Source organism: Lissotriton helveticus, chromosome 7, assembly GCF_964261635.1.
Source record: "Lissotriton helveticus chromosome 7, aLisHel1.1, whole genome shotgun sequence".
In the NCBI taxonomy this organism is placed as follows: domain Eukaryota; kingdom Metazoa; phylum Chordata; class Amphibia; order Caudata; family Salamandridae; genus Lissotriton; species Lissotriton helveticus.
Window position 1 is genome coordinate 371,874,894 of NC_136068.1, and position 288,358 is coordinate 372,163,251.

The 288,358-nt window shown below is 43.8% G+C and overlaps 1 protein-coding gene across 3 annotated transcripts; it reads right to left on the reverse strand.

Annotated features, from left to right (window-relative positions):
* Positions 1–2,292: 2,292 nt before the first annotated feature.
* Positions 2,293–179,156, reverse strand: MATN4 (matrilin 4). 3 transcript variants are annotated; one of them, XM_078652191.1, is made up of 19 exons: positions 179,032–179,156; positions 178,824–178,908; positions 142,018–142,130; positions 135,936–136,505; positions 107,758–107,889; positions 104,887–105,009; positions 96,162–96,284; positions 94,422–94,544; positions 92,686–92,808; positions 83,809–83,931; positions 74,889–75,011; positions 69,423–69,545; positions 64,389–64,511; positions 48,847–48,969; positions 35,100–35,222; positions 29,299–29,712; positions 22,909–23,061; positions 19,628–19,732; positions 2,293–2,722 (listed from the first exon to the last, which is right to left on the reverse strand). In XM_078652191.1, exons 3-19 carry the CDS (start codon positions 142,088–142,090, stop codon positions 2,667–2,669), a joined length of 2,733 nt encoding a protein of 910 aa, XP_078508317.1. In that variant the 5' UTR covers positions 142,091–142,130; positions 178,824–178,908; positions 179,032–179,156; the 3' UTR covers positions 2,293–2,666. The 3 variants fall into 3 exon arrangements, with proteins under 3 accessions (XP_078508317.1, XP_078508318.1, XP_078508319.1); XM_078652192.1 differs by lacking the exons at positions 74,889–75,011; positions 83,809–83,931; positions 92,686–92,808; ... (1 more) ...; positions 96,162–96,284; positions 104,887–105,009 and having other exon boundaries at positions 179,032–179,152; XM_078652193.1 differs by lacking the exons at positions 74,889–75,011; positions 83,809–83,931; positions 92,686–92,808; ... (2 more) ...; positions 104,887–105,009; positions 107,758–107,889 and having other exon boundaries at positions 179,032–179,151.
* Between the last annotated feature and the right edge of the window lie 109,202 nt (positions 179,157–288,358).

Sequence of the window (288,358 nt, forward strand, 5' to 3'; positions counted from 1 at the left end):
TCTTTGCACGGAATATTGTTCAATAGCATATTGAATGCATAAAGATACAGACAGAAAACGGATTCAGGACTTTGTCTGTTTTTATAGAGGATATAGACAGCCCCATAATAATAAGTAATATTATTTCTCAATTCAATTAACATGGGAGCACCACAGTCACTAGTATAGAGGGTTGGAGATAAAGTGTTTATTTGGCGTTTGTAGACAAGTGTGAATTAAAATTGTTTAACTTCATCATAAAAGCATGATCTAGACCACAAGCCTATTTTAGAATAGTTCACCTAAAGTAGCACCACCTTTTTTTGAATGACCTTTTCTGTCTTTCAAGAAGCCCCTCTGGACAGAAGATAGAGGCAGGTGAGAGCACTAGGCCTCACGAGTGTGCATGGAGTGTGTGCACATATGAGCAGGGATACACATAACAAAGCTGTGATGAAGGCCCCAGACCAGATTTGGCTCTAGGAATGGGCCGAAACATGTTGGAACAGGGGGTACAATTGAATGAATATATTCAATAAAACCCCACACTACTTTTGATTTTATCCATACCCCAGGTACCCTAAAAATAAAGAAAAATCTTTGGGTATACCTTGAGATATTTTTAACAAATCACTTTTCTGGAGCCCTGCTTGTCCAGTTTGACTTTATCTAAGAACTCCGATTACATCTATGGTTGAGTCCGCCCTGGTGGTATCATCTGGCCATGGTGTGGATAGGCGCCAATGATGAAGCATGTCACAATAAATGGGTGAGGCGTCTAATCTAATATCTTTAGATATCATAGAGGTTGTGAACAAATATCCTTCAACAGAGTGGGACCACTTTGCCCTTCCTTTTCCATCCTTCAAGATTATCAGTTGCTATTGTGTGTAACTATTGTAGCTGGGAGAGTGCAACTGATTTGATTGTCTCTTGCTCTCCAGTGTGAAACAAATTACATTTTATAGCAAGTAAAATGTCCAACTGCAGCAATACTTTAGGTACTCAAACTCAGTTTGTGAAATGGAACCAATGTGTCTAAAGCCTGCCACTCCTTGTTTACACTTAGGACATTAATCTTGTTTTGTGTCACTCATTCTTTTTCCATTATGTTGGTGTTATTCATGCCCTTGGAGTGTATTGACTAAGTCAATTTGAATCTTACATTACTAGATTTCTCCAGGGTCTTTTGACATATAGCTTCCCCGTTCTTGTTTGTAAACTCCTACCACAATGTGTTCCCATTTTTCTTTAACCTTTAGTGTTACAGGGGTGCATCTGCTGTTTTGGAGGTATAAAGCTGTGTTGTTCATTTCTTGGTCGTGTTTGCATTTCTAAGAATTGTATATGTACTATTAGGCATGGGTTTTTCAGGGAAATGCATCCATGAGTGGTTACCTGCCCTGGTGTTTCTGGCATATTGTATGAATTGCTTACCCTCCATTGGATACACTCACATAGAACCTTATTATAAAATATTGTAATTAGGTATATAAAGGTGACTGTATCAGTGTGTTAAATAATGTTTGTTTTTTACATTATTCTTGTGTATATGTCACTCTTGCCATTGGAATCAATTGTGATAGTATTCTGTAGATGTGGAACCACAGCTTTGCAAGTTGGATCCTTTGGTCAGCATTACTGTATTTCTTTCCCATTATCCATGTAATGAAATATCGTATTTTTGTCCAGTTTAATACTAGTATCTGCAGTGAACTGTGGATTTCTAATTTCCACCTAGGCAAGATGCATCCAGTACAACACCAATGGAACAAATGTAGCCAAAACGTGCTTGTAACAACTGACAATTGATTTGAACAAAAACGTATTTGATACAAAAGAATACTGAAAATGGAGAGAAAGTTCATTAAAGCACAAAAGCACTGGCATCTTTAACATCTGCAAGTTGGACATGCTGTCTAAATAAGTCCATATTTTTTTAAACATACATTTGCCCTTGCCCATCATGTCCAAATATGTCTAGACCTTTCTAAATAGGATGCACGGTTTATTTCCAATATGTACGCAGCCTCTGTTGTTCTTCACTGTTAACTCTGGTTTTTGTCTGAATGTCTTTTGTAAAAGTCTCTTTTGTGTGTCTCAGAGATCTGGAGTGTAGATTGTATGTAGCACAGCGCAATATCATCTACAGTTTAAATTCAATTGCGATATTGTATTATCTGCATGCTAAAACTCTTTCTCCACATGATGAAAGTGCTTTCTTCCTCCTCTTAAGATCCTGTAGAATATCTTAAGTTTAGCAGGTGCAATTAAATATTTTCAATAAAAAGCAAAAGTCATTTTGAGGCAAGAAAGGTGGTGACACGGTCATTTCATTTTTATTAGTCAATATGCTTTAGTCCATTTTTCTCTTCAAACATATTAACATATGTTAAACAATTTCTAACATGTACATTCAGACAATTTCTACACACACCATACTTTGATACAAATATTGAGATGTATTGTACATTTTAAGAATTCTTTTTCATAACAGGGCTGTATTAAAATTAAATATGACAGTTTTCAATATTTTTGTTTACCATCTTTATCAAGATAAAGAAATTAATATTAAAATATTACTCCAGAACATCTTAGCACATATTTTTGAATATCAAAGATACATTATATAGCTATAGTAAATCATTTTACTTTGTTGATGTTTCAAGTGAGTGTTTTACATTTTATTATTTGCTGGCAAGTTGATTCTCCAAAGCTTCAAGTCTTGCTGTCATCTGAGAAAGTGTTCTTGTTAAGGAAATGGAAATAATGACAATAATAGTAGCACAATACATTATGATATTAAAATAAGTAATGCAGCATCACAACTTGTGCATTAAATATGAAGCTATAAATGTATAAGTTATTGCCACATCCTGTTTCATTTGCTTATTAGTTATACTTCCTTTCTAACAGGATTTTCTCGCTCCTCTCACTTTTCTTTGTTCATCCTCCACTTATGTCAACAATTAACATTGGAATGTACAGTACAATGTACAACATTCTCACATGATATTCCATTATTCTTTCATAGTAAAACTCAAAGATGTCACTTATCTTTCATATTAGAAATATTTTTGGAATCTATGGAATCAGCTAATTAATGTCGTTAATGTTGCTGAAAGAATAGTATCCATGACCGTGTACGCATAACGTCAGTGAAAAAGTAATTTCCTGAAGCCTGCATGAGCTAGACTAATGCTTAATGTCAACATGTTGGATTTGTTCAAATAACCAAACAGTCTGCCAGTCTTTTCAGTTTTCCAACTTTTGATGTATTCTGTTGAAAGAACTTCACATTTATGCTATGAGATTAGTATCTTGTAGTGATTTATGAATAACATATACCATTCCCACTGCAGTAACTACTGGTATAAATACCATACATACCTAGTGAATTTTAAACTACATGAGGAAAACTCCTCTGCTATCTGTATCCTATTAAAGATATCATGGCAGGTTCACTAGGTTCTCCATCTTAGCGGTTTGCACAAATAACATTATTTATGAAACGAAATGATAATGCAAACAATGAATGGGTTCATATTGACCTATATCTTTGTTCACTGCTGATAGTAACATTTACCCAAGAATACTGGTTAACAGTTTAAGCAAGATTATGATGGATATACTTTCACCTGCACGGTTTCATCTCTGGGGAGAAACTATAAGTTGTATTAACTTTACAGCAGTCCTGAAAGTTGTCATTTGTGTGGGCTGTTAGTATATGTAATGGTCCTCCTGAGCAATTTATGAGGTGGATTCAAGCACTTTACCAATACCCCACACTATAGTGGAAATCAAAGCACACGCTTCAGCCAACTTTAATATTTTCATGGGCACTGGTGAAGATTGCTATTAATCACAGTTATCACTGATATCACTTATTACTGTTTTTATACACTATTTAAATGGAGTCATTTATGATATCTCTCCATATGGATAAAAATTACCTCCAACAATAATTTCTCATGAGAGACCTATCTTTATGGCCTATGCTGATTACCTATTGATCGACACCACAGATATTTATTAAGCAGTCACTGCCATTTAACCCACGCATCGAAGTTTGGAACAATATCAGTCTTTAAACTTAATAATCTGTAAGCTAATTACTAGGCTGATTTAGCAAAATGCTTAACTTAGTCGCTGATATCACTCCAGGCATGGACAGTTTAAGGCCCCTTCGGATGCTAGTCTTATTGTGGTAGGGGCTAGTTTGATTTTTTCTGGCTGGCAGGGCTCAGCATACTTTCATCTTCTAAAGGTCAATTGTGGGTCATATCTTCTTTGAGGTGGGGGTAAAAAAAAAGCACTTACCTTTTTCTGCAGCTGCTGTCTCTCCATTGTTCCTTCTCTTCCTGGCAAGTCCAGAACCAGGAAGCACCTAGGCTCTCCTAATCCAATCACAACCCTGCAATGCAGCATTGTGATTGGTTCCCCCTAAGCCAATCACAACGCTGCAATTCAGTAATGTGGTTGGTCTGAGCGCCGTGGTTCAGCGCTCAGATGGGGACTGGAGGCCTGTGCATGTTCCCCACCAGGCTATGTAATGCATCCTGGTGGGGAACATGCTAAGTGTGCATGCCTCTTTGGCCAGGCCGAGATGGCCGGGCAAGTAATCATGCATACTTTGAGAATGTGCACTTACAACTCCTCCCAGGCTCCGACCCCAGCCCGCCACGCCCTAATCCAGCTCCGTAGCAATGAAAAATTAAATGATAATAATTAAGTTTTTATTATTTTCTATTTCCTTTTTTCCTGCTTTCAGAGCAGTGGGGCATTGCTTCTCTACTTTAGCGGAGGAGATTCCCCTGTGGAGCTCTGGGGACATGAAGTCTTGACTCAACATAGGAAGAATGGAAGATAGGAGGAGGAGGCACACTGTGTTTCATATTATCCAATAATGGGTCTATGTGTGACTGGGATAGTTCTGTGATGTTGTAAGTGATTATCGGGTTGGGCTTCTGGAAAAACTGCTCTACAAAGCCAGAACCGAGTAATCATGTTATGGGAAACTCAAGTTCTATCAGGGGCACAATGTTTTTTCTTAATGATGTAATTTCCTATTTGATTACTAGATAATCCATTCAGAACACAATTTTATCTGATAGACAAATATACCCCAGTTCTAAGGAATAAGGGGCTTGCCCTACCCTTTTCCATTTATTGATTATATAGAGTGTAGTTAAGGAGACACCATTTATGTACGTTTGCATTGAAAGCAATAACTAATTAGTACATTGCCATGATAAATCATAATAATGCGCTTAATACTCTGAAATTTTGTTTTTGAGAAGTAGGGTTGACTTTCCACAGTTGAGATGTCCAGCAAGAATCTTAACAGATTACCATGTAGAGAGCAACACTAAATAGTTGTATAGTGGACTGGAATGGGACAGTATACTATGTATGAAGAGGGGCATGCCCTTGTAACAGTACACGTTTGGAAGACATGATATACTTGTTACTATACCGTCCAATTTATGAAGCACCACAAATGGAATGATTGCTTCTGCTTAGTAAGCAATCTGTTCTGTGGGCATGCACAGAAGCTGTAGCTCTAGTTTATATTAAAAAAAAACTCAATGTGTCCACTATGCTGTGGCCTCCTTCATAAAAGTAGACGTTGATTCACTAAAACGCCAGGGGTAAGAAAGTAACATCAGACACCCTTTAAACCCCCAGTAACATTACGGGATTTAAATTTTACCCCAAATGAGGGATTATGGGAGGAGTAAGAGAGGAAAGTATAGAAAATGAACTTGGTGTGAAGAAGCTGGTTTATTTCTGCCTTCTTGACTTCTGAGACAAGCGCTAGCAAGACCAGCGGCTAACCCAATTGACACCCATGTCTGTAAACATTTAGGAAATGTATACATTGTACCCCTTTACTGTCATATATAAATTACTTTTCAAGCTGTTTTATGTATAAGCAATCGCAATGGAGCGCACACCGCTAGCCCCTCCTTCGGATCGCCCCTCGGGAATCTGGTACATGGAGTTCTTGAGTGGTTCACCCATGTGGGTGCAAGTAGGTACTTGTAAAACTGATGATCTCTAGACCCGATACATGTCCCGGGTTTTTGGATATCGCCCGAGACATGGCTCGGGTTTCGGGATAACTTCCCTCATCAGTAGAGAAAATTGTTAGGGGTGGAAGAGAAGGCCGCCAAACAACCGCCAATGGCCTCGATGCCCGAACCGGCACGCAGGTGCGTCGTCCAGGAGCCCGTCGGCTCAAAGCTTAAGGGAGCCAATTTGTATAAGCAATTGCAATGGAGCGCACACCGCTAGCCCCTCCTCCGGATCGCCCCTCTGGAATCTGGTACATGGAGTTCTTGAGTGGTTCACCCATGTGGGTGCAAGTAGGTACTTGTAAAACTGATGATCTCTAGACCCGATACATGTCCCGGGTTTTTGCATATCGCCCGAGACATGGCTCGGGTTTCGGGATAACTTCCCTCATCAGTAGAGAAAAATGTTAGGGGTGGAAGAGAAGGCCGCCAAACAACCGTCAATGGCCTCGATGCCCGAACCGGCACGCAGGTGCGTCGTCCAGGAGCCCGTCGGCTCAAAGCTCAAGGGAGCCAATTTGTATAAGCAATCGCAATGGAGCGCACACCGCTAGCCCCTCCTCCGGATCGCCCCTCGGGAATCTGGTACATGGAGTTCTTGAGTGGTTCACCCATGTGGGTGCAAGTAGGTACTTGTAAAACTGATGATCTCTAGACCCGATACATGTCCCGGGTTTTTGGATATCGCCCGAGACATGGCTCAGGTTTCGGGATAACTTCCCTCATCAGTAGAGAAAATTGTTAGGGGTGGAAGAGAAGGCCGCCAAACAACCGTCAATGGCCTCGATGCCCGAACCGGCACGCAGGTGCGTCATCCAGGAGCCCGTCGGCTCAAAGCTCAAGGGAGCCAATTTGTATAAGCAATCGCAATGGAGCGCACACCGCTAGCCCCTCCTCCGGATCGCCCCTCGGGAATCTTGTACATGGAGTTCTTGAGTGGTTCACCCATGTGGGTGCAAGTAGGTACTTGTAAAACTGATGATCTCTAGACCCAATACATGTCCCGGGTTTTTGGATATCGCCCGAGACATGGCTCGGGTTTCGGGATAACTTCCCTCATCAGTAGAGAAAATTGTTAGGGGTGGAAGAGAAGGCCGCCAAACAACCGTCAATGGCCTCGATGCCCGAACCGGCACGCAGGTGCATCGTCCAGGAGCCCGTCGGCTCAAAGCTCAAGGGAGCCAATTTGTATAAGCAATCGCAATGGAGCGCACACCGCTAGCCCCTCCTCCGGATCGCCCCTCGGGAATCTGGTACATGGAGTTCTTGAGTGGTTCACCCATGTGGGTGCAAGTAGGTACTTGTAAAACTGATGATCTCTAGACCCGATACATGTCCCGGGTTTTTGGATATCGCCCGAGACATGGCTCGGGTTTCGGGATAACTTCCCTCATCAGTAGAGAAAATTGTTAGGGGTGGAAGAGAAGGCCGCCAAACAACCGTCAATGGCCCCGATGCTCGAACCGGCACGCAGGTGCGTCGTCCAGGAGCCCGTCGGCTCAAAGCTCAAGGGAGCCAATTTGTATAAGCAATCGCAATGGAGCGCACACCGCTAGCCCCTCCTCCGGATCGCCCCTCGGGAATCTGGTACATGGAGTTCTTGAGTGGTTCACCCATGTGGGTGCAAGTAGGTACTTGTAAAACTGATGATCTCTAGACCCGATACATTTCCCGGGTTTTTGGATATCGCCCGAGACATGGCTCGGGTTTCAGGATAACTTCCCTCATCAGTAGAGAAAATTGTTAGGGGTGGAAGAGAAGGCCGCCAAAAAACCGTCAATGGCCTCGATGCCGGAACCGGCACGCAGGTGCGTCGTCCAGGAGCCCGTCGGCTCAAAGCTCAAGGGAGCCAATTTGTATAAGCAATCGCAATGGAGCGCACACCGCTAGCCCCTCCTCCGGATCGCCCCTCGGGAATCTGGTACATGGAGTTCTTGAGTGGTTCACCCATGTGGGTGCAAGTAGGTACTTGTAAAACTGATGATCTCTAGACCCGATACATGTCCCGGGTTTTTGGATATCGCCCGAGACATGGCTCGGGTTTCGGGATAACTTCCCTCATCAGTGGAGAAAATTGTTAGGGGTGGAAGAGAAGGCCGCCAAACAACCATCAATGGCCTCGATGCTCGAACTGGCACGCAGGTGCGCGTCCAGGAGCCCGTCGGCTCAAAGCTCAAGGGAGCCAATTTGTATAAGCAATCGCAATGGAGCGCACACCGCTAGCCCCTCCTCCGGATCGCCCCTCGGGAATCTGGTACATGGAGTTCTTAAGTGGTTCACCCATGTGGGTGCAAGTAGGTACTTGTAAAACTGATGATCTCTAGACCCGATACATGTCCCGGGTTTTTGGATATCGCCCGAGACATGGCTCGGGTTTTCGGGATAACTTCCCTCATCAGTAGAGAAAATTGTTAGGGGTGGAAGAGAAGGCCGCCAAACAACCGTCAATGGCCTCGATGCCCGAACCGGCACGCAGGTGCGTCGTCCCGTGAGCCTTGAGCTGACGAGCTCTTGGAGACGCACCTGCGCGCCGGAGAGGCATCAGGGCCTGTGACGGTTACTTGGCGGCCTTCTCATCCACCCCAAACACTGCTCTGCTGACGAGGGAAACTGTCCCGAAACCCGGGCCATGTCTCGGGTCCAGAGATCTTGGGGATAACGAGTAACCACTCGCACCAACTGTGGTGAACTACTTTTTACTCGTCCATCTACATGCACTACATGTACCAGAGTGCTAAGGGGCGACCCGGAGGAGAGGCTAGCGGTGTGCGATCCATCTTGGTTGTACTTCACGGCTCCCGTGAGCCTTGAGCTGACGAGCTCTTGGAGACGCACCTGCGCGCCGGAGAGGCATCAGGGCCTGTGACGGTTACTTGGCGGCCTTCTCATCCACCCCAAACACTGCTCTGCTGACGAGGGAAACTGTCCCGAAACCCGGGCCATGTCTCGGGTCCAGAGATCTTGGGGATAACGAGTAACTACTCGCACCAACTGTGGTGAACTACTTTTTACTCGTCCATCTACATGCACTACATGTACCAGAGTGCTAAGGGGCGACCCGGAGGAGAGGCTAGCGGTGTGCGATCCATCTTGGTTAAGCTGTTTTATGTACTTTCAAGACTCGGGGTACCTCATCCATTTTAAAGTATTCTTAAGACCTGTGTACCTTATTAAATAGTGAGTGTGTTTATGAAACACATCCTTTTTAAACCTAGATAATACTGAGTAAAATGAATATCCATGTTTTCATTTTACTGTTATGATAATATGAATTCGCTGTACGATTGTATTTTTAATTAATGTATTTTGAATGTGTTTGTAAACGGACAGTTTTTCTGCAAAAGAAAATGAAAACATAATTTAAATTTGCAATCAGAATAAACTGATTGAAATTCCAACCCTAAAAAGAGAGTCACAAAAATGTTAATATCTCCTGCAAGTAAATCTAATATCAGGCACAGTCTGATAGCGACTATATAAGTTTTAATATTTGGTGCGGCTCTTGATGGGTGGAGAGATAATGATGCTGCAAAAGATAGCAAAAGTTCACATTTTAAAAGCGACACCATCTTTTGGATGGATTTCCCATGACTTCTACTTCCTTCCACAGTTCAACCCATTGTTGGGGGGGAGGGGGTCCTAGGATAGCATTCCTTCGCAAACTATACATTTCTCATTCATGGTTCTGCCTTTTTTAATAAATAAAAGGGGGACAAACAGAAACATTGTTAAAATCATTAGACATGATGGCTACAATAACTTCACCACAATCAACCATTCAATGATGTGGAAGGATCAAAACACTTATTCATAATCAAATATAAATAAAGATAACTCTTAACTGCTGTGAGAATTGATAGATCTCAAGTCTGGGCAGTGGATTTACATGAAGAGAAGCCCATGGCGGATGCTCTCATCCGAGAGGACTGCTGGATAAATCAAGTAGAAATGATGAAATAATAGGATTTTAAAGGAAAGGACCAGAACCTAGAGGAGTCTAAAACCCAAGGATATGTGTCAGTAGGAATACCACATTTCAGTATTCTCACAATTTAGTTCAAGAGAATTTGTGGTCATCCAAGCGTAAATGTGGGCATAGATTCCTTGAACTGTGTAGATGAGGCCAAGAGATCCTCTTCTAGTGACTTTCATTAGCTGTCACCATCTATTTTGTCGACCAAACAGTTTTTTAGCAACATACTAAGACCACAAATGCATTTCTTCCACTAGGAGCATCTGTAAAATATTGTTGAGAACAGAAGCATCAATACACAATCAAAGTCTTTAAATATCCCCACTGTACATACAGTACAGTGGGGGCGCAACAGCTCGTGTTCTGTTTTCTGTGCTCCTCGAACAGTATAGTATTACAGAAGGGGCCGCCGATGCGTGCGTGGCCCCTTCTATAATGCAGATAACTCTGTTTCTTAAGGGGCTGTGCCGTTATTTGCATGCGGGCATGGCCCTTTGAGAGAAAGCTTTTCCTCCATGCATGGGCAGTATTAAGGATCTGGGTGCAGAGACAAAGAGTCCCACAGGAGGCGCACTGATTGCATGCCACAAAGAGGTGCTGCACAGTCAGGGCGCACTCTGAGGGCGCCTTTTGAAAAGGGAAAAAAGGGTCCCCATGGAGCACCCAAAAACACTCCCATGCAGACGTGCGCAATCTCTCACTGCACCTGCCTGCACGGGGGATATCTTTCTTCCCATGAAGTGCAAGTTTGGTGCCACCAGCCTTGTGAAAGGTGGAGTGGCTGCTTCAAAGACCAGAAATGCCTTCTACTAATGTGCACGTTTACAGCTGACCTGGGTGGGCAACACATTACAGTAAAAGTGGGTGCAAGCAGGGACAGTATGCTCAAACGTTAATGAGCCCCTTGAGTCTTACTCACCCTCTCCCACCCAGAAAAGGTTTGCGTTCCACTCTGGTGGCTATGGTTTTGACCCTTAGCTTTAAGTTTAATCATAATCCTGCCCTTTCAACCCAGGTAAAAGCCATTCCCGTTTTGCGCAAGTAAAATGTTAGCAGGAAATTAGTGCTTGTTTTACGGGTGCCACTCCTAAAGTAGTTGGTAATGCAATCATCTCCTCCAGCTTGGATTACCGGGGTCTTGGTCACTTCTTAACCGCATCGATGCTGATGACGGAACCGCTCCGTCATCAGCCGCGGTGGCGCTGTGCTGATGATGGAGCGGTTCCGTCATGGCCCACCCGACGCGCCTGCGCGGCACTGATTTCGCGCCTGCGTGTTCTATTGAGCGGGCAGGGCCATGACGGAACCGCTCCGTCATCAGCACAGCTCACCCGAGGCTGGTGACAGAGCGGTTCCGTCACCAGCGTGTGAGCGCCGCGCGGCCCCCCGCCCCCTTAGCGCTGCGGCGGAATAGCCACCGCAGCGAAGGGGTTAACACATCATCTACAAGTACTTCCTAATATCAAATAAGGCTGATTTATCTTAACTAGAAAAAGCACAAGTTCAGCTGCTTAGCTAATGTCACATTCAAACCACTTTATCTAGGTCAGGAGAGGACATAGCCGCACCAATCTGCAGACAAGACTAATACTCTATGGGCCCTTTTAAATATAGCTTTTTGGAAATGTACATGATATAGTATATAATCCTGCTGTGTCTGCTATTTTCAATGAGTCATTTAGATTTTAATTGCAGATAAACTTAAAATGGTAGTGGGCAAGTATTACACCAAGGATTGATTGATTGATTCCTTCCTTCCTTCCTTCCTTCCTTCCTTCCTTCCTTCCTTCCTTCCTTCCTTCCTTCCTTCCTTCCTTCCTTCCTTCCTTCCTTCCTTCCTTCCTTCCTTCCTTCCTTCCTTCCTTCCTTCCTTCCTTCCTTCCTTCCTTCCTTCCTTCCTTCCTTCCTTCCTTCCTTCCTTCCTTCCTTCCCTCCCTCACTCACTCCCTCACTCACCCCCTCACTCCCTCACTCCCTCCTTTTCTTCCTTCCTTACTTCCTTCCTTCCCCTATGCTATCTCTCTCACATTTGTTATCAGTCTCTCTTCTTTCCTTCCTTCCAGTTTACACTTGCACCTCCTCCCTGCTTTCTTTTTTGCTTGTGCTTTGTTTTATTATTTACCTCTTTTGTGCCTCCACTTTTAGGTCAGCCTGCAACTGTGCAGGCGCTCTCACATGCTAGACAAATTGATTACAGTAAATGCCTTGGAGCTCACCTATTGCTTACTATTCAATGCCTTTGTTGTCATTCTTTTTCGATGAGCACTAATTGGCCAGAGCATGCCAAGCGTCACTGCCTTTCGTTTCTGTGGAGCATGGGATAAGCTCAGAGAGATTCAACTTAATAAGTGCACGTCCACTACTCACACTGTGATTGTGGTACTATTTTTATTTCGACAACCCACCCCTTCTCCTTGTCACTGCACTCCATCTTCCAAGTAGCACACAGGAAGTGTCGAGGTTATGGAGTCATACTACAGAATCTGACATCACATCCTATACAGTTGGGAACTTGGGCGATTGCAAAAAATACCAGATACCCTCCACAAGCATTGGCAAGGCCAATATGTCTTGCATATGATGACTTTACAAATTGTAGTGATGGTTGAACGAAGCGCACATCCTAAAACAAATATCAGGCAATGTGAAACAAAATGTTTGGTATGAAACTCACACATAGTTGGGTGGTACACAGGTTGCATGTATGCTACCAACTAAGTGTACACAGAAGGGCCTATTACGATGTCGGTTCTAAGGCTTCCGACCTCAGGCCTGAGGCTTTCCGACCAACATCGTCGGTTTAAATTCTGACTGGCTGATTTTGATACAGCCAGTCGGAACTGAAACCAGCTGGCTTCCAACAGGCTCATGGATCCCATCGGCCAGTAGGAACTATCCTGTATTCCAAATGGACGGTTGTTTATGACGTCAGGATTAGGATGCACTGTTTCCGTTTTTTGATTCTGCGTATATGCTGCCTACAGCAGTGATACTAGCTCAACAACACGTTTTCAACTAAAACCGTTAGAGCATTTTATTGCTGGTTCTGTCTTTATTCATCCATGTTGTATATATAAACTCACCCAGTTTATGGACATTAATCTGCAATTAAACACATGAATTCTCATATAAAGCCTGTGTAGTCCCGGTACTTTATTCATGGACTTTACTTGGTGGCATGCTCTGGATCTCTTGTAAACTAGGTCTCACATGTAAGACCTATTGACTTTGCCAATGCTATTTTAGCCATGTTGTCTGTGCAACATATCTGAAAGTTATAAAAGAACAACTTTATAATTCAGCAGTGCTCCTTGCCATAGCGCTTAAAAAACAAATCTGCCATGTAGCACAGCAGCTGCTGTGCAGCATGGCTGAAAGTTTAAAAAACAATTATGTGGTGCGGAGCACTGCTATAGGACTTTTTTTTAAACTAACTTTCAAACATGTTGCACAGCAGCCGTGCTGCTATACAACATACCTTTAAAGAAATTGACAAACCCAAGAACTCTCATAGATGAGACTAACTGGCAATACTAATGCTGTTATGGTTGGATTGACAGCACAGCTTTCATCAGACAGGAGACAGGGCATTGTCTCAGTCGACATGTTGGGAGCCATGAACACAAGATTTGATTCAGTTGACATTGTGGGCTCCCTCTAAAAGAGTGCTTGCGTAACTTGTATGAAACCAACAAACCCAACCAGCGTGCACATCACCAGCCATTCACAGGTATCTATAAGATCTGGCAGCAAATCAATCTGCAGCACTCTCTGCATATACCTTTCAAGCTCGGTTATGCAGCACAGAGGTCAGGCTAGCCAATTGCATGCCACACTACACATATTTTTTGCCTGGTGTGATTCCACCAACCAATACCCGCAACACCAGTCAACCATGAGCATCTGCAAGAACTTGTAGCCAATCAATCCAGAGGGCACATACCTCCTTAATTCACTAACCCACTCCTTCTTTAAGTCACACTAACTCACTCACTTGTATAGTCACTGCACACTAGCTGTTAGGGGTGTGTCCAGTGTGTCTGTGCAGGAAGAGTGGTAAATCTCTGTAGAGTCTTGTGTCAAAAAGGTGTAAGAATGGTGTGTGAGAGCAGGGTGACTGATGGGTGAATGATCATCGACCATATACTGGATGAGAGATGTATGAATGGTGTGTGAGTGCAGGGTGGGCGGTGTTGTGAGCACAGGGGAGCAGTCTGAGTTTAGCGTGAGTGATGGGTAAGTGTGGATAATGGGGGGTGTTTGAGAGCAAGGTGAGAGGTGTCTGAGTGCAGGCTGAATGTGTGCGAATATGCAGGGTGAGCAGTATGAGTGTGCAAGGTAAGCAGTGTGTGGGTGTAGGATGAGTGGTGTGTAGGAGTAGGGTGAATGGTGCATGTGTGTAGAGTGAGCACTGTGTGAGTGCAGGGTGGGAAGTGTTGAAGGTAGATGTGGGATAGTGAAGATAGAGCGGTCAGTTTGAGTGGCATTTTTTGTGGTTTCTGAGTGCATAATGAGATGTGTGAGCAGTGTCTAGGTTAAAGATTAGACTGTTTGTGTGCAGTGTTAGAGGTGGGAGAGTTGTGGGTGAGTGCAAGGTCAGCTGTATGTGAGAGCAGAGTATGAGGTGTAAGAGTGCAGAGGTCATCGTGTGTGACAGGTTTGTGAGTGCAGGGTAGGAGGTGGGTGGTGTGTCTTTGTAACTGCAGTGTGAACGGAGTGTTTTTATAAGTGAAGGGTGAGAGCTGAACCCAGGTGAATGTCTCCTGAGTGGCATGCTTGGTAAGTTCAGGGTGTAGTACATTAAAGCCAGACCTATTGACATTACAATGCTTTTCTTTTACTTACATAATTAACAACAAGGGGTGGTGATGGACAGAGTCTCTGAATTAAGCAGAAAACTCTCACCCAGTCAAGAGATCAGGGCTAGATCCAACACCGTTTTTTAGCTCACTGCATCATCCCAGTTTCAGAACCTGGCTGTATGCAAATTAGTCTGTTCCTGTCCCAGTGCATGATGGGAACAGGGCAAACCAAACTACAAAGCCAATTCTTACACTGGAAAGGAAACAAGCTACCGGGGACCGGTTTCTGGCATTTCAGCCTCTTCGGCCCGGCTTGCTTGAATCCTGATGGTGCAGTGAGCAAGGGACTCATGTCTGAGCATACCCTTCCACGCTTAGGGTGGACAAAATAATTAACAACAAGGGGTGGTGATGGACAGAGTCTCTGAATTAAGCAGAAAACTCTCACCCAGTCAAGAGATCAGGGCTAGATCCAACACCGTTTTTTAGCTCACTGCATCATCCCAGTTTCAGAACCTGGCTGTATGCAAATTAGTCTGTTCCTGTCCCAGTGCATGATGGGAACAGGGCAAACCAAACTACAAAGCCAATTCTTACACTGGAAAGGAAACAAGCTACCGGGGACCGGTTTCTGGCATTTCAGCCTCTTCGGCCCGGCTTGCTTGAATCCTGATGGTGCAGTGAGCAAGGGACTCATGTCTGAGCATACCCTTCCATGCTTAGGGTGGACAAAATAATTAACAAGGGGTGGTGATGGACAGAGTCTCTGAATTAAGCAGAAAACTCTCACCCAGTCAAGAGATCAGGGCTAGATCCAACACCGTTTTTTTAGCTCACTGCATCATCCCAGTTTCAGAACCTGGCTGTATGCAAATTAGTCTGTTCCTGTCCCAGTGCATGATGGGAACAGGGCAAACCAAACTACAAAGCCAATTCTTACACTGGAAAGGAAACAAGCTACCGGGGACCGGTTTCTGGCATTTCAGCCTCTTCGGCCCGGCTTGCTTGAATCCTGATGGTGCAGTGAGCAAGGGACTCATGTCTGAGCATACCCTTCCACGCTTAGGGTGGACAAAATAATTAACAACAAGGGGTGGTGATGGACAGAGTCTCTGAATTAAGCAGAAAACTCTCACCCAGTCAAGAGATCAGGGCTAGATCCAACACCGTTTTTTAGCTCGCTGCATCATCCCAGTTTCAGAACCTGGCTGTATGCAAATTAGTCTGTTCCTGTCCCAGTGCATGATGGGAACAGGGCAAACCAAACTACAAAGCCAATTCTTACACTGGAAAGGAAACAAGCTACCGGGGACCGGTTTCTGGCATTTCAGCCTCTTCGGCCCGGCTTGCTTGAATCCTGATGGTGCAGTGAGCAAGGGACTCATGTCTGAGCATACCCTTCCACGCTTAGGGTGGACAAAATAATTAACAACAAGGGGTGGTGATGGACAGAGTCTCTGAATTAAGCAGAAAACTCTCACCCAGTCAAGAGATCAGGGCTAGATCCAACACCGTTTTTTAGCTCACTGCATCATCCCAGTTTCAGAACCTGGCTGTATGCAAATTAGTCTGTTCCTGTCCCAGTGCATGATGGGAACAGGGCAAACCAAACTACAAAGCCAATTCTTACACTGGAAAGGAAACAAGCTACCTGGGACCGGTTTCTGGCATTTCAGCCTCTTCGGCCCGGCTTGCTTGAATCCTGATGGTGCAGTGAGCAAGGGACTCATGTCTGAGCATACCCTTCCACGCTTAGGGTGGACAAAATAATTAACAACAAGGGGTAGTGATGGACAGAGTCTCTGAATTAAGCAGAAAACTCTCACCCAGTCAAGAGATCAGGGCTAGATCCAACACCATTTTTTAGCTCACCGCATCATCCCAGTTTCAGAACCTGGCTGTATGCAAATTAGTCTGTTCCTGTCCCAGTGCATGATGGGAACAGGGCAAACCAAACTACAAAGCCAATTCTTACACTGGAAAGGAAACAAGCTACCGGGGACCGGTTTCTGGCATTTCAGCCTCTTCGGCCCGGCTTGCTTGACTCTGTCCATCACCACCCCTTGTTGTAAATAATTTTGTCCACCCTAAGCGTGGAAGGGTATACTCAGATGTGAGTCCCTTGCTCATTGCACCATCAGGATTCAAGCAAGCCGGGCCGAAGATGCCTGAAATGGCAGAAACCGGTCCCCGGAAGCTTGTTTCCTTCCCAGTGTAAGAATTGGCTTTTGTAGTCTGGTCTGCCCTGTTCCCATGATGCACTGGGCCAGGGACAGACTAATTTGCATACAGCCAGGTTCTGAAACTGGGATGGTGCAATGAGCTAAAAAACGGTGTTGGATCTAGCCCTGATCTCTTGACTGGGTGAGAGTACTCTGCTTAATTCAGAGACTCTGTCCATCACCACCCCTTGTTGTAAATAATTTTGTCCACCCTAAGCGTGGAAGGGTATACTCAGATGTGAGTCCCTTGCTCATTGCACCATCAGGATTCAAGCAAGCCGGGCCGAAGATGCCTGAAATGGCAGAAACCGGTCCCCGGAAGCTTGTTTCCTTCCCAGTGTAAGAATTGGCTTTTGTAGTCTGGTCTGCCCTGTTCCCATGATGCACTGGGCCAGGGACAGACTAATTTGCATACAGCCAGGTTCTGAAACTGGGATGGTGCAATGAGCTAAAAAACGGTGTTGGATCTAGCCCTGATCTCTTGACTGGGTGAGAGTACTCTGCTTAATTCAGAGACTCTGTCCATCACCACCCCTTGTTGTAAATAATTTTGTCCACCCTAAGCGTGGAAGGGTATACTCAGAGGTGAGTCCCTTGCTCATTGCACCATCAGGATTCAAGCAAGCCGGGCCGAAGACGCCTGAAATGGCAGAAACCGGTCCCCGGAAGCTTGTTTCCTTCCCAGTGTAAGAATTGGCTTTTGTAGTCTGGTCTGCCCTGTTCCCATGATGCACTGGGCCAGGGACAGACTAATTTGCATACAGCCAGGTTCTGAAACTGGGATGGTGCAATGAGCTAAAAAACGGTGTTGGATCTAGCCCTGATCTCTTGACTGGGTGAGAGTACTCTGCTTAATTCAGAGACTCTGTCCATCACCACCCCTTGTTGTAAATAATTTTGTCCACCCTAAGCGTGGAAGGGTATACTCAGATGTGAGTCCCTTGCTCATTGCACCATCAGGATTCAAGCAAGCCGGGCCGAAGACGCCTGAAATGGCAGAAACCGGTCCCCGGAAGCTTGTTTCCTTCCCAGTGTAAGAATTGGCTTTTGTAGTCTGGTCTGCCCTGTTCCCATGATGCACTGGGCCAGGGACAGACTAATTTGCATACAGCCAGGTTCTGAAACTGGGATGGTGCAATGAGCTAAAAAACGGTGTTGGATCTAGCCCTGATCTCTTGACTGGGTGAGAGTACTCTGCTTAATTCAGAGACTCTGTCCATCACCACCCCTTGTTGTAAATAATTTTGTCCACCCTAAGCGTGGAAGGGTATACTCAGATGTGAGTCCCTTGCTCATTGCACCATCAGGATTCAAGCAAGCCGGGCCGAAGACGCCTGAAATGGCAGAAACCGGTCCCCGGAAGCTTGTTTCCTTCCCAGTGTAAGAATTGGCTTTTGTAGTCTGGTCTGCCCTGTTCCCATGATGCACTGGGCCAGGGACAGACTAATTTGCATACAGCCAGGTTCTGAAACTGGGATGGTGCAATGAGCTAAAAAACGGTGTTGGATCTAGCCCTGATCTCTTGACTGGGTGAGAGTACTCTGCTTAATTCAGAGACTCTGTCCATCACCACCCCTTGTTGTAAATAATTTTGTCCACCCTAAGCGTGGAAGGGTATACTCAGATGTGAGTCCCTTGCTCATTGCACCATCAGGATTCAAGCAAGCCGGGCCGAAGACGCCTGAAATGGCAGAAACTGGTCCCCGGAAGCTTGTTTCCTTCCCAGTGTAAGAATTGGCTTTTGTAGTCTGGTCTGCCCTGTTCCCATGATGCACTGGGCCAGGGACAGACTAATTTGCATACAGCCAGGTTCTGAAACTGGGATGGTGCAATGAGCTAAAAAACGGTGTTGGATCTAGCCCTGATCTCTTGACTGGGTGAGAGTACTCTGCTTAATTCAGAGACTCTGTCCATCACCACCCCTTGTTGTAAATAATTTTGTCCACCCTAAGCGTGGAAGGGTATACTCAGATGTGAGTCCCTTGCTCATTGCACCATCAGGATTCAAGCAAGCCGGGCCGAAGACGCCTGAAATGGCAGAAACCGGTCCCCGGAAGCTTGTTTCCTTCCCAGTGTAAGAATTGGCTTTTGTAGTCTGGTCTGCCCTGTTCCCATGATGCACTGGGCCACGGACAGACTAATTTGCATACAGCCAGGTTCTGAAACTGGGATGGTGCAATGAGCTAAAAAACGGTGTTGGATCTAGCCCTGATCTCTTGACTGGGTGAGAGTACTCTGCTTAATTCAGAGACTCTGTCCATCACCACCCCTTGTTGTAAATAATTTCTTTTACTTACAGTCATGCCCTTTTCATCTCCCCTTTTCGTTCCACCCTCTGTCTTTCACTCACTGTTCACTTTGTTCCTGCCGCAGATTTTCCATCTCTATGTTTCCTACTCCACCCCCTCTATTCATTCCTTCCTTTCTTCTTTCTTTCTGTCTTGCTAGAGGAATAATTGCATTGGTTACTCCTGGTAGATATCAAAAAGTAACTCATTCATTCCTTATTTTGAAGTAACTCCCATTGAGGCATTGGAAAAAAGGCAAAGGTGCATCGTTTTCATAAAAGGATATGTTTTGTTGAAAGGGTTTGCAAAAGTGCAAAAGTGCTGGTCTGAAATTGGACAATATTTTCACAGTCACATGGGTTCTTTACTTCAACTTCCCCTTGTCCTTCCTCTGTAAAACAAACATTGTTGCATTAGTTGAGCATTTGGTTGGCCACTAATGAAGAGATACAAAAATACTCAGTCAAGAAATAAAATAACTTTGATCCACAGTGCATTTTCTTCATGTCCTCTTTCAGAAACCGTAGCAAATTTCTACTGCACTATTCCAGTTTTTCAGTGAAAGGCTCAATGTGGCAAAACGCCTGTCGGAGGTCTTTGCGGGGCCTGAGTCCCAAACTTCATAAGAAGCATCTGTCTGGTTTTGCAGCAGCATGAGAACCTCATTCAAATAGAAACAATATCCAAGGAAAATCTGGAAGCATCCCCAGCATATAGCGCCACCTATTGCTGGTTGACGTTATTTGGCACATTGTTAATGGTTCATAAATGAAAAGCATGGGGCCAGAGGCAAACATCCCAGGATGCCCCCACACGTTTGACTACCGTGCATGGCATGCAGATCAACCTGCTTCAAGAAGTTATACTTGGATAATGCCAACGCAAATATAGCACCATATCTCTGAACTATGGGGCATATGTATTTAATTTACATTTTGCGAATCTCAAATAGCGTTTTTTAAGGAATCGCTATTTGAGAATTGCAAAATGGAATATATGTAGTAAATCACTTTTTTTTTGCGAATCTCTAAAATTCCTTGAATTGCAATTAGCAAATTGCGAATCGCAATTAAGGAATGAGTGTGCCATTCATTCCCATGGGCCAAGAGGCCCATAGGAATAAATGGGGATACATTCTCAAATTGCAATTTTCTATGAGAAAATCGCAATTTGAGAATCGCAATTCCAAGGGTGCCAGGGTGTCCAAAGGACACCTGTTGCACCCCTGGAATGTGCATATAAGTACATGTGGCGCACATACATGCCCTAAGGGCATGTCTGTGCGCCACATGGCACTTTCAATAAAAAAAACAAAATGCATTTTAACAGGAAATCGCAAAACACCATCTACTTGGAGTAGGCGGTATTTTGCGATTCCTTAAGCCAAAATCGCAATTTGCAAGGCACCCCTACATAGCATTTAAGGAATCGCAAAATTGCGATTCCTTAATTGCTTGAGCAAAATAAGGAATCACAATTTTTGCAATTCCTTATTTTGCTATGTGGCCCATACATACCAAAACGCCGTTTGCGATTCGCAAACGCCGGAATTCTGCGAATTCCGGCATTTGCGAATCGCAAACGGCTTCTTACATATGCCCCTATATCATTTGTTATACATAGGTTTCATAAGAAGTCGTAACACAAATATATGATTCTAATAATCCTCATCCATTCCTATGATGCAACAGCAATGAAAATGAAAACAATTTTTTCACTTCCCATACATCAGTGCCCCGGGCAGCAAATGCTTCCCCTGCCTCTCACCCTTTCCCCTTGTTCTTCAAAGACCCTGCCATGTCAGTTTACAATGAGTCCTTTGCACTCCCTGTCATGCCTGCTGAAGACCACATATGTTCAGTAGGATTTACAAAGATGGCAGAGTCACTCGGAGTGTGAGTCCAAACTGAATGAAGAGATTGGCCTTTTAAACACAGCTGCGCACAGCTAAGCAGTTCAAGTTTTTATTCATGAAGTATAGTTTCTGTCCAGACCTGAAACTTACAAGATATTGAATACTTCTTATGGCATCTCAATGACCTACGAAAGCTGTTACTGGTTCTTCGAAAAGTAGGACTTTGGGCTTTTAGGATTTCTAAAAGATTTCTGGTAGATCCTTTCCTAAAGACCATGCAAGGCCTGCTCAGAAGGTTATTTGTAACTCCAGGAATTTGTAGACTTTTCTTATGATATTAAAGTGGTAACACTAATACCCCCTCTCCCATACTTTTGCTTTTCCTCCTATCTTCCTTCCCAGTCTGGTGCATATTTCAATGGGACATTTGGTATAACAGTGGACGCACAGTCACTGTCCATCTTAGCGAATGTTATGGAAGTTACACTTAACTTGCCTCCACTGCACCCTGCTGGACACCTGCAGAACACCTGCAGAGCATCCAATCCTTATGGGCAGGGCCGGACTGGCCATTGTGCTACCCTGGTGTTTTCCTGGGGGGTGGCTGCAGGCTAGGCAGCTGCTTTCAGAGTTGGAGGGGCTGCCATGAACCAGCCATGACATATATCCTATCCACATCTAGTCGTTGCCTCAAACTCTTTGGGGCCTGCCTGTCCATTTTTGCCTGGGTGAATTGTAGTTTCCAGTCAAGCCCTATTTATTGAAAGTACACATTTTGGTAAGATGCCTCAGGGTTTATTGTTCACTGCTTTGTTATAGCGTGGGCCATGTGTGTAAAGTGCGCTAATTCTTTGGTCATTCTAAGATAAAGTAAATGAGCATTATTGCATAGAACAACAAAAACATCTTACTACAGAATTAAAAAATGTGCACCGTGCATTAGTAGGAGCTGTGTGTAAACGTCAACATTGCTATGCTTTCGAGTTGAGTAATTTTTTTTCTTTAAAGGGCTGCAAAGTGAAAACTGAAATAATTTGGAGAGTGTAATAAAATATCAATATATGCTTCCAGCCACCCCTTTTAATCCAAATAAAAAGAAATATTTTTCTTTCTACTACCAGAGTGCTGATACTCCTGCCGAATCCAGTGTGAACAAGAGAGGCCCCAACTGCTGCTTCTGGGAGCATCCAACTGAGTAGTTCTTGCGAGACCTTGTACTGCATGCAAAGACTCCTGCACCTGCCTCAGGGCCGGACAGGAGACGAAAATGATCCTGGCAAATTTGGTCAACCCGGCCGCACTTTGCCGGTGGCCATGGCTAGAACGAGGCGGCCGGGTATGGCTGGGTAATGGCAACCCAACTTGCTATGGGAGCAGCCCCCCAGCCTGTAGCCCACTGAGAAAATACCAGTGTGGTTGAATGACCAGCCTAGCGCTAACCTATCCTACGATTATCACTTGGTATGATGCACTCAATCCCACTTCTGTGGGCACCTGAGGAAGGCACTGACCCCACCAAAGTAGCTGACATATTTGTCGCAACTAAAATGTGATCTGACAGTTCTGAATAGAGTATAAAACCCTGTGACGGACAGCGTTTTTGTCCCTGAGCATTGTTTGCGTAGCCACTTCCTTCACTTAAGGTATTGTGCTTGTCGCGTTTGTGCTTTTCTTTGCGGCATGAAGGTATATATACTTCAATGGGTACAAACCTGGACAGACATTCAATTTCAAGTCTTCAGCAATGTGATTGATCGCAGTGAAGTCAGATGTGTAGTAGAAGTGTTTATGGACAGGCTCCGATGCAATTTCCTTCAGCTCATCTTCTACTGCCTTTCCTACCCCAACTGCATACATAGTAATACCTAAAGAGCCGAAGAAAGTTCAACGAAAATCAGCTTTAGCGGATGCAACATAGCAGAACAAAACACAACATAACATGGTACAACATAACGAAACATAAAATAACCTAATTTAACATTAAGGGTCCTTTCTCAGAAGCACTTTAGTATCATGAATCTGGCAGTACTGGAAACACAGCAGTAATGATGATGGTATGTTGTATTGTGTTTTTGTGATGAAACTAATTACTTGGATTAGTATTGCTAATCATCCATGCATTGCATCTACACTTCTTCGCCAAAGTTCTTATCTTCATGAGGATAAACTAAGCAGTTCCTTTGCGTCCTATAACTAATTTAATTAAAATGATCTGGGATAATAGCTGGCTGTCTGAAAATTTAGAATGTATTCCACTCAGTGAGCCAGGCGGTTCGCCAAATTTAACACACTAAGGACCAAGAGCCAGATGTAGGAAGCCTAATACCTGTCGGTAACGGCCGAAATTACTGAATTTCGGCCGTTACCGACCGGTATTAGGCATTTGAGATGTAGGTGGCTACATTTTAGATTCGGTAATTTACCGAATCAGTAATTTAAGGAATCGGTAAATTACCACATTCTTAAATACTGATACAGTAAATTACCAAATCTGAAATGTAGGAAGCACTCAAGTGAGTGCTTTTCACTTGTAAGGATTCGTTATTTACGTAAATAACGAACACCGTTAAAAAAGCAATTTTGTGCTGTTTTAACAGTGCCATGTGGCAGACATACATGCCCTTAGGGCATGTATGTGTGCCACATGTGCACCCATGCACTATACAGGGGTGCAACAGGGTGTCAATGTGACACCCTGTTACCTGTGTAGGTCTTCCCCCTCTTAGCGATTTGGTATTTACCAAATCCGTATTCCCCATTCCCCATTCATTCCTATGGGCCTGGAGGCCCATAGGAATGAATGGGGATTACCAATTCAGTAAATACCGAATCGGTATTTACCGAATTTTACCGATTCGGTAAAAATTACCGAATGAATACCTACATACCATTTACCCATTCTAAAATACAGAATCGGTAAAATTTGGTATTTTAGAATCAGTAAATGGTATTTACTTACATCTGGCCCCAAGTCCCCTCTGCCCACCTCGGAGGCTGGCAGAATTCTTTGCAACCAGGCGGTCCTCGTGTGTTGATACCATCTACCCTATCGTAAATGATGCTGAGAACTCAGTGGCATTTAATATTTCTGAAAGTTCCCACCAGCACAATGACCTGATGATCTTTAATGGGGGGGCAGCAGTCTATAGAAGCCTTCACTGCTTGGGCTGCAACTCAGTGATTTCTGCTAGCCTTTGTGGTGAACACCAGTGGCTGCATAGGGCTTGGGTTACAGGTTACAGGGGTCACCACTGAAGTCCATGTTGACCATTCAGTGACGCTCCTAGTATCAGTTATTGTGTTGTGGAATACCTGGTCATGGGTCTGTTGGAGAATGCTGCTGCAAGAAGGCGATATACAAGGTAGATGTCCTTATATATGAGTACTTTAGATACTCAGTCAAGAAGATTCCCCTGAAAGCTTAGAGAATATGGATTTTATAGGGTTTTTAAGAAATTGTAATGAAAACAAGCATAACCACCGCAGCCCAACAATTATGCCATTTTGTGATTGGTGTACATTATCTATATTGTACCATTAAATATGTGTCCTCCGTCATAGGAACAAAAAGGTGCATTTACAGAAATACAATTTTCAATTAAATGATGACGTAGAATTTGATATTAGACATGACTGTGTTCTTTTTTGTAATGCTGTTTGCAATAGGAGGCTCCATCCACTTAACTGCAACCCTGGTGGAGCTCCAGCACAAGCGTTGTGAGATACTGCTCCAATCATTTGTAAGGCCTTTTGTGATAATCTGGCGCCATCATGTGGCCACGTATAAAGCTGCAGAAAACAGGTATTGGAGCAGTGATCGAAACCAAAGATTGATTGGAATGCGACCGACAGTATTTAATTACACGGGGCCCTCTACCCATCACTTTTTGTTATAAAGACGTTTCTTACACAGGCCATAATGGAGTCATTTTGACTCTCTCTACATGTCTAGGTGGAGACCGACTTGTGAAATCATCATTATCGCAACCAACTCCTTTCGGCCAACCTATGCCATCAGTACCCCTTCTTTATCTCTCTCGCTCTCCATCAGTACATCAAAGGGAGACTAAGAGACCCTTTCATTTTCGGAGCCAGCTCACAGGTATCATGCCTTCCCTTTTAATCTGTATGAGTGAAAGGTATCTGTTATCCTTTTTGTGAATAAATTCATGAATAATCAACAGATGTGGAATGAATGGTTGCCTGAATTTCGATGTAAGAATATGACAGCAGTAAGTAATAGATGCTCTAACTGCTCGTTGTATAATATTTTTAATGGGTTTTAGTGATTTTATGATGATTATTTATTATATAAATTTTAACCTAATATGAACTAAGTTTTTTTACGATGCCATACGGGTAGAATTTTAATGAGTAATTACGTTTTTGCCTTTAGTATTGTGGCCCCTAGACTGAATACGGCCATCAAAAGCACACCTAGGAATAAGAATTTATTGACGAATATGTTTTTATTGTTTGTTATTGAATACGTATTTATCCCTGTTTTAATGTTTTATATTGTTGGGTATTGCAGTTTAAAGACTAAGGTCTAAATAAACATTGCTTTTGACTGACTGACTGACTGACTGGTTCATGCTCATTTGTATCTCTTGGAATAGATTTTTCTATAGGTCTATAAGCCAACATAAGCAGGCATTGGACCCCAATTCTTGTGCATCTGGAGCAAAGTGAGAGCAGCAGTTAGTGTATGAAAGAATACATACAAAGCTGACAAACTGACAGTGTACATCAGTATACATTCTTTACAACTGCATGCGTGTCCTCTTTGGTCACGTGTCTAGAAGATTAACACCAAATATATTTAGGTGATTCCACCTTGAGATCAGAACATCTACATAGGATACAGGAGATCAGGATTTGCTAGACATTAAACCACATTTACAGTAGGTTTTGTGGAAATGTATTGTCCCAGTTAACCAAAGTAATCTGGCCATCCTTTCTCAATGATCATTAGCAAAATATACATGCTTCACTAATGCAGGGGTGGATCAATCCTCTCATTAAAAAATAAGCATGCCTGGACACCGACAGGACGATCCATTTATGAAACTAAAGCATGGGAAAAGTGGACAGTTCACAACTTTCTCTGCATTTGGGACCTACGATCTGTCAATTTATTGGGGGAAAGGCAGCATAATTTTACACAAGGCAGAGGCACCAAACAATGCTTCTTGATTTTAGAGAGGAAGGGTCTGATTTAGAGTTAGGCAGACGGGTACTTTGTGACAAATGTGATGGATATCTAACCAGTCGCGGCCGGTGCAGCTAAGCGCGGTGGGGTGGTAGAGCAAGGCAGGGTGGGGGTGAAGTCGACAGATGACGGGATAGATTTTCATTATTTATTTAATTCTGCCTATTCTGTCGTCTGTCGACTCCCCCCCTCCCACCCTGCCCGCCGCTCTTACCTGCGGTGTCCACTGCTGTATCTAACCCATTTTATTACGTGCATTATATCCTAATGCACTGTAATAAAGCCTGTCTTTATAATCTCTTGGTCATGTCTGGATTGGCCTCTGATTGTGAGTGCCAGGCTAGCTTCCTGGGTAACAGTTCGCACCCTATAAGATTTATAATAATAATCATAATCATAATCATAATAATAATAATAATACCTGTCTAATTTTTGATGGACTACCAGTCTGCCAAAGTCGATATCAGCCCCTAAATGTTCTGAACAGAGAATCAGGTTCCATCGGCTTTATTTTCTACGGTTTTGCATAAGATTGTCGAGGAAAGTCTATTATCAGCTGATGCCTTATCTAATAGTTCTTTTGGCTTAAAAGCACCTCAACAGAGAGCTATTTCTGGTGTTTTGCAGAGGTCCAGAGCATCCTCAATGCACTCTAATAAATGCATGAAATCCCCCATGAAATACTGCAAGGTCAGGCCGTTGAATTTCATGCTCATGTGGATGAAACGCTTCTGTTTTTCAATTCTCTTAGAGTGTTGACAGTTGTCAGTTTTAGGTATTCAAAAAGTGACTGGATTTTAGTTGACTCACTCTAAAGCTAAAATGTTGGATGGCTAATAGAGTTTAAAATCATCCAGAAAGACTCACGAAAAGGACAGCAAGAAATGATCGCATTTCACCTACCTTAAAAAGACTGCAAAGGCTTCCTGTTGAAGCGAGAACCTTGACTCATAGATACATTAGAAAAACATATTTGAATAGTATACAGCTAATATGGATTTGAGGTCTGCCTCACTGGGATTGTTAGTGGCCACCAGATACCAGAGGTACACACTGGGTGGGTGGCATGACAATTCAAGAGATGAGGACACAGAAGTGGAATACCTTGTTTTTCCTAGACAAACAATCGAAAGACGCAATGTGCTTCAAAAAGAGGTTGAAGGCTTACGAACCATTTCACAAAACAGGCGTAATTTACGATTCTCTTAAATTATTAACTGTCTAATTTGAAGTTATGCTTGTCTGGAGAATTCGCTAACCAAAAAGACACCACTTCTAACTGTATTAAGTAAGTTTTACGTGTACAGATTTCAGCAAAAGAAATACACATTATTATTTTCTTAGCAGACGTATCCGTAGTTTGCGACTACATATAAAATATATAGTTTAAGATTAGTAATGTTACACAATTTAAAATTAACCCAAGAGATCCCTCCATATCCCTGTGTGTGGAAATGAGAGTGGTTGGGGTTTATTCCTAGACTTTCTACAGCACTTGCTAAAGTTTAGTGTGCATACAAATGTGGCAAATACACGTACAAGAGTTTGTGAATATTGTAAGAGGTCACGCGTAAACCACAATTTTTAACTTTCCTGTATACAGTAAAAATAAATGAAGCATAAGATGTTCCTCATTATAGATGTACATCAGCTGTAATTCAAAACATTTCCTCTTTGAATCAGGCCCTAACATTGTTGGCCATATGTGCAATTTCCCATCCTGGTGCTGCAGTATGTCTGGATTCTGGTTGGCATAGACAATTTACAAATGTATCCGATTGATTTGGATTTATGGCAATGCCAACGAGTTCCCTTTTAAAAAGGATAATTACCTATTAGTTTTATTGTAACTGTAACTGGTATGTTTATAATGAGGTTCTGCAATCCATGTATAGCAATCTGTGTCTAATATCCTAATAAACAGCGACTTGTGATGCACCCAGCTGCCAATTTTAAAGATATGACATCAGAATTAAACTGTAATAACATATTACAATATTACATAGGAGTTCTAACATCACAGTGCCTGCTGCGAGAGCCGGCATCCAAGGGGGAAGGCAGGTCAGATCAAGTCAAAGAGCAACGTTTGTTCTCTTTTTTCTGCTCTAATTTTCTAGCTGTACAGTGGCAAGCAGAAAGAAGATATTCGTGGCAATATGCTTATTCTTATTACTCCTTGCATAATAATTGAACAGTTTGAATCTTTCTATATGTTTGTACTGTGCTTTATATTAAAAAGAACTAATTAGTATTAAACCACTTCTGATATCTTTTTGGAGCAAATATCTAGCAGCTTTCTTGATGTGTTTAATTTTGCGCTAGAGATTTTATTTGTAGTCTTCATGTTAGGAAACATACTCTCTCTTTCATATGAAACAGCTATTCACCAAGGATTTAAGTGTTTTGTGGGAAAGGTGACTGTGTGACCATGTATTATAAGGAATAAAGTTCCCACTGCTGTACAAGATAAGAATATTGCAAGTCACCTTAACCTCATAAAGGAATTCATCCTTCAGCCTTCTTCCTCTATATGGTCACGGAACTCCTTGGTGTTGCAATATCCTTATACTGTATGGCAGGGGGCACTTTATCCCATACACAATTACAAATGTGGTTGACTTCAATTAATAAGGATTGTAAATTGAAAAATGGAAAACATATTTGAGAGTTATTAAGTATGTCTATTTCATTTGAATGCATTTTTCAAGTTAATATAATGTGCTTAATGTCACTTTTTGAAATTATGACAGCCAATTTTCTGTTATTTATGATTCAGCATTCTAAATAAATTAACACAATGATGTTATATTATACACGTTCTTTCTGTTATTACATTTTTGGGGGGTTTCAAAAAGTAGTAGTAAAAAAGTTGCATTTTTTGTCTACATACCTGCTTCTTTAGCTTTTTTGGCCCATTCTGAGATGCTGTCTTGAGATCGGCCATCTGTGAAGACCAGCCCGATTCTGGGTACGTTTTTGGAAAGTGGTCTGGCTCCTGCTGCCTCAGAGAAGCTCTGCTCCACCATATGTTCAAGGGCTAGACCTGTCATAGTACCCTTTTCCATATACTCAATGTTCAGCACAGCATCCTTGACATCCTTAGCAGTTTTAAATTGATTCAGATCAAACTCGGTGCGCACTCGGCTTGAATACTGAACCAGCCCAACTCGTGTGCCCTGAGGAGATATGGCCAGAGAATCTACGATCTTGGTCACAAACTGCTTTACGAGTTCAAAATTTTGAGGTCGAACACTTTTGGAGCCGTCAATCACAAACACTAAATCCACATGAGATGTTGTGCATCCTGAAAAGCAAGCAAAATTACAAAGAAGGATTTAACAGCTGGAACCTGTTTTAATTAATCTATAACTAAATATTTAACTGACAACTGTGTCTACCATGCACCACTGTTTAAAGCTAGTGACTTTTCAACCTTCTTTTTTTTCATTGGCTAACATTATTCAGCAAGTTATTTTTAGGCTTCATTTTAATCAAAGTTATAGGAAAACATAAGGTGCATTGGCCTTAGGGCAAACGATTAAGTGTTTAATGGTTTGTATGTAAAACTGGAAAATGCAGGTAAAGAATGCCAGTTGTGGGGATTTCTCCCCATACACCTATTAGCTCTTTTTTCCAAATGAGTCAAATCCCAGGATAATGGATCTATCTTGGTGAATTTTCTTTGGGATGAGAAAACTCCCTGCAATCTATTTTGTATCTAAAAACACCTAGATCCTTTGTTGATATTCTACAGGGGGAGGTCCTTTTTACCACTAGTTCCCGTTTTCACCTGCCCTCTACTTCTTCCTCATATAACCAAGAACATAAACTCCTTCCTGTTACACCTGGCAGCCCTTTGGCTAGTCTTCCCCCAAACATTTGCCTTCTCTCCTCCTGTTTGCTGAAATTTGTTTTTGTTGGGTTTAGGACTCTATGCATTTTATCACTGCTTATCTGTGCTAAAGTGCTTGCGCTCACTCCTTACTACATGGTACAATTGTCCTACACCTGATTGGGACATTACATTTACTTATAATTCCCTAGTAAAATGATGCGACATACCCAGGGCCTGTAAATTAAATGCTATTAGTGGTCCTGCAGCACTCATTGTGCTACCCACTTAAGTAGCCTTTTAAAACATGTCTCATGGCTGCTATTGCAGCCTGTGTGCAGTTTTAAACTGCCAATTTGATTGCAAAGTAAACCTTTTGTCAGGTCTAAAGCCTACTGTTTAAATACATATAAGTCACCCCTAAGGTATGCCCTAAATAAACCATAGGGCATGGTGCAATGTATCTAAAAAGTTGGATATGTACTTTAGAGTTTTACATGTGCGGGTAGTGAAAAAATCTTAAATGTGTTTTTCTCTACTGTGAGGCCTACCTCTCCCATAGGATAAGATTGGGTTACCGGATTACGTTTAAAAAGTGATAACTTTTGAGTGGGAGCAGGTAGGTATGCCATGTTTACACGCAAAAAGAATTGCAGTTTAAAACCCTCTTTAATGGTGAGGTCAGATGTTAAGTCACAATTCTAAAAATGCCACTTTTGGAAAGTAGACACTTTCTGATGCCTGTAGCCTGTGCCCTGGGTCACAGGAATAAGTGCAGTTGGCAGTTAGTCTGTGTGTATTCGTCACAGACAATGTTTAAAAAAGGGACCAAGTGTTGGCATGCTGGGTCATCCTGCCAGCAGGGGTGGGGCAGAGCTGTTCCCTGTCCCACTTACATTTCAATGGGGCTGCCTCTGGCACACTCACAAATAACTTGACATCCATCTAATGCTACCCCAGACATCTTGGGACCTGAGCAGGAGAAGGCAGATGTGTGAAGAAGTCTAGAGCTTTCTCCTACTTCAGAGCTAGCACCACGTATAAATAGTGGCCCCTCAGACCAACTCTTTAGTCCACTCCTGGTCCTGCGGTCACTACAGAAGAAGGACTGCCCTGCTGCCAGAGGACTCCTTGCAGTTTAAGTCTTGCACTGCTTTATGAGGAGGAAGACTGGCCTGCTCTCTTCATACCCGGCAGAGTGAATCCAAGGGGCAGTTGGCTGACCTGTTATTTGAAGCAACAGGGACATACCAAGCCACAGAGACCTCCCTGCAACTGTCTAGCTGACCTGCTGCACTAGACCTGCCAAGATCTTCAACTAGAACTGTCTATGTCCTGCTGGCCTCTGCAGAGTGAGTTCATGATTTCCAAGAAGTGCTTCCCCAGGTCCTGGACCCTTGGCTGGTATCATTGGAGTTTCTCGCTTAAAGAAAAGAAGGATTTGGCTCTTCGTGATCACAAACAAGCCAGTTCCCGCTGAGATCTTTCCACTCGAAATGATCTTCAATGTCAAGCTCACGGTGGACCTGAGTCTTTGCGCTACAATGACTGCCTGTACGACTGGCGATGCGAGATCTGCACTTCACGCCACAGCATCGACAGCCTGCTGTGACTGCCAATGCAAAGCTCCACCGAAGACCTCCATAACACCTGATAGGATCTTCGTGCTACAGCGATGAACATTTGCAATGCCCGACCTGCTCTTCATGCTACAGTTACAACCATCAGCGATGCTCTCCCTGGTCCTAGTGGCCTCCTTCAACGCAAACTAGAAACTTTGCACTAGACTATGAACATGTACGTTTTTCAGCAGGATTAACCTGATCCTGTGCTCCAGCGTGGTCCGACGGAGTGGAGCTTTGTAATTTTAGGTGCTATACCTACCTACAACTATGAAATTGAATATCTACGGTTCTAATGATTGGATCTTTGTTGTTTTGGACTCATATTATTTATTAAAATGTACTCTGTTTTTCAACATTGGTATGAGATTTCTTTTGTGTAGTGTTTTCACTTTATTACTGTTTGTGTGCTGCATAAATACTTTACATGTTGCCCCTAAGGGTTTGCCTGACTGCTTCTGTGCCAGGCTACCAGAGGGCTCAGCACAGGTTAATTTGTGTAGCTCACCCTAACAGGGATTGTAGTTGTTGCTTGAAAATGGTCTTTTGCCCTCCCCACCAAAATAAAAAACCCAAATACCTACACTTCCTATAATATAGTCCTCCAACCCTGCGTATTCCCTCAAACCTCTACTCCTGACTAAACTGCGTTCTCTGTTTACATTCTATTACCTCTATCCCTGCCTATATCCAAGTGCTACCAGCACTCCCTATAGCATAACATATTTACCCATACTTCATATTTAGGAACTCTACCTTTTTTAATGTATCTATTCAATGTTACACTCTTATACATTTACCTATACTGAACACTAGTACTTCTACAAGTATCCTAGAATGTGTTCTACAACTGCCTAGACTCTAGTGCCTGTACCCCAATGCATACCCTAACCTATACCCTAGTATATGTTATGTCCCTACCTCTGCACTGGTACTCCTGCTTTTATCCTAGTACCCCTACTGCTGTCTATCTCCTAGCACCTCAATCCTTTTCTAAAGTCTATGATCTTTACCTATATCCTACTATGTCTTTTACTCTTGCCTATGACTTACAATCTCTCTTTCCATATACACCCCAGTACCTCTATCATACTTATAGCCTCGTAACCTTTCCCCAAAATATACCCTAGTACCGTTGTGCTTACATCCAGATGACTATATAAACTAGTACCTATACTCCTACTAATAGGCTTGAACTACATCCAGGTATCTCTGCCCATTCATAGTCCCTATGACCTCCACCCCTGACTACAACATAGTACCTCTATCTCTACCTATATTCTAGCATCTCTTTGCTTCACCCCTTCTCAATTACCCCTGATCCACTTCTTATGTCATTTGATTATTATCCATGTCTCCTCTTTCTGTTATGTTTTTATTAAATTCATAAATTTGCTACGAGGAAACGAGGTTTTCCTGTTTTGGATATTTTATGGAGGTTAACCAGCCTGGGGTTGTGAGGCTGGTGCTCTTCATTTCCGATTTTCTTTAAGAGACAAATTAATATGTTGTCAGCTATTTTCACCCTAACTCGTTGTAGTGGTAATATCAGTGTGATATTTAGGCGTCATGAAAACAAATCATCCTGTGCAAGCAAATAATATGACTTTTAAGAGATGTTATTTTTTTAAATAACATTTAACCTTTGAAAATAATACACTGAAAATAATCCATTAAAACACTGAAAAAGCAGGTCCAATTATTATAACAAATTCCAGGTGGATGTCTCTGGAAAAATGTAAAACAAACATATAAGATAGAGATGAAACAAGAGAGTGGAAAATGCACCCGAATAGTAGAAACTGGAAAAACATGAGCGATTTGGCAAGAAGTAATTTGTTAGCAGCAGAATAGAAAGATAAAATAAGCAGCCCCACCTTCTTGTTAGTATACCACTGAAAAATCAAAGCAGAAAAAGACTAAGAGTATCCATTGTCCAGTGCGTGGGGGATATACCTTTAAAAAAGGGGACAACAGGAAGCAAGCCATTTGTCATTAGATTTTTGATGCTGAAACAGGAGGGTTTGTATTCCTTCCTGAACGTAAAAGGACAATTTGGCCTGATTGAGAGTTTTTAAGGTTCCATTGGGCTTTTTACAATCACGTATGCTCATAATACACTTGTAATAAGGCAGACTGGATAATTGACATGTTTGTGATGGAGTAACTCATCTGAGAAAACTTTTAATCAAGCCCTATGTCACAATCATTGGCCTTCTCAAGCGAAAGAAACAGATCCCTACATTCACACAGAGAGTGTATCATACATCTGAAAGCCATTCTGGTGTATTGCACAGCTGTTAGTATACGTTAAAGGCCTATAGAATCTTAGGTACTTGAACCATCGTTTAAAGTTGTTGCCAAATATTACCAGCCCTGAGGATTTTGTACTTCCCATGACATGCAAAAAGAGGGAGCGGCGAAGCTGCTGCTCCCTGTTTGATATTTAGTGTTGAGCTGCATGCATTATTGATGAAGATTACTTTTTTTAAATCCTAGTAACATGCAGCTACATGTTTCTTGGTGACAGTGTCATGCTGTCACAAAAAGTGAACTGACTACACTTTGGACACAAACACGTTTCACCTATTTTGGAAAAGAGCAAGAGGTTGACTGTCAGATGAAAAAGTGAAGTTTGCTGCTGAGGGAAAGTGAAACAGTAATGCCATATCCTAAGAAAGCAAAGTATCAAGAATTTGCAATGGACAGCAGGTGGTATGTTGGAAATTAGGGCATCAGCTTATCCTTATAAAGACCAGAAATTTACAACTACGGATGGGACAGGCAATGGATGAGGCACATGCCACCAACCAGTTATTTTTGATAATTGATGTTAATGTTTGGTAATCCATACCAGTGGTTTAAAATATTTGGAACCTATCCAATAGTGGTTTAAACACTGCGTTGATCAGTTCATAACACAAGAGAAAAGATAAAAAAACAGGACTTAGACAAGAAGAGAAATTAAAAACACAAGTAAAAATAAAGATAACAGTTTCGTACACGTGCAATTAATAAATAAGCAAGCATGGGAAGACATGGAAAATTTTGATTTGTAGAAAAAATATATTTGAATATAGCTCTGTACATTTGTGGGTAGAGAGTGAGTTTTCACATCGAAGCAGGGCCCAGAAAGGGTAAGGACAAATGTAACCAATTAGCTATGCTGTACATGTCAAATTGATATACTTATCATGGCTAACTTAAAGATACAACTTGATCCACTTGGCTACTTACCATCACATGTCTTTCCATCATCTTTGAGCTGTCGTCCCTCTGGACAAATGCAGTGGTAGGACCCCGGTGTGCTGACACATTGAAACTCACATCCATGTTCCACAACATTGCACAGATCATTGGCTAGAAATGAAAACATATACACAATAACTCACTGCTTCTTATTTAATACTATGCATATTGTTGGTAAACATGTGTATTACATTCTGTACTTGGGTTAGGTGGCTGTATAGTTATTTATTGTGATGTTTTGTATGGTGGCAGCTTGTGGTTTTGCTGCTACTTTGCAGCAAAAAGCAAAATATAGATCAAAGGGGAGTTTTAGATTTTTGGAAGAAAGAAGCAGGAATTTCCACTACTACAGAGGGGAACTTTCTTTTAAGTGGAGAATTAAAGAATTGGGGAAGGTCGGGCCCTTTGCTTGGCTATGCCATAGAACATGGAAGAGATGAACTAATTCTTACTAACACACGTTTGGCAAGAGGACATTTTGAAAATATGAGAGAAAAAATTTAAACTGCTAATTTAATTGGAGGATTGGTGTCTTAAGCATAAATGTATATTTTTTTAAACAACAAGGAGACCCAAATAGAGTCAGCCAGGGGCCTCGGGATTCAGTTATTTTAAACTACAATGGTCCCTAGGAAAATAGGGATGAAGGCATATAAATGAATATAGACCCAATCAGTACTATATTGGTTGAACAAGGGGGCTCAGGCAAAGCTCACGGTTTATTACAGTTAATATTCTCGATGTGATAAACAAATCGCAAGGAATACCTTTACATAGCAAAATGTTAGATAGAATTTCTGGTGTCGGACATCTTAAAACACCTTATACGACACCAGAAATTCTATCATTTTGCTATGTAAAGGTGTTCCTTGGGATTTGTTTATCACATCGAGAATTTTTTCCATATCAAACCGTGAGCTTTGCCTGAGCCCCCTTGTGTGTTTCCTAACTATCTGTTTAGGTCTAGCCTGAGCTAGCGCATGCGCTGACCTGGCAAGCCTTTTAGTAAGGGCTTCAGAAAATGCTACCACTGTGGCCTAGAGCTTGTGGTTATGTGCGCTGGTGCGCGCTTATGAGCAGAGGCGCCATATGGCTTTCCACTCTTGTCATGGGTCATCAACTTTCAAGATACAAGAGCTTTCTATCACAATCCTGAAGTCGATAGCTTACTTGTTACTCTACTCACTAGTACATTTGTGTTTGGAACTGTTAATACATCTGTCCACAAGGTGGTGGTATTCCCACATTGTATATGGAAGCTACTTAATATAGACAACATAGAAGTTAATATGGCATAGTGTTGCTTCCTGAAGACAGAGGCAGCTGGTGTTTTGTTCCCAATAACACAGGCTCGGGGGTGCATTCATCCAGCCTGGAGGGGGTAGATGTCACAGAGCGCACTCGCTCCCCCTTCCCTCACATCATGCTCTATAACAATGCTGCCTCGCGCGACGGCCACGGAAATGCTGTGGTTTCCTGCATGTCGGCATTGGACATCGCTGCTCTTTAGCTTCCTCCGCCTGACATGTGAAACTGACCTGTGAAATTGGGACCTCAGGTCAGCGGTTGCAAACACACCCCAGGCACATTCTCAGCTCAGCCCAAAAAAGTTTTTAAACCAAACACGCAAAAACAAAGACCCTCAGTGGAGTTCACGCTGGACTGTGGTCTGTCCATTTTCATTGCACTGCATGTGTTACACTTAAGTTGTCAGACTAAAAATATAATTCCAGATATATGTGGTTTTGTCATTAACATTACTTACACATTTTATCACAGAGTGGGAGCTAAGAGAAAATATTGGGATTTTTTTTGTGAAGGGTGGTTGTTTAAAATAGAGTGTTTCTAGGTACAAAGAAAAATTAAAACCATTTGATCATTGTCCATTAAGCAGGATGCTAACAGTAATGTGCAGAGCGGTGCCAAATATATTTGTTTCATCTATGTCTGTGAGGGCCTGGGTATTAATATAGACAACATAGAAGTTAAAACGGCATAGTGTTGCTTCTTGGGGACAGAGGCAGCTGGTGTTTTGTTCCTGTGGTGCCCCCCGTCCAGGCTCCATGAGGCTAGCAGTGGATGTAGGAGGGTTCTCCATTCTCCAATAACGCAGGCTCGGGGTGCATTCTTCCAGCCTGGAGGGGGTAGATGTCACAGAGCACACTCGCTCCCCCCTTCCCTCAGATCACGCTCTGTAACAATGCTGGCTCACGCGACGGCAGCGGAAATGCTGTGCGTTCCTGCATGTCATTTGGCTCGGGGCTTTCAGCGCGTGACCCCTGGCAGTCGTCTGCTTGTGGAAACTGCACGCAGCTTCCTTTTTCATGTTCGCCCAGTTGGTGCCAAAACCAACATGGGTTTTACATGCATGCGCAAGTTTTCCATTGCGTTGCATTACGTGGGTAATAGCAGGAGCCAGTTTATGAAAAAATACATATTACACGTTTAGATATGAATCACTTTAATGTGGTCAGGTGTGTGTAGGAAAATGTGCAGCTGTGAATGCGAGGAAAAGCGCATAACACTTGAATTGATGGCTCGAGGCTATGTTTTTGGCATTACATGGAAACCAGGTGTGGCCAGGATCACACCATGTGACCAAATAGTCATGGTTAGGCTTAGAAGTAGGCATGGATCAGTTTGAATGTGGAATGTACTCTTGTTTTTAATTCTCACGTAAGCTTCTGTCAAATGTTTTTGCGGTTCTTTTTGCAGCAAAAATGGTTATTTCTTATGCACATACCCCAGGCTACGTCTCGTAAAAATACAGACTGAGGTCTGTAAACGAAACGCTGCAATGGTATTGATTGTGCCCAGTCAGCCGACTACCCCGGTATGCCAGACTATGTGCTGTATAAAGGAAGCAACTTTTTTCAATAAAGTCCAGTTGTTGGATGTATTGTATGTATCAAAGACCTACGGCGAAAATCAGCGCATTCTACTAATATTATTAGTGTTGTAGTAGTGACCACACCAGACTAGATTACATTAGTTGTCACTGTATGTGAGGTTACCAGCTATGGTCACCTCAGTACATTAGACAGGGTTGCCAATAGTAATGTAAACAAGCATTGGCATAGCCAAGAGGTCTCGCTTTTGGGACCTTATAAGTATTTAGTTATGCAGCACAATAGCCTTGGTGCAACAACATCAACTGTTGCATGGCTAAACACTTATAAGGTCCCAAAGGCGAGAGCTATTGGCTATGCCAATGCTTGTTTCGTAGTAGGATGCAGGCTTGGGTCACACTTTCTGTATTTTATTTTCGCTTGTACACATTTCAAAGAATTGTTAAATATTAAATATTAGACCTCTGGTCAGCTGGACAAGTTCAACCAATATAGTACTGATTGGTTCTATATTCATTTATGTGCCTTTATCCCTATTTTCCATGGGACCATTGTAGTTTTAAATTAAGCATAAATGGATGCATATATGTGTGATCATTGCCAATGTGCCGAACAGTGGTGGTCTATGTGCAAAATAACGATGGATTGGGATGCGGCCCCAGTGATTACCAGTGGCTGAAATTAAATAAATCATTCCATCCATCATTGTGTCACCGTAAGAGGAACAGGTATGCCCAGACGTGGATCCCGTGCACTGTGTCACTGGAGCCAAGCTTTACTTGGCTGATGAGCCCATAACTAGGGGCAACCCGGTTCTGGAGTCCTTGTGTTCCGGTTCAGGGAGGACCTAGCTTGGCAGTTCAGGTTGGACTGTTTCTATTGGAGCAGGGTTGAGACTGATTTGCATATAGCTTTGTCTAAACCAGGGGTCTCCAAACCGGTCCTGGAGTGCCGGATCCATGCCAGATTTTTTGGATATCCCCATTGAGATACATGAAGTAATTTAAAAAATCTGGCATGAATCCGGCCCTCCAGGACCGGTTTGGGGACCCCTGGTCTAAACTGAGGTGGCATGGTGCGCAAAATAATGATGGATTGGGATGCAGCCCGAGTGATTAATGATGGCTGAGTTTAATTCAAAGATTCCATACAACACTGTTTTGTATGATTATTTTGTTGCCCTAAGTAGGATGGGGGCCCTGTGCACACTGTGTCACTGGAACCAAACTGTACCTGGCTGATGAGCCCATAACTAGGGTGGAACCAGTTCTGGGTTGCTTGTGTTCCAGTTCAGAGAGGACCTGGCTTGGCAGCTCGGGCTGGACTGTTCCTATTGGAGCAGTGTTGATACTGACGTGCATATAGCTAAGTCCAAACTGAGGTGGCATGGTGTGCAAAATGATGATGGATTGGGATGAGGCCTGAGTGATTACCATTGGCAGAGATTAATGCTTTCATTCTATCCATCACTGTTTTGGATACTTATAATGCAAATGTGCAGCACATTCAGAACTACTGCAGTAACCTTGCTTGCATGGCCTTCAGTCAAGAGTGCACATGCATGGGCTGTTATTACTCCCAGCACTCTATGACAGGTCTGAAACATTCAAAGGACTTTGCCTTGATTTTGTCTTCACAGGACTTAACCCCTTCGCTGCGCGGGGGGAGGGGGGCCGCGCGCGGCGCCGCTGTGCTTGTGACGAGCTTGGCTCGTCATGAGGCACAGTGCAGCTGCACTCATGATGGGCGGAGCTCGTCACAACCACACCCGTTTTCCAACGTTCAGCACAGCGGGGTAATTATCCTCGCGTGAAAACGTTCCAAACGCCGTGACGAGCTCAGCTCGTCATGAGTGCAGCTGCACTGTACCTCATGACGAGCTGAGCTCGTCATGAGCATAGAAGAGGTTAATATGTGGATGCAGTGAGAATCAGTTGGTAAACAACTATAAAGTGAATTGATTACTACTGTAAGTGTGGGTTATACTGGACCCACCAGAATAGGTCCAGCCTTTTATCAATCAAATAGATTTGGAGACTTGTTCTATTTTTGCCCTTCTGTACAGTAGTTTTGGGTAGGGTTTTTTTAAGAACATAAGATCGACCTTAAGTATGGCAGATCCTATTTTACTGGAAACTGAGGATATCTTCCTAGGTCTGTGCTGGAGTGTGGATCTGTGACCTGTGGATTAGTTCCATTTTTGGGGGATCCTTGGTGACAAGATTGCTGATAACACGGTAGTGGAAAAAGCCTGAACCTATTGCAATTCTTGAGTGGGCGCTACAATTTAGATATATTAGGACAATTATAGGGGGGAATTAACATTACATGTAGGGGACCCGTTCTGGAGATCCAGCCAGATACCAGCCACAAAAAAAGTTAAACAGTATTTGTCAAGGCACCATGAGTTATTCCCTCAAGACACAGCACAATGCAACAAGAATACATTCAGTTCTTATAAAGTTACAAGCAATGGTGGGGGGCCTCAGGGCCAGCAGTTGCCACCACTGAGGCTTGGCAGAGTTCCAGGGGAAACCAAAGGAATTTGGTTTGAAAATCATAGACAAAAAAGAACCCATAGGGGCTTCATGCCTATACCCAGGATGTCCTTATGGCAGTGCCCCGGGATGAAAGTGACAGTGCCCAGTTATTCCCAAGAGAAGTTGTCAACCCGAGTAACCGAGGGCTTGCCTGATTACGTTTCGCCTCTGCACCTGAGTTCTCTTCTTGGACTATGGGGTCCAGATGTGGGGTGAACACCCAAAGGTTCAGCACCAGATATCATGCATTTCTGGTCCTCATTGACTACCCAGGTAAGCAGACAGCTTAGGTCAACTCATGAATGGCTTCCCTTTGATTGCCTGTAAGTTAACTCATTAACGTACCAAATAAACCTGCAACATAACTTTCTCCAAACAAGCTGGCGTGGTCTTAGTCATTCTCTTGTGGACTTTTCCTTTGCATGCATTTGTTTGGCGTAATTAGGTATATGTGCCTGGCTATGGGATATCTTTGTTATAACGCTGGCTATGCCACAGGTAAGTCAACAATTCGGCAAGCAGCAGCTTAGCACAGCATCGCCCTGCCAAGCTGTACACCCCTCTTATCTATTTTATCCCCCTCAGAGCAGGTTGGGTAGTTGTAGGGCTAGGGTTGGAGTATTTGCACCTTGGAGGAAGTCCTAACCGCTTCAGGGAAGTCTCTTCTGGGTCAGGATCCTCCTTTTATACACAATGACTCCAGGGGTTGCCCTCTTTGGGCAAGCCTGCACAGCAAAACTCACCCTACTACTTGCTCTTATTGACTTGTTTGTGATCAATGATGTAAATTAAATGTTGAGATGCTTTATTTTCTCTTATCCTGCATTGCAGGTAGTTACAGGGTAATCCAAAGAAACTTGGTGAGTAAAGCATCTACAAGAAGGAGCTCATAGGGGCTTCAAGCGACATACCCCAAGAGGACTTACAGCAAGGCCCCGGGGTGAAAGCAAAGTGGCTCCAGTATTCCAAGGGCAGTTGTAAGCCTGCGCAAATGGAGACTTGCCTGATAACAATCCGTCTCTGTGCGCAAGTTCTTTTCCTGGACTGTGCGGGCCAGATGTGAGGAGAACCCCCAAAAGTTCAGCCCAGATGTGTATTCCTGGTCCTCATTGGCTAATCAGACAGGCAGCCAACTTAGGTCATATCACTGGCTGCCCTGTGATCTTCCTTAAGTCAACATACTACCGTACCAGAAAACCCTGCAAAATAAATTTCTTCGAACAAACTGGTGTGATCTATGTTATTCCCTTGTGGACTTTTCCCTTGCATGCATTTGTTTGGTGTAATTGAGATGGTATGCCTGCCTATGGGATATCTGTGCTGTGCAGTGTAGCAAGGTAAATAGAGGCTGTTCTTCTGAAAATAGAATTTTAAAAACATCTGGGAAATGACCAAGAGATCTTATCACCCTGGTGTGTGGTTTACACATAAGGCAATGCATATGCATCACTGTATAATGTGCAGGAACACACATTGTTCACAACGTACCACAAAAGGTATGTGAGTAACCCTTATCTTCAGGCTTCTTACAATTATAAATCTAGTCCTCATAAAGAGCTGTTCGCATATTAGAGCTCCATATATAATGGTGGGCATTCAGTACAAAAAAGACTTACTCAGTTAGAAAACACTTCCAGCTTTATTTAATCAGGTGAGTAAAAGGTGTGTGCAGATCTACAATGACTTGTCTAATAATGGATTTGGAAATTTCACAGAGGTGAAGAGATTTACAGGAAGGAGTAAAGTAAGTCACTGCGACGAGGTTCTCACATCAGTACCTCCCAGGCTTTAATCACTGTAACCCACACGAAATAATCCTAAAAGCTTACGGTTCCTCTGAGAAGCTGACTCTGGAATGTGGTGTTATGCTCCTTAATGTGCCTGTGGAATGCAAACTGCAGATGGTATTTAAGTGGTCTTTGGGATCATGTACTTATCCTGCATGCCAGGCCCGGCGAAGCATTTTTCGGAAAGCCACATGTTATGCAATTTGACCCCAAAAATACTACATGACGGGATGAGCGCTGTATAGTTTTCGTGGTCGCCTGGGGCAGATTTACAAGCCCCATACGCCACATTTGCGCCGCCGTTGTGTCACTTTTGTGACGCAGTGGCGGCGCAAGGCCAGCGCCATGCTGCAGGGTCTTTACAACGTGACGCATCTGGGAGATGCGTCACATTGTAAAGCCCTGCGCCACATGTGGGCGTTCCGGCGCAGGAACGCCTCCTAAAAGATTTCACTCAGTCACTTTTAAGGCCATGCTGCGTCAAAACCCTGCGCCTGCTTGAAGCAGGCGTAAGGATTGACGCAGCATGTTAGGCATAGGGGCACCCCGAGCCTCGCTGGAGCTGTGTCGCGCTTGCGACACAACTCCAGCAATGCATCACCTTTACGGCAGCAGATGCGTCACGCATCTGTCTACTCTTGCCCCATGCTGCGCCGTATTGTAAATGCGGCGCATCCATGGTGGCGCAAGAGGTGTCTGCCGTGGCGCACAATAACTGGCGCATCCCTGCTGATATGCAGGGATGCGCCAGTTATTATAAATCTGCCCCCTGGTGTCCTGAAGTTCACACATGCCTTTTACTGTTGTCTCAACACCTCAGTCACACACATGGACACACTGCACTTACGTAAAGAGGTGCAGCCAAGCATTTCAGGTGATATCCTGGTGACAAAAGCAACGAGTTAAGCCACAGGTGCATGTTACGACTCAGGAAGCAGGCACGAGGGCAACTGCGCCAATCCGTTCAAGCCACTGCACTGGCTGTACAGAAAACGCCCGTGCATTTCTTAATGTATATATTTATTTATGAATTAAGTGGGCGGCAGCTGATTTTGAAACTATTGTCAATATTTGAGAAGAATCGTCTTGTAAAAACACTTTAGGTATTTGGGACATTATGGTAAGCACCAGAAAATATTTATGAATTAATATAAAGCAGTGCTAATGACGCAGCGCCGGACTGGGGAACCAAAAGCAGCCCTCGCATAAATGCTCAAACCTGCCCCACGCTCTTCATGGCCTCGTGCTATCCCTCCCTCCGTCCTTTCCCTATCTCTCTCTTCTCCCTCTTTGACCGCTTTCTCTCTACTTCCATCCGCCCTCCCGCTTTTTCTCTCTTTTGATGCCTCCCATGTCTGCTGCAATTAAACTGGCGGCGCAGGGGAAAGTGACCGAGTCAGAGAGAACTCCAAGGGCCCCAGCCCACCGGAGGAATGCCGGGAGAATAAAAGGCCTGTCAATCCCTGTTAAGTGGTATATTTGCACCTCCGCTGCGAAGATGGTATAACTCATAACACCTGTCGTCATTTCATTCATTTAAATATGCTCTTCTCTGGTTTTGTTTATGCTTGCAGTTGACAATGTTGTGCACTGTAGATGTTTGCTTTTTATGAAGTTGTAAGGCTTATAGGGCCAAATTAATTCAACTTGTGTGCCGCTGCACAAAATGGGGCAAATGCATTTTGCATCAATCTGCTGCTTGTATCTCAGGCAAGGTATTTGCTCAACACAAGCACCTTGAAGAAGAACATATCAAGGTGTTGACTTGTGACACTCTCTGCCTTATTTACAAGAAGGTAATACAGCGCGGTGCCGCAAGCCATTTGGTTGCGCCGCGCTGCGTTACTTTCAAACAGCTGTGTCCGCTGCAAGTAAGAGCGGTTGGGCAATGGGGCTGGGTGGGGCCAAGTGGAGGGGATTTCGAGAGATGACCACGAGCGAACATTAATTATCCCTTATGGTCATCTCTCGAAATCCGTGAGCTCTTCCTACCATGATGCAAGGGTGCCTGCATTACAGGGATGATTTTTTTGATGTTGCAGGAATGGACATCTTTCTGCACAAAAACAATCATGAGATGTGTTTTCCTCTTTCTATGTGTGCTGCAAAATGCAGCATGCATAGCAAGAGGAAAAAACTAGGAGAAATACAATTATTTCCCCTTGTTTCGCCTCCTTACGTAGGATTCTGAAGCATTTCCAGGTTTACGCAATGTTGTAAATCTGGGAATGAGGGAAAATCCATGGGTGTTGCGTGGGAACACTTACAGCAACACCCGTGGAAAGCCCCTTTCATGCAAAGTGCTGCATAAAAAGGGGCCATATTTACAAGGACACGAAAAGTAACGCAGGGTGGTTTTACAAGGCCTTGTAAATACAGAGCCCCAAGCTGCGCCGCTGGTGCATCAAAAAAGTGACTCACCGGCGGTGCAAAGTACTTGTAAATATGCCCCTCTGTTTCTTCAGTGTTCTCAAAGTAAGAAAGTGAGAAGTGAACACGTTTATCAACTTTTGAATTGTAAAAATCGGTGTGTGTGTGCAGCTAATTCGCTTTGTTTGTATTTTGTAAGTAGCAAAAATTTTGCAAAACTAGTCCACTCAATTCTTTAACAAAAGTTTTAAAAAAAAGAAATTTAAAAAAATTTAAGTTTAATTTTTAGAAGCTATATCTTACTTATAAAAAGATTACTAACCAATAGGAAAGGAATATTCTTTTATGATTTGTTTCACCATCAGTTTTACCCAATTGTTGTTCTTGTATGAACAACTTTGTGCAATATGTAATAATTCTGAAAAGATGAATCATTCCAAACTCTCTTTTGATATCTGTATATGACCTGCAGGTCAAAAGCTCAAATACCAACAATGCCAATTCAGCCTTTCAAGTCCATATCCTTGGGTAAAGCAACACCTGGTATTTACATTATTAACAAAGGGCACAACTACGATATTAAGTGTTAGATAAAACATTATTATTTTGGTCGAAACCGTCCACTGTCTACCGCAGTCCTCTACGAAAGGCAATTCTGCTTAAATATGAATTATTGGGTACCTTTTGGTCATCATCATTCATTTTCTTCTCAATGTACGCTTATCCCAAAATCAACCTGCCTTATCTAACCCCAGCCATGCATTCCCACTCAGTGTGTAAACAGGATGAAGAGGTATAGCCTTTTAGGCTTCAAAGTCGACATGGTATACAAGAATTATGCTGGAAATATATTAAAAAATAACATTGAAACATAAATGAGTAAATCTACAGTGTGAATATTTTTATGACCTGTTTACGAGTCTGTAGGGACACTATTCTACATGCTCCCATTTAAAAGCTGAGACACTCTGGAAAACCTGTGCAGGAAACCTCGGTGCCCTGCTAGGCTAGACGAAAGCTGCTCTGGGAGCAGTGCCCGCTTTAACACTGGTGGTGCATTGTGTGACAATGTTTGTTGGCGCCCCGCCAATGGCCACTTCTGCCACAGATTCCCTCACTTGCACCCTTTAACAGTCTCCATAACCACTGTCTCTCATATTCATTTTGTTTTGTAGCACCACTCATACCAGTGTAAGGTGTCCGAGCACTTTACATCACACACACACATTGCACAGAGACAATCATATGTGTATATATCAGTGTATAGGAAATGTTACATCAGACAGAACTACAAGGTGTAGTGTAGGAGTGACATGTCATTGATACTGGTAGCAATATAGTTTAAGAGTCCACATTCTGGAAAAGCACAAATTCAGTATTTAAAACGAAACACCATTATTAGGGGGTCTCCTTAACAATAAGAATTGTTTTCTACCCAAATGAACCCTTTTGAGAAGATTAGGATAATGAAAGACTGTGCAAAAACATATAGCTATAACATATACCTTGCAGTTTGCATTCAGCTCTTTTATGACAGTTAAATGCTCAATGTTTTATATTAGTATTTTGACATATAAACTACAAGTAACGAAAATAGTTATTTTACAGAAGCAGTAACCCACTGACCTATGCACTTTGAGTTCTGCACGGTACACGTTCTTGGCAGCAGGCACTGTAACCCTCAGCACTACCTTAGGATGAGTCAAAACTTCCACTAGACAAACCTCCGGTCTCGGCCCTGTCTCGGAGTCCTAACAAAATAACTGTGTGCCGAGCTGTTTTTATAAGGCTAAATGATGGTTGGTGATGGCAGGCATCCCTCTCCATGACTTCATTGGGGACAGAGAAGCAAGGGCTTATAGTTCCAGTTCGAATTCTAAGAGCCACTGAATTTTCCGTCTCTTCTCATCTTATGCCATGTGTCAAGCTTTCTCTTTTAACCCAGGACTGAGCAGAGTCATACATATTAGAGGTGCAGCAGGTGCACTGACAAGGGGGCTGAGGCGTGCCAGGGGTCTATTGCATCCCAATTATGGCTATATTTTACAACACTGTCATTTCTTAGGCGACTTTTATATGTCCTTGCATTTGGCAACAGCGGGACCCTGGAATATCACTGAATCTGAGATTCAAATCTCCCCCGTGCTCTATCTTAATGGTAGCACCCTGGATGGAACATTGGACAGTGGTCAGCCAATCTGAATGTTCCCTTTGCTGTCTGAAACTACCCGGAATATTCTGTGGCTGCCAGCGCACTGTTCCTCCAGTGTACTTGTGTCCCCACGCGTTGCATCCTTCCTCCGTATGCCACACCCTGCCAGCCTTAAGGCGGGCTCTGAAGAATATTGGGAGTGTAACGGAAGAAGCAAGTGTCTCTCACCTGAATGATAGGCAAAATCGGAAGAAGGAGCTGTCTCTCACCTGAAGGATAGATCAAGACGGAAGAAGGAGCTATATCTCACATGAAGGATAGGCAAAAACGGAAGAAGGAAGTGTCTCTCACCTGAATGATAGGCAAAATCGGAAGAAGGAGCTGTCTCTCACCTGAAGGATAGATCAAAACGGAAGAAGGAGCTATTTCTCACATGAAGGATAGGCAAAAACGGAAAAAGGAAGTGTCTGTCACCTGAATGATACGCAAAATCGGAAGAAGGAGCTGTCTCTCACCTGAAGGATAGATCAAGACGGAAGAAGGAGCTATATCTCACATGAAGGATAGGCAAAATCGGAAGAAGGAGCTGTCTCTCACCTGAAGGGTAGGCAAAAACGGAGGAAAGAGCCTTCTCTCACTTGAAGGATAGGCAGAAACGGAAGAAGAAGCTATATCTCACATGAAGGATAGACAAAAACGGAAGAAGGAGCTGTCTCTCACCTGAAGGGTAGGCAAGAACGGAAGAAGGCACTGTCTCTCACCTGAATGATAGGCAAAAACGTAAGAAGGAGCCATCTCTTCCCTGAAGGATAGGCGAAAACGTAAGAAGGAGCCATCTCTTCCCTGAAGGATAGGCAAAAACGGAAGAAGGAATTGTCTCTCACCTGACGGATAGGCAAAAACGGAAGAAGGAGCTATATCTCACCTGAAAGGTAGGCAAAAGTGGAAGAAAGAGTAGTCTCTCACCTGAAGGATAGGCAAAAACGAAAGAAGGAGCAGTCTCTCACCTGAAGGATAGGCAAAAACGAAAGAAGGAGTTGTCTCCCACCTGAAGGATAGGTACAAACGGAAGAAGGAGCTGTCTCTCACCTCAAGGATAGGCTAAAACGGAAGAAGAAACTGTCTCTCACTTGACGGTTAGGCAAAAACGGAAGAAGGAATCGTCTCTCACCTGAAGGATAGGTAAAAACGAGAGAAGGAGTTGTCTCTCACCTGAATGATAGGCAAAAACGGAAGAAGGAATTGTCTCTCACCTGACGGATACGCAAAAACGGAAGAAGGAGCCATCTCTCACCTGAAGGTTAGGTAAAAACGGGAGAAGGAGCTGTCTCTCACCTGAAGGAGAGGAAAAAATGCTCGAATTCTCCCCTGGTTGTTCTCCTCCTTCTTCTGCGTTTGAAACGCTCATACCCAGGCTCCTCTCCCAGCATTCGTGATGGGGGCAAAGAAGCTAATTCTCTCACTCAGCTCCCTATTTTGAGTTGGGGTTTAGATGTGAGTGCCCAAAATGGCGGGCAGTGTATTTAACAGCCCTTATTGCCTGCAGTAACGCTTCAATATAACCAGCTTTCCTCTTCCTGATAGGATTTAGGTATTCTCTGCCTTTTGTTGTCAAGCTGCTTTCTAATAGTGTACAAATTGAAACCCATATTGTGAAATGGATTGAAGCATCTGTTATTTGTGCTTACGAAACAATGAAACTTAAAAGCAGGTGTATATTTTTCTTCGCAGGTCCTGGGTCTGCCACCGGAATTAAAATATATATTTGGGGCCACTCCATTTTAAATGGCCAGTGGAACATGTTAGAGCCCAGTGTGACACACACACAGACACATAGTCACGCACACGCATTCATACGCACAGAAACACACATTCATTCATTCAGCCCGCTATTTATTTACTATCCACATGCAATTGCCCATTGGTAATGCTATGCTACACTTCTGCTAAGCATTACCCCTAGTGGAGGTTTGTTGTCATCATAGCTGTCAGTTTCGCCAGTGGGAATTTGTATGTAATCTGTGCCCAGCTGTTTACCTTGACATGTCTTGCCGTCAGCTTGCAGAGTGTATCCTTCATTACAGCGACAGAAATATCCGTTCAGAACACTAACGCATTCATGCTGGCAGCTGTGGTTTCCAAATGAGCAGTAGTCGATCACTAAAAAAGGGAAATTAAAATAAACATTTTGCATCATTTCAGGTAAAAAAAATAAAAAAAGTTTAATTTACGATAATTTGAGTCCAATTCTCTTTCATAACACTTAAGATATTCAATAGAGGAATCCATGTTACATTGTGTTAGCTCAGGGACACAGAAGGTGCAACATCATGAGGATGGTTTTCACATAATTCTGTCTTGTCTGAGAGAAGAGGGGAGATAATGCTGGCAGACTCTTCCTCAAACTACCTACTCAGCAGCTACACTGAGAATAGCCGACCAATGAGAGGGTAGGATAGTGTAAATGTACAAAATATCCACTCAGAAAGACTCAATACTGCGGTATAGCCCTGAATGCACCTGAATAGTTCATTGAGACCCTATTCAGTCCCACTCGGAGGTATTAAAATATTTCTTGACACAAAGATCACTTTAATGTGCTCTTGTTTGATAGGCTGAACAGGCAGGTTAGTCTATTTAGGAGCATTATCAACGTTATGTTATGTTATTTTACGGGAACTTAGTATAGCGCAAACAACTCACTCCCGATGTGGTATCTCAGTGCTCCACCGAATAAAGACAAGACCATCCTTCAAAATAGTCAGGTCTTCAGAAGTTGTTTCAACCAACCAAAATCTGAGCAGGAATGAATGCTGAGGGGGAGCTTGTTCCAATGGTGGAGGAGAAGGCAGGAAAAACACTGCCCACCATATCTCGAAGTACGAATAGTGAGGCGACATAACAATTTGTCCTTGGATCTAAGATTTCTGCCAGGGCAATACTGAATAAGCTTCACAGGCAGGTAAGCCGGGCCCTTGCCAACCAAAGATTTGTGGATGAGACAGAGAAGTTTGAACAAGGACAGTTTTCTCACAGGTAACCAGTGGAGAGCTTTTAGCGTTGTGGCCAATGGGGAACCGGGGGGAACACTTTTTGAAGCAGGCGCATAATACCAAAACTGCTGCCACAGATGGATATAACCTGTTCTTGCTTGCTCAACCCCCGGAGAAAGTAACAGTGACCACAGCTTTGATCGGTTAACCCGATCAAATGCTGACGAGAGGTCCATAAAACCCCCAAAAAGGGTCCCCTTTTTTGCCATTGTATATTTTTGGATCAGAAGATGCGAATTCTGGCATTGATTGATGGTGCCCAACCCAGGCCTAAACCGGTACTGTGAGCTGGTAATAATTTCCTTCTCATCGGCCCAATTCGACAACCTTTTTAAGATAGTCTGACCAGGACCTTGACTGTAGTATCAATTTACGAAATTGGCCTATAAGATTTTAGGTCCCCTCGGTCTCCTTTCCTAAATACTGAGACTATAATGGTTTGTGACCAAGAGTTTAAGGGGCGGATTGAGGCAGCAGGATTCAAGATGTTAAGATGCACAATCCAGTCTTGGCACGCCCGGATGGCGAGGATAATGCAGGCCAGAAAAAATGGACAAAGTTAGCTAGAAAAGGGGTGGTTTTAACGGACCAATTTTTCTGAAAAGCTAAAACATGGAATTATTTAATGAAGTCCAACCAGTTAGGGTCTCTGATCTTAGCCTCCAGCCCAGTCCATAGGATGGATTCCTAGGGGATCTCCTCCTTCCACATCTTCTTCTAATGTCCTCTCAATCCCCGAATCAAGGCTGGGCATTCCATCCACTATGGAGTTCTAGATCAGGGTAGAGGTGAACTCAGGCAAAAGGTCGAGGAGGTCACACCTATGGGCAGGCACCCTGGAGCTGCTCTTTGCCTGAGCTGCAGAATCCACCACAGTATGCACTCTGGAGGGGGTGTACCTCTCAATGGAAGGGGCTTCAGTAAGGGCGTTTGAAGGGTCCATTTGTGTGTTATCACGACTAGGAGGCCCGCACAATTGAGGGGCCTATTGCCTTACTGGCCTATGGACAAAGAGTAGGTCGGTGCCATCCATGGAGGCTGTGGAGCCCACAAAGAAGGGGGCAGTTGGATAAGCCCCCCTGGCGGGGACGTTCAACGTTGAGACCCCAAAGGCAGATGGGTGAGGTGGGTGGGAGTTAACAGAAGAGGGGTCCATACAACAGAAACTTTGCCAAGAGGTCAATATTGGTGTTAACGAGGTTCAACATCCTTGTATTCAATGTAAGTAAAGCGTCCTTTATAAGCTTTAGTTCAGTACTTAGATGTGTGACAACGTTTTTTAGTTCAAGAAGACAATCAGGATAGACAGTTTCAGCATCAAAATGTACTCCCTGGTGGCTGCTAAAACTGAGTAAAACAGTGGGTGTGGGGACATGAGGTAAGGGTTTGACCTGGAGAACCTGGACAGGCAGACCCCGAACTTGCAAATAACTATCAGTAGGGATAGCTGGGGGGGAGGTGGAAGCAGTAATCATACTCATGTGTCCTGGCTCTTTTGCTGGAATTGGCCCAAGACCAGATGGATCATTGTCACAAGGGCCACCCTCTTGGGTGATGATCTATCTTCTCCTTATAGAACTAGGTAATCTTGGTATTCACTCTCCTGGGAGTGGACACCACAGGGATCAATCTTCCACTGCTGATCATGTCCTTGACTTCGACAATGAGGTTGTCTATCACCTGAAGGGAAGAATTCTCAATAGCGTGGCTCCTTGCAGATTTAGGCCCTTTACCTGCACCCTGAGGGTTATCGGAGGCTTTATGTCTACCCATGGTATCAAGGGGGACACAGGGGATTAGCAAGGGGGAAGTAAGGCAGACCAGTCAAACAAACAGACAATGTACGAATGAGAGCCCAACTGGGGTAAATGGAGACAGCCAATGAGAAGAAGGCTTACTAGGCAAAGACTTAGAACATCATCAGGGGCCAGGGCCAAGGAGGTAGCCCTACCTCACGCTGAGAGGTTCAGGACGGGCCCACCCTTGGTCCGTGTGTGCCCCATGATGCGGGAGTCTCCTTTGCGCTATAGAGCGCTGGGCCCTGGCTCCAGTGGCAGCATTTTGTTGTTTGTGCTGCAGGAGTCTCCTGTGCGCTACATAGTGCTGTCGATGTAGGGCGGGTAAGACAAAGCCTGCGGACCTCCTCCTCAGCCCTGTGGCAGTGTGGGGATTGTGGTCCCTGGCTCCTGTCGCAGCATTTCGGTGTTCCGAGCTGCCGGAGTCTCCTGTACGCTTCATAGCACTGATGATGCAGGGCAGGGCAGGTGAGACAAAGCCTGAGGACCTCCTCCTCAGCTCTGTGGCAGCATGGAGCTTGGGGTCCCTGGCTCCAGGAGCAGTGCTTCAGTGTCCTGCACTACGGGAGTCTCCTGTGCGCTATATGGTGCTGATGATACAGTGCAGGTGAGGCAAAGCCTGAGACCCTCCTCCTATAGAAAATGCATAGGGATGCAAGGAAGGGCTAGAGGGTGAAACCATGTATCTGAAATAAAACCAATATCTGGTTGATAGGAGGATAGCAGATCCCAGAGTTCAGTCGCATGCTTAGAAATGGACCTCACATTAAAGTAGAAACCTTTTAGCATCAGTGATTTGTCTGAGGCTAAACACCAGTGAATGAGTAATGCAAGAGAAGCCACAGTCAATACAGGAAGATGGGGCCTCCAGCCACAGGGAGAATTGAGAAGCACAAAGTATGTTTGTAGTCTTGTTAGATACCACCAAAGCATCATTGTTTTTAGTCCCTCAGTAGAATAACAAAGTCTGGGTACATAAATACCCTCTTTAGAAGGAAATGCAGGGGTCCTGGCACCTGGCGACGTTCGGGCTTGGGTGGACGCAGATGGGCTTGCCTGTGGAGCGCCTTCGGCTTGTCTGCTGCGTGCGTCTGCTGCATGAGTCTGAACCAGCCTCGAGGTTAAATAGGCAGCCGGTTCCAATGACAGGAAGGACACTAGACTGCTAATCGCACAAAGATGGGGGCCATAGCAGTCCATATTATAACAACAAAGAATGTCTATGGGTCTAGTAATTCAACTCTACTTCCTATTCATGACACAACTGGTTAATAAAAACTCGATAGTGATGAGAAAAATATGTGCACTAGTGTAAACTACAGGCACAGCATAATATCACTAGGGTATAAAAAGTACCCATCAGTTCCCGCTCGGTACAACCCTAGTCATCATATGGGTTCTCCTCATACCTAGGAGAATACGCTGACAGCCTCAAGATGTTACAGTGGCTGCTGCCAGTCCATTGATAATCGTATGTACTTATAGGGAGTACCAGGACGAATGTGTGTATGGGTAACTGTTTTGCAGTGCATAAGTGAGTGAAAGTGAATAAAGTGAGGTATTTAAAATTGGAGAGAAGACAGTAGAATCGTGAAAACGAATACATTTTAAACCATGTCACCTGATTATTCCAGGTCATGTATGAAATCCTCCAAAGAACTATTCGGTAGAACGATAATATCACCCCACCTGGCTGCAGCTCAGGTAAGTGGAGCACCACTCTGTCCGTCGGTTCTCCTTGGCGTCCCTCCGAGCTGACTGAGGAGGTCATAGCAGTCCAACCAGGAAATTACAAGTCTGTTACCTCTTGCTCTCTCAGCATAAATGGTATGAACTGGGGCGGACCAGAGAGCAGGAAAATATCGCCAGAAATAGTTCCAACTGGAAATCCAAGTTCCAGCTGCAGATATCCCTTCTCCCCCTATATGAAGTACCTCACAGTGCAAAATGAGCAAAGTGAGTAATATGGAAATCACTGATAAATAGCCTCAGAGGACGAATAATGTGCAGGAGCGTCAAAATTAGTAAAACGCTAGTAAAAGCATAATTAAAATGCAGTAGTGTTTAAAGACAGTAGTGCCTGGCCTTAATTAATTCAGGTCAGAAAATAGCTTTATCATTAGCTTCCTCCTTCACTTCCAAACCTCTCGGAGTTCCCATGTGTTCTGATGTTAGCTTGAGCATGAGCATATCTGTGTTGAAAGTCCACACTTAGGGCCTAGTTTTGGGTGTTCTGTAATCCTTCTGGTAAGTTTGGCCTGATTAAAAGTGGGGGCTGATGGTCCTCTTAGAAATGAAGACTTACTTGGGGAATCAGTAAATCAGAGTTCTGTTCTCCCAGTAATAACTCTTTTCTCAGGTTGCAGTTGAGATGTCAACAGCACAAGAACCTCTCTCATCATTGGATGGACTTAGTTTGATGTCTTGCAAAGCTGCTGGAGCATGCGCTAACATTATGAACTCAAATTGGATAAGGTTTGTTAATGCTTTTGACGTTATCTGTTGCCTAGCAACTTGGACTACAAAGAGGTTTTTAATTGATGGTTATCAAGCCTTTGTCCACCCAACCCTCCTGTCAAAGGCAGGCAGGGCCAAGAGTGCCCCCACCTTTATAGCGGTTCAAACTCCAAAATTACAAGCCTCGGAACATTGATCTTCCCCTTTGTCCTTGATAACTGTACTGCCTTTCTCTGAAGAACCTGATACCATGTTGATACATTTTTATAACAATATTTTTAATCAGATCTTAAGTAATGCAATAGACCAGCTTGACAGGTTTTTAGAAGATTCTATCAGAAAACAAAGCATATTGTGTATGCGATTCAGGTAGGGGATTTTAATATTACTCTAGTCAATATATTGACAAGAGCATCTGTGGTTTTCCGAGTCAAAAAAATGAAAATGTAACACTTTAAGCACATAGTTTATTGTGAGGCACTAAATACACTCATTTTAACGTGTAACTAGGTTTTCGCTAGTGACATGTTAGGCAGGGAGAATGACTGTTCCAACCTTTACAGGACACCACACCGGAACTACAACTGATTTTATTGTGATATCAGCTAAGCTTTTCCCCTTACTCATATTCTAAAATTGTCAGTAAATGTGTAAGTGATCACAATCCTCTCATTATCACATTAAATCTTTCAACACAACTAGGGGCTAAAGCAATGAACGCCATGGGATAGACTATTCAAAGAATAAAGGTCTAAGAATAAAACGGGACAAGGGTTACCCAGTTGCATTTACTCAAGATATTGTTGCTGAGATTCTGAATTGTATTTTAACCTGTTCAGCTGAGGAGGCGGGTCCTGCTAGCATACAAGCTGGGTTTAAGAACATCTTTAGTTCCATCTCAGATAGTTTAACCTTATATGGGTTCCCTGAAGGGGCCCCTCCCATAAATGGTGTAATGCGGCATGCTCAGCCGCACATAAACAGTTGAAGATTGCTCCTAAAACCCATCCATGTTTGTTACAAGCAGTCAAAGATGCTAGAAGGTTATACAAATTCACCTTAGAGGAGAGGAAAAATAAAATAAGGAGCAAAGCATGGGAAAGTCTCGTAGTGGTGGGGATAGGGAGGGATAACTCTCAGTTTTGGGTAATAATTTACCTCCATTTTTTTCTAGACTTAGAGCCCCAAAAGTAGAATCTCTGATTACAGCAGATTCTTAGGTTTTCAATTTTTCTAAAATCCTCCAATCAGGAAATAAGATCACAAATATAGAAATTGGCCAGTGTTTGATCCCCCAAAATTCACAGGGCATCCCTAACCTGATAGCAATCCATTAAGTTGTTTTAGCTATTGAAAAGAGTGTCTCAGGGAAGGCACCTGGCCCAAACGGTATCCCAGCTGATATTTTTTAATCAAATATCCATTCATGGGCTCTCCTGCTAACAAATGATTTGCTGTGACATGCCCTATCCCAGAATCCTGGAAGACCGCCACTATTGTTCCCATTTAAAAAAAAGGAGATATATCATCTCCGTCCTTCTAAAGTACAGACCAATCTCATTGTTAGATTTCAGTGTCAAAATCCTGAGTCATGTGCTTCTGTCATGTTTGGAAATCTGTACTGAAGAAAACAAGATCTTGACCGAAGTACAATATGGGTTTAGACCAGGAATTGGCACTGTTGAGCAGTGTCTTATAGCAGGGAAATATGTCATGGCTAAGGGGGAGCCCTATATGTGGCTTTAATCGATTTCTCAAGCACCTTTGATCTAGTCAGTCACTCGAAGCTTGGAATTGATGGGAGTTGAAATAGAACTTCTTACCATCATTAGACATTGGCATTTGATGGTAAGGGTCCACTATAGTCCCTCAGGTGAATGCACCTCCCAAATATTGTTCCGCTCTGGGTGTCAGACAAAGGTGTATTTTAGCTCCTTTTCTATTTTTCACTTGATATAACTGGGATTAATAAATAGCTAGTAAGCAAATGAAAAGAAGTGACCCATAGGGGACGTTTTATTGGCTTAATTTTCAACCTATATGGATGATGTGGCTCTAAAGGTAAATCATTTAAAAAGTTATATTATGCCCAAATACAAAACCTAAGTGTTTTGGTATGGGGTGTGTGTGTGTGTGTGTGGGGGGGGGGGGGGGGCTACACCAAGAGAAGACTAAATCTTTTAATTATCTGGGGATTCTTTTTAGTTTATCTATTAGCTGGAATGGTCTTTTAACTTTAATATGCTAAAAATATAGTAGGAATACTGCAGCTATGTTCAGAATTGCACATAGACTAAGTAATGTGTTTTGGCAGGGGTATACGGTGTAGGTCTGTGGGGGCCATTGTAACATGGGGGTTCTTCAACGTGCCGAAACCCGATTTACCCGCAGATTATTTTCAGCTGCTAGAGGCACTGCTACCATTATATATGCCATGAGGAATTAGGGTTGCTGTACCTGGAGAATTTGATTGGTTTCACTCCTCTTAATTTATGGATCAAGAATTGGGGAATCTTGGAGGCAGGCTTGGTCAGAACATGTATTTCATGTTGCCTAATACTTGACAGTTGAGATCGGATCCCATGGCTCTCCAATTTGAGACACTTTTTGAGAGAATAAGCCTCTCAGAAATGTATAAAAACCCACAAAGGATAACACTCAAATATAAAGAAGTAATTGAACGTCATTATCTAGACCACTGTATGAAATTGCATCTGGAGAGTGCCCAGTTTAAGGAAATGATAGTTAGATACTCTTTGGTATCAACTACAAGGAGTTCAGAACCCTATTTAGAATGAATTGTGAACCCTACCCATTGTGTTTACCTCACTCGCTTTAGATTATGTATCATGCACTTTAAGTTTGCTTTACCCTTGCAAGGATCTTGGCAAAGTGATCTTCCTCCATGCCATTGGGATAATGTATCCAAGCAAAGTACAAGTTACTACATATTGTTCTGTCCGCTGTATTCGGAATCGCGGTCCTCCCTTTTGGTTCCCATTTTTGTAACACAAATGTGAGACAGCATAACGAAAAGCTTGTGTTTTTACAGCAACTTTGCACATAAGACATTTGTCATGCAGTCCCAAATTTTATAAAAATTGGCTTTTCCAATTAGGAAACGTTATGCAGAACTATTTTTATGATGACAGTACATTTTGTGCTCTGGCACTGTTGATTTTATCTTTTTAAAGGCTGGTCTTAACACTGTATACCGTTTTTCTATTGTTTTATGATTTTACCCATGTACTGTATATTTATGTTTTGCTTTAATGTCTATTGCCGAATAAAGATTATTATTGACTGCACTCATTTCGCCTTGAATGTTCCCAAGGATATTTTGGCTTCTTTTGCAGACACAATCTCAATGTGAAAATAAACAGATTTGCAGTGTTCCTATGAATGTCATAAGCCATTAGGGATGTTAACTGCTATTACTGTCTCAATAGGAATTAAGATTTTACTTGTAATGAGGCCTAAGATGAAACACATACCCAAAAAAACTGAAACCCAACTTTTTCTTAGAAATCAATCTACATCCATTCTTTTAGGCGAGATGAAATACTTTGAGGAGTCTCAATTCAAAGTTCTTTATTTGTTCATGTATAATGCCAAAGATGTCATTTTGTGGCACAATACGTTTACTGGCTTGTTCAATAGTTCTTTTTATTAATATTTATGTATGTTAGTCATTCTTTGAGGAGCAGTATCATCAAAACCACGTTGGGGTACTACTACTCTTTCTAATTTGCACATAGGTTATATTAATTTCGATGTGTAGAGATATAGGTTTTTACAAGGTTACATCCTGTTGGTTTCTAGACACTCTCTTGCTAGTTAAAATTATTTGCGAGTCAAGATGATTTGATTGGGAGTTTTAGGTCCCTAATGACTTAAAGGGCCAAAATATGATCACTTCAAATGAGGTGATTAAATGGACCCTACCAGTACATCTTGGAAAATAATGATATGACATTTGAGACCATGCTTATACCCCAGAGATGAACAAGCTTACTAAACCTCATCTAGTCTAAGTAGTCTATAATACAGTAAAAGATGGGCAACCCAATAAATCTTGGTGAGCTTGGGTATCAACTAGAGGAAAGGTAATAAGCCAATAAGAGAATCATTTAAATGCATCAACCCTACGTCAAAATGAATTGTCTGTGCCAAAAATTGTGACAGATAAGATTAATCATAAAGCAAAGTCTGAAATGAATAAACATCTGACTGAATAATAAAGGAAACAGGTGTCCACAAAAACAAATGTATAGAAAAATCTCTTTTTGTTATAATACAGATCGTGTACTACAAAAGGTACAAGAAAAACCCATAAATCCAACTTATACTAATCATGTACATACAAGCCGAAATGTATGGTTTCTGGACCATAGATGAATGTATTAAAAGTCCATTCTTTATGATTATGGAATCAGTTCATTGCATAGAACAATTGATTCAAGGGCGGTGATCCTAGGCTTCAGAAGAAAGAAGTGGAACCAGTGTTGACCTTTTGATCTCCAGTGTCAGCTGTACGTGAGACCATCTTCAGGTCCACAAAAGCTCCAGGAGTTTTAAGCTGACCCCAAAAGACACACAAATCAGTTTGTAAGTGTGTGTGTAAGCTTTGCTTAGGTATTGTGACTAAATAGCATGTTACCAGATGCCGGAGTCATGCTTACAGGTCTGTCCCATGCGTACAGGCCGGTCCCTTCCTAGATTACATCCTTCCAATGATTTAATAAAAAACTGTGTTCATAATGAGTGTGTTACTTGACAAGTTTTAATTTGCAATATTGAATCTAATTAGGCCTCTTAGTCAAGACACTAAGGCAAGGGTTACACATACACAAAACCTGATTTATTTGTCTTTTGACATCAACTTAAAACTCCTGTAACTTTTGTGACGCCAAAGAGGAGTACTTTTATAATGCTGAGATGGCATTCTGCAGATGCTGGAGTTTTGTTAGGTGTTGGGCTTGAATACCTGCGTACATAGCATTGCCGTAATCCAGTCTGGACAGGGCCAATGCCGTAACTACTGTTTTACCTGAGTCATGGAGAATGAAAGGGGGTATTCTTCTGATCATTTTAAAAATGTACCAGATTGTTGAAGACAGGTTATTTATCTGGGCGGTAAAAGTCAGTTTCTCATAAAATATGACTCCCAGATTTTTAACTTTGCCCACTGGGATTGGGCAATCACCTGGACTGGCTAGACTAGACCATTTGGGAGACCAGAAATCTGCATCTGATCCTAGTAGCATAACTTTGGTTTTATCACTGTTCAGTTTCAAGCAGTTAAGCTGCATCCATTGAAAAACCTGCATCATGCAGTCATTAAAGCCGTCAGCTGTTTCCTACACCTTGTTAGAAACTGACACCACTATGTGGGTGTCGTCGGCATACAAAACCGGCAAAAACACACACTGCCTGATGATCTAGGCCAAGGGAGAAACATAAATATTAAAAAGAGTGAGGCTCAAGGAGGCGCCCTGAGGCACTCCACAAGGTGACCCGAAGGATTTGGATGCAAAATCTCTCAATTTAACTAAAAATGTTCTGTCCATTAAAAAAGATGACATCAATGTGAGTTCAGAGTCTAGGACCCCCAATTCTTCTAGACGGGCGTGAAGTATCTCGTGATTCACTTTGTCGAAGGCCGCCGATAGATCCAATAGGATCCGGGCGACCTTCCCTCCTGCGTCTAGTATGCTCCTGAGTCCCTCTGCTGCCATGACCAGAGCTGTCTCTGTTCCATGCTCCTCCCTGAACTCATACTGTGATTGGTCTATAAGATTTCTGGAAGCTATGAAATCTATCAATTGTTTATTAAGCAGTTTTTCCAACACCTTAGCTGGGAAAGGAATTCTTGAAATTGGACGATAACTGCTGGGTTCTTTTGGGTCCAAATTAGATTTATTTTTTAAGTGTGAGGACTGATGCTGTTTTCCAAGTGTCCAGAAAGATGCCTGACTGGATTATCTCTGTGAACACAAGGTGTAATTGTTTACTTAGTATTTCTGGAAACATGTGCATTACCTTAGGTGGGGATGGGTCCGTTGGGTCTCCGAACCTAATGGTCTTTACTGCCTGGCTAATCTGCTCTACTGAAGGGGGCGTGAAAAAAAACAGATTTGGTGTTTGAGGTATCCATATCCTGTAGGGTGCTTAGTTAAGGCATTGAGGTTATTATTAGTCTTAAAAGATTACTACACTGAAGTGACTTTATCTACGAAGAACTGTCCTAGTGTGTTACAAAGTTCTATGCTACTTTCCATCAGTTTCACAGCAGGGAGATTTGCTAGTTTTTTAACTGTCACAAAGAGCTCCCTGCTAGAGTTCTTGGCCTCACTTATGTTTTTTTGTAAAATAGTTCCTTTTTTCCCCTATAACCAATTTTTTGTAATCTGCCAAGGTTCGTGCATAATCACTTTTCGTACTTTGGTCATAGTTAGTTCTCCATTTTCTTTCTTCACTTCTGCACACTTGTTTTTGTGCACGGTTCTGATGGCTTTTTTCTTCTGGGAATGATACTTTTAATCGGGGCTACAATATTGACCGCTGTTTTGTTCCAGGAGGATACCCTATCAACGGCTAGATTGCTGTCTGGTGCTGGTTCAGGTTTAGTCCTGAGTAGTAATTCCTGTAACGTAGGAGCATTGATAGTGGCCCAATCCCGGTCGGTAACTAGCCTGTGATCGTTTGTGTGAACTGGCTCCCACTGACCCACAGTTACAAAAAACAAGATGGCTTTGAGGTCTGACCATGGAACGGGCATTATATCAACAATTTTAAGGTTAGGGTTAGGGGAGAAAATCCAGTCTAGCGTGTGCCCGGCCGCATGTGTGTCCTGTTTAACAGTCTGATCCAAGGAGAGCCCGGCCATTGCATCGACCAATGAGGCAATGTTATTGTCTGCTACTTTCTCTAGATGATAGTTAAAATCCCCTAGAATTGTGAAGTCTAATCTATCCAGACTGGATTCTAAAATAGGGCTTAATATCTGTAGCAATGGGGTCCATGCCCTTGAAGGTCTATAAATCAAAAGACCTCTTAATGTATAGTTATTAGTGAGTGAAATCTAAAAGGCTAACAGTTTGCAAACATGGGAGCTTCCCACTGCAAAACCCCTTGCTTGAGGCTCTTCTCTAAAAACAATTGCTAGCCCCCAGCTTCCACGTTCTGTCAGCTCTAATGACAGATTAGCCTGCTGGTAGTGCTAGGGCAATATCAGAATCGGAGGCACCTACTGCCCATGTCTCTGTGATAAATGCCAAATCGAGTTTATGTGACTCGATCAATTCAGCTACCTCCGTGTTGTGTTTCACTAATGATTGTGTATTAATTAACACTGCCTTGAAGACCTTGGAGCACTTCTTACATGAGGAGGTACAGAGCGATTTTAGCGCTTTTATTTTCGTAGAGCTGAGCGGCAAATGGCAGTGCTCACACTGCTTAGTCTCTTTCTACAAGTCTAAAAGTGGACAGCAGGGTTTTACCTTAAGCCTGTGTAACTCATCACTTGTGTAAGAAATGCTCCTTACTTTGCCAACATCAGGTGCAGGGGTTCTGGCCCTAGGCACAGGCCAGGCGCGGACGGGTGCATATTTTCACTTGAAACCTACACTGTGGGATTTTTTAATGATGATTTTGATAGTAATCAAATTCGTTTGGTGTCGTTTTACCTCTGTTGGTGTGACCGCTTGGCCCTGTTATCAGTATTCATCGTCAAAAAGAATCTGACAGACATCCATCTATCACTCTGAGGCATGTAGCTTCCTCATCATTAAATTAATTGAACTTACAGTGCTTTATGAGGAGATCCAGGCTCTCACCAAATTTGTCAACATTTTCACCTACTCTCTGGCATTCTTGACTGAAGATATATCATTCAAAATCTACATTTGGCACTAGATTGAACTTGACATTCAAGGCTGCTTTGTATGTTACTTTACCATCCTGTGGTATCTTTTTTTTGGCCTCTTTTACCCCTTCACCAGCCATGTTCTTGAGATACTTGATAATCTTTTTTTCATGTTTCCTCAATTACATCTATGAAATCCTGAAAAGCCTCTATCCAAGCAGTCCATCTACTGCCAATATTGTGTGTTTTTTAATTTTAATTTTTTAGACTTTTATATAGAGCAAACTCGACCCGAAGATATCAGTATCAGAGCACTTTACATGAACACCAGTTTTGTTACAGAGTACATATTCATTTTTATTAGGCATGGGGAGATTAGTGATTTTCCCAGGATCACAAGATGTTGAGCGTCCCTGCCGAGACTCGAACCCGGTTCCTCAGCTTCAAGGTCGACCGCTCTAGCTGTAAGGCTACATCCTCTCCCCAATGTTGTTTGGCAGTCTCAAATAATAATGGTAGGTTAAAGAAGGTAGCAGCAGTATAACTATTGGTGGACAACAGTGGTCTCTCCAATGCTTTTTGGTGAACTTGCTCATGCAAACCATCCTTGCCTTGTTACGTGCTGGCTTTATGGTCAACCTTGACAGTGGAGAAGTTTTGACCCCACCCTTACTCTCCATTGGAGCTCTTTATTTTAATGGAAATGTGTAGATTTTTTCTAACCCCCACTCAGCAGTTTTTGGTGGTGGGCCATTTCTTTTATGTACATCTCTGAACGCACTACCCCAGCCCTCTCCCTATGGGCTACTCCACAGGAGGCGGTGCTCTGATGACTGATGATTTGATAAGGAGATAATGCTATGATATTTAATTGGCTTTGTGATTAAGTGCCTTTTTGTAACTACCTGGTTTATCACTGCTTCATAGCACATCAGATTACAGTTTAACCTGTACTTGATTGTCACCATACACTGTTTTTCAAGACCTGATTGCATCTGTCTTTGGCGTTATCACTACGAATGACATATAACATTAATTTGCATAGAAGTGCAGTACCTCTGTTTGCGTCCTTTTCATTTGATTCTCAGGCACCGATGGGTAGATTTTGAGGGATGCTTTCTTTGTTCGTACAAGCTTTACACAGGATGGCATTGCGCGGAGACTCCATAAGTGCCAGTGTCGACTCTGCGGCACATGTGGCATGCACAAGCAGTTTTTTGGACCACGGCAAACTCCCTGGGAGAACGCTGTCAACCTACATGTTACTTATCCCATACTCTTTACCAGTTATAGCATCCTACTTAACCTGGGTACTCGCCAATGACTACGCCACACACAGAGAGAAGCTAGACATATCTTTATTCTTCAGAATAGAATATAAGCAAGAACTAAACATTGTAAACTTGCATTCACTTCATTACCCGCCAACGCTTATGTCACAGATCTTTGAAGTCCATCAGAAACCAAAAGAGTTCAGTCATTCTTTATTTACACAACACTACAATCCTCTCCTTGCCTGCTAGTCGTTGGGAGTCACTATTAGATTTGCTTGCTAATTACTTTTATGTCAGTAGCTCAATTATCAGTTTTCAGTTTGAGAGAAGGATGTTTTCGAAAGGTTTGTTTGCTTATGCAGTTGTTTTAGTGGATTTATTAGTATTTGCCGGATTAAACATAAACTCCTCTTTGCATATCACAGTTTAAATACATATCTTTCTTACTGGCAGGGTTTGATTCTTTCAACACCAATGCAATTTAATTTTTTTTATTTCTTTGCCATACATGTGAGCTTGAGCCTGACTTGCTGCAGATGTAAATAGCCGAAATGTGCATGCAGGCCTTTTACACTTCTCATATCCCGTATTACTCTTGAGATTCCATTTCACTAACATCAAAAGTTTGACACAACTAAAATTCTGGCCCTTACAGCATGGCCACACCAAGATTTGCTTGATGCCAAGTACTTCAAATACTTTTTCTCTGTTAGCATTGAGCAGGATGAAGCATTCTCTGCTTTACTACCATCTTTTCTAACAAGGCAGACTCACTTCTGGACCACTTCCATGTCCCCATCAACAATATTAAAATATAATCTCTGTAATTTGTAATTTAAAATAGGCATTGGCAATGTGAAAGGGACTGGCTTTCATGTGTTAATGCATGCAAATACTGGTATGCACACATTTTGTTTGCGTTCATTATCAGTTTAAAGTCAGACTTATTGGCTTTGCCAATGCTTGTTTTTTTGTCCTTCTAAAGACCTGTCACATTCCAAAAAAAACAGATCCTACTCCAAAGTGCACAGTGATAAAAAAGCAACAAGACAAGTGAAGATAATGTCTTGAATAAGCAACCCAGTACACTACTGAACATAAAAATCAGCGCTGTATACTTGAAATAACTTACTTGTACATGTCTTTTTGTCTTGATTGAGGTAATAACCGGCACGGCAGCGACATAAATATGAGCCTGGAGAGCTGACACAAATATGTTCACATCCATGTTTGCCTTCGGCACAAAGGTCGATTGCTGGAAAAGCGACATGCACATACATTATTTTGGTACTTCTTTTGTTTACAAATACAAATTAGCACTGTTTTTTCTATTGTTTTATAAGGTGCTTGCTGAGGACCTGCTCCTCGTTATTCTTATTTTCCCTCTGTCCCCAGTCTGAAGGAATGAATATATGAATGTACGAATGAAAATTTGCCTAAAAAAGAAACGCCCTGGCACTAACCTGAAATTGAATGATCCTAGCCAACAGCTAGACAAAAGCAGTGAAAAACAAGCATTGACATAGCCAATAGGTCTCGCCTTTGGAACATTATAAGTATTTAGTTATGCAGAACAATATCCTTGGTGCAACAACATCAACTGTTGCAAGGCTAAACACTTATAAGGTCCAAAAGGCGAGAACTATTGGCTATGCCAATGCTTGTTATCAATTTCATACAGAGTCTCATATGGCATATTTCTCGTGTTCAACAATGTTATTGGCACTTAAATATCCAAAGTACAGAACAAAGATGCATAGGCCTTGCGTGAAACAAGACGTAGACACAGTACTAAAGAATTCATTACAGTACCCATATGCGCATTTCTCAGTTGTAGAGAAGTAGATGACAGAAGCCTTTAGAAACACATCCCTGCAGACACCACACGCACGTCAGCTGAGCAACATTGCGGAGTCGATTTCAAGATCAATGTAAAACTCGAAGTATTCACGCCCAACTCACTCCAGGCATCCCGGGAGTGAAGGTCACAAGGCCGATGATCAAGCAAATTATGTGAACTGAAGAAAGGAAAGTGGGCTTGAGGGTAGGGGGCGAGTCGGGACATCATCACGTGATTGGACTCGTGGGGCCGGAATAAGAGCTTGGAATGTGATCCGAGAGACCCTATGGTGCCAGCTAATACCTCATGTGATTTCAGGATGATGGGAGGCGGCTGTGCTATTGAGAAATTACCCCCGAAACCGAAGCCACCTACGCTCCTGCACCTGGCGGACAGCCACGCTCAATCAAGGCGCTCTGAAGATGACGCGGGTCAAGTTGGCAATCTAACCTAGCTTTTTGTGGACTCGTTTGAAAGCTCCCCCACACAAAAGGAACGCAGATAGATCGTTCACTGAGGCCTCACACCCTTCTTTAAAGCAAATTTTGTAGCAACGCTTCCAGGTAGCAAATCAAGCGCTTGCTGCCATTACTGACAGGGCAAATCTGCGTTTCATCCTTGGGAGGTCGATTATAAAGTGTAATTTAATTGATCGATTGAAAGTCGTTCTTTTAAGGGCACTTCACAACAAAGCGGTGGTACTAAGTGCTGTGTAGGCCGCTGAACGGTGGGTGTGTGGCGGGGGGCACAGCACCTCCGATCAGTTCAGCACAAATGGCCCAATCTTGAAGCGAATAAGCAGGAGCTCGACTGGACTTCTGGGACTGGCAGCGGACTAAAGAGGGGGGGAGTGACAGTCGCCTAGGCAGACAGCCCCCGAGTTACACCTCATGTGGAGAGACCCCACTGGTGTTACTCAGACAGTGCAAGGGCAGGCTGCCAGAAACACACCAGAGCGTAAAGAACAGAGAGACACACTGCAATGGAAAGTGAAACATGGCAGGTTAGAGACAAGCAGAGCAAACCCTACAGGCGTGTCAACACTACCCTCGCAAAAGCTGCATACACTCTTCCAACCAAGACGCCCATTCTACGCCACTCCAGTTGTGAAGTTACATAGATTATAAACATGCAGCTGCTACCCAACAACTCCCCATAAGAAGTACGAGACCACAGGCGTTTGGTGCTGAAGTGCTCCCTCTGATAGATGTGCCCAACGAAAGTCCAGGATGTCAGGCTTTTGGGAGAACATATACATCATCCTGGTAGTTACCTAAAAAAAATGGCATGCACCCACCCACACACCAAGTGACCAATGCAGACAGAGCAGGACAGTGCAGGTAGGACAGCATGCAGATATGGCAGATAGAGGAGTGAATTAGGAAGCTAAAACAAGCATGCGAGTGGTGCGCGCTCGCCACAGAGAGACATCTGTTTTGCATTATTGCGCACGCATCTGTGCACGATAATTGAAAACAGATGTGGCCTGTGTGATTAACCGCAAGCAATAGGCCGTGGGTGGAGCAAAGGCAGGACATGCGCCTGCCTTTGCCCAATTGCGTGCTGTCTTTCTTACAAAAACAGAAGCAAAAGCCAATAGCCTGTGACGAAAACAAAACCACACGCACGAGCGTGTGGTGAGCTTTTCAAAGCCCCTTACAAAAAGTCCCGCCCGAGCAGTGCATGCGCGCTGCTACAGGCTCGACCTAAAAAGGGAGGGTGTTCCATGCTTTAGCCGTAACTACACGAAGGACCAGCATCCATTCTACTTCTCTCAATCTTAGATGCAGTGACTAAATGAAGAGAGTCAGATTGTAAAATCCTAGATGTTTTGTATTTAGTGAAGCGAGAGGCCTTTTAACTGTGATTAGATGAATTGTAAATAGCCTTGAGGCAGAAAGAAAGCACTTCGAAGAGGCTACATTTGTCAACAGGGAGCCAAAGGAGAAGAGCAAGATATGGAGTGAAATTTGTATACCCTTACTTAGGCCTAGAATCAGACGGGTAGAAACTTTCTGAACTAGTTGGTGTCTTTTGGTCAGGTAGCTTGGAAAAACAAGGAACTGCAACAATCCAACCCGTATACCAGAGCTTTTCAGGAAGAGATGGGCAGGAAAGACAACATGCTCCTAATGATGCTTACTAGAAAACAGGTAGCTGAACACTTGTTTATATGAGCTTTAAAGTACTACTGCATATCAAAAATAATGGCAAGAATATCAGCAGTCTCAGAAGGAAGTAGAGGGAGCCCTGACATGTCAGGTCACTAATCAAAATACCATAAGGCAGAGTTATCAAAGTCTTAGGGCCTGATTACGAGTTTGGCGGTGAGAGTGTAGGCTGCCACACCACCGCCCTGCTCCCACACTGCTGTTAGAAAGGCACCGCAATGGGAGCACAAAAGCACGTTGCTGCAAAGCATGGACTGCGAAGTCTATGTCATGCACGTACTGGGGGTGCATGCAGACAGGGAGAGCACGCCATGTGTCCCCCTGCATGCATCCCCTGGCCCAGAGGTAGCATCCCCTGAAGGCCCCCTTAGTTTACTAATTGCCACATTTTTCTTGGTGGGCTCACTGCCATGAAAACTGTGGCTGTTATGAAACTCGTAAAATGCTTGGTGGTGCCACAATGGAACCCCCAGCAATTTGCTGGGCCAGACCGCTGCGCCACAGCCGAGGAATCACGGATCCCCAGCGATTGTGGTGGTCCTGTGGTTTTGGTATCACCGCACTCATAATGCAGCGGTCGGACCGCCAGTGCAGGGATTCCCGCAACGCCACTGCGAGTTTGACAATCCGATGGACTGCCAAACTTGTACTCAGGCCCTAAAAAACGTTGGGCCATATGTATCAACAAACGCTTTTGCGATTCCTAAATAGCGATTTTTAAGGAATCGCTATTTAGGAATCGCAAAATGGTATGTATGAAGAAATTAGCTATTTTTTAGCGATTCCTTAATCTTCCTTATTTGCGAATTCGCATTTTGCGAATTCGCAATTAAGGAATAATTTCCAATGCATTCCTATGGGCCAGGAGGCCCATAGGAGTGATTGCGAAATAATTCTCAAATTGCGAATTCGCAATTTGCTAATCGCAATTTGAGAATTATTTCAAGGGTGCAGGGGTGTCTCAAAGACACCCTGCTGCACCCCTGAAATGTACATTGTGTGCATATGGCGCACATACATGCCCTATGGGCATGTGTGTGCATCACATGCCACCTTCAAAAATGCTAAATTGTGCATTTTTTGAAGAATTCGCAAGTTACCATCAACTACAAGTTGGTGGTAATTTGCGAATTCTTAACCATAATTCGCAACCCAAAAATGCTACATACATAGCATTTAAGGAATCGCAAAATTGCGATTCCTTAAATGCTATGGCAAAATAAGGAATCGCAAATCTTTGCTGTTCCTTATTTTGCGAATATTTCATACATACCAAAACATGCAAAAAGGCCGTTTGCGATTCACAAAATGCTTGATACATATGGCCCTTTAGCCTTCCCTGCATTCAGAGTTAGTTAGCTGAGTAACGTCCAGGCAGCAATAACACAAAGACAGGATTTATATTGCTTCCAAAGTGTTGGTTGGTCCCTTTCTAAGCTAAGGATGATTTGCATATTGTCAGCATAAGTAAAAAACCTGAGAACGAATGAGCCAATATGATTAGCCAGGGGTGAAACATACACATAGAATAAAGTACTGGTTAGGGCTGAACTCAGAGAAACACCAGTGGTGATGACTTTAAACAGTGGCAGTCAAAAGTTTACTATGATCCAGCCCATGCTGTTATATTTTTATGTTAGTTACGGAATTTTACTTTATTTTTGCTTATGTTATTGTTTAAGTCTTTTTTATTATGTGGCTTATGTATTTCTTATGGTTTGCTCTTCTTAATTGTTGCTGCACTGGCATTTGTTTGCACATTATGAATACTATTCAACTTCTAAACCTAAATATAACCTTATCTATGTTTTTTTTCAACACTGTCCACCTTTTCATCATCATCACCAAAAATTATAATTGCAAGTAAATTCATAAAATGCTAACCAAAGTTTCATTACTATTCCTAAAAATGTTGACTGTTTACTGTGACTTAATGTGTTTAATTAATTTACATTGTTATTATCTTTTTTCATTGTGTCATTTCTTCATGTTTGATTTGTGGTTATTGCATTCGTTTATAATGATTTGTTTAGTTAGACATAAAACCTTGTTGTCAACCTCTGAAAAAGGTAATGTTGAACATAATTGTGTACACTTCGTGAAATCAGAACATCACACTTCTATGGAACAGCTTAAATACAGTAAGTAACCTTACGAGAGCATGATTTTCCATCGGCTCCAAGCCGATATCCTGGATTACATTCACAGTAATAGGATCCTGGCACACTGACGCAGGTGTGGTCACAACCATGGTCCATTTCAGTGCACATATCTATTGCTGAAAGACAGAATGCAGAAGCATACCATCAGGGATTCAAAATGCATTAAATGTTTGAAACAGTTGAATCTCAACAACGGATTTCTGCCATGTGTATAACATTAAATGTGACCCAGTTACTGTATGCATGTATACTTATATATGTGTTCTCACATGAAATATGAAGGTTGTCAAATTTGAGTGTCATTAGGAAAACAAAAGCCATCCCTTGATTGTAGAGAAGATAGCATGTGCCATGTTCTCACAACCTACGTAATGAGATTATATTAGCTGTTTTATCAATTCTACTCCTGAAAAAATAGCATGGTATATACACCATTATATAATGTAGCATAATGCACTATTTATTACCATTTTTCAGGCGAGTGCATCATGACAAACTCTAGACTTTACCTCTTGTGAGTCATGACTCCTCGCCACACTAAACAATGATCATAATGAACATATTAAAATCAGACTCCTCTGCATGTATACTATTTGTCTTTAGCTTACACCCGTTATTTGGAAGGAGACAACACTGCAGTGTGTGTTATTATTCAATATAACAAGAATAAAACTAACATTATCAATTAGCAAATGTTGTGGAAATTGCAAAACTAAGTTGTGGCTATGGTAGTTTTCTGCACGTCTTTGGGTTTTTAGTCCAGGTACAATAAGCAATGGAGCACGAACCCATGTCACAGATATATAATCCACTAAAGCATGAATGTATATGCACTCAGATCTTAACTCAATACTAATAATAAAATGATAACCTTCAAATGTATTACTTTCTTTAAGAAAAATGTTCAATGGACACAAATAACTTGTAGGAAGGTGGAATGTGACTATATGGTTACCCCCACTTTTTTCCTGGTATTTTGCTGGTTTTCGACTTAGTTGGACTGGGATCCTGCTATTCAGGGCCCCAGTCTACCTGCTTTCTCTCTAAAATGGATTCCCTGTACATTAGGTACATACCAAATTGGTTACTGAGTTACCTTGTGAGCCCCCAGTATATGGTACCTTAGGTACCAAGGGCATAGGTACCCCAGAGGCCTACCAGGTGGTGTAAGCATCCCTTACTGGGATATAGTATACCTATATCCACCATTTAAAACAGACACATATTAACCTGTAAGTCACTCCTATGGCAGGCCTTGACAATCCTGAAGGCAGAGTGCTTGGTTTTGTGTGAGAGGGTGCCCTAGCATGAGCTGAGCCCCTCTGCAGTTTTCAGAATCTCTTCCTTATAGCTGTTCTGAGATATGGCCATACCATATACTCTTAAGTGCGTTATAATCCTCGCGGTTAATGCTAACTTTGGTTTGGCTTTATCAAAACATGTTGTATTTGGTATCAAACACTTTGGAATACTAAGCCCCCCCCCCCACCCCACCAGTTCTGGCAGCGGGGGTAGCATTCCACCCTTCTAGAGGGAAAAGACATGTACACACTTACTTACCCGGTAAATGTTTACAAGAGCCTCAGCAGCACAAAATGGATTATGCTGCCACAGACACAAGTCTGACCTCCTGCTGCTGGATGAAACTCCGGCAGGGGAGGCCTGGACAATAGGTTTCCTGCCCAAGGAGGTGCTAGCACCTCCCCAGACAGTATTTAGTGTATTGGGGCAGGGTGGGTTGCATTCAGTGAATGCTTTTCGGACACTGCCTGGGGCACACGAGGTGCTCCATGCATTTCCCAGTTTAAACCGGTTGCTGGGACACTCAGCCCCAGTTCTGGTGCGAAACTGGACAAAGGGGAAGGGGTGTAACCACCCCTCTCGAGGTCCTCCCATAGGTGGGACCCTAGAGTTAGTCCATCCCCTACACTTAGTATAAGTATAGGAACCCAGTCACAGAGACTTTAGATTACCCTGGACGAAACTCTGAAGACAAAATCCTGGACCTTCGACATTCCATATTGACTGGAAGATGGAAGAAATCTCCCTTGGGGTCAAGGAGTGACCTCCCTGTTCAAACAGGCACCAAAGAAGCATCTTGCCAGTCTGTATTTTTGAGGCTCCCACTGGATCCCGAAGAATCTGCGACACAGAACATGGACTTCCAGACATCTCCGAGGCTGACACGAGTCCACAGCAAAGCTGAGACATGTAGTTATCACGAGAGACTTGGGACCGGAACTCCTGGACATCATGCAAGTTTGCAAGTGCACCTACTTCCCGAAGTTTCCCGAAATTGTGTATTGTACTGTTTGTTGCCTTTGCTCCGAGCACCTTTTGGATCGAAGCTGAGAGGCCTACACTCCACGAGTGTTCCGTGGGCCCATTTTCTTCACCGCAGCTTGAGGCTCCTTTGCGATCTCTAGTCCGTTGGCTAGTGGGTCCCCACAAAGGACAATCCTTTGTTTCTTGAGCTTTCCTGGTTGCTCCAGACGTGCTCTGACTGCACTCCAAAGGGTGAGTCCCTCAGACCTTGCTGGTCTGCACCAAAGCCAATCTTTGCTTCTTACGTGGGTTGCTGTTGCCAAGGCTTGTTGGTTCCAATCCGGATTCCGACGCTGCAGCACTTGATATACTTTGTGGGACAGCTCGAAACCAGCTCCTGGTCATTGTCGACGCCTCCTGGTCCTCGTGGCTGAAGAGTCAAGCTTCACCTACTTCACTTGAAAGCACCCGACATCGGCTGGCATCTTCTTGTTGCCATCCTGGTCACTGGCTAGTGACACAGGCTCTGTCCCCTCTGATTTCAGGTTCTTCAGATCTCCGGCCCACCCTTGGATCCACCCAGACACTTTTCCTCTGGTCGCCTGCAGCACTTCTTCGCAGCTCTCCATTGGAATAAATGACGAAACCCGAAACGAAAAGACACCTATGCACCCGGCTTCCCTGGGTGAGGTAACACGAGTACTCTGGTGCTCCCATGTGTCTTGACTCTCGAAGTGTCCCAGTCTAAAGGGGTTTCACCGCAGTCCACTCCTAAGTGTCCTTAAACTGTAAAATTGTAACTTAAACTTTCCTCATAGAAGTCTATGGTGATTTGCGGCTGAGTTTAGTCACTGCACGCATCCCCGTGGGTCTCCTGCGTCCCAACCTTGGGTGGTTCCTGGTTGCCCCAGCGGTTCTACAGGCCCTAGGCCTCACTTCTATCTCTCATGTGGTTCTTATACCACTATTTTAGTATATGGTTTGTGAGGCCCCTAGGGCAAAACTTATACTGTGCTATTTAGTGTGTGCTATTTAAAGTTCTTGTATTGTACTTTTGCCTCTAGCCTCATAAAGAGACTAGAGGGGTTGTGTTTAGAATAAATACATATATTATTGATATATACCTGGTGTGGTGCTCTTTCATTTGATAATTGAAGAGATTAAAGACTATTAAAACATGCTGCTTTACATTCCTTCAAGACTTAGGGCCCGATATAGGTAATTAGTATTTACCGATTCGTAAATACCGAATTTTACCGATTCGGTATTTACAAACCTGTAAATGCTATGTAGGTATTTTTACTGAATGAATTAACGAATCAGTAGTATTCGGCAATTACCGAATCGGTAAATACCGATTCGGTAAAATTACCGAATTGACAAGGGGGACAGGGTGTCACTTTGACACCCTGTTGCACCCCTGATTCAGGCTTGTGTGCCATATGACAAACATACATGCCCTTAGGGCATGTATGTGTGCCACATGGCACAGGTGTACATGCACAGATGTGCATGTACACAGGAATTCGTTATTTACCATCAAATAGTATTTGATGGTAAATAACAAATTCTTAAGGGCCTGTGGCACTGTTTTCAGTGCCACCTACATCGAGATTTACCGATTCGGTAAATTTACCGATTCGGTATTTTACCGAATCAGTACATTTTAGGCCCCCTACATGTCACAAACCAAATACTGGTCGGTAATGGCCGAAATCGGCCGTTACCGACCGGTATTTGGTGACCTACATCTGGCCCCTAGTCTGAAGGCTGCTCTCCATAGCTACCACTAGGATAGCTTTCTATAAGGTTGTCTTAAACCTGCCATCAGTAAGGGTCATTTGGACTGGTGCAAGGTGCCCACTAGAATAGTGGACATCATATGCCAGGCCAACTTCTCACACTTATGTGATATGGGCACTAATAAAATAAGTCATAGTACTCACAACATATAATGTGACCTTGGGTCCCCTGACTAAATCATCAGCAGGGACATAAATGTCCGAATATTTGACGGCCTTTGTCAGTTGTATTGTTGGTACTTGTGGCTTGTCAAATGTATGGGAGTTCCAAAGGAGCACATCTGGATGCTCAGAATACATTCCTTTGTAATTTCAAAAGCTAATTGTGGTGCTAACAGGAATCCAAAAGCAATATATATATTCTCAAGCTTTATGAAATAGTACATTGTTTTCCAAAGATAATATGCATATGACAACGAGTGACAGAAGAAATTGCTAAGAGTAAGATCACATCCTTCCTTCAGATAAGGAACAAAACACGTCTGCTTAATGTATGTTATATGTGTTATTGTTCTAATGGAATAATTATAATAAGAATAGGCATTTATATTGCATGTCATACAAATGCAGTGGTTTCTCTAAAAGCAGATACGCTTGGCATAGTAAGATAACTCAGTGGGATAACGCTGCCTCAGTTGAAATGTGTGGCGAACTTGAAGATCATAAGTTTAAATCTCATATAACCAATTTTACGTTTCATCCTTCTAAAGTTGGTAAAACGAGTACCCCTAAGATGGGTAAAAATAAAAAACAGCAATACTGTGGTAACATTAGCATCTGAAAAGCAAGAACAAGTGTCTATTTGTGTGTGTGTGTTTATGTCCCTATGTATTCATGCAAAAGTTATGTCAATTTCACACAAGGATGGGGATTAAGGTCATGATTCTTCTTTGAAGAGTGTGGGTCAGTCTTTAATCTCTCTCCTCTTACAAAGCCATGTGTGTAATACAGGCTCTTGGAAGCCCTGTGGCACCCACCAAAAAGCAAAGTGGCCAGCTCCTGCCAGCACCTACAGTGGGTGCTGGCTGGAGAGCTGGCAGGGGCCATGTGGACCTTGGTACTACCTCGACAGCCCCTAACAAAGTTTACAGATGTAGGTGCCCTGGATGGGCACCGATGCAACCACCCAAAACAAAGTATGTCTCCCATCAGCACCCACAATGGGTATCAGCTAGGCTGAGATCTCAGATTTCAATAATATTGGCTACTTATTCTTCAGACTATTAGCAACTGCGGAGCCCCAATATAACACTGTCACCATAAATGCAAGTATCACTAGAGGATCAACAAAACCACTCCAAGTATTCCGAAAATTTCATATTTGCTGCCAGTTTGCACAAATGTGTGGTACCTTCTAGCAAACATAGTGCACACTAAATCAAGTAATCTTACGAGAGCATGATTTTCCATCTTCATTGAGCCTGTAATGGGGTTTGCATTCACAATGATAGGATCCTGGCTCACTGATGCAGATGTGTTCACAGCCATGATCCATTTCAGCACACATATCTATGACTGAAAGAAAACAAGTATATAGCTAGTATCCATCAATCTACAGTATGCACAATTCAATTATGCAACACAACCTAAACAAAACAACAACACAAAAACACTCCACAGCAAAACATAACACAATGGAATGTGTTAATAAGACACTATAACTTTACCAAAAAGACAACACTACAATGCAACACAAAAGTAGCACAAATAAACATCCCACAAAAAGTAACAACAAAACAAAAACACAACAAAACGTAAGAGTAAAATATCCAACAGAGAAGACAACACAACAACTAGAGAATCACAAAACTATAAGTATACACAAGCCAACACCAATGCAGCAACAAAGCATTGTACTACATACACACAAACACCAATAAACAACAACATATAAAACACAATAAAACACACCAAAAATACAACCACAAGACAACACAATAAATAAAACCGTCACACCATACATGCAACACTTACACAACATAATACAATGACATAGCACAAACATACAACAGAAGGGCATTGTTGTGCTATGGTTTTGTTTGCTTTGTTGTTTACTTTGTTTTCATGTTGTGTTGTGTTAAATTATTGTATTTTGTTTGTGTGTCATATGGAGGGGTGTATATTTCTTGTGTTTTGGTTTTCTTGTTGCATGTTGTGTTGTATTCCTCTACTGTGTGTTGTTGCTATTAATATATTGTTGTTTGTATTATTATAATGTGATGTTTTGGTATTGCAGTGCTAATACTGGGTTGTATTGTGCTACTATTCTACTTCCACTGCTTACATCTGTACAAACATTCTTTCCATCTAGTACCATCAACAGAAATCCACTTTCTGGATTAGTGGTAAAGTGTATGCTCCTAGTACTATCTTTTTACCATCAATAACAAGTACAAATGCCAAACAAAACATTTTATGAATGGCTTTGCTTAGTTATGCTTCTAATTAATTTGTTCAGGAAATTGTTGATCTATGCAATCCTTAAAAATCAAGGTGCTTGCCAGCTCTAATATTGTGCCTACTAAACCCCAAATCTAATGCTCCTATTCAACAATGTCCTCTACAGACCCCATGAATGGCATCTATAAAAATAGGGACATTTCTACCTTAAGAAGTATCCATTTATATGCTTCACACCATATTGAGCTCAGAAACGCAAATTAACGTATTTCTGATTTTCCCTCTGTTGCCCCCAAACAATAATCTCAGTGTAATAAATGCTACTTTGTCCTCTTGGCATAAATAACAGGGGCCAGATTTATCATTGTATTTCATTGCCTTTTTGTCACACATTATGTCGCAAAGGCAAAGCAATCCTTAAGTCAGATTCACAAAGCATCCCAAGGCCACATTGCTAGCCCTATGTTGCTTGGTAAATCTAGAGTTACACAAGGCAGCGCAAGATTGGAAAGAGTGCTGAAAAAGGTCTGTCATTTTCACACAAGGATGGAGATTAATTTCATGATTTTTCTTTAAAGGTTGTGGGTCAGTCTTTGATCTCTTACCTCTTACAAAGCCCAGGGGTAATACAGGCTCTTTGAAGCCCTGTGGCACCCACCAAAAAGCAAAGTGGCCAGCTCCTGCCAGCACCTACAGTGGGTGCTGGCTGGGGAGCTTGCAGGGGCCATGTGGACCTTGGCACTACCTCGACAGCCCCTAACAAAATTTACAGATGTAGGTGCCCTGGATGGGCACCGATGCAACCACCCAAAACAAAGTATGTCTCCCATCAGCACCCACAATGGGTATCGGCTAGGCCCAACAAAAAGAAATCTGTGGGTATCCCAGATGCACCGGGACACCAACACAAACATAATACAAAGGAAGTGAAGAAGTTATAGGTTAAAAGGTAAATAATTTTTGGATGCATGATAGTGTCCCAATCTGGGCCGAGGAAACCCCAGCATAATTTGCAGGTGTTTTGGAGGACTGCAAGGAGTGCAGCAGCCTCCCCCAAGAAATACTTAAAAGATAATTCTATGTTTCCTGTGGTCTGTCGAGAATGACCCCATGAAAATACATTGATAGTTTTAAGTATTCCCAGAGCTGGAACTTTTGCTCTTCCCTTTGGGAATGCATGAATCTCTTATGGTTGATCTTACGGTTACATAATGTGGCTTGAAGAGAGGAAAAGAAAGACAGAGACAGAGATGCATTTGCCACCTCGCCCAAGACGTAGTATTTACCGGATGGCTTTGTTGGTTTTTTTGGTGCCACCAGTGGGGCAAGGTGGGAAGCTGTAGCCGGCAGAGCTCCACAAGGCCAGATATATTTACCACAAGGTCTCACTGAACCAGTTTTCAGCATGTCAAAATGGTCCAGGCTGGATAAACCTGGTTTTCTTGCCCACATGAAATGAACCCTCCTCGGCCAAGCTTCAGTACCTTGTTGGGGTCCTCCAGTGGAGGAGAAAGTGACTAAGACACACTTTCCTCAAAACTCTATTTAGTTACTTCTGCAGCCCTCAGGTTCTCAGAGATTGTTTATAGACATCAGGTCTTTATCAGGCAATTCGCCTTCAGGATCCAACCCTAGGTGGTCAACAGGGATTTCTTGAATATAGGAGTTGTTCTGCTTTTCTGGTCCTAGAGCAGCAATCAGGAGGTCAACCACATGATCAATGGAGAGCAGTTCCAGTACCTGGGTGTCAGCAGGAGCTATGGCTATTTATGTGTACTTCTTCTGTCAGGCAGAGTCTTTTTTCTTCAAAGGTGTTTTTTCACAGGTTCAGGATTGTTTTGAGAGGAAATGGAGGCTTAGGGAGGTGGAAAAAGGGAGATGGTGGATTTACTCTACCATGGAGAGCACGTACCTGGAGTTGCTCCTGCGGTGTCATGCTGCATCACCAGGGGAAGGGACAGAAAATGATGAATACCGGCTGAATATAGCTGAGTATAGCTATGGATGTTAAGGGGAATTGAAGAAGAAGTTTGAAAAAGTTTTAAGGGATCCTACTAGTCTTCAAGTCATCTTGATGTACGCTCTGGTTGCAAGGACACTTAGGCATTCCTAGCTGCTGATTAGGTACTTGCACTGGCTCATCTGCCCTCTTTTGGCCTTGTCTAGCTCTAGCTGAAGTCAGTGCTCAGGGAGGAGGATGCACCGCCCACACCTCTTTGGCTGCTGGACCGGAAATGACCACTGCGGCTACAGCTGACAAGGGGTCATCTGCCAGGTCTCTGGCTAGCAGACAGACAGAAGCCAGTGGCAGCGAGAGGAGCTGCCTCTCAAGTTGGTAAGCCAATCCTGAAATTGCTAAATTCAGGTGAAGCAGCAAATCCCTTGCACACTGGGGGAACAACAGATCGTTAATCATAATCAGCAATCATTAACACTCTGTGTGCAATTCTGCCAGCTCATGAAAACACAGTTGAGACCCATTGTGTGGGTACCCCCGCCCCCATGGGGATTTGGTGCTCTGAGAGGTGGCAGATGCGGCAAGCAGCCTGAAACATGGAAATGGTACAGCAGAGACACTGCCACAAGCTAACACAAGGGGCACCGTGACTGAGGTTAGTAACATTGTTGCGCTTAACGCTGATTGCTCTGGTGTACAGATTCACGTGCTGATATCCCAGTAGCAGTGCAAGGGGCCACCAAGTACATCGAAGGAGTGGGATATCAGGCTTGACAGCCCTACCTCATATGACTTACCTATCTCAGGCCCACAAGGAGTATCCGGTGCTGAGGGAGAAGAGCTTACGGCAGACGAGGGTACAACCAGCACCAGTACTAACTGTAATATGCAGAAAGGGACACAGGACCAGGCCACTGGCATGGCTGATGAGACAAACATCAATTTTACTTTAGCCACCCTGTTATACAGTGAGGCAAGCTTCCACAGGACCTAGTAAAAACCTCATAGGACTCACATTTAACAACAATCCCTTCCCCTTCAAAGAAGAAAAGTAAGACTAGATCTGTTCAAAGCTTTAAAAAGGCTATTGACCCCTAGGGTAGCCAGAAATATAATAGTGCTGTCACATGCACAAAGGGGGGCCCAATTGGCAGTCCTCTGCATAAATGGGTTACCTGCAAGGGAGAAGTCAAGGATATGATATCTCATTCATCAAACTCAGGATCAGAAACTGGATATGGTTTAGAAAGACCCAAAGTCCATAGCCAACGTAGAAGCGCACAACTCCTCTAGCAATCTGATGAACAGCCCTCACTCTCTGGGCAGCTTGCCACTACTGGGTTTCTCTTCCCCAGTAATCCTGGAAACTAATGAGACCACTGCTCAAAGGTTACTCCTGACATCAAAGAACCTTCACTTTCTCTAATCCTTCAGGTGCTGCACGATCACAGATTAGAAGCGCAAAAGCATTATGCACAGGTCAGGGTGGATAATCTCTCAATTCAGCAATCATTATCAGAGGGGACTTGCATATTTGCATCACTTACGTGTGATGTATTGGAGTTACAACGATGTGTCGCCGACACCGAGGAGACCACTTCGTTTTTGGCCAGAACAGTCCAAACACATGACTGCCAATTAACATTTTTACAGGGGAAGGTTGACGACTTGGAAAATCAGCAACACTAAAACTACCTAAGGCTGTTTGGGGTGCCTCTGGTAAGGAAGGATCTGACCCTTGAGTTTGTGTTGTGAAACTATTCCAAAAAGCATTTTCCAAGCTTGCAGACTGGGATTGGGACTCTCAAATACAGCGGGCTCTTAGACTACTTTTTTCTTAAATAAAGCCAGTCCACGACACCCTCACCCAATACATATTTTTGTTGGTAATTTTCTTCTGCAAGAAGCCATATATATTAAAGATCGGCCCGCTACTCCTAATACTGGTAGAATCCATTTCCATTTTCGTGAGATTGGACCTGTGTAAAAACACTATGGCTTGAAGTTGCGCCAGCTCTTCGATCCACTAAAAGCAGTGGGTGCACATGTCTTTTTACAGGATCCTGTGCGCCTAAAGGTTACTGAGAATATTCATTCTCTGATGTGGATGCTGCGGAGGTTTAGGTGGGTGCTCCTGGGGGTTGGAGTGTACCGTGGGCTGTTCTCCTGTCTGGATAATATGTTAGGTACAATTATTGACCCTCTGGGGCATACAGGTTTAAGGTGCAGACCCGACTGGGGTGCGTGCACGCATAGGGGAGGGGGGCCGAGAGGGTGGAGGGGGAGGCGGGAAGGGGATTAGCATGAATATGTGTTTGTGGTTTAGCTGCTGTTGTTTAAGTTCATTTAATTTTGTTATATAATTGTCATTTTTGTATACAAGTCAAAATTAGGGAGGTCCACCCAAAATCTTGCTAATATACAAGGCTCAACGCGTGGACAGTAATGGACCAATCTGGAGTCTTTCCCGCTTAGGCACCCCACATTCTAGCCGGCTTTGGGCGATTATCCTTTGCTTATGAGACATCAAAACTGTGACATTGTGGCTCTAATTTGTAACAATATACTGTGTATGAATGTTTAATTGAAATGCACAGATAGCTGTGATGAAATGATTGAAGTTCATACGGTACTGTGAAAACCTAAAATGCTAATAAACAGACAAAAAAAGAAATTGAGGATATTCATTCTCAGATACTCCACACAGACCTGGAGTTTGAGCAGGTTCTAAACCAATGGCAACACGAGGCTGCTAAATAGATAAAGGTAAGCTATTGGTATAGTAGACTAGCTTAGATACCTTATCAAAGCACTGTTATCTTTTTTCTTGGTATGCTATTCTGTTCCTCTTTCCTAATATTATTTTCTTCCCTTTTGTATTGTTATTTCTATTCATGTGATGCATTGTGGGTGCTGTAGGTGTACTTTGGGTGGCGTGCTCCCTGATAGCTGACAACTAATCAGCAGTGTAAGGGGGGAGGATTTCTTATTCAGGACACAGGGTGAGGGGGCGGGTCTGGCATACATAAAGAAAAAGCCTCCTGCGTTATTTTCTGCTTCTTGATGGCTTCAGTTCAGGGGAAGAGGGGCCAGGTGGTGAGGGGGGGGGTTCTAAGGGTGGTTAAGGGGTAATTTAAGAGAGAAAACATCAAAGGAGATGGGTGGAAAGTGAGAAGTAATGTGGTACAGGGTTGTAATAGAGAGTGCATGAACTATATAAACTTGCTATTTTTCCTAGCAAAGGCTTCAGGGGAGGGAGTGCAGGTTGGTATTCAATGACTATGCTAACACATTAAATAATGAGTTCCAATGGGGTTAATTAGGTGTATTGGCTGCAATGCATCAGGTGTAAACAAAGGATGTAAACGCCAGCTTCTGCGGGAGGAACTTAAATTGTATAGGCTCCATACTGTGCTTCTTACGGAGACTCACCTGGCTTATAAAGATAGGGGTCTGCTTAAACAGTTAGTCTTCCAAACAATTGTCTGCACAACTCAGAGTGTCTCTATAAGAGGAATAGCTTTCCTATCGAACAAACTATTTGAGTGAAAAGCTCTTAACTTTTCTGCCGATCATCGAGGCAGATGGGCAATTGCGCAGCTTGAAATTAAGGGTATAAAATATGTGTTTTACACTACATACGGACCCAATGTTGATGATCCCACTGTATTTGATTGGTTAATGTTAGAGCTATTGGACAGGCAGGGGCAGCTTTAAAGCATGGGGGACTTTAAGTGTATTATGAATTATAGCATTGATTCTACTAACCGGGGTGCTACTTTAAGAATTGTGAAAATAAGGGGCTCAATTCTTGAGCTGGCTCAGTTGCACTGTCTGAAAGATGCATGGCGGACACTCTACCTTGCATTACCAGGGTATACATATTATTCTGCCCCAAACAAACAATATTCAAGGATCGATATGACCTTTGTCACAGATAAAATACTGCTATCTGCAGATACAGAATCTGCCCTAGTAGAACCTCTGACCATAATCCCATCTTGCTTTCCTTCCAGCCTCAGGTAGCGGACAAATCAGTGAGGCCTTTTTCATTCCCGCTGTCTTCACTGACAGACAGTGAGTTTGTCTTGTTCATTCCAAAAAAGTAATTGAATTTTTGCTGCACAATGTGGGTACTGCCTCCCCTTTTATAGTAGGGACACAATGAAGGCTTATATAAAGAGGTATTTCCCAACAATATATGTCACAGCAATAAGGAAGCTATCAAGAGAGCGACTTGTCTAGCATTGACACATTAGATTTCCACCACACAGAGGAAATCCGCCACAGGGGCCAAAACCAGGAACAGCTGTATATTTCCCTGATAGATAAACGCTCATCCCTGGGTAGGATGCTGAAAGAAAAGACCACTGCTAGCTATAACAAGCATTGGTCTTGTCAGTACAAATATGGGGAACAGGTCGGGAAAGTGCTGTCACATCAGCTTGCTGATAACAAAGCTAAGAGTCAAATCAAGGTTATAAAAGGGGAGGATGGCTCGTTACATACGCATCCAGATTTAATAGTTGAACAATATTCCCAGTTTTACCAAACACTCTATGCACAAACCAATTTACTTAATAAAGAAGATCTGCCTAAATACTTAAAAGAGTGCAACCTCCCATGCTTTAATGAAGAACAGACTGCTTCCCTTAATCTAGAAATCCTGCATGGAGTAATCCTTGAAGCCTGACTACGCTACCCTCTTGTATTGCAGCAGGGGATGACTCAATACCAATTGAGTTCTATAAAGTCTTAAAGAGCATCATAGTGGCACCACTGAGCAATGGTATACAATGTATAGCGGACAGTGGAGAAGTGCCTGTTTCATGGAATACAACAAATATTGTTTTCTTTTTAAAAAAGGACAAGCCACCTGAGGAACATCGTTCTTATCGTTCTATATCCATCATAAATACAGATGCCAATATTTTTGCTAACGTTTTGGCAAATCAGTTGGCACCTCTGATGCCAGGATTAGTATTGAGTCAACAACATGGTTTTATCTTGGGCAGGGACACCATGGCCAATGTTAATACTGCAATCATGGCTTTTGGTATAGCAAGGAAGTGTGCATTTAATAGGTAGATGTTCTTGCTAGATGCTGAAAACGCATTCGATCGAGTGGTATTGGGCTGTCTATCGGCAACAGTTTCATCATTTGAAGCACATGCATTCCAGGTTAAATCAAAGTATGGTACAATTAAGAAACATGAAAGCAATTATAAAGACTTTGTTTCTTTGTTGATGTTTTTTTATTTCTTATGGGGTTTTGTGTGCTTATTGTAGCAATATGCATTAATCTTTGTTAGGTACTATTAACCACTTGATATATATGTAAATTCAATGTATTTTTGAAATGCTATGTTATAAATGTCAAACGTTTAATGATTCTCCCCTTTGACAATAATAATTTTTAGTTTTAAAAAAAAAAATGATTGTTTTGAAGAAGTGATTGGGAAGTGCCTGTCTTATCTTGAGTACTCTAGAACATTTTCCATAGCATATAAAACAAAAATGTAATTCTTTTTCTTCACCCTGTGCCACTCTTCTCAAAGAATAGAACAGGTAAATACGTGTAACAACAACCTAGTAACAGGACTAGTAGGTGTGTCCAAGACTCAATATATCTACACAATTTACAACAGAACACCACATACACATCTTGCTTCTGAGAGAATTAACTACATAGATTAATTCTGCCTTGTTTCAATAAATTTGGAAGCATGTCAATCCAAACTGAGATCTCAGATTTCAATAATATTGGCTACTTATTCTTCAGACTATTAGCAACTGCGGAGCCCCAATATAACACTGTCACCATAAATGCAAGTATCACTAGAGGATCGACAAAACCACTCCAAGTATTCCGAAAATTTCATATTTGCTGCCAGTTTGCACAAATGTGTGGTACCTTCTAGCAAACATAGTGCACACTAAATCAAGTAATCTTACGAGAGCATGATTTTCCATCTTCATTGAGCCTGTAATGTGGTTTGCATTCACAATGATAGGATCCTGGCTCACTAATGCAGATGTGTTCACAGCCATGATCCATTTCAGCACACATATCTATGACTGAAAGAAAACTAGTATATAGCTAGTATCCATCAATCTACAGTATGCACAATTCAATTATGCAACACAACCTAAACAAAACAACAACACAAAAACACTCCACAGCAAAACATAACACAATGGAATGTGTTAATAAGACACTATAACATTACCAAAAAGACAACACTACAATGCAACACAAAAGTAGCACAAATAAACATCCCACAAAAAGTAACAACAAAACAAAAACACAACAAAACTTAAGAGTAAAACATAACAAATATCCAACAGAGAAGACAACACAACAACTAGAGAATCACAAAACTATAAGTATACACAAGCCAACACCAATGCAGCAACAAAGCATTGTACTACATACACACAAACACCAATAAACAACAACATATAAAACACGATAAAACACACCAAAAATACAACCACAAGACAACACAATAAATAAAACCGTCACACCATACATGCAACACTTACACAACATAATACAATGACATAGCACAAACATACAACAGAAGGGCATTGTTGTGCTATGGTTTTGTTTGCTTTGTTGTTTACTTTGTTTTCATGTTGTGTTGTGTTAAATTATTGTATTTTGTTTGTGTGTCATATGGAGGGGTGTATATTTCTTGTGTTTTGGTTTTCTTGTTGCATGTTGTGTTGTATTCCTCTACTGTGTGTTGTTGCTATTAATATATTGTTGTTTGTATTATTATAATGTGATGTTTTGGTATTGCAGTTCTAATACTGGGTTGTATTGTGCTACTATTCTACTTCCACTGCTTACATCTGTACAAACATTCTTTCCATCTAGTACCATCAACAGAAATCCACTTTCTGGATTAGTGGTAAAGTGTATGCTCCTAATACTATCTTTTTACCATCAATAACAAGTACAAATGCCAAACAAAACATTTTATGAATGGCTTTGCTTAGTTATGCTTCTAATTAATTTGTTCAGGAAATTGTTGATCTATGCAGTCCTTAAAAATCAAGGTGCATGCCAGCTCTAATATTGTGCCTACTAAACCCCAAATCTAATGCTCCTATTCAACAATGTCCTCTACAGGCCCAATGAATGGCATCTATAAAAATAGGCACATTTCTACCTTAAGAAATATCCATTTATATGCTTCACACCATATTGAGCTCAGAAACGCAAATTAACGTATTTCTGATTTTCCCTCTGTTGGCCCCAAACAATAATCTCAGTGTAAAAAATGCTAGTTTGTCTTCTTGGCATAAATAACAGGGGTCAGATTTATCATTGTATTTCATTGCCTTTTTGTCACACATTATGTCGCAAAGGCAAAGCAATCCTTAAATCAGATTCACAAAGCATCCCAAGGCCACATAGCTAGCCCTACGTTGCTTGGTAAATCTAGAGTTACACAAGGCAGCGCAAGAGTTGAAAGAGTGCTGAAAAAGGTCTGTCATTTTCACACAAGGATGGAGATTCATTTCATGATTTTTCTTTAAAGGTTGTGTGTCAGTCTTTGATCTCTCACCTCTCACAAAGCCCAGGGGTAATACAGGCTCTTGGAAGCCCTGTGGCACCCACCAAAAAGCAAAGTGGCCAGCTCCTGCCAGCACCTACAGTGGGTGCTGGATGGGGAGCTGGCAGGGGCCATGTGGACCTTGGCACTACCTCGACAGCCCCTAACAAAATTTACAGATGTAGGTGCCCTGGATGGGCACCGATGCAACCACCCAAAATAAAGTACGTCTCCCATCAGCACCCACAATGGGTATTGGCTAGGCCCAACAAAAAGAAAGGTGTGGGTGTCCCAGATGTACCGGGACAGCAACACAAACATAATGCAAAGGAAGTGAAGAAGTTATAGGTGAAAAGGTAAATATTGTTGGGTGCATGATAGTGTCCCAATCTGGGCAGAGGAAACCCCAGCATAATTTGTAGGTGTTTTGGAGGACTGCAAGGAGTGCAGCAGCCTCCCACAAGAAATACTTAAAAGATAATTCTATGTTTCCTGTGGTCTGTCGAGAATGACCCCATGAAAATCCATTGATAGTTTTAAGTATTCCCAGAGCTGGAACTTTTGCTCTTCACTTTGGGAATGCATGAATCTCTTATGGTTGATCTTACTGTTACATAATGTGGCTTGAAGAGAGGAAAAGAAAGACAGAGACAGAGATGCATTTGCCACCTCGCCCAAGACGTAGTATTTACCGGATGGGTTTGTTGTTTTTTTTGGTGCCACCAGTGGGGCAAGGTGGGAAGCTATAGCCAGCAGAGCTCCACAAGGCCAGATATATTTACCACAAGGTCTCACTGAACCAGTTTTCAGCATGTCAAAATGGTCCAAGCTGGATAAACCTGGTTTTCTTGCCCACATGAAATGAACCCTCCTCGGCCAAGCTTCAGCACCTTGTTGGGGTCCTCCAGTGGAGGAGAAAGTGACTAAGACACACTTTCCTCAAAACTCTATTTAGTTACTTCTGCAGCCCTCAGGTTCTCAGAGATTATTTATAGACACCAGGTCTTTATCAGGCAATTCGCCTTCAGGATCCAACCCTAGGTGGTCAACAGGGATTTCTTGAATATAGGAGTTGTTCTGCTTTTCTGGTCCTAGAGCAGCAATCAGGGGGTCAACCACATGATCAATGGAGAGCAGTTCCAGTACCTGGGTATCAGCAGGAGCTATGGCTATTTATGTGTTCTTCTTCTGTCAGGCAGAGTCTTTTTTCTTCAAAGGTTTTTTTTCACAGGTTCAGGATTGTTTTGAGAGGAAATGAAGGCTTACGGAGGTGGAAAAAGGGAGATGGTGGATTTACTCTACCATGGAGAGCACGTACCTGGAGTTGCTCCTGCGGTGTCATGCTGCATTAACAGGGGAAGGGACAGAAAATGATGAATACCGGCTGAATATAGCTGAGTATAGCTATGGATGTTAAGGGGAATTTAAGAAGAAGTTTGAAAAAGTTTTAAGGGATCCTACTAGTCTTCAAGTCATCTCGATGTACGCTCTGGTTGCAAGGACACTTAGGCATTCCTAGCTGCTGATTAGGTACTTGCACTGGCTCATCGGCCCTCTTTTGGCCTTGTCTAGCTCTAGCTGAAGTCAGTGCTCAGGGAGGAGGATGCACCACCCACACCTCTTTGGCTGCTGGACCGGAAATGACCACTGCGGCTACAGCGGACAAGGGGTCATCTGCCAGGTCTCTGGCTAGCAGACAGACAGAAGCCAGTGGTAGCGAGAGGAGCTGCCTCTCAAGTTGGTAAACCAATCCTGAAATTGCTAAATTCAGGTGAAGCAGCAAATCCCTTGCACACTGGGGGAAAAACAGATCTTTAATCATAATCAGCAATTATTAACACTCTGTGTGCAATTCTGCCAGCTCATGAAAACACAGTTGAGACCCATTGTGTGGGTACCCCCACCCTCATGGGGATTTGGTGCTCTGAGAGGTGGCAGATGCGGCAAGCAGCCTGAAACATGGAAATGGTACAGCAGAGACACTGCCACAAGCTAACACAAGGGGCACCGTGACTGAGGTTAGTAACATTGTTGCGCTTAACACTGATTGCTCTGGTGTACAGCTTCACGTGCTGATATCCCAGTAGCAGTGCAAGGGGCCACCAAGTACATCGAAGGAGTGGGATATCAGGCTTGACAGCCCTACCTCATATGACTTACCTATCTCAGGCCCACAAGGAGTATCCGGTGCTGAGGGAGAAGAGCTTACGGCAGACGAGGGTACAACCAGCACCAGTACTAACTGTAATATGCAGAAAGGGACACAGGACCAGGCCAGTGGCATGGCTGATGAGACAAACATCAATTTGACTTTAGCCACCCTGTTATACAGTGAGGCAAGCTTCCACAGGACCCAGTAAAAACCTCATAGGACTCACATTTAACAACAATCCCTTCCCCTTCAAAGAAGAAAAGTAACACTAGATCTGTTCAAAGCTTTACAAAGGCTATTGACCCCTAGGGTAGCCAGAAATATAATAGTGCTGTCACATGCACAAAGGGGGTCCCAATTGGCAGTCCTCTGCGTAAATGGGTTACCTGCAAGGGAGAAGTCATGGGTATCATATCTCATTCATCAAACTCAGGATCGGAAACTGGATATGGTTTAGAAAGACCCAAAGTCCATAGCCAACGTAGAAGTGCACAACTCCTCTAGCAATCTGATGAACAGCCCTCACTCTCTGGGCAGCTTGCCACTACTGGGTTTCTCTTCCCCAGTAACCCTGGAAACTACTGAGACCACTGCTCAAAGGTTACTCCTGACATCAAAGAACCTTCACTTTCTCTAATCCTTCAGGTACTGCACGATCAAAGATTAGAAGCGTAAAAGCATTATGCACAGGTCAGGGTGGATAATCTCTCAATTCAGCAATCATTATCAGAGGGGACTTGCATATTTGCATCACTTACGTGTGATGTATTGGAGTTACAACAATGTGTCGCCGACACCGAGGAGACCACTGCGTTTTTGGCCAGAACAGTCCAAACACATGACTGCCAATTAACATTTTGCAGGGGAAGGTTGACGACTTGGAAAATCAGCAACACTAAAACTACCTAAGGCTGTTTGGGGTGCCTCAGGTAAGGAAGGATCTGACCCTTGAGTTTTTGTTGTGAAACTATTCTAAAAAGCATTTTCCAAGATTGCAGACTGGGATTGGGACTCTCAAATACAGCGGGCTCTTAGACTACTTTTTTCTTAAATAAAGCCAGTCCACGACACCCTCACCCAATACATATTTTTGTTGGTAATTTTCTTCTGCAAGAAGCCATATATATTAAAGATCGGCCCGCTACTCCTAATACTGGTAGAATCATTTCCATTTTCGTGAGATTGGACCTGTGTAAAAACACTATGGCTTGAAGTTGCGCCATCTCTTCGATCCACTAAAAGCAGTGGGTGCACATGTCTATTTACAGGAACCTGTGCGCCTAAAGGTTATTGAGGATATTCATTCTCTGATGTGGATGCTGCGGAGGTTTAGGTTGGTGCTCCGGGGGGTTGGAGTGTACCGTGGGCTGTTCTCCTGTCTGGATAATATGTTAGGTACAATTATTGACCCTCTGGGGCATACAGGTTTAAGGTGCAGACCCGGCTGGGGTGCGTGCACGCATAGGAGAGGGCGGTCGAGAGGGGGGAGGGGGAGGCGGGAAGGGGATTAGCATGAATATGTGTCTGTGGTTTAGCCGCTGTTGTTTAAGTTCATTTACAGTCGTTGTATAATTGTCATTTTTGTATACAAGTCGAAATGGGGGGGGGGGGTCCACCCAAAATCCTGCTAATATACAAGGCTCAACGCGTGGACAGTCATGGACCAATCTGGAGTTTTTCCAGCTTAGGCACCCTACATTCTAGCCAGTTTTGGGCGATTATCCTTTGCTTATGAGGCATCACAACTGTGACATTGTGGCTCTAATTTGTAACAATATACTGTGTATGAATGTTTAATCGACATGCCCAGATAGCTGTGATGAAATGGTTGAAGTTCATACGGTACTGTGAAAACCTAAAATGCTAATAAACAGACAAAATTTTTTGGGGGAGGATATTCATTCTCAGATACTCCACACAGACCTGGAGTTTGAGCAGGTTCTAAACCAATGGCAACACGAGGTTGCTAAATAGATAAAGGTAAACTATTGGTATAGTAGACTAGCTTAGATACCTTATCAAAGCACTGTTATCTTTTTTCTTGGTATGCAATTCTGTTCCTCTTTCCTAATATTATTTTCTTCCCTTTTGTATTGTTATTTCTATTCATGTGATGCATTGTGGGTGCTGTAGGTGTACTTTGGGTGGCGTGCTCCCTGATAGCTGACAACTAATCGGCAGTGTAAGGGGGGAGGATTCCTTTTTCAGGACACAGGGTGGGGGGGGCGGGTCTGGCATACATAATGAAAAAGCCTCCTGCGTTATTTTCTGCTTCTTGATGGCTTCAGTTCAGGGGAAGAGGGGCCAGGTGTTGAGGGGGGGGGGGTATCAAGGGTGGTTGAGGGGGAATTTGAGAGAGAAATCATCAAAGGGAATGGGTGCAAAGTGAGAAGTAATGTGGTACAGGGTTGTAATAGAGAGTGCATGAACTATATAAACTTGCTATTTTTCCTAGCAAAGGCTTCAGGGGAGGGAGTGCAGGTTGGTATTCAATGACTATGCTAACACATTAAGTAATGAGTTCCAATGGTGTTAATTAGGTGTATTGGCTGCAATGCATCAGGTGTAAACAAAGGATGTAAACGCCAGCTTCTGCGGGAGGAACTTAAATTGTATAGGCTCCATACTGTGCTACTTACGGAGACTCACCTGGCTTATAAAGATAGGGGTCTGCTCAAACAGTTAGGCTACCAAACAATTGTCTGCACAACTCAGAGTGTCTCTATAAGAGGAGTAGCTATCCTATCGAACAAACTATTTGAGTGAAAAGCTGTTAACTTTTCTGCCGATCATCGAGGCAGACGGGCAATTGCGCAGCTTGAAATTAAGGATATTAAACATGTGTTTTACACTATATAAGGAACCAATGTTGATAATCCCAGTGTATTTGATTGGTTAATGTTAGATCTATTGGACTGGCAGGGTAGCTTTAAAGCATGGGGGTTTTAAGTGTATTATGAATTATGGCATTGATTCTACTAACCGGGGTGCTACTTTAAGAATTGTGAAAATAAGGGGCTCAATTGTTGAGCTGGCTCAGTATTCAAGGATCGATATGACCTTTGTCACAGATAAAATACTTCTATCTGCAGATACAGAAGCCTGCCCTAGTAGAACCTCTGACCATAATCCCATCTTGCTTTCCTTCAAGCCCAAGGTAGCGGACAAATCAGTGAGGCCTTTTTCATTCCAGCTTTCTTTACTGACAGACAGTGAGTTTGTCTTGTTCATTCAAAAAAAGTAATTGAATTTTTGCAGCACAATGTGTGTACTGCCTCCCCTTTTATAGAAGGGACACAATGAAGGTCTATATAAGAGGTATTTCCCAACAATATATGTCACAGCAATAAGGAAGCTATCAAGAGAGCTACTTGTCAAGCATTGACACATTAGATTTCCACCACACAGAGGAAATCCGACACAGGGGCCAAAACCAGGAACAGCTGTATATTTCACTGATAGATAAACATTCATCCCTGGGTAGGATGCTGAAAGAAAAGACCACTGCTAGCTATAACAAGCATTGGTCTTGTCAGTACAAATATGGGGAACAGGTCGGGAAAGTGCTGGCACATCAGCTTGCTGATAATAAAGCTAAGAGTCAAATCAAGGGTATAAAAGGGGAGGATGGCTCGTTACATACGCATCCAAATTTAATAGTTGAACAATATTCCCAGTTTTACCAAACACTCTATGCATAAACCAATTTACTTAATAAAGAAGATCTGTCTAAATACTTAAAAGAGTGCAACCTCCCGTGCTTTAATGAAGAACAGACTGCGTCCCTTAGTCTAGAAATCCTGCATGGAGTAATCCTTAAAACCTGACTACGCTACCCTCTTGTATTGCAGCAGGGGATGACTCAATACCAATTGAGTTCTAAAAAGTCTTCAAGAGCATCATAGTGGCACCACTGAGCAATGGTATACAATGTATAGGGGACAGTGGAGAAGTGCTTGTTTCATGGAATACAACAAATATTGTTTTCTTTTTTAAAAAAAAGGACAAGCCACCTGAGGAATATAGTTCTTATCATTCTATATCCATCATAAATACAGATGCCAATATTTTTGCTAATGTTTTGGCAAATCAGTTGGCACCTCTGATGCCAGGATTAGTATTGAGTCAACAACATGGTTTTATCTTGGGCAGGGACACCATGGCCAATGTTAATACTGCAATCATGGCTTTTGGTATAGCAAGGAAGTGTGTGTTTAATAGGTAGATGTTCTTGCTAGATGCTGAAAAGGCATTCGATCGAGTGGTATGGGGCTGTCCATCGGCAACACTTTCATCATTTGAAGCACATGCATTCCAGGTTAAATCAAAGTATGGTACAATTAAGAAACATGAATGCAATGATAAAGACTTAGGGCCAGATGCATCAAAGGGTTTTGCCCATTCTGTGCCTATGGGGAAATGTGTTCATGCATATAGCCCTTTGTTTCTTTGTTGATGTTTTTATTTCTTATGGGGTTTTTGTGCTCTGTTAGGTACTATTATATGTAAATTCAATGTATTTTTGAAATGCTATATTATTAATGTCTAACGTTTAATGATTCTCCCCTTTGACAATAATAATTTTTAGTTTTTTTTAAAAAAAGGATTGTTTTGAGGAAGTGATTGTGAAGTGCCAGTCTTATCTTGAGTACTCTAGAACATTTTCCATAGCATATAAAACAAAAATATCATTATTTTACTTCACCCTGTGCCACTCTTCTCAAAAAATAGAATACGTGTAACAACAACCTAGTAACAGGACTAGTAGGTGTGTCCAAGACTCAATATATCTACACAATTTACAACAGAACACCACAAACACATCTTGCCTCTGAGAGAATTAACTACATAGATTAATTCTGCCCTGTTTCAAGGACGTTGGAGGCATGTCAATCCAAACTGAGATCTCAGATTTCAGTAATATTGGCTACTTATTCTTCAGACTATTAGCAACTGCGGAGCCCCAATATAACACTGTCACCACAAATGCAAGTATCACTAGAGGATCGACAAAACCACTCCAAGTATTCAGAAAATTTCATATTTGCTGCCAGTTTGCACAAATGTGTGGTACCTTCTAGTAAACATAGTGCACACTAAATCAAGTAATCTTACGAGAGCATGATTTTCCATCTTCATTGAGCCTGTAATGTGGTTTGCATTCACAATGATAGGATCCTGGCTCACTGATGCAGATGTGTTCACAGCCATGATCCACTTCAGCACACATATCTATGACTAAAAGAAAACAAGTATGTAGAAAGTAGCCGTCAATCTACAGTATGCACAATTCAATTATGCAACACAACCTAAACAAAACGACAACACAAAAACACTCAACAACAAAACATAACACAATGGCATGTGTTAATAAGACACTATAACATTACCAAAAAGACAACACCACAATGCAACACAAAAGTAGCACAAAGAAACATCCCACAAAAAGTGACAACAAAACAAAAACACAACAAAACCTAAGAGTAAAACATAACAAATATCCAACAGGGAAGACAACACAACAACTAGACAATCACAATACAAAACTATAAGAATACACTAGCCAACACCAATGCAGCAGCACATCATTGTACTACAAACCCACAAATACTAATAAACAACAACATATAAAACACAATAAAACACACCAAAAATACAACCACAAGACAACACAATAAAGAAATACCTCACACCACAAAAGCAAAACTTACACAACATGATACACCGAAATAGCACAAATTTACAGCACAAGGGCATTGTTGTGCTATGGTGTTGTTTGCTTTGTTGTTTACTGTGTTTTAGTGTTGTATTGTGTTAAAGTATTGTATTTTGTTTGTGTATGAAGGGTCTATATTTCTTGTGGTAGTCTTGTTTCATTTTGTGTTGTGTTCCTCTACTGTGTGTTGTTGCTATTAATATATTGCTGTTTGTATTATTATAAAGTGATGTTTCTTTGTCGCACTGCTAATACTGGGTTGGATTGTTTTACTGTTCTACTTCCACCACTTACATATGTACAAACATTCTTCTCATCTAGTGCTATCACCAGAAATCCATGTTCCTGATATAGTGGTAAAGTGTATGCTCCTAGTACTGTCTTTTTACCATCGAGAACATGTACCAGTGCTGAACAATTACATTTATGAATGGCTTTGCTTACTAGTTGAAATGGTTGTTCTATGCTATCCTTGAAAATCAAGGTGCATGCCATCTCTAATAACGTGCCTACTGAACACAAAATCTAATGCTCCTATTCAACTATGTCCTCTACAGACTCCATGAATGACATCTATAAAAATAGGCAAATTTCTACCTTAAGAAAGATCAATTTATGTGGTTCACACCATATTGAGCTCAGAAATGCAACTTAACTTCATTAATTTTTTGCCTATGTCTCCCCAAAACAATAATCTCAATGTAATAATGCTACTTTTACTTCACCCTGTGCCACTCTTCTCAAAGAATAGAATACGTGTAACAACAACCTAGTAACAGGACTAGTAGGTGTGTCCAAGACTCAATATATCTACACAATTTACAACAGAACACCACAAACACATCTTGCCTCTGAGAGAATTAACTAAATAGATTAATTCTGCCTTGTTTCAATGAATTTGGAGGCATATCAATGCAAACTGAGATCTCAGATTTCAGTAATATTGGCTACTTATTCTTCAGACTATTAGCAACTGCGGAGCCCCAATATAACACTGTCACCATAAATGCAAGTATCACTAGAGGATCGACAAAACCACTCCAAGTATTCAGAAAATGTCATATTTGCTGCCAGTTTGCACAAATGTGCGGTACCTTCTAGTAAACATAGTGCGCACTAAATCAAGTAATCTTACGAGAGCATGCTTTTCCATCTTCATTGAGCCTGTAATGTGGTTTGCATTCACAATGATAGGATCCTGGCTCACTGATGCAGATGTGTTCACAGCCATGATCCATTTCAGCACACATATCTATGACTAAAAGAAAACAGGTATGTAGAAAGTAGCCGTCAATCTACAGAATGCACAATTCAATTATGCAACACAACCTAAACAAAACGACAACACAAAAACACTCAACAACAAAACATAACACAATGGCATGTGTTAATAAGACACTATAACATTACCAAAAAGACAACACCACAATGCAACACAAAAGTAGCACAAAGAAACATCCCACAAAAAGTGACAACAAAACAAAAACACAACAAAACCTAAGAGTAAAACATAACAAATATCCAACAGGGAAGACAACACAACAACTAGACAATCACAATACAAACTATAAGAATACACTTGCCAACACCAATGCAGCAGCACAGCATTGTACTACAAACCCACAAATACTAATAAACAACAACATATAAAACACAATAAAACACACCAAAAATACAACCACAAGACAACACAATAAAGAAATACCTCACACCACGAAAGCAAAACTTACACAACATGATACAATGAAATAGCACAAATTAACAGCACAAGGGCATTGTTGTGCTATGGTGTTGTTTGCTTTGTTGTTTACTGTGTTTTAGTGTTGTATTGTGTTAAAGTATTGTATTTTGTTTGTGAGTCGTATGAAGGGTCTATATTTCTTGTGGTAGTCTTGTTTCATTTTGTGTTGTGTTCCTCTACTGTGTGTTGTTGCTATTAATATATTGCTGTTTGTATTATTATAAAGTGATGTTTCTTTGTCGCACTGCTAATACTGGGTTGGATTGTTTTACTGTTCTACTTCCACCACTTACATATGTACAAACATTCTTCTCATCTAGTTCTATCACCAGAAATCCATGTTCCTGATATAGTGGTAAAGTGTATGCTCCTAGTACTGTATTTTTACCATTGAGAACATGTACCAGTGCCGAACAATTACATTCATGAATGGCTTTGCTTACTAGTTGAAATGGTTGTTCTATGCTATCCTTGAAAATCAAGGTGCATGCCATCTCTAATAACGTGCCTACTAAACACAAAATCTAATACTCCTATTCATCTATGTCCTCTACAGACTCCATGAAGGACATCTATAAAAATAGGCACATTTCTACCTTAAGAAAGATCAATTTATGTGGTTCACACAATATTGAGCTCAGAAATGCAACTTAACTTCATTCATGTTTTGCCTCTGTCTCCCCAAAACAATAATCTCAATGTAATATTGCTACTTTTACTTCACCCTGTGCCACTCTTCTCAAAGAATAGAATACGTGTAACAGCAACCTAGTAACAGGACTAGTAGGTGTGTCCAAGACTCAATATATCTACACAATTTACAACAGAACACCACAAACACATCTTGCCTCTGGGAGAATTAACTAAATAGATTAATTCTGCCTTGTTTCAATGAATTTGGAGGCATATCAATCCAAACTGAGATCTCAGATTGCAGTAATATTGGCTACTTATTCTTCAGACTATTAGCAACGGCGGAGCCCCAATATAACACTGTCACCATAAATGCAAGTATCACTAGAGGATCGACAAAACCACTCCAAGTATTCAGAAAATTTCATATTTGCTGCCAGTTTGCACAAATGTGTGGTACCTTCTAGTAAACATAGTGCACACTAAATCAAGTAATCTTACGAGAGCATGATTTTCCATCTTCATTGAGCCTGTAATGTGGTTTGCATTCACAATGATAGGATCCTGGCTCACTGATGCAGATGTGTTCACAGCCATGATCCATTTCAGCACACATATCTATGACTAAAAGAAAACAGGTATGTAGAAAGTAGCCGTCAATCTACAGAATGCACAATTCAATTATGCACCACAACCTAAACAAAACGACAACACAAAAACGCTCAACAACAAAACATAACACAATGGCATGTGTTAATAAGACACTGTAACATTACCAAAAAGACTACACCACCATGCAACACAAAAGTAGCACAAAGAAACATCCCACAAAAAGTGACAAAAAAACTAAAACACAACAAAACCTAAGAGTAAAACATAACAAATATCCAACAGGGAAGACAACACAACTAGACAATCACAATACAAAACTATAAGAATACACTAGCCAACACTAATGCAGCAGCACAGCATTGTACTACAAACCCACAAATACTAATAAACAACAACATATAAAACACAATAAAACACACCAAAAATACAACCACAAGACAACACAATAAAGAAATACCTCACACCACAAAAGCAAAACTTACACAACATGTTACAATGAAATAGCACACATTTACAGCACAAGGGCATTGTTGTGCTATGGTGTTGTTTACGTTGTTGTTTACTGTGTTTTAGTGTTGTATTGTGTTAAAGTATTGTATTTTGTTTGTGAGTCGTATGAAGGGTCTATTTTTCTTGTGGTAGTCTTGTTTCATTTTGTGTTGTGTTCCTCTACTGTGTGTTGTTGCTATTAATATATTGCTGTTTGTATTATTATAAAGTGATGTTTCTTTGTCTCACCGCTAATACTGGGTTGGATTGTTTTACTGTTCAACTTCCACCACTTACATATGTACAAACATTCTTCCCATCTAGTGATATCAACAAAAATCCATGTTCCTGATATAGTGGTAAAGTGTATGCTCCTAGTACTGTCTTTTTACCATCGAGAATATGTACCAGTGCCGAACAATTACATTTATGAATGGCTTTGCTTACTAGTTGAAATGGTTGTTTTATGCTATCCTTGAAAATCAAGGTGCATGCCATCTCTAATAATGTGCCTACTAAACACAAAATCTAATGCTCCTATTCAACTATGTCTTCACCTAAAGCTGTGAGCGTGACCAGGCTCTAGCACCGCCGTGAGGGAAACGGCCAGCGCTCCCGGGGAACTACAATACCCAGGTGCCCCGGCGGCGGGAGTGACGACGCACGAGCGCCCGGAGGCGCCTTAAAGCACGGAGCACCCAGAGCTTCTTGGGGGACTCACCTAAAGCCGTGAGGTGAACGGCCAGCGTGACCAGGCTCTAGCACCGCCGTGAGGGAAACGGCCAGCGCTCCCGGGGAACTACAATACCCAGGTGCCCCGGCGGCGGAAGTGACGCCGCACGAGCGTCCGGAGGCGCCTTAAAGCAAAGAGCGCCCAGAGCTCCTTGGGGGACTCACCTAAAGCCGTGAGGTGAACGGCCAGCGTGACCAGGCTCTAGCACCGCCGTGAGGGAAACGGCCAGCGCTCCCGGGGAACTACAATACCCAGGTGCCCCGGCGGCGGGAGTGACGCCGCACGAGCGCCCGGAGGCACCTTAAAGCAAGGAGCGCCCAGAGCTCCTTGGGGGACTCACCTAAAGCCGTGAGGTGAACGGCCAGCGTGACCAGGCTCTAGCACCGCCGTGAGGGAAACGGCCAGCGCTCCCGGGGAACTACAATACCCAGGTGCCCCGGCGGCGGGAGTGACGCCGCACGAGCGCCCGGAGGCGCCTTAAAGCACGGAGCGCCCAGAGCTCCTTGGGGGACTCACCTAAAGCCGTGAGGTGAACGGCCAGCGTGACCAGGCTCTAGCACCGCCGTGAGGGAAACGGCCAGCGCTCCCGGGGAACTACAATACCCAGGTGCCCCGGCGGTGGGAGTGACGCCGCACGAGCGCCCGGAGGCGCCTTAAAGCACGGAGCGCCCAGAGCTCCTTGGGAAACTCACCTAAAGCCGTGAGGTGAACGGCCAGCGTGACCAGGCTCTAGCACCGCCGTGAGGGAAACGGCCAGCGCTCCCGGGGAACTACAATACCCAGGTGCCCCGGCGGTGGGAGTGACGCCGCATGAGCGCCCGGAGGCGCCTTAAAGAACTGAGCGCCCAGAGTTCCTTGGGGGACTCACCTAAAGCCGTGAGGTGAACGGCCAGCGTGACCAGGCTCTAGCACCGCCGTGAGGGAAACGGCCAGCGCTCCCGGGGAACTACAATACCCAGGTGCCCTGGCGGCGGGAGTGACGCCGCACGAGCGCCCAGAGGCGCCTTAAAGCACGGAGCGCCCAGAGCTCCTTGGGGGACTCACCTAAAGCCGTGAGGTGAACGGCCAGCGTGACCAGGCTCTAGCACCGCCGTGAGGGAAACGGCCAGCGCTCCCGGGGAACTACAATACCCAGGTGCCCCGGCGGCGGGAGTGACGCCGCACGAGCTCCCGGAGGCGCCTTAAAGCACGGAACGCCCCTCGCACCCGCAAGTCGCACGCGGGAGAAGCCCGGGACAAGGGCGGGGCCATCTGTGGCCGTCAGGGGCTGACAGAGGCTGGGCTGGGCCAGGTCCCCAACACCTTCTATACCGGCCCTGAAAGGTACTGTGACACTGTTAGAGGGCAAAACATCAACCATGTCCACTCGCTCTGGGAAACCGCTCAGAGCTGTAGGAGAAGGGGTTGGGGGGAACCCAATGATAGGCACTATGGATAGGTTCATAACTAGAGTAGCGGCAGTCATAGAGAAGGAGATAGCGATGACGGAACGTCGCCTCTCCGGGGATCTCTTACCACCTAGACGATCCTCTCTTGGTCCTGCAGCTAAAGTCTTGTCACCCCCTACAGTTAGGGCTCCATCTCCACCTATTGTAGAAGTGCCTGAGCATCCCCGACTATCTGAACTAGGCGGAAGCATTGACAGGCTAGAAAACTTATTAGTACAGCTAACACCAGGGGTTGCTAGTGATGATATTGAGGGAGGGTGTGTCTTACCTCTAATTTCCCCTGGTACTAGCCAAAACTTCCAGTTGCCAGACCCTGTTCCTCCTGTGGGCACCTCATTGCCTTGCGTGTTTCAGGGTGCTTTTAAACGTGCCAAGAGGAAAAGAGTTGTGAGTACACGAAAAGGCAGTCACCCTATATTGTATAAGCGTTTTAGGAAACAAGGGGCAAGGGCCACGGGGCAAAAAACAGGTAATGGCCAGAGTGCAGAGCACTTGGATGGGTCAGGAGAGCCCCTGTTCCAGGCAAGGGGTCTTGATACTAATAACAAGCATTCCTCAATTCAAGTTCCAGTTTGCCTGGACCAATTTATTAACGTGCTCAATCGCTCTTTGATACCACTCATAGACCAAGTTAAGAGGGTGGAGGCCAGAGTAAATAGTCTCGAGCAGTCGACTCTTGACAACTTTTACTCACTCAAAACTCTGATCAAACAACAGATTAGAAATAGTCAGGACCCCACATGTGGCAAGTTGGGAAATGGAGCAGCTATTGTAGGTGCTCCGCTACAGGATCCAGTCAAGCCAAAGACGGTGTCTTTAATAGCATCAAGTGTAGCACCAACTTTAACTAATATTGCCCCACCTACGTCCAACCCAGGTCCCGCCCCGCAATCTAATCCACAGCAAGGGAACTCTACTAACGTCCCTAAAGCTCATAAGATAGCAACGAAACCAAAGGCCTCACTGGGTGTGCAAAATCCTAATTCCAAGCTTAAGCAATTACCCTCAAATAGTACTAAGACCAAGGGAGATGGGGCAGCTTTGTTAGCTAACTCTGCCGAAACCCACTCGGCAGCATATGCTCCAGCTGCACCCGCCCTGAAGAAATATCCCCGCACCCCATGCACTGACCTTCCTCCGGATTGCCACCCCTATGTAGTTGTACTGGTTAAAGCCCCACCCCTGAAAGATAATCAACCAGAGACCCACCAGGCCCTAAAAAATAAATGCCTCCACTGGCTAAAAACAAATAGACCACTCCCTGCGGGCGTCGATGGACTAATCCTCGGTGTCCGCAGGGTGAGCTGGGTTGGCAAGAGCAAGAAGCAGCTGGAAGGGGACTGCGTTATTATTAACTTCCAGGATAATAGAGTGGCCAGATTGATATGTAGTCAAGATCAAACGGTGGGGGGCACTGGAATTAGTGCAGTGGACCTGACCTACTTTTACCCGCGGCATTCAAATCCTACAATTCTAAGGCCTGTGTTGGGGGAAACAAGCAGGGGTGCCATTGGTGGAATGTATAGTATCCCTGAGCCCCTTTTATATCCACAGACTAGGTGGCTCGGTCAAAACGGTGGCCCTACGAGCCACTGACTTGAAGTAACGGGAGATCTAGATAGGGGGGAAATGGGCGAGTCCCTACACGATATAGCACTGTCACCTACCTCCTCCTCCCTTGATGAAACCAAAATTGTACCACTGGTAACTTTGGACCCTTCGGGGGACTCAGTTTCTAGTGATCATTGGGGAGCATTGCTAGGTAGAGATAGGGCGACTTCATGCCAAGAAATAGTTTCCCGTTGCGCTCCTGCTGTGACGGACCAAGTCTTTAAGGTCTTCAGCTGGAACGTTGCAGGAATAACTAGAAAACTGGCACTGCCGGACTGGAATGCATTAGTGGAAGAATATTCCATATGCATCTTCCAGGAGACGTGGAGTAGGGAGCCAGTACACAGGGTGGGGTACTCTGCTTATGCCATTCCTGCTGTCTGCCCAGAATCGGGCAGAGGACGACCCTCGGGGGGACTTCTTATCTGGGTAGCTTCATCCCTAAATTGTAGGGTAGTGGAAATTAAGACCAATAGTCCAGATCTACTTAATATCATATTGAAGGATGTCAGGGGCCGTGTTGTTTTGAACATATTTAATGTTTATGCCCGTGGCACTAAGGGAGGGAGGCAGTCTCCCACAATTGCTTTGCTGGAGGACTTGTTAGGGGCTACGCCACACAAAGCCTGCAGCTTGGTTGCAGGTGATGTAAATTGTACGTTTGAGCCCTTGGGCTCGGATGTTACTCAGGACCAGGATGAGGAGGATGGCAGGAGGGGGATACCTGTCTTAGAGCTGCCCCCGATCAAAAAATGGTCAGAGGTGGCACTGCAGCTAAACGCCCTTAGTACAGAGTACGGCCTGAGGGCCCTAAATGGAAGGACAAGCTCGGACAGGGGGGTGCCCATACATATAATAGGCCCAACCACGCATCAAGAATCGATTACATCTTGCTTGATGTGTGCTTGTGGAGCTCAGTGAGGGATATGGTAATATTACCTACAGTTGAAAGTGATCATAATCTGTTGTCCCTCACTCTAGCTCCGTGGTGGTCTGTCATTAGTGGGGGTCCCGTATCTAGCGCCATAGTTGACTTGGGTGAGGCGGAGGTATCCCTTTGCGGTAGACGCTTGAAGTGGTCAAAACTTCTCCTGTCTGCCGGAAAACTTGAGGCTGTGTCCCAATTATTGACCTTAGCCCACCAGAATTTAGGCGTAGTCGAAGGGGGCTCGGGGGAGGCATGTGAAGTATTTTGTGGACTAACTGGGGCCTTGACAAATTTGTTTACTGTGCGTAAGAGGCATGGTGGGTCAAAAGAAAGGGCCAACAAAAGAGACGGCTGGTACAACCATAACTGTAGGGAGGCGAAAAAAAACCTAGTCGAGGCAGTCAAAGCAAAATCTCAAGTTAGGACAAAGGAGGCTAGGAAGGTCTACTCCAAATTGATCCAGTTAGCAAAGAAGGAATGGGAGGAGAAATTTTGGGCAGAGCTGTTGGTTGCTAGTAAGGATAAAGATGCTAGGGGGTTCTGGAAATTGATAGGCTCCCGTAATAGACCCGACGACACTCTGAGAACTTGTACCATCCCACCCCAGAACTGGTTTCGTCATTTCGGGGCCTTATATTCAGCGATAGAAGGGCCACTAAACGAGCCAGCTCTACTTTCCTTTTCAATGGAGGATAGCTCTTTTGGCTTGTTCACATCCCGGGAGGTTGAGAATGCCATCAAAACCGTGGTCCCACTGAAAGCTGCAGGCCCGGATGGGCTCCCAGGGGATTTACTGCGGGCCTACCCATCGGATTGGGGTCAAATAATTTCGGCCCTCTTGAATGCTATCTTGGAGGGCGGCCCGATCCCTGAGTCGTGGAGAGGGGCAGTGGTAGTCCCCATATACAAAAAGGGAAGTAGAGACATTCCAGGGAACTATAGGCCAATAAGCCTGATTGACTCTACACAAAAAGTAGCTGGAAAAGTCATTCTGGGGAGAATTCTTCAATGGGTGGATGAGAACCAAGTCCTATCGGACTTTCAAGCAGGCTTCCGCCCAGGAACTGGTACAATTGAGCAGGTCTTTAGGCTAACATTACTGCACTGGAAGGTGGTGGAACTGGGCAAGGGCAGTCTTTATTTGGCCTTCATTGACTTGAAGACTGCCTTTGACCTAGTTCCCAGGGAAGAACTCTGGAGGGTTCTCCATCGCCTGGGCCTGCCCCCGTACATTCTGTTCCTTCTAATGAAACTCCACACGAGCAATTTTGCTCAGGTTCGCTGGGGGAGAAATGTCGAAACAACAGATAGGATTCCTGTCTGTAGGGGTGTCAGACAGGGTTGCGTATTAGCTCCCACACTTTTTTCCCTCTATGTAAATGGTGTGGTGGAGCATCTGCTACAGGAACCTGCGGACGCACCCTGTCTGGGGGGTGTGCGGATCCCAACATTATTGTTCGCGGATGACACTCTGCTCATTTCAAAGACCCCTCAGGGGCTCCAGATGTTGTTGACCTGCTTTCAGGACTTTTGTGAATCCAGAGGGCTGGTGTTAAACGTAGAAAAAACGAAATATCTTATACTATGCCCACCAAGGAAATTAGGTCGCCCTCCTATTCTGAACTCAGTCCCTTTGGAGAAGGTGACCGAATTTGACTATTTGGGCTTACGCCTGAATGATAAAATGAGTTGGTCTTCACACATCGACAAGATGGTCCTCTGTCACAAAAGGGTAGGAGGTGCTTTACTCAAAGAATATCATGCATCTCCCAGATCCTCAGTGGCGCCTGCAATTGAGATTTACAAGGCAAGGGGGGTCACATCTGCCCTGTACGGTGCAGAGTTATGGGGTCACTGCAATTTGGAACACTTATCCAAGACTGAAAACAAGTTCCTGAAGGACCTCCTAGCTCTCCCCTTGAGCACCCCAACAGTTCCAGTGCTCTTGGACTTGGGCTGCAAAAGCATTAAAGACCAGGCCCGTCTTCGTCCATTGCTCCTATGGTCCCGCATATGGAGGGTCCCGGAATTAAAATCCTATGCCGACGGCCTATTGGAAATATTGAACATGGGGGGCTGGAACAAGATCAAGTGGCTGAGGGACACAAAAACTCTTTTGGGGGAACTGGGCCTAGGAGAATGCTGGACTTCAAGATCTGCCCCTCCCAAGGCAGTCCTTAAAAAATTATATTGGGATTGGGTCTCGTGTCAACTAATTGGGAATCCACATCATTGTAATTCGACGGTAGCGTTTCTTAAAATAAAGGATGTGGTATTATACGAACCCTACATGGACCTAATTACTATGCCAGTGGATAGGGCCCTTTACTTCAAATTTAGAGTTGGCACCCTTCCGCTAAAAGCAACTATATCGAAGTGGAAGTCCTATGCCCATTTATCCCCCTTTTGCGCTTGTTGTCCAACTAGGCCTGAGACGGTGGCACATGTACTCTTCGAGTGCCCAGACTATATCCATCCAAGGAGATACTGGTTGAAACCCCTTTTCAAACGCTTGGGAACACGTATGCATTCGGTGGCTCTTCGAATTTTATTGACTGATACCTCTCCACCTATAGTCTGTGGTGTCTCTAAATTTTTAAAACGTTCCTGGTTGATTCGTTGCAATAGATTGACTATATCGGTTTAATTCTTTTTTAGCTAATTTATCTTGGGGAGCTCCCTACAATTTTTATATATTTTAAGAAATGTATGACATACTTGTATTTTTTTTTTTAAATGTTGTTTTTAATGTATGTTATGCTTGTAAGATATCTTTTGCATATCGAATAAAGCTTTCAACCAAAAAAAACAACTATGTCTTCTACAGACTCCATGAATTACATCTATAAAAATAGGCACATTTCTACCTTAAGAAAGATCAATTTATGTGGTTCACACCATATTGAGCTCAGAAATGCAACTTAACTTCATTCATGTTTTGCCTCTGTCTCCTCAAAACAATAATCTCAATGTAATAATGCTACTTTTACTTCACCCTGTGCCAATCTTCTCAAAGAATAGAATACGTGTAACAACAACCTAGTAACAGGACTAGTAGGTGTTTCCAAGACCCAATATATCTACACAATTTACAACAGAACACCACAAACACATCTTGCCTCTGAGAGAATTAACTACATAGATTAATTCTGCCTTGTTTCAATGAATTTGGAGGCTTGTCAATCCAAACTGAGATCTCAGATTTCAGTAATATTGGCTACTTATTCTTCAGACTATTAGCAACTGCGGAGCCCCAATATAACACTGTCACCATAAATGCAAGTATCACTAGAGGATCGACAAAACCACTCCAAGTATTCAGAACATGTCATATTTGCTGCCAGTTTGCACAAATGTGGGGTACCTTCTAGTAAACATAGTGCACACTAAATCAAGTAATCTTACGAGAGCATGATTTTCCATCTTCATTGAGCCTGTAATGTGGTTTGCATTCACAATGATAGGATCCTGGCTCACTGATGCAGATGTGTTCACAGCCATGATCCATTTCAGCACACATATCTATGACTAAAAGAAAACAGGTATGTAGAAAGTAGACGTCAATCTACAGTATGCACAATTCAATTATGCAACACAGCCTAAACAAAACGACAACACAAAAACACTCAACAACAAAACATAACACAATGGCATGTGTTAATAAGACACTATAACATTACCAAAAAGACAACACCAAAATGCAACACAAAAGTAGCACAAAGAGACATCCAACAAAAAGTGACAACAAAACAAAAACACAACAAAACCTAAGAGTAAAACATAACAAATATCCAACAGGGGAAGACAACACAACAACTAGACAATCACAATACAAAACTATAAGAATACACTAGCCAACACCAATGCAGCAGCACATCATTGTACTACAAACCCACAAATACTAATAAACAACAACATATAAAACACAATAAAACACACCAAAAATACAACCACAAGACAACACAATAAAGAAATACCTCACACCACAAAAGCAAAACTTACACAACATGATACAATGAAATAGCACAAATTTACAGCACAAGGGTATTGTTGTGCTATGGTGTTGTTTGCTTTGTTGTTTACTGTGTTTTAGTGTTGTATTGTGTTAAAGTATTGTATTTTGTTTGTGAGTCGTATGAAGGGTCTATATTTCTTGTGTAGTCTTGTTTCATTTTGTGTTGTGTTCCTCTACTGTGTGTTGTTGCTATTAATATATTGCTGTTTGTATTATTATAAAGTGATGTTTCTTTGTCGCACTGCTAATACTGGGTTGGATTGTGTTACTGTTCTACTTCCACCACTTACATATGTACAAACATTCTTCCCATCTAGTGCTATCACCAGAAATCCATGTTCCTGATATAGTGGTAAAGTGTATGCTCCTAGTACTGTCTTTTTCACATGTACCAGTGCCGAACAATTACATTTATGAATGGCTTTGCTTACTAGTTGCAATGGTTGTTCTATGCTATCCTTGAAAATCAAGGTGTATGCCATCTCTAATAAAGTGCCTACTAAACACAAAATCTAAAGCTCCTATTCAACTATGTCCTCTACAGACTCCATGAATGACATCTATAAAAATAGGCAAATTTCTACCTTAAGAAAGATCAATTTATGTGGTTCACACCATATTGAGCTCAGAAATGCAACTTAACTTCATTCATGTTTTGCCTCTGTCTCCCCAAAACAATAATCTCAATGTAATAATGCTACTTTGTCCTTCTGGCATAAATACCACTGGCCAGATTTATCATTAGATAGCATTGCCTTTGTGTCGCACATGATGTCGCAAAGGCAACGCAATCCTTAGTCACCTTGCATGGCCCTGCGTTGTTTGGTAAATCTAGAGTAACACAAGGCAGCGCTTGTCCCTGCCTTGCATTACTCCCTCCTGGAAAGGCGCTCCATGGGTGGAACATGGGTGTTCCCATGCATCCTTTCATGGATCTTAGTACATTCACCTATTTATCGAAACTGGCAAACCTGGGAATGCGTCAAAATGCTACGCCTTCCCGATAGAGATGCAATGAGCAGATATATCATTATTTCTCCCTGTCTTTTCCTCTTTCTAAGTGTGCTGCTTTCTGCAGAAAAATACACCTCTAATGTTTGTTTTTATGTAGGAAGGAGTCCCTCCCTACACAAAAACAATCCTGCCTGTAAAACAGGGACCCTTGAACCTTGATGCAAGGGTGCCTGCATTGGCACACTGCTGAATTGAGAGTGCTAGCAGAAGAAAAAAGCAGGAATGCACCACATCTTGGTAATTCTGGCACACTCCTGTCCTTAACGGTTGACAAAGCACAGCAAGTTGTTTTGCTGGGTTGCGCTGTGTCAAAGTTTGATAAACTAATAAACTTCCTTGGATGTTCCCTGTTTTTCAATAACGAATGAGATTGAGTGTAGCTTGATTTCTGCATGGGTTCCTGAGAAAATGGTATATGGACATCAATCCAAAATAAACGTTTGAAGGTCACGGAGACTAACATGATTATCATTAAAAAGAAGACAAAAACAAAGCTCTGGGGGGGTTCGACACCAGAAAATCAAAAAATCTGAAAATTATAAATCAGCTGGCCTCTAAGCATTTCTACTTATGTTAACTATGTGTTAACATTGTTAAAAAAGGATGGTGGAGAAGCGGAGGCACAAGACACCATTATGCTTTTAGTTCACAGTAGCTATTTCGTTCGTGCTTATGTAGTAACAATGGTTGTTGGTCCTACATGCAGGTGCGCCATGATCCTTGTAGGTGAATAAAAGGGTTGTTTCCCCGTTTAGAGAGCTTTCGAATAAGTGTGTGGATCTGAAGTGGTGTGGAAAGGAGATAGGCTTTCTTAGGAAAGAGGTTTTAGGCACAAAATGACTATTCATTGTTATTTTCATGGAAATTGAAACATACATTGAAATGATAGGAATATTGAAGATTTTAAGGCAAATATATTTTCAGCAAAATGTATCTAAGCAAAATAATTTTTGCTTGCAAAACAATTTAAATGTATGACCCAAGGAGACAATATAGCGCAAAATAAAGTGTTTGCAACGTAAATTTGGAGAACATATACGGCAAAAGAAAGTGTTTGCATTGTACATTTTTCTTCTTGCAAATAAAATTGTGGCATGCACATGCGAGTTGAAACAACACATTGTGTGGAAAATGAGAATGATTTTCTAGAGGTGTCTTTGATGGTCTAATGGTAAAGTTCGGGTACATATTGGTCAGTTACCCTCCTAATATTCAGAAAGGATCACATCTAAAGGAAGTCATCTTACGAGAGCATGTTTTTCCGTCTTCAGCAAGTCTGTATCCTGCGTTGCATTCACAATAATATGAGTCTGGCACATTGACGCAGGTGTGGTCGCAACCATGATCCATTTCAGTGCACATATCTACTTCATCTACTTCTGAAAAACACAATTATGTACACAGCTCGTCACTCGACCTTTCATTCCCGTTTGAAATATATCCACCCCATTATTTGTAATAATTAATTTTACCAAGTACTAACAGATTTATATTTATATTTAAAAATAGAATAAAAAGACCACGCACACCTTTTGTATATATCTTATGCAAATTAATTTGTTGACAATAAAAAATATGCATGGCGCATAGAAATTTCTGGATGAAACATCAAGGTTTGATAAAGCAATAGATCTGTCATTTTTCATGGGAAAGCGCGTATTCGTCTGTTGTCGAGTCTGTGTAATTGTAATTTAATTGATGTCAATATGGGTGAGTGGAAATTTTACAAATGCAATGTTATGTTATGCGGTGTCTTGCTGGCTATAAAAGTACCCTCGTTTGCCACGGTTATCTGACTGCCAAGGCTACCTATCAGCAGTTATGAGGCTGGTTCCTTAGGCCTCAGCAGAACTCGTGTATGCTGAGATACTGCACAAACTCAATTCTGACTCAGCTGAGGATCAGCAGAGTCTTGGAGTGAGGCAGCTCTAAGCACCACTGCAATCTCGTATATGACACACTTAGAATTCCCCTGGTGTCTACAACCCAATATATGGTCCCTTAGTGACACTGATTGGTGTTTCCCTGGTCTCCCTTAAATGCTGCTCCAGGGACAGGATGGTGGGCTGAGACAGGCTAGTTCAATGTCTCAAGACATTGCACCAAAGCAGTGAGGGCTGTTGTATGTTGACTGACTTCTAGCACCAGCCAATCATCAACAGTTTGCCTGACACTGGAGCCAAAACCGCTCCTCAGTCAGGGTGGTGGCTCTTAGCTCAACGACTGAGCCAGGGTTGCTGGAAGCTCTTAGCTCAACGACTGAGTCAGGGTTGCTGGAAACCCTTAGCTCATCGACTGAGTCAGGGTTGCTGGAAGCTCTTAGCTCAACGACTGAGCCAGGGTTGCTGGTGGTTCTTAGCTGAACGACTGAGACAGGGTTGCTGGTGGCTCTTAGCTGAACGACTGAGACAGGGTTGCTGGAAACCCTTAGCTCAACGATTGAGCCAGGGTTGCTGGAAGCTCTTAGCTCAACAACTGAGCCAGGGTTGCTGGAAGGTCTTAGCTCAACAACTGAGCCAGGGTTGCTGGTGGCTCTTAGCTCAACGACTAAGCCAATGTTGCTGGTGGCTCTTAGCTGAACGACTGAGACAGGGTTGCTGGAAGCTCTTAGCTCAACGACTGAGACAGGGTTGCTGGTGGCTCCTAGCTCAACGACTGAGTCAGGGTTGCTGGAAACCCTTAGCTCATCGACTGAGTCAGGGTTGCTGGAAGCTCTTAGCTCAACGACTGAGCCAGGGTTGCTGGTGGTTCTTAGCTCAATGACTGAGACAGGGTTGCTGGTGGCTCTTAGCTGAACGACTGAGACAGGGTTGCTGGAAACCCTTAGCTCAACGACTGAGCCAGGGTTGCTGGAAGCTCTTAGCTCAACAACTGAGCCAGGGTTGCTGGAAGCTCTTAGCTCAACAACTGAGCCAGGGTTGCTGGTGGCTCTTAGCTCAACGACTAAGCCAATGTTGCTGGTGGCTCTTAGCTGAACGACTGAGACAGGGTTGCTGGAAGCCCTTAGCTCAACGACTGAGCTAGGGTTGCTGGAAGCTCTTAGCTCAACAACTGTGTCAGGGCTGGTGCTTTACAGTCGGTCCGGGCAAGAAATGTATTCCTCCGGGAATTTCGGTGGTGGGTTTGAGCCCCTGGAGGCCGGTTTTGAAAGCCCAGGACTGCTCCTGCTGCCTCTCTCATGTTCCCCACCTCCTTGCAGGGGGTGGGGGGTGTGGGGAGGAAAGGAGAGAGAGAGAAAGAGAGAAGCAAGATGGAGCGAGAGAATGGATGAAAAAGAGAGCTAGTGTGAGGAAACGAAGGGAGTTGGACTAGTTTGAGCATTTTTGCCAGGGCTGCTTTTTGTAAACAGCAAATAAAGCTGCAACAATGGCAGGAACATGGTGTCAGCTCCAAGAGCCGATTTCTGTGAATAATCACCATTGTTGCAGTGATCCATGAATTGCTTTTTGTTTGTATTACTTCGTGATACCAGTCCTGCGTCAACAAAAGAGAAAAAGTGAATTCCTCCCTGTGCACACCTTTTTGACTGCTGGACCGATGGGATGACTGTAAGCTGGTGCAATGGTGAAACTTCATAAGTCTTGAGTGACAGTTTATAAACCCTAACGAGTGATAAATGTGGACTGATAAATGGAATATGAGGAGGGTTTCTTCAGTGACTGACCCATCGGTAGTCACTGTCTCCTTTTATCTGACCCAATGGGCTGCCAATAGGCCCATCCCTTACCCCACTCCACACCAATGTTCCTAGCCCTTCCTCTGAGCCCTTTAAAACCACCTGCATCACAGCCCATTTCCATTCATTTAATCTACAACCGAGGCAGTTATGGTAGAACTGGTAATGAGCTGGCAGGAAGGAGGCAATCCCATTACATCATTGTCCCAAAATAGAAAATTGTTTGGAGGATAGTTGCAGTATCTATTTGAATAATTTTTCTGTAGGAACCCACGCAGGTGTTAAATATACATGTAATACACTTTAATTCATCAGGATACACATTATGTGTAAAGGAAGGACATGGTATATTTGAAAGAGTGGCTTTAAGCAGCCAAAGATAAAAAAATTACAGCTAACTTGATTTGCCTACATTTCCATAGAAATTTGGTAAAATACTAAAATTCAAGGGAGTGTATAGAAATATTCGAACAAAATATTTTGCATTTCTAAGGAGGGCACAAATACCGTGATGTAAATTTGAACCAATGCATTTTGATGAGTCTTGAAGCATAACATTCAGAAACATGGTTTGCTGATTTTTTCGAAATGGATCACCGAAAACGACCGTTGATTTTACACAGAAACCGGAAACGTTGCTGATTAGGAGACCTAGGTTAATTTTAAAGTGCATACTAATTGAAATTAAGTGCAGCTGGCCTTCAACCAAAATGTTTGTTCCTGTGCAATTAGTGAGCAGAGACATAATCAAGAATATAATACAAGGTACATATAAACTAGGCTTAAACGCGCCATCAAGAGATCAACGAGCTATGCTGTCCATCTGTGGAATGAAACTGAGAGAGCACAAGTTTGAAAAAATGTATAAGTACGCCATATTTACAAGCACGTAGTTAGTTTAAACATGTTTTGCACACGAGTGTTTTATATTCAGTAGTGAAATGTATAGAATGTTAAGTAGAGTAACTATAATTATAACGGTGTGAGATTAATGTAGAAATGTTGGAATATATGTGAAAACCTCATGTTCTCATGTTAAAAGAATCATGTCCGAATTAAATGTAACTTTGAAAATCCAGTATTATGTGTAGGCCTTAGGGCAATTCACGGCAAACCTGAACGTGCTGCTAAAATTAATGTGAGATAAGGTTGACATGGTTCTTCCAAATGTACTATTGAACTTAGGGTTAAAAGTATATGCTTTATAGATGTGTTATTTTAGAAACGTATGCTAGTTAAGAATGTTTGCTGTTTAAATCAAGTTAACGTTTTAAGAGTGCAGGGACCTGCTGCATGTAAATCAAGTAGGCCAGAGGAGATAATGTCATGTCGTGTAAATCGTCATGTGCTCGTTAGAGAAGAGGTCGCGAGGCGTCCAGCACAGAGCTTTGAGAGTGTTTTATGACTAAAGATATGGTGGAGTCTGGAATTTGAGGCCCACTGCAGGACGAGCTGTATGCAGGTGCGAGGGTCCTAATCAGCTCGAATGAAAGGGACTTTGTTCAGTGGCGCCTTGCGCAGGCCTGTAGGAGTTTCCAGGAATTTCAGGGGGTATCAGCGCACTGAAGAAGAAGCCTGGGAACCAAGGTCAACTATAACGAGGGTCTTCAAGAGTACCATCATGGAGTTTACCGCGCAAAGATGTACCACGTGAGGGGCGTCCCAAGGGGCGTTCCTATCAGAAATGTGATTTGGTATTAGGGAAAGAGACCCGGGAGGAGAGCAGAGCAGATGATTTTGGGAGCCTAAGGAAGCGGATGGGTAGGCAGATAGGCTGATCAGGAGAGACCCATTATCAGAGAAGAGACAAAGAGAAGTGCGTGATCTTCTTAGGAAGTCACCACGGCTGACACCTAGAGGGTTAAGATCTTGCTAAGTAGGGATGTCATTTAAAATAGTGTAGGGACAGACTAACCTAAATTTTCTTTTCTGTAATGACTTTGAGATTGCAACTTATATCTATTTTGACAACCCTTATGGTCTTTGAGCTTGTACTTATTATTTTGTTCTTCAGACTTAGGTTATTCAAGAAGTTCATGTTTATAGTGATACCAATTTACCTTTTGAATCTCATTTTGAGAAGTTTGTATCTTCAGTTATCTTTGACTTTATATTAAAACTTTAAAACTTAAATTTGGTCAGTGGTCATTTAGAGTGGTGTAAGTTCTTAAATTGATTGACTTATTGCGAGATTACCTTTTACTCAAAGACAGGTACCAACGATTCAGTCGACATAGTTTGGGATTTGGTAAGATAATTAGTAACCAGTAATCCCGCGTTAGCAAAACAAATTGTCAAAGCAGTATTCACAAGACTCACAGGCCCTTATATTAGGAGTTTAATAGGGAGGGTGGATTCCCCTCCCTATTAAACTCCTGATTTGTGAGCTCTGTTTATTATTCGTCATTATTTATGTTTCCTCTGCCTCCGCTGGCAATGCCAGTGGAAACCATTGACTGAAAGCCCAACATACATCGGGTAATCGGTCTAAGTTCCTCAGGCTGTCCACCCTTTTTTGGTCGACATTCTGATGCACTTTTTTCAGGAAAAGAAATAAATGATTCCCACACTCTCGGAGAAAACCGCAAGCATGCGAGGGAGATTTGTGTTTTGTTTTTCAAAAACCAATGTCCTGCTTTGGGAGTTTATTTTTGAAGAACCAAAAAGTTTGCTTTCTGAGTTAGGTGGACATGGTGACCACACAGTCACGCTCAAGGGACTTCGACTAGGCAGGTGATATCTCTTTTTCCCAAAAGCGAAGCCACATGTCAGGTTCCATAGAAATTATACTAATTTATTTAAAGGGAGGCATTTGTCCAGCTAAATTTACAGAAACGTGTAAAGAAATGTAAGAATCCACCACAACCTAAACGTTTTCAAAGGCACAAACCCAGCAGGATCAAAAGTATCAGTTAACTAGAAACAGTAAAATCATATCACAACGTATTACATCTGCAAACTCATGATTTCACAGCGGGTGGGCAAATTCATTTTTAAAAATGCATTCAATCCACAATAGGGTATCAAAACCACGGGCACTTAATATTAGTTACATACATCAACGTTTGAAGAGAAATGAAAATGCTGTTTTGAAAATGATATCACGTGAGCAGGTACACTCGTTTCTATGATGTCGTAGGCATTAAAATATTATTTCATCCAATCAGAATTAGAAGCTCAATAGAATATGGGAATAATTTACGAAAAGGGTGTGATCCGTGATGGCAATGTTTAGCATGTGAACAAACAATTCTGAACATTGTTGGCATACGGTTCTTACCCTTAGGCTTCAAAGGCTCTGAGGAATGCACAAAAAAATTTAAAATGGTACAAATTATATTTAGGAATTGTCATGTGTCTGGAGTAGTATATTAAAAGAAATACCTCTATAGTTTGTCATAAAGCCACACTCGGAGGAAAAAGATTTGGCCAGAGAGTTTTACATATGGATTATAATTGTGTAGTCTTTAAAAATCAGAGAGAGAGAGCGAGAAGAGTGACCCTTATATCTTTTGTTTCTTACTAAGCACAAGGGAAATGGTAATAATTGTCTTTTTCAATAAGCCTAAAACTGAAAAATGTGGAGCTTAGTAAGCATTGTTAATTCAATCTGGGAGCTAAAGAAATTGCAGAAATATAGATAACTCTTTTATGAATAGAACAAAACGTAAATGATGGTGCAACCCACATGAACATTTTAGCTTATTTCATACTGACATAAACAAAAATATGACAATGCAGCAGTTAGTTTAAGAATGATGGAAGGTGACAGGTTCTCACTGCTAGGATGTAATATTACACAAACATTAACAACATTTAACAAATGAAAGTAGCATGAAATCCTATCAAGATGAGTTGTGGTGAGACTCCAGTGATAACACTTAAAACGGAACCATAAGCTCTAGGAATAGTGAAGCAGATCTTGCAAAATGTCGCTTGTGTTTCACTTATGAAGCAAATCTTGAAAATAATCTATTTTGTTTTCTAATATTTTAAAATATTCCCTCAATCATTGAACTGTTGGCTAGAAGAAACGTTGAGGCCTATTTTGGGTTCGGCAGGTGTCCCGCCATCCAAACATATTTGGGGATCTCTGCCTGCCTGTTGGAGATCTCTATGTCTTCGGAAGAACCACCATCACAATGGTTCCTATGGAGGCACTAAAGCTTTGTGGAACCTCCACCCTTTTTAATGTGGCTGCTCCGCAAAGTTTTTTTTGTTCTTCAAAAACCATCTCCTTAAGTGGGAGCTTGCTTTTGAAAAAAAAAAATCGAATGGCCCTGACACCCCAATGTTTGATCAGAGTCTGGTGGGGGACATTAGTATTCTGTTTGGGACCACCAGGCTGTATATGGTGACCATGAACAGGAACAACAACTCCATCTGAACATTTGTCTTAAAGAGAGAGGATGGTCTGAGGTACTACTACTAGTCTGTTCAGTGTGTCCCACTATTTTGAGACTAAAAGTGAGGATTTTTAGGCTGCACGAACTTCATTCACTTTCGTGTTATAATAATCTTTCATTATTTCTTGCACTGAAACGAAGTGTATTGTCTTTGGAGATACAGATAACTCCATGTATAGACTACAGTATCCTATGGTCTGCAGATGATAAACAAATGCATAGTAGTCAAGCTGAAAACTCACACTCCAGAATTTCCTCCTGGGCCATATACATTGGTAAAGTTCCTTCTCTATATATCCACTTTCCATGACCCCTAGTGCACATTAATCATGTAATTAAGTGAGAGCATGCTGTTGGGCACCAATTACATTTTTGTTGGGGATGAGCAGTCCACAATCACGTTTTTTATTAATGCTCACAAATATCACTCCACTTCGGCTGTAATTGGTCTGTCTGAGCTGATTATAGCTTGATATGATTATCCATAATTGACCCCGCCTGCTACACATTCGCATATTTAAATCCTACTAATTTTCTATCATTGGCAAAGATGGAAACATTACAATTCAAAATCCTCATTGAATATCATAAAACATATTACATTCATTATCCATTGTCCTTGAGAAAAAATAAGAAGGTGCAATTGCACATCAGAGGCACATTTTTGCATCTGTAAATGCATGTTATGTGAATTGACACACATGAATATATACACTGTGGGTCTGATTCACAAGTCTCTATTTGACCTTTGCCACTAGAAATGGCTCCATTAATTCACAAAACCATAGACATTCAGCAGTTGTAGTTAGAGTTATGCAAGAAACTATAATTCGTGCATAAAGGTAACTATAACTCATGCCCCCGCCATGCACAGTTTCCTCATCAATAATTTTACAGAAAATGTTGCTCTGATATTATCAGTGATGTCATAGAAGATGTCATGAGTGATGTAATATGTGGGGTTATTATCAGTGCATAGCAAATGCGTTAGTTATAGTTCCCTTAGGACATGAGTTATACCTTCTTTACAAAACTATAACTATAACTGCTGAACTTCTAAGGTTTGTGTGAGTAAATTGTGGACCTACCTATAGCGTCCCTATAACCTTTGTTTTTTATAGTGAATATCTAAGGGGTTTTAAATTCTATTTCCTAACAATAATGTACCTGTAACCTTCGACTTTTTTCTGTGAATTTCTAAGGTTTTCTTTAGCACAGTGGGAGGAGGGGGATTTGGCCACATGCCTGGCCAACCCCTTTTATTGCAGCCATCCCTAATCCGTGCACAGCCTTTGGGCGTGAGTGGCAGGGGGTTTGCCACAGGGCCTGGCCTGTGACCAGGCACTGCATCAACCCCAGTGTACTGTCAATCCCATGCTGCGCAAGGCCTTTGGCCGTGCGTGGTGGAGAATTGGTTGCAGGGCCTGCCTGGATCCGGTCCTGTGGCAAATACCTTAAAAGTAACCAACCTGGGAAGGGGTCACATAGCCCCCTTCCCTAGGTTGATTTTGGCTCCAGGAACCCCATTATTGTGGGGCTGCAAGATTTTTTCGGGTATGTGGGTATGTTGCCCCCCTCACTGGGCTGTATTTTGACCCTGGGGATCTCTCAGGGCCCAGCTTTATTATAAATGGGGAAGGGTTTCTCAGCCCCCCTCCACAGATGGGTATCTGGGCAGGGGATCCATTCTCCTGGGGCCTAGACATATTTAGAAGGGGAGGGGGCATGCAGCCCCCCTCCCTGGGCAAATATTGGCCTGGGGACCCCATCCCCTGGGGCCAATTTTATTAATGATTAGTGAAGGGTTTGGCCATTCTATGAAGGGGGAACACAGCCCCCTTTCCTGTGCCAATGTTGGCCCCGGGTACCCGATCTCCCATGGCCTGGCCAGTAAAAGGTCGGTGCCTTAGAACCCACCCAGGGCACCCAGTGCCTCTTTGTTGGAGGCTGCGGGGGAGCCCCAATGCCCCCATGGCCCCAGCCATCTTACAGCCTCCAGCTGGAGCTGGCATTGCACTCACCCACAGGGAGCAGCAAAAAACTGCTTCCTGTGGGTGGATGCAATTTTTTCATCCACTCCCAGTGGATGGGGGTATTTTTAATGCTCCACCACTGGGAGCGGATTTAGTGTTTGGTTTAGCTTGACAAGAGCTTTAAAATTGCTCCTGCCAAGTGAAAGCAAACACATTGGCAAGCAGGACAACTTCTGGGTGCTGGGGGTGGGCACCCCAGGACATACCTGAGGCGAACCTTGGGGGATGGGGTCCGGAGGGCCAGTAATGACTCCAGGAGGTAGAACCCCCATCCAATTTCTTGACAAGGCTGTGACCTGTGGTTTGGGGTCCCCAGGGCTGGAAATGGCCTGGGGAGGGGGACACACATGCCCCCTCCCCCAAGTATATAAAAAAATCCACCCCTGGGACCTGGCTCATCCGGGAGGGCACATAAAAAAGCAGAGCAGGGACCCCACCATCAGACGTAGGGTCCAGGGTATTTCTACCCTGCCCCTTTGTCTTTTTTAATGTTTTTTTCATGAGACTCAGCTGAGTCAGAGTCCCAAGATGCCTGCCAGCACTTCCGGGTTGAAGTGTTGACAGCCATTGAGATTTTAATAGGTTTACTGATTATAGAATTGGGATTTTATTAAAGGCGAGGAGGCTAGCATTATGCATTAAACTTTTATTTCCCACTTCTGAGCAGCACCATTAAAAGCTAATGGAATCTTTAAACATCACAATCAAAAAGAACTTTCAAATCCATATGTAACATAAGACCACCATCTTCCTCCTCTTTTCGTTTGCTTCTTCCAGCTCTTTTCACATTCCAAAAGTTGAATGAACTAAAATTAACTCTCTACAAAAAAAAGACATAATATCAAATTTAACAAGCAAAAAAGAATATTAAATGCTTTAAACTAAAAAACAAGTTAACATTTCCTAATATTTAAAATAACTATACACACCCAAGAGAAGGGTGGGAGAGATAATGCTAGCCTCCTTGTCTTTAATAAAATCCCAATTCTAGAATCAGTAAACCTATTAGAATCACAATGTTATGTCAAGTCAGGAGGCTAGCATTATGCATGTTCAAAGCTTTTCTAAAACACATTTAGAAAAATGCTCCACTGATTAAAAATAGAACTTCCTGAACACAGACACAGAAGACCAGTTAGCTGCCTTAATAATATCCTCTAATCTTCCACCTAACATGCTCATCCTACTTGCCATAGCCCCACGCTCGGCATGCGCAATGAATTTAGACACATCAACACCAGCATCCTTCATGGAAAATTTAACCCATCTAGCAATTGTTACATTAGAAACAGCCTTGAACGGCTTTACATAAGAGATTAAAACCTGATCTACTCCAGCTCCCCTTTTCTCCAACATTCTGTTTTCATACACCTCTAAACAATGAACCACACACGAACTGGGACAATCATCAAAAACTGGATAAAATACAGAACTTGACATTATCTTAGTCCTTTTACATAATTGAAAAACAACACCATTTGATCAATAAAATCTATGGGAAACTTCCAAAGCCTTGACATCCAAAACACTCCTGAAGAAGATAAATATTAAAGTATCTAACTTCCATGATAACTCCCTAGAATCCAAGAGCGTATTACTTGGCCAGGCCATAATTAACTTAAGCACCAAATCTACATCCCATAAAGACTTATGTTTTGATTCAGGTGGTCCCTTTACCCGAACCCCTTTCATAACCCTACAAACTAGAGGACTCCATCCAATAGTCATACCATGACTTAAAGAATGACTTGCAGAAATCGCTGATCTATAACAAATTCACTGTCCTATATGACATAATCTTCTAAAACAGCCCAGGCAAAAAATGAGCTACCTGAACATCAGTTGCTTCGAAGGGGTCCAAACCCCTTACCATGCACCAACGAATCCAAACTTTCCAAGATCCTCTATACCTTCTTCTTGTCCCTGGTGCCCAGGACTCAAACAATAACTCTGCAGCCGTTCCAGAAAGATATGAGAATGCTTTTGAACCCCTTACATCTTCCAAACTAGAAGGTTGAGTGAGCCTGACTCCCCCAAGGGATGCTCCTCTCCTTCCACATTCCTCAAGAGACCTCTGAAAGCTCAAATCAATAGGGGCTCTGGCACTGCTAACTCCATCACAGAAGGGACTCTTCCAAAAAGGATTACCCAAACTAACTGGCATCTCTGTTTTCTCACCTGAACCAGAACTCTTTGAATCATAGAGAACGGGGGACAGGAATAACCTCTCCACCTTCTCCAATCCTGCTGGAATGCATCTACTGCCATTGCCCCTGGATTCCTTTCCCATACCAACTGCGGCCCAACCAAAGTTGCTAGCATCCGTCTCCAAAACAAAATTTAGGCAATCTCCAAAAATTGCCCTTCCATTCCATGAATCCATATTCTCTCTCCACCGAATCAATTCCTCCTTTGCCTCCAAAGTAACATCTACCATGTCTCCATTCCACAAACCTCTTGACAGCCCTGACGTTTTCAAACGCTGTAGCGGTCTGTAATGAAGTGGTCCTGGAAAAATCGCCGGAACTGACGAACTCAAAAGACCAATCACTCTTGCCAAATCTCTCAATGATACTCTTTCTCTTTCTATCACTTTCTGAACCTCCTGTTTTATCTTGCTTACCTGCTTCTCCGGAAGACACAACTGACACGCAACTGTGTCCACTACAAATCCCAGAAACTCCACCCTCTTTACAGGTTCCAGAACTGACTTCTCCAAATTTATTAGAAAACCGAAACATTCCAAAGTGCTCATAACAAACAACAAATGTTCCTTCACAACAACAAGATGTAGAGCTGTAGCGATGTAGCGCTGTAGCGCTCTGTAATGAAGTGGTCCTGGAAAAATTGCCTGAATTGACGAACTCAAAAGACCAATCACTCTTGCGAAATCTTTCATTGATAATCTTTCTCTGTTTATCACTTTCTGACTCTCCTGCTTACCTTCCTTACCTTCTTCTCCTCCGGAAGACACAACTGACACGCAACTGTGTCCACTACAAATCCCAGAAACACCACCTTCTTTACAGGTTCCAGAACTGACTTCTCCAAATTTATTCAAAAACCCAAACTTTCCAAAGTGCTCATAACAAACAGCACATGTTCCTTCAAAACAACAAGACCTTGATTCAAAATAATGTCTAGATAAATTATCATCCTTATTTCTCTCTCCCTTAAGTATCTTACCACTGACCTTATCACCTTGGTGAAACACCATGAAGCAGAGGAAAGACCAAATGGAAGGCTCTGAAACTGAAACAACTGACCTTTCCACCTGAACTGAAGAAACTTCCGACTTTCATCAGCTATAGGAATAGTGAAATAGCATCCTTCAGATCCATCTTCACCAACCAATCTCCTTCCTGAAGAACATATTTCAAGAGATGAATACCCTCCATCTTGAAATGACGATAAGTCACATATTGATTCAAATTTGTCAGATTTATTGCTAGCCTCCATCCCTTATCCTTCTTTTCTACTTGGAAATGAGTACTTACAAACCTTTCTTGTGTTCCTCTACTTGAATAATTACTTTCTTCTCCAACAACCCGGCCCGCCTGGAACTTTCTTTGAAGACCTCGACTCGGTTTTGCTGGGACTGGCCCTGAGAGCAGAACACTGTATAGTAGCGGGGGACTTCAACTTTCGGATGGACGATCCGTCTGACCCGGCTGCTATTAAGCTTTCTGAGGCTATGACCCCGCTGGGCCTTATCCCTTATTTGCAGGGGCCGACTCATGTTAAGGGGCACACTCTCGACCAGGTCTTTTCTACATCCGTTCTGGTGGTGAAAGAGATTCTCCCGGTTCTGTGGTCTGATCACCGGCTTGCCAAATTTGCGATCAGTGGCATTGCCAGGTCGTCCGTCTCTGCGCCACAGCAACGTGGACGAGCGTTCAGAGCGTTCAACAGAGTGACTCCGGAGATGTTGGCTGATAATCTTTCTCTGTTTATCACTTTCTGACTCTCCTGCTTACCTTCCTTACCTTCTTCTCCTCCGGAAGACACAACTGACACGCAACTGTGTCCACTACAAATCCCAGAAACACCACCTTCTTTACAGGTTCCAGAACTGACTTCTCCAAATGTATTCAAAAACCCAAACTTTCCAAAGTGCTCATAACAAACAGCACATGTTCCTTCAAAACAACAAGACCTTGATTCAAAATAATGTCTAGATAAATTATCATCCTTATTTCTCTCTCCCTTAAGTATCTTACCACTGACCTTATCACCTTGGTGAAACACCATGAAGCAGAGGAAAGACCAAATGGAAGGCTCTGAAACTGAAACAACTGACCTTTCCACCTGAACTGAAGAAACTTCCGACTTTCATCAGCTATAGGAATAGTGAAATAGCATCCTTCAGATCCATCTTCACCAACCAATCTCCTTCCTGAAGAACATATTTCAAGAGATGAATACCCTCCATCTTGAAATGACGATAAGTCACATATTGATTCAAATTTGTCAGATTTATTGCTAGCCTCCATCCCTTATCCTTCTTTTCTACTTGGAAATGAGTACTTACAAACCTTTCTTGTGTTCCTCTACTTGAATAATTACTTTCTTCTCCAACAACCCGGCCCGCCTGGAACTTTCTTTGAAGACCTCGACTCGGTTTTGCTGGGACTGGCCCTGAGAGCAGAACACTGTATAGTAGCGGGGGACTTCAACTTTCGGATGGACGATCCGTCTGACCCGGCTGCTATTAAGCTTTCTGAGGCTATGACCCCGCTGGGCCTTATCCCTTATTTGCAGGGGCCGACTCATGTTAAGGGGCACACTCTCGACCAGGTCTTTTCTACATCCGTTCTGGTGGTTAAAGAGATTCTCCCGGTTCTGTGGTCTGATCACCGGCTTGCCAAATTTGCGATCAGTGGCATTGCCAGGTCGTCCGTCTCTGCGCCACAGCAACGTGGACGAGCGTTCAGAGCGTTCAACAGAGTGACTCCGGAGATGTTGGCTCAGGCTGCCTTGGATCATCCCTGTCTTCTCTCCGGTGAGCTGGAGAGAGATTTGGAGTCCCTGCAAGCATGGCTTTCCGATAGGCTTAACGACCTTGCCCCGGTGTTGCCACCCCGCCTGACATCGAAGCGGGTCTCGGCCCCTTGGTTTACCACTGCACTGTGGGCTAAGCGGCAGCAGTGTAAGGTAGCCGAAAGGGTCTGGCGGGCACGCTATGATAGCGTGGATAGGTTGACCTACAAGGCGGTGGTTAAGGCTTACCACCGGGACATTCGCCTTGGAAAAAAAGCCTATCTTGCAGGGAGGATTGAAGCGGCCTCCAACTCCTGCAAGGAGATTTTCACCATAGTGAGAGAATTTATCTCTCCTCTGACCATTACATCGGAAGAGGTGCCCTCGGAATCCTGGGCGGCGGACCTTGCTTGTTTTTTCACAAACAAGATAAAACTTATACAGGACTCTTTTCCATCCGGAGCATCTGCTAGGCCGTCTAAATCTGAGGTTGACATGTTCCCTCTGGCCCCGCATGGCGCCACGTTGGCTGTGTTTCCATCTTTGTCAGCCCCTGCCTCCTTAGTGCTTATGGGCAATTTGAAATCGGGGTCGCCACTTGACCCTTGCCCAGCCAAGCTTTTGGGTAAGATCGCGGAAGTGATCAATCCACTGGCGAACCCTCTTCTGAATCTCTCGTTGAGTCAGGGAGTGGTTCCGCCAGCCTGGAAGCAGGCAATGGTCATCCCGCTGCTTAAAAAACCGGGTCTTGACCCGAAGGTCCCAGCCAACTACAGGCCGATTTCTTTGCTGCCGGCTCTCATAAAAATTTTGGAGAAGCACGTTCAGTCGGTGCTCTCCAACTTTTTGGAGACCCACGAGATCCTGCATGACACCCAGTCCGGCTTCCGTTCAAATCTCAGCACCGAGACCGCGCTCCTTGAGGTTTCTGAAACCATCAAAGGGGTGTTGGATACCGGGGGCAAAGTCATGCTGGTGTTGTTGGACTTGTCGGCGGCTTTTGACACCGTCCCCCATGATGGCCTTCTTGCAAGACTCTATGAGATTGGCCTTCGGGGGACGGTGCTCAGCTGGTTTTCTTCCTTTCTAGCTGGCCGCCGGCAAACGGTCTGGACATCTCCTGACACCGCCGTGATGCCGCCTTTGGGAGTTGGGGTCCCTCAGGGCTCTATATTGAGCCCGACCCTCTTTAACATCTTCATGACTCCCTTGGCGGCGGTGGCGGAGTCGTTTGGTGCCCGGATCGTATCTTACGCCGACGACACCCAGCTCCTCTTCTCTTGTAAGAGAGGGGCAGACTTTGACGGGGAGAGTATCCGGGATTGCCTTGGGGCTGTTTTTAAATGGTTCCAACTGAACAGCCTCAAGTGCAATTCCGATAAGTCCGAGGTACTCTTCTTTGGGTGCGACACGGAGCCCGGCTGGCAGGCCTGGTGGCCCATCGATATGTTCCCTCCGTCTTGCTCCGCCTCTATGGCTAAGAACTTGGGGGTTAAGATGGACAAGGGGCTGACGATGAAAGCCCAGATCCTTGGGGTGACTGGCACCTGTTTTGGTCTATTAAAGATGCTGCGGAGGTTCTTGCTTCTGTTGTCGGAGGAACACAGGAAGTTGACCGTGCAGGCTCTGATAGGCTCCAGGTTAGATTATGCCAACATTCTTTACCTGGGCCTACCAGAGTACCTGCTGCAGCGGCTCCAAGTCGCGCAGAATGCGGCGGCCAGGGCCATCTTTGGTCTAAATAGACGTGCCAGTGCTTCGGGTCTATTGCTGACACTGCACTGGCTGCCCATCCGCAAACGGATCGCCTTCAAGGCTATGACTCTGGCCTATAAGGCTCTCCACGCGGTGGGAGCAAAGTACCTCCAAAAGAGACTTGCCTTTTACCATCCGGCTCGCTCTTTGAGGTCAGAATCTTTATTCTTGGCGGTTGTTCCTCGAGTGAAGAGAGCGCGCCTGGGTGGCCGTTCCTTCGGCTTGCTGGCCCCACAGATGTGGAACTTGCTTCCGCTCCCACTCCGGGGGGCCTCTAGTCTTCTTGATTTTAGGAGAGGTCTTAAAACCTGGTTGTTCATCCAGTAGGCCTCTCAGTAGCCCCTTTTTATTGCGTTTGTTCTTGTATTCCCTTCTTTTACTGAGTTGTGTTATGGTGAAGTAGCTCTCCTTACCTAAAGCGCCGGGACACTCTTTTTGTGTAACCGTTGCGCTATACAAAAGAATAAATAACATAACATAACATAACATAACATCATACGGACCTCGTTTTCTACTATTACCATTAAATATTCCTGAAATACTAACTTGTGCGTCTCTTTCTCCTGAATAGCGATTGAATCGAACTCTACTCGAAAACCTCCTACAGACTCCAGTACCCAAGCATCCTTTGTTACCTCTCTCCATTTCTCTTTGAAATACTTTAATCTTTCTCCTACATTTTTCAGGGTAGAAAGAATACCCGTCCTCATGCTCACCCTGGTTCCGACTCTGGTTATGGCTTTGGCCTCTTCCTCTAGTGCCACATGCCAGGTTTCTTCCTCTTTGTGGAAATAAATAGAAATGTCCTTGTCCTCTTGCAAAACCACTTCCTTGGTTTTGGTAATGGGCCCTGAAATAAGCTCTGCCAGTAGCTTACCCTCTTCTACTGGCCTGACCATTAAAACTATTGTTGCTGAAGACCCTACGCGTTGACTAATGAGCCTTATCAAGGCCAGTGAAAGTACGCACATATTTTGAAAGGGACCTCACCATGCCTTCTCCCAAAAGAAGCCCAGCGCCTCTTCACTTGGCTCCTTAAATGCTAAATCTCCCAACTTAGCGTTTATCCTCATCAGGATATTCTTTCTTCTTTCAGAAAGAATGCCAGCATTTGCATTTCCTAAAAAGAAAATCGCCCTCTGGCACCAACCAAGTAATAAAGAAAGATGATTCTTTAGATAAGCCTCCTCTACAGCATAAAAATGTTTAGCCAATGGCCCCAAGAAGGCAAGCACCTGATCTTGACACTGTTTCAAGGACAAGTCAAGGCCCTACTTAGGATCCTTCCCCATTTTGAAGAGGTAGGTAATCAACTCTGGGTCGATATTTGTTGTCATTGTTACTTTCTCTTCAATGTTTGGCCTCGAGCTCTCTGTTCTCATGATGTTTCTCTTCTCCTTCTGTAGTGGCTTCCTCAACCTAGCCTTTATATAATCTGCCACATGCTCAAGAGTACACCAATCTTTTCCCCTAGGGTGCCTTATCTCCTCAGGACTGACCAACAATTCACCAAATAGATCTACCACTGAATCCTTAACCTTCTCCCTAGCGCTTTCTTCAAAATCTTCTCCCAAACCATCCTTATACTCAAGGTCCAAAAAGTATTCATCCAATTCATCCTCACTTAATGCATCTCCCGATGCTTTCCCTCTCCTTCCAGTGTACAACTGGCTCTCCTCTGTATCGCGTCGGATACTGTAGGAAGGGGGAGTCTCTGGTTGGCGCAGTGCAACACTGGCGACAAGCAGCGACCCTCTCTTCCTCGTCAGGGCTAAGGGTTACCTTCAAGAACAACCTCTGCTTACCCTCTAGGTAGTGTGGCGCAAGCAGTCTAGGCTAATCTCTGGGGCACATAGGGTTAAACATTTGCAGCATTACACTCCCACAACCAACCCACCACACAATGACACCAAACTGTAGTGTAGTAAAAATATATTCTCTTTATATACTTTTAAAATCAGGCTTGTAAATACAGTTCAGTTACTCTCAAAAAGGCGATGTTCCAGTTACTCTTAAATACAGGCCACAGTTCTTGTTAAGTTCTTTACTTGTCTTTCCCAAGAAAGGGGGTTTCAGGCTCTTCACTGTACTTTTCCTTGTCCTACTAATCAACCAGGGTTACCCCGGCTGTCCGCGGGCCTCTCTGCGCCCCTCGGCTCCCCCGCGATGGAAAAATGGGCCCGGTCTGCCCACCCTCACGCTTCTAGCGGGAGCGGCGGCCGGGGAGTCAGCGCCTGCCTCTCCGTGCGAGCTGCACGGCTGTGCGCGGCTGACAGGGGGAGAGAGCGGGGGCCCTGGGAGCGCTCCACACGCGGCTCCGAGGGCTGGGCGAGGCAGAGGGTGGGAAACAGTACCTTTCTGGTGAAGTAGCTGGGCGCAGGTCAGCGCGGTAGTCCGCGTCGCGTTGTCTTCCTTCCGATGTTAGAGCGAGCGGCGGCTCGGCTCTGGCTCGGGGGTTGGCGTTGCGGCGCGGGCCGGGTCGCGCTAGGGAAGCGCCTCGGGATTTCCTGGCACAGGGGGCACACGCAAAGGGGCAGCGATCAGCAAAGCACGCCTCCCTCAATCCAGGCGACGTTCGGGCCCCACACGCCGCAGCAGCTCTTCGGACAGCGGCAGGCGGGTTTCAGGGGCACCAGACACGGCGGGTGCAAGCAGGCACCGGGCACGGCCTTTCTTCACGTTGCGAGCTGTGGCTCGGGGCCAGTCACGGTGCTCAGATCAGCTGGACTAATCTTCACGATGTTCCTGGGCCTGGCAGGCGGCAGTCACGTTGTGCAGAAGGGGGGGCAGCGCCCAGAGCGTTGCTGAAGAGCGCGATGGTCACAGCGCGCTCCGCTTTTCCTGGAGAGGCGGGCAGAGGGAAAGCAGCTCCTCACAGTGGTTCCTCTGTCAGGGGGTAGCGCCCACTGTTCCTGGGGCGCTGGTCAGGGGGCAAGTTCCACAGCAAGCCCTTGGAGATCTTTTTAGAAGTTTGGCACAAAGTTCAAAATAAAAGCAAAAGTCTCTTGTAGTCTCTTCTTTCTCTCTCCTTCTGCAGCAAGGCACCAGACACAGGCCAGAGACAGCACTCTTCCTTGTAGTCCTTCCAGGTCCTTCTCTTCGGGCAGAGTTTCTTCTGTAGCGCAAACAGGATCTAATTTACAAGGAGCAGGGCTCCTACTTTTATACCCAGTTTCTTTTGTTCTTACAGGCCAGGGGGGCCTTTGCCTAACTGCTCTCAGTTCCTGAGCACTTGTGGTGGGTACTTCTGTTTCTGCATTCAGTGTGAGGGCAGGCACATCAGCCGCTCCCCAGGGGGGCGGAGCCGGCATTGTGAAGACAGGGGCAGCCTGAGCACTTTGTTGACAAGCTTCGGTCCTTCTTGGGCCAGGTGCAGGCTGAGTCATCAGTCGCTCCCCAGGAGGGCGGAGCCAGCATTGTGGGGGCAGAGCACAGCCTGAGGCATCACTCAGGGGAAACTCCCACCCCCCACTAAGGTGTCATCCTGCTATTCACCACCTGTCAACTCCCAGCCCTGTCACTCACACACTCAGACAGTCAGATACACACAAGAGCAGAGGCGGGCTGAAATGGTTAGACAAGCAAATGCTAGCTTTCTAAAAGTAGCATTTGCAAACACAGGATATTAAAATAAACTTTACTAAAAGAAGTATTTTATTATTCTGAGTTCAGGCATACTAAACATTAATTTCTACCATGTTCCCTGAGCCTGCTGGGATTATAGAGTGTAATAATTCCAGCAGCCCATCTGGCCTAAAGGGGACTGGTAGCCTTACAATAGTGAAAAACGAATTTGGCAGTAATTCACTATTAGAACATGCCACACACATCAGGGCATGTTCTACCTTACACTTACAATGCACCCTGCCCTCAGGCCTACCATAGGGGTGACTAATATGAAGTTAAGGGAAGGTTTTAGGGGCTGGCAAGTGTGTGCACTTGCCCAGCCAGCATGACAGTACCAGACTGCACGCAGGTTCTGCAATGGCAGACCCTAGACACATTTTAAGGCTGCTTCTGTGGGTGGCGCAACCAGCGCTGCAGGCCCACTAGCAGTATTGGCATTTACAAGCCCTGGCACTATTGGTGCACTTTACTGGGGACTAACAGTAAATCCAATGAACCAATCATGGACATCAATCACATGTACATTTTGCACAGGGAGAGCATATGCACTTTGGCACTGGTCAGCAGTGGCAAAGTGCCCAGAGTCATTAAACCAACAAAAACAGGTCAGAGAGAGTATTGGAGGAAGGCAAAAAGTTTAGGGATGACCCTGCCAAGAGGGCCAGGTCCAACAGATACCTCTCCAATTTGAGCCATTTGGGGCTCCACTCTGACCCTTCTTTGTATTTAAATGTTTCTTCTCTGACAAACATTTCCCTCCTGGACCTCTTTCATTCTCATCTTCTAAAATGGAGAAATACTCCTCTTTATCATTAATTGTCCTCTTTCCTAATGCCTGCTTATCTGGTTCCTGTATAGTTTCTTTCATTTCCTTGCTAATAATACAAGCTCTAACTCCTCCTTCAAAAACCACCCCAGCGCTAGCCAATAGGAGAGCATTATTCACACACACAAAGCGCCACTCTGCAAGCTCTCCAAAAGCCATTGCAACTTTGGACAGGCTCGAGGCTGCTCACGCTACCGCTTCCATGAAATATGAATTGATGGTAAGCGCAAGCGAACTATTTTAAATTAAAAAATAATCTAACTGTTATCCGCACATGCATGCGCTCGCGTTTAACAAAAATTAAGCACAAGAATACCTTAACTTTAAACAACAAATAACTTCTGAATCCATTTAAAAAACTACACATTTCCTTACCAAATAAATACTATCTGTATTAAAAAAATACTAAAACAATCCAGTAAAACTTGTAAATCCACATACATACTTCTCATTTGTACACCCCTAAATTGGGTTTCCACAACATTCTTTCATCAAACAGACTTACAAATAGTCAAAAATAACCAATACACATTACATATAAAAAACAATAAAGTAGACCAATGCTTATCTGCTCAGAAGCAGCAAACAAAAGAGGAGGAAGATGCTGGCCTTTTGTTACTTATGGATTTGAAAGTTATTTTTGATTGTGATATTTAAAGATTCCATGAGCTTTTAATGGTGCTGCTCAGAAGTGGGAAATACAAGTTTAATGCATAATGCTAGCCTCCTGTCTTGACATAAAATCAGATCTCAACATGAGATCTGTTGGATCAACATAGGATTCCTGTCCCTCGATATCTATAAATCTTTTTTGTTTAATAACTCTTTTAAAACTACTGAATGGATTTACACCACATTACAAAGCAGGGCTCTTTCTGTACGAAGAGCTAGCTTTCTGCTAAAATTGGTGTAATTTCGCTCAGCGGTTTGGGGTGTTGTCGTGTTCAAAACACCAAAGGAAAACTGCAAGGGGAAAACAGGTTGTGCAACCTCCATTTTCTCTACCACTGATTAACAAATCACCCTGGAAATTTAGAGACAGCAGCTGTAGTGATGTTTATACTAGTTGACTAGTTTTCAAAATTTCGTTAAGATTCATCAAAAGGACCCGAAGTTAATAGCAAAACAAAAAAATGCTTTGTCTATGGAAATTAGGTCCTAACTAAAACTACCTACTGGTAATCGCCGGTAGGTAATATATCACTCACACACACACACACACTGGAAAAACCAAAGGTTGCAGGGATGTGATAGGTAGGAAATAGAATTAAAAAAACTTAAATATTCACTAAACACACCCGAACGTTACAGGGATGTTATAGTTAGGCTCAGATTTTACTTGTACAAAACCAGGGATATTCAGCAGTTATACTTAATTGAGCTAACTATAACTCACAATTCCACAATGAACTGCTTATGACCTCACACATTACATCACTGATGATATGGTCAGTGACATCACTGATGACATCTCAAATGACATCACTGATTATATCATCCTGTGAGTGTAAGTGTTTTGTAAATGTTTCTGAGACTTAACCCCTTAACTGCACGTCAAATTCTCCAGCAGTGCGGGAGAATAAATGAGTGGGTGAGGCTGCATCAGCCAACGGATGTGTGCAGCACCAGCGAGGTACAGCTTGCATCGGCCGTTGGCTACAGCATAAGTTAAATTACTATTCTATCTGTGTTAGTAATTAGACATACTATTTCTAACAAATTTCATCTGAGTGGCTGTGTGATTGTCTTTATCAGTGTTTGAGTGGTTGTCTGATTGGCTGTATGGATGTCTTAGTGGGTATGTGAGCAGCTGTATGGGTGAGTCAGTGGCTGTATTGAAGAGTGAGTGGGTGTGTTAGTGGCTGTATGAATGGCTGCATAGGTGTGTGAGTGGCTGTATGGGTGACTGAGTGATGGTATTGGTGGGGGATTGGGTATATGAGTGACTGTAAGGGTGTGTGAGTGGTTGCATGGATGTGTGAATGGGTATGTAAGTGGTTCTGTGGGTGAGTGAGTACCTGTGCTGTTGGCTGTATGAGTAAGTGTGAGGGTGTGTGAGTAGTTTTAATGGTGAGTGAGTGGCATTATGAATGGCTTTATGGGTGAGTGTATTAGAACCTGTATGGATGAATGAGTAGCTGTGTGAGTTTCTGTATGGGTGATTGTGTGACTGTGTGTGCGTCTGGAAGGGTGTATGAGTGGGGGTATAAGTGTCTATATCTTTATGACTGGATGTTTTAGTGGCTGTATTGGTGAGTGATTGGGTCCATGAGTGGCTGCATGGGTGAGTTAGTGGGTGTGTATGGCAGTCTGAGTGAGTGGATGTGAGTGGCTCTATGGATAAGTGATTGGTTGTTTGAGAACTGTTATGGGTCTGTGAATAGGTATGTGAGGGATTGGTGTGGAAGTGGGTGTATGAGAGGTTTTATCGGAGTGTGAGTGGTTCTGTAGATGATGTCATCAGTGATGTAATTTGGGATGTCATCGTTGATGTCATCTGTGATGTCACTGACCATGTCATAATTATGTGAGGTCATAAGCAATGCATTGCAGGCGTGTAAGTTAAAGTTAGCTCAGGTAGCCATTAACTGCTGAATTTCACTGGTTTTGTACAAGTACAATCTGAGCCTAACTATAACATTCCTTCAACCTTTGGTTTTTCAGTGAAATTCTAAGGTTATTTTTAAATTCGATGTTCTAACTTTAATATCCCTGTAACCTTTGTGTTTTAGGTTAATGTTTGCATTTAAAAAAATGTTATTTTATAACTGTAACCTTCGAGAGTAAGTGTGTGAGTAAGTGCATGAGGATCTCAGTGGGTGTGTGATTGCGTGAGTGTCTCAATGGGTGTGTGAGAGGGTATGTGAATGTCTCAGTGGGTCTGGGAGTGCTTGAATAAGTGTTGCACTCTGTGTGTGAGTGGGTGTTCAAGTGTCTGAATGGGTACATGAGTGTCTGAGTGGGTGCATGCCTGTCAAGTGAGTGTCTTAGTGGGGCTGTGAGTAGGTGTGAGAGAGCTTGAGAGGGTTTTTGAGCGCCTCCATGAGTGTGTGAATCAGCCTGGAAGTGAGTGCAAGAGTGTCTGAGTGGGTCTACGAGTGAATGTGTAAACCTCTGAGTGGGTCTATGAGTGAGTGTTTGTGTGAGTCTCTGAGTAGGTCTGTGAGTAGGCACATGAGACTCTCAGTTGGTCTACTCTGTAATTTGGCTCATGAGTATCTATGTGGGTATGTGAGTGCGTTCATGAGCGTATCAGTTGGTCTGAGTGGGTGCAGGAGTCTCTGAGTGGGTCTGTGAGTGAGTGCATGAGTTTCTCAGTGGGTATGTGAGTGTGTGTATGAGTCTCTGAGTGGGTCTGTGACTGGGAGTATGAGGGTCTAAGTTGGTCTGTGACAGGGTGTGTTAATGTCTGAGTGGGTTTGTGAGTCAGTGAATGAGTCTCTGAGTGAATTTGTGAGTGGGTGTATGAGTGTCTCATTGGATCTGTGAGTTGGTGTGTGAGTCTCTGAGTGGGTCTGTGAGTGGGTGTATGAGTGTCTGAGTGCTCTCTGTTTTACCGTCTTCTGCTTCATGTTTGCCTCTCCTGCTCATTTTTGTGCCCTCCATTGTGCCTTTTCTGCTTGTTTCTCTGCTCTCTGTTTTACCCACTTCTGCTCTGTTTTGCCTTTTCTGCTAATTTTTTTATCCTCTGTTTTCTCTTTTTATGCTCGTTTTTCTGCCCTCTGTTTTGCCTATTATGACCCCAGGGACCACCACCTCCCTGGGGCTTTACTGATATTAAGGAGGGGATGACAGGGACCACCCTCCATTAAGCTCCAAGATCCCTGAGGACCCCCACTTCCCTGGGGCTTTATTTATAAGGAGGTGGGGGGAATGGAACCCCCTCCTGGAGTTATGCCCCGGGGATCACCACCTCCCCGGGGACAAATACTGTATTTAAAATGAAAGGACGGCCCCCTCCCTGGGCCGATTTTGGCCCTGGGGACCCCTACCCCTGGGGACCAGCCGTAATTTGATGGGAGAGGAGGCCGCATGGCCCCCCTTCCCTGTGCCGATTTCAGTCCAGGGACCCCATGCCCCGGGGCCTGGCCTCTTGATTGGGGGTGCCCTGGGGCCCGCCCAAGGCACTCAGTCATCACTGTGGTCCCTGCTGTCTCCCTGCCACCTGCAGGAGCTGGCATTGCTCTCACAGACATTTCTTCCTGTGCAGGAACATGCTGGCACTGCTGTAGGACCGCCGCAGCACAATCCGTCCGACCTGGATTTCAGTCGGAATCTGGCAGGCGGTCTCACTATCGGGTTTGGCGGCATTCCTGCGGAGCGCTGCCATAGCACTACGCGGGAGGGCTGCAAAACTCATAATCAGACCTTAATTTCATTTGACATTTCAGCTTCCCTTTGGTACTCTTGTATCTTTACAATATATTTTGGAGATTTATATATATCAGTTTGGCTCTTAATTTGTATTCAACTCCTTTAACGTTACTTAATGATTCCTGGTGCTTAATGTCGGGCCGAATAGGTTACCCTGTAAATTGAACTCATTGATTAATGTTAACTCCCCTTTACCTGTCAGGCAACTAAGCAAAGGTTCATTGCAGGATAAATAGTAAGATTGACCCAGTGCTCCAAAGTGGCCAGTTCTTCCCTCGCCAACCTAGCCCAACCCACTACAGCCCCTTTTAGTATCCCCTCATGCAGGCCTTGAAGAAATCCCAGACAACATGTAGTGGGGCAGACCCTAAGTTATTTTGGAAAAAAGGAGTCGGTTTCAAGCCTCAAAAAGCCTGGGGTAGAAGATAGCAAGAGGAACTCCTATTTAAAGTCCATCTTCTCATAGTGAGATCTGGGGGAAATCCATATTAAAACCCATAGCTCCATGATCCGACAGGTGAATGGAAAGGTATTTAATTAGACTAACCTTATGGAGTTCAGAATGCTCCATAAAAACATGGTCAAATCTGGAGTATTGAGAATTATTTTTACTGTAGAAGGAGTATTCACTGACCTCACCATGTTTTTCCATCCACACATCACACATATTAAAAATGTTTAGGATATTCAAAAGATGTGCCTCACCCAGGGAGCTGCTATCTGGGTACAAGGAGAGGACCTATCTAGACTATTATCTAGAAGGACATTAAAATCTTATACTAAAATTTAAAGATCACCCTGGGCTCGGATTCTGGTTAATGGAACCCTCCCTCCCATTGTTAATATAGAACGGGGCACTAGGCAAGGTTGCCCACTGTCCCCTATTTTATTTGACATATATATAAAACCTCTGGCCCAGAGTCTACGGTTAAATAAAAAGATTGCTCCTTTTAAAATTGGTGGGTTCGTTAGGAAAATAGCTCTGTACGCGGATGATTTAGTTGTCTTCTCCTCCAATGTGGAAATCACACTACAGGAACTTCTCTGTGAAACTCAATCTTTTGGAACACTCTCTGGTTATGAAATAAACAAAGATAAAACAGAGATTATGGCCTGGAATATTCCTACCAGGAGGGGTCATATGCTACAGATCTTGGATACCTTGGAATGGAATTACAATAACCCAAGATCCCAGAAAAATTTCAAAAGCTAATCTAGACAGAGTTTCAAAGGAAGTCGAGCTCCTTTTAAAAAGATGGCAGAATATACCACTCTCCCATTTTGGCCGGGTCAACTTGCTTAAAATGTGTGTCCTCCCAAAATATACTTATCTCTTTAATAATATACCAATAGAATTTGCAAAAGCTGAGATTCTTAAAATTCAAGGTAAAATTGTGTCTTTTATCTGGGCAGGTAAAGGGATTAGGCTACCCTGGAAAAAATGTAGGCATAAATTAACCCATGGAAGTATGAGATTACCAGATCTTCAGCTCTATTGCTGGGCTTATCAATTAAAGAATGGCAGGATGTTATTACTTACCCCTGATGATTTGCTGATAGGCTACATGTTTAAAGTTATGTTAGATGGGGTAACGGAGCATGGCTTTATGTATAAGGTTGGCTCTCCAATTTTTTTTTAAAAGTCCGCTTGAAGACTTTGTGTATGACAGCCAAGTTATGGTCTGTCGAAACTGCTTGGGGCTTACCTACTACTGTGATTGGGCTCCGGTGTGGAATTCACCGGGACCCCCGGAGTGCCTTATGGATGCTCTAGCGCACCCATTAAAAGAGGCTGGAGTTTTACTCTGGAAGGATGTAGTAGTGGGTAATAAATGTCATCCTTGGGAATTTTTGAGCCATATCACGAAAGGTTCCCTGTCTAGATTTAAATTTTATCAGCTTACATCATGGTGTAAGAGTCAACGCTGGTCTCTAGTGGAGGACAATCGGATGGAAACTGATCTACAAAACCTGGCTTCAAGGAAGAAAGAAATTGCTCTATGGTACAATTATCTTCTGGCTGCAGCAGAAAGAAAGGTGGATGAGCCATATCGGGCCTGGGAGAACTACTTGCCGAGTAAAGAGCGGAAAGAGTTATGGCAAGTATGTATAGACATGCTTTATCCTCTGATTAAATCTGCTGCACTTAAAAGAAACCACTTTTTTACACTCCACAGAATATATTGGACCCCTCTCAAAATTCCCAGAATGAAGGGTGGAGTAGACCCTAGATGCTGGAGATGTGGTTCTCAGAACGCTGATGACGTTCATGTATTTGCTTCTTACCCTAAGATACAAGAATTTTGGAATGATGTGGGTAAGACTATCACCAGGGTCATGGGTGCCGAGGTGAAGGTATACCCAATTCTCATCTTATTTGGTATTGTACCTATGGAGGGAGGGGTACGAATTCAGACTGAGATATAACATAAATTAGTGTTTTACCTGATATTGTTGGCAAGGAGAGAAATCTGTAGCTGTGGTGCCAGGAAGCTCCTCCCAGTTGGAATGCCTGGTAGAACTCGGTTAAGTATTTTAGAGCTGTAGATCAGAGGGTAAATGCTTCTAGAGGAAGGCCAGATACTGGGTTGTTTTGGAATTGGTTGGATGACCCTCTTTGAAATCGTCTTATTTTACTCCATTTTACTTTATAATTGATTAAGGTACAGGCCATGGTCCTATGATTAAAACCTCTGCGTCAGCTCAAGTTGTGTATAAACAGGCATTCCCCGTAAACAAAATACCAGCTGAGACTAAGAATCACCAAAGTTATATGCGCCAGAGGTGGACTATGTCGGGAAGCGGCTGTAGCTACGGAGGTCATATGAGGAAAAAATAAATAAAAAGATTGACCCAGTGCTCCATCAAGAGCTAACCTCATCGCTGCTAGAGAGTTTCCCCTGCTGTGCTGGACAGCAATAAAAACGGGTGTGGTCATGACGAGCTCAGCTCGTCATGAGCACCTGAGAGGTATACGCCATGACGGGCTGAGCTCGTCATGAGCATGGAAGGGGCTAAAACACGAGGTTCTTTTAGCCATTCTGACTGGCCCCCTTTAGAGCAATCGGCTCTTATTTCTGCATTCAGGAAAGTTCAAGCGCCATAAAGCATTGTGTAGTGCATCTGTGTAGGTGGACTTGAATGTAAATCTGGCAGTATGGAATTAATTTGCAGAAAATATGCAAATTATGTACCTATTATGAAATGCTGAAACAATGCCTGTTTTTGCCAATTTAATTTCACAAGCCCATCTCATCATGGGACGACAGACTCTAATTTAGAAAAAGTAAAAATAGTAGTAAGAGTAACTCCCACTGCCACATCCCTCTTGAGGCCTGAACATTGCATACTTTGCAAAGTGAGCTGTGTAAATGATATGCACCCTTGATGGGGTGTTTAAGGAACATACTGAAGTGCATCTGGCTGTACTTTCGAATTCATATTGCCTTCAAACACTCATTTGTGTTTTAAATGCAACAGGGTACCACTGTCTGCTGTGCATGTGATCATAATCATTAAAAAAGTTCTTAATTAGCCCTTACTCATTTAATTATGCTTGTAACGTTGTTAGAATGCAAAAACAGACCGTAAAAAATTCCCATAAGAGAATTTGATGATGAAACACATTTGACTGACAATTTATACAGCTGAATGCTTCTAGTTTAGAAATGTTACATTTGTAAATGTTTAATGAGAAAATAATCATATTTAAATATGATAATAGAGACGTTTTGACAGTTTGACTTACCACACAGTTTATCTTGAAATTTTTTGGTAAACTGATGAATTAAGTCGAAGGTTTCCACCAGATAAACATGGTCATCTAGCGGTGGGGACGCCATGGCACGCAGCGACGCCATGTCAGCTCTCTGTACGCCAACTGCGTAAATCTCAATTCCAGCGTCACGAGCTTGGGCCGCCACCTCCGTCACACGGTCTTGTGGCCTTCCGTCAGTCACGATGAGCGCAACCCGGGGAATCTTTTTCACCAATGGGCGAGCACCTTCTTGAACGGTGAATGCAAAGTTCATGGCATACTGGATGGCAAGACCTGTCATGGTGCCTTGGGCTAGAGGAACAATGTCGTTGATGGCCTTTTCCATCTCACTCTTTTTATAGAAAGAATTCAGAGAGAACTCGTTTTTCACTTGGCTAGAATACTGCACCACTCCAACCCTGGTGGCATTGGGCCCGATGTCCAGAATGTGAATGATGTCAATCATGAACTTCCTCATAGTTTCAAACTCGAAGGGCCGGACACTCCGGGAGCTGTCAATGATAAAGACCAAGTCCATCGGCCCAGTTTTACATGTTGATACTAAAATAAATAAAAAGTATAAAGATTTTATTTTTTTCAAGGTATTTGGAAATTGTGCAGCATCTTTGATGTTGAAATGTGACGCACAAGTACCGCATGTAAAGCTTTAATTCCTCCACAGGACTGGGCAACATTCATGATTGTTCATTCAATGACAATGCAAAATGTTCATTTTTTTAGATTGAAACACTTCAGTAGTAACAACAAAACAAAATATGAATACATTAAGATTGCGACCTCTGTTGATATTTTAAAAAAAATATTGTGTGTAATCATTTTTTGTATTAGTATTTTATTGAAGCACTATTGTCACTTTGATAGACCGTTAAAAATAATAATACCATTCAACCCTTACGGCTTCAGATCATTTTTGTGGGAATGTTAAACTAACTATGTGTGTTGCATTACAAAGTACTAGTAAAGCATTTGCACTTTAATTAATGCATTAGCACTTTAGTTATTACTGTTGAAAATAATTGCTGCTATTTTCGATTCTCTTCTTGACACCCTTTGTCTTTCGAAATGTTTATCTTTGCTGATAACCGATGATTTTTAGACTGAAAGCCGATTGATATGATACTTTTGCCTTTCAATGTGATGTATTAGATTACTTACCCTCGCAGTTGAAATTTAGTGAAAATGAGGTATTAATTTTTGTATTTTAACAACTGATGTTTTTTAGTAAACCAGATTTCCGAGGCTAATTATATTGTATCGATAGGTGTAATTGTGAAATTGTTTTTATTTCTTTGCTTTGTATGAAAAAGCTGTTTTTATTCTGTATTTTATGTGGAATTCCATGGAATTCCAAATCATAATAAAAAAAAATTGAATAGAATAGGATGGGCCAAGCTAGGCATTTGGATTTCCCCCAGGAGACTGGAACGGTAGGGGGTGGTTTTGTTAATGGGGCCAGATTTGTTGCAGTGCAGCACTTTTAAAAGCACTGCGAAGTTCCTTGTATATCCAACTGTTTTCAGTCAACAATTTTCAGACCTCTGTTGCCGCTTTCGTGGCACTGTAAATAACACTATCACTATCACCAAATCTAATGGTGCTGTATTTATTGATTTGGAAAAAAAGGGCTGAGCCACCTAACATGGCTCAAACCTGTAACCTGCAGGTAGTGCACAGATGTCAGGAGCACTCATTGAAACATCTTGTTGGCTTGCATGTTTTCTACAATTCCTTTTCACCAAATTATCCAACATCAATGTAAATATGTGCAGATAATATTAGCAAATACAGCTTTTCCCAGTGATTTAGTTTGACAACTTTATTGTTTGTGTCATGTGGAAAACACGTATTTTGCACAACATTTGTTTGGGAAACAACACACAAAAAGGTCTCTTGTATGTTAATTCTGAATCACTTTTTGAAACCGATTATTTAATTGTGTTTTCCATTCTACTAATAGTACATAAATGTAACCACTACTTTTCTGATTACACCAAGGTCTTAATTTTAAAAATTGTCATTGCGTGTTGACTTTGCACACCACCTACCTTCTGCATACCCCTCCTAATATATCTCCCACCAGTTAATTAGCCAAAGTTTGAGCAAATGCGAAACAACCCTAGTGGCTGACCTCACATCCCTGCCTTGTTTAAACAACAAAAGAGGATTCAAGCAAATTCCTCACACACAAAATCTGATGAGGAAGAGTTTGAATGAGGGCACATATTACAACCTATCTGCAGGGAATCTAAGTCACTGCACAAACGTACTGTACTTTGTCTTTTTATTCACGGATCATATTGGTAGGGCTGTGGGAAGTTAAATCTCCGCCTGTAAAGTCCAGTTAAACCAGGAGGAGGTGCCATTTGCAAAGGTGCAATGTTGCCCATTTGTCTGCAATTCTCTCGGCCCAGTTGCAAGCTGGTGTGCCAAAAAGAGGGCGATGTCACCCACAAGGGACCTGGCGTCTCAATTAGATGGGGTTTCCACACAACCACTAAAGGTTGTCTTACCACTGAGTGGCAGCATGAAAACACTGCAGTCACTGCAGTCCATGCAGTCCCCACATACCTTCCACAGACAGGAGCACTGGAGGGATCTGCAGTACATAAGCAATATTATATGAGGGCAAAAGCACTCTCGAGAAGTAATTCACTGAAGCAAGAGGTTAGGCTGTCAGTTTCCCCCAAGTATCCTTCAACCCAAACCATGGCCAACACCTGTGTGGGAGTGCTTTGTAACTCAGCAGCTGTTGCCTGAATTGGTAACTACTAAATTGTATGAGTTTTTGTTCGTAATGCAGCTGATACATGGGTGGCCACTGACAATTTTTGAAATGTATGAAAAATTTAATTCTTACTGAAAATGTTACTTTTATGTTCAAATTATTTCCTTAAAGTAGCTATTGTTCCTGGGTAAAATCTTTCCTCTGTGGTTTCAAAAGGGCAGCGAGTCACCATTGGGAGTTTGAGATGATTCACAAATCTTTGCAAACTATCCAAAACAGACTCTGGGAAATGTAAGCATGGCCTAAACAATTCTAAGGTGGGAGTGTGAGAGTTGTGGCAAAGAGCATTAAAAATGCTTCCATTCAAGCAAGACTTTAAAAGCTGAGAGGAAGGTTGGGTGGCAGAGAATGAGGAAGCAACATGGGTTGAATGAAGGAAATAAACAGTGTGCTTTTTTATCACAACTGCTTTTTTCCCAGGAGGGTGTTCTATGGGTCAATTCCTTTGTTGCAGAAATGTGTTAGGTAAATAGCTAATTTCCTCTCTTGGCGGAGCATGAATGGTTCTGAGAACTAGTGCAAGCAAGCTAAGCTCTCACTCTCTTACTTTGTTGACTATGTAATTGGCATATTGTTTGCTGCAACAGTTCTAACAGACGGAAGCTGCCACCATCTTTTACTACATGGATTGTACAATCACAGATCCGATGATTTTTACACAAAATTCCAAATAACATTGATTTTCAATAAACCCTCAGTTTCCCCACCATTTGGCATGTTTTAAATTTACACAATCAATTTACTCAGACCTTATCACAAAATTGTTGATTCACAAAAATGAGTACACCCTGTCTGGCATAAGTGTACACCAATATTTACATAGTTTTACATTTGACAATATTTTACTCAGAAGTGACAAATGTGTCCTTTCGGAAACTAAAACCTTTGTAGCTTTCTTTGTGTATGATTGTCAAACTTATTTGTAAGCCTATGAGATGTCAACAGAAGTAGATTAAGGAGGTTTGTGGAAGTCCATTCTTTTTAATCATTTTGGAGATTTTTTTATGTAAAAATAATCACATTATGATTCATACCCTTGAACTAAATATGTATGTCTGGGGCACTCTCCAATCTGATTGCACCACTTGCACCTGAACAAGGTTCGAATTTAGAAGTAAAATGAATAAAGATACTTGAAATGTTTGTGAATGTTTAGCAAATTCCCCCAAGTTTGCATAAAGTTTAACACATAGGGCCTGATTTAGATCTTAGCAAACGGGATACCACAGCACAGCGGTGACGTAAAACCTGTCTGCCGAAATATAAATACCATTCATTCCTGTAGGATTTATATTTCAGTGGATGGGATAGCCTCAACGTTGTGATAGAGTCACCTGTCCGCTGAGATGTAAATCAGGCCCCTACTCTCAGTTGCAATCAAAAGTGTTAACAGTTATCAAGGACAGCCAGGTTAAAAAATGTTGACACAACTAACCACTCTGAGGGTATCAGACCTTTGTGTTCAGCCACTGAAGGGATTGTTTAATTAGATCCAGTTAAGTCTTACGCCTCAATAGACCAGCTCTTTGCTGACCTCAAAGGGAGAAAAAGTAAATTTTGTTAGTTTTGGGGTATCTTCTGTGGGCGCTTACTACAACCATGCCAAAAGTGAAAATCTCAGACTGATACAGAAAGCTAAAGAAATCAGGTATAACTTCAAGATAGGGTTAAATGGCAACAAAATGGTAATGTTGCTCATCTAATAGTGACTTATTGATTGTCATGCCCACGTAGCAATTGGGATAAACTCAGATCACCTGAATTATGAGGTGATGAAAGAATTTACAAATCCTCTAACTTTTTGGAGGAGGTTACTCCACATCTAAATGTGTCTTCGATAAACATTTTGATATATTTGGGAAGGCACAGTTAGGAGCAGAATCATATTGAATATGTAGATGTATAAGTTGAATCACCGTATTCCACGTTATATCTAAAATTCGGGGACATCCTATATTCTAGGAGGTAGATTGCAGTTTAAAATCCCTAGTTTGAGTGACTGCTTAATCACTCAAATCTCTTCAGAAGAGTCAATGAGTCAAAAAGCAGAGAATAGTCCCAGTCAACATTTCAGAGAAAAAATCTTTCATTTCAGGCATAAAGTTCCCAAACAGTGCGTGCAATTTTTCAGCATATGCTAGCACACTGAATAATGCAATCATTGCAGATATATGTGTGTGACCTGCAGATAAGAAATTCATTCCAGACTTGGCATTCATTCTTCGAAGGAGAGTACAAAGATTGCCACTAAGGCCTTCATTATAAGTTTACCCTATAATTAAAATGGGCCTGGTAACAATAGTAAGGGTTTCGGCAGGCACAATGCTAGTGGGTAGTATTCCAACTACAGATTTTGCCTGCTTAAAACAGGCAAAATCTCCAGGTAGAATACCAAGGAAAAACCAGCACTACAAGTTGGAATTTGGTTGTTATTCCCCCCAAAACATATTTCCCCTTTATTGCTCCCTAGATGAAATTCTCTGTAAACAGACGCGGCCACTGCAGTTAGGAGTGGTGGGGCCGGCTGGTGGGATTTCAAGAGAAGACCACAAGGGAAAATTAAATAATTGATTAATTTCCCCTCATGGTCGTATCTCGAAATCCTCCCCAGCCGGCCTTACTGCTCTTACCTGCAGCGGCTGCGGCTGTCTGTAACCCTGCTAATGATAAATCTAGGGATGTGGTGGAACATGGGTGAAATGAATGGGATTTTAATGGACCTCCGGTAATAATGGCGTATGTTGTGTAATGGCAGCACCAGTGCTGTACAGAACAATGAAGCTACAAAAGTGTGGTAGCTACTACTTTTTAAATAATAAAAGTATTATTATTATGATTATGCCCATTGTTAATATTCTCATGAATTATTATTAGTGGTAATAGTATCAATATCGGATCATAATTGTCATCATGGATATAGCGCCTTGATTACTTTTAGATGTGATTCTATTTTTATATCAACGATTATGGTACTAGGCATCTGGGCATGTTGCATTGTTGTTTTACTTCGTTCAGCAAATTATACAACCATTAATTTATCGCCCGTTTTAAGGTCGTCTATGTTCTAGATGATATTGTCGGTATGTTGTAAAAATGGCCATAAATTTATCAGCACTTTGTCGTACTGATTTCATTTTTTTGCAAGTGACATTCTGAGAGCTGATTTGCGAACTGGCTGTTTTTTTTATGGCAGAAAAAGTGAATACAATGGCGATGTAGTTGGGAAATCACAAAGTACTGAAACCTCATTCACCGAGGCAATCTCACCTGCAGCCTGTGGTCTTGCGTCCAATGTCGTCAGGAAAAGTAGTATTGCAGCAGAACAAAAAAGCCACTTCATTTTTACACCTTCAGAATTCTTTCGTTACTTGAGGTATGTTCTAGAGAAAATCAATCACAAAGTGTTAATATATCATTAAAACATGTCATGCACTGCCAGGCCTACTGTACAATACAACACAGTTCAGTTCAGAAATACTTTATTCAGCCAGACATGCCATAAAAGTCAGAGAAACAGCATTACATAATAAATTGACACAGCAACAATAAAAGAGAATTTCTACAATTCGAACATCAGATAGGGAAAATTCATTAGAACAGCAAAGTATCTCTATCAATAAATATCAATATCCAAACGCAAGGAACTCTTACAAGTATATAAATGTGCAAAATATCAATACTAAAACCACTAAAAAAACAGCATTAAAAGGATAAAAGATGAAAAGGAATTAAAGAATTACGTGGAAGCAGTAGCAGCTCACACAGGTAAGAGCAGTGGGGCGGTGGGGCAGGGTGGGAAATGGTGGAAGTCAACAGACGACGGGATAAGTAATATTAAATAAATAAATAAATAAATAAATATTGCGGCGAGCGCAAAGTAAGTGTTTTTATTTATTTATGTTATATTACTTATAAATAGAAAACAAGTTTCTCCTAGGAAATGATTTGCTGCGCTAGGATCAGTGAAATTATTTGATTTTAACCATCCATACTAATTCACTCAACCTCATTTATCCACGACAACTATAGTATCACCGATCACAACAAAGAGAGGAATCAACCAGGGCTCCAGCAGTCTTTTAATAATAATAATTTCTTTATTTAGATATATAAAAACATATCTTTAAAAGATTCTTCCAACACATTAAGTATAATTTTACAGATTAAAAGAGTAAAAGAAGCAAAATAAAATTTGGCCTTTCTTATTAGTGCTTACTGCGACGTATCAATTTAAAAATTAACACTCCCGGACAATACAGATGAAGTTAAAATACATATCATTCTACACAGTTATCAGCGGAGCCTTAGCCGTTTCCAATTTTTCTAAAATACTGTAAACTTGCTGAACGAATTTGGCCAATTTTATATTTAAAACAGTATTCTCTAAAGACAGAGCAGCAATAAAGGCGTGCCTACAAGTCCGGACTCCCAGCCTGTTCCATTCTGGCCTGAGTAGGCGTCTGCGTTGATGAATAATGAAAGGGCATATACAAAGCACGTGCAGAATAGTCTCTTTTGCTGCCCCACACCCTCTGTACATTAGATCGTCCCTTTTTCGACGCCATACTGGGAGATTTTGAAGGAAACGCCAGTCTCCCAATCTAAGGGCGTTCAGACATTGCTTTAGATGATGAGAAAATGTTACCGAAAGGTAATTGGCCGGGGATAGTCGTTTATAAGAGTTGGCTACTGCCCAAGCATGACTACGTTTCGCAAGAAGAGCTTTGTCCATAGTCAGGGATTTCAATCTTATGCATTTTTTAATTGTGTTTTTAAAGACAGTCTGGCTTGGATTAAGAGCCCAGAGATTCGCAGCAGACATTTGTTGGATGTGGTCATTTAAGAGGCGGCCAAATGATCCCCCCGGGTTGTTTACACTGATTTCCTTCCAGACTAGGAATTCCAAGGTACCTGATTCTGCTTGTCTTAATTTGTGGATCAGCTTAAGATATGAGCCAACGTTGGAGGCTTCATAATTAATTAAGCCCAGCTCTAGTCTGACCTGTGCTGGCGAGGAAGAACTCGGCAAATGAAGCAATTTCTTATAGAGTTTGGTTGTAAGTTTATTTAAGGTATTATTCATTTTACCCTTAAAATTCTCTATGCCATACGAAAGTATGGGCCCGATCTTTGCTCTAAGCACTTCCAGTAAGGGCAAGACAGTGGGGCCTGAGAGTCTCCTCGATAACTTAGCCAAGGACACCAATAAAGCTGTAGCCTTGGCTGCAACCACAGTGTTCTGTTTGGTGAAACTGCCCCTGGAGTCGAGTTGGACCCCTAAGTATTTGTAAGATTGGCAGATTGAGAGGCTTTCTTTGTCTATCTACCAGCCTCCACCGCTGTAGCGTTTTTTGCCAAACGGGACAATCATGGTTTTTTTCATGTTAATTTCTAACTGATTGTTGGCCGTGTATTGCATTAAGGCATCAAGGAGTCTTTGTAGCCCCACTCTGGTGAGACTGAACAGTGCCAGGTCGTCGGCATATAAGAGATTACATAATGCCGTACCACCTACTTTGGGTGGATGGCTGATTACCTTCTCTAGAGTGCTTGACAGGTCAGCAATGAATAGGTTGAAGAGGAGGGGGGCCAGCACGCATCCCTGTTTGACACCACGAAAGGTCGAGATTTTCCGGGAGAGATGCGAGCCAGACCCCAACTTCACTCGAACCCATGTGTTGGAATACAGCAGGATAATTGGATTCAGAATGTTGTCTGGGATTCCCCACTGCCTCAGTTTTTGCCAGAGTGCTGCCCTGGGCACCCTGTCAAATGCTGCATTGAAATCAACAAAGCAGCAAAAAATCGACCTGGAGCTTGAAAGAGCTTTGTCAATGATGGTAGAGATTGTCAATAGATTTGTCATTGTACCTGAGTTGGGAACAAACCCTGTTTGATTCAGGGGAATCAGATTGTTGTCCTTTGCCCATTGTCTGAGATCCTCCAAAATGAGGCCTGCAAAATGCTTTGCCTCTATATCCAACAGGGCAATTAATCTGTAATTGTTCGGATTGCCTCGTGCTCCAGGTTTATAAATAGGATGAATGATAGCACCTCTCCAAGAGTCCGGAATTATTTGAGAACTCAAGGTGTAATTAAAGAGGTTTGATAGCACCATAGACCAGAAAGGGACGTCGGACTTGAATAGCCTTTGTGGCAGGCCATTCGGGCCCGGTGCTCCATCTTGTCTCCCTTTTGTCAGTGCTTTAGCTACTCTTTCTTCAGACAATCCATCAAGTATGGTGAGCCCCTGCATTAAATCGGGTGGGGTATTCGATGGTACGCCCATGCCAGTATCAAAAACCCATGTTGATCCAGGGCGGTCAGGATGGTCTTGTGCCTGGAAATGCTCCGTTAAGTATGAAATCCAGTCTGCTTCCTGAATGTTCGCTGATCCAAACGATGTTATGTTTGGGTCGGTGCAGTTGACAAGTGACCAGAATTTCCTTGAGTTCTTTTGCTTGCTTTCCCATACCAATTTGACCCAGAATTGGGATTCCTGGGCCTTTTTCTCTTGGGCAACTGCCCTCCTAAGTGCCTTTTGGGCATGACGGTATGTAACGAGAAAGCTGCTGTTCCCTGGAAATTTTGATAGCAACCTCAGTGCGTTGTTTCTCGTTCTTTTTAATGATTTTATGATGGGGAGGGCTGTTGCTCCTACCGGTGGAGTACGATTTGGGCCCTGCCTTGTCACTGTGTAAATACTGATCAGATGTGCGCATAACTACGACCATATTACTATTGGGGAGGCCACTTGGTCTGGAACACACATGATAAAAGCCTTGCTTGTTCTTAAGATGCTCTGACAATTGGACTCACTCCATTTCAGGCGTTTTAAATTATCGGAATGTATTCCTTTGTAAGTAGATGGTGCCTTTTTATGGAGAACTAAATTTGTGGTGAAGGAGATAACCAACGGCCTGTGGTCGCTTTCGGACCTTGGCAGGACGGAGAAGCTATCCAGATTAAACAGGAATTCCGAATTGCGGATAGTAAAGTCCAAGTAGGACTTTTTTCTTCCATTTGACCAGGTCCAGTTTGGAGGGGAGTCGCTGGCCGATCTTCCATTCACCACCAGGTAACCTGCGTTATAGAGTCTCATCACGGTGACCTCGCCTGATATATTGGAAACTTGCACAGGAGGTTTGGATTGGGGGATAGCCTCAATAATGCTGGTCATGTTGGGTCCTTCTGAGTCTGCTGTGTTCCCCTGAAACAGGTTTGTATTTAAGTCCCCTGTGATAATGCAGTCCGTGTTGGGATATTCTGTGGCTATGTCATTCATAATTTCACAAAGTCTGGCCAGGTGGTCTTTTTTTGAGCGGGTGTTGGGGTTAATGTACACATTTATAAGCAAGAGTAATCGCTGTCTGCTCCGCAGGTTAATTTTGACCCCCAGTAGCCAGTCTTCTTTCAGGTAAAGTTGACTGAATTTGCCTTTTAGGTTATTAGATATGTATGTGGACAGCCCGCCTTTGGGGTGGCCGAAGCGGCTGTCCCTAAGCGCCGGTTTCCGATATTCAATAAATCCTTCTATAGGGCGGCCCTCTAGTTCCCAGGTTTCCTGTAGAGCTATTGCCACGTGTTCCCCCAGGAAAGCCATGGTGTCTTCATTCAAGGTTTTTTGGTGTAGGCCGCTGATATTCCATGAGCACAATGAAAAGAGTAGCCCCCCTTTGCTATTATCCACTTTTTGCTGTGGTACCCCTGCTGGGAGGAGTGATTTGGATGCATTGTGTGTTTCTGCGGGTTTCCCAGCCGCCGATGGTCAGTTTGGGTGTTTTGAGGCCAGTACTGCTGGCAGCCATCCCCAGACGTGGTCTAGTTCTTCGTTTCTCGCCGCCATTTCGGGACATTTAAGTTCTATATCCGACCATAAGGCGTTTTTTAAAACAGAGAACGGCCTCCCATGCTCTGTGTTTTTTGTGGGGGCCGACTTGCTAGGTGTGGTCGCTCTGGATAGCTGCGTGATTGGATACCCTGGTGTTGAGTAAGGGTACACTCTAATTCCCCTGTTCCGCAGTATGGCCTTGTGTTCAAGAAAGGCTCCTACCCAGCCTACCTGTACAAAAGTTACAACGGTGACCTCGGAGGGTCGGTTTCCTCGTGGGGGAAGGAATTCAATGGATTCAATGCTTTTCGTGTCCAGACCTGCTAGCCCCGGTATGCCTTCCACTAATTTCAACAGATTTGATCTGTTAAGAATGTTGTGCCGCCCCTTGGATCTGTATTCAGGGGCTAGTAAAATCCGATGACACAATAGGACGTCGCTTTGCGGCTCTGGTGCACTTGTGGGTCTGGAGACCGGTTTTTCGATTATTGCATCTGATCTGTTTTTATGTAACTGCTGTGGTGGTTGGAGAGGGACCCGTTTTAATTGTGAAGTGTGACTGATCCGGGCAGCTGTGTCATTACAGATAGTTTTAGTGAAACTTAGCTTTAGCATTGTGTTTTCATTCCCAGAAAGGTGGAGAGCCGTTAAAGGCCGAGATTTTCCTGCCGCTGTCTCGTGCCCGGTATAACTTGACCTGGCTGGGCTCACCCTTGTGCTTTTTACGGGGTCGCTGCCCTCTGCTGTTGCTGCCAGGGCAATTGTTAGTGTTCTTTGACTCTGAGGACTCCTCGCCAGTTCTTGAATTGGTGAATCTGGTGCGGCTTCGTTGGGGGTTATTGTTGGATTTGTCGTTGGTTCCACTGTACTGGTTTCTATTGGAGATTTTTTATTTTCGGCTATCGAAAAAATGGGAAAGAAATCCTGATGGGCCATGTTGGAGTTAGCCCTGAGCTTGTTTCTGGCTTTGCGTTGACGTTTGCGTTCTCTCTTGCTGCAAGGAGGAATAGGCCCCGGGGGGGCCGGAACTGATGGAGCGGGCGAAGAGGCCGAACTGTTGGTTCGCCCATCTTCAGATTGGGCATGCTGGATTGTTGGCCCAATTGGTGACGGGAGGGGGCCATTTTCAGCCATCAGAGTTGGTTTTATTGAAGCGCTCTGAGGGTGACCGTTCATCGGTGAAGGGCGGTTGATTGTCCCAGTGGTGTTCACTTCTTCTTCCTTTGTTTTTGTATTTTTGTTTCCGGGATCCTCCGGGGGTTTGTCCAGTTCTTGATGTTTAGGAAGTTGCAATTCGGCTAGCACGTTTCCTCCCCTCAGCTGCTTTACTTCCCTGATGATGGTGGAAAGGCAATCTGGAAGCAGGGAGAGGGAATCAATGATTGGAGAGCAGCAGCACGATGGTTGGACAAAGTTTGCAGATGCTTGCGCCCTTAAAATTAGCGGGTTCAGTTTATCTAATTTGCCATCAATCCCTGACGTAAAAAGTGCCAGGGTATTTAATAAGTCTACCTGCACCTCTAATTTTACTGAATGATAGTTGAGTGCAGTCACAGTTTGTTGGAGGGTCTGTAATAATTGTGGCCAGACACTGGTCGTAGTGTTCTCTTCTGTGTTAGGTTTTTCATTCGGAGTGAGGCTCGGGCTTGGTGAGCTTGGGGTGGTCTTAAAGAAGAGGGACAAATTGGACATGAGTTGGTCATTTGCAGCCAGCTGCGCTGATTGACTTTGACATGGAGTCCTTGTTTGGCCAGAAGGCGAGAATAGCTTGTGTAGAGGGCTCAAGTCTGTTGATGCTACTGGTATTTTTGTTATTGGTGGAGTTAGCGAGATTGGAGGTGGATGACTGCCGTTTGGTTGCACAGGCCCAGCTTGCCCGTGGATTTGCACCGTCGTTGTTTGCTGGGGAAGGCCCGTAGATGGCTTAGACGGGGTCAGAGACACCGGTCTGGTGACGGAAGGTTGTGAGAGTTGTAGCGGCACATGGGAAGCCTCTGTTGGGCACATGGTGTCTTCCAGCTGTAATTGCGGGGGGTGGGCGGGCCCATTGTCATCTGCCAGAGACGTGAAGGGCCTGCCTGGTTGAAAGGGAGCAGTTTGGATGTTTTCCCTGTTATGGTTAGTACAAGTGGACCCAAAGATATAAACCTCTGGCGGCTCTTTTGCTGGCATCGTCTCTAATACCCAAATTTTGCGCTGGTGCTTGGCGGTCGAACCCTGAGTGGTCCGAAGTTGTAGAAGTGGTTACCTCCAAAACTTACGGGTGTTGCTCTAATGATTGTATTAGTTCCGCAGTTTTTGATGGTGTCTTTCTAAAAAAGTCCTGTAGAGTTAAGTTTTTGGGTTTTTGAGGTTTTAGTGTATGATTGACGTGGGCTTGTACCCCAGCTGCATCTGGCTGCTTGGTCTTCCTTCGCTTCGGTGCAGTGTACTTTCTTTCTTTTCCAGATCTCATAGCACCGGAATGGTCCTGGCTTGGGGCTCTTTTTACTAGTCGCAGATCCGACTCCGCTGCTGCTTTGGTACAGGGACAGGACTGTTGAAGAGCGGTTTTCTAGGTTCACACTTCTAGGTTCACACTTCAAGGGTGACTATGTTTGCATACACAGCGTGGCTGCTCTCTGTATGGCTGTATCAATCTGCAGCAATTGGCACCCCCCTGCTCACTTTATCCTGCCCAACCAAACCACCACCCTCTCCTGCCCGTAGACACCACTCTGACCCACCACTCTTCTCCAGGTCGCTCAGGCCCTGAGACACTGGAGGTTGCGTGCAGTGCGGCCCCCTGAGAGAGGGCGCGCACACCTCGAGACCTAGAGACGGGGTAGGCCAGCAGCGGTAAGCAGACGAGCGCCGGGCAAGGGGGTCAGGGGGCAGCCGGCTCTGGACAAGTGCAAGGGGAGCAGCCCCAGGGCTGGCGAACTCCCGTTCGCAAGTCAAATGAACGGCCAGCAGACGGAGGGGCGGCCGCGAGCAGAGGCTGCGGGACAGACAAGGCGCCACCGGCACCAAACCAGAGGTCAGGGAGCGCCAAAAAACAAAAAAGCCAAGCACAGGATGCCTCGAGGACCAAGGGAGCACAGCCGGCAGAGCTAGCAAGCTAGAGTACTCAGTGAGCTCTCAGCATAAGGTGTAAGGCGGCTGCATCAACGCTGTCTCAGGGTGGTGGGGGAGGGACAGGCGGGAAACCGCCCGCACACCAGATCGAAAGAAGGGCGGCGGTGCACGAGGCTGCCTCCTCCCGGTCGTCCCGGTCGGCCCCTACAACCCTAAACCCCCTTGCGTGAGCTTAAGCCGCCCTGGCAGCCTTACCGGAATCCGCCGCTCTCCGTACGCTGCCAACCTCGGCTCCTGCCTCACCCTGGTTAACTCAGGCTCAAGCACCGACACTGGCTCGACCTCTCGGCGCACGACCTCGACCTCGGCAGCCTGCTTGCTCCTCGCGCAGCCTCTGCACACAAGCCGTGCCTCGCTCCTCCACTGACACGCCCACTGACGAGCCTCGTGAGTCACACTGGTGGGGCGCGGCCAAAAGCAAACTCCAGCAGTCAATTATGTAGAACAATACTCACAAACAGTTGATATGCAAAAGTAAACACATTTTAATACAATATATAGAATAGTTAAAAATATTTCCGTAAATAAATTCATATAATACATAAACAATAATAAGGAAATATAAAAAAACAAATATTAAAAACACCAATGTACTGATAATGCAGAACATTATCAAAATGAGAGAACAACAAACAACAGTGTGTAATCATAAAAACACCATAAATCCGTTACTCCACATAAAATTCATTGTCATTATATTTTATGGGGGTCCATAAATCATTTCATCTATTCACCACCCAATCCAATCTTTGGATGTAACACCATGTAATACGTCGACGCGTTTCGATGACAATGAATTTTATGTGGAGTAACGGATTTATGATGTTTTTATGTTAACACACTGTTGTTTCTTGTTCTCTCATTTTGATAATTTTCTGTATTATCAGTACATTGGTGTTTTTAATATTTGTTTTTTATATTTCCTTATTATTGTTTATGTATTATATGAATTTGTTTACGGAAGTATTTTTAACTATTCTATATATTGTATTTGTTTACTTTTGCATATCAACTGTTTCTGAGTATTGTTCTACATAATTGACTGCTGGGGCCCTGGTTGATTCCTCTCTTTGTTGTGATTGGTGAAACTATAGTTGTCGTGGATAAATGAGGTCGAGTGAATTAGTATGGATGGTTAAAATCAAATAATATCACTGATCCTAGCGCAGCAAATCATTTTCCCAGGAGAAACTTGTTTTCTATTTACCTGTGGTACCCCTTCTCTTGGGTGTGGGGTCGCTCCCGTTTTCTCTATTTAGACTGTTATATTACTTAGCCTGTCGTCTGTCACCTCCACCATCCCTCACTCTGCTCCGCCCGCACCACTGCTCTTACCTGTGCGAGCCGCCACTGCAGGCAAGGCAGATGTGCCAATCATATTAAAACATTCATCACAACCTTAATTAATGCATTAGCCCCCCACTGTTCTCCTGGCTCTGATAGTGGCTTTTAAAAAAGAGCATATTCTAAAACAATATTTCAAAGAGTTCAGCAATTGCAGATGGTGTAACTCTTCATTGCATCTGCGATAACCTAGAGTTTTTAACAAAGGCTCAAGAAGTGGAGAAGAGTTGGCTTAACGGCTAGGCTAGGGCGGTCGACCTCGAATCTGGGGAACTGGGTTCGAGTCTCGGCAATGACGCTGAACATCCTGTGATTTTGGGCAAATCACTTAATCTCCCCGCGCCTAACAAAAATGATTGTGTGTCCTCATGTAACGTAACTGGTGCTATGTAAAGCGCTCTGATACCCGATTCGGGTCAAGTCACGCTATATAAAACGCTGCAAAAAAAAAAAAAAAAAGAAAGTGCAAAACTGTATATTTATAATAAGCGCAAAAAAACATGCAATACATCAAAGACTGTTCAGAAATGTTATCACAAGGGAAAAGTGCTCCAGGGTTCCCCAAGGTGCCATAAGGGCCAGCGAAGCACAAAAGACGCATATAGGGGGTCATTAGGATGACGGGCGGACTTAGTCCGCCCACCATCCTATCGGGAGTAGGGACCGCCTGCCATAAGGGGGGGGGGGTCCCGTGGGTGGCATTAGGGTGCGGCCATGCAAATAGAGTTAGGATAGATGCACTGCCTAGTTTCGTAGGAAGGTTTTTCCAAGTATGGTATATGTTCGATTGGTTTGAAGGTGCTCAGCCAGGTGGCGTCGAGTGCCCAACGGCGTCCGGAGATACAAGTGAAACAGTGAGACCAGAGGGTCTCTGGTCTCATCCCTGGACTGGCACACCCATGTTTGTCTTATAAAAGTAAGACTTCCAAACATAAAGTTCTTTAGAGTGTCTTTATATATTGTACTTCATATATTTTCTCACTCAAGTGTTCCAAGCTTAAATATCATATATTTTTCATTACATTTCATACATTGATTTTTCCACTCAGGCAATGTCTTTACAGGGAATCCAATGCATTTCGGGCATTTCAACACATGCCCTTCGTCAGGGAATAGACACTATAAAACAATGAGATAATCTGCTGTTAGTGTGGTTACTAACCCAATGTTAAATAAAAACTGCAGTGCAAAAACGGGGTGCTTCTACATATAACAAACATATAATCCTATACTTCTGCTTTACCCAATGCATTTAACCACTTGTCAAGCTATGACACATACGAGGCGATAATCATGGTAATGTGCTTGTAAGAAAACAGTTAGCCACAAACCGAAAGTGAACAATAAATATCCGTGTCACTTACATGCCTGTCTTCAATGCTGTGTCAGTTCTGGGGGAAATTAATAGAAAGACGCAGTCAGAACACACAGTGACAGCCGCATCCTGCATTCATAACATTGTGGCGGCGGTGCTCTCTGCACCGCCCGCCACAATGCTATGAATGCTTGTAAGCATTTGCATACACAATGCGGCAGGCACCGCGCGGTGCCTACCGCATTGTATATGCAAATGCAGGGGGGTACCACAGGTACCCCCCGTGTGCAACCCCCATCCCTCCTTCACTTTTGGGGCCCACAGGGGGCCCCCAAAGTGAAGACCGCATGCCTTTCTGTGGCGGCATCGCCGCCACGGAAAGGCATCTGTTTCACCCCATCCTAATATGGCTGGCGGTGTCTGATAGACACCTATTCCTTTTCCGCTGCGGCCGCAAGGTGACCGGGGCGGAAAAGCGTCGGACGGTCTTTCCGTCCGCCGCGGTCCCCCCCGCCATACTAATATGGCGGGGGGAATTCGGGAAACGATGTCAGGCGGATTGCCTCCGCCAGGCCGGCGGTGGCTACTGCCAGCCTGGCGGAGGCAATCCGCCCGACATCGTAATGGGCCCCATAGTGTTAGATCTGAAACGAAAAAGCAAAGAATGCTCTCAATGAGGTAATTCAAGACCAAGATAATAAAAAGAACTGGCTCAGCGGAGAGCCTATTATAAATAAAGCGACACTCTGCTTTTCGTGCTATTCAGTGCAAATCTCCCTTTCTTCACAAAGCTGAAGAAATGAGCGCTTAACCATTGATTTATCATCTTTCTTTATAGTTGTAGGTAGGGAAAGAGAGAGGGCAGCCCCAAAGCCTTCAAAGTAGTAGATATGTAACTCAGCCATGGTATAGCTGAGTCAATCCATCACAGTATCCTTGCATAGCTTGGCATGAGGGTTCACCCAGATGCTAATCCAAAGCAGCCATAGTACCAAGTGGACTGTGTCCTCAATGTAATGCTGATCAAGCTCTGCATGAACAATATAGCTCGAGGCTGTTGGATGAAGATGTAAAAACCTTTGACAAATTCATTTTTCTTAAATGTAATTCCCAGGTAACTAAACTCTTTAACACCAATCAAAGGCTGTCTGTTAGAATTATGTCTGCTTAATGTACTTTTGCCAGGCCCACATGCTATGATTTGTGACTTGCCATAATTCATGGTCAGATCTAGATTACTCATGAAGATCATGAAACGGTGCCTTAGCACACATAAAGCTTTAGATGTGCGCGCTATTAAAACCACATATCTGCTTATAACAATGGGGATAACTTCTCATGAAATTCTAGAGTAATTGAGAAGGCTGGATGTCAGAGGTGTGGTGCAGTGGCCAGGGCAGCTGACTTCGGAGCACAGGGTTCACGATTAGATCCCTGGCGGCAGCTCAGCTCAACACCTTGTGACTCTGGGCAATAGCTCACTTAATTTTCACAACGGCCCCCAGCGCCTTGAGAACCGTAAGGGTGAGTAGTTCGCGCTTTACAAATATGGATTTATTTGCATTTAGATAAGGGCAAAGGTCACTTATTTATAGAACAAAAAGGAAAGGGGCAAGTATCCACCCTTGGCACACTCCACATTTTAAACAAAACTCAGGCAACATGTAAAGTTTTGGGCTGATGCACACCTTGGCTTTCAAATCGACATGCGGGTAATATAAAAAGTTATGAGAGGGGCCTCAATCTCAAGTTACGGCAGCATTAACCACAGTTTTGTCCTATTCATTGAGTCATAGGCCATTAACTGGTCTATAAACCCTCGATACAAGGGACAGTCCTTGGCAAAGGTGTATTTATTTATGATTAAGCTCAAGTTTAAGGACTGCACAAATGTTCCTAGTCCACGGCGCAGAAGGGCGTGAACAATGTATGTGCTTCGGCCCACTCAACAAGACAATTATATATCACTCTTCCAATTATTTTAACTGTGCTGTCTGTGAGAGGGATTGGTCTATAACATTTGGGAGCCATACGATATCCTTTTTTAAACATTTGCAATATGATCGATAAGGACCTAGATAGGGCAATATGCATGTTCAGTGAGCTATTGAAAGTGTTAATGATCAATGGGCCTTATAACTCTATGATACATTTTAGAAGATCCATAGGGATGCCGTCCAGCCCGGGCGCTTTTCCACCTGTGCACTGACGTATGGCCAACTCCACCTCAGCCAGTGATCAATTAAGTGGCAAAGAAATTGATAGCTTTGTTCATCAGGAGTTTTCAAGTTCTGCATTCTCTTCTAGACACTAAATGGCAGTAAAATGTATAACCCAGTCCCCCCCAAGATATTACGATGTCACAGGGAGCTAGCGCATACGTTTTATGTCCTAATGCTCTTTACTGTGTTCCAGAAAATACTGATATTGTCCCCCACTGCTGCTGTCTCTAGCACCTGCCAAATGCTTTCATGCAGAGCTTCCTTCCTTTTCTTGATGGCTTGTTTGTAGGCAAAACGGGCAGCCACTACATCTGCTTACAGTCTAGGGATAGTAGATAAAACCCATCTTAAATTTCGATTATCCAGTGATCATGACTTATCGAACCACCGTTGTACATTCGCATTGGCGCAAGAAGGTTTTAACACAATATCAATGAATAGTGGGTGAGTATAAAAATATCATACTATTTAAGGAGCTCACAGACAGCAAGGAATTAGGGCAAAATATAAAACTTGACCTCTTAGGCCCCATATTATAAAAAGCTTATTTTTGCCAGTTTGTGCAGAAAACTGAGTTTCTGCCATATGGAAATTACAAGATTTGTCACACTGCATACAGTATTACATTGAGTCATTCTAGAGGCAAATTGATCCAGCTAAATAAAACCTGGAGGAATATGTCCCCAGAAAGAGGCACCAAATTAAGAAATAACATGAGATTAGTGTAAACCGATATCTGTGTGTTATTGCCTATTCCACAGGCAACTTCCAATGAATACCTTATTATCCTCAACAAATACACATAATTAAATTACTAGAACTCACAGGGTGCAACATTACAATTACCGAGAGTCTCTTAAAGGAGGCCCAAGGGTTGGGTGCAAAAAGTAAATCCTCTATTTTCTGCAAGGAAGTGATACATTTAGTGGGGAATCCAAAGAGAGAAGGTACACCCATAAAATGGTGGAGGAAATTCCACTAAGGATATTTTTAACAGATTTAGCTGTTCATCAGAAATCGAATGATTTCCCAATACATTCTAACTCTGAATCTGGCCCTCACAATAGGAACTTAGTGACCGAGGCAGCTTGGGAATAGAATAAGTAATTCCTTTAAATTACTGTTAAAAACAGTTACTATCAAATGTAGCACACACAGATGCATATAATAAATAAGCTTTGAAAAGCTTTAAACTTGCAACACTACTTCTTCTAATCAAAATTGCCTATGCTTATATATAATGTTTTGTAACTAAAAGTGTAATGCATTCTTAGGAGACAAAAATGGATTTTGTTGGAGGACACTGAACAGAATGGAGTGGAAGTAGGCTACATCTGCTTGGGCAACAACGCATTCATCTAAACTCAATAATATACACATTAACCCTTAGACGATGTTAACTTAAAGTCACCACTACCACTTAAACATAGGTTCATCAAAGTCACATTGTGGCATGAGATGCCAAGAAGCACAACATCCACCCAAGGTTAAACAATGGGCAACCATACACTGTTGCAGAATGAAACAAACTGCCATGTCATTCCAGTAAACTGTAACTTTGAACGGTAAAGAGCGCCCTCAATTTGATACTCTAAGGCACCATATCAATAACATATACATGTAGACCTACCATGCTAAATTGCGTCCCTTTCGCATTGCTTAAGCCCCATCCTTTTATCCCCTTATGCAGCTATTTCAACCTATGGCTCTCACTATCCTGTAGCGATGCAGGTCTTAGTAGTTTTTGGGGAGAAGAATATGGAAATGTTCCTTAACAGAGCTTGCTTCAGCTTCCTGTCATTGTGGCATATGCTTACCTGTCCTCTGCTACAACTCCATTCATATACAAGTGCATACTGCAAGGGCGGGATATAAAACCACCTTTAGTCACAGAGGAATATTACACCCCCCTCAGTCATCCAGGAAAGATCTCGTGTATTGCAACATTCTATCCCCAATGGGTACAGCATTCTATCCCCAATGGGCACAACATCCTATTAGAATTATATTCAGTCTCAAGGGTCTATGCCTGCAAGATATTCATAACAATTTTTTTAATGAATAACTCAGAGAAAGACAAATGGAAATAGGGAGACGAAAAACAAAAGACTGCTGGGAAAGGGCAGGAAAAAAGACAATTGACCCTGACACAAGAACATTACATTTGTATTATGTGTGGAAGGGCACTTCATGTGCCCCCCAGACCACTTAGCAATGGACCACAAGGGACAGGGGTACTGCTTGGGCCCCCCAAAGTCCGTTATGCCTTTTCATGGCAGTCCGAAAGGGACATCCTAATCCCTACAGTGGTGCCTGTGTAGGCACCGCCTCCATTGCAGGGATAGAAGTCCGACCGCCACCGAGACGGGATCTTGGATCCTTTCGGAGGCGGCAGTCTAGCCCCTGACGTCTGTGGTCTGACCGCCGGAATTGTAATCTGATGGTCGGGCCAATGACCTGAATGTCGGGTGGACTCCCACCAATGGCCTGTCTGCGGTGGTCCACCCACCATGGTAATGAGGCCCAATGTGTGATAGATGATGTATAGACATCAGTATATTTATATAATGGTAAAATGTACATATAACAAGTAAAATGGTTGTATTATTAGTGGCTGCGATGTGTATAGAGTCTCATTTAAATTTGTAGATATAATGCCAAAAAATATTTAAAGTCAGTGATGTAGAATGCTATGCAATAATTGGGAGAACAGAAATCCATTGAAGAAGAGTAATTACCATTGTGACTAGGAATACTGTCCTGGACTACTTGTGATGGAGGTGCAGCTAAGCATCGGGCATTATAAAAATACGAAAATGTGACACTGCCTTTTTGTTACTTTGTAGCCTTCAGAACCAGGTTAACATTGAAGGGGCATTTCCACACGTGTGCTGGTAAATGCTGCTGCTGCTGAACTGATGGTTTCTTGATGTGGTCCCTGCAACACAGGATGCAATCAAGGTCTCCATCCAATTTTCGTGATCATTCACATAAAAAATAAAATTTGATGAGGCAATCATGCCCAGTGAGTTAGCACCTGACAACCTGTTCATGGCATATGATGCAGGCACTTCGGAGGTGAGATTAACAAAGTTAGTCTCTCAGAGTGTGCATCCTTCCTACTTGGCACATGTATTGTTGACATTCAGCAGGAGCCAACATTGGAAACACTGGACAAGCAATTTAGCCTTTTTAGATGAAGGTGTGAATTAAAATAAAATTAAATATGTCATTCCAATGCTTGCTTGCTCAAAACATATGTTAAACCTTCCCTGAACTTGAATTGTATGATGATGTCATCATGCCTCGGGAGAAGGACCTCTCAAATGGGACCACTAGAACCCTGAGAATGAAAGACTTCCTAGCATCACTGTACAGTGATGTGTGCCCTGCAAGAGCCAGAGGTATTTTCTCTACTCATATACAGCACAATATTCCCACTTTTTACAGTGAGCATGCAGATGCCTTCTGATTGACATACCTTGTGAAGCAAATCATTGCTTGGACAATGACAGAGTGTAGATGCTCAAGAGAACAATCTGAGTGTGGATGCTCAAGATAATAATCTGTACTAACTGTCTTGGATTTGAGTGGGCAAGAAGCAGTATATAGGGGCATGGATGCAAATGCATCCTGGTTTGGCTGTCATTCAGCTACAAAAGCATAAAAAAAAACTCAAAAATATTTGGAAAAGACAACAAGAAACGGAGGGCCCGATTCACAGAACTAACTTAAGACACAATCCTAAACTTACTACTTTTGGTATTCACAGAAGGCATTTAGTAGTAGTAAAGTTAGAATTTTGTCTTAAGTCTGTCTTAACTCTGCCTTAAGTCTGTCTTAAGTCTGTCCTAGGTTGGTCTTAAGTGTGTCTTAAGACTGTCTTAAGTCTGTCTTAAGTCTGTCCTAAGTCTGTCTAAAGTCAAACTTAAGACAAAATCCTAACTTTACTACTACTAAATGCCTTCTGTGAATACCAAAAGTAGTAGGACAGACTTAAGACAGACTTAAGACAGAGCAGACTTAAGACAAACGTAGGACAGACTTCAGACAGATTTAAGACAAACTTAAGACAGACTTAAGACAGACTTAGGACAAATTTAAGACAAACTTAGGAAAGACTTAACACTGTTAATACTGAACACCTTTTTTGATCCAGCAGTGAATGATTACTATGAGCACTTAATTCTTCCCCTGGCCTGGCAGGAGCAAAGGAAAATGATTGATTTAACTGATACCCACCTTGGTTGGTAAGTAAATGCACGGCCGCAATCCCATGATGATCCAAGAGTACAAATAATTATATTATACAAACTGAATGGATAGTAGTGTTCCCAAAGGAAATGTCCGCACTATTCTATAGGCTACAAATATATATGTTCAAGTGGTACACGAAAAGTGAAAAGGAGAGCATTAGAAACAATAAATATTTCTTGGGTGCTAAAGAAATTCAAGGCACCTACTATCCAGAGGTGCTACAGGCTGATAATTATATGTACATGTCATACAAGCTGTTAATAGCAACTTCTGGAAGATACTTCTGTAACCCTCAAGAAGAATTTAGAATGTGGATGCTTTCTAGAATTAACATTGGCAAAAGGTTCACATGTATACGTGTACTTCATGTCTTTCACTGTCACGGAAGGAACTCGGTGTACAGAATAGTAAGCTGTAAAGTCCGAAAAAGTTGTTGGTTCAACAAAAGGAGTAACAGGCGGGGTGCAGAATCTTTGTACTACCTAGGGAACCTGCCTCATGAATGGTGTTGTAGACAGTGCTTGGAATTACTTAGATTGTTGAAAGTGCTTCACCAAAATCCACCACTCCAAAAATGCAGTCAACTCTGGGCAGAGTCATCCATGGAGGAGAAAAGCAGCAAGAAAGTTACAGGTGAAAGAAGATGGATCACCTGCATCCTTAGCGGAGGACAGAATACATAGCAAGCATTGGCAAAGCTAATACGTTATGTCTTATACAAGGGCTATTGGGTTGCCAATGATTTTTTAGCCATGTTGTAGAGCAGCACAAATGCTGTGCAGCATGGTTTAAAGTTAGAAAAAGCACTATGAAATGGCCAGCACCGGGCACGTCATATAGATGTTTTTCTTATTGCAGGTAGTGATGGGCACCATGGGCAATGGAAAAATGGGCAACATGCACAGTGGGAGGGAGGGTAGGTTGAACGAATGGGAAATACAAAAACAGGAGGTAGGATGGGAGGGAATGATAAATGGGATCATAATAAAAAACACTTTGATGTGGCCAGTGCTGGCTGTGTCACTGTGGTACTTTTTTTATCACAAGGCATAACACACACATGAGGAACTGGGAGGGAAGAAGCAACAGGGACAATGGGAAGGTAGAAGTAGAAGGAGAAAAATTAACATGGACAAATGGTTGGAGGGAAGACAAAAACAGAAACAGGAGGGCTAGGTGTTGGAGGGGAACAAGCAACATGGATATCAGGGGGTGAGAGGGAAAAGCAACACAGATAATGAGGAGTTGGAGGGAAGAAGCAACATGGACAAGTAGGGGTGGGAGAGGAAGAAGTTTTACAGATAACTGGGGAAGCAATACATACAATGGGAGGGAAGTAGCAGCACAGGAAGAACAGCATGGGGGAAGAAGAAAGTAGCTACAGTGGGGGCAGATCAAAGAAAATAGTACATCAATCACAGTGGGAGCAACGAAATGACACTAATCAAGATGAAGCAATCAGTACTTGGCACATGCTCCTCATGAAAGAAAGGGACGTGAACCCAGTATTTTCTTGCCAATTTGGCAGCAAAGAAGTGTGACAATGATCCAATGAATGATAAGAATGGGCAAGCTTCAAGCCCCGTGTTATAAACAGTATGTCTGGCAAGCAGCAGTGCATGCCCGTTGTCTTAGCCAAGACCTAAAATGATCATGGTTGCTAATAATTCATAGAACTAAAAGAAAAGATTTGTCTAAGCGAACCAAAATTTACAGAATATTTGTACAGATCATGACTCTACATCATACACAGGGTAAATTCCAGAGCAAAATGATGAATGAATATGTGTAAGTCTCCATGCACATGTTTATCACTGAGACTGAAACCAGCATGGCTCTCAGCAGTTGCAGAACTGAAGAAATATATGTGATTTGGTTTACCCTGAGCATGGGTACATGAGTTTTACCTATGAAAAATGAGTGGAATCATTTTCTTAGCAATGGGTTGTGTGAATTACAAAACAATAAACCGTCATTAAAACAAATACGTTCAGGCAGTGATACTTAGTCATCACTGCATTTCCTTTCAAGTCCATGAACAGGTAAAACAAGGAGCTACAGATGCTTGAGCAGTTTGACATTGTTCTACTTGGGTCTCAACAACAGCAGTGATCATGAAAAATGAAAGATTCCATGGCAAATGAAAATACATGTGGACATTAGACTCCTCAATAGAGCAATCAAAGGGGAGATGACCTGCACTCCTACCCTAGCTTAATTGCAGCAGGCACAATGGGAACACAGCTCTAAAAAAAGACTTTAAAAGAATATCATCAACTGAAGCTGCATGAAAGTATTACTGAAGAATCAACAGTCACATTTATAGGACTCACTCTGATAAACCATCTATCGATGGAAATATTGAAAAGTTGTTACTGGGGAAGAGAGCAGATCTACTTTCATGAGTGGATTGGGTGGGGTTGACCTCTGTGCTAGCATCAATTTCAATTACATACATGCAAAATGACTCTTCTTAGAGGATCAGAATGTTTCCTCGGTTTAAATACGGGTTTCTTAGTCTTGAATCTGTCCTTTACTTTATAGACAAGTGCATCAGAGGGCCTCTCTTGTTTGTCTCTCCAACTTGACATTGACCGCAGATCATTAGGCTTCATACATTTATATGAAGTCAGATATGGGGTGGTGCCAGGTCGTTCCTAGTCTTTAAGAAATCATTCAAAACATGGCTTTTCTAAAACAAGTATTGGCTTTTATTATAATTATGTTGTCCCAACTTTTTATTCCTAGTCTTGATCTTTTCCATAATCTCTTGAACTCTCAGCACTAGGATAACCCTTTTGGGATGAGTAGGTGCTATAAAAATACAAATAACATATCAAAACAAAACAATGATCTGTCATACTTGCCACCTTCTCATGATCACTGGAATCAATAAATACCAGGGCCCTGACCTGACCAGAACCTACCAGACCAACCTAGACCTTCGTCTTAATTCTGCCTCCATTCATCTCCACTCCTCGGTACTTCACTCGGCCATTAACATCAGCAGTGGTGATATGATTAGCAGATAAGAGGGACAACATTTTCTTCATGTAGATGCACAATTAATAGAGCAGCACAACACCTCTGAGCCCCCAGAGTGTCCAAGAGGAAATGAGAGCACACAATATTCCTGGCACAGTATTATCGTACACACAGAAGGTGATGGGAGGAATGCTTGCAATAAGTCTAACTACTGGCAATTGCTCAGGGTACCAGTCCCACCCACTGTTCTGTGGCCCACCATGCCACCTCAATTTGGACCCAGCAAGGTGAAAATCAGTTTCGAAACCACTTCAATCAAACAGTCCATCCAAACTGGCAGGATGGGTCCTCCTTGAACCAGAACACAAGCAACCCAAGACGGGTTTTGCCCTGGCTGATGATTTTCAGTGTGGTGTACATTTGACTGCAGTGGCACAATGAGCAGGGACCAATGTCTGGGCATACCCTTGACACATAGGGCAGAACATCAAACATACAAAAGGTGGTGGGAGGAATTCTTGCAATAAGTCTAACCACTGGAAATCCCTTGTGGTAGAATTCCAACCCATCGTTCTCATGCACACCAGGGTACTGTACCAGTTGCCGTGCAGTTTTGCACCGACATTTCCAATGCCTGACAAGCGAAAAACTACTTTTACATGGAGTAATGGCTGCAAAAAACAACAGTCTGCACGGTCAGTCCAAAGTTTGTTGCAAAGGTGCATATACACCAGTGTGATGCACGTATACCCAAAAATGTTGCTGAAAAATTTAAACGGTAGCAGTGCAATGTATGGAAACAGGCCCAGGGAATTTACAAAGATTTTACAACTAAGGGCCATATGTATCAACATTCCATTTTGCGATTCCTAAATAGCGGTTTTTAAGGAATCGCTATTTAGAAATCGCTAAATGGTATGTATGTAGAAATGCGCTTCTTGTTAGCGATTTCTTAAAATTCCTTAATTGCGATTAGCAAATTGCTAATCGCAATTAAGGAATAATTTCCCATTCATTCCTATGGGCCAGGAGGCCCATAGGAATGAAGGGGAAATGTGCGATTCGCAATTTGCTAATCGCAAATTTGGAATATTTTCAAGGGTGCAGGGGTGTCCAAAGGACACCCTGTTGCACCCCTGAAAACTGCATGGGTGCACATGTGGGGCACATACATGCCCTAAGGGCATGTTTATGCGTCACATGGCACTTTGAAAAATTAAACAAAATGCATTTTGAAAGGAATTCGCAACTTACCACCAACTAGAAGTTGGTGGTAATTTGCGATTCCTTAAGGCCAATTTGCTATTTTTTTTTAGCTTCTTACATTGCATTTAAGGAATCGCAAAATTTGCGATTCCTTAAATGCAATCGCAAGATAAGGAATCGCATATTTTGCGATTCCGTATTTTTAATGCAGATTGCCTTGATGCATACCATTTGACCAAATTGCATTCGCAAATGCCGAAATTCGGCGAATTTCGGCGATTGCGAACTCAATTTGGCTTGATACATATGGCCCTAATTGTTTTATGAAGTGCGCTTTTGGCCATGTTATGTCACCCTGGATACTGGAAAGCATGCATGGAAGAGGGATTTATTGTTTCGTTCTTTAAAGTTGGACCGTGCTCTGGCTTTATTACCAGACTTAAGCCATTCGCGCTCTTTTATGAACAAAAGGGCGGGGCCTACAAAAACAATGAGGTCCTTTCCTGAAATGGCATCTTACTTTTAACAGCTTGTTCATAACTTCCGAGGATGAGGCAAAAAGCTACAAGATGTGTAGGTTTTGCTGCAACAAAATATGTGCATGCTAGCTATTTAGATTAGCGGAACCTGAAGCCACAGGCAAGAACGGCTGATTTTATGAATTACTGGAGCGTCCACAATGTGATGGTTCTCTTAAAAAGCACAAATGTGCATTGATCTGATTGCTGCACGTGCGGACCGTGATATATAAGACATCAGCATGCTGTGTGTTTACCAAGTGTTCATAGAGCTCTCTTTATTCCATTTGCAGCAGCAGACGGTATGTTTGGGTCCAGGAAGTGATCTCGAAATGAAGAAGCAAATCTGGCTGAATTCATAGGTAACTGATACTTGGTTAATCGGACACAGCTGCCAGAGCGTCATTTGCACTGATTAAATCAAGGCTAAACTCCAAAATACTTACTTTTAGCATCTTAGGTAGAATGAAAGACAGGCGGGCAAACAGGCGGGCAGACTAGCAGGCAGGCACACAAACAGTGTTGGAGAGCAGGAGGGATGGGTGGTGTATTGTTGGATCACTCAATAAATGGATACTGACTTGATAGAGAAAAACGACTTTTCAAAGAGGCCACATTTATTGTAGGCTTATCTTAATGCTTAGATTTCATCCCTTGTGTCCAGGTTTTTGTTAAATATTGTTGTTTGTAACTACTATGTGCGCAAAGCAGAGTTGCATAAACTATACATGCAGAGAGAATAATATGATGTTTAATATCATTGTTGAGATGGGAGGGACATCATGGCCCACTCAAGGCTTTGCATCTTGTGAGTCAATAATTAATTAAACTATGACACTGTCAAAGACTGGCCAGCAGACACAGTTTGTCACTGCAACCAAGCTGTACCTGGCTGTTGTGCCCATAATTAGGGCATACCCAGTCCTGGGATGCTTGTGTTCCGGTTCAAGGAGGATATGGCTTGGCAGTTTGATCTGGACTGTTGGAACAGGATCAAACTGATTTGTACACAGCTGGGCCCAAACTGAGGTGACGCGGTGTGCAAAGTAACAATGTAGTGGGATGCGGCCCGAGTGATTACTAGTGGCTGAGATTAATTCAAGCATTCCATTCATCACTGTTTTACATACTTATTGTGGTGCCCTAAGTGGGACAGGTATACCCAGACCTGGGTTCCATACATACTGTGTCACTGTAACCAAGCTGTACCTGACTGATGAGCCAATAACTAGGATGAAACCTGTCCTGGGTTGCTTGTGTTTAGATTCAAGGAGGATCTGGCTTGGCAGTTCAGGCTGGACTGTTTCTATTGAAGGGTCAAGACTGATTTGCATATAGCTGTGCCCAAACTGAGGTGGCATGGTGTGCAAAGTAACACTGGATTGTGATGCAGCCCAAGTGATTACTAGTGGCCGAGATTAATTTAAGCATTCCATTCATCAATTTTTGTATATTTATTGTGTCACCCTAAGAGGTACGGGTATGCCCAGACGTAGGTCTGATGCACACTGTGCACTGGAACTAAGCTGTACCCAACCGGTGAGCTCATAACTAGGGCAAAACCAGTCCTGGGTTGCTTGTGTTCTGGTTCAGGAAGGACCTGGCTTGGCAGGTCGGCCTGGACTGTTCCTATTGGAGCAAGGCCAAGACTGATTTGTATAAAGAGGGGTCCAAAGTGAGATAGCAGTGTGTGCAAAATAGTTATGGATTGGGATGTGGCCCAGAGTGATTACTAGTGGCTGAGATTAATTCAAGCATTCCATTCATCACTGTTTTATATACTTATTGTGTAGCTCAGTTTCTACACTCACATCTCTCGTTCTCTCTCCATTCATTATTCCTCCAATGATGTCCCATTAATTGAGATTATTTAACCAAAAAAAACCATCATCACAAATGTACACACTGATGTAACTGTGACTACTCTTAGTGTTCATATAGTAATATGTTTTCTTATCGTTCCGTAAAAAATCAAATTGATTTTATCACTTTGTCCTGAAGAAGGTGGTGTCAATCAACTATAAGCTACTGAAACACTACGTCGCCGTTTCTGTGATAGAATATTTGACATTTTGGTATGCTTGTGTTATACATAAGCTGATATTTTTTGTGATTGATTATCATTTATGAAATAATGTGTGTTTTTATTTGATGTATCAAAACTAGAGAGTAATTTGTTCTATTAAGTTTTTTTCCTTATGTCCATGACAAACAAAGATTTGTTTAATAAATGAAGATTGAGAAATCTGTGCCATTCAGACACAACTAAATAGGATATCATTCTTGATACAATTTGTAATATTGTTTTTAATGTATTGTGATGATATATCTTATGCACATTGTTTTATGCAAATTTTGAAATGTGTAAGTGGGAATTTTCCTATATTGGGGTATAAAATATATTTTTATGAATTGTATTTTTATAGTTTTTGACAAATTAAAGTAGACATTTTTGCATCAATCGGGTTTCAGTGTATAAAGAGCGAGCTGAGGGGCATATGAACGTTTCCCTACAATAAGATGAATAGAGTGACGTACAAATAAGAGTGTTCTCATAGAAGAGAATGTTTGTTTTGTTTTTGGCACATGTAAGGCACACACATGCACTAGGGGCATGTGTGCGCGGCATAGCGCTTTGAAAAATGCAGTTTTGTGCATTTTTCAAAGTTTGCACGAGGTTACGATCAACTTGAAGTTGATAGTAATAGTGTTTCCTAAATGTGCAGTTCGCATTTAGGAAAGGCTACTTACATATGCATTGGGGATTCGCTAATTGTGATTCCCTATTTGCATTCCCAATTTAGGTAGTCGCAAAAAAATGTGATTACCTAAATTAACGAATGCCAAAGCATTTGATACATAAGGAAAGTCAATTTTGCATTCACAAACGGCTGAATTTTGTGATTCACACCATTTACGAACGCAAGATAGTTTCATACATTTGGCCCTATTAGTGTAACTATAGCAGCTGAATTTCTATGATTTTGTGTGAGCAAAATATCACCCTAACTATAACGTCCCTGTAACCTTTGTTTTTTTCAGTGAATTTTTACGTTTTTTAAAATGTTAATTCCTAACTATAAAGACCCTGTAGACTTTTTTTTTTCAGTGACTTTCTATGACTTTTTTAAAGCAGCAGGCAGTTGGCTGCAGGGCCTGGCCACCTAGCCTTGCGCCGTGAATGGCCTTTGGGTGTGCGCAGCAGGTGGTTGTTCTCAGGGCGTGGCTGTGGGCCAGGCCCTAATGCCAATACCCCACTTTCACACAACCCACCCCTGTACTGTCAACCACACACAGGGTTGTTTGAGTGTGTGTAATTTTTTTGTTCATTGGGCTGTGGATTTGTGAATCCATTGCAGATTTACACTGGGTGTCGTGCTGAGACCCACTGGGAATCCACAGATCTGCGTGGTGTCAGCATTAAAACAATTGGCATTGTTTTGCCCATCAGGGGTCCTTTAGGGACCTCACCATCTGGTCCATGGGGTAAGGATACCTCTATTCTGACCCCTTATGTCACTTTTAAGTTTACATTTTCACCGACATACCGAGCCGATAAACATAATGGTGGCCACAACTTTTCTCTCAGGTTGCGGCCAGCCAATCAGTACTTTAGTTTTGCGCGTGGATCTGTGGATCTCCTGCGGGTAGATCCACAGGGGATCAGCGTCCCTATATATACAAATTGTTTATTGGTAAAGTTTTCTAAAACTACTGAACTGATTTACACCAAATCACAAAAAGCATGATCGGCTGAACAAAATCTAGCTGTCTGCCAAATTAGGTGTCATTCTGTCCAGCGGCTCGGGCTGTTCAAAGGTCCTATGGGGATTAACATGGGGAAACACGTGTTAGGACCCTCTATTTTTCTCAGATCCCACTTGGTGTACCACCCCAAAACTTTCCACACTGCAGCTGATGTGAGTGTTGAAGATTTGGGGAAACTTTTTGTGAAGAGTCATCAACTGGCGCCAAAGATATAGGCAGCTGAAAAACAACTTATTATTAGAAATTAGGTCCTAACCATAACTACCTACTGGTGACCGCCAGTAGGTAACTATGAATACTAGTGATAGTATACTTACTAGTATTTACAGTTAGGACCATGTTTCTATAGGAAAAGTGTTTTTTGACTTGCCTATAACTTTGGCACCATTTGACGAATATGCATGAAATTAAAAAAGAAAAGTGCGCCAGGAATTCTTATTGCACATCGGAAGTTGCAGGGTGTTCTGTTATGCGCACCGAGTAAAAGGGAGGTCAAAAAATTGTGTTTCCCATGTTAATTACCGTTGAGATTTTGAACATGACCACAGCCCAAACCGCTGGACGGAGTTTCAGTAAATCTTGCAGAAAGCTAACTCTTGGTCCAGAAAGAGTGCTTTTTAAGTCGAGCCTAGAGGCAGCACACATGCTGTTTTCCATCTGTGGGTTTTTGAACACATCCACCACATGCCCACCACTTTTCATAGGTTGCTTGGTCTGCCTTTACTAATTTCATAGTTTTTGTTGGTCTGTCATACACATTTTTCACATCTTGTGGGTGTTTTGTTCTTGCCCTGGCAACTTCCCCTGCTACCTAGATCTTTTCGATATGGGACATATGTTTTCTTAAACTGCACTACTTTTTTTTTACTGCCCTCTCCTCACCACTGGCTGGTACACAGCGCTGCTTTTCTTATTGACTGCCCTTCAAGATGCTCACGCCCGGCAGCAGCTCAATAATCCCTCCTTCTACGGATTGGAGCACTAACATCTCCTTATATTATTTTGGTTTTTTTTAGAAAACAGGCACCAGCCTCACTGAGCGCTTTTATGGGAGCAGGGAAATTCAGGGCCAAAAGTAGTCTGCAGTTCCTAGAGGCTTCTTTGCTGCTCCGTTGTTGCCTCTCGGGCTCTTCAACCATAGCCATCGGAGGAGGGGGGGGTTGGTGGAACCGGGGCCGCTGTATCTCCTTTGTTCTCGGAGATCATATGTGGGTCAAAGCAGCTCTGTTCTGCTAATCCCTTTCTCTAACTTTCCAGAGGCGTCAGTGACAGGCCAGCTTGCTGAGTCACTCTTGGTTAGTCAGCGAGTTTGTTTCATTTTGCAACATTTCTTATATGAGCCTGTTAATTTTTAAATGCATGATGACAAGGGGACAGATAAGATACTTCCTGTTTCTCTTGCTAAGCCATGGCCCAGACATTGGAGGAGGGGGCGGGGTAGAGATCTGCGGACTTATTTTTTAATGGCTGCCCTTACTCACCTCTACCAACTCAAGACACACGCTAAATACTGCACAAACATAGCAAGAGAAACAGGAAGAATCTTACCTGCCCCTTGTCATCATGCATTTAAGAATTAACAGGGTGAAAAGAAGGAAGTGATTTGGAGATTCAGGGTGCTCAGTAATGAACTCTAGGGGGCCGATTCGGATGTCATTCAGAAAGGCTTAGAATGGGATTCAGTTTTGCAGAATCCGATTCGGAACCCTTGTTTCTGAACAAATTGTATATATTTCCCAATAACCAATTTCGATGCCCAGGAACCATTTGAGCAGTCCGAATCAGTTTCGAAAGGCATTCAGATAGCCCAAATCTTTCAGAGCCGATTCTTACAGCTCTATAGACACGGTTTCCGGACGAGCGATTTTGATGACCGATACGGACAGCCGTTCCAATTCAGTTTGCCTGACACAAAACGGCTTTCGGAATCTGTCTTTAGGCCCCTCTTCAACTGGAGTCTTATGGATGGGGCCCATGGGGGTACCCAAAGGGCCCCTCTTCCCAACCATGCACAATGTGGAAGGCACCATGGGGTGCCCGCCACATGGTGCAAGGTTTTCCCCAACCACCCCTTTTTCCAATGGGAGCCTGTGTTATCGTTCGGAACACAGACCCCCATTGAAGTCAACGCAAGTCTGACCGAATGATGTTTGGTCGCATCGTAATTGGTCGTTCGGACTCGCGGGACCTGATTTGTTCGGAAATGATTTCAAGACTGATTCGTTTGGAATAGTTTACGATTGACATCGGAATCGGCCCCTAGATGTTGTGGTGAATGAGCTTGTTGAGTAATTTAAATGTGCAATGCAAGGGTTTCTGCAGATGTCTCCATTTCTACAGTATGAAGGCCCCACTTCTTACTTAATAAGAAGGATACCAGCTCGGTTGTCACACTCATCCGCTGATTCAATGTGTTTTCACTAGCATAATTAAGCTGATTGTTGATGCCTCATCATTTCCACTTGTTTCAGTTGGCGATTTTTGATACATACATTTTGACATATTTTTCTTTTTGCTGGACTCTCTTGCTAGTGTCCAGCAGAACGGTTTGGCACGTGAAGTAACAGTAGATGTTGTAGCACCCGCGATATTGTGCTGCATGGCGAAATACTTACAAGGTCCCGAAAACAAGACCTATTGGCTATGCAATGCGTGTTGTTATTTGGTGTAAATCCATTTAGTAGTTTTTGACTTATTAAAAGAAATTCTAATTTGTAAATCTAAGGACAAGAAGGCTTCCCAAACCCTCCTGATCTTGTCCTGAGATCTGATTGCCTGCCATCACACAACCAGGAAAGTTGGCAGCCATCTTGGGACTCGGCTTGAGCGGGGTCCCTGAAAAAAGGTTAAAAAAAGAAAGAGGGGCAGGGCAGGAATACCATGACCTCTTAGCTCTGGTGCTGGGGCCTTAGAGGCACCCCGGTCTGCTGACAATCACGGCAGATCCACAAATCTGGTGAAAATGTAATACCAAGCGCGGGCTCCCCCGCATGTTTTGGAAAAAAACCCAGGTAGGCCCAGGGGCATTGTTCAAATTAAGGAGAAGGCACATGGGGCCCCTCTCTTGAGGCTCTTGGAGCCCCAGTGATCACCACCTCTCAGGGTTTTATTTATAAAAAAAGTTGGGGCGCATGTGGCCCCTCTGCTGAGGCTCTATAATCATTGGGGACCACCACCTCCCTGGGGCTAAAGAAACAGTGACGGGGCGTGTGGACCCCCCAAGCCCCAGGGACCATCACCTCCCTGTGGATAAATACCAGCTAATGGGGGGCCACTCCGAGCCCTGGAGATCATCATCTCCCCGGCACCAAATATTTTTTTTAAGAATGGTAGAGTGGCGACATAGGACTCCGGGGACTAACACCTCCCTGGGCGGCCCTTGAACAAGAAAGGAGGGGGCCTACATAGCCACCCTCCTGGAGTGATACATGGTCCTGTGGACTGCCACCCACCAGGGCCGGCTCCTGCTATGTCCCGGGTGCTTACCCCCAGGACACTTTGCTGCTGAACACTTTTGCAGAATGGGTGTATGGGTGTCTCCATCATGATTGTGGCAATTGTGTAAATATCTTCCAAACAAAACCCCACAAGGAGGAAGTGGAGCACTCAGCAGATTTCAGCCATATGATGTATTACCAAACAGTCAGGTTTCAGTATATGTGCCTTTTTGAATGTGGGTAACATTAAGGGGCGTAACCACATGAGACTTTAAATCTAACAGAGTCCATTTCAATTGGATAGTGGGTCAACTTAAAGGACTGTTCTTTCAATGTAAACTACTTTCCAGAGCATCCACCATTGCTCTATATTAAACTTGTCATTGTTGATCACATTGAAGGTGTTGTGTTAGTAAACCTCTTGTAGATGTTAATTCACAGTGGTTACGCGCCCCCACATTGTTAGCAGCTCTGTATCACTGCCACTTTAGCCCACCAGTGCCATACCTCTGATTTTTAAACAGGCTGCTTTTCTCCTGATTTATGCCAGATCTTCGTAGGCTCTCTTTTAGTAGCATATGCTCAACTATTAATGCTCTGACTCCATGCCAGCGGGGCTGATATTTCTTCCAGGCTGCAGCGGTTCTAGTGGTCTATGTAAAACACTCTGAACCAATTGCCACACTTTGCTGTTGAACACTGTTACAGAACAGGTGTCTCCGTCACGATTGTGGCTATCCTGTGTATATCTTGCAAACAAACCCCCCCCCCCAAGGAAGAAGCAGAGAACTCACCTGATTTCAACCATTTGATTTATTATCACACAGATGTGTTTCGGCATATGTGCCTTTTTCAATGTGGGTAAAATTAAGGGGCAACACCTTATACGTATTTAAATCTAACATAGTCCATTTCCATTGGATTGTGGGCCGCCAATGACAAGTCAACAAACAGGACTGTTCTTTCAATGTGAAGTAGTTTACAGAGCCTCCGCCATCACTGTATATGTAATCTGTCATTGTTTATAACCTTTAAGGTGCTCGTGTTCGTGAATATCCTCTCATAGGTGTTAATCCACAATGGTTACCAGCCTCCACATTGTTAGCCAACTCTGTATTGCGGCCACTTTAGCCCAGCAGTGACATACCTCTGATTTTTTAAACCACCTGCAAATTTCCTCGTTCGACCTCTTACCTCCTTATTTATGCTAGATCCCCATAGGCACTCATTTAGTAACATACGCCCAACTATTTAGTAATGCTCCGACACAAGAGTTGCTACATTTGGTGACCTTCCTAAAGTGGAAGTGGGTAATGCTGAGTCTGTGTCTCAATATTCTCTGGCAATGAATGATGGCAATTTGTCTACCGGGGAAGAACCTGGTTTTAAGGCCTTGCTCCACAAGAGACAGGTGAAGCCTTTTTTTACTTAAGTACTGTGTTGTGCTAAGCATGCCTACTGTTCTGGTAGAGACTGGGACAACTGAAAATCTGTGCCACTTCTACTCTATCTGGAGGATTTTGCTTTTCCACATGGTCGTCTGCAAAGCGGCCACTGGTGGATCACTTTGGCTATCCACAATACCTGATCAGCAGGGGTTCCTGTAAAACCAAATAAGCATAGAACCATACAGAAAAGGGTGGTAGTATTCAAAGTCTCTGAAGTCAAATGCCCAGGATGCCCTAACCAAAGTCTAATTTGATTTCCAGTTCTTTAAAAACAGTCAAATACCAAAACTGGTCAGTCATTGTGAAAAATAGAATGGTGGCCAGGTCACAATCTTGAAGAATAACCCTATGGTGCTTATTGGGAGCCGAAATGCATCAATACAGTGTATATTGAAATATGCATAGATGTACATATTGAGTCAATAACCTAGATAAACTAAGAAAAATTGACTATAGTTATGTTCCCCTCTGCCACTTTCTAAAATGCATTTTTATGGAGCAAAAAATTGCCAACTACACACTGTTACCACATTGCCCCTGTCTGGTCCATTTATGGACCACTCCAAGTGTTTCGTAATTTGAAAGGTGTAACGCATTGTGTGAATACAATTCAAGGGTACTTATTGCCAGTGGTTTCAAGGAGGCACAACATTGATCTACAAAATTCAACAGGAAGTTTGTAAACGCGTTGCTTGTGACAACAAGTAACATTATATGTTTGTACTGATTGTATTATTTGAGAGTATAGCAAATGTGTACAAATTATCTTGCTGTTGACAGGCAATGAATGAAGAATTGTTGTTATTATATTACAATCTGCCAGATTGTTTTTGCCAATGCTGGGGAAAAGTAACAACGAACTGTTTTCTGTACAGAATGGATATAGATTTCTATACAGAATGCATATAGGAAAAACATAATTGAATGTGATAAAAAGGCAAGAGGAATGAGCGTTTTTCATATGTGTAATAGTCTCTTATTCCTTCCAACAGAAGCACTCCCTGGAAGGCAGGATAATACACCACAGATCCAATAGCATGAGGTGGGAGTATTACAATGTATACTTTAATACATTGTATCAGTATGCCTTGCAGACAGCTGCTCTGTCAATCAAGACCTAAAAATTGTGAAGTTATCTTCTAAATAATTTACATTAATCTACATCAATGTTGATAAGAATCTGCAGTCGATAACCAATTGGCAGGATATGTCCTGCCCGGCACCTACCAGTTTTATAGGGCATGCCCCAGACATCAATACTAGTGATGATCTGCTCCACATGTTGGGCATCAGTAAACATCTGAGTAACAGATGTGGAGAGTGTTGTTAAAGTGAGCTATTGACTCCTCCAGAGACGGAGCCCTTTGAAGACTTGTGTAACCGGGGCATCAAGGTGGGCTTTGTCAGACCTTTATTCCAAGAGCGGCATTGACCAAGTCTGTGCAATCCTTGGGGCCAAAGGAACCTGAGCCAATGTAGGCCTAAGCACATTCTTATAGAAAGTGCATCACCAGTCAGGTCAAAGACTGGAAGAACTTATGCCTGAATCATAGAGAGGGCATGGTGAGGATTGGAAAGGTGAAGCTTGCCTGGGTTAGCTAGAAGGGTAAACAACCTTTACAACGCAACTTTTACCACGCAGTGCCTTTACGATGCAACTTTTACAACGCAAACCATTACAACGCATTGCGCTGGGGGGCGCTCTAGGATAGAGAATGTGTTTAATTTACTATCCAACACCTTCCGTTCTATCCACGGGGACTGGAGTTGGAATAGTAAATTAAACAATTCACTATCCAGCACCTAAAAGCACTATCCGTTGTAATGGTATGCGTTGTAAAAACCGCGTTGTAAAAGCATGCGATGTAAAAGCATGCGTTGTAATGTCATACATCCGCTAGAGGAGGGTAGTAGTCACTTTGTCACAGTGTAAAGTGGGGCTTTCTATGGATATGCCTATGGAGCATGGTGGGGATCCCAGACTGAAGCTTATGGGGGCGGGCAGTTTCTACTTGGGACAGTTACGGGGCATGAAAGGAGATGCTAACAGCTGAGAGTGGCAATGTAGAGGCAGAAAGTGGCTAACTCTGGTAAGAGGTGGGACAAGGAAGTGCTATCAGCCTATGTGACTGGGTGTGTGGAGGAGAGGCCAGTCTGGAGCTTGTAGGATTGAGGGGATACCTGCCTGTGATGGGGACTAGGACAGGGAGTTGAAGCTTGAATGTGATGGTTTGCACTATCTGTATAGAGGGTGATGCTGGGAGAGATGCTAGTTGCAAACCTTAGGTGAAATGCAAGGACAGTGAGCAGATGTGTCATTGTGGGAGGAAAATGTTGCCACCTAAGGGGACTGTTGTGCTCATTAAAGCATGTCCTCATTCCTCCAATAACTGAATGCACTTATACCCACTTTTGTATGAATTGACTTGTTTATTGCAGACTTCTAAAACAAAATAAATCGTATTACAACAGATGTAATTGTAGCAGAGTCTACTTGATCAGCTCCCTGGCTCCTTGCCTGAAATAAGGCAGTCAAGCTGCTAGAGGCAGTGATGGACACTCTGTTTAATGACTCAAATGCCTACATGCTGTCTGCTCAAAGGCCACCTCACCTACTGCGAGTCAAATGTACGACTCTCCCCCAATGGGAGGACCAGCTGGGTTTCAGTGCTAACAAAGACAGCTCTGTTGGACACTTTCTTCCGAAAAAAAGAGAAACAAAGAGTCTCCTTGAATTCCTTATAACCACTGCTAAAAACCTGGGGGATCAATTACCACACTCCTATTAACCCAAGACAGCGACTAAAAGGCCTGGACACAGGCTTGGCTGTGGCACTGCCTTCACATTTGTTTTCAACAGATCCCATAAAGTCTGACTGTAACAATTGTAACCAGAAGCTGCTGAAGCTGAAAAAATATTATGTCTTCGGTGGTTAAGAGGAATGTTCCTTTCCTACAGCGCACTGCAGTGGGTGCTGTTTTTTCACCATTTTTATCCTTCATAGCACTCTTTAAAAAAAATAAAAAAAATCACTAGAAATGTGAGTGCGGTGAATATGTTTCTTGACCATTATGTGAAAGAATTCGCATAAATTAAGAAGCTAACCTAGAAAATAGCCTCTTAGAAAAGCAAGTAGTTTAAGAAATAAATTACCGGGGCATACGTCAAAAATGTTAACCTTTTTTCAAAAGCAGTCTCACTCGAACGCAATTATGATTTTTAAGAGTCGTGAACTTTCTATGATAGTTTTCAGCATTGCTTTTCATTTTTTTTTTACTGTTTTAATAGTTGCAGTAGATTAAGCACACATCTTGCTCCTATTTCATTAACATCCTGCAGCCTGCTGAACGCTGCCTGAAATAGCAACGGTAGTATTCCTCTCCCAGCCCAGCAGTCACCGTCTTCCTGTCATAAAGGGCACCCCCACCTCCAACCTTTCGCATATCCAGCGTAGCCATGGTTTGGTCAGTCCACAATGCCCCTTTCAAAAGATCTGTACCAGCTACCAGGCTTACAGGGATCGAGTTTGCTGTGTTTTTTTTACTGATTAAACAAATTCCTCGGCTAAATGGCTTTTGCTTGTGACACAATCAACACAACCATAATAAAAGTCTTGACTGGCAGTTTTAAGATTAAAGGAAACAGCTTGGCAAATAACTGCGCCAAAGTTCATACATGATATGGGATCGGCATACTATACGGGACAGAATTAGGATACCAGATGACTCTACGTTAACAGGGTCCATATTTTCTAGTTGACGATCGGATGCATTCTGGGAGTTGTAGTCTTGATTTTCTTCCTTTGAACTAGCGGGAAAAAATCACTACATTTAAACTGACTGAAAAACGAAAGCATTAGACTCCAGCACAATGCACCTACTGACATAGTATCATACCGGTAACCCAAAGAAATCGTGTGGTGACTTAATATACGTTTCTGGCGTTTCAGTGTCATTTTAGAGATTTTGGGGGCCCCTATTTAGAGCAACTTTAATTTTTACTACCCATTATTTGCTAATACAAGCCCCATGATACCAAACAATATTGAAATAATATTGAAAGGGCGAGATAAAGAATAAACAAACAGAAACACAATAAAAATAGCTTTCACTGGAGCCCCTAGGTAGGTGGGCGCCCTGGGCAGTTGCCCACTTTGTCCATGCCTTAAAATGTCTCTGAGGGACATTAGGAATCGTGACTTCCCTGTCACTCGTTAGCTCATCACTCGGGCACAGCATTGACCATATCCCCACCTACTGTCAATCCATCGCTACCCACCTGCGATATGAAAAATGTATTGACTAAAAATGTGTCATCTCACAAGAGTGAAGTACCGAACACCTTAGTACTAGAGCCAACCAAGAACTAAGTACATGATGAGGATTGGGGAGTTCGCCCCACTCCAGTCAGAAAAGCACGGAAAGATCTGTCTCCTGCCAACTAGGCACCAATCAACTGAGATCTACCACCGACCAACTCCAGAGAGCTGGGCACTAATTGGTAAGGAGCAGAGACTCATTCAACATGTCACCACACTAGCGGTTGTACGGCGTTACAACGCAGGCTTTTACCCCGCATGCCATTACAATGCAGTTCTTAACGACTTGCATTGGGGGGTGCTGGATAGTGAAATAGTTTAATTTTCTATTCCAACTCCAGCCCACGTTGATAGTAGGGAAGGTGTTGGATACAAAATTAAACAATTCCCTATCCTACAGCACCCTCCAGCGCAAGTCGTTGTAACGACTTGTGTTGTAATAGTAGCGTGGTAATAGCAGTGCGGGGTAATGCCCGCGTTGTTATGGATGTTTCCCACCCTAGCGCTGGAACCTGCTGCCTGCAGCTTTACCTTCTCAAGAATCAGACACTAAAGTAATAGAACTATCCCTAGAGCCAATCATCCGAAGACCCACTATCAAATGCAGAAACCACACCAATGTTAGATAATACTGTAATAAGGGGCAATTTCACTAAGCAAGCTCAAAATAATCTGAAAAATGCAGCACAGCAGGGTCATGTGATGCAACGGGGAGACGAGCAGCGCAGCCCTGATGGGGCAGTAGGAGCACTGGGACACAAAGGTTTGCAGGAAAAACACCAGTGACTGCCCCAGTGTGTTTAATTCTCCTGGAAAATGTGAGCAATGCCATCAGAACTGAACAGTGCTCAATGAACATGAATTGAGAGCCCCTGCTTTCAAAGCATGCACGGTGATTTCCACAAGAGTATAGAATTAGACAAGGAATGGTGAGGAAGGATGCCCTGGGGGGGAGATGGCAAGGGTGGGTTCTAGGCATGCAGCTATGAATGCTAAGTTAAAATGGAACAGAATCAAAGAATCTGAAATGTAGGATACGCATTCGCACCTGACCAATGGCCACGCCATTGGAAAATATCATCACTCTTTTGGCACATGCTCATCCGATAACATCTGTAGTATGATATTCACTAATCAACTTGCCAATCTGTATGTGGTAATATTTTTCGTTTCACTGATAAGGTGCCCTTTAAAGCTGTTCACAACTTTTAGTAAGGGGCCAGTAGCTGTGTATTCCCATACAATAATGTATCAATAAATTGTTCAGCACATTTTGTAGGTTAATTTTATATTTCCGCTACCCAATATCTCTCATGAACAACAAAACACTGTTTTGATCTAGTAACTAATGCAGACACATTATTGTATACTCAAGAGATTCAACTACCTCTACATGTCCTATTAAGTTTTATAAAAAGAACATAATTATGTTTTTAAATAAAAAAATTGGCACAATCCACCATGCAGCACAACAAAATCGTATCCACCATAAAAACTCCAACCCACTTCAAATAGTAATCACCCCCCAATGCAGCCAAACCTACACCTTCACAAACTACCTTAGATAATCTAACCCACATCAACACAACTCAACTCAACCCAACCCAACAGAATGCAGCCCACTCAAGACATTCTAACCCATACTTATATCAACACAATCAAACCCAATTAAAAAAATCGAATCCTTTACAAAATAGTCCAAACCACAATATTGCAATCCAAGGTAAAACGTACCCCAAAACAATCCAACCCAATGCAATCCAGCCCAATACAATTTCAACCCACCCAGTACTGTCAAACCCATGCAACACAACCCATTCTCACCCACTAGCTCCCCAACACAGAACATCTCACCCCAGCATGATTCTCCTCCTTCACCACCCACAAGCCAATGAAACTAACACAATTTAACCCAGCAGTTCACAATTAAAATGTATTTGGAACATTTGAGCTAACAGAAATGACCTCAAAGAGCATCAGGTAGGGTGTGGTAACTCTCTAGACTTGCTTCTCTTGTTTTATTCCTCCTACACCTCCATCACATACTGCAGGCGTCATGACTCACCAGGGGACGCTGTCTATTAGACTCTCTCCCTAATCTGTGCCATGCATTGCAATCTTGGCAGGGTTTGTTCTGCTGAGAGTAATATCTGTCATGTGACAGTAAATGCTGGAACACGTGGCCACTTGAGCTGCAGTCCCTCCAAAGAGCCCTATGCAAGCCAAGCTGATTTTTATTCCAATAGATGGGGGACCCTATTCCATCCACTCCCTGCACCCTTGTTTCAGTGGCTTCCCCCACTCACCTTAGCAAGGCCAGGAGGTTCCAGGAGCTGTAGACCGAACCAGCACCGCGGAGCGTTCTTGGGACTGCTGTCAGCAATGTCGCTCCTTAGGGGAAAAAAGAAAAAAAGAAATGCTATTCACCTCAAAATAAATGAAAGACGCCTCGTTTCAAATCTAGAAGCGAAGACGAGGGATGACGGTGCATCGCAACAAATCATTTGAAGTTACCATTCAAAGGTTGTGGGAAAAAAATAGGACTTCCTAAAGCAAATTGTGGCTCAGCTGCCAGTCAGAGGCGTGCTGCAGGGAGCCTGTGCTGGGTTGGAAAGACACTCCACGGCTTGTGCAGGTATTTAACTTGAGAACTAAGTGTGAACGGAAAACCACTCCCCTTCTGCCGCGGCAGAGACTGGCAGATCGTTTTCCCACTGAACAAAGTCTTCGGGACTTTTATGGCAAAATCTCAGGGGCAGACGAAATCTGTGCATAGTCGCTGCATTGAAATCTTCAGTTTTTTAAAAATTTCTTTTCAGACTACGAAATGATATGTTACACTTTGTGATGCAGCAGGCAAAAGTCACAGACTTTATTAAATTGCATCGTAGCATTCATGTAGCGCTTACAACTGCCTTGGAGGACACTGAAGTCTTAAACAGATAGGAATTGTGACTACTGTTCCTTTTATTGTTGCCTTAGACTTTAGGTTGTTTGATTTCTCTGTCAAACACTTAGCTGTATGTATCACTGAATGGCATATTAAAGAACTTAACTCCAAACTAAGGTTGGGCATTTGGCCCACTTTTTAAACATTGGATCTCTGACTTCAGACCATGGCCGTGCGATCTAACCGTCCAATTAAGTACTGTGATGCTAAATATGATCTGAGGTGTCACCTCTGCTTCGGGCCACAGTCATGTGACGGTCCTTTCATTTAGATTGCAGCATAACAATCGATGCATAATATAAACACTTTGGACAAAAATATATTATATTACTCAACTTTCTTACATATCACATAAACAGTGACCATGACATAATCTACATGAAATGTGCTGAGCTTGCGGCAATAAAAAGTCTGACGCCTGGTTTCAAAATGTGGCAATCCCAATGTTAGGCCCAATGCGCACATCATCTCACACAAAGGGGTCGATTCCGATGTCGTTCGGAAGGGCTCCGAATTGTATTCGGTTTTACCAAATCCGATCCGGAGTCCTTGTTTCCGGCCGAATCGGATGCACTTTCAAACGACCAAGTAGAATACCTGGAAACAGGTAGGGCTGTCCCAATCGGTTCTGAAAGGCATGCGGACAGCACGCGTCTTTCGGAGCCGAATCGTACAGCTCTATGGACTCGGTTTCTGAACGAGTGAGTACGAGGACTAATTCGGACAGCTGTTCCGAATCGGTGTCTCCGGAACAAATCGGCTGCCAGAATCTGTCTTTGAGGGCTCGTAGCAGGCCCTCCTTCACCCAGGGCTTTCCGGCTCGGGCCAGTGGGGGTACCAAAGGGACCCCCGTTTCCAACCATGCACAGTGTGGCAGGCACCATGGGGTGCCAACCACCGGGTGCACCATTATACCCAACCACCCCTTTCTTCAATGGGAGACTATGTTCTTGTTCCGAACACAGGCTTCTATTGAAGTCAATGGGAGCTCGACCTAATCGTATCAAGATGCATTGCACTCAGTCAGTTGGACTCCCCCAATCCGAGTCGCATGGAAAGCATTCCAGAACCAATTCGGTCGGAATGCTTTCCGAACGAGATCTGAATTGGGCTTTAAGTCTTAGTGGTCAGTTTTGTAGCAAGGCTGCATTGATGCAAGCAAGGAAATTTGGCCCACAATCCTTGATTTAGAAGCAAAAAAATAGATATTAACTGAGGTGAAGTGGGCCTCTTCAGCCCTTGGGTCCGGCTACCACTGCACCTGTTGCACTTTTGATAGCTACACCTAATCTGCAGGGACTGTCACAGATTGAAAGAGGTGTTGTTTAACCCACACTTTTTTGGTTTTGTGTGAAATCTCTTGTTGTTAATATGTCTTAAAAGGGGGGCTCATATCAGTTCTCATTGCTGAATTACTGTGTTAATTCGCTTTCTGTGGAACCTTTGTTTTGTTAATATCCCCTGGCTGCACGCACTTACAATGCTTCTACTAAAGCTGCTCACAATGTTCAAGACCCATTCATTGTCAAGATAAGATCTCTTCCCACAGAAAAGGCAGACAGCTTCTTACAATGTGCTAGAATGCTGGATTTTTATCGTTTAGTTGTGTAAATCAGATTTTTAGCCTTAGAACATTTGTGGCCTTTCCTATTCATGCCTCAGTGCTTTTCTTTGCACTCTGTAAGCATTATCGGATTGATTTTTCCAACTTAATCTATTTGGTCATTATGATCAGATTCAAAATGTTGTAATAAGCATTACAAGTTACAAATATAGTTAATATACAAGAGCTATGCTATATTTTAGTGCTTAACAGGCAGTCCACAAGTGCAGTTACTCTGCAGACAACAGTTTCATGATTTGAATGGTGCAGCAGGATGCAGTAGCACCGGGCCCAAAAGTTGTTGGAACTCCTCTAAACACAGAGCGGCCCAATAGGATGGCGGGCGGATTGCCCCGGCCAGGCTGGCGGTAGCCACCCCCGGCCTGGCGGGGGCAATCTGCCCGCCATCCTCACATAAATTACCCCCCGCCATATTAGTATGGCGGGGAGGACCGCGGCGGACGGAAAGACCGTCCGCCGCTTTTCCGCCCCGGTCGCCTTGCGGCCGGGGCGGAAAAGGTTTAATATGGTGGCGGTGTCTATTAGACACCGCCAGCCATAATACCATGGGCTTAGTTAGATGCCTTTTCGTGGCGGCATGAAAGTTATGCGGTCTTCACTCTGTGGGCCCCATGCGGGCCACCAGAGTGAAGGAGAGGTGGGGGAGCACACGGGGGGTACCTATGGTACCCCCCTGCATTTGCATTAACAAAGCGGCAGGCACCGCGCGGTGCCTGCCGCTTTGTTAATGCAAATGCATTTGTGCATTTTTAGCATTGTGGCATGCGGTGCTGAGAGCACCGCCCGCCACTATGCTAAAAATGCAGGATGCGCCCGCCACAGTAGCGGGCACATCCTAATATCCCCCACGGGACCCCCGCCCTATGGTGGGCGGTCCCAATACCCGATAGGATGGCGGGCGGACTAAGTCCGCCCGCCATCCTAATGACCCCCTTAGTATTACGATATTGGGCTTCCAAACAGGCAGTCACACTTGCAGCTACCTTGCAGTTAAAAGGGACTTGATTTGAATGGTGCAGCAGGTGCAGTTGTACCGGGGCAAAAGCTCTACAAACCACACTAAACCCATATTATTGCTAACATTTAAAAATAAACAAGCAGTCACACATGCAGTTACCTTGTAGACAACAGGGTCATGATTTCAATAGTGCGGCAGGTGCAGTGATACCAGGACCAAAAGCTCTAGACACCCTACTAAACACCTACAATTGCTATATTTTACTACTAAACAGGCAGCCACAAAGTAAAATTACCTTGTAGACAACTAACTGCATCATCATTTGAATGGTGTAGCAGGTGCAATGGCACAGGGTCCAAAAGTCATAACTCCTCTAAACACCTAATATTGCTATATTGTACTACAATACAGGCAGTCTCAATTGCAGTTACCATGCAGTTAAAAGGGACTTGATTTAAATGGAATAGAAGGTCCAGTGGCACCGGGACCAAAAGAAGTCAAAGCTCCACTAAACACCACTTATTGCTATATTGTACTACTATACAGGCAGACACAAGTGCACTTATCTTGCAGGCAACAGGGTCCTTATGTGAATAGTGCAGCAGGTGTCGTGGCGCCAGGCCTAAAAGTTAACAGAACTCCTCTTAACAACTATTATTGCTATATTTTACAACTAAGCAGGCAGTCACAAGTGCAGTAATCTAGCAAGTGCTAGGGTCATGATTTCAACAGTGCAGCAGGTGCAGTGGCACCGGGGCCAACAGCTCCTGGCAACCCAGTAAACACTGATTATTGCTATGTTTTACAACTAACGAGGCAGTCACAAGTGTCTTTCAGACACTAGAGTCATGATTTGAATGGTACAGCAGGTGCAGTGGCACAGTGCCAAAAAGTTGTCAGAACCACTATAAACACCTAATATTGCTATATATTACAGCTATACAAGCGGTCATAATTGCAGTTATCTAGCAAGCACTAGGGTCATGACTTCAATAGTGCAGCAGGTGCAGTGGCACCAGGACTAAAAGCCCCAAACACCCCACTAAACAGCTAATATTTGTATCTTTTATTCCTAAACAGGCAACTACAAGTGCAGTTACCTTGCATACAACATGGTCATCATTTGAATCGCGCAGCAGGTGCAATAGCATCAGGCCCAAAATGTGTCAGAACTTGTCCAAACACATAAAATTGCTATAATTGACTACTAAACAGGCGGTAACAATTGCATTTACTTTGCAGTTAAAAAGGAGGACTTGATTTGAATGGTGCAGCAGATGCAGTGTCACTGGAGCCAAAAGCTCCAGGGACTCCACTAAAACCAGATTATTTCTAAATTTTACTACTAAACACGACATTCACAAATACATTTATTTAGCAGGCAATAGGGTTATGATTTGAATGGTGCAGCAGGTGCATTGGCACCAGCCCCAAAAGTTGTCAGAACACACCTAAACACTGAATATTGCTATATTTCACTACTATACACGCAGACACAATTGCAGTTATCTTGTAGTTAAAATGGTCTTAATTTGAATGGTGCAGCAGGTGAAGTGGCACCAGGGTCAAAAGCTCTAGGGATCCCACGAAACGCAGAATATTGCTAACGTTTACTACTAAACAGGCAGTCACATGTGCAGTTTCTAGCAGGCACTAGGGCCATAATTTCAATGGTGCTTGAGGTGCAGTGGCATCGGGGCGAAAAGTTGCCAGAACTCTAAACACCAATTATTGCCGTACTTAACTACTAAATAGGCAGCCCCAAATGTAGTTATCTTGCAGGCTCTAGCTGAATGATTTCAATGGTGCAGCTGGTAAAGTACATTTAATCAACTGGGTCCAACTCACGTGGAATGTAGTGTGTATCCTGATGTTGGTGGAATACACACTGTGTGTTAAAATACCCCTCACACACCAATGCTTCATCATTGGGGTCTTCCCGCCCCGCTGCAGGACGGGGCAGTGCTGCGACTAGCGACTACGCAGGAGCACCTTTTAATGTGGGTGCTATGTGAGTAAAGTGGAGTGAGTGTCAGTAGGGTCAGGGGTGATATAAGTAAGTGATGTTAAAAAATACCTGGCCTAGTGGTAGAAAAAAATATTTAATAAACACCTGTTGATTAAATGTACTTTCAAGAGAGGAGGATGTGCCCACCTCGGTGCCGTTGAGCACCACCTCTTCACTCCCCCCATTGATATTCTTTGCAGCTGGTAAAGTGGCACCAGGTTCAAAGTTGTCAGAACTCTTCTAAACACATAATATTTCTATTACACCAATTAATTCTATTATTAAACTCTTTAATTTTTCAAAATGTTGATATTACTTACCCTCACTCTACCACTAGTAATAGCACAGTACATAAACAAATCATAACAATTTAACAGACTTTCTGTAACTTATATTGTACAACTACTCAGCAAGCTACAACTTACAAAAAAAACACCCTATTATTTGTCACATAGGTAAAACTAAATGAATTTGCCAATGCTTCTTTCAATATGCAACTGCTCTGGCTTGTGAGAGTTGCCCGATGCCTCCCTCTTGAAAGGCTGGGATCACTAGAACATATTAACGCACCAGCTGCTGCATCAATTTGCTGTGTGTGTGTTGGCTGTGAGATGGCTTGTCAATTGGAGGGCAGCAAAGTCCTTTCCAAGAGGAGCTAAAGTCCTAATGGTGCAATGTGGATGCAGTCAGGGGGCCTGTTGATTCCCTACCACACCAGTGCAGAATTTGTATAAAAAATAAAAACATAAGTGGCAAGCTCTAAATCTCTATTAGTAGGCTTCTAGTGTCATGCTCTTCCTTAACACTACTGCCCACCGGCCACTCTGGCCACACTCACGGCCACTGCTCGTTCCACCATTCAATCAATCAATCAATCATAGCATTTGTAAAGCGCACTACTTACCCGTGAGGGTCTCAAGGCGCTGGGGGGTGGGGGCTGCTGCTCGAAAAGCCAGGTCTTGAGGAGTCTTCTGAAGGTCAGCAGGTCTTGGGTCTGCCGAAAGTGGGTGGGGCGGGTGTTCCAGGTCTTGGCGGCGAGGTGGGAGAACGATCTGCCACCGGAGGTCTCTCTTCGGATGCGGGGGACTGTGGTGAGGGCGAGGTCGGTGGAGCGGAGCTGGTGGGTGGGGATGTAGAAGCTGAGTCGTCTGTTGAGGTACGCTGGTCCGGTGTTGTGGAGTGCCTTGTGTGCGTGGGTGAGGAGCTTGAAGGTTATCCTCTTGATGACGGGGAGAAGGTGCAGGTATCTCAGGTGGGGTGTGATGTGGTAGCGGCGAAGGATGTAAAGGAGCAGGCATGCAGAGGTGTTCTAGATGCGTTGAAGCCGTTTCAGGAGTTTGGCTGAGGCTCCTGCATAGAGGGCGTTTCCGTAGTCCAACCTGCTAATGACGAGGGCCTGGGTGACCGTTCTTCTCATTTCGGTAGGGATACACTTGTAGATCTTGTGGAGCATGCGGAAGGTGTTGAAGCAGGAGAAAGATACGGCATTGACCTACTTAGTCATGGAGAGGATGGAGTCGAGGATGAACCCTAGGTTGCGTGCGTGGTCGGTGGGTGTTGGAGCTGTTCTTCCCAGTGCGGTCGGCCACCAGGAGTCGTCCCAGGCCAAAGGGGTGGACCCGAGGATGAGGACCTTAGTCTTGTCCGAGTTCAGCTGCAGTTGGCTGTTCCTCATCCATTCGGCGACAACTTTCATTCCCTCAGGGAGGTTGGTTTTGGCGGTGTGGGGGTCCTTGGTGAGGGAGAGGATCAGCTGGGTGTCATCGGCGTAAGAGATGATGTTGAGGTCGTGCAGTCGGGCAACGTAGGCGAGCGGTGCCATGTAGATGTTAAACAGCGTTGGGCTGAGGGATGAGCCCTGAGGTACGCCGCAAATGATCTTGGTGGCTTCGGAGCAGAAGGGGGGGGAAGCGTGTTCTGCAGGAGAGAAGGATGTGGTCCAGTCCAGGGACTTCTCTCAGATCCTGGCATCATGGAGGCGTGTTCATAGTGTGCGGTGGCAGACAATGTCGAAGGCGGCTGACAGGTCCAGGAGGATGAGGGCCGCGGTTTCTACGTTGTCTAGCAGGGTCCTGATGTCATCGGTTGTGGCGATGAGGGCAGTTTCTGTGCTGTGGTTGCTGTGGAACCCGGACTGGGATGGGTCCAGGATGCAGTTCTCATTGAGGTAGCAGGTCAGTTGTCTGTTGACGGTCTTCTCGATGACCTTTGCCGGGAACGGGAGCAGGGAGATGGGCCAGAAGTTCTTGAGGTCTTTGGGGTCCAACTTGGGTTTCTTGAGTAAGGCGTTGATCTCGGCGTGCTTCCAGCTCTTCGGGAAGGTTGCTGTCTCGAAGGAAATGTTGATTGCTTTCCGGAGATGGGGTGCGATGGAGGTGCTAGCTTTGTTGAAGATGTGGTGTGGGCATGGATCTGAAGGAGATCCAGAGTGGATGGTGTTAGTGATCTTGATGGTGTTGTTGTCGTTGATGTTGATCCAGGAGAGAAGGCGGTTGGTGCGGATGGTGGTCGTGGTGGTAAAAGTCTCAGTGGTTGTCGGGGTGGTCGTGGCATTGAAGCCGTCATGGATGTCTGCAATCTTGCGGTGGAAGAAGTTGGCCAGTGAGTCGCACAGGTCTTGCGAGGGTGGGATGTCGTTGGTGTTGGAGCTGAGGTTGGAGAGTTCCTTCATGATGTTGAGGAGCTCTTTGCTGTTGTGTGCGTTGTTGTCTAGGCGGTCTCTGAAGGAGGCCCTTTTGCCAGATCTGATGAGGTGGTGGTGTCTGCGGGTGGCGTTCTTGGGGCTGTGAAGCTGTCCGGTGTTCGTTCATGGAGCCAGTTCTTCTCCAGCTTTCGGCAGGCTTTCTTGGAGGACTGGAGGTCCTCGGTGAATCAGCTGGCTTTGTTGCTGGTGTGACTGCTGGAGGGTTTCTTGAGTGGGGCGAGGGTGTTGGCGCAGTCGTCGATCCACTGTCTGAGGTTGCGGGAGGTGGTGTCGGGGTCGGCGGAGTTGGGGGGTGGGCATTGGACGAGGGTGGTAGGTTAGCTGATCTTCGGTGACTTTGCTCCAGCAGCGGCGAGGCATCTGTTGGGTGCGGTGGTGCGTGGTGGGTTTCCGGAAGGGGAAGTGGATGCAGCGATGGTCGGTCCAGTGGAGTTCGGTGGAGTAGTTGAAGGAGATGTGGGGGCTTGCAGAGAAGATGGGGTCAACGTGTGGGCGGCCGAATGGGTGGGAGTTGTGACGAGTTGTCTGAGTCCGAGGTTGGCGAGGTTGGCGATCAGGTGGAAGTTCAGGTCCCGAGGAGGATGTAGTCCGTGGAGGAGAGGGTGTGTGTGTTGACGAAGTTGGCGATGGAGTCGCTGAACTGTGGTCGGGGTCCATGTGGTCTGTAGATGTGGGTTCCTCTGAGGTTGGTGTTGGGGTCGGTGTGGATTTGGAAGTGCAGGTGTTTGACGGTGCTGAGGGTGTCGTCGGCGTTGGTCAAGACTCTTAAAGTGTTCCTGTGGACTATGGCGATTTCTCCTCCTACTCTATTGGTGCGATCCCTGCGGGTGAGCTTGTAGAATTCCAGGATGGCAATGGCGATGTCAAGTGCCAAGGAGAGGTACAGCCAGGTTTCCATCAGGAAGGAGACGTCAGGGGAGGTTGATTCGAGTAGGTCCCAGAGTTCAACGGCATGTTAGCGGGCGGAGCGGGGGTTGAGAAGAATGCATCTGAGGTAGTTGGGGTCTTTCCTGATCGGTGGGTTGGCTGGCCGGATGCTGGTGAAGCTGCAATTCCGGCAGGAGAAGGGTCCTTGGGTGCGCTTTGGTGCGGCCAGGCAGCAGGTACGTGATCGTCCGGCATTGAGTGCGTGGAGGGAGCTGGAATCATACTGGAGGCGGGAGTCGTGGCGTTCTCAGGGGCCAGGGGTTCTGGCACTGGGCGTGGTACAGGCCAGACGGGCGCAGACGGGCTTGCCTTAGGCGCGCCGGCTACACGCGGCCGCTGTGCGGCCGCCATATGAGGGGAGGTGGGAGAGGGGAGCAGCTGGGAGGCAGTAGCGGGGTGGCGAATGGGCGAGCAAGGAGGGCGGGCCGCAGGGGAGCAGCGGCGGGAACTGGGTGCAGAAGGCAAAAAGGGGAAACAAAGAGAATGGCTAAAATACAAAAGTAAAAGAGGCAATGGAAATACAGTTTTAACAGAAGCAGAAAAACACAGTTAGCAGGGCAACAGGTACAGAAGGCAAAAAGGGGAAACAGAGAGAATGGCTAAATTACAAAAGTAAAACGAGGCAGTGAAAATACAGTTTTAACAGAAGCAGAGAGACACCGTTATCAGGGCAACAATGAAAGGCACAGGCAAAGCGGAAGGCAGAGGAGGAGTGGCGAACTTACAGAGCGGCAGCAGCGGGGCAACAGAGGCATGGACGCACAGGTGGTGCTGGGGATCGGCCTAACCTGCAAGCAAGGTTGAGGATCGCTTCATTAGATATTGTCAAGGGACATAGATGTGGAGTTAGGTGTAGAAAAAGTATACATACTTACCATTCAACATTTTGTTCCTTGATATTTTGGCTACAATATTAGTGCCGCACAATGACCTATATGCAATATTCAGGATCCACTTCTGCCAGCACACAACACCTTTGCTGCAGAAACACACAGGTCGGTCAGGTAGACTTGCAAATCTCAGGTGTTGTGCCTCTCCATTTCGGCTGCTATCGCTTGCTTAATTAAAATGCAGGCTTGTGAAATACCTGAAAAGAATGGAGCAAAAAATCCTCAGGCTTGCACTGCGGTTCTGCCTTGTTCTGTGGTTATTCTTGCAATAACCAGAACACTAATATCACAGTCACTTAACTAAAGGGGTCGAAGACTTCTGTATTGTGAACTTATGCACGCCTTAGAGGTTTACACGTGGGTCCATTGCATAACCTGGATTACATTGTAATTTCTTTTATTTCTTGAAAAAATACTTTGGCCTATTGAATTTCATTGTCAGTATTAATTTGCTGTAATAATTGGCGCAACAGTTTTCAATAACTATGCACTCAATAACACTATTTAAACATTTCAGTCTGCTGTGCTGCACTGGGAACCTTCAGGATAGGCCAACAGATCCCTGCTGTCAAATGCCTCTGAGCCAGGGTATTCAGACAAGCTCATAAGTATATTTAAGAGCACCAGAAATGTAAGCAATTTTAACAGTTGTCCTAGCAAGGGGAAACATCATATTTCAATTAAACATTTATTTAAAACGTTTAATACTTTGTGTAGAGTGTAAACAAAGCAATTGGTATTTTAATTATTTAATATTTATTTTGTCATTGACAGGGGAGGCCATGTCCATGTAGACTAATTCACAGCTAAAATTCCAGTCTTTCAGACTCATTACTACTTTGGACCATGGGAGATTAATACTTACTGCAGACATTGAGGCCCATTGCCTCAATGTCTAGGCCTCATTGCCTTGGCCTCATTGCTTAGGCCCATTGATACTCCTTACTTCGAGAGGCCACTGAATCTCCTTACTGTGTGAGGTGTTAGCGGCTCATTGCTGCTGTTGGTGATAGTTATTATTACTTGGGCTAGTGAAGCTACTTATATTTGGGGACGCTGATGTACATTAGGGTATTCAAACTATGATGCTCATTATTATCTGGGTCCATTAAGGCTTATCACTAGCAATTGATATTAATGTCCATTACTGCCTAGGACAAATAGTGGTACTGTTTACTGACTGGATTCATTGATACTGTTTTCTCTGTGGGGACATTGCTGCTCATTACTGGCTTACAAAATTAATGGTTATGAGGCTTATAACCGCCTTGGACCATCGGTGATCATCTTGTACTGTGTTATTTTGTCTCTGAAAGTTTATTTGCTGTTGTTAAAAGAGTATGGTGACAGTGGGATTTAAGTTTAAGTTAATACTGTGGACATTAGATCAAAGTATTCCCTAAACTTGTGAATTTACTGCCTTCTTAGCTTGTGTGCTTGATGGCGCGTTGGCACGCGGTTACACTTGTAATCTAATACACTTTTGTGGTTGACTGAGAGGCAAGGGGGTTAGCATTCAATAAGACATAAGATAAGATATTACACAGTAATTATTCCATGCGCTTTGGAGTGGATTGCAATGAGAAACCAACAGTTTAAATAATATGCAGGTTCTGTCTAAGCTGTTAATCTCTAAACTCGTGGTCCAAGGGCTAACCACAAAGGCAGTGCCTGACCCTAAGTTGGCCACTGCACTCTGACTTTCAGGTGAGCCTCGAGGCTTCTAGATGCTTCTCAACTGTCAGAGCAAACAATCCACTTTCATGTATATGGAGGCAGCCACATGTTCTAATCTGCTATAAAGTCACAGCGACAAAAAAATAACAGCATAACAAGCATAACAGTATAACAGGAGTATAGAAGTATTTCTGAAAGAAGTATTGTTAGACCTGTCATCTTTGGAGTGGTTTCCCCTGACTTTTTGCCTCTACCTCCTGTATTTTTGACGCTGTGCTGGATTTTGTTTTTGCTGGTTCAGATGCTTTGGGCACTTTGCCACTGCTGATCAGTGTCAAAGTGCATGTGCTTCCTGAGTAAATTGTTATTGTAATTGGTTATCCATGATTGGCATATTTGTATTACCAAGACGTCTCTAGTAAAGTGCACTGATTGTGCCAGGGCTGGTGATTCAAATTCTACTAGTGGGCCTGCAGCACCGATTGTGCCACACACATGAGTAGCCCTAAAATGGTGTCTCAGGCCTGCCACCGCAGTGCCTGTGTGCAGTCTGTGAACTGCCATGTCAGCCTGGCCAGTGCCCCCACTGAACAGGCCTAACCCTTCCCTTTCTGTACACATTGGATACCCCTATGTAAGGCCCAAGGTACCCCCTGGGCAGGGTGCAGTGTATGTGAGAGGTAGAGCATGTACTAGTGTGGGTGACATGCTCCAGTAGTGAATTACAGCCATTTTCATTTTTTCACTATTGTAAGGCAGTCTTGCCCATAGGCTATAATAGGGAATGTTGTGTACAGTGGTTACCTGCATATCTTCCCATAGGAGCAAGATAGGACATAAAAGTCTGGTTTCCTTGAACTCAGAATTGTTATTTTTTTTAACTTTATTTTGATGCTTAAACAGGGAACCAGAAAAAAAAGTTGTGGCAGTCATACTTTACAGAAAATGCAGCACCAAACATACAGTGGAAGAAAGCAGAAATAATCAATACATGACATATATTATACAGTAGAGAATAAAAATAAAAACAGAACAGTTTACAAATTAGTTATACAACTCAACTCAGGAGGGAGCATAGACACCACAGGATTAAACTAAAAGAAAAATACTTTTCTTTTCATTGCTTAAGCCACTCCTCCAATGGAGCCCAGATCTTACAGCCCAACTCACACCTCCTTCTGCCCCACCTCAGATACATACACTGAAGACTCCAGATTATAGAGAGCAAGGATCCTGGCTCTCCAATTAAAAAAAGTGGGAGCTTCTGGACTCAGCCATTGTGATGTAATATAGAGCCAAACCAAAGACATTGTTATAAACAGAAAAGCGGAGTTATATCTTGCTCTTTCCACAGGAGCAGTGCCTTCAAACCCCATTATCACCATCTCTGGAGAGATGTCAAACAGGATATTAGGCGTAGAATTTATAAAGCACTCAACATCAGATAAAAATACCCCCAACTTTGGGCACGAATAGAACATATGAATGTCATTAGCTGCTTGAAGCCCACACCTGTCACAGCAGTCACCTTTGCGACCCCCCCCATTTTGCATTTTTTGCCGGTGTGTAATACAGATCGAATAGTGCCATATAGCTTTGGGTACGTATACTCCCAGAAACTAGGGCATTGCTTGCTAAATCGAGTGCCGAGCTTATATCCACACCGATCTTACCAAGTTTACCCTCCCACTTAACATTCTGTAGTGCAAGATCATCAGGGAAATTCGATAACAGATGCTGATACAAAGTACCTATTCTAGCCCTCCTTTGGAATAGTTCGAATAAAATAGTCTTATCAAAAAAGTTGGGGGTTTGCTGCTGGATTTTATCGATGAAGCTTCAAACCTGCAGATACTTAAAAAAAATCATGAATGTTGAGATGAAACTTATCCTTTAAAAAGGAGAAGGAGGCCATTTGTCCACCAATACTTAAATCACCAATGACTTTTGTTGTGGGTGTCAAATAAATAACAGCAAGCAGAGGATAGGTTGGTTGGTGTGTTTATTCACAGAGCTACGAGCCACCGCACCATACACTGGCACAGGGAAACACCAACTGACAATTTACAGAACTAGAACCCCATAAGCCCCATGACAACAAGGAAGTTCCATAGCAGGAACATAATAAGCACTAGCAAATACAACATTATCTCTTTTTTTTCCAAAGAAAGGTATAGAATAACAATAGAAAGAAACAGGAAAAACCCAAAAAAAACAAAAGTAAAAAGAAAAGAAAAATGTTATACCACAATAAGAGAAATGCAAAAACTAACGAAGTTTCCAAGGAAGGCAGGTCACGCAAGTAGACTTCCTGACAGACCACCACCCATGGGACACCCTTCAGGGACACTACTCGGTACAGAACGTTTAGGCTTTTCCACTGGATCAGGAAACACAGGTTGAGACCCATGATTGGAACATGACCCACTGTCACCCTCTTTCACCTTGATAACTTTGCAACGATTCCACCAATGTCCACCTTCCACCATGACAGCATTTCCACACACTTTCTCAACACAAACAGGTTCTCCAAAAGAGTCACAACCCTTCTTAACAGTCCTATAATTCTTCACACGCACCATATCACCAGGAGAAATATGCACAGTTTTAGTGGATTTCTTGTCATTATACCTGATGGCCATTTTGTCTTGGGCACTCTTAACACGCATTTGCAACTCATCATAGTTGACTAAATGAGAAGAAACCTTTTGAGCAACCATTCTCAAAAGCCAGGCAGGATAAAGTGTTGAAGTGGGTAATCTTCCCCCGAGGGAAACAAAAGGTGCAACCTTTGTGACAGAATGCGGGGTAGTACGATAAAACCAAATCATGGATCTCACAGCATTCTCCACATCAAAATTCTTTCCCTTGGCCCACTTTATGCACTCCACAACCACACGATTCATTCTCTCAACTTGACCATTTGTTTGAGGATGCCCCACTGAACTCCTCAAGTGCTTCACTCCTGATTCAGACAAAAAGACACGCATCTCAGCATTCACAAACTGGACACCATTGTCAGAAACTAGCGTCTCAGGAAAACCTTCCCTCATAAAAATTTCCCTTAGAAAAAGAATAGCACAATTAGCAGTGGGATTGGCACAGAACTTAACCTCTGGCCATTTACTATGAAAGTCCATTAGCACAAAAGCAAATCTTAAATGAGAAGGGAGAAAATTAAAAGGACCTACCAGATCAATACCAATTTTCAACCAGGGTTTGGAGGGAAAATGTATGGGCTGCAAAGGAGGAGAAACAACCTTCAGACCTTTCTCAGCAGAAGCACAAACACAACACTCCTTGACTCTTTCTTCCACATCACAATCCATAGAAGGCCACCAATAGTGCAATCTCAAACGTCTCTTCGTCATTGTAAGCCCGAGGTGACCATCATGTGCCCTATCTATCAAATTCACTCGTAGATTCACAGGAGGTATGCATCTGTCATCCCTCATAACAACCCCATCTTCTATAGAAAGTTCATCAGAGACCTTCCAAAAAGGTTGAATATGGGAAGGTAGATTTCTTTCCTTTGGCCAACCAGCAACAATATAATCTTTGACTTTCAACAAAGTTACATCAGAATTCATAGCATCTAACCATTCGTTCTCACAACAACCAACATTTTCTACAGCATCCAAAGTAGCAATAAAACAAACCTCTCTATCCTCATCCAAATCTGTACCTTCATTGTCTTGTAAAGGTAGTCTAGAGAGCATGTCAGCTGTACAATTATCTTTTCCAGGTATATGTTTTGCAACAAACTGATATTGCAACAATTTGGTCGTAAGACGAGCTATGCGTGGTGTGGCATACTTAACACGATCACCAGACAATATGTAAACCAGAGGCTTATGGTCAGTCTGAATTTCAAACTTCCTTCCCCAAATATAAGTCCGAAACTTTTCACAGGCCCAATAGCATGCTAGCAGCTCCTTTTCGATCACTGAGTAATTTACTTCAGGATCTCTTAAGACCCTTGAAGCATAACTAATAGTGACCTCTTTTCCGTCAATTATTTGAGTGAGCACTGCTCCCAAACCATAATTACTTGCGTCAACTGTAATGATACAACTGACACTGGGGTCATAAGCCTTCAAAATCTTAGCATTCACCAACTCAGATTTAACCAGATCAAAAGTTAACTGACAGACCTCATCCCAAACAAAAGTAACACTAGATCTGAGCATATTTGACAGAGACTTCATTTTACTGGCGTAATCTGGGATAAAACGTGAATAAAATTCACATAAACCCAAAAATGAACATAATTCATCTTTAATTTTGGGTACAGGACAATCAACAACAGCCTTAACCAAACCAGGTCTAGGAGAAACTCCCAAACCAGAAACCAAATGACCTAGAAATTCAACTTCTTTTTCCAAAACTCGCATTTGTTCTTCTTAACAACAATCCCTTTTTCATCAAATTTCTTAAGAACAGACCTGAGAGTATAATCATGTTGATCTAAAAATTTGCCAAAAATCAAAACATCGTCTTGAAAAATTGCTACTCCCTTGACATCCTTGAGAACACTCTGCATGATTCTTTGGAAGACCGAAGCCGCAGAGGCAAGCCCAAACGGCATTCTACAGAATTGAAATGTCCCAAAGGGAGAATTAAAAGCAGTGTAATGCCTGGACTCAGCATCCAGCACAATTTGGTGGTAGGCAGAGGCTAAATCAATTTTCGAAAACCACTGCGCATCTCTCAACTCTTCCAGTAAATCACCAATTTTAGGAAGTGGGTGGGCATCCACCCAGATCTCCTTATTAAGATTCCTGAGATCACAACAAAGACGAATCTCTCCATTCCTTTTCCGGGCGACCACCAAAGAACTAAGCCACACACTAGACTCAATAGGCTCTATAATACCATTTCTCTCCAGTCTCTCAAGTTCAGCTTTGAGATCTGTTCTCAAACTAAAAGGTACAGACCTTACCTTATGTTTCACCGGCACAGCATCACTTTTAACTTTGATTCTGTGTTTAAATCCTGCAATTTCACCAAGTGAATCAGAGAAAACTCTGGGAAATTCTTTCTCAAGACACATTGAATCAGGCATATCCAGCACTACAAGTACTTGTTCTTTAGCACCCGGTTTCAATAACATGCCGAACTGACCCTGATGGTACCAACCCAAAATGTTCAGCCCACGTACAGCTACATATATCTTCCCCTGTATCTTCCTATCTTTGAACTGTAAGATATCTTCAATGTAGCCCTCCAAAACTATCTTGCGACCCTCATAGGAGACAGGTGCCCTGTCAGGAGGAAACAACTCCCTATCTGCCCAAGATTGCTTGAATAACTCCAAAGAGATCATGGTTATTCTGGCTCCAGAGTCTAAAAGAAGCTTTAAACAAACATCACCTACCAGAATATCCACATAAGGATCTACACATTCTGAGGGATCCCCAGTCACAACACTATCGTCAGTAACAGTGACAATCATGTCCTTAAATTCTTTCACCATTTCACCTTCCGAGACATGCTCTTCCTCCATCACACAACTGACTTTTTCGGATTTATTCAAACTGGCTTGGCAAACTTTAGCCAAGTGACCAAATTTTCCACACTTATAGCACTTCGCATTTTTTCCAGGACAAAAACTGTTTTCTTTGGAGTGTGGTGAATAGCCACATCTATAACACATATTTTTTTTAAAAGAACCCTTTTCGTTGAACCTCTCTTTCCTAGAAAAGCTAGTCTTTGGTGCTTGAGAAGCAACAGCATTTACACTTTATTTTTGCACATCAGTTTTGCTCAATTGTTTAATAGAAGTTTGAGCCAATTCAAGACTTTTTGCGACCTTTATAATTTCTTCTAAAGTTGGATTTCCCATGGTAAGTAGTTTTTGTTGAATGTGTTTATCGCTACAGTGAGCGATGAATTGATCCCTCACCAATTGATCCCTAAAATCACCAAACTGACATTCAGCACAGAGTTTGCGTAAGGCACTTAAATAGGAATCGACATCCTCACTCTGGAGTTGCGCCCTCTTGAAAAACTTGTGCCTTAATACAACCAAACTTGGTTGCACATCGAATTTGATAACAAGCTTCTTTATCGTTTCTTGGTATTCATCGATAATTTCACCCTCAGCAAGAACCAAATCAGGTAAGTGCTTGTACACCTCCCTCCCCTCAAATCCCAAACAGTTCAACAGCAAAAATGTCTTTCTGTCTGCCCTGTATCTTGAAGCACCAATGGCACCTATATAGGTCTCAAAGGCATCAAACCACTGCCTCCACTGAATCTGTGGCGTACCAGGACTTTCTAAGAAAGGGGGAGGTTGGTTGACAGATTGCATTATGAGCAAAGTACAAAACAATTTACCAAGCCTAAAGGAGAAATAACCCACCCTTTTCTTAAAACACAATCGATTTAAACATATAGCATGTGATAAATAAAATAGAAGCTAAAAATGTTATCAAATAATAATGACTTAAACAGAGTTATGTCAGCAAATTTTTTCACTGAAATAGAGTTGTAGCACAAAAAATGAAAATACAATCTTACTACAACTCAACGAACGTAGAATGTAAGTAAACTCCGCTTTCCAGTCCAGTAAAAGCAGTTCCAGTCACGATATGTGTCTTCCTTCAGCACATGTGAAACTGAAAAGAAAAAAAACAGACTCGTAATGCCAAAAACGTTTTGACGCTTTGAATTTGAAGATCACATCAGACGCGATGACACACTAGCTACTCAATCACGCTAAAGCTTCAATGACGCGCTGTGCATTCGCCGACTCCCGTTGCACGTTCGAAAACGTCATCAATCGCAGAAAGCACTCAAGCAGAGACAAACTCGCTGCACCATTGACTCACGATAACGGTCACTGCGCCTCAGATCAAAATTAACAAATACAGGTCGCGTGAGGCGTAAGCCTTAAATAAACAGGTGAGATCATCAATGGTAATTCTTAACCACAGCCGAATCGCATCTCCACAGTCAAATCTTTTTCTGAAATGACCCACCCTTCGACCTCCTCACCTTTTAAGTATAAACTGCACGCACTGCCGCTGGGGAAATCAATTTCCCTTTCAAACTTACTGCCGCTGGAGAAGGTCGTAGGGTCATAGGGGTTAATCAACACTTCCGTGTGAAAGCTTTCTTCGTAGGATTTAGCGCTCATGAAATTCAGCTAAGACTATACAAATCTCGTAGCAGTGGCTCGTTTTCTTTTGACCCCAAGTTCTCGTCGCCAAAATTATGTTGTGGGTGTCAAATAAATAACAGGAAGCAGAGGATAAGTTGGTTGGTGTGTTTATTCACAGAGCTACGAGCCACCGCACCATACACTGGCACCGGGAAACACCAACTGACAATTTACAGAACTGGAACCCCATAAGCCCCATGACAACAAGGAAGTTCCATAGCAGGAACATAATAAGCACTAGCAAATACAACAACTTTCAACTCCGATGACTGCCACCTGACGGTGACCTGATCTTGAAAAATAGCAGGCATGAGTCGAACAGCCATAAAGGTAGTATAAAAATTGATATTTGAAATTGACCATTTACGTTGAATTTTACGCCAAACTGAGAACATGGCCTCTATAACCTTGAACCTTTTTTCTTAAAATAACTTGCCTCAAGAATCCGCTTCAAAACTCCCTTAGCAGCCTCCCCTAACCCAAGTTCGAAAATAGAGGGTCTACTAGAAAGCGGAAGCTCAGCACTGTCGCCCACCAATGGCAGCACAAAGGGTTGAAGCATAGCGGACCAATAATATAATAAGAGATTTGGAACCGACAAGCCACCACAGTCTCTAGAGAGGCACATCCACTTGGCTGTCCTACGTGGGCGATAGTATCCCCAGAGAAATCTATAACAGATCCTTTCGGCCCTGGCCAGACTTTGTTGTGACAAGTTAAGTGGGATGGTCCTAAATAGATACAAAAACTTCGGAAGGACAAGCATTTTAAGGACATTACAGCGGCCAAATAAAGAGAGATGTAAGTTATCTAATCTTCTCAACTTAGCATTGACCGAATCGATGACCGGAAGAATATTCAGATCGGCGATATTACCAACTAAAGCTGTGATTTTGACCCCTAAATATGTTGCTTCTGAAACCACTGGGGCTTGAGAGGGGCCCATAGAGGATGTTTGAATGAGCTGTGTTTTTGAAACATTGAGCCTATACCCTGAGAGGGGGCCGAACTGTTCTGCTCGAATCTTTAGAGCAGAAAAAGTGGAGGCAACATCTCGAGTTAAGACTACAATGTCGTCCGCATATGCCAGCGTCTTAAACTCTGTGGCATTGACCTGGACAGGCAAGCTATCCGAAGTGCCTTCTATCTTACTAAGGAAGGGATCAATGTACAGAGCAAAAAGCAGGGGTGAGCAGGGACACCCCTGCCTAGTGCCCCTGCTGATGTTAAAAGACGCTGAGACCAGACCAGAAATACTCAATGTTGCCGCTGGGGAAATATACAATGATTGGATTGCCAGAATAAACTTGGCACTGAAGCCCTTCCAGCACAGAACTGCCCATAGGAACCCCCAGGCGACCCCGTCGAATGCCTTCTCGGCGTCCAACGGGATCGCTCCGAGGGGAGAGCCAGTAACTTGAGCCCAGTCCAAAAGTGCAATAACCCGCCGGACATGGTCGACCGTATCCCTGCCCAGGATAAAGCCATGCTGGCGTAGTGATACCAGTGGGGTAATTACCAGCGCCAGTCTAGTAGATAGAATCTTAGAGTATATTTTGCTATCAGTGTTTATCAGAGAGATAGGTCAAAAAGATGAGAGGTTTAGCTCTGGCTTATCTTTCTTCTTAAGAAGAACAATCATGGTTTGATGCCACGACTCGGGTATAGTACCCCCCTGTGCTGCCCAAAAGACTGATAGGATATCCTGAAGGAGCTCCGGACAAAACTCCCAGTAAAATTCTAACGGGATGGCGTCAGGACCAGTGGCCTTGCTACTAGCAAGCAATTTGATTACCAGCTCAACCTCCTCCCACTCAATAGGGGCAGAGAGATCCTTGTTCTGCTCAATTGTGACTTGAAGGGTGTCAATATCCTGAAGGAAACCCAAGGCTTCAGACTCAATATGGGAGCCAGAATTATCCTCCGTATAGAGCGTGGTGTAAAACTCCTCAAAAACCCCCATGACACTCTCCTGTGTGTCTTGAACGTAGCCCTGGTGATCTTGAATTTTAATAATGCGGTTAGCCAAGCTTCTCTGCTGAAGCCTTTTGGCTAAGATTCTGCCAGATTTTTCCCCAAATTCATACATCATTGTACGGTACTGCAGATACTTGGCAGCCAGGTCCTGCCCAAAAAATTCCAAAAGTTTGGACCTAATTATGGCTACGGATTGCTGGTTATGACCTATATCAAGGCCCTCCTTTATTGCACGTGTTATTTCCACCTCTGCCACCCTAAGCATCTCCATACGCCCCTTAATTTGCTCCTGCACAGTCCTCCATCGGAAGGCTGCAAAGCTCTTGGTCCCACCCCGTACTGCAGCCTTAATCGTGTCCCAAACTATACCATTAGAAGCAGTGCTTCTATTAATATTCAAAAACTCAGTCAACCACTTCGTCATGTGTTCCTGATAAGATTCTTCTGATAGTAATTTCCTTTCAAATGTCCAGACCCTAGGAACACCTGCGCTACTAGGGAAGGGACATTCGACAATCAGGGGATTGTGATCAGACAAAGTTCTAGGGGAAGCAGATATAGCGGCCGCCTCAGCTACCTGATCGGACATAAAAAAATAGTCCAGACGAACCATTTTATTGTGGAGGTGCAGAATAATATGTATAGCCATTTTGATCCTTGTATGCCTATACCAAAGGTCGATCAAGCAATGTTCTTGGATTAATGCTTGAAGAGCCCTAAAGACCCTAGGTTTCCTACCAGAATATTTTTGGGCCCCTCCTAAATTAAAACCCCCAGACAAATTGATATTCATATCTACGCAGATACACATAGGATGTGGCCATGTCGCTAATTCTAGATTCAGGTAATTTATTACTTCCCGGTCATCTAAATTTGACCCATATATCGTGCAGATAGTTAACAAACTATTGTTCACCACTAATTTAGCTATAGCCCATCTTCCTGCACTATCCTGATGAGTTTTCCTACAAAATCCAATCCCCCCGTTTCAACAAAATGGCCACACCTCTAATCATAGACGACTGCCGGCAGCATCCAATTAGATCATAACCAGGAATTTTCAGATAATCCCGTTTGTCCCAGGACACATGTGTCTCTTGTAGACAGATTAAATCTATTTACAGAATATGAACAATTTTGCAAAACAGGGCCAGTTTTTGACCATCAATAAAACCACATACATTCCATGAGCATAAACACAGCTTACCCTGCCCCATTTAGATTCAGAAAAAAGCCTAATCTCCACTGTACAACATTATCAATTTTTTGGGTCAGACCTTCTGAAAGCGCACATAACCTAGTAATGCAAAAAAAAACAGTAAATACCACGACTATAGCTCAAATTCAAACCTGTAGTGACCGGCCCTCCCCCCACCCCGTCCCACCCCCCTTTCACCCCACCTCTACCCCAACCCTTAACCCCTGAAACCTCCCCTCCCCGAACCACCCCACACCCTGCACCCCACTTATAGGGCAACAGGACCATAGTCCTTGTGATGGAGTAGGCTTGTTTCCGCCCCTCTCCCCTGGATCCTTTACCCCATGATTACCCTAACCTTAAGGATTCGAGCCAGTTGTAGCCAAAGAGAGGAAACAAATTACAAAAAGTAATTAACAAATGGCTCGGACCCTACCTCTAGAAAAAAAAAAAACCCTGAGATGATAGAGAATAGGACCCTGACTAGAGTAAATACACTTCAAGAACTCCTTCACTTGAACCTCAGAAAGGAAGAATCTGGTCTGCCCCAGATTGATTATCTTCAACTTTGAAGGATAGAGCAGGAAGGCTTGAGTGCCCTTCGATTGGAACGGAGCTATTAACTGGCGGAGCTGCCACCTCCGCTCAACAGTTGCCGGACAAAAATATGGTCTAACAAAGAACTCTAGACCTTTCCCATCCCTCTTCCTATCTGGCCTAGCTAAATCATAGATCTTCTACCGGGCCAAAAAAAATATTCAAACAGATTAATATAGCCCGAGGCTTATCACCAGCCTGGCCTGACTTTTGTCTTTGCTTGAAAGGGAAGCTATGTGCATGTTGGACTTCAAGCTGCCAGTCCCACTGCTGTACATCCGGGGAGGCTTCGGAGAAGAGTTCCACAACAAACTGCCTGATGTACGATCCTTCACTGCCTTCTGGAATCAAATCAGTAACGCCCTTCTGGGTTGCCAGCTCATCCTCAAGGGTAGAAATCCTTTCCTCGGCTTCAACAGTTCTAGCGGTGATATCAGAGCAAGTTTTAGCAACTCTGCGAATTGAATTTTGCATCCTACGGCAAGCACCCTGCGTACAAGCGCTTTCCTGGCGCATTTCTTGGCAATGCGCCATAATGGTCTGATAGATGATTGAAAGTGTCATCTCGCCAGAGGGAGCCTGAGATGGATCAATCCCACTACCTCCACCTGACATTACAGCATTTTCAACTGGGCCGGATTGCGTGGAGTAAGAATAATCCCAGACCATTGATCCTAATGACCCTGGGTCCTTGCTTGACATTTGCCCCCCTTGATCTTTTACTTTCAAAGCCTTACGGACTATATGGAGACTTCGGGGCCAGACTTCATCCTTTAAAGCATCACTCGATTGCCAATCACCAAGATCCCTATCATCGTCTATCCACTCTCTATCTGTACCTTCACCCTCTGATGAACCGATATGTTCTGATAATAAATACATTTATCGCCCCCATCGGGCTCCCTTGTAAACTCATTGACAGCCGCGAAGGTGTTAGAGCGTTGCACTTGATCTCCTATGACCGTAGTAGGAGCACTTGAGGCAGTTGTCTCCATAGAATGCTGAGCAGAGGTAGTGCCTGTGATTTGCTGGACTACAGCTCCCATAGTTCCATTGCCAGGGAGTGGACTTGCTGACTGGAATTTGCCAGGGACAGGAACATGGACTATGCGGGTTACCCCTTTACCCCCAATCAGTGCAATGTTGCCAGTAACACTTCCACCATTAAGATCCGGAAGACTAAGTACACCGTTTTCCAAAGATCAATGTTGGTGTTGTTCAGGTGGAAGGACTCGAGTCCTTTCCCCACTGGCAGAAGCCACAATAGAATTGACACAGGGACTGGAGCAGGGATTGTAGCACTAGAAACATCACCTACCGGGCTCAGAATCGAGTGATTTGCCATTTTAGTTGCACTCGGCAGCACTCGCTTGCTGCTCCCCGCAGCAGCAGGAGTTTTTCCTTTTCCCGCCTGCTGCCTGAATATCACCGGGACCGCCTGCTTCACCTTTGCTGACCGCGGCATGTGTTAGCTGGATATTCTCGATTTCGGCAGCGGCAGTCACAACCTTCCCGCGGGGGACCTGAGAATCCTTCCCTATGCTGGCGGACTTTGCAGGGCTGCCTCGCGGTACTGCCACTCAAGCCTTGACAGTGAGATTCTTCACAGGTACCTTCAGAGCCATCATTCCCGCTGAACACCTCGGAGAGCGGAGGAAACGAGAAAGACCACAACCGTAAGGAGAAGTGGATGACCCGACCCAGAGCCAAGAGATTTTACCGATAGGAGTATTTTGTAATTGTTTTGACCCCCACATCATAACTGGCAGAAGATTTGAGGTCAGATCAAAAAACAGCACTTCACTTCAATTTTTCAACATCTCAGCAGGACTAGAAGTCTCACTTAGGGCGAATTACCCAGGAGAGGATGCACCACAGGCTCACACAGCCGAGTGACCGGCCGCCATCATGCCCTTACAAAACTAAACTCAGAATTTAATAACACATCTTTTAGGTAAGATGGTTTTTAAATCCTGTGTTTGAAAGCAACACTTTTAGAAGGTGGCTGTTTTCTTGTCTGACCCTTCTGTGTGCCTTGGCCTGTTTGTGAATTGACTGTCTGGTTTGTGAGTGACAGGGGCTGGGTGGCTCCCAGAGGCTGAGTGGGCCATCCCTGGGCTGAATAGCTCCATCTGCATCTAGAGTGGTGGGAGGGGATAGCACCTGGGCCTGAATAGGGCTGTGCCTGCTTTCCACAATGCTGGCTCCACCGCCCAATGTGCCCAATGATGATGCTGTACACTCACAAGGGTGTGTGAGGGCACAACATACAGGAGTATTGTTATATGTTGCTGTTTGTAATGACGCGCATGGTCACAGGTGCGTCATTACAAACAATAATATTTCATGTTGTGTTTTGAAAGTGTGGATCGCGTGTTGTTTTCCGCTTGCTGTGTGTTGTGCGAATGCATCTGGATCCCCGTGGTGTTGTTATTTGAAAAGAGCATGGGGAAGTGTTATGGGTGGAAATGACGGTTTCAATTGATTCAGTTGTTACCTGTACTTGTGAAGACTTGAGGAATAAGGTACTCGTACTTCATCTTTACCTGGATCTTGTTGTTTCTTCTTCTTTGGATATTTGCTGGCATTTACAACACTGGCGACGAGGATGGGATGAGTGTGAAGTAGCACATGTTGTTAGTGATGTTAATCTAGTATCTGGAGAGAACACTGTGGTGCAAGAACAATTATGGAATGAAGAAATGGATAAAGATTTAGAACTTAAAGAAGTGAAGGAATTCATATTGAAGGGTTGGCCAGAGGGAAGAGATTTCACAGGTGGTTTGATGAGTTATCATAAAATTAAAGATGAGCTTGCTGTAGAAAATGGGATTTTATTGAGAGGTGATACATTTATTCCACCTTTTGGTCTTAGGAAGAAATTTCTTGATTTAGCTCATGAAGGGCATTTTGGTATATCAATCACCAGGAGACGATTGAAAAACAATTTTTGGTGGCCTGGAATTGATTATTTTGTGGAACATCAAGTGAAGTTATGTGAGTTATGTGCCAATAGTGACAAAACTGCAAAGGCCTTGCCTAGTGTTCCACAACCAGTGGAGTTACCTGCATCACCTTGGAACAAAATTGGCATTGACATTATTGGACAGTTTAGTGTACTACCACAACAACATGCTTTTGGCATAGTGATGACAGATTATTTTTTGAAATGGCCGGAAATAAAAATGGTTAGGGAGGTTACTAGTGATGCTGTTGTACAATTCATGGATGATGTTTTTTGTAGAGAGGGCATTCCTCAGGAAGTGGTAACAGACAATGGACCACAATTTGTCAGTAAGCAAATAGAAAGTTATTTTAGTAGATGTGGAATTTTTCACAAAAGAATAGCAGTATTCCATCCAGAGGCCAATGGCCAAATAGAAAGATTTAATAGAGTGGTCAAGGAGGCTATTCAGTTGGCTGTGAAAGGTGGTTTATGTTGGAATAAAGCAATCCAATCTATGTTGTTATCATACAGAACTGCTCCTAATGCGATTACTTTGTTGTCTCCTTTTGAGTTATTGAGAGGGCGGAAACCTAGCACTAATTTTGTACTTTGGTGGTTGAAGAACAAGGATAGTGGTCGTATTGATTTTGCTGAGGTTGATTTTACAGAAATTCGCAAGAAAGTTGATGCATATAAGGAGAAAATGAAGAATGATTTGTTAAAAAAGGGAACAAAGAGTTGTATTTCCATACAAGTAGGGGATCTTGTGAGAATAAAAAAATGGTAGTTTTGTACATAAGGGATTGGCCAAATGGTCTGATCCAACCAGGGTTGTTGAGGTATTTAAAAATGCTGTGAGAGTGTTGGATGGTAGTGTTTGGCATTTTAGTAGAGTCTCAAAATTTAATAGTGACAAACACATTTCAGAGGATGATTCATCAAATGTGTTTTTGGATGTCACTACTGATGGATTGGTGGTACCAAGATCTACTGTAGTTTCGGGTAGTTCCTGCGATTCTGCTTCGCAAGAATTATTGAGGAGTTCAAGGAATCGCAGGGTTCCAGATAGGTTCAGGGATTTTGATCTTATTTAAAAAAAAAAGAAAAGGGGGGAGGTGTGTTATATGTTATTGTTTGTAATGACGCGCATGGTCACAGGTGCGTCATTACAAACAATAATATTTCATGTGGTGTTTTGAAAGTGTGGATCGCGTGTTGTTTTCCGTGTGCTGTGGGTTGTGCGAATGCATCTGGATCCGCGTGGTGTTGTTATTTGAAAAGAGCGTGGGGAAGTGTTATGGGTGGAAATGACGGTTTCAATTCATTCAGTTGTTACCTGTACTTGTGAAGACTTGAGGAATAAAGTACTCGTACTTCATCTTTTCCTGGATCTTGTTGTTTCTTCTTCTTTGGATGTTTGCTGGCATTTACAACAAGTATCACTCTCTCCACTCACACTCTCATTCCTTTCTGGAGACACCTTCGTGTGGAACCATAACAGGCTGCATCCTATCTCTTCCAGGAACTAGTGCCTCCATTTGTATTTACACTGTTCTTTGGAGCATCGGTACAGGACCTTTTCCAATCAGCACCATGTCCCCCTCTCTTTGAATTGTGGTTACGTATTAAAATTATATGACTGAATGTTAAGAGCCTTAATCATCTGGTCAAAAGGAAAAAGGTCTTTGACTATACATACAAACAAAAGGCAGACATTACCCTGTTGCATGAAACAAAAATAGATGCCATTCTTGCTGACTCATTCAAATGGCACCCAGACGTAGCTTGCTCTGCATCTGTAGGAAAGAGAAACGGGACAATTACACTGCTCTCAAAGAAATCCAGAATAAATGTAATCGTGCATGCTACTAACAAACAAGGGAGATGGTCACTTCTAAATTACAAAAGGAGAACTCTGTCCTCCTTGTAAGGAACATATACGCCCCCAGGAATGACGTCACGTTTTTTTGGGAAGAACTAGAAGAAAACATGAAACAAATCCCAGTCACAACCATCTCAATCATTGCGGGTGATTTCAATCTCCCAGTAGATCCCACTATCAACATGAATCCTTCTTCCCAATTCAAATCAAACAAATCACATGAGCCACTCAAAAACCTCTGTAATAGATTTAACATGATAGATGCCTGGAGACTGTAGAACCCAACTGAAAGAGACTATACATTTTATTCTTTTCCACACAATTCGTACTCTCGCATAGATTAATTTTTAATATCAGAGAATGCTTTAAACAAAATAGACCAAAGAACAATGGAGGCAAGAGTGGTATCTGATCACTCTTGCATTACACCAATACTCATAGACTCAACCACTCCACTCAAAGTACCGCTATGGAGATTTAATGAAGATGTCCTCTCCTCGGCGCAGAATAAAAATGTAATAGATGATGCAATTAAAAACTATTTGACTGAAAATAAAGAAAATGAGACTTCACACCTAGTAAGATGGGAGGCACTAAAATCCACAATTAGTGGAGTGATTATAAAAATTGAATTAAATATGAATATGTTATGTTATGTTATTTTATTTTATAAAGCGCGCAGATGCCGCAGCCAAGTGGCGTCCCGGCGCTTAGGATATGGTAAAACACAACACGGTAACTAATGGCCCAAGGGGAAGGAACTAGACAGTAGAAAATAGGAAGGTCTTCAGGGCCTTCCTAAAAGAAAGCAGATCAGGGATGGAACGGAGAGGGGCAGGCAAAGCGTTCCAGAGGGCTGCCGCCATCACAGAAAAAGAACGTCCACCCATTCTGGCTCTTTTAAAGCGTGGCACCATGGCGAGATTTAACCCTGAAGATCGAAGGGCTCTGGAAGGTACATAATGACAAATTATCTGCGAAAGAATAGGGGGAGAGGCTAACTTGAGAATTTTAAAAGTTAAACAAAGAGCCTTAAATTTAATTCTTTGCCCAACAGGCAGCCAATGAAGATCCTGAATAGTTCGGCGGGCAGAGACAAACTTCGGAAGGCCGACCAACATCCTGGCCGCCGCATTTTGCACCCTCTGAAGGCGGACTAATTCTGCCTGATTAACGCCCAAGAGCAAAGAGCTGGCGTAGTCTAATCTGGCCAGGACCATAGCTTGGACAATGATCTGTCTGGTGTCCGCATCAAAAAACTTGAAGATAGGTCGAAGGCACTGCAGGGCACCAAAACAAGTACCAGCTACACGTTTAGTATGGGTGGTGAAGGAGAGTTTATCATCCAGCCATACCCCAAGGTTTCTGACCTCAGCCACTGGGGTGGGAACAGAGCCCAATTCAGGTGGCCACCATTGATCGCCCCAGAGCTCACTTTCCCTACCAAAAATAATAACCTCGGTTTTAGAGGCATTAAGTTGGAGTCGATTGTTCCCCATATGAATATGAATATGAAAGCAAGCTGACAGCTAATTGAGCTAGAGAAGGATATTTCTAACCTTAAAAAAGTGCATATTTTAAAAAATGATCCAGATATCTTAACCAAGATTTCAAATAAAAAATATGAATACAATAAATTAAATAGCACTAGAGCAGGAATCTGGATAAATAAACAAAAAAAGTCTTCAACTCTATGAAGGGAATAAAGCAAGTCAGACACTAGCATCGTACTTAAAATTTAAAAGCCAGAGATATGCCATCAATGCCATTAAAGATAGTTCAGGCAATATCCACACCAATCCACACAAAATTACTGACACATTTAAGGACTTCTACCAAACACTATATTATGCCAACACGAACAGTACCCATCAGAACACCAAACAGTACCTCAACAGAATCCTACTCAATTCCTTAAATGACCATTAGAGACATGCTATTGATGTCCCGATCACCATGGAAGAACTAGAAACTGCCATCAAAAATCTCAAATCAGGGAAAGCTCCTAGCCCAGACGGTTATAACGCCTCTTTCCATAAAACATTCACTGAGCATCTAAAACAACAACTACTAGGCCTATAGATCATTTTGCATCCTCTGGACAAATAGCAGGGACACCGGCTGAAGCCAAAATTACGTTAATCCCAAAAGAAGCGAAAGATGCCCTATTAACTAAGAATTACAGACCAATCTCCCTAATAAACCTTGACTGTAAAATATATGCCATGATCTTAACTGACCAACTACAAAAACAAATTAACAAAATTATTCACTCTTCCCAAACAGGATTCCTAAAACAAAGACTATCCAGTGAAAACATCAGGATTTTCTGCCCTGCAATTAAAAAGGCGAAACTGCTTAACTCACCAACTGTCCCTATTGCACTTGATGTGCAGAAAGCATTCGATAAAGTCAATTGGTCATTCCTACACGCGACACTTGAGAAATGTAACTTAGGAGAGCCACTAATACGTATGATCATGGCATTATATCATAACCCAAAGGTGATGAGTTAGAGCAGGTGAAGCTATCGCCTCATCCTTCCCATTAAAACAGGGCACCAGACAAGGATGCCCTTTGTCTCCCACACTCTTCCTCTTAGCTATTGAACTATTTATTCAATGTTCTAAGGGATAACCAGAATATCCCGGGTGTAGACTCTTGGACAGCAAAATTTAAAGTTGCAGCATATACAGATGACGTACTAGTTGTCTCAAAGGATGCAATCACTTCTATACCGTCTCTCATGAGATCTATCCAAGACTTTGCAGAGGATTCAGGCTACACCCTTAACAAGGACAAAACAGAAGTTAAATTACTTAGTCTTTGCTGCAGTAGAGATGTACTGGGAGATTCTGGTTTGATATGGCAAACAGGTACGATTAAATACATAGGCATAGAATTTGCAAATGGCCTTATCACTACACTAGAAGAAAATTCCTAATATGGTGGTGTAGCGCAGAAACAGCTAAAATGATGATAACACCTCTTATCAACTACCTCATTCGCATGTTACCCATGATATCATCAGATAATTTCCTTAAATTAATCGATAAGGCCCTTAACAGCTTTTTATGGCAAGGGAAGAAACCAAGGGGCCTATTATGATGGCGGGCAGACTTTGTCCGCTCGCTACCGTAATGGAACACATGACCGACCACCGATGTTGCGGCGGTCCCGCCAGGCCAATTAGGATGCGCCCGCCACACTGGCAGGTGCATCCTTGACATTAACATTACAGCAGGCAGTGCTGTCTGCAGCACCCGCCACATTGTTAAGGCCCATGTTGTGCATTGCCATGCACAACGTGATAGGTACCGCGGGGTGCCTGCCACCTTGTGCATGGCAATGATGGGAGGTACCATGGGTACCTCCCAATGCAGCTACCCACACCCCCGGGGGCCTGCAATAGGCCCCCACAGTGATTTCCCGCATGCCTTTTCATGGTGGAGTCTCCGCCATGGAAAGGCACCGCCACCATATCCTGTGCCTTTTCCGCCAGGCAGGCAATTCGACCAGCGGCAGTCCTTCCGTTGGCCACGGTGCCCATCGCTATACTAATATGGCGGGGGTAAAACTGGGTCATTTGGCGGTGATCCGCCAGCTATCCTAATAGGTCCCCAAGAATTTCATTAGGAAAACTTCTACTAGCCAAGAATAAAGGAGGAATAGGCCTACTACATTTTAAAAAGTACCAGACAGCCTACCTATGTAAACAAGGTGCAGCATGGTTCCAGGATAAGTTCGAATACACACCCCAATGTTTAGAAGTAGAAATTAATTTGATGAAAGATCATTCCACTCCCAGCTATTATGAAAATGCTCATCTCCTCTTTAATGCATTCAAAATACATCATCCAAAACACTAAAAAAAGCTCTGGCCTGACTAGACATCTACTCTACCACAAAAATGGGTGCCTTAAACATGATGGCGATTTGGTTCAGCCTCAAAATAAAAATAGATAAACAACCAATATATTAGCGAGAGTGGTCACAAAGGGGTATTAACCTGATCAAAGATTTGTATCAAGATGGCATTCCCATACCATTCTCAGTTTTTAAAAGACGATATATAGACTTTTATAAGTTCTTGAAACTTAAAGTACAGGTATTTAAATAAGCTTCAAAGCTTACCCCCCCCTCTCGCTTCCTATCAAGCTGACACACCTGTCCAACGCCAGGCACATGGTATCAAAAATGTATAAGACTTTACTACCCGAACCATGTAAAGCCTATACGATTGCTATAAGAAAAGCAATGGAAATCTGAGCCACATAGTAGGGCAATAACATTTGACTGGGAGCATAGCCCAGACAATGTACATGATCATAAATAGGAACTATTAGACTCCTGGCAGGTGATAGAAGCTTAATCCAATCTCCACTTTGCTGGAACTGTACATCACTAGAAGGGGACCTGCCACACATGCTTCTGCATTGTCCAATGTTGCAAAATATTTGGGACAGGAACTTTGGGTGTATCACCCAGACACTACATATTACCCCAACCAAGGAGTTTTCTTATATTCTAATAGGATTTCATGATCCAAATTTAAAACAAGATAGTGACCGTTTTCTGCTTGATTTAATGCTGACACTGGCATGTAAAATAATAATACCGTGCAACTAGAAACCGTTTGGCAAAATATCCTTCAAGATATGGCAAGAATGGCTAACCTTTCCGAGGGGTGCAGATAATATGATCCTTCAATCCTCCCTATGGAAATCTAAAAATAGGAAAATTTGGGAATCGCTAGACTTCTCTTCACCAGCATTTAAGACCCCCCTGAAAAACAGACACCTTCACCCCACTCAACTGGGTTTCGGAAGCCCCTCAGGCAAATTGTCGTTTTAGGACTATCATGCTCCTCATTAACTAAACAGTTATACAACCGTACTATTCATTTGGTTCACATATTGGTACTGCTAGTACCCCTTGACTTTATTAATTATTTTTCGTTCCTCTTCTTGTTATGCTTTTTTGTGCTTAACCTACTATTCTTTTGTATAATTCAACGAAGGTAGGAGTTATCTGGTATAACCAATTGTGACTTTCATAACAGAATGCAAGATATCAATATTGCTTGGTAAACCTGGACTCCTTCACACAACTATATCACATGTTAACAAAGATCTTGAGAAAAGCAATGTAATGTTAAATCACTCTTGTATATCAATTTGTATCTTGTGTAGGACTGGACAACCATGTATCACCCTTCTACCTATACTGAAGAACACAACACGTTACAGTGCCTTTCTTTTCCTTCTGTATGTCATGTTAAAATCCAATAAAAACTATTTGAAAACAAAATAAAGGATAATCTGAAAACAGAAGAATATGACTCGGTGTTAATATGAGAAACTCTGCACCTCCCTCCTAAACATGAATAGTTGTAAAGAAGTTTAACCTAAGCCTTACATCTATCTACGAAAAAGGAACATAGAGGAAAAGTCAGCTGGGAGTTTAGAAATGCAGGAAGGTGTCAGCATTGTGAAGATTTCTATAGACATCTTCTAAAGGGAACAGATGTTTAGCATATCGCTTTACACTCACAAGAATGGGGCAAGGAGAGGGGTCTATACCTCTCAAAGTTCAAAGGGATCAGCTCTAAACTCTAACAGCCTATGCATTAATTAAAACATACAGATATACGGATATGCAATCAATAGGAGGCTTCTCCAGCTTGATAGCTCTGCACATCTCTGCCAAAACCTTTCACTCAGGCCTCACTATTACTAATACATAGTACTGCTTTGTCTAGCTAATGAAGTCTTGAAACAGCATCTGCAGATAATAGAACAAGCAAGGCAAAACATGATTTTCAAATTCAGGCCTTGTTAAATTGGCATTAAACAGTAAACTGTACACTTTGAATGCATGATTATATGCACAGTATAACTGCAAAATACATGCAACAATCTAAATGCAAACATAGGTAAATTAGTTCAGGCTTACATATGCAATACATATCCAAATGAATGCAACATACTCAAGATATAAGTGTAAATATGTATGCAAACTACATTTCATTCACGGTTCAGCTAAACATTAACGTGCACAAATTATGAATCTCTAGTTTCTACAGTGAATGCACTTCATTGATACATTTGAATGCTCCACTTCACATTAATAAACTTAAGACGCACGGAGGACATGGTGTTAAGGGCATGTATATATATTGCGCTTCCCTGACGCGTAAGGGTGGAGCTTAATTTGCGCTACTCCATGCTGTTGTCTCTATTACTCCCCATAAACCTTAACTTCCTTTCAACTTTAGAATTTAGAAATACATTGGCTTCATAGATATGCAGTTTTTGTGACTGAGCAGCTGAGAACTTTCCTTGCTTGTTTTTGCAAATTATATGTTAGGCAAGTTGTTTGCTGGCACAGGCTTTATAACCCTCCCTTTCTGGAGAATAAAGGTGTCTCATACAGCAAACAGCTGGGGTTGTACCCTATTCATAATTGTAAACACCTGCACCGGGGTTATTATTGTGATGATGGTGTGTGGCCATGTGTCAGCTGTCTCAGGCATCTTTCATGTTTTATTAGGGTGAAGGAGAGCTGGGACAGATGTTCTGTTTGCTGCTGCAGACATATGGCACCTGGGCATTTTGCACCTGTCTTGGGCTTTGTTGAAGGCCAGGGAGTACTGGAGCAGTACCTGTGCCCTGGACCATCTTGCAAACAGGCTTCTTTTCTGCTCATCTGTCAGGTGACCTGGTTCACCATGCCCGACCATCTCATTGTTCAGGCATTTGCAAACGTGTTGTCTAATGTTGTCATCTATATAGATAAAAAAGGGTCAGTTGCTGTGATTATGTTTGCCTGTTGGTGTGCATGTAGGCATCTAATAGTGTGTGAAGGGACACCTGAATATCGTTTGAAGGTGTTTTCACGGTAGATGTGTGGGTGTCCGACAGTGAGTGTGTAACGAAGAGTCTTGGTGTAAGATTGAGTACACATGTCTGATGTATGTATTGTATTATGATGACTTCCTTGGGCATTTACTGATGTGCATGGGTATCTGATGGTGTACATCGGTGCCCGATGGTGTGCATGTGTGTCTTTGATGTTGTTTATTTGAATGTCTGTTGTGTGTGGGTGTCCGTTTACATGTGTGGGCATCAATGTTGGGTGTCCTGGCACTCCGTGGTGGTTTGGTTGGGCATCTCGTTGCTGGTGTTGTCATGTTAGTCGTGATTGGCAGGTCTGAAAGGTAGGATGTACAGCAAAACGAAGATTCAGTTTATGTCTCATCAAAACAGTTTAGAGAAAATGAAGAGGAGGAGCAAGATAAAAGTGGGCACGTTTCTTTCTGATAGACATACCTTGAAAGTATCTAATGGCAGAATTAGTTCTTTTGTCAGCCCTCTGGAAATACATACATGCTTCCGGTCCCTAATGATGCCACTTTCCATCTGTGGGGATTCCTGCAACCTGGACAACTGCTGCTGAAGAACAATGTATTCCACACCTTGCAGGTGGCTCCACTTGTTAGTGGCAACACTGCCTGAGGTTGTTGCTGTCCTGACACAAAACCGATTCAATTTCTTGATTCCATGGCTGTCATGCTGTACTACATGATGGGGCATCCACATTCTCTGCTGTATAGCCCTGCTTCTCAAAGACTCCTTCTGTGCAAACTTGCTGGAGTGACCACTCCTGTACAGAGCTTGAATTCAGGCACCACATCTGTGTCCTCCCCTCTGGTACTTACTGCTGTGATCGGCTTTGCATCTTTGCTTGAGTCGGTGCCTGACAGATTATGTCTGTTTTTATTTGTGGGGATTCCATGGGTCTGGGCAGGTGTATGAGCAACCAAGGATGTGTGGGCATCTGACAGTGTGTTTGTGTGGCATCTAAAAAGTGTCTGTATTTAGGCATCTGGTATATGTGTGTTCAGATGGTGCAGGTGTGTGGGCGTCTGATGCAGGTTTTGTGGGGATCTGCTGTCGCTTGTCTGGAAAACTGATTAGCATAGTGTGTGCTGTTTTTCCACTTTATCTTTCCTGATGTTTGAGGAGATAAAAGGAAAACACATAGAGGTTGACTTTGTAAACTAATTGAAATTCTGTCATCGAAAATGTCTGCTTATAAGACATTTGTAATTTTGCTTAAAACGATATGCCTGAGAAATACATGGAAGGAGGGGCATTATTGACTGACAGTGTTGTATGTAATTTATGTTATCTACTTCTCCCTTGTCTAAGGAGAGGAGCATTGTGTGCCCACCTCAACACCATCATGACCAAGGACCGGGAGAGTTAAGAAAAATGTGATGGGATAGATTCCAGCTGCCCATGCATCCATGGGTCGCCTAATCCTCAGGGTTACCAGGAACAGGCCAGGTTCCCAGCTGTCTGAGAGCTCTACTCACAGTCATGTTTAGACTGCTAGAATAACTATGTGCTGCTCCAGTCCTCCCAATCCCACAGGGTTTGATTGGTCACTTAGGAGTAGTGCCGCTGGCTGCTGCCCAGCCTCATTAGTTTATACGAGCCAATGTTTTTGAACATTGCAGGGATTAAAAGAAAATCCTCTAACCCACACCCTCGCCTGCCTAAGGGAAGGGGTGAAGTATTTTAATCTACTCCTGTCTTGCCAAGGATGGGGCTAATAGTTGGATGATAGATTATAACGATAGCCTGACAAGACCAAGTGTGCCTGTTTGGAGAATTAATACGGATGTCTTGTGAGATGCAACTTTTTGCTTCAATGTGTGTCAGGTAACAGATCATTACTGGGAAGAAAATTGGGGGACATCTGCAGCAAGGGCCAACGAATGGTAGACTCTTAAGGTGATAATACGATGGTAGTGCTTGAGTGGATTTAGGGGATTGAGAAACAAAGCCAGAGTGAGCTATTGGTGCTAGTAAATTTGGTCGCTTGGTTGCTACATTTTGTGTCATCTGAGGCTACTCTAGAACCGGAACTACTGGGGAAAAGATGGGAACTGGCCAAAATATGGGACAGATTGGATAATTTCACTAGGAAAGAGTGCAGACAAAAACTACAACGAGAAAGGAACAAGTCGGGGAAATATTTGACTTGGTTACTACCAAGAGATAAACCTTCTCCTACGTGCATGTCGCTGGAGTAAGCTAATGAAAGATGGCAGTCACCGAGAAAAATATCAATAAAGTAATAGCTGTGCATCTACAGAGCCTTTACAAATGTCCAGACGCAGTGGGGGAGTTTTTTTTAATGAACTGCTGTCAGACATCCCCTTACTGAGATTAACAGCAGAGCAGAAAACAGACCTTGATGAACAGTAGGAACTAAAGATTTGTTAGAAGTGATTAAGAATGCACCTAGAGACAGTGTTCCCAGAACATATGGGCTACTCCTGGAGTTTTACCAAGTCTTTGCTGGGCCCCTTACAGATATCTTTTAGAGGTATGTTAACACCATCCGCGCTAAGCGTTTTCCCGCTGTGCGCTAAAGATTCGCAAAGCCCGCGGTTCATGACGAGCTCAGCTCGTCATGAGCGTACGACAGGCGTACCTCATGACGAGCTGAGCTCGTCATGAGCGTCGAAGGGGTTAAGAGGCAAAATAGACGGGCAAACTCCCAGGGTTGATGTGTGAAGCAGACATAGTTATGTTGCCGAAACCACATGAACATATGAAACTTCCAGGTTGTTGTTGACCTTTATCCATGATGAACGCAGATGCCAAGATTCTCGCAAAAAACTCTAGCCACTAGGGTAGTAGGAGTTATAGACACAATGGTGTATTAGAGTCAGTGTGTATTTATTTCCGGCCGCAGCACTATGCGCAATATTAGGTGACAAAATCATGTGCTGCATCCTACTGCACGGGTAGAAGGGGCATTGGTAGCGCTTGATATAGAAAATAGTCTTCAGCACACTAGATTGACAATACCTGTTTGCTGTATTGTAGAGGATTGGTTTGGTCAACAGTTTTTGGTTTGGGTGACAGCACTATACATAGCATCAAGGGCTAGAGTTGGATCTGCGGTGATAATATCTAAAGGGTGGTCAGTGGAGAGGGGCACTAGACAGGCATGACATTTCTCTCCACTATTGTTTGTGAGGGGAATGGGACTACTGGCCATTAGACTTAAGTAGACTCTTGAAGATTGGGGAGTAAAAGTGGGAAAGGTAGTTCACATGGTCTCCTTTCTCGCGGATGGATTATTTTAGTAATCTGCAGAGGTTGGTTCTCTTGCTATGGGTGGAGCTAGAGAGATTCAGGGGGATTTCTGGGCTCCTCGTCAATAAGGATACAACAGTGTTATTGCCAATGGGGAGCCTAGTGGGACTAGAAAGAGCCAAACTTCCATTTATAAACACGGATTGGGAAACTGACAGCCTAAGGTATCTAGGTTTACAGATTAAGCACTTCCCCCGATAAACAATATGAATACAATATAGGGAGAGTGGTACAAGGCCTTCAGAACAAGGTGCAATTTTGGAATAAGCCCCCTCTGTCCTTGGTAGGGAGGTTAGCTGTTGTGGAAAAGTTTTTTTTTCTCCGATCTCTATACTTATCGCAAAACACTTTCTGCGCCACACCAAAAACCAACATTTAAAGAAATGAATATTTTACTAATATGATCAGCAATGGCTGGTTAGAGAAACAGCGTGAACCCGCAAATCTTGAAAATAGATGGGGACAGAGTCCCCCAGACCTAAAGTTGGACTATTTTGCAGCACAGTTACAACATGTCATAAATTGGTTTGATGATGACGATTACTGACAAAAACAGTTGCATAAGGGGCCAATGGGAGGGGGAGGCTCTGCCGAAGCTGTTGATGAGGAGAGGAGGTTTGCACCAAAAACATCCTGAGGCACCAAAAACATCCTAGAGTGGCATAGGCCTGTGACTCCTCAGTAAAGAAAATGTTGGGACAGTCGCCCTTTTCCAGAACCTTTTGCTGTGTGGGAAGCGCCCTGTACTTATTTTTCTCAAGTCATTTCTCAATGGTGCGAAGAGAGTTTTACCATGATTGGCAATTTATACCCAGAAAATACCTTTTTTACATTTGGGGAAATGCATGATGCATTTTGGCTAACCCCTGGGCAGTTCCATCAGTATGCTCGGAAAACCAGGAAAATATGGACAGGCTTCCAAGCATCTCAAAGTGATGTAGCAGAAATTTAATTTTACTTGTTGGGGTGCATTATGATCACAGGTATAGAACACACTTGCATATAATCCTTTGTCGTATTAACATGGAATGTTAGAATTTTGAAATGTATTAACTCGAAACGTGATGTTTTTAGGTCATCAAAAAATATCATGGAGAATTAACTTAGCAAGTGAATGTAACTAGCAGAAAATATTAACATCAAGAACTTGTGTTGTGAACTGACAATTATTCATGTACTAAATGTGTTTAGTAGTTGTGCAATTTTAAATGTAGGTAAATGCATTAATTGAATGTGCATTATTTCTCATGCAGTTCGTAAACATTTCTGCAATGTTTTCTTATGATAGCTGAACTCTAGGCTTGAAATGCAGTTCTCTGGAAACTCTTGCTTTAGAATTAACAGGTGTTTTTCATGTGTGCTGTGGAATTTGTTCTTTCTTACAGTTTGTGTTGCACGTGAAAGAAGCGTTCTTGTTAGGTAGAATTATGTCTTTGTATTATTGTCAGGCAAGGAGAGAAGAAGTTTCATCTTGTGGCTTGAATTGATAATGGAAGATCAATGTGGTTCACATGGGAGAAGGCCTGGGAACCAAGGATAAACTGTTGTGAGAGAAGAACACTGTTGTCTCATGGAAAATTACTTTTAGCAATGTACCCAGAGCAGATGATTTGACTTGAAAAGGATCTTGGAAAGGATACCTGCAATAATGTGCTGTTGGCAGGAGGGAAAGAGCCCACTTCTTTTTCTGCCTTCGGACAGAGAACATCTTAGAGCAAGCTCTGTCTTGGTGGTAAGAGAGCCAAATGCTGCTCTTTTATTTGTAGGGGTGCATTATAATTATGAGTAGTTTGCACCTACATTTACTCTTTCGTTGTGTTAACAGAAGACAGTAGAATGTGTACTGTAATAATGTGAAACGTGATACGCTAGGTATTATTTTCATACAAACAGGGAGAAATATATGTCACAATACATGTGTGTTTAGCTGATATCCTTAACGTGTAGACGTGTGCTAAATGCTTGCACTTATTCATGCATTTGATGTATTCATGTAACCTGTTGATTTAGAAAGGATCAGTAAAAGAGCTCATTTATATGTAAACTCGTTGGGCCTACGTATTATTCTCTTATGTTGGCCGATTTTTGTAGGCTTGAATGTACTCTCTCTGGTGCTCTTTATTCATGCAATTAATGTTAAAATTTTCAGGCGCCAGAGGGGCTTCTTCGTGAGCCCTGCTGCCAGTGAAGACACTGAGCGCCGATGTGCAGACTAGAGGAATCGAACCGCGGAGTTGCAGAGAATCCAAATGAAGTGCCAGATGTGTTGGTTCCAGCACACCTGCTGCTCCCTGACCCCTAAGTGAAGGCTCCTTATCCTACCAGCCCATCCTCTTCCCTCAGTACCGGAACCCCACAGGCTCTTTGCCTTGCGTGCTGCACCTCCTCCCCCTCCATCAGTTTTGGAGCATTGGTGCTCTCACGCCTTTCATCAGAGAAAGGAGATTCATGTGGCCTTTTTCTCACAGGCCATTCTACATACATCTTTTTCAGAACTCAAAATGGCTGCAGCTATCAAAATAAAAAAAATTATATTAACAAAAAGATGACTACCAAGCAAATGAAAGTCTAGTGAAGACACCTGCAAAGTGGCAGCCATCTTGTAACGGCTCCCAACCTTCGGTTAAACTCTTGTTCCCCTCCTAGAACTGAGTGGCAGCAATCTTGTAATGGCTCCCAACCTACGGTCAAACAAGGCAACACTAGCAAATCGTTAAAAAAAAACAGCAAATACCCTACTCATTTTCGACTCCGTCTCTCCCAGACACTCAAAGATATCACATTATCATCACAGTCACCGAACCACTCTGCACACCGATCCTGCCTCCCCCTCTTACCAGCCTGACTCACTCAAAACTCATACTAACTTCACTTTCCAGAACCTACGAAACGTAATCCTAGCAATCAGAAACATCTTACATCCATGCAGAAAACTCTCTCTCTAAACTCAATCATCTTCAAAACTCTTGAGCTGCAGCCAACAATGTGATAAACTCTATCCCACTGCCTCTGGCTAATCGACTTTAACATACAGTCAAACTACCAAACAGACTCAGAAATCCAAACTTTATTACATCTCTACGAAACTCCTTCCTGCACCATCACAAATAAGGAATTCTTACAGTCCCCATCAACCCAAACAGAACATCCAAATCAAACCACAGAACGATAAACCTGAATAACCTTCAAACAATAACCCCTACCTCAGAAAATCAAGAGCCTTCCTTAGAAAATGCCTCAAACCAGATCTCCTGCCTCCTACCAAACTGCCGCTTAGCCCTAAAACACGCCTCTGACATAGCCGACCTCATTCTAAACCTGAAATGGACATAACTATCCTCACCGAAACATGGCTCATAGAATCATCCTCACCTTGCCTAGACCTTCTAGTCCCCCCAAACTACAACATCATAAGACCAGACAGACCTAACAAAAAGGGCGGAGGGTTCGCCTGCATACATTGGTCCAACATCACCATCTCGAAGTTACACTCCGCACCCCTGGATTCTTGTGAATACTTAGGAATTTCCCTAAAATCCTCAGACAACCACTCCCACAAACTACATATACTCTACCCTCTCTCAGGTAAGAACTCGGTATTCACAGACCAACTTATGGAAATAATCACAACTGACTCGACCCCCCGTTCAAATGACATATTCCTTGGCGACTTCAATATCAATTGGGAAGACCCCTAGATAAACAGGTCAACGCTATCAAAACCTTCCTAGCTCACCATTCCCTATCCAAGCCCTCTCAAAGCCCACTCACTCCAAAGGTGACTAGATCATCTCCAAAGAAAAAATGATTGAAACCATCTTGATCACCCCTTGTGATTGGTCAGGCCATCACATCATTACCTTCATAATTCCCTCCGCTTGAAAGAAAACCTACTCACAGCAACTCAAGCCGAAACACTGGATGAGGGACACGAAAAACCTTAACTGGAACAACCTAGCCTCCCACTGTGAGAAAGTTCTCACTCCTCCCAATAACATGTTAGATGTCAATGACCTCACTGCTCACTACAACTCCACGATGATCAAAGTCTTCGACCAATTAGCCCCCCCAAAACTCAAAGGAATACTGGACAAAGACAAAAACCCATGGTTCAATGGAGCCCTGAATGAAGAGAGACGAAAAATAAGATTAACTGAACAAAAATGGAGACAATATCCCTCCCCCCTCCAACTCAAACTACTTAGTAAATCCAGAAATTCCTATAACAAAAGTATTCTACAATCAAAAAAAGACTTCTTCAGAGCAGAACTAGACAATGCCAAAAATAGACCAAAGAAACTCTTTGAAATGCTAAAACAACAATCTAACAAATTGGCCAAAACCCGCATTCCTGACCCTGAAGGCACAGTTTAGTAGTAATCAATTTTTTTATTATTCACAGCCAAAGCCAATTCCCTCCAAATCGAGCTACGGATGGCAGCAATCAACTCAGCTACCCTAAAGTACACACAAGCTGAAAATCCTAAACATCTCGAACTACCTATGCCCAAAAATAACACTCATTGGTCTACTTTTAAAGTGTACGATCTCAGTGACATCACCAAAATCTTAGCAACTATCAAACCCAACCACCACTTCAATGACCCGGTCCCCTCAAACTGCCTACCCCACACCTACCATATCATCTCCCCTCTGGGGACCAAAATCATCAATGCCTCATTAGCACAAGGTTGCATCCCGCATTGCCCAAAAATTGGTCAGGTCACCTCTAGCCTAAAAAAAACGCCTGCAAACACATCTGACCCTGATAACTTCCGACCTATAAACAACATTCCCATGCTAGCCAAGGTGTGTTCAGCAACAACTGAATCAACACATCACAGATTTCAAACTACTAAATGACTGCCAATCGGGCTTCAGTCCCGGGCATAGCACAGAAACATCGATTCTGCATATAGTAGACTACACCCTCCTTGCTCTTGACTATAATGAAACCTGCTTACTAGTCCTGCTTGACCTCTCCTCAGCCTTCGACACGGTCAATCATGACAAAATTCTAAGAAGACTGAAAAACAGAATGGGTTTATCCTGCACAGTCCTTCAGTGGTCCAGATCCTTTCTGGACAACAGAACGCAATTGTTCATGGTGAATAAAAACCTCTCTCCCTCTTCACCCAACCTGCTAGGAGTACCACAAGGATCAACCCTATTTCATGCGCTATTCAACCTTCATGTTGAACCACTAACCGAACTTCTACAGCTGGACAGCTGGCGAATATCTCCTACCACATGTACGCAGAAGACACTCAACTTTACATCAAGATCACTTCCACTGAAGAGATAAGGTGATGAATCAAGCTCTCAAAAAAACGTCCCCTGGCTAACGACAAACTTCCTCAAGATAAACTCACAAAAAAAATCTGAATTTCTCTTAATCTCCCCCTAAAAGCTCTCTGGAGATCAAAAGAATGGACCACGTTGATCAATGCTCTAAATTGCACGCAGATTCTGGTGAATTCCACCAAATAGCTTTGAGTTACACTAGATAAGAACCTTAAAATGAATTCACATCAACCTTATGGCTAAGAATGTCCGCTTTCACATCAGCTATCTCACAAAAATGAAACCATTCATTTCAAACCCTGACCTCAAAACTGCAGTTCAGGCTTTAGTCATCTCGAGGTTGGAGTATTGATGTATTACCCTCTCTGGGCTTCCCAAAATCTCCTCCTAACAGGTTCTAGGAAACTTGACCACATTTCGCCACACCTGAAGGCGCTTAACTGGCTACCCTACAAAGCTAGAATCTACCTAAAGATGGCCAGCATCACTCATAAAGCTCTACACCACAAATATCCCAGTACTTTTCCCAGAAACATACTCTATCTGGAGGAAACAGACACTCTAGGAGCTCTGACAATCTACTCCTGAAACCCTCTTGCTTCAACAAGAAAAAAACTTCTGACAGAGCATTCTCCTAAGTGGCACCAAGAATATGGAACTCGCTACTTCCTTGCATCAGAAACATCTCTTCCACACCACTATTTAAAAGGGAAGCCAAATAATTTCTGATGAGCTAATTCCTCCCTTAATTCCGCACATGCCTCACTGTTTTCGGAACCACTATCACAACAGCTATTTCATTGACTCACAAGGCTCTAAACCAGCCTACTATCTCAAACTGGTCTCTACACTCTCCTTAATGACTCCCTTGCCTCTATGACTTACTCATACCTGAACTTGTTTCCACGGTTCGTAACAAATCATCTCTATATTCGCTTCTGCTACCGGACAAACCCTGTATAAAAATGTTATGTGTACTTTCTCTGCTATGTTTTTGCGAAAAATGGTTTATACTTACTTTGCTTTGTTTTTGTAAAGCGCTCTGATAAATGTGCATGTTGGATTTTTTTCTTTTCTCACGTTTATGTTGCAGGTGGAGAAACCTGTCTTTGTTAGTTAGATTAACACTGTTGTTTTAGGTTCAGGGGAGGAAAGAATACATTTACCCAAGAAAGCGCTGATAACTTAGATGGTATTTTTTCTCACCGGAGAAAGCCTGGGAACCAAGGTCGTCGAACCAGGAGCTGGGAGTATCGAAACTAACTGGACAATCATCTATGAGGAGTGCCCAGCTGGATGTGGTGATCGGAAGACGAGCAGTGGGTGTTCTAAGAGATGTTGGTGTTTGAATTAGGGGTTGAGTTAGGAGAGAAGAAGCATCTTAGAACGAGCTCTGTAGCCTTTGGCTATTGGACCGATACAACTTAAGTGTACTTTTTAGGAAGTCTTCATGCACTGACACCTTTTCCTGACTTGTCTGGGGAATGCTAAGGAGGGATGTCACATTAGTGGTAGATTGGGACAGACTAATGCTTTTCACTTACGAACCTCCAATAAAGACCAATCTAGATGTGGGGGTATTGCCTGCTTCTGGTCTTAGAATTTGTCATCCTTTTCATGTTCCAGCCGCTAAATTTTGGTTGTAGGTTTGGCTTTGTATTAGTTCCAATTTACTTTTACAACCTCGTCATGAGGTGCTTGAATTCCCAGTTGTTTTTGGCTTTGTAATAAACCCACTAAACTTGACAACCCGGAGTCTGTGATTCTGCGTAGTCCTGAATCTTTGCGGCGGTGATTCCAACTGAATGAGTTGTTTTTCCCCTCTACACTTCTAAAGCAGACACCAAAGATCCATCGACAGAGGGTTCCAAAGTAAAACAACAGAGGGAACCCGACTCCTTCAGTATCTTTGTGTTACATGACCCATGGGTGGTGGAGAGACTTCTTAAGAAGACTCCACATTCTGACACCTTTCATTCTCTCCCTGGGGATGTATAAGTAAGGATGTCACTTCAGTGTTAGTGTAGGGATAGATTAATGCTCTTTCTTCATCAGCCCTCGATGCAGGGAAACTATGACTCATGCTTTCTGATACTCTGCATTCTGGTTTTTGAGGTAATTGTCTTGTTTATACTACATCATCTAAATTGGATCCACAGATTGACTTTATGTTAACTCCAATATATTTCTATACCCTTATATTGAGGTGTCTTTATGTTCAGTTATTTCCGGCTTTGTAATAAATCAACCTAATCTGACGTAGTTACAACTATAAACCCATGCACACGCTGAAATCATAAACATAAAATATCATGTAAATTAACAGATCGTTTTCTTCTGTGTTTGGTATCACTTTATTTTCTTAGTTCTCTGGGATGGCTTTGTTAAGCATCCCAGTCTCTCAATCCTAGCCAACACGTGTTTCGTCACTCACAGGGATGAACCTCTGACTTCTTCAGGGCTAAGAGAATATACAAATATGGGTGTTGTAGTATGTATTTTATTGTGCAGGATGTACAAGTGCAACCTAGTGGAAACATGTCAACACAGTTGTTTGGGGGACAAATAAGATGGAACTCTGTGGAAGCCCATACATGCATTTTACAGATGGTTACAAACATAATTATATGTGTGAGAGAAAATTAGCAAATTGATGGAATCTAGTGTACAATGCATAGTAGATGCAAATGGATGCAAATCATAGTTGGCGTACTTCTATATTGGTCTTAGTCATGCTCATATCAATATAAATTAATTCCAATATTTATTTGATTCTGGTTGCCTGTTTGTGTCAAAAGACATAGTGCCTCAAATGCTGTCAAACTCTGTGGCCTAAAAAAATACATATGAGCTGTGCTGCCCGGCGGGAAAACAGGCATATAGGTTTCAGGAAAGGATAGAATACCTGTTCTGTTGACATTTGAATCCCTACAATTGAAGAGGGAAATGAGGAAGTGTAATGTGAAGCAGTGAGAATTCCAACCCGAAACAAAGGCTTAGAATCCAATGTGTTCTTAAATATTGCAACCATTCACATAGCAAAAAATTAGCATCTAAGTATAGTGGGGCTAGCGATATGCCATGTCCCTAGAGTGAAATGAGTGGAGTTGTTAGGTCCCATGAATTAAAAACCTGTATGGACACAGTATTATTAAGATAAGCAGCCATGCCCCAGAGAACGCCCTCCTTACTGGCACGACTGTCATTTGGGATATCTTTCTTCCAACTCACGAGTACGTTGAGTGCACATTGTAGAGGAACCCGCTGTTACTTATCTGGATAAAGTGGGTCGTCAAAATCGACGATGTACTGCAGTACACCTGGAAGCATAGATTCCTGTAGGCGTCATCTTAAAGTGGTTCAAATGTGTTGTTTTTCTTACCTCAGCGCGGGGGATCAGAGGCCTATTATCTACAAGCTGATTTCATGGTTGGTGGTCCAAAACCTGATGTGGATCAGTGGCGTGTGGGACAACTGCAGGGTTTTCACCTTTGCTAGGAAATATAATCATCTAATCACCCACAACACGACAGTGAAGACTGGTGGGGGCCTGTCAATGAGCTCTAGCTCCACTTCTATAGACACCCTACCAACTAGTGAGAGTGATCATGAGAGAGGGTACAATGTCTCCGCAAATAGATCGACTGAAAACCTTTTTTTAAGAGAGGTACTGAGAATGAAGAAGGGGAATTGCAAACTGAACAAACATACTGCTGCTCCAGGGGTACAAGGTGGGGAAAGAGAGTGGGGAAGCCAAGAAGAAAAGAGAGAAATCAAGACAAGATCCTGGGACAAGAGGAATTAACTGGCATCACTATCATCAATCTGACTGACAAACACATTGACTCTGACATGACTCCTCTTCTACAAAAGGGACCGGGCTTCTGTCCTACAGATGTGGGAGAAAAACCAAGATAGATCGTTTCAAGTACTAGACGATTGATACTGAAGAAGTATTTCAAACTGAATCCTCCTGAAAATAAAACTGTAAATGCATGGCAACCTGACTTTGCGTGTGATGATCTGACAATACAAGATGTACAAGATACTAGAATGCTACTGTCTATTTCAGAGTATGAAGGGGATCCTTTAACCATGAATAGAGTTCTGAGTGATCTCAACATACATATGGACCAAAGTGTGACCGGTGGTCTCATATTAATTCTAAGTGAACACCACAACTACCAGCGGGTAATAATCTAGATATCTTCCACAAGTTGGTATTGATGTTCCTGATAAACACACCGGCACTCATGACATGGATAGGAGGGATGTTAAGGCACTCACGCTACACAATGATATCACAATACGAGAAGCCGATAAGGGAGCAAATGTGGTACTTATGAACAGTTCTGACTATGAACAGGATATCCTCTCCCAACTAAATGATGCGACATGCTACGAAACACTATCCTCCAACCTGGTATGGGCGCTTAAGGATCACATTAATTGGAACCTTAAGAAATGGCATGATTCCTGTTTGCTTGATGGCAATGAGTACACCTACTTTAGCGTCGATCACCCTAGATACCCCTGCCTAAATACACTGCTGAAAGTTCATAATACGTTCTTTTTTCTCCAGGCAGGTCTATAGCGTTGGGTATATGGTGCCCACAGAAAGACTCTCAGAGTACGTTGATACATTCTTGCAGCCAATGGTACACAATCTACCATCCTACATAAGGGACACCAAACACATTCTCGGAACACACACTGACATCACATTGGAAGACAGTATGACTCTGGTGACTCTTGACATCACAGCACTATATACCAGCATCAAGCATGATCTCGGACTCCGTGCTTTGAGACATGTGCTCAGCACCAGGTCAGCTAGTCTTTTGGGAAAACACCGAAATGCTCTTGGAAAGGACCAGACTAATTCTTGATAACAACGTCTTTTTATTCAAGGACAGCTGGTATAGACACACTCAAGGAGTAGCTATGGGCTCAAAATTCTCACCATCCTATGCCAATTTGTCATGAGGAGGTTGGAGAAGGAATGGATCTGGAGCACGCGGGGTAACAAGTGGATTGATTCAATTCTATTTTAGGGCAGATACATAGATGACTGCCTAACTATATGGATGGGATCTACAGAGAAATTACTCAACTTCTTCACACATCTGAACAACAACACATCAGATATCAGATTCACATTTCAGATCAGAAGGGAGAGTATCACATTCTTGGATGTCCAACTCTTCACCAAGGACAATAGAATCCAGAGTAGGCTGTTTCGGAAGTCCACATCCTGCAATGCCACACTACATGCATCCACTGCACACCCCAGGCATCAGATTAATGCCATTCCCTATGGAGAATTCATGCGGACAAGGCGTAATTGCAGTACTGAAGTGGATTTCAAGGAATGTACACAGTACATGGCATCCAAATTCACACGTAGAGGTTACAACCGCAAGACGATTAGTAACTCTCTTAAAATGATCTCCTAATTCTGTAGATCAGACTATCTAAAAGATAAAAAAGAAGGAGGACACCAAAGCCATCCGTCTAATCACATATTACAACAAACATGCTAAGAGTCTCACACGAAACATACGCAAACTTTGGCATCTATTACTAGCAGACAAATCACTACAAGATTTTACATCAAGCAGGCCAGAAATTCCAACAGCAAGGGAAGGTGCCTGAAAAGTATTCTTAGCCCCAGTTACCCAAGAAAGGAGCAATAGGATAACTGGCTCATACCACATACCATAGGCTTTTTCAAATGTGGCTACTGCACGATGTGCAGATGGGCCATGGATAAAAAGAAAGATTTCACGGGACCGTGCAACAAGAGATAAAGTATTGAGGGCAACATCACATGTAACACAAAATACATAATGTACGCCTTCGAATCTAAATGTCAACATAGATACATTGGCAGTACAATCAGTAGTCTGAAGGACAGATTTGGCAAACATATGAGGGCAGTCAAGCAGAGGGACACTAGATATCCAGTAGCTATACTCATAGCTGAATGCACAGCTTAAGAGTCCCATAGAACCTTTAAATTCCATGGCTTTGATGTTGTACACAGGGAGCCGAGAGGGGGCAACAGGGAACTGACCACCAGGTAGCACAGCTCTTATGTATTTTGTAAGGCCACAGAGTTTGACTGCATGGGAGGCACTATGTCTTTTGAAACAAACAGGCAACCAGGATCAAATCAAAATTTGAATGTATTTATATTGATATTAGCATGACTAAGACCAATATAGAAGTACGCCAACTATGATTTGTAACCATTAGCATCCACTATGCAATGTACACTAGATGTCATCAATTCCCTAATGTTCTCTCACACATATAATTATGTTTGTAAAACTGTAAAATACACGCATGGGTTTCCACAGAGTTCCATCTTATTTGTCTCCCAAACAACTGTGTTGATGTGTTTCCACTAGGGTGCACTTGTACATACTGCATAATACAATACATACTACAACACCCATATTTGTATATTCTATTAGCCCTGAAGAAGTTGCGTATTCATCCCTTTGAGCGACGAAACACATGTTGGTTAGGATTGAAAGACCGGGATGCTTAACGACGCCATCCCAGAGAACTTAGAAAATTAAGTGAAACCAAACACAGAAGAAGACGATCTGTTGTATTTTACATTATATTTTATGTTTATGATTTCAGTGTGTGCATGGGTTTATAGTTGTAATTTGTTCATGGTCATTTGACCACATTTTATGGAGTTGGGTGGTCTTTCCCTGCCCCAGTGCACCCTGCGGGTGAACGTCTTCCTGTAGTTGGGGAGATCCATTTGACGGTCTTGTGAAGTATGCAGAGGGTGTTGATGCATATGGAAGACACGGCGTTGATCTGACGGGTCATGGTGTGTGAGGAGTCGAGTATGATACAAATAAACAAGAAAAGAGAGGTCAGAACAATCTCTCAAAACCACAAGAGATGGAGTCACTCCAAGGTTCACACACCCACTTTGGGTGGTAAAGAAAGCCCTCACACACTGACCTAGTCAGTGTCATGCTTCATCATCGGGCCCCACCAAAAAGGCCGAGTGCCTCTTTGGTGTGCTGCGACGCCAGAAAGACTGCGGAGCTGGTTTGTGTAGGGAGGGCGTGTTATCAAATAAGGTGAACATTTTAATAGTGCCTAGAATGGGTATCAAAAATAAATTTTAATAAGTGATCCCTAAGGCACAGAACAAAGGGTATTTATGTGTCTGAATTTAGCTGCCAAGGTATAAGGATTGGTTAAATTCAGAAAATACTAATATTAATCTCAGTCAACATGTTTCTGCCATATGTGTGGTTTTATTTACCAAGGCATTCGTCAGGACTAAACCCCGGCGGTATGGGCTCTCTAATCACCCACCCTAACCTGGGGACGTGAAAGTGAAAATTAAAAAGGTGAAAAAGTGCTTAAAAAAGGGAAGAGCGTGGTGCTCATTCCAAAAATACTCCAAAATATTTTAGGAGTGTTACAGCACCTGTAATATGAAAAACATAGACAAACAGAAGACAAACATACATATTATTAATATAAGCCTTACTGTATCATCATAGTGCTCCATAATATGTGGCATATATGGTGTTCCCAAAGTAACACTGATTTTAAACACCATCCGAATAGCCCCTAGAGGATAGTAGCGGATAACTCTGGGAAGTGAAGTGTTAAAGGTGTCTATTTACAAGGAATATTAAAAGGGGGTTAAAAACACAATATGTGTACTCCTTATGAAGGGATCAATGGACCTAAAAGGTCAGTGCCCCTCAAGATGGTATCTCAAGTTGATATCTCACTTTAAAATAGGGCGCTACTCGCACCATGGGTCTCGGGAGGGGGGGTGGAGCGACCTGGCACATCCTAGAAGGAAGAAGAGGTATTGTTGAAAAAGATGAGTGCACGATTGAACACTTAGCTTATTAGGCGGAATTTCGGCGATCTCGCAGGAGTGTCAACTCACGCCCTCAACGCTCTCAACCCGCCGTTAACCTAGCTGTGGCCTCAATACCGGACCCCGAGGATGGTGAGACGGGGCCGGTAGCGCTCTGTTTAAAGGTTTCGCTTGCCGTGTGAACCGCTCTTCCGGGTGGGCGTGTCCCACCACATCGAGGCTTGGAACACACCCGCCATCCCCGGGAGGCGCAGGCAAAATTCAGAGGGAGGCTTGGCTGCCGTCTCCCCGTATAGGCAAATCGAGGGATGAAACACAATGATGTTAGCAATGTTATCATAAGTGCGCATCTCGTAATTCAAATTAAGAGTGTACAATGAGAGTGCCTAAATCCACTTGAAATATCAAGTGCAAGAGTACGTATTTTGTATATGTCAGATTGTGCATTGGGGAAAAAAAACGTGTATGAATTAAACTCAATGGCTAATGCAGACATATTGTAAAGGATAATGCAATATTAGCGGACATTGTTGTTAAAAAAGCGAACAGGTGAAACAGAGATCAAAGAAAGCAATATTTCTGTTAAGTTTGCCACTGATGGGAATATACAGAGTCATATTGAGTAATGGGCTAATCTCAGGGTAAATGCCAATAGAATCATTAGAGAGTTTCTCAGATGGTTGTGATAACCGTATGAGTCACAAGGGATTGGACTCAAGGTAGTACTGTGTTCCATGGGATGTCATCGTTCAGCCCATTTACATTTGTGCCCAAACGATACACCCAGTGTTGTTCCTTTTCAAATAGTCTACTGGTTACGTTAGTTGTGCCACTCACAACTTCAATTACTGTCCACCTCATGTCATTTGGAGTGTGATTACTGTCCAAAAAATGACGGCTCAGTTTGGTAGTCACTTTTTTGCATTTGACGTTGCTCCGGTGTTCGCAGATGCGTTGTTTGACCTTGCGTGTGGTCATACCAACGTAGCGTAGCTGGCAGGGGCAAGTGATCAAGTAAACAGCGTTCATAGTGTTACAATTTGTATGTTCTCTTTGTGTCCATACTTTTCCTGCTTCAAGCGACAGAGTTTTGGTAGCTTCAGTTAGGTGGCAGACACTACAGTCTGAGCAAGGGTAATGACCTATGACTCTGGGCATACCCCAAGCAGCGGTGACTGTTGGTGTGGGATTGGGTGGCTTTTCCCTGGGGCGAGTATGCACCAAGGCATCTCTAAGACTCCGTCCTTTCTTGAAAGAAAAAAGGGGTTTCTCCCAGTGTTCTTTGTAGGAAGTCAATATGTTCCAATGCTTGTTGATTGATTTCTTCATCAGATTAGAGAGACTACTGTATGTAGTAACACACGTAAGTGGTATAGAATCAGAGTTGGTGATCTTTTCTTCTAAAAGAGCCTCTCTAGGTTGGTTCCTTGCTCTTTTAAAACCCTTAGTTAGGATTGGTGCTGGATAGCCTCTGTCTTTCAGTTTTTCTGTGAGACTTGAGGACTGTTCTTTGAAATCCGAGAGTGAACTGCAGTTTCGTCTCAGTCTGAGGTATTGCCCATAGGGAAGGTTCTCCTTAAGTGGGCGAGGGTGGAAACTACTGAACTCCAAAAGGTTGTTTTTCGCAGTTGGCTTATGGTGTGTTTTGGTTGTAAGGCCAGCTCCATTCACTGTGATTACAACGTCAAGGAAGACTATCTCCGATCTGCTTTTGGTATTTGTGAACCGCAAGTTGTGGTCTAGAGTATTAATCCATTGTAGGAAGGATTCTAGATCTGTGTCATTGCCTGTCCATAGGAGTAGAATGTCATCTATGTAGCGCTTCCATAGGAGCATTGATGACGAAAAAACTAGGGTAGGTGGCAGGATGTATTTTGCCTCAAAATCAGCTACATACAATCCAGCCACGCTAGGAGCGAAAATACTGCCCATGGATGTCCCTGAGCACTGAAGAAATAGCCTGTCTTTAAAAGAAAAAAAGTTTTCTTTCAAGGCTATGGTTGCACACTCAATGATGAAGGCTTTGGGTGTCTGGTAATCCCATTCAATCGAGTCTAAGGATTCTGTGAGGACCCTAATCGTGTCGTCCTGTGGGATACTCGTGTAGAGGCTTTCTACGTCCAAAGTTACAAGGGTGACTGAGTTTTCAGGGAAGGTCACATCTGATAGTAATCGTAAAAGACTTTTCGTGTCTTTGAGGTAGGTAGGAGTGGATTGAACCAAAGGTTTGAGGAAATAGTTGAAAAATTGCGACAAGGGCTCCAGGAGAGATCCGATGCCTGAGACGATAGGACGCCCAGGGGGTGGCAATCTATTTTTGTGCATTTTCGGTAAAGTATAAAAATATGGTATAACACTGTTAGTGTTCTTCAAAAATGCTGCTTCGTTTTTGGACAGGTGTCCTTGTTCCTCAGCCTGTTGGACAAGGGTCGTGATTTTACTGGTGAGAACTGCAGTAGGGTCTGTTGTCAGTGGAGTATAATTACGGGTATCCCCAAGTAGTTGATTACAGGTTCTTTCATAATCAAGAGTGTCCTGGATGACAATGCCTCCGCCTTTGTCGGCCGGCTTTATGGTTATCGTACTGTCATTCTGAAGTTGTTGTAATGCTTGATATTCAGCGGTGCTGAAATTACCAAATACTGTAGGGTTTTGGCAAGACTCCAGATCTTTGAATACTGCCTGTTCAAAGGCTACAATAGCCGCGGGTATAGTGTGTGGGGGAGGGGTGAAAGTTGAACTTGGTCTCAGTCCTGTGTCACCATTCCTCATTGCCTCATTTGGGCCGTTCTTCCCTTCAAAAAATGCTTTCAATTTTAGTTTTCGGAAAAAGCCTGCAAGTTCACAGTGTAACTTGAACTTATCAGGTCTTGCTTTAGGGACGAATCCTAAGCCTTTCTCAAGTACCTGAATTTCAGTGGGTGTTAGTTCTTTTGTAGATAGGTTGGTCACTAGACTCACATCCCGCTCGTTCCTGGTTGTTGGTTGCTGCGAGTGTGATTCGCTACAGGGTCTTCCTCTTCCCAGGATACTCGGTTGTTGCCTCTCCTTCTTCCTCTGCCCCTCCTGCCGTTCTCTAAAAAAGGCTGTCTGTATTGGTTTTGGAAATTGGCTGGAGGCATGAAACCTGGGTTCCAGCCTAAAAAAGGAAATTGTGGCTGTTGGAAGGCATAGGGGTGATGGCCCATCATCATTTGTGGTGGTTGCCATTGTTGGTGTTGGCCCTGGTTCCCTTGCCTGCCCCTGTTGTTCCTATTACCACGGTTGCCTCTTCCCTTCGTTTGCTTAAATGAGTTATTGCTTGATCCACTACTATTGGACGAATCATCGTCAGAGTGATCAGATTTATTTGTATTCCGAGTCGGTGGGGTGAAAGTAGGAGCAGAATAGGGATAGATCTTTTCGAAATCAAATTTCTTTTGGTCTTTTTGCAGTTTAGTTGCTTTTGACTGCATCAAGTTGTCTTTATACTCATTGAGTTCTTTGTTGAGTTCATCTAACCGTTTTTTGAAACCGGTAATAGTAGCCTTAAAGTTGGATTCGGTTTCCCTTATTTCCACCATCAAAACCTCCGAAAGTCTGAGCGCTGTTTTTATTATTAGGACTAACCAGTCGCGTGTGCAGTGCCACGCGATCATGGCCCAGTCTTTTCTGAAGGTCGCATCGTTGAGGAAGATCCGAGGGGCATTTGTGACCAGCATCCCTTTTGGTGCTGAGTTAGACACGAGGTATTGTTTCAGGATAGTACCGTGGAGTATGGTACGAATGTGCTCTCTTTTTTTCTCTGTAAGATTTTCCCATTCAGTGGTGTTGGCTATTGCTTGTGATATTTGTGGATCTGCAAAAATTGCAGGATCCGACATCAATTCCTCAATTTCTGATTCGGAATATGTCAGGCCCATGTTCGCCATGGTGAAGTAATTAAAGTGAGAAAAAGGAGTATGAGTTAAAAAGGCAAAAGGGAGAATATCTTGCCTATAGTAAAACAAGGCTCTCACAGCTATGCGCTGCTATGATACTCGACAACAATGGGAGAGGTAGGGAAAGTCAGAGACACTCTCTCAATCCCCAGTTCAATACAAATAAACAAGAAAAGAGAGGTCAGAACAATCTCTCAAAACCACAAGAGATGGAGTCACTCCAAGGTTCACACACCCACTTTGGGTGGTAAAGAAAGCCCTCACACACTGACCTAGTCAGTGTCATGCTTCATCATCGGGCCCCACCAAAAAGGCCGAGTGCCTCTTTGGTGTGCTGCGACGCCAGAAAGACTGCGGAGCTGGTTTGTGTAGGGAGGGCGTGTTATCAAATAAGGTGAAAATTTTAATAGTGCCTAGAATGGGTATCAAAAATAAATTTTAATAAGTGATCCCTAAGGCACAGAACAAAGGGTATTTATGTGTCTGAATTTAGCTGCCAAGGTATAAGGATTGGTTAAATTCAGAAAATACTAATATTAATCTCAGTCAACATGTTTCTGCCATATGGGTGGTTTTATTTACCAAGGCATTCGTCAGGACTAAACCCCGGCGGTATGGGCTCTCTAATCACCCACCCTAACCTGGGGACGTGAAAGTGAAAATTAAAAAGGTGAAACAGTGCTTAAAAAAGGGAAGAGCGTGGTGCTCATTCCAAAAATACTCCAAAAATTGACACTCCTGCGAGATCGCCGAAATTCCGCCTAATAAGCTAAGTGTTCAATCGTGCACTCATCTTTTTCAACAATACCTCTTCTTCCTTCTAGGATGTGCCAGGTCGCTCCACCCCCCCTCCCGAGACCCATGGTGCGAGTAGCGCCCTATTTTAAAGTGAGATATCAACTTGAGATACCATCTTGAGGGGCACTGACCTTTTAGGTCCATTGATCCCTTCATAAGGAGTACACATATTGTGTTTTTAACCCCCTTTTAATATTCCTTGTAAATAGACACCTTTAGCACTTCACTTCCCAGAGTTATCCGCTACTATCCTCTAGGGGCTATTCGGATGGTGTTTAAAATCAGTGTTACTTTGGGAACACCATATATGCCACATATTATGGAGCACTATGATGATACAGTAAGGCTTATATTAATAATATGTATGTTTGTCTTCTGTTTGTCTATGTTTTTCATATTACAGGTGCTGTAACACTCCTAAAAAATTTTGGAGTATTTTTGGAATGAGCACCACGCTCTTCCCTTTTTTAAGCACTTTTTCACCTTTTTAATTTTCACTTTCACGTCCCCAGGTTAGGGTGGGTGATTAGAGAGCCCATACCGCCGGGGTTTAGTCCTGACGAATGCCTTGGTAAATAAAACCACCCATATGGCAGAAACATGTTGACTGAGATTAATATTAGTATTTTCTGAATTTAACCAATCCTTATACCTTGGCAGCTAAATTCAGACACATAAATACCCTTTGTTCTGTGCCTTAGGGATCACTTATTAAAATTTATTTTTGATACCCATTCTAGGCACTATTAAAATGTTCACCTTATTTGATAACACGCCCTCCCTACACAAACCAGCTTCGCAGTCTTTCTGGCGTCGCAGCACACCAAAGAGGCACTCGGCCTTTTTGGTGGGGCCCGATGATGAAGCATGACACTGACTAGGTCGGTGTGTGAGGGCTTTCTTTACCACCCAAAGTGGGTGTGTGAACCTTGGAGTGACTCCATCTCTTGTGGTTTTGAGAGATTGTTCTGACCTCTCTTTTCTTGTTTATTTGTATTGAACTGGGGATTGAGAGAGTGTCTCTGACTTTCCCTACCTCTCCCATTGTTGTCGAGAGTCGAGTATGATGCCAAGGTTGCATGCGTGGTCCGTTGGGGTGGGTGGGTTTCCAAGAGTGGGGGGGCACCAGATATTTTCCCACGCAGAGGGGGTGGAGCCTAGGATGAGGACTTCTGTTTTCTCTGAGTTGAGCCTCATGCAGCTATTGCTCATCCAGGTTGCAACGTCTTTCATCCCTTGTTGGAAATTGTGCCTGGTGATGTCGGGTTCCCTGGTGAGGGAGAAGATGAGCTCGGTGTCATCGGCGTATGAGACTATGTTGAATTTGTGGTTTCTGACGATGGTTGTGAGAGGTGCCATGTAGACATTGAAGAGTGTGGGGCTGAAGGAGGATCCTTGGGGTACTCCACATCTAATCTCAGTTGGTCAGAGAGGAGGGCCAGGAGTCTTATTCTTTGTGTTCTGCCTGAGATGAAAGATCAAATCCAGTCTAAGTGCCTTGAATGCCGTAGTGGAGCCTGGAGGCTTGTGGGCGGTGGGAGATGGTGTCAAAGGCTGCTGAAAGTTCCAGGACGATGAGGGCTGCTGTGTGGTCTTAGTTGATGAGGGTGCGTATGTCATCCGTGGCGACTATGAGGGTGGTCTCAGTGCTGTGGGTGCTGCTGAATCCGGATTGTGAGGTGTCTAGGATTCTGTTAAATTGATTGACAATAATAATGAGTTCTCTTCCCTCTATGCTTTTATGCTACTAAAAAGAACTATTGAATTGTGTCTCTAGGATAGATCCCGAACGTATGGGCCCGGCCCTTTAAGAAGTGATAATATCTATTAAAGGGGAAAGAGGTTTGGTTTGTGGCCTTTATAAAACCATTAAAATGACAGAAAAGTGACTCCAAGGAAGGAAAGGCAGGCATGGGAGACAGATTTAAAGAAACAACAAACGGACAGTGAATGGAACTAAACATGTGAGTTGGTGCAGGAGATATCAAGAAATGTGAGATTTAAGCAGACCCATTTCAGTTTTATGCACTGAACATATATCATACCATTGAGACTGCATACAGTCTTCCCAGGCAGAAAATCTGAATGCCCCAAATGTAGAACTCCTGAAGCGGTATATTTCCATATGACTTGAGCTAGTTCTGCCCTGACAGAGTATTTGGAGAAAATAATAGGGACTGATAATATAATAATGGGCACAGGTATTATAGGAAATATAGAATGCTCTTTATTGACTGTAATACCTAAACAAAAACATAGGAGAACTCAGCATAGAGTTGCACTCCTGGTCTTACTATTAGGCAAAAGGGGTGTAGCAATACACTGGAAGCATGACATGGGACCAACAATAAACTCCTGGAGGAGAGTCATCACAGAATTAAATTTGGCTGAAGAGATTCGGACAAGGATTGTCCAAACTGATGAGAAGGCTGAGGAGGGATCAGGATATGTGGAGGGCAATGATAAATTCATTAATGCAGGGAGATACGGCTAGCTCCTCAATAGGCAATGGGCGAAAGTCAGATAGACAGCTAGGAGAGGAGGACTAAATATACAAAAGTGAGCAGAAATGATAGTACAGGACACATTAACAGGGAAAGGCTATTATGCGCCCTAGGAATAGTATCTATGAAGAATATGTGTCTATGTTAACGCCTTAACCGCGGCGGTTTTTCCGCTGCGGGCGTTCTAAAGAGTGGGCGGGGCTCTGTAGGCCGCTGGCCGATGGCAGCACCCGCAAGGTAGTGCTCCCATCGGCCAACGTCTGACAGGAGCACGGAAGGGGTTAATCGTTATAGGAGGAAACTGCCAGTGTTTAATACCACTGCAGTTGAGAGTCAGAGGACAATAACATGGGATTTTTTCAAAGTTAATAGGGCGGTGGATGTAATGCATCACTGCTAAGTGGTCATTTTTGAGTGGTGATTGCCTGGCTCAATGATAAATGTGAGCAATAAAGGAGAGGGGTTAAAAAAATTACAAGCATTAGTAAACCCAATAGGCCTGAAGTTGTCTGACAGCCTTTTGATCATTCTTGTTTTGTTTTATCATGGTGTTTGCTTGGCTCTCATCAATCTAAAAAAAAGACACTGGCTAAAGGTAAAATTTGTTTTGGTCTCAAAAAAGTACACATTGCCATAGTACTCCCTGGCACTGAAGGGAACTACTTTATGCATGGCTGTGCTCTTGTGAAGCTGCAACAAGCTGTAACTCAAAGTTAAGTCAGCCAAAGGCTGAACTGGGCTGACACATTGCCTCTTGAATCATGTTGGAGTGATTAGAAAAAAAACATGAATGGTACAACAGTACACTAATGGATAACGTCTGGCTGAAAACCTCTATAAGTAACTATGTTATGCACATGACACAAGAGAGAAAGACTGAAAGAAAGGAAGAAACAAACAAACTAACAAAGAAACAAAAAACGAAGAAAGAAAGAAGAACAGGTAAAGAAAGAGGAAAGAAGGAAGGAAAAAAGAAAGAAGAAAGAAAGAAAAGAAAAAAGAAAGAAAGAAAGTAAATTGAAAGAGAGAGAGAAAGAAAAACAAACAAAAAGAAAGAAAGAAAGGCAGTTTTTCAAAGATAGAGCACCCTCATTAGCTTATATTTACAGTTCATGTGAGCTGCTGGTATGGCATGAAAAAGCAACAGGCAGAAAAACAAAGGCCACTTCAAAATGAATTTAAAGTAGCATTGGCACGAGAACTGTTAAAGCTGAAATGTGCCCTGTTCTAACATCTGATAGAACCCGTCCTGCTATTACATAAGGCTCCACAAACAAATGTAAATCTAAAGTAATAAAAATATATATATATATGTATTAATAGTAATAAACAAAAAATAAAAGAAACTGGCACTGAAGAGAACAACCTTGTGTGCAGATGTACACCTTGTGAAAGGGCTAAATGCAGTCACTCGAGTGAAGTTAGGGTCTGGCGCGCATCTCTCCCGGAAAATCTGGACCTCTCGTGGTGTCAAACAGGGATGCGTGCTGGCTCCCCTTCTCTTCAATCTATTCATTGCGGACCTATCAAGTACTCTAGAGGAAGTAATCAGTCATCCACCAAAAGTAGGAGGCACGGCATTATGCAATCTTTTATATGCCGACGACTTGGCACTGTTCAGTCTCACCAGAGTGGGGCTACAGAGACTTCTGGATGCCTTAATGCAATACACGGCCAACAACCAGTTAGAAATTAACATGAAAAAAACAATGGTTGTCCCGTTTGGCAAAAAACGCTACAACGGTGGAGGCTGGACAATAACCAAAGAAAGCATTTCAATCGGCCAATCGTACAAATACCTAGGGGTCCATTTGGACTCCAGGGGCAATTTCACCAAACAGAGCACTGTGATTGCAGCCAAGGCAACAGCGCTAATGATATCCCTGGCTAAGCTATCGAGGAGACTCTCAGGCCCCACGGTTCTGCCCTTACTGGAAGTGCTCAGAGCAAAGATCGGGCCCACACTTTCGTATGGCATAGAGATCTTTAAGGGAAAAATTAACAAATCCCTAAACAAACTGACAACTAAACTCTATAAGAAATTGCTTCACCTGCCGAGTTCCTCCTCGCCAGTACAGGTCAGACTAGAGCTGGGCTTAACTAATTATGAATCCTCCAATGTTGGCTCATATCTTAATCTGATCCACAAACTAAGGAAGGCAGAAGCTGGCACCTTGGAACTCCTGGTCTGGAATGAAATTAGTATGAGCAATCCGGGAGGAACATATGGCCGCCTCCTAAATAACTACATCCAACAAACGTCTGCTGCGGATCTCTGGGCCCTCAACCCAAGTCAGACTGCCTTCAAAAACACAATTAAAAAAGTTATAAGACTGAAATCCCTGATTATGGACAAAGCTCTCCTTGCGAAACGCAGCCATGCTTGGGCAGTAGCCAACTCCTATAAACGACTTTACCCGGCAAATTATCTTTCGATAACACTCTCCTACCATCTAAAGCGATGCCTGATCGCCCTAGGACTGGGAGACTGGCGCTTCCTACAAAATCTCCCTGTATGGCGGCAAAAAAGGGCTGATCAAACGTGTAGAGGGTGTGGGTCAGTAAGCGAAACTTTTTTGCATGTGCTTTGTATATGCCCCTTCTTCATTTCCCAACGCAGACGCCTACTCAGGCCGGAATGGAACAGGCTGGGAGTTCGGACTTGCAGACACGCCATTACTGCTGCTCTGTCCTTAGAGAACACTGTCTTAAATATAAAATTGGCCAAATTCGTTCAGTATGCCTACAGGCTTCTAGAAAAATTGGACTACTGTGCAGCATAATGTGTACCTAACCCCATCTGTATTGTCCGGGAGTGCTATTCCTAAATTGATACGTTGCAGTAAGCACTGATAAGAAAGCCACATTTTATTCTGTTTATATTTTTCTTTATTTGTAATCTCTTTTAAGCTGTAAGATTGTATTAATGTGCAGGAAGAATCTTTTAAAGATATGTTTTTATATTTAAATAAAGAAATTACTACTAGAGTCACTCAAAGCGAAGTTAGCCAGTGGCTGAAGTAGGCAAGACTGACCCATTGCCCAATGCAATATGCTGTAGTAGGTGGAAACAATACGTAAATGACACAAAACAGACCAACGGGTGAACAAAGGTGGCTGAAAACCTCTTTTAGTAAGTATATTATACATGCCTTGAGAAAACATCTGTTGTGAGCCCATGCAAAGCCCGTCAACTTAACCTTTGTCACAAATAAAAGTAGATCACCCAGTACTTTTATAGAGGATTTTCACCTGAAACTAATTTGTTGGACTAATTAATGTATGAGTGCTAGGTCAGGAAATGTAATAAACTTCCTTGATCTGGAGGCCTATCCCAGCCGAGACCCCCATTCCATTACGTTCATTAACAGAGCGTTTTAGAATGATCTGTCCAAAGCCCTAATCCTTCTCTTGTCATACCATGACATGCTGTTTATAGGCAAGAATGGCTATGTTTACACTTATAAGCCAATTTTTCAAAAACACAGCATAACCTCACTTTGTCAATTACAAATAGAGAAAGGACAAGTTAAAATGGCATGAACTTCAGTTTCAACAAGCTATATGGATTGCTTGATACACAATTACTTTATTTAGCAGTGAAAGTAACCAATGGAAAGGTGTCCAGTCGGAATTAAAATTTTAGACATAACTAGTGTCCAGAATATGCTAATTGGTAGCTGTTGAACTCGACTCTGACCATGTAAAAGATTTTTATGAATGTGCAGAATGCATTTTCACACTTTATTTTACAAGTATACGCTAATGTAATGTTATTGATTTTGGAACAATGTTTGTTAGTTAGGCCACATTTTAGTGCAAATGCTGACTTGTCCAAGGCGGCAGTCATCTCTGTTACTCGTCCAGCTTTCTCCTCCTGTTCACTTAATCTCCTCACAAACTCTGCAGCACATAGTCAAGCTCAAATGTAATGGTTTATTTCTGCTGTTATTATGCTCTTGAGGAACTTTTTCCTATTCCACCATTAACTGAAACATTCACAAAGTCTTTCCATTAGTTCACTGTGCTCCATTCATTCACATAAGGCATCATTGCTCATGTATCGTTATGTTCTAGCATCTCCAGACGATATTAGCATAAAGCATGATGAATAATTATTCATGTGGTGGGTTAGTGCTGAGGTATTAAAGCAATGTGATGTTTTCATGTGCTCTGATTTGCTTCGTAATAGATTTGCTCACACCACAGTGAATATGTAGTCTCTGTAATTTCATAGGCGAAATAATAAATCCCTTGATTTTGGGATGAATGCTGAATGCTACTAGGAATTATGTCCTTTTTTCTCCTTATTCTGCAGCTTTTTTGGGACATAGAATGCTTTCAGATTTTTGCATGCTCTGCTTGATGCTGTATTTGAGAACATTGACTCTGTAACACTATAATTTTGAATTCTGCAATAAAACCCCTATTTTTTCACTGGTCTAGAACTCAGTTATTGAGTGAGCCTATTCAATCTCAATTCATGTACTAATAGAATAGTTTTTTCTGACTTGTTATACTTTGGGAGGTACCTTAACATAGGGACAATTTCCCTCATGAAAATAAGGTTTAACACTGTCTCCAATCCAGTGACAGGTAGGAACTCTGAGGTAAATTTTTGTGTATCTCAAATTTGGGGTATCATTTTGTTCCCACAGCTTGGGTACCAGAGTTTGGTCTGCTTTAGATAATTGCTTTTTTCCAGACATTAGTGATAGTGGATTTTCTAGTGTGCTTTATCCTGGAGAATTTTGCTGGGATTCTGATTTGCTATTCCTCAACAATTTTGACTGTAAGTGTGAACAGAGTGGAATGATTCTGAGTGTGTGTTTTATACTGGAGAATTTTGCTGGGATTCAGATTTGCAGTGCTGTTCCTCAATTGTGCTGGGATTCTTATTTGCAGTGCTGTTCCTCAACAATTTTGTCTGTAAGTGTGAACAGAGTGGAATGATTCAGGCAGAGACCGCGACTCTAGTCAGGGCAAGGGAGTTACACGCCAAAGATAACCCCTGCTCACCCCCTTTGTAGCTTGGCACAAGCAGTCAGGCTTATTCCTGAGGCAATGTGTAAAGCGATTGTGCAACACCCACACGGCAGCAATGCACTAGGCACACCACAAAAGCAACTCCATACAAGGTTATATCACAAATAGCCTTTGTATTGTCATAAACACATAAGGCCATAATCACACAATGTACACTATGCCAACTGGCACTAGGCAGTATTTACAGGGGACTATTTACACACGACAGGGCCAATGGGGCCAATGGGGCGACTGTCAAAATCATCACAAATCCAATTGAAAATGTAGCATGTTAGAATTGGGGGTCTCTAGTTGGCACAGGTAGGTACTTGTGACAAATAGGGACCCTCTCCTCTAGTCAGGTTCAGGGGATTACACTCCTAAAATAACCCCTTCTCACCCCCTTGGTAGCTTGGCACGAGCAGCAAGGCTTTATCTCAGAGGCGTTGTAAGTTAAGCATTTGTGACCACACACAGCAACCCAGTGACAACACTACAAATGGACACCACACAAGGTTTTTATATAAAAAATAAGTATATTTTATATAGAGTTACCACAAGACCAATAACGACACAAATAATCCACAGAACTATTAGAATTCAAGAGCTCTGGTTGAAAAGGCTAAAATTAAGGATCTATGTGAGTCGGTAGCCCGGTCTGGCTACAGCGTTGTTGAAATAACACAGAGTCTAACAAATCCAGCGGACCGCGTCAGTACGGGCCCACTCAAATGTCGACAGACTCAGTCACAGTACCTTTTACTAGAGGCGGCCGGCACGGATGTGCGAGCTGGTTCCGGTGTTCGTCGCGGTGCAGAAACGAAGCGTTGCAGGACGCGCTATCCCTTGTTGCGGTGCAGGCAGCGGCCCGTTGACAGAGTTGGTGGATCCAAGGCGTGTGTTGCAGGGCGAGATGGTGCTTCGATGTAGTACTTGCAGCTTGCGGTGCGGCGACAGAGTCGGAGTTCGGGAGCTGGCGTTGATCAGTCCGACAGCGGTGCGAGTCGGGCGGTGCATCGCAAAGCGTGCGAGGCGGTGCCAAACTCTGGTGCTTTCACAGGACTCGGAGTCAGCAGCAGTGACCGCGTCGGTCAGACCAGTACAAGTCGGTGTAGCGAGGCGTTGCGCGTCGCGGTGTCCCCTAGTTGCTGTGCAGGCAACGGCTCGGTGACGGCGTCAGGACAGAGTTGGTGAGCTCAGAGCTTGCGTTGTTCGGGGCGGTTGTTGCTTGATGCGGTGCCTACAGGACACCGGGCCGGTCATGAGAGTCGGTCACAGCTCCCTGCCTCTGTAGCCACTGAAACAGCGTTTCCAGCAGCAATTCACAAAGGCTGGTGAAGTCCACTGGTCCTGGGACTTCGGTCAGGGAGTAAGCTCTTGTCCAAGCTCTTGGAGATCTTTGCACAAGTTGAAAGTAAAGTCCACAAAGTTCTTTCTCCTCTCTTTGGCAGTCAGGCAACCACTGCAGGCGAATCCGCCAAGCAGCACTTCAGCTTGGGAATAGTCTCTCCTCAGTTTCTTCAGGTTCCTTCTCCTCAATATAGGTTTCGAATTGTAAGTCCAGAAGTTATCTAATTTCATGGGATCAGGGTCCCAATACTTATACCGCAAAATCCTTTGTTCTCTGAGGGGAGAAGAGCCTGTGCCCAGTTCAAGCCAGTTCTGAAGCACTCTGTTTACCAGACTTCTTCTTTCCTTTCACAGCGCAGGGCAGGCACATCAGACACCCCACAGGAGGTAGAGCCAGCATTGTGGAAGGCAAGTACAGTCCTGGAGCACTTTGTTGACAGTCTTCCTTCTCTTCTTTCAATGTACAGGGCAGAGACATCAGACACACCACAGGAGTTGGAGCCATCATTGTAGAGGGAAGGCCCAGCACTATTCAGGTCCCAGGTACAATTCCTCCCTCCCATCTAGATGCAGATCTCTCTATTCACCACCGGGCTGCCCCAACCTGTCTCTTGGAATCCCCTAGCCCTATCACTCACAAAACCAGATGAAGGAATACACAACCTCGCAGAGGCAGGCTCCAATGGTTAGGAAAGCAAATACCTGCTTTCTAAAAGTGGTATTTGCAAACACAGAATATTAAAATAAACTTGACTAAAAGATGTATTTTATTATTCTGAGTCCAGGCATACTAAACTCGAATTTCTACCATGTTCTCTGAGTCTTCTATGATTATAAACATGTAATATTCTAGCAGCCCATTCTGGCCTATGGAGAACAGGTAGCCTTGCAATAGTGAAAAACGAAAATTACTGTAATTCACTATTAGGACATGCCACACATATCAGGGCTTGTTCTACCTTATACTTACAATACACCCTGCCCGTGGGCCTACCCTAGGGGTAACTAATATGAAGTCAAGGTAAGGTTTAGGGACTGGCAAGTGAGTGCACTTGCCCAGTCAGCATGACAGTACTAGACTGCATGCAGGCTCTGCAATGGCAGACCTTAGACACGTTTTACAAGGCCGCTTCTGTGGGTGACAGAACCAGTGCTGCAGGCCCACTAGCAGCATTTGGAATTACATGCCCTAGGCACACTCAGTGCACTGTACTAGGGTCTGACAAGTAAACCAAACATCCAATCATGGAACCACTAATCAATACATAAATGTACAGTAGGGAGCACTCGCCCTGTGGCACTGGACAGCAGTAGCACAGTGCCCAAAGCATCTAACACCAGCAAAAACACATGAGGTAACAGCAAAAATGGAAGGGAGTCCCACGCCAATGGTGCCAGGTCTAACATAGCACAAATAGTAAATGTAAAGCACAACCAGTAACTACTTGGACAATAATGACATCAGCATTATCACACTAGGCATAAAACATATTAGGATAACGCATTACGCAATAGGCATCACAGTAGGCTTCACAAGCATAAAGACCATGGGCAATAAGTAGCATAAACACAGTGTGCACTAACTTCCTGAGCATAAATATATTACACATGAGGTATCACCATTAGGCTAGAACATTGTGTATTAATCTCCTAAGCATAAACATAGCGTGCCCCAATCGAGGCGACCACACAATAGACTTGCCCTAGGCCAACTGGCCTCTCACAGGGGCTCAAATGCCCTTTGTCCCAAAGTCAGGGCGCGCTGTAACAGCAGTAAAACAAAGTACGCAGGTGCACAGCCTAAATGTGGAAGCTGCCCACTAATTGCTGGGCAGCTGTGAAAATGAGCACGGGCACCAGCATGCCCCCCGAGCCCCTCTCTGGGACTACAAATGAAAATGGCCCGAGGAAAAGAATGGGGCTGGCACCACTGTGCCTACTGAACCTCCACTGGGGCTCTTAGAACAATAGGGCAAAACATTGCAGCTGCCCACTGTCGGACGGGGCAGCAGGGAGAGAAGCCAGCACCATCAAGTTGCACATGGGAGTCCCACTCTGGGACTCAGAAATGACTGGTGCCCCCCCTTTGGGCAGCTGTAGGCACAGAACACAAATGGGGCAGACAAGCACAACCACGAACCACGTGGAGCCCCACTCGCCAGGGCATCAGACGCGCCAACTCTGTCTCCTTCACTCTGCCTTGGGGCCACTTCTGGCCCCGCAACGATTTGGGGAGCCCCCCTTCACCGGGGCTCCTCCGGGTTCCGACGTTGTGGCAGTGGGAGGGCACCAGCAGTATGCATTTGTTAGCCTCACCTCACGGGGCTTCTTTTCATCTTTCCCAGTCTTCTCTGGTGGCCCGCCGGTCACCCTGGCAGACTCCCAGGCAGCAGGACACATGAGGGGCTCTCCCTTCACCATGTGAGCCCGTGGATAAATTGAAGCCCCTTGCCTCCTTTCCTGAGGCTCTCCTCCAGCCACGGGAGCGGAGGGGGGCGGAAATGGAGCCAGTGAGGTTCTCGCGTTCGTCGGCAGGCCCCGCCCACAGTCAGGTGCAGTGGCCTGACTTCCGGTTTTGGGATCGGGTCACAGCGGTGATTCTTCTGGCGGCGGCAAGGTGCATGGTGGGCACCCGCCTTAAATAAATACCTAAAAGCGGGGTGGGCTCCCGCTCAAGTTAAAAATTATTTTGAGTAGGGGCCCTAACGCGGGGTAGGCACCCGATGCACTTCCCTGCAAAATGCAGGGTGGGCTTCTGCATCCCTCCTGAGCACAGGGGAATCCCTACGCTGGGGATTCCCTCTATATGACGGCGCAGCTCAGCGATGCAGGCACGCACTCCTCTCCTTTGTGGCAGATGTGGGGTGGGCTCCCGCCAGAAGGCACAAAATGCGGGGGAATCCCCAAGCAGGAGCCCAGAGCTGCAAATGAAAAATAGAAGCACTCTCTAAGTGCTAGGGCAAAGTCTCCAGCCCTCTCCCTATTACAGGGAAAGCGCACCCCGGGATAAAGTCCAAAGTTCAGGGAAAAGCCCTTCAGGAGGAAGGGGGGGCAAAGGTTGGCCCAGGCATGCCAGCTCACAGGGCCCTCCAGCAGGGAGTCAGTCCCTAGTGGTGGTTCCTCCTGGAGCCCAGCAGCAGGCTCCCCTAAGGCAGGAACAGCACAACATTTTCATGGGGTCATAGTCCTTCTTTTATAGGACATTTTCCTTTGTGACACAGCACAGGGCTTGGGAAACCAGATGCTACTGGTTTTGGAGCACTCTGTTTACCAGGCTCCTCTTCCCTATTGTTAGGTGTGGGCTCAGTGATCAGACACACCACAGGGGGCGGACCCAGCATTGTGGAGGGAAGGCACAGCCCTATTCAGGTCCCAGGTGCAACTCCTCCCTCCCATTTAGATGCAGATCTCTCTATTCACCACTGAACTGACTCACCCTGTCTCCTGGAGCCACCTACACCGTCCAGCCCCTGTCACTCACAAGTCAGACATGCAATCCACATCAGGCAGGCAGACACATAGCACACAGAAATGACAACTTCTAAAAGTGGCATTTCTCCACCATTCACCATAAATCTGCGCACACCATTGTGCAGCATTTATTCGCACGAGTTCATACATACTAAACTCGCCCCTGCACTCCTCTCATACCAGGAATTACCATGGACACATATATCCCCCATGCATTCCTAAGGGAGGGCAGGCCAATCTCACCACACGCACTCCAAGCGCGCAAGCACTTTACACTGGGCCACAGTGGTAAAGTGTGCAGAGGCCAAAAACTACCAATATCAGGTCACAGAAAAGGCAAAATGTTTAGGGGTGAACCTGCCAAAAGGGCCAGGTCCAACAGGGGTGAACTGTGCTGGAAGGTGAAGCAGTCTGCTCCCACCCCTTTCTGTTTGAAAAGGCTGCCTTGAGCCATTGAGCTGATGAGCTTGAGGAGATGCACCTGTATGCAGTACTCAGACCTGAAAGGATTGTGGCAGCCTGCTCAGCAACCCCAAATTAAATTCATTTTATCTCTACTGATGAAGGATGATATCCAGAAACACATGCCTAGAGATTTACAGCACTAACCTGCACCAACCTTGGTGGAATACTCCAGTAAATATTCAAGTAAGCATGTACCATGAACTGCATTTACCATAATGCTAAGGGGCAAACTGTGCTGGGAGGTGAAGCAGTCTGCTCCCACCCCTTTCTGTTTGAAAAGGCTCCCTTGAGCCATTGAGCTGACAAGCTTGTGGAGATGCACCTGTGAGCCTGTGAGAGGTGATGAGACCTGACAGGATTGTGGCAGACTGCTCAGCATCCCCAGATTAAATTTGTTGTTATCTCTACTGATGACGGATGATATCCAGAAACACGTGTCTAGAGATTTACAGCACCAACCTGCACTAACTTTAATGGAATACTCCAGTAAATATTCAAGTAAGCATGTACCATGAACTGCATTTACCATAATGCAAAGGGGTGAACTGTGCTGGGAGGTAAAGCAGTGTGGTCCCACCCTTTTCTGTTAGATATTGCAGCAGTGCTGTAAATCTGGTCCCCTGTACCAAAACTGGCACCCACCCTTCCGGCCCACCAGAAAAACACCTGGTGCCCACTCCGGCCAGTCCGGCCTTGGTTTCTTCAAACAGGGAACGTATTACCCAGTTTTTGATGCTCATTTTACCCAATTAGTAAGGATCAGAGGTTAAGTGAACATTGTGAAAAATTAGATAATCATATATTTCATTGATGGAGCTAGCTGGTAATTGAAAAACATGCATTGGCAAAGCCTTATGGGTATAGCCTTTCATTTCCATCAGCAGAGCTAATGGCTTCGTTAATACCTCTTTGCTTTTCACATAGCAGGAAGAATTCCATAGATTCCTCAGAGAAAGAAAGAAGTTGAATGAAACAGTTCAGCTGCTGCAAACTTTTGAGAATGCAGCTGTGATTATCTTCCCCACTGAGGTAATAAAGAATAGAATGGGTGCTTATGGCAGCTATCTAGAACCCAGCACAAGCACCACTTCCAAATTGCCAGCCAGGTAAACTGGTCTATGTAAGTAAAATTTTTCACAGTATAATATTGCAAGTGTTGCACACTTTGTCTCATGACAGTGAGTTGCTTCATAATGCTGCTAATGGAGCCTGAAATGTGTGTTGCTGCAAGAGGCAGAAGATAACCAAAAAAGAAGGTGGTAAGTGCGTGTTAATGTGAGGACTCATGTTCACGGTAAACATTGTTTACCATGCATGCCATACAACGCATGCCATTACAACGCGCCCTCTCCTATAAAGGTCCTATTCTCTGGAATTCACTTCCACTTGCCCTAAAGATTAATTCAAACTTTCAATCCTTCAGGAAGCTCCTTAAAACCCATCTTTACTCGACCTCATAATCTGCTGGTAGTTTAATTATTCAGTTATCAGTCTAACATCTGTACCTATGCGCAAGCATGGAGATACCCCTTTGGGGGTCGAATCCTGCGCTATATAAGAAAATAAATAAATAAACGTGGTCATTACAATGACCATGTTGTGACATTGCAAACCATTACAACACAAGTCGTTACAACAACTTGCTGTAGGGGGCAGTAGGTGTTGGATTTTAAACCCAACACCTTCCAACTGTTGCACAGAGCGGTGTTGGGATTGTAAATTATATATTCCACCATCCAGCGCCCCCCTACAGCAAGTCGTTGTGATGACTTGCATTGCAATGGTATGCGATGTAACAAGGTGGTCATTGTAATGATCCCTTTGTAATGGCATGCATTCTAAAGGCATGAGTTGTAACGTGGCCTGCTCCATGTTCACAGATGCATGCCAATCTTGAAATTTGTTGGAATATTTTTCTTCAAAATTAAATGTAAAAAGTATTCATTTGATGCCAAATATAACAATGGATAAAAGGGGCCTCGTAGCAATGAATTCGGAGCTGCTGGGCCCTAGCCAAACAAAAAAGGAAAAAATATAAATGGTTGTCATACGCTGCACACCAGTCATATACAGGTCTGCCTCTAAAGTAGAAGAAACTATTTTTAGGGGGTTTTAAGTAACTTGCACAAGCTTTGTGAAGTCACTAAAGGTGAAGAGACCAAGTGGTTAAAGTGATTGTACCCTTTCTCCATGTTTAATGCTGTAGTGGGTGGAAGCAAAATGTGAATGACAGTTCAATATACCAATGGATAAAGCGTACCGACCAAAATCACCTCTTATAATTATATGGAAATCTCTTGGAAAAAAAACTTTAGTGATACCGCTAAAGCTGTCTCAAAGGCTGGGCCAAAATACCTTTTTTGTGAAGAGAGTATTATAAAACCACACAACCCTTTTTTGCAAGGTAATAAAGGGATAAGTGTGTTCCCTGTCTCATCACACCACTGCTACCTTATATCATCTTGCAAAGCCAATCACTTGGAAAGAACCCATGAAGTTAAAGTGAAGAGGCAATGTCTAATCCAGTGGTATGGCTTGCATTTTTAATATTCAGCCAGGCATGTTGGCTATGTATAAAATGTGAGGTGCCATGCACCTGATGTGGTCAGTAAGGGTGCCAAAGTCTCATTTGTGGAAGGCAACCTTAGCATTCATTTGTTTTGCCTTACAGCAAACTAATGTGATAATAATAATAATAATACTCTTTATTGATGGGTTTAAAAAAAACATTTACAATTTAAAACATGACAAAATTGAACAATAAAAATGACTGCGATAAATGTTAAAAAACTGTGGATTTAAAATACATAAAATTAGGGGAGCCGTTAAGGGCTAATAATGTTCTGATGAAGGACATCGCTCTGGATTTCTTATAGTCTCTGATTTGATTGTTGAGTCTATTGACTCAGCCGCCATGCTATGGTGAGGAGGATTTGGATGTGATTGTGGCTTCCAGTAGTTTTGACTCTTTATGGACGAATTTCGTAAGCCCAATGTTTAGCTTGGTGTTGTCAAGGTTAAGAGCGGCCATTATTGCTTGGCGGCAAGATCGAACTCCCAACGTAATACATTGGCATCGCAGCAGTGACCGTCTGGTTGTGAGCAGTGCAGGGCATGCACAGACGATGTGTTCCATTGTTTCAGAATGATAGCCACACAACCTGCATTCAGTGATACTACCCGGCCGGCGCCATTCGGGAAGGTTCTTCAGAAAGGACCATTCACCCATCCTCAAGGCTAAAAACTTGTGTTTCCAATAAAGTGTGTATGTGCTTGATAGGTAGAGCGGCTGAACACCCACTTTAAAATTTGTGATTACAGCCCAAGCGTGTCTCCTCTTTGACATTATTGCCCTGTCTGAGTGAAAGGACCACAATCTAACAATTTTTTTAATGGCGGTCTTAAACACCGGGTGAGAGGGGTTTATATCCCAGAGGTCTTTTACACCAAGTAGCTGTAAACTGCGATCCAAGAGTTGCCGGTGCTTGTGGCTGGTCTGATTTTGCTGTATTTCCTGCAAGAGTCGGGCCTCCAAGGAACCCTCCCGGGCATGGCGCAGTCTGTGACATAATTTAATGAATGCGCCTGCCTCCACTCCGTGGTGATCTTGAAGTCCCAGTTCGAGTCTCACTTGGGCTGGCGAGGCAGATTTTGACAACCGGAAGGCTCTTTTAAAAAATGTTGTTGTTAACTTTTTTATTAATATACTGGTTGTGCCCTAGGTGATCTCGTGTCCATATGTCAGGGAGTTGATTACTTTGGCTTTCATTACTTTCAGCATGGGAGTTAGGCTGGGACCTAGTAGCTCTTTTGCCAATTTCGCTGCGGCCACTTCCAACGACGGGGCTTTCGTTTTCAATGCCTCTTTGTGTTTGATAAAAGTACCTCTTGTGTTAAGAAAGATGCCCAAGTATTTATAACTGGGGGTTGATTCTAGCTATGTTTTGTTGAAGTACCACCTTTCTACTGACCTTTTTTGCTTCCCAAAAGATATAGTTTTGACAGGGTAAGCTCTAGATGGTTTCTTCTCGTGTAGGGTAGAAGTTCATCCAGTAGCCTCCGGAGACCCACTTTTGTGTGACTTAACAACACCAAATCAGCAGCGTAAAGCAAATTGGTTATGCGGGTCCCGTCTAGTTGAGGAGAGTGGCAGTTTACACTGTCGAGAACTGAAGAAAGGTCAGTTATAAACAAATTAAAAAGGAGTGGGGCCAATACACAACCTTGTTTGACGCCAGGTTCGGTTTGAATCTTCCTGGAGACGTGGCAGCCTTCACCCAGCTTGATTCGTAGCCATGTTTCCGTGTGGAGTTGGATTATTGCTTGAAGAAGAGGCTGGGGTATGCCCCACGATTTTAGTTTCTGCCATAACAGCCCCCTGGGCACACAATTGAAGGCCGCTTTGAAGTCTACAAAGCAACAGTGCAGCTGGATATGTTGGACTGTCGCTTTCTCCATCAGGACTGTTAGCATTAATAGATTGGTTGTAGTACCGGTGTTAGCCACAAAGCCCGTCTGGAAGGCGCGCAGTTGTTTTGGCCCAGGCCTGTAGCTCCTCCAATAGAATATTTGCATAGTACTTAGACTCCACGTCGAGAAGTGCAACTATTCGGTAATTTTTTGGCTTGTTTCTCTTCCCAATTTTGTAGATTGGGTGAATGATTGCACCTCGCCAGGACTCTGGGACCATGTTATTTAAACTACAATAGAAAAACAAGGGGGTCAGGTATTCTGACCATTGGCTGACATCGGATTTGAACATGGCTTGAGGGAGGTCATTCAGGCCTGGGGCTCCTTCGGCTCTGACTTTCGTTATGAGGCGCCAGATCTTGTTTTTTAAGGCATCAGGAGTCACCGTGGGCTCTAGTGAGGTATCGTTTCTTTTTGTTGATTCCTTGAGTGCTGTATCTTCAGGGTGAGCTCGCCTCAAGCACTCCAGCCCCAGGGGGGAGATCAAAGTGTTTACAGGGCTGGAGGAATAGGTGCAAGCTTCATTTATGTTGGTGTCTCCAACACGAAGAGATAAAAACTTACTCCAAACAGCTTCGATAATGTTTGCACTGCCATACCCACTTGTACTTTGTTTGCTCCTATTTACAAGAGACCAGAATTGCTTCGGGTTAGGATTTTTACTTTTATAGATGAGCTTCAGCCAGAATTGATCCGAGGCCGCAAGTTTTTCCTTTTGTGTGGAGATTCTAAAAGCTGCTTGGGATTGCTTGTAGTTAATGAAGTTGATTTTATTGCTGGGGTTCTTTCTTGATAGACGGAGTGCTCGGTTCCTCTCAGTTTCCTTAAGTTCTTTGTGGCTTTTGAGATGTAAAATTGAGAGATTTGGTTTCTCTGGCCCCTCCTGATTGGCAATTCATTGAGAAGGAGGTTTGCAAGAGAGGTACAGCCACTACCGACATGAGTATTTAGCTCTAGGGATTGATGTGATAGGGCTCTGCTTTTTTTCCATCAGGGATGGGGCCATGGAATCTGACCACTTTATCCACTTTAGGTCCTCTGTGTGGCTGCCTGAGTGGGTATGGGCTAGTTCTTGATGGTGTGGAGTGCTGGCGTATAGTGTTATTATTTGTGCCCGGTGGTCTCTCTCTCCTTGTGGTGCAATTTGATAACTATTGATCCAGGGCAGTATTTCTATACTCCCTAGAGTAAAGTCCAAAAACGAGAAGGATCTGCCATCTGACCTGGTCCATGTGGGCGAGATGTCGGTGGGGAGGCTCCCATTCAATAAGGTAAAACCTAAGCTGCTGAATTACATTGCCACTTATTCGCCCATTGTTGAAGATTTGTTTCCAACAGGAATTGACTGGGATGCAAAGTGTGGAGGGACTCTTGGGGGGTCATCAGCAAGATTGAGGAAGAGATTGGTATTGAAATCACCTGAAATGATACTTGGTGTGCTGCCATACTTGCCAATTAGGTCACAGATGGAGTTAATCAAGCTGTCCATTTTGTGTTTTTTCTTGGTGGTGCAGGGGGATATATAGACGTTGAGGATGAGCAGCTGAGGGTCGGTAATTGAACTTCCCAGAATTATTGCCAATCCTCCTCAAATGTAATCTCTTTAATGCATTTGGATAATTTTGTTGATACGTAGATCATAAACTCCAGGAAGCCCACTGTTGGGATACTTTCTCCTGCCCATGTTTCCTGTAAAAGGAGGATGTCATTTTCTTTTAGAAAGTCCAGGATGGCGGCAGATTGTTTTTCCTGCCCAAATCCGTTGATGTCCCAGGAGCATATTGTTAGACCGTAAATAATGGTGGTTCAATCGGTCTGGTTTCTGGATAGAACCCCTGGAAGCCATAACCAATCTGCTCCGTCAAGGTTTCGCTGGTCGATTGCGGGATCTGGGATTACTGTTGGTGAGCTGCCGCTTGCGGACCTCAGTACTGAATAGGGGGCTAAGGAGGAGCTGGAAGTACGGCCTGGTTGTTTTCCAGTATTGAAGGGTAACGAGGAGCACTTGGTATTATTGTTGTTATACCCCAGGATTTAAATTGGTCAGTTTTCGTCAAGACCAAATCCTAGGTTGCCGGGGTTACCAGTGTTACTTGCGTAGCTTCACCCGTATTAAATCCGGTAGATGGAATGAATTCAATAGCGATTATGTCTCTCCATTGTAGGTGACTTAGGTCTGGTAGTGACTTGAAAAGTTTTAGTATATTCTCTTGATTGAGAGTGTTATGAGGGCCTCTGGAGGTAAATTCTGGAATGAGCAGTAGTTTGGTGTTTTGGGGGCTGCTTGGGGACTCACAGGGCTCATTAGCCATTACTGGCTGTGTTCGCTTTGATTTTTCTTCGAAGGGCTTTCTTGATGATGTGGATATAGTGAATGCTGGAAGGGGCAATTCCCTATGATGGGTGATTGGGGATTGTGAAAGATTACTTTTTTTTGTGGCCACCAACTTGCGACAGCTTGCTGAGTTCGTAAGATTCTTACGACCAGGTTCTGTGGCTATATACTCTGAGTACGTGATTTGTTGACCTCGACGGTAAGAAGACGAGAAGAATCTAGCATCTGGAGAGTTGCAGGACTCTGTTGCCCTGCTTCCAATGCTGGGTGCTTAGTTTGAGGTTGTTTAGGACCGGATTTTGCTTGTATTGATGGTTGGAGGGGTGTCCCATAGCTTGAGGTAGCCCTGACTGCTGACTGGTCTGGTGTGAAGGTTCTGTTTGTGGAGGCAACTGATTCGATGTTAGTTGCGGGCTCGTCTGTTCTCCTTTCGAAAATAATGTTGAGGGGGTATTTCCTTGAAGCGATGTGTCGCTCCTAGAGGAATTACTCATATTTGAAGTTGTTGTGACAATCTTTTCTTTATTCCGGTTTTTTCGTTGTCTTTTCTTTTCCCTTTTCGACAGCCAATGTGAAGTATGATTTTTGGATGGTTCGATAGGGGATAATTTAGCGTCTGCTGTCTCCGTGAGGTACAAAGAAGGGGGACGGATTTGGACTTTCAGGTGAGGTGGGCCCTGTGCCGGACTCGGTGCCTGAGTTGAGGGGGCTGGGGGCTTGGACACCAAGGGCTTCTTTATTTCCGATAGGACAGCTGAGAGAAATTGAGGCAGAGATGATAAGGAGTAATTTATAGAGGAGCAGCAGCACACTGATTGCGCCAGTTGATTTTGGTATTGGGCTTTTTTGATAAGAGTGTTAAGCGCCTCCAATTTTTGGTCAATCCCGGCGGTGTACACCACAAGTGTGTTTAGTAGGTGCACCTGCAGATCCATCTTGTCTGAATGATATGTTAGCGCAGCTGATGTTGTTTGAAAGGTTTGTAATAATTGGGACCATAGGCAATTAAGGTTGGCCAAAGGAGAACTGTCCTGCCTTTCAGACTCTTTGGGTTCAGTAGTAAAGAACAATAGGTCTAAAAAATTGAGAATTATGTTGTTGTTTGACCCTTCTTGGATAACCGTTTGGTCAGCTTGATCCCCTTGATTCACCTTGACCAGAAAACATTCCGATTCTGGTTGGTCTGGGTTGCTGAAAAAGGATTGCGGATAGGCCATAACCTGTGGTAGTAAGACTTTAGGACTCTTTCGTAGCTTGTCAGGTTTAGATTTGGTTGAGTCGTAACATACAGATGGAGAAAGTGGGCTTGAGTTTAAAAATGGTTGAAAAGTTGACAGGTGGACGTCTCTAGGGATGATTACATTGGGTGAAGCTTGTTCTAGATGAGTTGTATGTTGAGCTGGGGGTTGAAAGGGATCCTGTTGTGATTGACTGACATCCAGGGCTTCCAAGGCGCTTTTGCATGGAGATTCTGTTGTTAATAAAGCACTGAATTGCCTCGAGTTGTCGGGCCCTCCGGCGACCATGTGGATCAGTGGCAGAACCGTAATTTGATGTGGTAATAGCTCGGAGGCTACAAGGGCGGCTACCTGCGGGGGGGTACCTGTTGTTGGTCGAGGGTACTTGTTATTTTCTTCCGTGCTATCGCATATGGTACTGTGGTCCTAAAGTGTTTCCCTTAATGAGGCCTTGGTTTTTGTTGGTTTGGATTGTTCTTTAGAGCCAAGTGTTTGTTCCTCGGCGGTTGGCTAGGCGTGTACAAGCCCGGGACCGGAAGCTGTTCTTGAATTTGCTGATGTATGGTGAGGCGAGGACGCCATTGAGGGTTCTACCAGAAGTTCGCATTTTCCTTGCACTTTTTTTGGAGGGTTTTGATGGAGTTTTCCATACTCGTCCTGATCTCATCCCGGAACTTATATTTATTTATTTATTTATTTTATTTGAAGGGCTGCAGGGCTTCCTGATTGTTCCTGGTGATTCCTGTCGATTGGTTAAGGTAATGGTCCGGGTTGGTTGGTTGATAGATTGATGGAAACAAGTAAATGAGGTTAGTTAAACGATTACTTAATTGATCGATTGGATTAATATGGGCCCTTGATTTTTTGCTGTAGCTTTATTGTATTGTATTGTAATGCAGATATAATTGATTATTTACTTGTTTTTACAAATTTTCTTCTCTCCGGTGGATTTATTGGTTGCTGAGTTGTTGATTTGATAAGATTATTTTGCCAATGCCAGATGACCCTTAGATGATCCTTAGATAATTCTTGGGTGACCGGTTTTCTAGGGTCCCAAGTGGTCGGAATGTCTGATATTACCTCGTTTTTCCCTGTCCTTTCCTTGTTCTTATCCTTTTATGTTGTATGACTTTATTCGATATATAGATATCATAAAAGTATAAACAATCAATTCTTCAGAAAGGAAAGTATAGCTTTGTCATACACACAATCCAGTACAAAATTAAAAGTGTTTGCGACAAAATTTACACAAGTATAAAAACTTTCTCATAAAAACAACTGTACAGGGTTAAAAACAATTATTATAAAAATTAGGGACCGAGCCCTAGAGGAGGGGTAGTACTGTGATTTCCGGTGTTAAGCTCTTTTGCCTAAAGAGCTTGGTTCTTAACCACCAAGCACCGCCCAAATATTTCGCTGTCCCACAGATTACACTAGGACTGGAAGTCTCTGTTGATAAAATGCGAAATACCTCCCTACAGTTCTTAGCTCCCAAGTTGAAACACACAGGTTTTAACCATTTTCTTCTCACCTGTTTGTACAGCGGGCAGGTAAAAAGGAAAATGCAAAATAGATTCTGTGGGGGAATGGCATCCCAGGCATCTCCTATCAGTTGCTTTCATATGGTTCCACTCTGCGGTGAAATCATTCACTGGAAGAGTGCCAAACCTTAGCTTAATAAACAGTGCCCTGTCTCTCGGAGACTCTATAAAATCGAGGAAAGATTCCAGTTGCAGGGCGGGCTTGTAGTCCAGAAACTTTTCAGTCAGAGTACCATGTTTCTGGCTACGTAATGTTCCTATTGTAACCCACTCCCAATAAGCCTTACTAACCACTTGTTTAGGGGGCAGAGTCTGACTCGCCCAGGCTTCTGCCAATCCAATGTCCCCTGCCAGCTGTTTTATTTTGGTAACCCAAGCTATCTTATGGCCCGTATCCAGACGGATTACTTCCGTCAGGGCAGAGGCATAGTTACAAAGTTCGGGAGTCCTTCTAAGGCGTACCCAGAATAACCTTGCTACCTCGCCTATTGAATGTATCCCCAGATCTTGACGGAGCGGAACTAGTGGGGTTGATGGGGGAAGCGAGACCAGGTCTCTGAGAAACTTGTTCTCTGATCTTGCTAAGTCCATAGTGTTCTCAAGGCCCCACAGCCACGCCCCTAAAAGGGACGAGGGCAAGGCCTTACCCTGGTAAACCTTAATGGCAGGAGCCACAGGTCGGCTATGGGAAAGACGTTGGTGTCTTGCAATAGCCCCCGCAACACGTTTATGATTTAGGAGCATTTTTGACAGATGGGAATTCCACTTCATCTTGTTGTTGACCCGTACGCCTAGGTAGTCGAAAGCTTCGACTAATTCCAATGGGGAGCCATCCAACTTGATGGTGTTTCTAAATCGTTTTGCTGGTGCCAATACCATTAATTTCGTTTTATTTGTATTTATACTCAAGCCTCTTGTGTTGCAAAACTGGCTGAATCGATCTAATAATATTTGTAGGCCCATTGGGGTTTTGGAGATCAGAAGGGTATCGTCTGCGAAAAGCAGCGTGGGTGTTTTCTCTCCTGCCAGGGTTGGGGCATCGGCTGGGTCCTCCCTCAAATGGTCTACCACCCCATTTATAAAGAGGGAGAACAAGGTCGGGGCCATACGCAACCCTTGCGGACCCCTCTCTCTACTACTACCCTCTCAGTCAGTTGGCCCTGGCGACCCCACCTTATTCTGGCGTAATTCCCCTCATGGAGGCGTTCAATGAGATCTAGAATCGGTTTTGGAGTGCCGAGGTCAGACAGAACCTCCCAGAGCCTGGCACGAGGGACTAGGTCGAAGGCTGTTTTTAAATCAATGAATGCCAAATAAAGGCTGCCTTTCTCAATGGTTACAGATTTCCAATATAAGACAAAGTCTAAAGACCGGGTCCATCGTGCCGACCCCCTGTCTGAACCCCGCCTGGAGGTGGGACAAAACGTCATCCTCATCTATCCATGACCTCAATCTCGTAAGGAGGACCCTGCCAACCACTTTCTGGACCACGTCGATTAGACTAATCGGTCTATAGTTGGCAGGATCCTCCCTACCTCCCTTTTTATAGATAGCAACCACCTCTGCACCCTTCCATGAATCCGGGACTGGGTGCCCACTCGCAATAAGATTCAAAACCCGGAGGATAAAAAGGGCCCACAGATTTTTGTTATGGCGCAGTTGGTCACCTGGGAGGCCATCGGGCCCGCCGTCTTACCAGGCGCGATGCTTGAGATAGCAGTTAGAACCTCATTGAAACCAAAGGTTTCACCCAAGTTTGGAGTCCCGGCAACCGGCCACTGAACTTCCTGCTCCGGAGGTGCGTTCCCTACCCCCCCAGAATATAGGCCACTGAAATGATCGTGCCACTGGCGGCCTGTTATATGATTGGTCATCGGTTCAGCTCCCTTCCTCGTGCTGATGTTTATTAACTCCCAGAATATAGTGGAATATTTCATCTGGGCAGCAGATTTGAGCTCCTGCCAGTGCTTTTCTTCCCACAGCCGCTTTGCTTGCTCAATGGTCCTATAATAAGCCTTCCTTGCTAGCGTGATTTTAGTCTGGTCTTTTACTCTAATGGCTAGCGCTAGATCCTGCCTCCTTTCCCTGCACAGAGAAGAGTACCACGGGTGCGTTGCTTGCGGGGCGCGGGCTTTACAGCCCCTATTTTGCCCGTGGTCTCCTCATATATCTTAATGAGCATGGACTCCTGTGGCACCATTGGGGGAGTACTAGTTAGGGGGTCAAGCTCTAGGATCATCTTCTTCAAAATATCCTTAATGTTCACCATTATCTGGTCCTGCTTCGCAACCATCGGCCATCTAAGGCAACGGTTGCAGTTTGAGGGCAATACCTCCTTGCTCGACAACATAGGTGTTCTGTCCTTCTCAATGGAGGTGGTGGCTATTACTCTAGTCAAGTGCATAGACAGAGGGTTGTCGTCGCTATCGAGACTAGGTATAACTTCCATGTCTATAAGATCCGGCCACAATCCTACATCCAATAATATGTAATCGATGCGGGAGGGGGAGCTAATCCTGTTAAAGGTGTGTGCTCCCAGTTGGTCGGAACGAGTCCTTCCATTGACTGCCCTGAGGTTATGCTCCAGTTACAGCATTAATTTGTAAAGCTCTTTGGGACAATCTCTTAATTGGGGCTAGGTTGAGTGGCGGTATAGCCCGTTTCGAATCCTCGTCACTAGTGCCCAGTATGTCCTCGCCACTCAAGGGTTCAAAGGTACAGTTGAAATCTCCTGCAACAATGATCCCTGAATTGGCGGTATTGATGGTCGACAGCTCTGTGTCCAAGACTGTTATTGTAGATGTCGCTTTGGCTCCAGGGGCCCCTCTAACATAAATGTTAAAAATCTCCGATCAGCAGCGTTTTTATCCCCTCCCATTTTTAAGTGCAAGATATCCTGTGATGGAGTGTTGTATTTAGATACTAGCCAGTTCAGCCTAATGTTTACCCAGATGGTAAGCCCCCCGAGGGGCGTCCTCTGCCCGAACTGGTCGCGGGGATATGATATGTAGTGAACCCTGGATTGTGCAATGGGACCAGACTCCATGTCTCTTGGAACAAACAGATATCATATTTGTCAATGAATGTGTTCCCTTCTCGGAGGCCAAGCTTTTTCTGAAGCAATATTCCAAGATATCAGCTTGATTGCCCCTTTGGTTTGAATACTGGGGTCACTTTCACTCGATGCATCCCTCCCCACTATGCCAGCAGAATCGATTAAAATATCCCCCATTGACTCGCCAACTGCGCCCCCTAGTGTTACTGGGCCATGCCCCACCACCACGTTCTCTACTGGAATAATCTCATGCATCGGGGGGAATCATCTCGCCAGGCCTTGTCTAGTTAGTCTACTTGGCACAATCCAGATTCCCCTACCTTCTCTACCGCTGTCCATAGCGGGAATCGGCAGATCTGGATTGCTGAGTGTTCAGGGGGGGATGTTCTAAACTCCAAAGCCAATAGGTTCTCTACTATAGTGGGTTCATAGAATTGGATCTCAATACAGTCGGTCTTAGAATCGGCCATTATGACCCTCCTTACCATGGCCGTATCCTCCCGTATGATGGATCTACATCCCCTAATGTGCCTCAGCCAATGTATAGCCTTGTTATGAATAGATTCACTATTTTCAGAATTCCCCCCTGTTGCTAATCTTGGGACTTTTGTCATGTAGACTGTTGGCCTAGTGATAGGGCGATGTTGTGAAGGGACAACTTGTGAATCTTTGCATGTAGGTGGTCTATTCCTGACTGGGTTGTCGGAGGTCGATGGCTGGTTACCTATCGCGAGTGGACCCTGCCCCCAGGGACACCATTTAGATGTTCTCGGTGTCACTAAATCAGGATGTAGTCTACGAATAGGAGGTGTACCATTTAGCCCCCCTTGGTTCTGTGATTCGCGGGCAAATGGGGGGAGGGAGATTTATTGAGGCAACCCTGGTGCCAGCTGTCCCAGCCTTGATGTTAGTTTTAATCGACCCCATGGAGGGGGATGGAATGGGAGGCGCTGGGCTAACTGGCCATTTGGCCATCTACCTTAATTCCCAGTGATGCCACTATCTTTTCTAGAGCTCGAACCCTCTCAAGTAATTCAGACTTAAAGGCCCCGCACAGTTTACACAGCTTACAGCCTTCGTGGTTGTCTTTACTTGCCATATCTAATCTTCCCCCCGGTGCCGAAACAGCACTATCTGCGACGTCTATGGCAAGAGGAGCAAACCTATTTGAACACAATACCAAGGGGGGCTGACCCAGGTCACACTCTAGCACTTCATGGGACTTTATATCTAGAGCTGTACTCTTAATGAGGGTAGGGTCAGATCCTACCTTGGTCGTGCCCTGAATAGTGGTCTCAGTACTGGTGCTGGGCTTGTCTGGGTTTCGTTTTAAGAACATAGGGGGAATTGACCTTCCTTTTGCTAGGTCTAAAGCCTCGTCGACCTTGCACGCAGCATTATTCGCAATCTTTGTGCTGTTATGACCCAAGATCTCTTGACAATCATTTACTATTTCTTCAATACTTGTCAGGACACAGTTCATTGCTGCATGTCAATAATCAGTATTAGGGATTGTGCCCACTCCCCCACTAGGGGTGAGCACACCAAGGGTGTAGTCACCCTCAGGTCAGTAGCCCAATGGCCCTGAACCTAACACCAGGAGCTTTGCTCCCACAACCTTGTGGCCTGCTCGTGAGCAGCCACCAAATGGAGGCCTGCATTGGATAACATTGGACCTCAGCACTCTGCTCCCGGCCACCCTAGTGCCAATGAGGGTGTTCTGGGAGTACATTCTCGACCCTAGGGGAACCCTGGTTCTAACCCCAGAATACCAACTCCCACAAATAAGAACTTACCTGCAAACCGTTAAATTAATTTCCTTCCATAGGATTGCATTGACTGGTTTTCTTTGAAAAGTGTGGAGTTGGTTTGTATGAAACATTGAACAACTGCAAATGTACTTAAAGTGAATTACTTACCTTTTGTCTAGGAAATGTCTCAGTGTGATATCTAGGCATATCACACTGATTACCAAAGTAACTTAAAAAGTAATCTAAAAAGTAACAGGCACAGTAATATGTAAAGTAACTGAAAAGTAATGTCTAACTGTTGAGTTACATGTAATTTAACCAACTGCATTTGAACCTGCATTGAACTGTAAATCACTGCGTAAGATTTTGCAAAGTTTTATTTCACTTACCTGCACCAGGCTTGGCTTAGTCCTAGAAATAATATAACTTTAAATATTATTTTTGATACAAACAAATTGGTCTGAATTCAGTATTTGTGTGTGTGACATAATTTCTTGCCTGAGTGTGTACAACTCAGCCTTACTTCTCATCCCCCCACCACAAATAAAAAGTATGGTGCTATCTACTTTTACCTCTGCATACCTTTGGGGTTCCACTGGACTTTGCGCACACTATGCCTCCTTTTGGTATACTATACACAGAGCCAACTTCCTACAAACGACATTAATGATGAACATGTCCTTGTGACCCAAGTGGCATATTTGTGAATGTTTCTTAGACTGGATCTCCTAAATTGAGGTCTGTCTGTTGCACTAAATGGAAAAGTAGTCAGTCCAAAAGAGCAGAATTGTACTTAAAATGCCCTTAATTGGGATGTCTGAAGAGGAGGATGAAATATATAGAGGCTATTTAGATGTAGGTATGGAGGTGATTTGTCGGCTAAGTAGGACTTTTGTAATTCTCTGGCTAAGTGGCTTTTGAACATCTTAAGCTAAAGGTTAAGAACCAACCAGCAGGTCCAGGTTTCTGAGTCTCAACTGATTGGCACGGCTAGTTTGTAGCAAAGAAGCTAATGGTGGAGGCCCTTTGAACAATAAGATTCCGAAACGTAGTTTGAGGCACAGGTTCTATGTAAAGGTTCTTTCTGAAACTGAAGCTGTAACTAAGATCTTTATAGGTATAGAAAAGGGGAAAATATTTTGATAGGAGATTTGTTCTAGGGTTATCCCGTCTCTTTAGCTCCATGAAGTCCTTAGGGCTACATTGCTTTCTACAAGCTCCTTAAATGTAATATACCAACCAATAAACCTTAAGTATTCAGTTGCATATATCGTGGTGTGGGATGTGGGTTTTAAGTATGTTTTCAGCAGTGTAATCTGTTTCTGTTGTAATTTGCGGTATTTGTGTCTAATCCTGTTAGTCATGCCGATAAAACATCCCAGGAAGTTTGGCTTTCATTGCTTTAATTTGTGCAAATTGCTGGTCGTAGTACTGCTCGCGGGGTATACTCGGCCTGTTATCTTCCCAAACTGAATCAAATGAGCGTTGTTAAGTTGGGTAAAATTAATTCCAGTTATTTACAGTGGTATAAGTTAGTAACTATAATAGCAAATAAGTAAGTATGCAAACGTTATTTTACTAGTAAACATTAGCATGTTCGATTCTGGCTGCGAGCAGTGTTGCAGTAAATATGCAGTCATCAGAAGCAAGAGGGGTAATTCAAAAGTATGTTATGCATCCTATAGGTCTACCAAAGTATTCGTCTCATAACGCAGGGTAGGAACTCGCCCGTAGTTTTATGCTCCTGTGGAATCACCGTTACTCCGAGTGACTGAAAGAATGTTAAAAGGCCCCGATGGCCTCAGTGACAGACTCGGGCATACAAAAGGGACATTGTTCCTCTTCTCATCTGTCCTCAATATAAATATTTGAGTGAAATCTGCTTAAAACCAGTTCTCTTAAAAACTAACAGCCGGACCACAAGTGAGGTCTGTTGCTGTTAAATGCTGCCCAGCCTGAGACCACAAAGTCAGTTTTGAAATGTATAAAGTTGTATGAAAAAAAGCCTGAACTGCAACAGTTCTACGGTACAGACGAAACCGAACCGTGAGTCCTTCGTTGGTTTCTTTGGCGTGTGTAGTGGTTCTCGGCACAAAATGCGCACTTCTTGTTGCTTGTTGCTTGAGTATAAGGTTTTGTCAATGACGTTCGTGTTAATTCCAACCTAAAGACTAGAGTCTTTTTTTTCAAATAATGAACATTTTTAAGAATGGAATTCCAATCGATTTCAACTTGAGATTCTTTTGTAACCTCTTCATTTGTAATATACACAAGACTGAATCTACCAATGAAGTACAATTGTTTTTGCTTGATATAGCAATTGCATCCATGATCACACCTAACTTCAGCTTATCGCTTCTAAAATGACAAATAATATCCCCATTTAGATATGCCTTTATAATAAAATTTCCTTTTTTCACATTTAGTTCACACTGAAGTAAAGCAGAGTAGTTCGATGAAAGAAAACGGCGAATTGGGCAATTCCTCGGATTATTTAATGTATTATCAGTTACTGGTATTTTTTGTTCCTGGTTTACACCTCTCCGATGCTGCCCATCTCCATTTTGCCCATCCCAGATGCAAGGGTTATGATAACTCACTTTTCCTGCTCAGGGCTCATGTCTTGTGGTGGATAGAGGCTCTATGGGCTGCCCTTCCAATGCACTGTGGCTAGTATGAGGTTAAAATCGAAGCACCGTTTGAATGAAGGTGCACTGCTGTCACCAGTAGAGCCGCATGGATGGTACAACATTCACATTGCTTTGTGTGTGCTGTAATGTATCCATTTGTACGTAAGGAGGTGGGGCTAAGGGAGATGACAGTGGATCTGCTGACGAGACTAAGTAGCAGATGCACTAAGAATGGAATTGTTAAAAGCCTTCACAAACAGCGCACCAACTGTTACCGAATTAATTTTGTTTCTGCAAACCGGCCTACATACTAATAGGACAGTTCGCGAAAACCCGATTCTTAGTGGCCCACAATTTTACCTTTCTCGTGAATATTAATTAGGTAGGCACAGATTACGACCCACGATGAACTGCAGCCATCAAATGCTTGGTGGCCTGCTGAGCTCAACAGACCACCATGGAGGTAATTGCTTTTAAAAAACAATATATTTTTTTTGTAATGCAGGCAGTTTTCCTTTAAGGAAAACAGGATGCATTTAAAGAAAAAAATGATCAGTTTAATTAACTTTATTAAGACTAGGCTGAGTTGCATGGGGCCACTACCTACTCCTAAAAATCTTTTTCTCAACATTCTGAATGCGGAATGGGTTGCCACTCTTTCCCCTTTGCGAATGCCTTACCTTTACATTTTAGTAGGCACTAAAATATTAATACATACCATTCCCATTCAGTATTTGGAAGGGACGACCTAAACATGTCCCTTTCAAATACCGATTAGATATATAGTCGCTAACACAAAGTGTGATTCAGTAACATGGTGCTGAATTGCAATATGGGATTATTAGATACCATAAGGACTTTTTGTAGTCACAAACATCCCGATTCAGCAAATCTGATCATTTGCAGCAGCAAAAAGCCTTTCGTATATCTGGCCCCAGATGTGTTGCACTGTAGGTTTAAGCTGCTTGGTCAATGCTTTTTACATAGCATGAGATGTTTCTTGTAAAGAGTTAATAAAAATATGAAACACAATATGCTATACCAATGATACAAGGAGAGTACACTGGTGACAAAGTGGACTTTCTCCGCCTGTGTACTGCTGCTATCCAGCTCTCACCTGTGTGACTGCTATTTCTGCTTCTGCTTGTGATATCTTTATCAGCTTAATCCTCCAGCAAATTGACTTCCAAGATTGTAAGAAAGGTCGATAGCATCATATAGTGCGAGGATAGTGACAACATGTAGTAGAGCTGGTAGCTTTGTGTGCCTTATCTTATTTGATGAGAAACCGTGGCACAGTGTGGTGCCTCTTTATGCCATTGGATCAAGGAATACAACATATTTCCCTGTTGAGCATCAGGAGTGAGGTGTGCGTGAAATGTCTTCTTATGCACAATCTGGGACCAGGAACATAAGACATTACCTCTAATTTACCTGGAAGTAATACCGAGACATAAGCACATCTTAAGGCAAGCCTGCCGAAGAATTTCATGCCACTGAATAATGCTGACTATGAGTGTTACATCTTTCATTCTGCTGACCTCGAGCCAAGCAAACCCCTTAACCCATTCGTCATTCAGCTGAAGGTGCAAATGAAGGACTTTGAGTTCAATAAATAGCTGTGAAGAGAGGCTCTGAAGACTTAAGTATTCACTATTTGTGAGTGTTGGTCTTTAAGAACTACATTGTTACAGAAACCTATAAATCTTGAAAACATCCTAGCGATTTCAGGTTGACAAAGAGATATCCATCTGTGTCAAAAGTGCCTTTGACTTTGCTAGGCTACCAACATACTTGCTGCCAGTGTAAATATACATACCTCCAGTTCATTGAAATTGTCACACTCAGAGGATACTTTTGATTGAATAACACATATGATTCTGAATTTTGTACCAAAGTAATGGCCTATGCCAGCCATGGCCTAACATGGCACACTTTTAGCCAATGGAGGGAATGGTGGTAGTCTAGGTATGCAAGCATCCCCCCTGTTTCTCTAATTCACTATTGTTACCAATCATCAGGACCCTGTCAGCATTTATGTAAACTAAAGGTGAAGATGGTGGGGCCCACGCTTTAGAATCTATTTGCGCTGTAGAATTCATAAGGCAAGGAATTACCAGACGCAGCTGACTTTTTGCCCCATTCTCCTATTTTCCACTTGACACCACTGACTAGAGGTGAAAAAATACCTAGAACGGGCTAATTCGAGCAACATTTATCAACCCCACACTCAATGAAGTGACCGAAATGATTGATTCAGAGTGCTGAAGAGACATGAAGTAATTCACAAAATCACTTTGTCAGTGTGGTCTCAGACAACCTAGAGCTTTCTGCAACACATATAGGGAATTGGCATGGTACTACAAGAGTTTTCTCCTGCAATGTACTAACCTTATTCACCCCAAAATGTTGAGGAAATAGGCTGTCGATGTGGCCCATGAGTGACACAGAGGCACTGTGGCCTCAAAAAGACTAAGGGCCTGATTTACATCTTGGCTGATGGGTTACTCAATCACAAAGGTGTTGGATATCCCAGCTGCTAAAATGTAAATCCAATAGGATATAATGAGATTTATATTTCGGCGGACGGGATATCCATCAACGTTGTGATGGAGTAACCTGTCCATCAAGATCTAAATAAAGCCCTAAGTCAGAATGTGTGATTCCCTTTTCTTGAACATTTTGGTTGAAACAAATGCTTGGTTCAGGTCAGACATACCAAAGTCTGGATAATAATCAAGCTCCAGAAACTCTTAAAATGCAAGTGGGCTGTGAGGTAAACAGGCACTCCTTGAGCTAGATTTAGGGCCTTGCATCATCGTTGAGCTGCAGTTCTATTGCAACTGGGATTACCTCAAACTTGAGGGAGCGGGTTCTCCGATGTTTCAAGTGATGAACAAGGAGAAATAAATGTAATGTGACCTCTGCACTAGGAAAATATAGGATGCTGCAGAAACACACACTCGAGGTCATCCTCAGCACTGACGTAAGCTTTGCGGTTGTGCTCTCCATGTCTCCTGCACTTGTTCCTGCTCCCTCTGTCTTCTTGCAGATATTAACCTGGCTCAACTAGCAAGAGAGGAAGCCTACCTGTATTCTGCGAAGCCTTACAATAATGTAGGGAACTCACTTGACATCAAGATTTCACGAGGCAGAACATCACCGTGGAAGCACAAAGAAGGACATTCTTTTCCCCATAACCTATTTCCAATCATTAGTAGGATACAAATGTGAAGGAGGTCTTTCAAGAAGCTTCCTTGGAAAGTGTCAAGAATTTCCAAAGGCCAAATACCGAATTGTCTTAAAAATTGCAAACCAGCAAGTGGATTCTGTGGCAATATGCAACGCCACTGACATTATTTATTCATATATGTGCAGTCACAGTATATGTACGTCTAATATGGACTTGCATTGCCAATAATCATACTCCTCATCCCACAGACAAGCTGTGGTATGCCTGTGCAAAACTGATTTCTTGTATTTCATTTTTTCAGAAATTTTCGTCTGTTTTGACAGTAGTTTATTAACTGTTCTCAAAATAAATTTACAACGTAAGCCGGCAAGAACGAAATCGTGGTTCTTAATAAGTTTGGTAATGGGTAAATTACAGCACTAAACCAAATGTGTGCTTAGAACTATTGTTGCAGGAGATGAGGATTCGGTTGCTCTTCTGAACAAAACCACAAATGGATCTATGGGCGAGGTTTGTCTCTTTGGTTTTATCAGTCCACATTGTCGGACTTCTATGGCGTTGATTAAATTCTTTTTATAGATGTGTGCAAAAAGAGCTTGGGCAAATGGCAAGAATTTCAGACTGCGAGCCAGTAGTGTCACGCACCTCCTATTAATTTCTGAAAAGGTCTCTGTTGTCTCCGGCAGAGATTTAATGACGGGGCGTTTGTGGTATTACCTGGCAGAAACAATGTTTGAAAATTTTCTAAGATGGCTGCCAATAATGATTTCCCGGAACTGACATTTCTAGCACATTTTGTTCAGGGGACTACTGAATCGGGCCTTAATCATTTTAAATACTATTCTTTTCTGGCAATTCATTGCTAGTTCAGATTTGCATAGGTGGTCAGTAAGTATGGGTTTTTTGCTGCTCAATTTGATTGAGGTTAGCCATAATGTGAGCCAAATGTGAGTTGGGTACTGAGGCAGACCTTGTTTGCTTGTAATCCACCCAGCCCTCCCATCATCATGTCCCTGTCAAAGCAGCTTAATATGGTTTCTGAGATGCGGCAGGAACATTTCTGTTGCACACAAAGCTCTGCAGTGTAAGGATTGCATTTATCTGGAAAATTACAACCTCCCTGAAGACGGCCCAACCCGAAACCTGCTGGAGAACAGCTTGAGATGATCTTTTGGAAGAAGATTTGAAGTGAATTGCGAACCTGTAATTGAACAAAGGACAAAATAGGAAACAGCTCTGTTATGAAAAACCTTGTGTGTGATGTGGACAGAGGGATGGATAACCACAGTGCCAGAAGCCTTTAAAGCTCGCCTTGGGCTGTGGAGCTTAAATTATACATGCAGCAACTTTAGTCATTAAATAATTGGAGACGAGGATACATAAGAAGGTATTATAGCCTCCTGGATTACAAGAAAATTTACGTACTCCTAACAGAAACATTATATGCCCTTAGAAGAGTGACTACTTTACAATGTTGCTAAAGTGAAGGTAACTTCAAGGTTAACAAGGAAGAATGAAAGATAGAAGCATGGACTATCCATTTGAGCGAATGACATTTCAGGTATATGTACCAACCAATTACAACCCATTTTTCATATTTTGTTCCTGGCGTCCCACTGAGCAAGAGCTCATGTTAATTTTTCTTTCTTTTTTTAATTTGTTTTATACTGAGCACTTAAATCAAACACCCAAATGGTACATTGTCAGAAAGCACAGGGGACCTAATTCACAAAGGTAACATACACTTTACTATGGAATTAGATTACCACTTTTCGATATTCATAAACTCCGAGTGTAAAGGTTTTACAAAAGTGTAAGTTACATGTCTTCACCTCCAGGGTGAAGCAATTGGATTACTGTTATGTGGGAGGGTGGTGTCCCTCCCTCATTTCCCCTCTGCCCCTCCCTGAACCCCACTAATTCCTCCAAATCCCATCCTCTTTTGTTGGCCCCTTTTCCCATCCTCTTCCTTTATCACTCCAACATTTACTATTAAAACGTATACTTACATGTTCGGCAACCCTGCAGTCGGACTAGAACCCCCCTTAAATAAGTATTGTCAGAGACAATAAACGCCAACCTTCGTGTGAGAATTTCAATTTGTTTTTGTCGTAGTATATATATATATATATTCACAGGAGAGTGGAACATCCCACAACAGTAATGAATATATGTAGGTGGTAAACCTGTAATACTCTTCTACACATTCTTACCTGCTTTTGTGAATTAGCCACTAACATCTACAATGGAACTAGAATTGGAAAATTAAGGAACTATTCATATCTGTTTAGTACTAATACAAAGAACTGTGCTCTCTTTTCACTTTTACTAATAATGAGCTTGAAGTTTCGGCGCTGATTCACAAACTCCTGTAACAGTACGTAAAAGAATACTCCTGTAGTAATACTTTCCTTACTCAGAGAAACTTATTGTGAATGTAGCCCAATTTTTTTAATCTCCATATTTTGGCGGGGAAAAGTTACTGTTTCTAGAAAAGAAAAGAAAGTAATCAGAAAGAAAGGGCCACAAAAACATAAGGAAAAAAGGAAAAAGAAAGAAAGGGTTAAAAGGAAAAAAGGGGAATATATAAATCACGTGTCCTGGTTGAAAATACTGTGTGCTCTCCTGGACATTGTCTGCCACAGTGTCATCACCAGCACCTTTTCCCACCAATCAATCATTCCTCAAACCAATGTGGATCTTTCCTTTTCACTTACTCTTGCAGCCACTGTCAGGAGTAGGGTGCTACTCGCCAAAAAAGCACTTCAACACGTCATCAGGGGTAGCAAGCGCTATATAAATGCAAACCTTTTCCCCTCTTCTATCCCTCCACTATCCTTCTCAATCCAAACAACTGACTAACATATCCACCACTCAAATTACTTTCATATTACACTATACTAATTCACCACTAATCCTTTAAGGGTTCCAGAGTAGCGTGCTACTTGCCAAAAAAGAGTTTATGGGTTCCGGAGTAGTGTGCTACTTGCCAAAAAAGCGATTTGGTGCATCATCAGGGGTAGTAGGCGCTATATAAATTCAATTACAATTACAATTAAGAAACAACTAGTGATGGTGTTATATCCATATACTGTGTCCCTATCTGGCACTGTTCCTCTCAGTATGCCTAAAAGGGGTCATGGAACCACAAGAATACTCTCCTGTACACTCTGTGGTAGCGTTTGCATTCTGTTGTAAAGACTGATATTGCCATCAAAGAGCCAGAGAAGATTGCAAGGACTTGGAACGAGACCATCGGCAGTTGAGTCACTTAGAAAAAATGCTACAGATTCATTTTGATGTTTCACGTTGATGAAGAGCCAATGAACTGAGGCAAAAGGGTGAGGTCTCCTGGGCCCGGTTGCATTTCAGCCTGCCCTTCTGCAGCCCACTGCATCAAGTGGAGCCACGCTGTGCAGAGCTGTGACCAGGCCCGGACTGGCCATAGCGCACACCGGGCACTCCCCCGGAGCGCCGCACGGGTGGGGGCCGGTCTTGGACCCCTGGGGGCCATTTTTGTTACAGGGCCGTTTTTGCAAAATCAGCCCTGTGCCCAAATCGGCCGAAAACCGGCTCCGGCAAAGAGCTTGGTGGCACCTCCAACACTCACCCCCCCCCAGTGGGGAGGGGTAGGGGGGGTGGGCAGCCGAGCACTTTGCCAGGGCCGGTTGTGGTTCCCAGTCCGGCCCTGGCTGTGGCATGCGCACTGGGATGCTGAAGGTGGTTAGGAGCAGCTAAAAGCAACTGGAGGTAAAACACAGCCGACAGAGAAGGGATTTCTGAGAAAGAACACGCTCAGTTTATACAAGGCACTCTAACATTGTAAGAGCTGAGTCATAGAACCAACCCATGTTAGAATAGTACTGGCTGGGATGGTAAGACCTTCTTCAACTATGTTAGAAATATATTAGAGATGCCATGAGAGAACAACAAGGGAGCCCAATGCAGCATTCACAAACATCTTCAGCACGTTCTGACTGGACTTGCAAAGAAAGGCCTGATTGTGAGAAGGCTGAGCTGCATTATGCAACAATAATTAAAGTCTGGGCGAGCTCCCAGGTGGACATGTGAGCTGTATAAAGTCCTTTTCGAAGCTAAATATAGATTCGTAGACATTGATGCAGAGGTCGTATGAACGGAAAGCTGAGGCAAGAACAAATAGCCATTGAACCCATTAATTTAATGAAATAGTAAAACCAGCAAAATCAACATCCAGGACACGCTCCCAATAGTTTGCTGTAAAAAAAAGAAAAGAAATGTGTAGTGATGAAGTCCATTAACCGAAGTGCAGTTAACCCCTCCCATGCTCATGACGAGCTGAGCTCGTCATGAGCCACGGCGCTCGTCATGGCCCGTGGAACGCTCAGGTGCGGGGAGAATTCCCCTGCTGTGCTGAGCGTTCCACGGGAGCTGGTGCACCTGTGACGAGCTCAGCTCGTCATTAGCACAGGAGCGCCATGCCTCATGACGAGCTGAGCTTGTCATGAGCATGCGGGCGCTGTGCGCGCCCCCCTCCCCCCAGCACAGCGGGGGAATTACCCACGCAGTGAAGGGGTTAAAGATGATTTACTAAGTCTTAGTTGTAACATGGTAAGTTGATGTAGAGCAGCCCCACGAGGAGCAGCCTGCCTGCTGCTCAAACCATACTCCAACAATCACGCCTCACAGGCACCCACACATTCCATTCATCCTCACCACAGCAACATTCCATGCAGCACATTCACACTGGCTGAGCAGCTAGAGAGAAAGCAACAGGAGAGAAGGATACATACATATACAGATACTAAAAAATGCCTTCCAGAAAACAGGACACTATGAAGAAGGAAGGGGATGCCGGAGCCAGGGTATTGAAATAAAGCTATAAGAAAGAGAGCTCACCTGGAGACAATGGTCAATCTTTCCTGGGGGAGAGCAGCAGCTGAGAAGAAATTAATACAGAAACAGATGAGCTCTTCTGTGTAACCCCAGATCATTATGTGAGAGACAAGGACCCCCTGATATGGATCAAGCTCCTGGGTCAGGGTAAACAATATATGTAAAGTAACGCACCCAGGCACACAAACTAACTACTGGCACAATTTAAATGGCAAACAAACCACAATTAATAATGGTATACAACTGCTTTAGCATATGAAGTACATTTTAATTTCATACAAAAAACAGCATCCTGACAGGAAACCATCCACTATTTATATTATATTTTCCTTTTTATCAATGAATGCATATGCAATAATGCAATGATGTTTTATCAAATCTTATTGATGAGTTAATGATTTTATCAAATGCTGTTTTTTGTATGAAATTAAAATGTACTTCATATGCTAAAGCAGTTGTATACCATTATTAATTGTGGTTTGTTTGCCATTTAAATTGTGCCAGTAGTTAGTTTGTGTGCCTGGGTGCGTTACTTTACATATAACCCAAGATCATATCAGAAAGTGTCATTTTATAAGACTCAGTATTCAAAGGTTTGTGCCAGCAATCCCCACCTCTACTCAGAAGGAGGGATTGAGACAGGATTCTATAGCCAGAGTGATAGGAAATTCAGTGTGCCTGGCCCATTCAAATTAAGTGAACGAGAGAATGGCTAAGCTGAACACAAACACAAATATAATCCTTGCAAATTATCACTGGAAATAAGGAGCCACAATTTATAAAACATCTTGTATTACAATTAACAACTGAGATCCTGACTCGAGCTCACAGCGTCCTATCAATAACCCAGACTGCTGTATTGATAAGTGGAGAAAAGCCTCAATGCAGTTAACATGTGTATGAATGAGTAGCCCTGATGGGGGCGTGGCTTGGACGCCGATCGGGATGGCGGCGTGAGCCTGCAGCTCCGTGCCCGATCCCGCAAATCATCCTGAGAATCATCGCACACGCGCTGTTTGTAGCGCGAGCACTTTGTGCGGAGCACCGGGGTAGCGGAGGAGCATAGCTACAGGCCAGCGGGAGGCCGAGAGGTGCACCGGGACCCGATCTCGGAGCTCGGAGGAGCTGCGTAGTGAAATGTAAGATGGCGGCGACCCCGAACTGCGCAGGCTGAGCTACGAGATACGACGGACCGCGGCTGGGGCATAGTGCGGACTGACGCCTGGAGGAGCGAGTGAGGCGAGGCTACTGCGGCACGTGGCTTATCGGCTGGAGAGGCGGTGAAGAGCGCTCTCCGCTGCATTGGGGTTTTGCGGTCGGGTTGCCGCTCCCCTGTCACCGGCAATGGCGGCCGTGTGAGGAAGGCGTCGCTCCCTGTCTAGGGCCTGCGGCCGCGAAGAACCTGACGACACCGCATCGTGGAGATCTGGTAAGAGAGGGCATACAGAGGAAGGGTCGTGGCAGAGGATTGGTGGACCTGCACCCGGTCCCGTGTATGTTTGACCGCCCGATCGGGTGCCCCAGCAAGGCGTCGCTCCCTGAGCAAGGCGACGGCCTAAGAAGGCGATCACTGGGCTGCATGGGGAGTGGGCCCGGGCAGGCACCATAGATTGGCCGGGCCGGTTGAAGGTTCTCAACTGGCAGCAGCGCACTGGCTCCGCATGGTCATACAGGTGGCGGCTGAGAGGGGAGAAGGTAGCGCTTGGACTCGGAGCACCGAATCGATATGGAGCAACACCCCCCCGCAGACTGCACAGCCGGCTCCGCATAACGTTTCACTGCATGTCCTGGTGCACGCAATTGGCATCTCCACGTCCCTGGATTGGGCCTTCCTCGACTCTGACTGGGGGTCATGGTGAACCCACACTGAGGGCAACCAGAAACTGTGTAAGGAGAGGCCCCGGGGCCACGGGGTGCCTACTGGAGTTCTGCCCGGTGTAAACGCTGCCTACCCGGAGTGGGGTGTGGTGGTGAGTGGGCGGCCATTTTGAACACGGGAGTGGGCCCGCGAGCTGCAGACGACTTGGCACCTGAGATTTGAGGTCATTTCTTGGGAAGAACGTCGAGCCTACTGGGCTGCGAGAGGGATCGGGGGCCACCCTTGCTCGGCGGATGGAGGTGGGGGCCGGACCATCCCCTGGAGGCGAACCTGAAACGGCACTCACGGGGCACAAGATGGCCGCTTGTGGTAGTGACCTGAAAATGAATCAGGCGAATGTGCCAGACACGGACAGCGGGACCCGTACTGACCCGGAAGGCTCGGCACAGGAGCGGAGGCTGAATATGCGGCTGGATGAGATACTGGAGGCAATAACCGCGACCAAGGAGTCCCTACATCAGGATATAGCGGAGGTCACCACGGGACTGGGCCTCTTGAGAGCGGATCATGCTAAACTCACTGACAGAGTGAAAGAAAATGAGTTACTGCTCCAGGAGCTCAAACCAGCGGTGGTGACGGCAGAACACAAACTGTCCGATATCCTCGGTCGCTTGGCGACGCTGGAGAAACGTGCAGAGGACTCCGAAAGCCGCAATAGGAGGAATAACGTGAGGGTGGTGGCCTGTCGGAAAAAGTTGAGGGGGATGACGCAGTAGCCTACATGGATAACTGGTTTAAAACGGTCGTGGCTCCGGAGGGTCTGTCCCTCTCCTTCTCCCTGGAACGAGCGCACAGGGTCCCGGCCCGCCCGCCCATGCAGGGCCGCCCACCCAGACCCATGGTGGTCAGGTTACTGCATTTCAAGGACCGGGACCTACTAATACAGAGAGCACGCTCGGTGGGCCCCTTTCAGGTGGACAACAGCTCAGTCACGGTTTTCCCCGATTACACGCAAGAGGTCCAGAAACGCAGGGCCTCTTATCTGACCGTGAAAAAAGAACTGAGGGATGAGGGCATACAATATTCCTTGCTCTTTCCGGCCAATCTACGAGTGATCATGGATGGAACGACCCAATTTTTTCAGACCCCAGACGAAGTATGGTCTTGGCTTGAGTTGTATCGTGCCGGTACGGACCGCAAAGGTAAAGGTGAGAGGGAGAGACATAAACCGGTCCAGATACGAAAGTCGCAACGCATCCGCAAGCGGAATAAAGTCAAGAGAGCGCTGGGGGACGACCAGATGGCGGCGGACAGAAGAGGGGCGTTGGCCGCGACGGCGACCATAACGGGCTCACACCATGAGAGACTATCGGTGGACTCGGACTCTGGAGAGGACGGAAGAAAATCTGGAGGAGACGTCTCAGAAGTTGATAGTTCTGGAGAGCCGGCGGTCACCCCACAGACGGCAGATGGACTATTTAACGAATGGCACTCCGAGTGAGGACCGTATAAGCTACTCCTGTTGGAGCAGGATGCCCTGGTGCTCCGTACGCTGGCAGGTATTGTGTTGCAGTGCCGCGTGGGATCAGGGGGTCAGGGCAAGGGCCTTGCCTGCCCCCGGTTGGCTCTGATTCACCCTCTCGTTGCCCTTAAGGCCTTCTGTAGTGAAGACTACAGAGTAGTGGAATGTGTCTTGTGTTACGAGTTTGGATGGGGGCTGATGACAAGTTCTTAGGTCCTGTTCTGGGGAGTGGGGTTGGGGGATTTTTCTGGGGTGTTTTAAGTGGGGGGTTTTACTGCAATGATGTGGGTGGCCGATTGACACTGTGGAGGTGGTTGGGGGATGGCTGCAATGGGGAAGTTACCTGATTTGAAGTGCCTCACATGGAAAGTCCGTGGACTCCGAACAATGTCAAGGAGATACAAGGTGCACGCCCATCTGGTGAGGCGAGGCATCCAAATTGCACTGCTGCAGGAAACCCATTTAACCAAGCAGGAATGCACTGCACTGCAGAAGAGGTGGCATGGTCAGGTGTTTGGCACCACGTACTCGGCGTTTGCCCGGGGGGTGCTAATATGGGTAAGAGCGGGGATCCCATTCCAAGCCACGAACCAGCTAGTGGACCCTGAAGGTCGGTTTGTGGCGGTGGAGGGGAGGCTGTATGGCCGTGACGTGGTCTTGTGTAGTGTATATGCCCCCAATACTGACCAGGCTCGATTTTTGGATGGCTTGACGGGCTCGCTGGCACACTTTTTGGCAGGCCCCGTAATACTGGGAGGTGACTTTAACTCGATCACTGATGTCTCATTGGATAGGTCGCATCCACCATTGGTCGACTCCCCAGTGCGTAGGTTAGCCACACACAGAAAAGACCGGCAGGAAAGGTGGGGCCTTATTGATGTATGGAGGGAGCAACATCCGGACTTTAGGGACTATTCCTTCTTCTCGGCGCTGCATGCGTTACATGTTAGGATAGACTCCATCCTGTGTAGTGGCCCCTTGGCTGCCTTGATAGCCCACACGGAGTACCTAACCATAACCATTTCAGACCATAATCCCTTACTGATGACGGTGAAGTGGCAGAGGGCGAGGTCAGCGGTCCCGACATGGAGACTGGGACCTGACACATTAGAGGACCCGGTGTTCAGTGATAAGGTCTGCCAGGGCATCGAGCGCTACTTTGCTGAGAATGAGGGGATGGCTGCCACGAGGTCGAATGAATGGGATGCAATGAAGGTGGTGATGAGGGGCGTCTGCATGAGCAGATTTTCGAATGAAAGAGCGACGGTTCTGGGCGATCTAGAGAATGCGGAGTGTGTGCTGAGAGACCTAGAGCTGCGGGGGCCTGAGCGACCTGACTTACAGGAGCGGCTGCTTGAGGCGAAGGAAATGGTTGCAACAGAAACAGAGCATCTGTGGTGTTATGATTACAAGCTCTATATCACCAAAGTGCATGCGGAAAGGGATAAGGTGGGTACACTGCTTGCTAAACTTGCTACTCCAGAGCCTAGAGGTTGCCCGGTTATGAGCATTAAGTCGGAGACGGGGGAAATGGTCTATTCGCAGACTGCAGTTTTGCGGCGCTTCCAGTCGTATTATACAAGTCTGTATACGAGTCGGCTGGGGGTGGCGGGCTCTGCGATAGGCGACTACCTGGAGACTATTCATCTTCCAGAGCTGGATGACGAAACCGCGAAGGGCTTGGGTGGCCCAATAGCGATATCAGAGATTCGGGTGGCCATCAAGCAGATGGCCAGAAATAAGACACCGGGGGTAGATGGCCTACCGATTGAATTTTATGTGAAATATGTCGATACTCTGGCACCCAGCCTATTGGCGGTGTACTCTGAAGCCATGTCGCTTGGACATCTGCCCCAGTCGATGAGGGAAGCCCTGGTGGTGCCGCTGCTGAAACCTGGTAGGGAGGCCTCCGATGTGACGTCGTATAGACCCCTGCCTATGCTGACGGTGGATTATAAGATTCTTAGTCGTATTTTGGCCACTAGATTACTGCCGCACATGACCATGTTGGTACACGGGGACCAGGCCGGGTTTATACCTACCAGGAACACCTCCATAAACATTAGTCGCCTGATCCGCCTATTGGACGGTACATGGGACTCGGACAAAAGGCTGGCAGTCCTGTCGGTAGACATCGAGAAAGCCTTCGATAGCCTTGAATGGCAGTACCTCGACAGGGTGCTGGAGAAGTTCGGCTTGGGGGACGGCTTTGGGCGATGGACGAGGGTGCTCTACTCCTCTGCTACTGCCAGGGTGCGATTGGGGTCTGTCACATCCTCCGATTATCCGGTGCATAGAGGGACGAGGCAGGGTTGCTCGCTCTCTCCCCTGTTGTTCGCTTTAGCAATGGAGCCACTGGCGGTGCAAGCACGGACTGGGGCATTGTACAATGGGATTGGTCATGGTGGGGATATTCATCATATCTCACTGTATGCAAATGATCTGTTACTGTACCTAGAAGACACAGAAGGGGCTCTAGAGGGTGCTGTAGAGTTGTTGTCAAGCTTTGGCAAGCTGTCAGGCCTCAAAGTGAACTGGAATAATACTTGCGTTTATCCGTTGCGGGCGGACACACCATATCCCCCTCTTACAGTGGATGTGGTCTGGGAGGGTACGTGCTTCACCTATCTAGGAGTCCGCGTTTACCACGACGCCACGAACCTGCTGGAAGGAAATGTGGGGCGCTGCATAAGGGCTCTGAGAGGATGCATGTCTTTCTGGGCCACCCTCCCTCTATCGGTGCTGGGCCGGGTAGCACTGCTGAAGATGGTGGCTCTACCAAGGTTGCTCTATTACTTCCGCACCCTCCCGTTATGGATTCCCCAGCGGATCTTCAAAGAATTGAGGACGATGATTATCGAATTCCTTTGGGGGCGTGGAAGGCGTAGGGTAGCATTGGATACACTGATGAGACCCAAACTTGAGGGAGGGATGGCGGTCCCCGATTTTGAATTATATTACCTGGCGGCTCAATTACAAGTATTGAAGCAAAGCATTGCTAAAGAATTTAGAGGCCCGGACCAAGAACGAGGGACCGGTGTCCAGAGACACATCTTATCATACATAGTTATGCAACAGAAACTGGAATTGAGAGGTTTGACCATGGAAGAGAGAACCCTTCGGTTGTGCTGGCACAGGAGCTTGAAAAGAGCGAAGACAGCGCGACCATACGCGCCTGAGATCCCTTTAGGGATGTTGACGGCGCTACCGCATGGAGGCGACTGGTCCCCATTGTTGGAATGGGAAGAGCTGGGCTTACAGATGGTGGGGGACTTATATCTTGATGGGGCGCTGGTCCCCTTTAGGGTATTGCAAGACCAATTTGGTCTCCCGGATGGGAGCTACCTCTTGCATGCGGCAGTAGTCGCGGCGATGCAAAAGCACTGGAAAGGGGGGTTGACAGAACCGGACACGACCATGGCCTGCCAATATGTGGTGATGGCAGCGGGAACAATCAAAGCGGTGACCTGCCTCCACTCCCGAATGCTACATGAGGGACTGGAACCGCTAACCACGCTGAAGGTAAAATGGGAGGAAAGCATAGGCAAACCCATACCAGACACGGTCTGGGGCCATATTTTGGAGCGGACGTGGAAGGGCTGCAGAAATGCCCGCTTCCAGCAGGTGCATTTCTTCGTACTACATAGGGCCTATCTGACCCCGGGGAAGCTTAAACGGTACTTTCGGGTACAGGACGCAGTGTGCCCGAGGGGCTTAGCGCCTGAGGTCGAGCTAGATCATATGTTATGGGGTTGCCCGAAGTTAGGGACGTATTGGCCTGCAGTGGGAGAGCTTCTGAATGTGGTTACTGACCGGGAGGTGGAGATCGACATGGCGGCATGCCTGCTGCTTTGGTTCCCCCACACGGCTAGAACAAAAATCACGAGCAAATTTATTGACCTGGGAGTCATTCTGGCCCAGAGGGAGATCACCTGGCACTGGAAATCCAAGGAGGGCCCATCGGTTAGGAGGTGGATGAATGAGATGCTGAAATGGTCCAGGTTTGAAAGTGTGATTAGAATGCGACAAGCTGCCAGGACGGATAACGATAAGAGCTTGGAGATGGCGAGGGCTTGGGAGACGATAGTACAGGCTTTGAGAGACTACATGACGGAGGATGAAGAGTAGGAGCGATCAAAGAGTGGAGTTCCACGAGGCCTAGAGGCACAAATGCATAAACCCGACTGGTAACGGACTCTTGTGTCGGGACCCACAATTGCCACCCACATCAGCAGCAGTTGGGGGGTGGGAGGGGTGGAGGGGAGTTATTAGTGACCGCTGTAAGGACGGGAGAGGTGCCAGCAGTAGGGACCTGTGGCTGGGGACCGAAAGACAGAGATCTCCGGGTTACATACTTTGAGTACACGTACTGTGATTATTAATAGACCTCAGGAACTGCCATCATGGGAGGGTACCAGCGTAGGCCTGATACAGCGGGCACTGGGGGTACTGGCATCGCCCACACAGGAGAGCTGGCTATACTTGGCGGTGATTTGGGGGAGGGAGTTTGGTGGGTATAAAAAGCGGATGCCATATTGTGTTGTTGACCAGACATCTCTTTGAGATGACCACCGTGACATTTTGCTGGAAAGTACTGGTACGCCGCCCAGCCTCCGGGATGTGGGCTAAATGGCTGTGTGGAAACTTATTGACGCAGAGGTGCTTTGTGATGTCATGAGTGTAAAGGTTGACCAATTTCGATGCTTTGTTTATAACTCTGCAATAAAAATATATAAAAAAAATAAATGAATGAGTAGCCCTGATAAATACTTTTGGACTGTTCACAGAGACAGTTCTCGACCATATGAGCTTGGGGACCCAAAGAGATAAGATTCATTTTATAACCCAGGAAGGAAATGGAACAGCTGGTACCCATAATAAAAGAGGTCTTACAGTCTGATAAAGAGGGGGTATAGAGAAAAGGAGCTAAAGTCCTTCAAGAACCACTCCAAGTATCGCTCCTAGAGATAGCCAGATATGGCAGAAGTGACATGTACAGGAGGAGCTTACTGCTGCTACCATGCTGCTCCAGCCCAACATCCCGGCCTCTAGGAATGGTATGCCACACCCGGTATCAGATGCGCCATAACAGATGCAAAAGTGGCTCTTTCACAAGCAGTAGTTGGAGAAAATTAAGGAAATGGACTACATGGCAAGGACAGCCGCGCTCCCAGGTCTACGGATTAGGCAGCCTATGAGCAGGAGAAAGACTCCAGATAGAGGGCCTTATATCAGTCAACTGACTAAATAGAGACATGAAAACTGGCATCAGTTTGTGATAATGAATGGTGATCAGTCATTTTGAAGAATCTGGGGCAGTTTTACCCAACACATACGATTCTGGGCGGCAGTCTAAATGATAACTGCAAGCAGAGTCATCGATAAAAAGTATCCCCAAGATGATATTAAATGAAGTAAAAGAGGTCAAGTTTGTATAAGACCTACGTGTGTCTAATTTGGATGCTTTAAAACATAAAAGAGACAAATTGACAGAAAAGCTGAATATGTTAACTGAAACATGAAGACATGTAGAAGAACAAATCATAAGACTTGAAGACACTATCTACATGGAGGAAATCCACAAAGGGAACACGTTCAAGCTACTAGAATGAATCTTGAAGATATCACAGACAGATGACAACAATTGAACATCTGCATTGTTGGGGTGTCAAAAGGCAACAGAAAAACTCTGAGACTCAGACTAAGGTTCTTTTTAAGAACCAGGCGGATTATTATTACTGCAAGGAATTCTGTTCTGCCTTTTTTCAAGTGAGTTGGTTTTTCACCAGCTGTTTTTTCTGGGTGGGGGAAAACCGGACTCAATTTTACCATACAGCAATTCTGCACCATAAAATCAAATGAGGCCTTGACGACAGCAGCAATCAAGGCTCATTATGCATTTTTTTAAGATGGGAGAGCATACAGTACTCCACCCTGCTACAAAACACTTTCCCCTTCCACCCACCCAATTCTTCTTCCTCCCCCAACCCAGAAGTCACCACAAACTGCTCTAAGCAGGGAGTACATTTATGTATTAAACTGCATGAAATTAGAAATTCAAATTTATGACCAGAAAAATAAGTCCCACACAATAATTCTACTTCCATGGGGGTTTAACTTGTAGTTGCACCATACTGGGGCAGATTTACCATCCCCCCATTACTGTGCAACTCAGAAAAAGGGCTGAAGAATTTCATGATGATAAGGTGGGAGGCTGGTTTTCTCCATTAATGTGTATTTGGAGAAGGGCAAGCAACAGCAGGATATCTTCTCACAATACTATGATTCCGGTGGGTAGCTCCACATGTCCTCAAATTAGGAAGGTAACCTACAACTACCACAGTCTTTCTGAAGGCTTCTTGATCAAAGAAAAGATTTTGGCTAAGGCCTGATGGGGAGATGCGCCCGCTCATACCAGAGTGTTTCTTTTCAATCTTACCAGGCTTAGCCTTTGGCCCTTCAATGAGGTTAAAGGAGTATAAAAAGTGCTAAAAGCTGATTTCAAGAAGGCGAGGATTCCAATGACGAAGCTGGATTCCGCTCTAGTTCTGACCATAAGTAGCAAGGCAAAAAAGGGAACCTTAAACAGCTACTTATGGTCAGAACTAGAGCGAAATCCAGCTTCGCCATCCGCTAAGTATTTGAAAAACAGCCTGGCAAACCTAGGGCTACAGGAGCTGTGGAATACCCCTACTAATCATACTACGATCAAAAGATTAGTAAAGAAAACAATAAAACATCTTTCATGGATTGAAGATAAGGCGTTTGTTGCCAAGAGGTCACATGGGTGGATTGTCCTAAACTCCTACTCTAAACAAGGTCAACAGAGCTACCTTGACTTGGGGTACTCAAGAACTACAACATTTTAGTTTTTAAAGTATAGATTGGGCCTGTTACCTTGCATATGCCATCTCCCACACTGGCTTAAGGATAATGGGGGATCCCTCTGTCGTTTATGTGGCATGGCGTCTAAGGACATGCCACATTTGTTGTGCTCCTGCGACAAACTGATGGAGGAAAGGAAACGTTTGTTGAAATCCAATTTAACCAGCGAGGAATACGCTCACGAAGACATGCAGTTCTTGCCTGTTTTGCACCCAACGACCTGCAGTTGAACTGTAGCTTGGTGAAGTTTATGAAGGAGGTGGAAAAAAAGATGCAGAAACTTGACCCTTCATTATGCTTTTAGAGGTTATTAAATCAAGCTGAATTATGAACGTTTGTTTAAAAAGTATTCAATCTATGAAGGTGTCGGAAAAGAGAATGTCGGAACTCGACCCTTTGCTAAGCTCTTAGAGGACATTAAAATCAAACTGAATCTTATTTAACAATGTTCGTTAAAATGTATTAACCTCATGATTTTAAATAGGAAATGTGAAATAGAACATATATTTTTATGTAGATGTAATTTTATGGTTGTGGTGAAAAATGTATTGAGTGTAGAAGAAATGTTTTTTAATGGAGAAATTGCAATGGTTTTAATTAACTATGCAAATAAAAAATCACTTACTTACAATGACGTCTGTGCAAACCTAAAATATGAAAATAAATTGGAAATTGATTTTTTGAGTGTCTTTAAAGAACCCTATTAGGTAAAGCAATTCTTAACTGAGAAATGATGAATAAATGTGAATGACTGTCAAAAGCTGTACTATATAAATCCTATACTATAGGGAAAAACTGTGCAACATAGGTTGAGACAGTGGCTAAATGGAGGTTTTCTTTTTTTTTTTGCTCACGTACATTTTTATTCATCTGTATATGCACTAACCTAATCCCTGTTTGTTCAGGAATATTTGTGGCCAGAAGCATCAATATGGAACAAAAATGGTAGGAACAGAAGCAGGCATCACACCACAAATTTTACAAGGGGATGCCTTGGCATGCATCTCAACAGTGGAGTAACAGGGGGACTACAGCTGTGTACTGGTCCAGCCCCAACTCCTTGTCGGTAGGTGGGTGAGATCTCTAGAGTAGAAGCAAAAATAGTGGGAACCACTGGGCCAATAGTTGTGACCATCAGAATCTTTATGAAGAAAGTAAGAAGAGGGGAAAAAGAGTCAAAGAATGGAAATGGGAAAGATTGTTAAAAGCTTTTAAAGATTGGGTTAACATCATAATGCTGAATGTCAATAGGCTTTCCAAACCCTGCAAATGCTGCTCATTACTCCAATATCTAAAATATAGATTGTGCAACTTGCCATTTAGGGGGAACATATTTTAATTATTTGCTGTTAAGGAGCTGGCTACACAATGAGCTGGATAAATGGGGATGCTTATAGGAAATATTGCCAATAGAAATCTTATCAGAGGTTCTACTATGTATTGGACTCAGGCACAGGTTTGAGCAATGTACAAACCAATCAGGTCCATAAATTAATGAATACCCTTTTTAGGGGCACTAATATCCAATGATCGCTTAACTTTAAATTTTTGAGACTGAATCATACTCTGACAAAAATTAATTTATGGTTTTCGGAGGCAAATCCTTATTGGCAGAGATGTGAGAACCAGATAGGAACCTGGAAAATATGATCTGGGAATGTCCACTTCTTATTGAATTTTGGGCATATGTCCAGAAGCTCCTGTATCTGGTGGGTCTGCTGGAAGGTACCACTCCTATTTTGAAACACACAAAAGGTGTTGGGAGGAATGCTTGCACTTTGTTTAACCACTGGCAATCACTCGGGTTGACATTCCAACACATCATTCTTTTACTTACAATTCCACCTTAGTTTGGCCATATTAAATCAGTCTTGACCCTGTTCCTCAGGGGAACAGTTCAATCTGAACTGACAAGACATGTCCTCCCTGAACCAGAACTCAAGCAACCCATGGCCAGTTTCTCCCTAGTTATGGGCTCATCAGACAGGTACAGCTTGGTTCAGTGACACAGTCAGCATGGGACCCACGTCTGGGCATACCCATTTCACTTAGGGTTAGTGAGAGTGGTTAGACAAATTGCAAGCATTCCTCCCGTCACCTTTTGTGTATTTCATGTACCACCCTAAGTGGCATGGATGTGCCCAGACGTGGGTCCCATGCTCACTGTGCCACTGGTCAGGGCAACATAGAACCAGCAACCAGAACAAGGATTAGATTACAGTGACAACTTTAAAATCAGTTGAAATTAGCTGCAGGCCCAACCCCCCTGATGTGCGGAAATGGGCAGCATTAGGCAGGTGAGGTTTGTATGCAGTGGGTAGTGACCAGAACCATCTGTTTTCCACAGGCTTTCTCACATGCCCCTATCAATCAATCAATCAATCAATCAGGTCATTTGTAAAGCGCACTACTCACCCGTAGGGTCTCAAGGCGCTGGGAGGGGGGGGTGCCGCTACTGCTCGAACAGCCAAGTCTTGAGCTTCTTCCTGAAGGAGAGGTGGTCTTGGGTCAGGCGCAGATTGATGGGAAGTGAGTTCCAGGTCTTGGCGGCCAGGTAGGAGAAGGACCTTCCTCCTGTTGTCTCTCTTCGGATGCGGGGGACGGCGGCGAGGGCGTGGTTGGTTGATCTGAGGAGGCGCTTGGGAGTGTAGAAGTTGATCCGGTTGTTGAGGTAGCTCGGGCCTTGGTCGTGTAGGGCTTTGTGCGCGTGGGTGAGGAGACGGAAGGTGATTCTCTTGTTGATCGGGAGCCAGTGCAGGTCTCTCAGGTGTCCGGAGATGTGGCTGCGTCGGGGGATGTCGAGGATGAGTCTCGCCGAGGCGTTCTGGATCCGCTGGAGTCTCTTCTGGAGTTTGGCCGTGGTTCCGGCGTAGAGGGCGTTCCCGTAGTCCAGTCGGCTGGTGACGAGGGCTTGGGTGACCGTCTTCCTCGTCTCGGTGGGGATCCACCGGAAGATCTTACGTAGCATGCGCAGGATGTTGAAGCATGACGAGGAGACGGCGTTGACTTGTCTGGTCATGGAGAGGGAGGAGTCCAGGATGAAGCCCAGGTTGCGTGCGTGGTCCGTCGGTTTGGGTGCGGCGCCCAGGGCGGGGGGCCACCAGGAGTCGTCCCAGGCGGAGGGCGTGGAGCCCAGGATGAGGACCTCCGTCTTGTCTGAGTTCAGTTTCAGGCGGCTGGTCGTCATCCATTCGGCTACGTCTCTCATCCCTTCGTGCAGGTTGGCTCTGGCGGTGGCGGGGTCGTTGGTCAGGGAGAGGATCAGCTGGGTGTCGTCGGCGTAGGAGATTATGTTGAGGTTGTGTTGGCGTGCGATGGCCGCGAGGGGGCTCATGTAGATGTTGAAGAGGGTGGGGCTCAGTGAGGATCCTTGTGGGACGCCGCAGATGACTTTGGAGGCCTCTGACTTGTACGGTGGTAGGCGGACTCTTTGTGTTCTTCCGTCGAGGAAGGAGGTGATCCATTCCAGTGCCTTCTCCTGGATTCCGATGTTGCTGAGGCGCTGTACTAGGGTGCGGTGGCAGACAGTGTCGAAAGCCGCGGAGAGGTCCAGGAGGATGAGGGCCGCTGTTTCTCCGTTGTCCATCAGAGTTCGAAGGTCGTCGGTGGCGGCGATGAGGGCGGTCTCGGTGCTGTGGTTCGCTCGGAAGCCGGACTGCGAGGGGTCGAGGGATCCATTCGTCTCGAGGAAGGCGGCCAGCTGTTTGTTGACGGTCTTCTCGATGACTTTGGCCGGGAACGGGAGGAGCGAGATGGGACGGTAGTTCTTGAGGTCGGTGGGGTCTGCTGTGGGTTTCTTGAGGAGAGCGCTGAGTTCGGCGTGCTTCCAACTCTCAGGGAAGGTGGCGGAGTCGAAGGAGGTGTTGATGATGTCCCGTAGGTGGGGTGCGATGGCAGCGTCGGCCTTGTTGAAGACGTGGTGAGGGCAGGGGTCAGTCGGAGATCCGGAATGGATGGAGTTCATCGTGCGGATGGTGTCTTCGGTGCTGATCGGGGACCAGGTGCGGAGGGTGGTGGTGGGTGGCGTCGTTGCGGTTGTGGCTTGCGTTGGTTGGTTGTTGAAGCTGTTGTGTATGTCCGTGATCTTGTTGTGGAAGAAGGACGCGAGGGAGTTGCAGAGTTCTTGCGACGGGGTGATGTCATTGTTTCCGGCGTTGGGGTTGGATAGCTCTTTCACGATGTTGAAGAGTTCCTTGCAGTTGTGTGCGTTGTTGTCCAGCCGGTCCTTGTATGCATTTTTCTTGGTGGCGCGGATCAGTTGGTGGTGCTTCCGGGTGGCGAGCTTGAGGGTGGTCATGTTGTCAGTCGTTGGTTCCCTTCTCCAGGCTTTCTCGAGGGCTCGGCAGTTCTTCTTGGAGCTCTTGAGTTCGTCGGTGAACCATGGTGTTTTCCTGCTGCAGGATCTGCTGGGTGGGGTTCTCAGAGGGGCGAGTTCGTCCGCGCAGTCGTTGATCCATTTCGTGAGGTTGTCGGCGGCCTGGCTGGGGTTCGCTGAGTTGGCGGGAGGGTGCTGGCTCAGGGAAGTGGTGAGCTGGTCGGCTGTGATCTTGTTCCAGCATCTTCGAGCGACCTGTTGCTGGTGGTGGTGGATCGTCGTTCTTTTGAAGGTGAAGTGGACGCAGCTGTGGTCCGTCCAGTGGAGTTCTGTGGTGTGGCTGAAGGTGACGTCTTTGCTGGATGAGAAGACGGCGTCGAGTGTGTGTCCGGCGAGGTGGGTGGGGGTGGTCACCAGTTGCTTGAGTCCGAGGTTGTCGAGGTTGTCGAGCAGGCAGATGGTGTTGCGGTCGTTGTTGTTCTCCAGGTGGAAGTTGAGGTCCCCCAGGAGGATGTAGTCGGCGGAGGGGAGAGCGTGCGGGCTGACGAAGTCGGCGATGTCCTCGCTGAATCGTGTGCGTGGTCCCGGGGGTCGGTAGATCAGGGTGCCTCTGAGGGTGGTGGTCGGGTTGGTGTGGATCTGGAAGTGCAGGTGTTCAGCGGTGGTGAGGGTGTCGTCGGTGTTGGTAGTGATTCGGATGGTGTCTCTGTGGATGATGGCGATGCCTCCTCCGGTCTGGTTGTCGCGGTCCCTCCGGGTGATCTTGTAGCCCTCTGGGATGGCGATGGCGATGTCTGGGGCTGAGGAGGCGTTCATCCAGGTCTCGGTGATGAAGGCAACGTCGGGGACGGTGGTGTCAAGCAGGTTCCAGAGTTCTACGGCGTGTCTGTGGACGGAACGGGTGTTGAGCAGGATGCACTTGAGGTGGGTGCTGCTGGAGTTCGGCTTGGCGGGTGCAGGGAAGGTCCGGATGCAGGTGAACTTGCAGGCGTGGCAGCTGAAGGGTCCGTGGGTGTGCTTCGGGGCGGCTTGGTGACAACCTAGGATGCGGCCGGTGTTGAGTCCGTTGAGGTCGGCGGCGCTGTAGGTTCGTCGGGTCGGCTTCCGTCGGTGGGGGCCAGGGGTCCTGGCACTGGGCGCGGTCCAGGCGCGGACGGGCGCAGACGGGCTTACCTTTGGCGCGCCTTCGGCGCACAATCGGCGCGCCCGCTGCGCGTGACCGCTGCGCGTTCGCACGGTCGCCATTTAAGGCGAAGTGCGCGGGTGGGCGGGGCAGCTGGGAGGCGGGAGCGGGGAGGGATACAGAAGAAGAAAGGGGCGTGGCCAAGCGGCGGTGGCGGGAAGGGAGGGTGGAGGGCGGCGGCGGGAAACACGAAGGGAAACAAAACAGGCGCAAATCAGCAACAAAACAGGGGGTGAGAGGGGGAAAGATACCAGGAACACGGAGAGAGTAGACAAGCACAACAATTAGTCAAAACAGGCAAATGCGGAGGAAAAAAAGAAATGCACGGAGTCTTAAGGCGAGAAAAAAATACAGGCACAAATGTTAGGCAAAAACAATCCTACTGCAGGGGCAGCCGGCAGCCGGCAAAACGAGGCAGTAGCGAGGCAGAGGGCGGGCAGGGGCACACACAGCAGCTGGTGGCCGTGCGGCGCGGGGGTGTCCCTATAACATTTGACTCTCAGTCATCGTTGTGCTTGCAGCTTGCAGCAACAAATAGCTTATTTTCCAGTGCAGCAGCTATCAAGTAGGCACACAAACCCCTAAAGAGTACACTGATGGCGCACCGACCCCTTTTCCCCCTATTTCTCTCTAT

Coding starts and splice junctions, on each gene's coding strand:
- MATN4 (XM_078652191.1), bottom strand. CDS start 142,090: ATGAAGTGGCTTTTTTGTTCTGCTGCAATACTACTTTTCCTGACGACA. Junction 105,010..107,757: donor AGACGGAAAAACATGCTCTC/GTAAGATGACTT, acceptor GTTTTCTTTTAG/TCATAGATATGTGTGCTGAA. Junction 83,932..92,685: donor AGATGGAAAATCATGCTCTC/GTAAGATTACTT, acceptor GTTTTCTTTCAG/TCATAGATATGTGTGCTGAA.